The 288358-nt window shown below is 47.4% G+C and overlaps 3 protein-coding genes across 5 annotated transcripts; 2 read left to right on the top strand and 1 right to left on the bottom strand.

The window, feature by feature from the left end:
* Positions 1–10026: 10026 nt before the first annotated feature.
* Positions 10027–78499, bottom strand: LOC144942131 (voltage-gated potassium channel regulatory subunit KCNG2-like). Its single transcript, XM_078868890.1, has 6 exons — positions 78277–78499; positions 23589–23674; positions 20312–20389; positions 19122–19249; positions 15095–15899; positions 10027–10740 (listed from the first exon to the last, which is right to left on the bottom strand). The coding sequence occupies exons 1-6, from the start codon at positions 78497–78499 to the stop codon at positions 10027–10029; spliced, it is 2034 nt and encodes a 677-aa protein (XP_078725016.1).
* On the top strand, positions 78344–86476 carry GALR1 (galanin receptor 1). Of its 2 annotated transcripts, XM_078868510.1 has the most exons (4): positions 78344–78772; positions 79093–79800; positions 82139–82204; positions 84727–86476. In XM_078868510.1, exons 2-4 carry the CDS (start codon positions 79213–79215, stop codon positions 85048–85050), a joined length of 978 nt encoding a protein of 325 aa, XP_078724636.1. In that variant the 5' UTR covers positions 78344–78772; positions 79093–79212; the 3' UTR covers positions 85051–86476. The 2 variants fall into 2 exon arrangements, with proteins under 2 accessions (XP_078724636.1, XP_078724635.1); XM_078868509.1 differs by having other exon boundaries at positions 78344–79800.
* Positions 86477–91374: 4898 nt separating this feature from the next.
* DUS2 (dihydrouridine synthase 2) lies at positions 91375–234468 on the top strand. 2 transcript variants are annotated; one of them, XM_078868507.1, is made up of 16 exons: positions 91375–91506; positions 94358–94508; positions 97173–97218; positions 100445–100536; positions 102706–102749; positions 136446–136506; positions 143326–143373; positions 191649–191714; positions 199914–199984; positions 200411–200497; positions 217074–217242; positions 217708–217829; positions 226301–226450; positions 229806–229893; positions 230377–230450; positions 232264–234468. In XM_078868507.1, exons 2-16 carry the CDS (start codon positions 94377–94379, stop codon positions 232595–232597), a joined length of 1584 nt encoding a protein of 527 aa, XP_078724633.1. In that variant the 5' UTR covers positions 91375–91506; positions 94358–94376; the 3' UTR covers positions 232598–234468. The 2 variants fall into 2 exon arrangements, with proteins under 2 accessions (XP_078724633.1, XP_078724634.1); XM_078868508.1 differs by lacking the exon at positions 91375–91506 and having other exon boundaries at positions 94364–94542.
* Positions 234469–288358: the final 53890 nt, after the last annotated feature.

The following is a 288358-nucleotide window of genomic DNA, read 5'->3' as shown; positions in this document are numbered from 1 at the left end:
ACGAGATGCGCCCCCCCCCACCACCAAAAGAACCCCATCAGAAAGCCAATAAACCCTTACAAAGTCAAATATACAGGGTGCTTCAAAAAATGTTAACACTTCGGACAATTTGCAACAATGCCACGAGAAATGTGCCTCCGGGCTCTGGAGACCACCTAGAGAAGATTACAGGCACGTGTTGACAATAACGGCGAACAAGGAGACTATTTGACTTTCTGAAGCTATTAACATACATGTGGTATCATGTTACAGTGTATTATCCGTTCTTTTCCCATTCAAAACGATAGTGCCATGTAAGCGTTAACATTTGTTTTGAAGCACCCTGTATATATCCATCAACCCATTGAGATTAAAAGTGACGTCCACAGTCATGCCTGACGATATGTTCAAAAGGGCGACGCCGCGCCTACCCGCAAATCGTTAACTTTGTTTTTACGACGTTGACCTTGCGGATTACTTGACCACCATCGATATCTGGCGTCTCTGCCGCCCAACCCGTGCATGCAGCTCTGCTGCTCACCTGCCAAAGCTTAGCCCAGGGGTCGACTCAGGTGACAAACAATGGTGGTGGTGGTGGCTGTCGGCTGCTGCTGCTGTGACTGCGCAAATGGCATTTGCGCATATGCAATGTGTGTGTGTGTATGCAATAGCTTTCCATCCCGTAAGAGTTCGTGTAATGCCATCTGAGAACAAATTTAACGTGGACGTGACTTTCAGCCGAGCTAAAACTTGACCAATTCACGATGTGCACGACGTGGCGAGTTTTATCGGCAACATACAAACGCACATCGCTGTTAATAGGAGCTGTTTGCCAGAACCTATTAAGGTCGACGCGACGCTTAAGTGGGGTTCGGTGGCCAGAACAATGCCTGGCCGCCTTTGTCTCCCCAGCGCTGATGTTCACACACTGCACCATGTACTTATTTAAGGCTGAGTCGACCTCGGGGAAGCCCAGATATTCGCCACTGATGTTGGCCATGGCCGGGAGTCCAACCCGGACGGCCGGATTGTGAAGCGCAGTTCGCTAAACCTCCACGATACCGCTCCCCACGTTTTTACGTTTGTAGGTCACCACCACCACCGTCAACACCGCCCTAGTTTAATGAGCGGGGCAAGTGAAGTGGCTCATGATTATTCCTGGCTTGTTTCAGATCCCCGAGAGGAGGGGTGGGGGCTGTGGCTGAAGTATGTATTCGCTTGATGACGGACGCTTGTGTTGCGTCCGAAACGTCGTGATCTATTATTTTTTTTATTTTTTTTTCTACCCACGTGACTTCACCGAAAGACCCAAAGAGTATGGATTCCTGCAGTCACGAAAGCTTCAAATCAAGATATTTATGGGAAATTTCCCGGTGTCGCGTCCCCTGGTGGGCGAGCGAGCCGAGTTCGTTTGTTTGTCGGGATCGGCGTGAAAAGAAATCCGGGGCAATGACAACCAACACGGCACTCAGACTGGTCAGCGCAAGGCACCAACAATCCCGCGGTGCCCGGGAGATGGCAGTAGAGCCATGGATTATTGAATCCATGTGTGTGGGGTATCCCTCCTCGTGTGCTTTCTCCGTGTACACACCTGTTTCCTCCCGTGCCAACAAAAACACATTGAATGGAATGGACAAAGCCGCTCCGAAGGCGAGGTGCATGAGGAGGAAGTCACGGGACAGACCCAGCAGGTTCCATTGGTTGACTGCTGTGCCAGGCTAGGTGCAGGAGGAGGAAATCACGGGACAGACCCAGCAGGTGCCATGGGTTGACTGCTGTGCCAGGCTAGGTGCAGGAGGAGGAAGTCACGGGACAGACCCAGCAGGTGCCATGGGTTGACTGCTGTGCCAGGCTAGGTTCAGGAGGAGGAAGTCACGGGATAGACCCAGCAGGTTCCATGGGTTGACTGCTGTGCCAGGCTAGGTTCAGGAGGAGGAAGTCACGGGACAGACCCAGCAGGTTTCATGGATTGACTGCTGTGCCAGACTAGGTGCAGGAGGAGGTTACGGGACAGACCCTGCAGGTGCCATGGGTTGACTGCTGTGCCAGGCTAGGTGCAGGAGGAGGAAGTCACGGGACAGACCCTGCAGGTGCCGTGGGTTGACTGCTGTGCCAGGCTAGGTGCAGGAGGGGGTCCGGGCATACCAATTGTTGTGGGCTTGGGATGCGAGGTGGCAGGGACACGGTAGTGCAGCGATGGACTCTTGAATATATTTCCGCGAAAATGTGTTCTTCGCTCACGCATGGCGCGGGGCGGGTTTGCTGCTGCTGCTGTTGCTGTTGTTGTGTTACTCCGAATGGTCCCATTTCCTCCCGCTCATTAAATTTTCAATTGCCAATTACCGGCCGACCGTACTGATCGGAACGAAGAACGGGCGACGTTTGACAAAGCAATCGGAGCCCGCGTGCCGAGCAGCGTGGCTGTTTAAGTGCACGCGTTAGGATTGCACTGATCGTGGGAGCCCCCGTGGGTCGGAGGAGAACTTGCGCGAGCTTAAGACAACAACAACAACAACTTCATATTCTTAGGTTTTTTCGGTAAAGTGACGTAGGTAAAAAAAAATCTAAATTAATAAAAGTAAAATAAAAATAAAATAAATATCACGACGTTTCGGAGGCAACACAAGCTTCCGTCTTCAGGTGGAACCGTCACAGCACGCTTGCTGTAATCAAGTAAATGAAGCTTGTGTTGCCTCCGAAACGTCGTGATTTTTATTTTATTTTTATTTTACTTTTATTAATTTAGATTTTTGTTACCTACGTGACTTTACCGGAAAAAACCTAAGAATATGAATACTTGCAGTCACGAAAGCTTCAAATTTTAGAACAACAACAAACCAAACCGCACGCACGCAACAGTGGTGACGGTGAAGACACCGCGGGTTCGGTTTGTCGGCGCACGCTGATGGCGACCCCGTCGTCCAGAGCTGGGGGACACGGCCAAGCAAAGTCGGGGAGTCGAGGAGGGGGTGGAGGGTGGGGTGGTGGGAAGAGTGTTGTGGGTTACCATGCAGCAGGAAAGCCACTTCACTCTACCATAGAAGGCAATTTGCCGCGTGAATGGTGACCGCTGTGGACAAGAAAGAAGAGCTTCTCTCGTAATCTCTCGAAAAGCAAACTGACCGCCACTCGCATTAGCGAAATCGCACACGTTTATAACGCGTTTATAACACGTTTATCACGCATTCATAACACGTTTATAACGCGTTAATAACACGTTTCTCACGCCTTCATAACACGTTTATCACGCATTCATAACACGTCCATAACGTGTTTATAACACGTTCATAACACGTTTATAACACGTTTGTAACGCATTGATAACACGTTTATAACGCGTTTATAACACGCGCACGTCAACCTCGGTTCTTGTCTCCGGGTTGACGTGAAAGATCTTGGTGAACAAGGAATAGGCTTTACAATGTCCGGGAATAGTCCAGGAGGTGTTAAGATGTTCCGACACCAAATAGGCACGCCTATTGGCAAGGCATCAAGTTGGTATTAACTGCACATGCTTGTCGCTTAGCACAGGCTGGCTACGTACGGTGCGAAAGAAATTCAACACAAATACAAAACAGGCAAACACACGTGGTTTGTCTTTAAAACGGATTGGCCTCCACCAGAGACATCCTCCTCTGCGGCACTGTCTCGCCAGTGTTTGCCAGGGTTTGCCACGTGTTGTAGGTGTGCAAGGTGGCAGTGCTCAATGTATCGCCCTCGTACGCGTGATGGGCATTTCTCTGTGTGCTCCGCTTTCCTGCCACACGAAGCGAGACGCTAGATTCCCAATACGGAATCCTTCTCAACAATAGTCCCGAGACCTCCTCCTGGTTGATTCGATCGCGTTATTATTAATTGTGTTGACAATTGGCACCGCAAGCCAGCAATCCCATCAGTGCCCAATTGCGCAATCGTGAAGTTTTATTATCAATCCCTTTAAAAGCTCACAAAGGAGGCTCCACTGGTGCCCTGGAACACGTATGCGTAATGTTCAATTATCATCACCTAGGAACAGGGCCCCGTTCGTTTTAGAATGAGGGCTCTGTCCGATTATTATTTTTATGACTGATTCAGGAGTGTCCTGCCAGGTGTTCACAGGAAGGTGGGGGTCAGTGATCGCTGTGGAATATTTCAATCGAGTAAGTCATTTGCTGGATTATTGTTTATCTTCCCAGCTGTGTGCACATCGGCAAACAGTGGCCTCCTCTTGCAAATCATGCCACGGGATTTTTTCACGCACACTGTGAAGCAGACGGCGGGAGAGTATTTGTTGTTGTTTACGCTCAAATGCACCCGCAGTGTTAATCATGGCGGCCGCTGGGTTCCAACCGCGAAGCTCTGCAACACGTGGGGAACGCGCTACCATTGTGGGGGAGCGGGGGGGGGGCATCACCACCCTCTGGGCAACCCAGCAGTGTGTCGCTTCATCTGTTTCACTCTGTCGGTGAGATTCAGCGGAGGTGCCGACATCTATCCATGTGTTTTTGTCTGTCTCTAAAACATGCTGCTGGGTGACACTGCTCTCACAATGGGGGCAGCGGTGGTGGTGCGGCTCTCTGCGCGCTGCGCTGTGAATCTGGCCACCTCAGTTCAAGTCCCGGTCACGGCTTGCCATCAGTGGCGAGCGGCAACTGATCCGGTCCTGGTCTCCCCCCCCTCCCCAACCACCACCACCACCTAACTTCACCAATACGCACTGACCAGCGTGGTGAAGTAAAGTTAAACGGTCCCCATGACTGACCTGGCGTGGAAAGGCCCTCGTCCAGAATGAAGAAGGCACAGGACCGTGTTGCTGAAGCGGGCGGGGAAAATCCCGAGTATTGGAAATGGGACACGGGGTAGTGTTATCTGAAAACGAGAGGTATTTTGTTGTTGTTGTTGCTGCTATGATAAATGGCCATTATCCGAAATGTTGCCCATTATATGATGTTGCTGTTAAGGCAGCGTTATTGACGACGGGTTTCAGTTGCGTTTGTCTGTCCTCGTGCGCCGCTGCCTACGCAGCAAATAATCTGTGTCGTGTTGAACGAGGGCTGTCCCGGCCAAACCAGCACGTTTGGTTTTGGCATATGTTCATAATCAACGTTTTTGGGTTTAGATCGCGTTATTTATAAATGTGTCGTAACCCTCCACCACACGACACGGCCAATCAGTATGTTTAATTTTTGTTGTTTTAATGTGTCAATTAACATTTTAAAAAGGTATTTCACATATCCTCAATTATCGACAAGATATTAAATCAATTAATTGGTATGTGCATAATTGTTGACCGCACATTGAATATGAAAAAATAATAATTTAAACTCTTACGATTGTTGCACATTTTAAATAACTGATAATGGTGACACGCGAACTCAACACGTATTTAGGTCGGATAGTGAGGCGTGTGAGGGCCTATATAAATGCAAGACAAAGATCCCCCGTGTCGCCTTAACAGACTTTTGGGGCAAGTGCTGTTAGCGAGCACCTATTAAGGCCGATATGGGGCTCGAGGAGGTGGGTGGCCAGCACCACGGCCGGTCGCTTTTGTCCCCGCAGTGCTGATATTTAATACACCGCAGCGGGTGCCAATTTAAGGCCGAGTCGACCTAGGTGAGGCTCAAGACCGGTTCACGGAATTCATCACAGTCGTCGGCACACACCGACACACGGACACGTTGACGCAGCCGGTGTTGAACGGTGCTCGCGGGCACTTAACTCCAGGAGTGACGACACAGGCTTTGGTTTATTTATCGTCCGGGCACGGAGTGCGAGGCATTGGGCTTCAAAAAAACAACTCCATGCGGAGCACATCGATAGCGAAGGCACTGAACTAACCCAACACCGCGAGCCACCGCCCTCTTAACCCAAGGGAGCGTCGATTTGGTGATGAGAGGTAGTCAGCTAAGTCCATCACGCGTTTAACTGCCGATGGGTCATCGGAGGCCTCTAGAACGGTACACCACTATAGTGCAGCATCTGGCAAAGTGATCTGATTCGTTGTTAAATGTTTAATGCCAATGCGTGGCCGGTGTTTGGCCGACGTATTGTGACGCGGCGTTGTAGTTGACACGCGCGAATCCGTGTTGTGACAAGTCGGGCAGACGCTTCATAGCTGTGCTGTGTGCGGCGTGATCCCCGTTTGAGAGCACGCACCTACAACGATTCCACACGACGCCCTTCTACGCTGTAGGTGCCGGTGTCGAACGAGGATTTTACCATTCACGTTTTTGTTCGGGGGGGGGGGGGCGCCGGGGGAGGGGGACTGGCCAGGTACAGCATAACCCTTTGACTATCAAAACAACGATTTACAATTTCGATTTAAAGCTTTCGTGACAGCAGGGATTCATCTTCTTGGTTCTTTCTTTAAAGTCACGTAGAATGGAAATAATACAATAAAAAAAATAAAACATAATACTCACTATAATACTTGGAATGCTGCTGTTAACAGCATTACCTACGTGACTTTACCGAAAAAAATGAAAAATAAAGTATTTCGTATCGTTATAGGTTACCAAATTTAATGTTATCGTAGTTATTTCATATCGGCAGATTCGTACATCGCGATTATTCACCGGACGATGGCCACCATATTCCACACGTTTTTCATCCACCTCACGTGACCCCACCCCCCCAAGAGGTCCGCGCGTACCCCACTCCCCCCCCCCAGTTGAGAGCCACTAGGATGGAGCTCATCGCCATCGTTTCTCGTTTCGGAGTGGCAAGAGGCAACTTTCTTTTTAGAGTTAAATTTGTTTTATTCACTGGCGCGAGTCACGCCTCGGGGTGGGGGAGGGGGGGGTGAGACGACATTGTCCGCTCTCGACCCCGATGTCATTTGCTGTCCGCACATTCCCCAGGCGGATCCGCAAACAGCCACCGCCGAAGCTTCGAGTTCAACGCAAAGTCGCGTGCCTGGGTTTAGCCACATCTTGTGTGCGCATCGATAGTCGATGTGTCGTTAAAGCCGCCACCACCCGACACAGCCAATTAGTGAGGGTTGGTCACGTAGACAAAACGTGTCAACTCGTTACTAGTTCGGCACACCGGTTGTGCATTGGAGAGTGAACCCACGTGTACAATTGTAGACCTTGTGGGTTTGTAGATGTTGTGGGTTTACTCTCCAACACACCGGTGTGCTGAACTAGCAACGATTTGGCACGTTTATTTAGTTTAACATGATTTAGGCTTTCGCGACCAATATCATCCATAATACAGTTTTTGTTTGTGTTAGATCGTGTAAATATATAAATGTGTCGTTAAACCCGCCACCATCCGACACAGCCAATTAGTAAGGTTCTGTGACAAACCAACCTGATTGCTTGTGTCGGGTGGTGGCGGGTTTAACGACACATTTAGATATTTACGCGATCTAACCCTAAAGCCTCTATAATATTGGTCATGAAAGCTTCCGTGTTAACCCATCAATAATTATCATCACTTTCCTTTGCCTTCCGCGAACTAAATCTCGCTTTGCATAAATAGTATTATCATAATAATTACCATCGTCCAATGTCCATTGTCGTCATTCAATGATGATCAATGATTCAATGAAACATCATTATCATGCCTGCAGGTCTTATTCTTATTATTACGTGCATTGTTATTATTATTATCATCATATAATCAATCATAATCAATCATAATCACCATCATCCAATCAATCATCAGCATCCTCCAATCAACCATCGTCATCATGCAATCCATCATCATCATCATTAATCGTCGTCGCCACCAGCATGCCTGCATGCATTGTGCGCAGCGAACACGCCGAGCAAGACGACATTGCCTCCAACATTTGACGATTCGCACTCGGCTCCAAGCGTTCATATTCATTCGGTGCGCTCCCTGCATTCACTAATAACGAGAAGTGCCGAGTTACAAAACGCCTTGTGCCAAACTCACCGCCATTCCACGAAACGCGCGCGTGGTTTGGTGTACAGCTCGCAAGCGCTTCACGTGCGAAGGCTTCATGTCTCCCAAGTTGTCGCCGTGCCTGGGACCTCCGTCGCCGTTTCGTGTTTAACCGGTTAACAGTTGCGAGCCGCCAAAGGTTCAGCGATCGACGATCGAACGACTTGATCGAACGGAGTGTTGTTGAATGTGAGCGGTCGGCCGCTGGCAAAGCACACAGTATTCTTGGTTCTTTCGGTAAAGTCACGTGGAAGGGAAATAATAAAATAATATAAATATAAAACAATAAAAATTCTCACGACGTTTCGACTGCAACACAAGCAATCATCATCAGGTGTGAAATCCACAGCAAGAAAATTTATGAAAAACCGCCACTTTTGATTGCTTGTGTTGCAGTCGAAACGTCGTGAGAATTGTTATTGTTTGATATTTGTATTATTTTATTATTTCCCTTCTCCGTGACTTTACCGAAAAAACCAAGAATATGAATCCCTGCGGTCACGAAAGCTTTAAATCGCAATTTAAAAAGCACACAATGTCTGCATAATGCAGGTTGTTTTTTAGGGTTATATCGCGTAAATATATTCATGTGTCGTTAAACCCCGCCACCACCCGACACAGCCAATTAGTAAGGGTTGTCACAAACCTGGCCGTCGCCTGATGAAGCTAGTTGTAATTACTGGCGAAACGTCGTACTCGGATTGTGAATGTTGTGGCTCGGCTCTCCAACACACCGGTGTGATGTGCTAGTGACGAATTGGCCACGTTCTGTTTACGTAACACACCTTACTAATTGGCTGTGTCTGATGGTGGCAGATTTAACAACACATTTATATATTTACGCTTGCTAACCCAAAACAAACCTGTATTATGGATGATATTGGTCGCGAAAGCCTACGTGTTAAACACGGGTCTCCGTTGGAAAGCTCTTGCTTTTGAAAAGATATTTCTGCCACGTAGAAGGGCCATTGATCACGCCACTGCCGAGGGTACACACTATTCCCTATTTCGGGCACAGGGTTAATGGCGAGAGTGTTGAGTGTTTTTCATGCACTGCAGCGCTCTCTTGCGTACGGACACCTGTTACCGTGCTGCATGCTGCAAGGGAGAAGCCAAGAGGCGCAGCGTTGTTTGCTGCGGTAGACACAGCGGCGCAGGTCTCGTCATCCTTCGTAAACATCCAGCCATCAAATCAAAGCTGCCTCTTCTATTCACAAATATAACGAATGCTGATGACATCGTCACCACAAGCGGCTGTTTTCAATACTCTGCCGACGATCACAAATTACGCGTGAATTTCAATACGGTCTGTGCCCTTAGAATGTCTCTGGATGTTAGTGTCTGTGTGAACGAGGCATGTAACAGGTTAACCACGCCGTCTTCGTCGTCATCAGTTTCAATTCCCAGACATGACCTGCAGGTCCGGCTATGACGACATCCCCTGGATGCCTTCCAACCCATCCCAGCTTCATTTTCGCCTTGCCTCACGGCACTTCCCTTGCCAGTATCAAAATACAAGAATAGGTTTTACCCTTTCTGGCAATGCAACACGTGTTAAGATGTTCTAACACCAAACTGAAACCTTATGCAAGGAATCACGTGTGCATCAACCACACATACTTGTGGTGAACATGCAAAAAAAAAACACATGCTCTGACAGTTATATGCATTGTCTTTGAAACTGATTGGTCCACACTAGAATACGGCTTTCTTTAGAGCCGTCTCAAACGGTGTTAGACCAGATGACGCCAAAAAGCGACCAGCACAAAGACGACGCAACTCTCAGGGCATTGAGAGCTCGTGGTGAGCAGCTACATCATGGGACCCCCCTTGCCAGCATCAAAAAATAAGGTTTCAGTTTCTCCATGCCTCCTACATCTCTGTCATCTCATCGCTTGTCTCGGGGCCCGCTATCGCCCTGGACCCTGCGTCCTCAGCCTTCTTTCCCTCCCTTCCCAAACTCACGCGACCGCCGTGGTTCAGTCGGCTCACGCGACTCTTCCACGTCTTCGTCTTGGCTGTCGGCCGTGCCTCGGAGTAGCCCTCCGTTTCTCCATAAGCCACGCAGGGGGCCACACTCACGCGTAATTGGTGTTCTGCCATTCGGAGGTGTCGTCAAAATCGTCGTCAATAGTCCCCCCCCCCCATGGATCATCACGAGCTGTCGCTGCCACGTGCCTTCACGTGGAACCTGCGTCCTCCCCTCCTCGTCGCCTGCTGCTGCTGCTCCTTGAGCTCGACGTAGGAGCGCGAGAAGGTGTGGAAGATGGAGGTGACGGGAAAGGCCATGAGCAGAATGCCGCTGAGGATGCTGCTCAGAGCCACCACCTGCCCGGGCACGCTGTGCGGCACCACGTCCCCGTAGCCCACCGTGGTCATGGAGATGATGGCCCACCAGTAGGTTGCCGGCACGCTCGAAAAGCTCTCCCTGTTGCCCATCTCGCTCTCGACGAGGTGCTCGAGCGGCGCGAACAGGGCCATGGCCACGCACAGGAAGAGCACGAGGAGGCCGAACTCGCGCGTGCAGCGGCGGACGGTGAGGCCCAGGGACTGGAGGCCGAGCGAGTGTCGCGCCAGGCGCATCACGTAGAGGATGCGCAGCGCACGCAGCACCCTGAGCACGAGGCCCACCTTTTCCAGGTAGCTGCCGCCGCCCGCCGCTTTGTCCTTGGGGTCCGAGAGAGAGTCGACGAGCAGCGTGACGTAGTAGGGCAGGATGGCGATCATGTCGATGACGTTGAGCGGGGTGCGCATGAAGCGGCACTTGCTGCGCGCCTGCACGAAGCGCAGCGCGAACTCGAGCGAGAACCACGCCACGCACACGCTCTCCACGACGAAGATGTCGCGGCACTTTTGAGAGCATTCGCCCTGCGAGGGCGAGGGAGTTGGGAGCGGAGGTGGTGCAGAGAGAGAGAGAGACGCCAGCAACACGGACACACTCATCAAGGTGTTTGGGTGAGCGTCATGTTTTTTTGTACAATGCGTTATATTGTGCTGTTGTGGCTCGGGCTTCATTTCTTACTCATTTTTATCACGTCGGAGGGCCGCTGGCAGACTGAAGTGGGCATGTGACCCGTACCCACAGCTGGGTAGGTGCACATGATGTGGTGTGCCGGGTACGGGAATTTGTTTTGCCAGTCGCCGACCTTAACAGAGCCGGCTGAAATCAACCCAGGCCGGTTCTGCGTGTGACCCAAACCGTTTCAGATCCTGTACACGGAGCGGTAGGGAGGCGGGTTTAAGTGTGCCTCGTGCTTGGATGCAGGATGACCGCCTTGCGCAAAGACCGCTTGCCATCGGTGTGGGCACATCGAGTGTCGGCTTCTCAACAGCGGCGGGTTCCAGCTGAAGGAAGCGATGTCGGCGTGCGGTGACATCAACGGCATTGGCCCTACAATAAATACGACATCTCTCGACCGCCTCCCAATTTAGCTGCTGGTGGGATGATTGTGCAAACGGACGAGCGAGATTTTTTTGCGCGCAATCGGCAACGTGCAGCGATGACAATTGTAAGAGCGTGAGCAAGCAAACAGGTCGCGGTTTGGCGATGACACTGACACCAGCGCCGCGTGACAAGGCCACACGATTGACGACCCGCCATGGGTCACGCGAGTCCACAGCCCTATCGGCACACTTGTTAATGAAGTGTAAGCACACACGCGCACACAGCTACAATTACACACCACGCACGAACAACGGCGAAACAGATCCCCCCCCACCCTCCCGTGTAGCCTTTATGGACTGTCAAGGCAAGTACCGTTTGTTAACGAGCGCCTATAAAGACTAACACGCGAAACTCCAAGGGATGTCTAGACACACCGGCAATGCCACGCTTGGTCGCCTTTGTCTCCCCCGGTGGTGCTGACATACTGCGTCAACTCGTACGGATGAACCCCGTGTTCTCGTACGGCGATAATTGAGTTTTCAGGTCCATACGGCGTATAGACGTTTCAATACGGGCTAAGAAATGTGTCTATTTGTTTGTGTTTATCACTTTGTAGGATGAACGTTCAGATGTATAAGGGGCACGGGGTGACTGAATTGGTGTGTAATATGGTAGGCACTGATAAGGGGTTGACACGTATGTGCTGATGCTTACACACCGCAGCAGTTAATCATTATTTGTGGCTGAGTCGATCGAAGGGAGGCTCAGCACGGGTTCAGATGTTCTCCAATGACATTAGCCCGGAGCGGAAATTCAGCGCGGGGTCGCCGGGAATCGTAGCGCAAGCGGGCTAACCACAGCGCCACCACAGTCAGCTAACCACAGCACCACCACAGTCAGCTAACCACAGCACCACCACAGTCAGCTAACCACAGCAGCGCTACCACAGTCAGCTAACCACAGCTGCTACCACAGTCAGCTAACCACAACACTACCCCAGTCAGCTAACCACAGCAGCGCTACCACAGTCAGCTAACCACAGCACCACCACAGTCAGCTAACCACAACACTACCACAGTCAGCTAACCACAGCTGCTACCACAGTCAGCTAACCACAGCTGCTACCCCAGTCAGCTAACCACAGCGCTACCGCAGTCAGCTAACCACAGCACCACCACAGTCAGCTAACCACAACACTACCACAGTCAGCTAACCACAGCGCTACCACAGTCAGCTAACCACAACACTACCCCAGTCAGCTAACCACAGCAGCGCTACCACAGTCAGCTAACCACAGCTGCTACCACAGTCAGCTAACCACAACACTACCCCAGTCAGCTAACCACAGCAGCGCTACCACAGTCAGCTAACCACAGCTGCTACCACAGTCAGCTAACCACAACACTACCCCAGTCAGCTAACCACAGCAGCGCTACCACAAGTCAGCTAACCACAGCTGCTACCACAGTCAGCTAACCACAACACTACCCCAGTCAGCTAACCACAGCAGCGCTACCACAGTCAGCTAACCACAGCACCACCACAGTCAGCTAACCACAACACTACCACAGTCAGCTAACCACAGCGCTACGGCGCCCCACTAAGCTCTCTCTGATACTCTCTCACGCAACAGTCACCGTGGTGACGTCACCACGGCGCTTGTGCCAGGCTATGTGCACTGTGAGGCCACGTGAAGTATCGAATATTCGCCAGCGGGAGGTCACGGGACAGACCCAGGTGCCATGGGTTGACTGGCTAAGTTGAGTTGCAGATGCACCACATGCGCTCCCCACTATTCCAAATTGCGCTTTATCCACCAGGCTCTCCGCTCGTTGTTGTGAGTGTTCCTCCTCTGCCCTCCGTTATTGTAGAGTGACTGCCTCCAACTGCCCAGCAGCGTCCTTTTTGAGCCTCCCCTACAGAGGCCGATCTTGACACCGATGGTACCAGTTATGATCATGTCAAACTAGCTCCACTTGCTCCTGTACCTCATCAGTCAATTTCTTCTCTGGCCCACGTCGCGCCCGTTTAGCTCCCTCTCTCTGGCCCAACAAGCTGCTTGGGCATGCGGGCGACATGACCCAGACCACGCTGCCTCGCCTGTCGTAAGAGCTCACGGATAGGAATGTGTCCAAAGCGTTCAGGGATCTGTGAGTTCCTCTCACAATCCATTCTGGTTAAACCCATGCAGGATTGATTGTCGGCTGTCTTGCTTGAACGTTTCGAGCCAGTGCAGATGTTACTTTAACGCGATCTTTGTTTTGCAAGCACGACAAAGAGAGAGTACAGCTGTGACGACGAAAACTTCGAGCTTAATGTGGAGCAATAGGCCAGATAACTTCCACACAGCGTTACACATCTCAACATATTAAACCGCTTAATCGATTCAGAGTGAGATCTCTGCTGCGATACCGGGGCTTGTCAGAAGCAAACTGTCCCGGTACCTGAAGGATGACATCAAATAAAACACCCAGGCAGGTGCTTTGTTTGTTGTGGGGCCGATTGGAAGGCTGTACTTCTTAGTGGCACGCGTCAGGTTCAAAAGAAGTCTCCAACTCTTTCTCGGAGTGAGCAGCAATTACCAGATCATCGGCATACACGACAAGGTTGACCAGTAGGACGACATTCCTTGAACGCATCAGGGCATCGATCAGCCTCCCAATGTCTCTGTACCAGATGGAAATTCCTCTGGTGCAGCCATGAAAAAGTTTCCCAAACTACTTGGTGGAAATATACGTTCAACTGTGTCGTGGCCAGAGGACATCCCCGTCGCACCGTAAAGCGAATGGCTCTGACTCCCGGCCACGCAGCTTTACCCGGGGCCATAGGCCATGACCAGGTTAATACATCGGAAAAGTAGGGTTGTTTTTCTCACACATATTCTCATATTCTAACATACAGAGACAGAAGTTGCTGTGAGCGAGCAAAGGCCGGCACGGCACAGGACGGGGTGGGTGGAGCCAGCACCACGCCCTGCTGCCTTTGTCTCTCTAGTGGCGATGATTACACCCCGCAACAGATACTCATTTGAGGCTGAGTCGACCTAGGGGAGGCCCAGAAATGGTTCAGATAATCGTCACTGGTGTTGGTGGCCGTGAGCGGCAATCGAACCCGGGTCGCCGGGTTCGTAGCACAGTGCGCTAATCGCACCTCACATTAGCACGGTTGGCTACGTACGGTGCGAAAGAAGTTTGCCGTGAGTACATAGAAAGGCAGCAGCTACAAAGCTAACATTTCCCCACTAAGTGGCGGTGACGTCAGGACGGCGCTTGTTCCAGGCTAGGTGCGCGTTGCAAGATAACACGGCACGAGACGGGGCGGTGTCGATTGGCTGACTGAGATTATCACGAGTACAAGAACATCCAGGATGGGCTTCAGCAGACCGTTTGAGTAAGTTGCTCTTAGAGGTTCTGAAGCGTTTGCCGAGTCCATCACGCCAGGAAAGACAAATCGACACGCGTGTTGATCAAGCGTTGAACAAAGACTAAGATCCCCCGCGTAGCCTTAACAGACTGTAGGGGCAAGTGCTGTTAGCGAGCACCTATGAAGGCCGGCACGGCACACGAGGGGGTGGGTGGCCAACACCACGCCCGGCCGCCTTTGTCTCCCCTATGGTGATGTTTACACATCACACCAGATACTCATTTGAGGCTGAGTCGACCTAGGGGATGCCCATAACCGGTTCAGATAATTGTCACTGGTGTTGGCCGTGAGCGGGATTGGAACTCGTGCCGTCGGGTTCGTAGCGCGCGGGGCGCTACCGCTCCGCCGCACACGAGCACGCACGCACGCGCACGCACGCACGCGCACGCGCGCGCGCGCGCACGCGGGTCACACCTTCTCCTCCCTGAGCTCGGGCATGGTCCCCACGCACAGGCTCACGGCCGTGATGGTCACAAAGGCCACGGAGATGCAGGCGAACGCCTTCCCCGCGGGTCCCGAGCTCGGGTTCTCCACCATGTCCCGGAGGTGGCCCATCGCGCGCACGCAGCGCGTGGGTCGGCCCAGCTTCATCCCCTCGGCGTCATCCGCCCCGAAGACGTCGTCGTCGCCGTTCATCTCGGCGCCGGCGGCGGCCTCGTCAGCGTCACCGTCGATGCCGTCTTGTTCGTCGCACTGCTGCTGCTGCTGCATCTCGCCGTCCTTCTGCAGGATGCGGCTCAGGCAGCACACCTCCAAGTTGTTCTCCTCCACGCCCCAGTAGCTGAGCTCCTCCCGGAACGACAGCACGCACACGCCGCCGAGTATCCGCAGTTTGCCCGCGCGCAGGAAGGTCATGATGGCCCTGAATGCGCCGGGGTTTCGGTCGAAGAAGAACTCGTTGAGCGAGACGTCGTAGTCGTCGCACAGCGCCAGGATGTCCTCGCGATTGCTGCACGCTCGCAGCCTGCCCAGGCGGCTCAGGGGGAACCTTTCGAGGTCGGTCCACGCGAACGCGTAACGCAGGCCGCCCACGTTCACCAGCAGGTCGGCGCGTCTCCTGGGCGCGAGCAGTCGGTAGTAGAGGCCCTTGGCCGGGCTGCTGTCCGCGTGGGACCCGCAGGGGCTCAGCGGCAAGTCGAGCGGAGACGGCAGGAGAGGCATCCTGGTGTCGGGGGTGGCCGTCGTCTCTCCGCCGTCGCCGTGCCCGCCTCGCCGGGCTCTTCACGCCAAGGCGGCACGTGCTCGTTTGTTCGGCCGACGCGCGGGGGAGAAGGTGCGGCACCTGTAGCAACAGGAGACGAAGTTTACACATCAGCATCGTCGTCGTCATCGTAAGCAGCAGCAGCAGCAATAGAATCAGCATCATGAGCAACAGCGGAACCGTTGCATTTTATCATCATAAGCAGCAGTTGCAGCGACAGGCATCATCGTCCTTATCCATATCCCTGCAGGTAGCCTATTGAGTGCATCATCATCCTCCTCATAACTATATTCGAAAAGTTTTGCTGGCTGGTGAGCTGGGGGAGGTCGGGACGGACGGTCACGTCCAAAGGATGTGCACGCTGTTCGTCATTATGATAATTATCATCATCATTCCTGAAGGCATTGTGTGCATATCAGCAGCAGTAACATTCACATTCTTCCAGGTATTATGTGCGTCAACATCGTCATCATCATCATCCAATCATCATCATAATTATTATCACCAGCATGCTTGAAGCTGACTGCATTGAATCGCAATATGCATTCATACTGGAGGAATCCGATGAGCGATAAAGCTCTTTTTCTTTTTTTACAGATGCCCATTGTGTTCAGCATCCGACTTGCAGAACGCAGCCGTCGCTCGCACGACGCTGCACCGGGTGACGCGCGTCCCACGCGGCTATCGGTTTTGGGGCCGTCCATAAATGACGTCACGCGATTTTGGACCACCCCCCTCTCGTCACACATCGTCACAAATGTCTGACCCCCACCCCCGAGGTGCGTGACGTCATTTATGGACGGCCCCTTTACCAATTGTCCATCCCGCGTGAGAATTGACGCGGCGCAGAGCCCCACGTGGGCCGCTCCCGTCATTCCGTGCGCGGAGGGGACAAGCTTCCCGCGTGCCTCGATCACCGCGACCCGCCACGACGCAGCAGCTCGAGCAGCGGGGCGCAGCGCTGCTCGTCACTCCACCTCGGCGCGTACTCTCGACCGCCGCAGTAAAGCAGTGACGGCTATGGTGATGATGGTGGTGGGGGGGGGGCGTGCCAGAGTGGGGGACCCTGTGCCAAAGTGCCAAAGCGGAGACGCTGGGGCCGGGGGAGGAGGGGAGGGGGGGGGGTGAGACCACAGATCGACTCGATGCTCTTCCGCACGCGACCACGGAGGAGCGAGCGAGGGTTGGGGCAATACATCGCAATTGTTGATGCGCGCTTTAAGAACTCTCCTCTACCAAGACGTGTTGGGTGCAGCGTGGAAGAGTAGGCCAATGTATCATCGTAGAGGGGCTCTCCATCTCTCTGGGGAGTTGGCTCGAGTGGGAGAACCTTCCGCCAGCAGCGGCGGGAGAAAGCCATTGCAGGGCTGCGCCTTTAACTCTGAAGGCTTCCCTCTCGCCCCTGTTACGTAATTTCTCAGACGGAGTGCGCGGCGAAACCACTTGTGCACTGAGACCGGGTACCAAGACAAAGATCCCCCATATAGCCTTCGCAGACTTTTTGGGGAAAGTGCTGTACCCATGATTTGTGTGTCACGTCGAGTTGTAGATGGAAGTGTGTGTGTATATTTAGCGGGCTCACGGGTTGGGGAGCGGTGGCGCAGTGGTTATCGCAATGCGCTATGAACATCGTCGGCACGAATTCAATTCCAGCGAACGGCCAACATCGCTGACAAATGTCTGAGCCGGTTTCTGGGCCTCCTCTACGTAAACTCAGCCTTAAGTGAGTACAGTACCTGGTGCGTTGTGTCAACATCGCCATGAGAGAGACAAATGCGGCCGGGCGTGTTATTGGCCACCCATCCCCTCGTGTGCCTTGGCCGGCCTTCATAGGCGCTCGCTAACAGCACTTGCCCCGACAGTTTGTTCAGGCTACACGGGGGATCTTTGTCTGTTGTCTTTACTGGGCGAGAGACGGGGCAGCCCGACGCAGAAGAGAAGGATCTAGACTCGAACATCGGCAGTGAGCCGACAGCACGGACGGAGGGTGAGAGGTGGGATATTCTATATTTTGGGGGCAGCAGATGAGAAGGAGCGACCTCCCATCGAGCCGAGGTATTTATATCAGTGATGTCTCGTGGTTGGCATGGGCCCTGGGGCAATGAGTACAATACCCCCCTCCCCCTGCTCCAAGTTCAACATCCCCCCACCCTCCACTCCAGTTAGCCCGGCGACTGAGTGTCTCTGAATCGTGGGGCACGGTGCAGTTACACCGCCTGCCACTTCTGAATAATCTCCTGCGTAAAATTGTGACTCAAAGCGTTCGCGACTGCAGGAATTCATATGCCTGGGTCTTTCGGTAAAGTCGATAGGTTTAAAAAAAAATGACAACAAAAAACTACGATGTTTCGATTGCAAAACAAGCAGTCGTCATCAGGAGAAGAAAACAAATGACGATTGCTTGTGTTGCGATCGAAACGTCGTAGTTTTTTGTTATTTTCTTTAGAACCTATCTACGTGACTTTACCGAAAGACCCAAGAATAAGATCTCCTGCGTAGTTTGTGCGGGGGGGGGGGGGCAGTGTAAGCGACGCATTTGAAGGTCGTTAAGGTACACGGAAGAGGCGGTGTGGCCCAGCTATACGCCCCACCGTCTTTGTATCCCCCACTTCCGATGGCTACACGCGGCACCTGCAGTGCCAGTTACTTTAAGGCCCCGTCGCCCCAAGGTGAGACGCAACTCCGGTTTCAGATATCAATCGCTACCGATACACGCTCGCTCGCGCGCGCGTGTGTGTGTGCACCTTGTTTGCACATACTCCTGCACACACACACGCTCGCTCGCGCGTGTGTGTGTGTGCACCTTGTTTGCACATACTCCTGCACACACACACGCGGATATGTGTTATGAACAAGCATATATTAAGGCCAATATGGCACACAAAGGGAGTAAGTGACGACAATTACCAACACCCGATCCGCCCGTGTCTTTCCAGCGCTGATGTCCATTTACGAATCGTAACTCAGTGTTCATTACGGACCGAGTGGACCGAGCTGAATGACAGAACAGGTTCAGACATCAGCTTCCACTGATGTATGTGTGTGTGCGCATTTTGTGTGCATTGTTTTGTACACACACACACAGAGAAATGAGGATCTGCCGCGCATGCTTTGCGAGGCTCTTGTTGGTTTGAGTGCTGATAGCGCCGTCAGGGTTAACGAAGTGTGAGATAATGGGCAGCCGAACATCACCACGCCAGCCCGCCTTTGCCCCTCCGGTGGCGATCGCTGTTCGCGCACCGGAATAAGTAACTGTGCTGAGGCCGAGGCGACCTCGCCGGGGGCCAGGACACGCTCGGAGAGGACTTCCCACTCGCGTCGCATCCACGGATTCGTCGACTCGATCGGCGTGCGAAGCGCTCCGCGTCCTGCACACGCGCGGGACGCGAAGCCTCACGCAACGCAGGGAGGTTCAATCTTAAGCAGGGAGGTTCGTGAACGAGACGCGACTAATGCGAGGTCAAAGTTCGGGCCCCCCCACCCCCCTTACACCACCCTGGAACAGGCTGTTGGGGCTTGTCGGCGAGCACCTATTAAGGCGGGCACGGCGCGCGAGGATGGAACCCTTCCCGGCCGCCTTTGTCTCTCTTGTGTGCCGATGTTTATGCACGGCACCAGGTTACCGAGGACCGGATCAATGTACAGTCGGCAGCGATGTTTACCACGAGGGGGGGGACTCGAACTTAGGCGAGCGAGTTCTTTCTACAAACAAACAAACACAACATCGCCTTACAACCTTTGACACGGGGACAAGGGACAAGAGATCTACATGAGATCTGACAAGCTCTTGAGGCAAGGGTTCTGAAGCAAGCGCCTCAAGACACGGCGATCTTCATGCACAGAGACAGAGAGAGAATCTGTGTAGCCCAGACTGTTGGGACAAGTGCCCTTAGCGAGCATCGCCGATGAAGGCCTCAGCGGCACACGAGGAGACGGTGTGTGCGAGCACCACGCGCGGCCGCCTTTGTCTCCCAAGCGGCGACGTTTTTTTTTTACACAGCGCACCACGTACTCATTTGAGGCTGAGTCGACCTAGACGAGGCCCAGGACCGGTTCAGATAGATACGCGTCACCGGTGTTGGCCGTGAGCGGGATTCGAACCCTGGTCGCTGGGTTCGTAGTGCAACGTAGCGCCAACCACTACACCCACCGCTCCCCACCCTCAACACACACACACACGTCTTGCGGATTGTATATAACACACTTATAATAGACGACGTTTCGGGCATTGACCCTTCTTCATAGTACCATCGCCCGATACGTCGCTTATTTTTTTTATTTAGTTTTGTTTTGAAGTCCGCGGTGTTATTTTGACACGGAACGCGTTGAGTTATTTTGTTTCGCTTTGTGGTTGTGCATCACCGTCAACGCGGCAAACAGATTCACCACGTAGTGTTTAACTACCGGATTATAAGACGCACCACCCTCACCCCCGCACTGACACGCAGGCACAGCAGCGCGAACGCAACGGGCTCGCTGCGTGAGTGCATCGCCGCGCGGATGATGAACTTCAAAGTGCGGTAACAGCAGCAGCGCATCACGGAGTCGTTTTACCCGCCGCGCGCCGAGCGAGACACGCTCCCACTCCACCCACGCCTTCAACTTCAGATCGTTCACCTCCGAGACGCATTTGGGCTTTGATGATCCGCGGCGCATTCGCGGATCGGTAGGCGCGGCGCAGAATCCGTGGCGAGCGCGCAGGGTTTTAGATAATTTTTTAGTTTGTTATTTGTTTTTACGCACGACTTAAGACTGCTCGTCCGCCGTTACCTCGGAGGTCGCTTGACGGTAGATCTCATGTCCCTTGTCCCCGTGGCTGAGGCAGCGGTCAGAAGTGACGGGTCGTATCCCCCACGTGCTGATGTTGCTGCTACTGCAAGTTGCTGCTGTTGCTGCTGCTGCTACCACCGATGATGATGATGATGACTACGATAATGGCTGATGGTGTTAAAAACACGACAGCTTAGCAACGGCGATATTTGCGCAACGCCAGCCGGAGCGAGCGAGCTAGCGAGCTAGCGAGTGATGACTGCTGCTCGGTCGCTTAGCGGTTTGTGTTGGAAATTGGCGCTCGCACGGCTGTTGGTGTGGAGGGGTGCGGCGCCGCGGTAATGGACCGGGAGGTGTTCGTGGGGGGGGGGGGGTGGCGGTGCCGCCGTCACGGGGAAACCCGAGCGCCTCGCCGGAGCTCGCAAGTTGCAATTTTCTCTCACGAGTGCCGCTCGCCGTCAGGGTCACACAAAGACAAAGATCCCCCGTATAGCCTTGACAGACTATAGGGGCAAGTGCTGTTAGCGAGCACCTATGAAGGCCGGAACGGTACATGAGGGGGTGGGTGGCCAGCACCACGCCTGACCGCCTTTATCTCCCCAGTGGCGATGTTTACTACACACCGCACCAGGTACTCATTTGAGGATGAGTCGACCTAGGGGAGGCCCAGCACCGGTGCAGATAATCGTCACTGGTGTTGGCCGTGAGCGGGAATCGAACTCGTGTCTCCGGGTTCATAGCGCAGCGCGCTAACCATTACACTACCGCTCCCCACTAGGGTCACCCACACACACACAGAACACACACCCACACACCCCCTCGAGTGTGGACTGAGGAGTTGTAGTTGCGAGACGCGAGTTAGTCCAATGCCGCCCGGCGCGTGGAAGTCTCCGTGCGCAGTGTATAATTGGAAGCCGAATGAGTCTGGAACATCGTCACGGGGAATGATCTCTCTCACGCACGAGAGTTAATCTCTCTCGCGTGCACGATACTTCATCTCTCTGGTGCCCACGAGAGTTAATTTCTCTCACACGCACGAGACTTCATCTCTCTCGCACGAGAGTACATCTTTCTCACGCACGAGAGTTCATCTCTCTCGTGAGAGTTCATGTCTCTCGCGCACGAAAGTTCATCTCTCTCGCGCACGAGACTTCATCTCTCTCGCGCACGAGACTTCATCTCTGTCGTGAGAGTTCATCTCTCTCGCGCACGAGAGTTCATCTCTCTCGCGCACGAGACTTCATCTCTCTCGTGGGCACGAGAGTTCATCTCTCTCGCGCCCACGAGACTTCATCTCTCTCGTGGGCACGAGAGTTCATCTCTCTCGCGGGCACGAGAGTTCATCTCTCTCGTGGGCACGAGGTGACGTCATTAGCTGCATCTCCACGACGGTCGTCCTCTGCAGGCCGCAACTCTGTTGTTGGTCCGTCGTTTTACCCATCGTGTGTAGCCCATCCAACATTACGTCCTCAAGTAAAATACATAAATGAATGTCCCCCGTGCATTAATGTGCCCTACGCTGTGCTCGTCTACAATGGTGGGTGCTTAGCCAGTTGAGGAAATTCCACGTTTCTATGGCAGGAGCCATTTATCTCCGTATGACACCCACTATCGACTTTCCACCAAGTATTTGTAGTACAAAATCAGCAAGTGGTGTCTGTTTCTGAACCATAACTCATAGCACATACAATGCGGTATATTGGTTGAATAGTAACTTTAAGTGTCCTCTATTTTCAGTAAATAGGTTACAGGCAATCGTGGTTGTTTGCGGTTTTAAACACAAGTTCGAAGTCAACATTTTGAAAGGCAATAATTGGTGGCTCACATAGATTTGTCCAACATCCAAACCTAACGTGCTCGGCTAACACGGTGGGCAGGCAACGGCAGTACAGCAAGATGGGCTCGTGCAGCTTAATTGCGCAGTCCTTAGAGGAGTGTCATCCCGTCGCGTGCGTGATCTTCCGCTGGCTACTCCGCTTTCCCCCCACGGGCAAAAGCACCCTCATCCATACACGGGAATTGGCCCAATTATCCAAATAGCAGAATCCTCCTTAACAAATAGTCTTGAGACCAGGCCAGACACCAGCTCCCAGATTGGGAGGGGGGAGGGAGGGGGGAGGGGCCGAGGAGGGGGAGGGAGCAGTCGAGCTGCTGTGTGTGTGTGTCGGTAGGGGTGGAGGAGCGGTGGCGCAGTGGTTAGCGCTGCGCTACGAATCCGGCTTCTCGAGTTCGATTTCTCGCTCGAGGCCCAACACCGGTGACGATTAATCTGAACCGGTCCTGGACCTCCCCTAGGTCGACTCAGTCTCAAATGTGTACCTAGTTGTTACGTGTAAACATCGCCGCCGGGTAGATACAAAGGCGTTCTAGATTTGAAGCTTTCGTGACTGCAATGATTCATATTCTTAGGTTTTTTCGGTAAAGTCACGTAGGTAAAACATTTAAAAGTAAAATAAAATAAAAATCACGACGTTTCGGAGGCAACACAAGCTTCCGTCTTAGAAAAAAACCTAAGAATATAAAGATACAAAGACGACCGGGCGTGGCGCTGTCCACGCACCCCACGCGTGCCGTGCCGGCCGCCTTCATAGGCGCTCGCGAGCAGCACTTGCCCCAACGGTCCGTCACAGGCTACACGGGGGATCTGCGCACTTGCTTGGTCTCTGTTGTGTGGGTGGCGCACCGTGACAATGGCAGACCGCTCGGGAACGTGAACTTGGGGTGGATGCAAGGGACATTTGCCTGGGCAGAGCCCCCCCTCGACACCAACCCTACCCGCCTCGTTCGTACCGTTTTAGCTTGAACCGTTTTGGTCTCCAATTGAGCCTTAACATTTTCACCGCAACCGTTTTCAAAATCGGTTCGCATTTGAAAAAGGGTCAAACAAACAAAACAAAAACAGGGGGGGGGGCACATTTCCGCAGCTCGCTCACTCACTGCTTCGTCAGTGCGGCTCGAGTTGAACCTGCCCGCGAGGGCACGATGCACCTGCTGCTGCATATTGAACCAGCGCGCCGTGCTGCCTTCAACAAGCACAACACACACGCAGCACACACACAACACACACACAACACACACACAACACACACACAACACACACAAAACACACACACAACGTAACACACAACACACACATAACACACACAACACACACAACACACACACACAACACACACACACAACACACACACACAACACACACAACACACACACACAACACACACACAACACACACATAACACACACACAACACACACACAACACACACACACAACACACACACATACACACAACACACACACACAACACACACAACGCAACACACACACACAACATGCGCGCGCATGCGGAACGAGCCGGCGGTGGGCCACGTGGAGTGCGTTCGGCATGCTCTGCGAATTGGTTAATTTGCAATTGAAACAATGGGTTATGGACGTTCGATTCATTAGAAAGGGCGCGAAACGCCGCCCGACTGTTGTATTAATGAGCCGAGAGAGAGAGCGAGCAAGCGATATCTCGCTGCTCAAATGACCATTGAACCATCGGTGATCATCCTCTTTACAGCCCCAAGCCAGCGGTGGACATTTCACATTCCAGAATCAGAATATTTATTTAGGCTGAATAAGGCAGGTTTACGCACGGGACAACCACTTTTGACTTTTTCCCACAACGTGGTACTAATTTTATCGACCCGCGTGGGATGATGGGCTGAGTTAGCCCCCCCCTCCGCCTCGCCCACAAAAAAAGATTTGAACTGGCAACCTTCGGATGACGATCATGTCGCTCTACTGCCGAGTCATCATCAACAACACCCTCAGAAGGACAGCGGCTCTTCCACATTTAGCGCACGGGCAGATCGACCGCACACATCGGCTACATTACAAATTGAACAATGGGTTACGCCCGTTCGATTCATTAGAGACGCAGTCTCCCTCCGACTCCCAAGCCATCTGCAACGCACGTGCGCATCGGTGAACGAAACGTAGGCGACAAGCTAGCGCTAAAGCACCAACGCGATATATCATCTCGTAACGTTGTTCACGTTTTGTAGATCAAATATTATCCATAAGAGGTTTATTATCCATAAGAGGTTTTTTTTCTTTGGGTCATGTGGCATGAATATAAATGTGTCGTTAAACCCGCCACCACCCGACACAGCCAATGAGTACGGTTTGTCACGTTAAACAGAACGTGCCGATTCGTGACTAGTACAGCACAGCGGTTGTGTCGGAGAGCAGATAGACAACATTTACCAATCGAGCACCACGTCTCGCCAGTAATTGGAACGAGCATCATCAGGCGGACAACCAGATTTGTGACATTTGAACCTTGCGCCGCAGCTATGCGAGGATTCCCCTGGCTTACGAAGCTCGGCGAAGACGTAAATAATACCTTGTCAGACCACCCAATGGGCGTGGGGTTTTAATTAAAAACACGTCGCTTCTTGAGCCTCGTAAAATTTGATGGCGCTGTGTGCGCCCAGCCGGAGCGGCCGGTGAAAGTCTCCAAAGCGCACGCCGGGCATGCGCGGTTGTTCCACGAAGGTGTTTTTACAAATTACACCCTCGGCAACAACAATCACAACAACAATCACAACAACAATCACAACAACAATCACAACAACAATAACAACAACAATAACAACAACAATCACAACAACAATAACAACAACAATAACAACAACAATCACAACAACAATAACAACAACAATAACAACAACAATCACAACAACAATAACAACAACAATCACAACAACAATCACAACAACAATCACAACAACAATCACAACAACAATCACAACAACAATAACAACAACAATAACAACAACAATCACAACAACAATCACAACAACAATAACAACAACAATAACAACAACAATCACAACAACAATCACAACAACAATCACAACAACAATAACAACAACAATAACAACAACAATCACAACAACAATCACAACAACAATAACAACAACAATCACAACAACAATCACAACAACAATAACAACAACAATCACAACAACAATCACAACAACAATCACAACAACAAAAGACGATGTCCACGTGCAACACGAAGCGTACTTGCGAGGCCATAAAAAAAACGCGGCTGTGTAATCACACGCCGAGATTATTATGAGCTTATAAATGTGGTCCAGCAGTTTCCACTGCTGGATTATTATTTTAAAAAATCCGCCTGAGGACGACCGCTTGTGTTGCGATCGAAACGTCGTGATATATTTTTAATTTTATTTTATTTTTCTACGCTACGTGACTTTACCGAAAGAACCAAAGAGTCTGGATTGCTGCATTCACGAAAGCTTCAAATCAAGAGTATATAAATGTGCTTTAGTTGTGATGAAGATCGTTTTCCGTCGTCTCGCTCTGGCCATTGCCGTGTGAGTTAGAGTCACGATTCTGCGTCGGCGTCGATTCGCTAGACGAAGAATCCCGTGGGAAATCGCACGGAGCGTGGCCGCGCGGACGCTGACGACGTTTCGTGGCAGGACTCATGGCCACGAATAAACAATTCTTCAAGTCGCCTCTCTGATTCCTTCGATTGGAGGCGACGCACTGTCCCCACGCGCTTTGCTGTGAGATCGTTTGTCGCGTGACGGGCAAAGTGACATTTATAACTCTCAAAGGCGAGAATTCTGCCAAAGCAAGTGCGAACCTTAATTAAATTATTGTTGGCGGGAGGGGGGGGGGATTTGCAGTCGTTGGCGTTCACGCTGAGACCATAATCTCTCCACGTTTGTGTACCCTGGAAAATGACGGGTGAGCGCCCGGGTTTGTATGAATGTTGAACTTCTTTCGCACCGTACGTAGCCAACCGTGCTAATCGGGGGTGCGGGGGAAGGACAACAAACTCAACACACAGAGCAGCTATAAAGAAATGCTGAATCTGCATATTTCCAGTTGCTTCCGAAATATCGGAAGAACGTTCCAGACGGCTGCAGAAGCGCATTGGTTTGATGCCAGAATGTGAACACCGTGACTTCTTAGCCACCTGGTCACCTCTTTCGATGTTTTTGAACGTAGATTTCAGACGTTTTAGGGAGGCCCTTGTTTGCGTGTATACTTTATAGTGTCAAGCAGCGTGTTCTATTTCAAAATGCCGATAACGCGGATCATTTAATTACTAACAATAATGTAATTGGCCTATTTAAACAAGTAGACGTTTAGACCATGATTTTGCGCTGCGGAAGCGAATTGGTGAGATAGTTTTTTTTTATGCCGTTACTTAGATTAGCGCCAATGTGTGGGTGAGTGAGATAGTGTGTGTGTGAGTGAGAGAGAGTGTGTGTGAGTGAGAGAGTGTGTGGGTGAGTGAGAGAGTGTGTGTGAGTGAGAGAGTGTGTGTGTGAGTGAGAGAGTGTGTGTGTGAGTGAGAGAGTGTGTGGGTGAGTGAGAGCGTGTGTGTGTGAGTGAGAGAGTGTGTGTGTGAGTGAGAGAGAGTGTGTGTGAGTGAGAGAGTGTGTGGGTGAGTGAGAGAGTGTGTGTGAGTGAGAGAGTGTGTGTGTGAGTGAGAGAGTGTGTGTGTGAGTGAGAGAGTGTGTGGGTGAGTGAGAGCGTGTGTGTGTGAGTGAGAGAGTGTGTGTGTGAGTGAGAGAGTGTGTGGGTGAGTGAGAGCGTGTGTGTGTGAGTGAGAGAGTGTGTGTGTGAGTGAGAGAGTGTGTGGGTGAGTGAGAGAGTGTGTGGGTGAGTGAGAGAGTGTGTGTGTGGGTGAGTGAGTGTGTGGGTGAGTGAGAGTGTGTGTGTGTGAGTGAGAGAGTGTGTGAGTGTGTGGGTGAGTGAGTGTGTGGGTGAGTGAGAGAGTGTGTGGGTGAGTGAGAGAGTGTGTGTGTGTGTGAGAGCGTGTGTGTGTGAGTGAGAGAGTGTGTGGGTGAGTGAGAGCGTGTGTGGGTGAGTGAGATAGTGTGTGTGTGAGTGAGAGAGTGTGTGTGGGTGAGTGAGTGTGTGTGGGTGAGTGAGTGTGTGGGTGAGTGAGAGCGTGTGTGTGTGGGTGAGTGAGTGTGGGTGAGTGAGAGCGTGTGTGGGTGAGTGAGATAGTGTGTGTGTGAGTGAGAGAGTGTGTGTGGGTGAGTGAGTGTGTGTGAGTGAGAGTGTGTGTGTGTGAGTGAGAGAGTGTGTGAGTGTGTGGGTGAGTGAGAGAGTGAGTGTGTGAGTGAGAGAGTGTGTGGGTGAGTGAGAGCGTGTGTGGGTGAGTGAGATAGTGTGTGTGTGAGTGAGAGAGTGTGTGTGGGTGAGTGAGTGTGTGTGAGTGAGAGAGTGTGTGTGTGAGTGAGAGCGTGTGTGGGTGAGTGAGAGCGTGTGTGGGTGAGTGAGAGAGTGTGTGTGTGAGTGAGAGCGTGTGTGGGTGAGTGAGAGAGTGTGTGGGTGAGTGAGATAGTGTGGGTGAGTGAGAGCGTGTGTGGGTGAGTGAGAGAGTGTGTGTGTGGGTGAGTGAGTGTGTGGGTGAGTGAGAGTGTGTGTGTGTGTGTGGGTGAGTGGGTGAGTGTGTGAGTGAGAGAGTGTGTGGGTGAGTGAGAGAGTGTGTATGTGAGTGAGAGAGTGTGTGGGTGAGTGAGAGCGTGTGTGGGTGAGTGAGAGAGTGTGTGTGTGGGTGAGTGAGTGTGTGGGTGAGTGAGAGTGTGTGTGTGTGTGTGGGTGAGTGGGTGAGTGTGTGAGTGAGAGAGTGTGTGGGTGAGTGAGTGAGAGAGTGTGTATGTGAGTGAGAGAGTGTGTGTGTGAGTGAGAGTGTGTGTGGGTGAATGAGAGAGTGTGTGGGTGAGTGGGTGAGTGTGTGAGTGAGAGAGTGTGTGTGAGTGAGAGAGTGTGTGTGGGTGAGAGAGTGTGTGAGTGAGAGAGTGTGTGTGGGTGAGTGAGAGTGTGTGGGTGAGTGGGTGAGTGTGTGAGTGAGAGAGTGTGTGTGAGTGAGAGAGTGTGTGTGGGTGAGAGAGTGTGTGAGTGAGAGAGTGTGTGGGTGAGTGGGTGAGTGAGAGCGTGTGTGGGTGAGTGAGAGCGTGTGTGGGTGAGTGAGAGCGTGTGTGTGTGAGTGAGAGAGTGTGTGGGTGAGTGAGAGCGTGTGTGGGTGAGTGAGAGCGTGTGTGTGTGAGTGAGAGAGTGTGTGGGTGAGTGAGAGTGTGAGTGAGAGTGTGTGGGTGAATGAGAGCGTGTGTGGGTGAGCGAGAGCGTGTGTGGGTGAGTGAGAGCGTGTGTGTGTGAGTGAGAGAGTGTGTGGGTGAGTGAGAGCGTGTGTGTGTGAGTGAGAGAGTGTGTGGGTGAGTGAGAGTGTGAGTGAGAGTGTGTGGGTGAATGAGAGCGTGTGTGGGTGAGCGAGAGAGTGTGTGGCATCAAAACAACGACGACGATGATGATGATGTCAGTTCTTATTGGCGTGCGTACCACGTGTCCCCAGAACATCTGGGCTTAAACGCACGTGAGCATATGTCACTAAATGTTTTATTCAGTCCCCCCCGCACCCCCCCCCCTCTGGCTAATTGTCCTCGCCGTACGGCGCAGTCGACTTTGGCTTTGTGGCTCGAGCTCGAATTGCCCTTTTGTTAGACCGTGATGGGGGCAGAGGAAGGGGAGCGGGGTGGAGGAGGGAGGCGGGGTGGAAGAGAGAATGGGTGATGTGAGCTACTGCGACAGGGGGGAGATGCGGCACGGGATAGAGAAAGGATTGGCACCGTTGGCTACGTACACATACATTAAACAAAATCACCTGAAGACGATTGCTTGTGATCGAAACGTCGTGATATTTTTTATTTTTCTATCTACATAAAAGCTATACATACAAGGGGTCCCTAGCTGTCTAATTCATCAATGCTGTGGCAGCCACAGGAAGGAACACACCGGAGGGGTGACGTCCACCGTAGAGATGGAGCGATGAAATTAGCTCGCGTGCAGCAGGTGCAAGTTGGAGTGGTAGATGACGTATGCATGTTCTGTATGTTGAACTTCTTTTGCGCCGTACGCCGTCGACAGTGCTAATAATGACGACCGCTTACGGAAGGCCTTCATCCGGTAGTGGATTGTCCATTGCTGCTGCTGCTGATGATGAAATTGCTCAACTTACACGAATACATTACTCACATTAGCTGAGTCATTCCGCCTTCTGGTAACGCAGCAATCATCATGCACATTGCCCGTTGGTGTTGCTGCAGAAGCCTCACCATCAGCGTCCCCCCACCCCATCTGCCAGCCCATTCTCCCCACAACGCTCACTAATAGCAAGGCGTTAGCGCCTCAACAGGTTGCCTGCGCAGCTGTTGAGCAGGACATTTAGCCTGCGGTGGTCGGAGGAACATTGCGTTACACGCAGGTCTGAGCTGCAGCATCGGTCTGTCCGAGTCGGCGACCCAGAAAATGTTTCCACACCCGGCATAGACCACCAGCATCCAGGATGCCTCTCCTGCTATGGCTGTGGGTACTAGCCACGCGACAACTCCAGTTTCCCAGTGGGCCTGGAAAATATCGAGTGAGAAATGAAGCCCTGCGCGGAGGGATGGGGCACACGCGGGTCCGGATGAACCCATCGGCCAGGGGTGTCGAAACCTGGAATAGACCGAGAGCCGAAATGTCCCCGTGTGTTCTACAAAGGATCAAGTAGAAATAAAAAGTGTGTTTATATGTGTTGACAGTTCACGGCACAGCACTGGAGACGTTCATTATTCTCCGCTACGACTGTGATCGTGCGCTCCACGTGATGCCCCCTTCGGTAGAGCCGCATGCGGCTCGGGAGACGCTGATTGGCCACCGCCGCCACCGGCTACCAAAGCCTTGGGCCCTCACATTTTGTGGGCCCTCCCTTCCATATTGAGCAACGGTAGCGCGGCCATCGGAAATTATTTGTCTTTGAATTACGATGACGCCGTTCACGACTTTGCCACGGCCAAAACTAGCGGTGGAGGGGGGGGGAAGTGTTTAATAAATGTATTTAGTGAGTGATCTATGTTTGACGAATTTACCTTAAGTCGAATAAATGTGTTGTTTTGACAGAGGTACATAAATGAATGTGTTTGATGACATCATAATTTTCTGTTGACAGTATGTAACATTTACCTCCTATTAGCTTTAGGCTCCTCATAGCCTTAATCTGCCCCTGGGCACACAATGGAAATGGAGGTAATTTTTCACAGGTGACGCATTGTTGTTCCATCCCGCGTCCAATGTGCTTCCGAGGAGGAGTGGCTTTCAGATCGATGAGCACCGCTGGCGATTGCAAGCGTTGTGGCCCGTGTTCATGTGCGAGATCTGTGTTCATGTGCGAGATCTGTGTTCATGCACGAGATCTGTGTTCATGTGCGAGATCTGTGTTCATGCGCGAGATATGTGTTCATGTGCGAGTTCTGTGTTCATGTGCGAGATCTTTGTTCATTTGCAGACGAGAGCAAATGTAGAACGGAGGTCTGTTTTCTTCAATGGAGACCTGGGAAGAAACACAAACGCACATCGGAAACACAACCTTGAATTTTACCAAATGATTCAGGGTCAATAAAATAAATCGTGCAAAGCAAAACGACTGTATGTGTAAACAAATGATGGCAAAACTAAGGCAAACTAAAATCATCATCATCACCCATGATCTATCCCTTGTTGAATGAAGTCACCATCTCTCAAGGCCATGCGATGGAACGATCCATCGAACCCCTGCACGCGAGATTATCTCCTCGTTCTCTTGTCCCCTTGGCGAGCGAAACTTAAATATGCGATCAAATGAATGCTCCGGAAGCAGCTCTTCTCTCGCCAGAGCACTGCGAACCACTCAATAATGAGTATATTTTTTTGAAAGCGTGTTTGAATCTGTTTTCTATATACACGTATTAAATATAACTTAAACAAAACCGTCCGTTCGTTCGTTTCTCGCCTTCCTCGATACAAGGACTTGCCAGAAGATGGACTCCCCTACGCAAGGCCCCACTCATTACACACAAAGCCCTTGCCACAAATGAACCACAAGATCTCGCTGATTTCGTCAAGGAGCAGAAACCATCACATGATATCCGGCCATCCTCGCAGTAGCAGCGGCTATTGGCTGCTAGCCATCGAACAAAGACGCCCACTGCATCGCGCGCTTTTAGACGCGCTTCTGCGGCCGTCTGGAACGCTCTTCCTTCCGAAACTTAGGTAGCCACTGGAGCTATAGATTTAACACACACATTTCTTTAGAACTGTTTTTTGTGTGTGTTTAGTTTGTTCTCCTTCCCCCCACGCCTCCGATTAGCGCTGTTGGCTACGTACGGTGCGAAAGATGTTCAACGTGCATTCATCACGGGACTCTGTCTGGAGCGGTGCTTGCGAGGGGCCGTCACGCGCTGAGCGCTGTCCCAGCAGCTGCGTCATCACTCCACGCTGTTCTGGCTCGACCCCGTCCTCGCATTGCTGGTACCGAGCCTTGAGCGACCACGTTCACACAATCACAAAACGTAATTTTTTTTTTAAACAAACCAAGTTAGCAATTTGAGGTGTAGTTACACTGTTAGAGGAGTACGAGGGCGGAGTGGTGGCGCAGTGGTTAGCGCGCCGCGCTGTTGACACGCTGGCCCCCGTGGTCATTCCCCTGTTTACATCAGTGGCGAGCGAATATCTCAACCGGACCTGGTTGAGATCTGAATCGATCCGCACTGACCAAAGTGGAGAAAGCGCCCTCATTGACCGTCACGGTGCGGGGAAGCCCCTCGGCAGGCAGTGGTTTGACGATGGGCTTTGCAATTATGTTGTTGTTATTGTTGTTTATACAATCGGGACATTAATAGCGATACAAAAAAATTCAGATTGTCTGAGTCGCGATTCCAGCAGCCGGTCAAACCCTTGAGATGGTACAGCTCTAAAATGCATATTTATTCCACGTGTGTGTGTGAAATGTTATGCTTTGGAAGGGCAGATACATCTGTCCTGTGTTTATAATCGGAAACGACCAAAGCAAATGCCCTTTGTGAACCCCACCGTACTGTAAGAACAGGTTTTTACCCTTTCTGCTCACTCCGAGCTCGCAATGTTCTAATCGTGGCATTGTATTTGTGCTGTCCGCCTTTTGGCCTCTTCTGGTCTAACACCGTTTGAGGCGAGGCTCTCTCAAGAAAGCCGTCTCCGGTGTGGCCCATTCAGTTTCAAACACAATGCATATACAAAGCAAGTTTTTGTTTGCGTGTTCACCACAAGTGTATGCGGTTGATGCAGACATGACTCCTTGCAAAAGCTTTCCGTTTGGTGTTTCAAACATCTCAACACAACCGTTGTATTGTCAGAAAGGTCGTCTTATATTTTTATACCGGCAAGGGAGGCCCCACGATCCTTCCGTACCGCTCTTTGGCTCCGTGGAGCCGTCACCCTGCCACGAGTCGGTGTCGACGCCAGGAGAAGCGGCTTCGACTGCAGGGACGCGACGTTCCCTGCCCCGCTGTTGAAGGACGGCGCGTGGCGCTGAATGGCTTCTAAACAAACAGCGACTCCGCCTCTCGCGCTTGCTCAGCGCTTCAATATGCCGGGGCCACCTGCGTGCTTGGTCCAGCAGTCACAGCGGCGTATTGCCCCGCTACCGTCATCATCGTCACCATGCGGCCACGGCCTCTCCACTGCTGGACGAAGGCCCTCCGCACGCGGTTCGTCGTGGTCCCGCAACGAGGCGCCTAGCGCAGAGGTCGGAAACCAAAATAGGAAGAAGATAAAAAAAAAATTTGAATTCGTTAATACAAAAACAAAAAAAGACATCAATATTTCGAAGAGCCGTAACGCACTGCGTGGTGAACACGAGACGCGGTCCCTCTGTAAACAATGTCACGAGCAGCCCACAAAGAGCCGCATGCGGCTCCGCAGGCTGTCGACTCCTGCCCGAGCGTGTGCAGGCGAGCCTGGTCTGGTCGCCTCCGTATCAGCGTTGGACGCATGTCTCTGGCACGCCTCCCTCCTTTGGCTGCCGCTACGTTGTTAGTCTCGACCACCAGCCACCGTCCCTTCCAATCACGCGTCCTGCCCAAGCCGGCCTGCAATATGACGCCTCTAACTCGTGCATATTCTCCAATACGCGCGTTCCTCTTCATAATTCCACCCCATCGACTCAATTTGTAAATGCAATGCTGGATTAAGGTCGTGGGACGTTTAATGGCCATACTTCACCACAATGGTCAGTGTGGAGTTGGTGAACGGGGGCGGTTCAAATATCACTCTTGCCACTGATGTTATCCATAACCAGGAGTCAACCCCAGGTGGCTGAGGTGGTTGCTGGTTGCTTAGTGCGCTAACCAGGGCCACTGCTTTCACTGGACGCACTTCAAGCAAGCGTTCAATATTAACAACATCTTTCAATCTATCATACAACACCTGTCCTTCGAGAGTAACTGTCGGCAAGCATTGACTAGAACACACGGTGTCCTCTCTGCAGGCTGTGCGTGCCTCCTGATATTTGCACCAGGAAGCATTCGCTGTCCTTTAAAATGCAGCAGCATTCTCAAGTTCACTACGCATATGGTGTTAGATCATAATTACGTCCCTGTTCTCCAAGGCAACAAAAGGACGATGATCAATGCTTCTACAGCATACCACATCCTTCATCCGAATCTCACGATGCTCCGTAATAATGAGGTTACTTTGTGTGTGTTTTGGTTACCTGCGTTTGCTGAATATGTCTTACGTATGCATGTTGAACTTCTTTCGCACCGTACGTAGCCGACCGCACTAATTAGAGGTGCGGGGGAAAAACAACAAACTAAACACAAAAATCCGTTTTAAATAAATGAGCTTCCTAATATCGAAAGGAAGAGCGTTCCAGACGGCCGCAGAAGAGCAGTGGTAGAAGCGATAGAATTAATGTTATGGCAAATATACGTAACATGTCACACTGAATGTTGTGTAGGATTATCCTCCGTCGTGATAGTGATGGTGACACACACACACACACGCATACCCTCTGCCACAGTCACAGCTGAGAGTAGATCTTGCGATGGTGTGAACTATCGTTGTAATTTGTATCTTAATTCGGAGTAAAATGACTCTATCCCTGCCCCGCACACCCCACGAGGTTTTTATGAGTTTCACAATTGGGAGTCGAGATCCAATTCAATACGTCGTGTTTACATTGTGTCGAGTCGGACGGCCTCTCGTGGCTGCAGGGGGGGGGGGCGACGTGAACCCATTTCCTGCGATGCATTCGAATCGGGGAAAACACATCGATCATTGCAACACGCGATTCAACGCGTGCGCCTTGCGCTTAGAATCGATGTCAATTGATGCATCGACGCGTGGTTCCGCCCATGGTTGTAATATTAACACGCTAGATTTTACATTCCATCGTATTACGTTCGCTTTGGCCTATGGCCGCGTGACATTCGCTTTCAATGATTCGGCCAAATCACCCAGAACGCATCCAATCTCGTCGTCAGTTCTCGTAAGCTGAGCCGGGCTGAGCCTGGATAGATATGTGTAGCTTGACGACCCTCCCACCATGCTTGCCAGGTTGTCACAGAGGGAGGTTGCATCAGAATCCATTGTTGCTCCGTACTTCTACGCTCCCGCGCCCTATGCGTATCGCTCTCACCCGCAATGGCGAGCGCGGTGAAGTATGATCAATTAACCCGGATCACCGCATGGCGTTGGGGAGGGGTGGTTGGAGTGGGAGCTCATCCAGCAGTTGATTGACAAAAGGGCACCTCTGATTAGCACGGTTGGCTACGTACGGTGCAAACGAAGTTCAACGCACGCGCATGTAGTGAGGTCCCAAGTCAGTGAGACGATATCTACAACGAAGGGGCCCTATCGTAACGGACACGTGTGCGCATACCCCGGGGGACATCACCACTCGCGTGCAAACCCGCAGAGGGCAGCCCAGCCCTGCTGGTCACTTGGACACACCGAGGGCCACTGCCGACGGTCTAAACGTAAATATAATTAGGGCGAGCTGTGCGGGATGCCTTGTCGCCCGGGATGGAGGGCTTTAGTCGCCACGCGGTTGTGTAAATATGAAGAGGCTCTCCGATTTCAAAACAAAAAGTTGTTTGCGGAGCGGCGCGGAATGGGCCATTGGTGGCGAGTGGAGACGCCGTTGCCGCCGCCGCCTCGGCAGTCGCCCGGTGTTGCGACGAGGCGGCCGTGAAAACCACGAGGTCAAGGGGCAGCCCTGCAACTGCCTCGCTCGCTGGTGACGGAAAGGGCCTTCAACTATTTTGGGAGGGTATTTGGCCTACTCTTCCACTCGTTCCCTGAAAAAAACACGACTCGGAAGATGGATGGGAGCACGGCGCACGCTGATAATTTTATTTTACGCTGCAGGGTGATCCATTAATAGATACTCCGCTAAAGAAACTATAATGAAAGGGAGAGATTATAGGAAAAAGTACACGTTGTTCCTAAGCCTCTTCACGTCTCCCACCAATCTCTTTACACGTTTCACATCTTGTAACATCCTCCACTGTAAAGACATTCAGCCGTTGTTTTCACATTCAATCACATCGTTGAGAAGACGTTCAAGCGGTCATTCTTAGAAATCAGTGGGGTATCAATATAATTGGATCCGCCTGTATTACCATAATCATCATCAAATATGAGCAGCTAATTTGAATGCTGATATGCGTGTTTGTCCAGAGAACCCATCGTAGACCGCTCCACCCATGCCAGTGAACGGGATATCCTTTGCAAGATTATGACGCACAATTCTAGATTTGAAGCTTTCGTGACTGCAAGGATTCATACTCGTGGGTTTTTTCGGTAAAGTCACGTAGGTAAAAATAAAAAATAAATAATAAAAATAATAGAAATAATAATTATTGTATTTCTATTAATATTTCTATTATTTTTATTATAAAATTTTATTATTTATTTTTACCTACGTGACTTTACCGAAAAAACATGAGATTATGACCCACAAGTTACGCGAAAGGTGAATGTACATCTTTCCACCCCAAAATTCGGCCACTCTGCCCAACGCTGCTAATCCGCTCGACCGTTTACAATAGCCCATTTCGTGGCGTGCGTCCCACAATTAAAACGATACACAGTATAGGTATAGGGCGTTGGGGAGGGATGCGTGCAGGGGTCACGGAAGAGTCGTTGCACCTCCAATGAAGCCTGGGCACATCTGGTAAAAAGAAAACAAAGACAAACACAAAGATCCCCCGTATAGCCTTAACAGACTGTAGGGGCAAGTGCTGTTAGCGAGCACCTATGAAGGCCGCAACGGTACACGAGGGGGTGGGTGGCCAGTACCACGCCCGACCGCACACACAGACACAAAGATAAAGATCCCCCGTATAGCCTTATCAGACTGTAGGGGCAAGTGCTGTTAGTGAGCACCTATGAAGGCCAGAGCGACACACGAGGGGGTGGGTAGCCAGCACCACGCCCGACCGCCTTTGTCTCCCTAGCGGCGATGTTTACACACCGCACCAGGTACTAATTCGAGGCTGAGTCGACCTAGGAGAGGCCCAGGACCGGTTCAGATAATCGTCACTGGTGTTTGCCGTGAGCGGGAATCGAACCCGGGTCGCCAGGTTCGTAGTGCGGCGTAGCGCTAACCGCTACACTGCCGCTCCCCACACACAGACACACACACACAGACACACACACACACCTGTGTACTGGTACTCAGCAGTCCGATGTCTTGTCGGTAGCTGACTGGAGGGCCTCTCCCGGTAGCTCGGCACCGAGCACAGAGAGCGTGCTCCCGTTCGCCGCGGTGAACACAGAGCTGGCTTTGTCTCTCCTCTCGCAAATATCATCAACTCGACAATGAGCATCATCGGTGAGATGTGATTGATAAACGATAGAAATTGTAACGTTAATTTTTTTTTTAAATAACAACATTTGAACGCTCTCGATCGTACGATTCCGCAATTGAACGGTAACCCTTATATCCGTGTCCTCGTTACGCCACTGTCACTATCCGGCAGGCCAATAGGTTCGGGCAGCATGTCAATTAATATGGAAGAATCTATCTCTGTGCCATTCCAAATCCCTCTCTCCTCAATACCAGCGGCATCATAAATTGGCCGCGGCTGTCATTTTACGCGATTCAAACACGTCCAGTTGATTTCGTGACAAGACGAGTGATTTTTTTGAAAAGGAGTTTCGTTTTGGACACGAACATTTTTTTCTCGTTCGGTCAAAAAAAATCCACATCCGAGAGCTGAGTTTGTTGCAGCGTCAAACGAGTCACGGGTCACCAGCCGTGCAGCCCTCCATCAGCTGTCGTTGCGTTGTGGCGTGGGATGTCGTTTGGTGCTGCTAAGGGGCTGCTGCCCCGTGGCAATGCGGTTGCAGTGGCAGTCACACTCGAATAAGGGCGTCTTAGCTCAATGGGCTTCACTTCTGATTCTCATTGATGCAGTTGTGTTATAAATGGCGGGTGGAGTGCGTGGTTCAGCGGTTAGCGCGCCGTGCTGTCGACCCTGCGGCCTATGTACGAATGTTGAACTTCTTTCGCACCGTAACGTAGCCAACCGTGCGAGTCGTATGTGCGAGAGAGGAACAACACACTAAGCACATAAAAAACTGTTCTAAAGAAATTAGTTTTCAATTTACAGTTAAAAGTGCATATCTGCGGTGGCTTCCGAATATCGCAAGGAAGAGCGTTCCAGACGGCCGCAGAAGCGCATCTGAATGCGAGGATGACGGGGTTTTGTGATGGTTTATGTTCCTTGACGAGATCAGCGAAGGTATTGTGGTCCATTTATAGTAAAAACTTCGTGTGAAAAAGTGTAATTTAGGCCGGTATGAGTCTGTGTCTTTGTAAAGTGTACAAAGACACAGACTTTTTTGGTTTGGACGAGTAAAAACTAATGGAGGGGGGGGGGGTCAATAGAATTGGCATTGGAGGCCTTGGTCTGCCACGTGGAAGGAGCAAGGAGGAGAGGCGTGGACTGGCGGCGTGAAGGAGGAGCGCTGAAGAGAGACTAACGTTGGCCTACGGAAGCACAGTCTTTATTTATCCTGGAGAAATCCGATGAGCAATGAGGCTCTTTTTCACAGATTCCCAGTAAGGGGCACGGGGTCAGAAAGTTACAACAATAAAACAAAAACAGCACAAAAAAACTATGCGAGTGCAAAGTACGGTATTGTGGTCCATTTGTGGCAAGCTCTTTGTGTGCAATGAGTTCGATTCGCAGCCGCAGCTGCAATCAGCAATTCATTCCCAATGGTACAGTGCGGAATATCTTCCCATGATTATTTTCGCACGCCACATCCATCTCGCTCTTTATTTTACGCTGGTGACACCGGGCTTAGTGTATGCGGCGGTTATACAAACAACGTGCTCGAATAGCGTCAAGCGTTTCTGGGTTTCCAGACGTCGCGAAGGACAGCACAGCACCGTTCAACATTGTTGTTGTTGTTGCGCAAACGATAATTGAATAAGGACGCACGAATATGCGTCACGTCAAACGCCGTGACAAATTTTGACGTCAGGCCGACGGCGACGGCGGCGTGGTTCTGTTAAGTAACGAACTCTGTGGACAAAAAAAATAAACGACTTTGTTTATTTAGCCAGCGGGCACAGAAGCCCAATTGCAAGAGCGACTCATCGAGTCATTGAACGCTCGTGGCGAGTGACTTTCCTGCCCCCCCCTCCCACTCCCACCACTCACCGCCCTGCCCACCGTCGTGATTTTTATTTTACTTTAATTAATTTAAAATTTTTACCTACGTGACTTTACCGAAAAAAACCTAAGAATATGTTCACTAACTAACCAGAGTGGTGAAGTATGATCAGACGACGTCTCGCATGACCGACACGGCGTTGAAAAGCCGTTATCCAGCAGCCTCTTGGCAAAGGGCGTGAATTCTAATCAGTGCGTTTGTTGTGATATTCACCTGATGCTAGGTGATGCAATGCCGCGCGGGGTGCGTTGCTTGTTCGTGAAACGTTGGGCCCACGATGTACACTCCCTGCTGTGTTCTTACCGAAGAAGGATACTTTTTAATAAAGACAACTCTAGGCTTGAGCCTTCCCAAAGTAAATAAATTGCATTTTAGGGCCGTGTTACGTGCGGTTTCAGTTACTTAATCCAGTCGTGGGAATAGTGTCAAGCAAGGGCACAGAAGGAGATGCGCATGCTTAGCAACGTGCAGGTCTGCAACATAACATGTTCAATATATCATGTCAACAAAACATGTTCAATATAACATGTCAATTTAACATGTTCAACATAACATGCTAGTCAAATGCGTATCAAGACTCCGTAATACGAATTAATGATGTCCCATTACATTTCTTCATATGGACACACGTACCTTCACATCTCTTGCTGCTAACATCCTCCAATTCACAGCCTTGTATATGTAAATCAGTCTGAACTGTAGACTCGAATTGTGAGTGAATGAGTGCGCGCAGCGGTGGCGCACTGCTGCTCACGCTGCGATGTCTCAACCGCGTAAAACATCAGTGGTATTAGAACCTGCCTTGGGCCTCGCCTAGGTCGACTCAGCCTAAAATTAGTAGCTGGGGGTGGTATGTAAAATAATAAGCGATAGGAGAGGCAAAGGTGGCCAGGCGTGGTGCCGGCTAGTGCCATCCCCTTATGCCTCCTGCCGTTCTCTTTTTTTTTAACAGGTGAAGCCTCGCTGAGCTCTTTATCAGACGCGAACTGGCCACACAATGATAACTCAAGGAAGTGGCTTGCCATCGTGGGGAAATGCATAGCAGTCAAATAATCGTAATGTGGAGGGAAAACCGGAGGACCCGGAGAAAAATCTACGCGACCACGGGGAGAACATGCAGACTCCAAATATCCAGGCGTCAGGGTCGGAATCGACACCCACGATCTCCTACACACCAGGCGAGGTAGTTAACATCACCTAGCCACCGTGGCGCTTAAATGTGTGCTCCCTAACAGACTTTTCCCCCAAATGTCTATCAGGTTAGACGGGGGTATAATTTATAATTCAACGCGACACGTTTTGTCTGAATATTGTTTATTCAAAAGCGAGTGTATTCGTTCCTCTTTTGAGCCGATATCCGTCACAAGGCCGTGCACAACAACGTGTCCAAGAATGGTGGCGTCATCTTGACATGCAGCGCATGCTGAGTGCAATTCATATTCTAATTAGTATGTGCAAACAAACATCATCTCTTGCGCGCATATATAATCATTACATTGCCAGCAAAGAGCAATGCTGCACAATCCACCGTTGAACTGCACTGGGCTCCATCGTCTATGCTGTCTGGCTGCCTTCAACAAACCCACAGCGATCAGCACGCGGAGTACGGCTTAATGACGCCCACGGAAATCCTGGGGTGATTGGGCCTTTAATGTGATGCCCCCCCCCCGGTTGTGGATTTCTCGACCACTGGAGATCAGGCTCTCTGACAGTGTTGATTATCGTAAAATCCCAACTCAAGACCACGAGTTTTTTTTGTTCACACAAGGTTTATTTTCATTAGCTTCGTTCCTCTCTGTCGCTTATTCTGCCCACTCGGTGCCTTCTTTAAGATATTTGTCCTTTCGATTTAAAGCTTTCGTGACTGCAGGGATTCATCTTCTTGGTTCTTTCGGTAAAGTCACGTAGAGTGGAAATAATAAAATAATACAAATAAAACATAATAAAATAATTCTCACGACGTTTCGGCCACAACGCAAGCAGCCGTCCTCAGGTGGAGAACAGGCCTGTCCATTCTACGTGACTTTACCGAAAGAACCAAGAAGATATTTGTCCTTTCCATGCACGGCGCCTTGCGACATCGCCGAAGGTGCCTAATAAGTGCAAACGATTGTATAGAATTGCGACGAGGAGGCCCTCAACCAGCAGTTGCATTGACAAATGGGCCGCAGATTGACCTTTCTGGACCGGTAATGTCACGCGCAATGTGTCTCGTGAGATTCGCCAGCGGTGAAGTGCTGAGTTGATGGCAATGCGGACAGAGTTGAAACAAACGCTGTCGTCCCAGATTGAGCCAGCCCCTGCTTGCGTGTGAGTTCGTGCGTGCGTGTTGTTTGCATCGCATTGCAAATGACCACGAGTCGGTGCTTGCGCTATTTAACAAGACGTTAAACAAATGCTTTGCAAATGCGCCCGAAACGAGGCCCGTATGTGAAGGCCTTTTTAGGTTGTGCTGTGAGAGAGGGGTTAAGTGGCTGCACATCGTATTCCCTGGTGTGGGGGTTATTATCATAATTGTTGCTGCCTCGGCTCAGGCGAGTGACGGAACTTTGCAAATCCCAGTTGGTTTGGATTATTAATAATTGTCTTTTTATTATTTTCTTTGGGTCTTTCGGAAAAGCCACGTATGTAGAAAAAAAAATCACGATGTTTTGATCGCGACGCAAGCAATCGTCATCAGGTGAAAAGAATGCGAGAGAGCTGCTGAGGCATGATGTTATAAAGGTTTGAGATGGTTGTAGCCCAAGGGTCATACGCGAAGTGGTCGGGGCTAGTGAAGACATTTGCATGTCAATGTAAGATCGGAGAGAGCTGGACAACCTCCATGGCGACGAAGCTGCGGAGGTGGCCATGGTATTGTGAGAGATTAGCATGTCAATGTAAGCTCGTAGAGCCACCACCACATCAAGGAAAACGAGCAACGGTGGCTGTGTTAGTGAGGCATTTCACCTATTAATGTAAAGGCATTTAACCTGTTAATGTAACACCAGAGAGTCGAAAATAACTACTAAACATCACAGCCAGTTATGACTTAACCTGGTTAATAACGTTCTTCCAATGGTTGCTCATCAGTTTGTACCCATTTTCTTGGTTGAAATTGTGTCTGTGTTTATATATCTGGATGGCTTCATGAACGAATCTTTGCTGATAGCCAGTGGTTTTGCAGAGTACCTTCGTCTTGTTTCGTGTGTGCCCACAGCATTAAAACAATGATCAGCCACGGTTGAGGTATTGGTCCTACCGTGTTTCAGATCTGCCTTGTGTTCACGAACACGGTCCGAGACATGCCGCTTAGTTTCCCCAGTGTAACTACTGCCGCAGACACAGCTTAGTTTGTAGACGCCGGGGTATTGCATGTCAGCGATCACATTATTCACAGAAGGGATCAGATCACGAATTGTATGTACTGTGTTGAATCGAACCTGGATCTGGTGTTTGCTCATGATCTTGGAAATCTGTTTGGTGACCCCTGCTATGTAAGGCAAGGTGATGGTTTTGATTGGTTCCTCAGATGGTTCTTTCCCAACGGTTGGGGTGATAGCTTTATGGATTGTGTAGTCTGAATATCCATTCATCTTGAGGGATTGGTGTACGTGCTCCAGTTCACTGGCTAGGTGGTGATGGTCAGAAATACATCGAGCTCTATGGTGTATGGTTTTGATGAGGGAATTCTTCTGGGATGGATGGTGGTGGGAGTCAGGTTTTAGGTTGACATCCGTATAGGTGCCTTTCCTGTAGACAGTGTCCCATTGAGCCATCTGGTCTCTTTTCGATTAAAACATCCAAGAATGGTAACTTTCCATCCTTTTCCACCTCCATGGTGAATTTGATGGCTGGGTGTATGGAATTGATGTGGTTGAAGAATTGGTCCAGAGCTGGCAGGCCACGTGGCCAGATGACGAACGTGTCATCGAGGTACCTCTTCCAAAAGCAAGGACGTAGGGTGGATGCCTGGATGGCATCTGTCTCAAATTATTTAAGGTCGACTCGGTGTTAAATGAGTACTTGGTGCGGTGTGCAAACATGAGCAGTGGGGAGATAACAGGCCACCCACCCGATCGTTTGCTGTGTCAGTCTCAATCGGTGCACGCTAACAGTACATGCCCCAACAGTCCGTTAAAGTTTAATATGGGGGATTTATGTTTTTGTCTTTGCGGTTACACGTAAAAAAAAAGAAGTGAACAAGGCGTTGTAGTAGCTGAAAACAAAAGGAAAGTACGATGAAACTTCCGACATTAAATCATCAAAATAAATAGGTTAAATAGCTGTAGGTTAAGACGTAGGTTAAACAGCTATGGTCAGGTATCACGCAATGTAAATTCTCGACCGTGCTCTTTAATAACAAATCTATTCTGCTCGTGCATACACGGCCCGTGCCTCTTATGAAAATATGCCTTGATCCATATTTTAATTTCCGGGATTTCACGGAGGAGGAAATTGTGATTTGGAAATATCCGAGATGCAGAGGCCAACCCCTCGAGCCGTGAGACCGCCCTCACTCCCAGGGCGTCTGCGCCACGCACGACGCGTCCGATGCTCGTCAGCTCGCACGGCTCGAGTCGTTAGCGCGTCGCACGCGCGTTTTGATTGCACTGCGAGCGTGAGACTCAATTTTTTTTTTATACAAAGTCACGGAAGGGAAATAATAAAATAATAAAAAACTTTATTAAATAATATGCAATTTTTTAAATGTTTTATTTTTATTATTTTATTATTTCCCTTCTACGTGACTTTACCGAAAGAACCAAGAAGATGAATCCCTGCAGTCACGAAAGCTTTAAAACGAAAAGTCACGGGACTTTAGTCCCGGTCTGCCTTCAGTAATGATTGCTCTCGGTGACAAGGCCCTGCTGTGTTTGTGTGTTTTTGTTTGTCCCCACGCACGTGTCTCTCCGACAGATGTATTCAATTGTTTTAGCGAACTGGCTGTGCACGATGGACTTTGATTTTGCTTGCGTTGATTCCGAGCCCAATTTTGCGGCCTCAGTGTATTATGCTTTCCTTTTTACGTTTCCTGTAATTCATTCCCATTGGACGTTATAATGCATGTGTCTTCAGCAAATCTGACACGGTCTATGTTTTTTTCCCTTCTGCTTAATCCGTATGCTTTCCTATTTTCCGATCCAATTTTCAGGAAACATCTTCTGTTACCGTAAAAAAAACACACGAGGAGGAGGGGTGGCACAGGCGGTGCACGCGCCGACCCACAAACTCGGCGACCTGAGTTCCATTCCAGGCAATGACATCGCACCGTCAATACGTGAACCGGTCCCGGGAAGCCTTTATTACCAACCCCGACTGACAGGCGTGGTGACGTATGGTCAGACAATCCCCGTGACCCACGGCGCATGAATGAGACCTTAATCCAACAGTGAATGGGCGACAAATGGCTCAAAAATATGTTATCATCAACGATGCATCATATGTCATTGCTTCACATGAGCACCCCACATTTACTCGAGGATCCGCATTCACCGCAATAGCACACACAGCGGGGAAAAAATGGTTTCTTAAATTGAATCATGGCAAAATAGAAAATCTAGGGACCGATGTAGCAGATTTCTGGCATCACTCTGCGAGCCGTCAGATGGGCGGCTGACGATGAGGCCGGTGAGGCAGGGCGAACGAACCTTGTACACTAATTCCTGCTCCTGCTGGTCCCAGTGTCGTGATGGTCGCCGTTGTAGCACCAACGTTTCGGAAGAATACTCTTTGTTTTTTTCGGTAAAGTCACGTAGGTAAAAAATTAAAATAAGTGAACATAACTAAATTAAATCACGACGTTTCGGAGGCAACACAAGCTTCCGTCTTCAGGAGGAACAGTTACAGCCAAGTCACTGTAGTGAGTAACTGTTGTGAGTGACTTTGGCTGTAACGGTTCCACCTGAAGACGGAAGCTTGTGTTGCCTCCGAAACGTCGTGATTTAATTGAACTGTTTTCATTTATTTTATTTTATTTTTTACCTACGTGACTTTACCGAAAAAATCAAGGAGTATGAATCCTTGCAGTCACGAAAGCTTCAAATCTAGTTTCGGAAGAACTTTGTCTCCTCCCTTGACATCGAAAATCTTCCTTCAAGAAATATCCTGAAGCAGAAGATTGGCGCTGGATACAACCGTATTTGCACACGTGATTTATAACTTTCCATCCTTACCCATGTATCGATACTTACATTTTAATATTAAATGTTATTGGGGGGCTGTGTGTGGTGGTCTTGGTGTGGTCTGGGACTGTTCTTGTTGTTGTTTTGCTGCCTTGCCCCAGCCTGGGAATTGGGGTACTTTATCTATCTTCTTGGTTCTTTCGGTAAAGTCACGTAGAAGGGAAGTAATAAAATAATAAAAATAAAACATAATAAAATAAAAATATATTATTATATTATTTTACCGAAAGAACCAAGAAGATGAATCCCTGCAGTCACGAAAGCTTTAAATCATAATGTATCTATTTTATTTTGTATTTGTTTACTTTTCCTATACTCTGCACTCCACTCGCGTTTGTATTGTTTTGTTGTTGTAACTGTTTGACCCCGTGCCCTTACTGGACATGTGTGAGAAAGAGCTTCATCGCTCATCGGATTTCACCAGAATAAATACAGATTGTGATTCCGTAGGCCTACGAGCACCACGTGCTCTCTGTGCCTGCATCAGGGGCTCCGGTGTGACCGCTGGTAGCAGCCCGCGCGTCTTGCGCGAGCAGCAAACATCCCGCTGACTGCAAGCCCCGCACGGCCCTCTGGGGGCGTCAATGAAAATGGGTCGGTTCCTTTTCGCTACCGGAGGGACCAACCCAATTACATGGCCCAGAAGCTTCGATGCGTAATTTGCAGCGTTGTTATCTGTGCGCGCGTGTGCGTGGTGTGGTGTGCGTACGTACGCAAGGGTGAATTTAATGCCCGGGCGTGGTATTAAAGACACTAACGTCTTCTTTGGTTTTTTCGGTAAAGTCACGTAGGTTAAAAAGAAAACAAATAAATTAAATCACGACGTTTCGGAGGCAACACAAGCTTCCGTCTTCTGTGTTGCCTCCAAACGTCGTGATTTAATTTATTTGTTTTCTTTTTAACCTACGGGACTTTAGCGAAGAAACCAAAGAGTATGAATCCCTGCAGTCACGAAAGCTTCAAATCGAAAACTAACGTCTATTTTGTTCAATCTTAATTAAGATTGAACCACTTCTACGGGGAAGTTTTAAGCTTATCTTTTTTTCTCTCTCTCTGGCGACTTGTTTTCTCTGCCTGTGTCCTCTTTAGAATGTTCACACTCAAATTCTAACTTAGCAATCTTTGAAATACGTAATCAACCAGGTTATGCGTTAATTGTGTGTTGACCGACCCTCTGTGTTGTATTACATTACATTTCGATATTTTACTAGGTTATTTAATTTTAGTATGTCTTTCTCCTGATTTTCAGGCTTGCTTGCCGTGTAATCGTTCTTGCAGCACCAATTGATATGCTAATTTTTTCTCTAACCCCCCTCCCTCTCTGCCTCCGCCCCCCCTCTGTCTATTTAAGGCCACCACACAGAGACGATCACCCCTCTCTGTTACTTGTGTTGCTCTCGCTATGTATCTTGGTGATATCTGTCTGCTAATATGTCTGTCTATAGTTTTCTGGTTAGATTGTATGTCGCTATTTCATTATACCTGATGATGATTGCTTGTGTTGCAATCGAAACGTCGTATTCTATTATTTAATTTAATTTATTATTTTATCTTTAGACGTGACTTAACCGAAAGAACCAAATAATAATAGTCTATTTTGTTGTTGTTGTAATACTGCATTGGTAGTGGCACGCAAGCACAACATAATAACAAAAGCTGCAACACGTTCGTCAATAACAGTGCCCTAAGGAGGAGGCAGTGTGTACAATGGGGTGACGTTTTGAGCCATGGCTCTTCTTCACAGCAGAGCTGTTATACAACGCGATCGATATTGCCGCTGAAAATTGTTTACATTTTTCTCCCGCTGTTGTGTTTGAATTTTGAGGTCCGCATTGTGTTATTAAAATAAAGTTGGCTTAATTGCACATCGGACAGCGGTTATCCGTCTTCTCGTCACAGCACTGAGCCTTTGGTGGAAATTCCACGTTCCTATGGCAGAGGTGACTCTTTCTGTAGGACAAACCGCTGTTGATTTTATAAAAAAGAAAAATGGGTACTGATTTTAATGGCCCAAGGGGGATGATGGGCTGAGCTGACCTCCTGACCAGAATTTGAATATGTAACCTTGCGGTTTCTAGCCGCACTGCTTTACTGCGGCGTCACCCGGTCGCTCACCATGTCGTCATTAACATATCGTCATTAACATAATGAATTGCCGTTCGGAATCTCCCGCAGTGAGCGGTGCACTTCCCCGTATCACAGAACGGCCCCTAAAAAAATATATCACGAAAATTAGTCGCGTCTTGTGATATCAATTAAATATCCATATTTTATATGTTATGCAACGTCTGTTCTTCGTCTGCTATCAAACCAAGCTTCTTGATTCCCGGAGCTAATATAATCTGAATTATTAATTATGCTGCTGTGTTTGCGCAGGCATTCGCGACCATTAGCACGATACATTTGAGAGCCCGATTTAATGACGCGTTCAATATTGCTGTTGAAAGCAAATAATATAGAGGTGCCTTTGTCACAATCAGAATGTTTCACCCTGCGAGAGATAACAATAAAAATATGCACAGATTTCCCTTCCCTTTATGCGGTTCGGTTTGTGCGATTTCGCGCGGTAAATGCGGCGAACCTATTTGTACCAAAAATTCGCTACACTACGCGGTTTAATTCCACTCTACACGTGGCGATGCGGTCGGACGTGGGATAACATTGTGTGTGTGTTAGTGTGTGCTTACTGTGTGTACTGTGTGTGCGTACTGTGTGTGTACTGTGTGTGTGTACTGTAGTAACAAAAGTAGCGACATATTCTATATGCCCCGCACTTTCAAGGGCCCCGCGCTAAATGCTTTCAAGCCATCAATTCTGGTTAAATGATTCTGCACTTGCTCTATTACGAAAGTACTATACTGCCTTCAACTTTTATGAACGACTGGGTGTTGAAGGTTAGCGATTTGTCGCATTATCTGGCTGTATGGGAAATGAAAAAAGGCAATTACTTTACTATGCAAGTTAAAAAAAATGTGTTTTAATATTTAAGTGTGTATTTATTTATTTAGGGCCCTTTTATAACAGAGGCTACAGAGCCTCATCCGGCTCTGCCTTCAAGTGCCGAGCTCACACACACGCGGGGCATCTCCACACTTCACCACACACCTTGTAGGGACTATTGAGTCTTTGAGCTGCAGTGAACCAATGATTACGATGCCGATTAGATGTACTGATGTTCTGAAATGGCTGTTTTTCGCATTTTCACCGAATATTAAAAAAAACATAGCCCAGCGAGAGATAACAGCAACCTGATAATAGGGTTTTCCATTTTTATCTGGCAACACAACATGTGTTAAGATGTTAAAACACCAAACTGAAACCTTTTACAAGGAATCATGTCTACATTAACCACAATGCTTGTGGTCAGAATGCAAACAAAAACATACTCTGATAATATATGCCATTCGGACGCTGTCTTTCCGACAACCCTGTTTTTCACCTGAGGACGGCTGCTTGCGTTGTGGCCGAAACGTCGTGAGAATAGTATTTTATTATGTTTTATTTTTATTAATTTATTATTTCCCTTCTACGTGACTTTACCGAAAGATTTGCTTAATTTTACTTTTATTAATTTAAATTTTTTACCTACGTGACTTTACCGAAAAAACCTAAGAATATTTACCGAAAGAACCAATAATATATATGCATTGTCCTTGAAACTGATTGGTACCACACCAGAGACAGCTTTCTTTTGAGCCTCGTCTCAAACAGTGTTAGAGGATGCCTTTTGGCGTCCTCTGGTCTAACAACCTCTTTGTGCGTTGTTAAAAAAATCAATCTTAACACACTCGTCAACAGCATTGCCTTGAAAGAAAAAACAAACATCGTAATCGTCAACGTTCATTGTATTTGTGCACCACTGGAAATTCAGCGTCACCAAAAAATGTGTGCATCGTGTCTCGCCCATCAGCAGCAGGGTCTCGACTAAAGCTAACCCAGCTCACCACATCTGATGAGGACGCGCACAATCCAGATGGCTTTGCCAGTCGTATATACACACGCACACAGAGACATACAATCACAGGTTACTGCTGTTTTAATTTCAAGAGAAACCCTGCACTGGTTGTGCCCGAGTGCAGAGGATTAATACGAAGCTGCTGCATCTGCTACTGCAACAGCAACAGCAGCTTCTGCTGTTGCTCAAGATAACCCAGATTCGGCCGTAGAATATGATCACTCGGAACGACGACAAAAACAACAACAACAACAATAAAGTCGCAGCACCGACATCGGTGCTTTAATCACTTAATTTGTCGCGCAATTACATTTTCGTCGGAGCTACATGCGGAGAGCGTGACCGAGTGTGGAGGGGAGACGCGAGGGGAGGGTCCCTGACATTCGCGGATCAGAAACGGAATCGCCTGGCCTCCACCATCACCGGCCCCGTGGCTCGTGCGGCCCCTCTTCATTCGTGTGCTGGCACACAGCCCCCAATCAACATCATCATCACGCAACGGCCACTCCACTCGTACTGGGTGAAAGGCATCCGTCGAGTGCAGGCGGAGTCAGAAACCTGAAGCTCTTTAACGGCTGCTTCGTGACGTTTTTTTCTTTAAATTAAGGACCCACCACAGGCCTCGCGATCACGACGTGCAATGCGGCTACTTGAAACGTTGATTTTTTAAAAGTAGGCCATACAACATATTACGTCGGAATGCCCGATCCGCAAATACGAAGGAAATGTTACAGCCATACACTCTGCTGCATCGTGACGCGGTGATCTGGCTTGACCACCTGCACGTGAAATCGTCGTTGGCTCTGCAACCGACATCAGCGGCCACACGCAAGAAGAAGAGTAGTATCTTTCGATTTAAAGCTTTCGTGACTGCAGGGATTCATCTTCTTAGTTCTTTCGGTAAAGTCACGTAGAAGGGAAATAATAAAATAATAAAAATAGAACATAATAAAATAATAAAAATAGAACGTAATAAAATAATTCTCACGACGTTTCGGCCACAACGCAAGCAGCCGTCTTCAGGTGAAGAATGAAGACGGCTGCTTGCGTTGTGTTTTATTTTTATTATTATTTTATTACTTCCCTTCTACGTGACTTTACCGAAAGAACCAAGAAGAAGAGTAGTATCATTGACCGTCGGTCATGATCCCTTCTAGCGACGTGCCCTGCTCAAGCCCACTTACTTTTTGGTTTTGTTTCAACAGCCTCAACACCGGGGCTCAATTTCAGCCGGATCTCTCCAGTTTGATGATCCGGGAAAAATATTTCCACACCCGGCACACCACAAACAGTGAACCGATCACGATGGCTGGCCGTTACTTCCAGGCACGTCAAGTGCCACCAGCCCAGAATAGTAGCGCCAGTCAGACATTACATTCGGTGACATATCCAGTAGGAGATTAACCAAACGAGATGCAACTGCGAGAAGGTGATACGCGACGGAGGGAGTAGATGGAGGCCGAGTGTGAGGTTACTGTGTGCGGTGGGACGAGGTGTGATGAGAGAAGAGGAATAGAATCGGAGCCAAACCCACCCTACAATAGGGGCTCCTGGCTTCGAACAAAATATACATCTACTGGTCCCTATGTGAATCTATGGGTCCTTATGTGAAGCTATGGGTCCATGTGTCTGTGTAAGGCTACTACCGGGTGTGACTTAGAGGCCCATGGTGACACGGATAACGATTATCCGAGCAGCCGTCCGCGGCGCGCCAACGTGGCTTTTAAGCTTAGTGGAGGAAATGAATCCCTGCCTCAATGTCAACGAGAGGCATGGGTATCCTTAGCCCACGAGTGGCCAATGTCGTATGCGGGGGGGCGGAGGGGGGGGGCGACACCTGTGATTCGTTTACAGGCACGGCGAACCTATTTGTTACTGCGGAGACAAAGGCGACCGCACGCCGAGACGACGTTTGGCAGGTCAGAACCGCACACTTAAAAAAAATCTAAATAATTGGCTCCGAGCCCATGTGGAGGTCACGAGGGTGAGGGCCGTGAGTCTTCGACGAGCGACAATGGGCCGAGGAGCTCGCGGGTAATTGGACACCGGCTGCTGCTTTTCGCGTCCGGACGGCATGAGCCGCGACCACGTGGCATCGGGTGCTCGTGATTCAAAAGGGGGTTGAAAAGCTCTGCGACCAAACCGCCCCGCAATCCACTCGTCTCATCAGAAGGCCTAGTGGCTGCTCAGCAAGCTTGAGCCTGGACGGCGTCGCTTTTGGACGGGGCGATCGCCGTGTACATCACGTGTTGTCGAGCCGGGGGGCTTGGTCGCGGGCAGCAAAGTCGATCGTTGGACTGTGCTTCTATGTTCCCCGGCTTCACCGGGCCGCACTGAGCAGCGTGGCGAAGTGTGTGTGGTCAATGAACCCACACGACCCACACGGCACGGGCAGGCATTCACCCAGCAGTGGATTGACAAAGAGCTGCACATGTACACATTGCTGCTGATTATGATGGCGGTGGTGGTGGTGGTGACTGGGCGGAGCGGTGGTGTCGTGGTTAGCGCGCTGTGCTACAATCCCGGCGACCCGAGTTTGATTCCAGCACAAGGCCAACACCAGTGACAATTTTCTGAACCGGTCCTGGACCTCCTCCCCTAGGTCGACTCAGCCTCAAATGAGTACCTCGTGCGGTGTGTAAACATCGCCACTCAAGAGACAAAGGCGACCGGGCGTGGTGCTGGCCACCCACTCTCTCGTGTGCCATTCCGGCCTTCTCATAGGTGCTCCCTAACAGCACTTGCCCCAACAGTCGATCAAGTCTATACGGGACAACTTTGTTATTTTTTTTGGTGGTGGTGACTCTTTCCACCACGCTCGAAGTGCCGCGAGTTATTTTGCAATCTCGTGAGAGAGAAAGAGGAGAGAGAGGAGAGAGAGAGAAGAGAGATTGGACGGGGCACGTTGCCATCACCCCCCCCCCGCTCCGCACGCGAGACGAGCGCTCGACTCGACGCCGCTGCGTCGTCCCCTTCTCGCCAGATTCCCCAGCGAGCGACGGGGACCCCATCGCTCCACGCCGCTTGCGTTGAGCGCGGCGGACGGCGAGCTAGCCAGGCTGGGCGCACCCTCGCTCCGTCGATCACCGTTCGCTCTACACGGTACAAGGGTTCATCTTCATTGTTCTTTCGGTAAAGTCACGTAGAAGGGAAGTAATGAAATAATAAAAATAAAACATAATAAAATAATTCTCACGACGTTTCGGCCACAACGCAAGCAGCCGTCCGCAGGTGAAGAAACAGGTCTGTCGGAAAGACAGCGTCTTCACCTGAGGACGGCTGCTTGCGTTGTGGCCGAAACGTCGTGAGAATTCTTTTATTATGTTTAATTTTTATTATTTTATTACTTCCCTTCTACGTGACTTTACCGAAAGAACCAAGAAGAAGGTGAATCACTGCATTCACGAAAGCTTTAAATCGAAATTTAACGGTACAAGGGGGTGATGCCGAGCAAACAGGGGCCCGCGCTCAAGACGAGCGGCCGTGAAGGGATTATCCTTGACACGCGCGCTCTGCAGCCCGTCGCACAAGCGAAGCAAACACAGGCGGTGGATGTCATTTTGCCTGTGGGCGATGTGCAATTGACGGCCTCCTCATCAGAGTTCACTGCTGGGATGAGCGCCTTCCCACGCTGTGTCAATCGTGAGGTTTGTTGTGGGCGTTCGGCGTCGCGCTCATCAGTGTGTGATGCGCGGAGTGGGAGGGATTGGTTAAGAGGCATTATTACTCCCCCTTGTTATTGAATTTCAGGGATATCATATGAATCCAAAGTGTTGGAATTTTAATCCTTAATTAGGATAATTACATGGAAATGTCTGGCACCGTGTTTAAGGGATGCATCATGAGTTATTTTTAATTGGTTCTTACCATCACATCTTAAACTAATTGCCTATATTATTATTCTTTAAGATCACCATGGCAAGTTTAAGTGCAAGATGCAACAATTTTTTTTATCGGTTTTAATTTGAGAGGATCAGACATTGTATGTTTGTATTTCATTTCCATCGCTTGACGTTTTCTTATTTTTTTACTGTGATTAAAATTAAAGATACTGGCACTTGCGAAATGTTTCCTGACGCCAGCCGTATTCAATCATTGTACGATTAAAACAAATTGAATTATTTCTGTCCACTCTTTCTTTTCTTCCACCGTCACTCTTTCTCTCTCTCTCTTCTTTTGGAATTGGGAGTGCAATAACACGGACAATGTGGAGATACTCGTTAACAATATCTCTGGCATTTGACCAATCGGCTCATCAATCCTTCTTACCCGTGCCACCATGACGGAAAACACCCACTCGCAGCACTTTGGATCCGGACATAAAACCCGCCTCACGTCAACATCATCATCATCGTCGCGCACATTGTGTCACATGGCTACGGATTTGCTGCTGCTGCTGCTCGTTTAAGAGGCGCTCGGTTGTGGAGAGAAAATAACAAATTGAGTCTTGTCCAGTCGCTCTGCGGTGGCCACCGAGGAGGTGAGAGAGGGCGCTGCCTAAACAGCGCCGGTCAAGCTCCACTGCCTCACTGCAGCCGCGGCTGTGGCAACAGCTCAATCAGCGCTGCGCCTCGCAAATGCCACCACCGCTTGCTATTGCCTTGTGTTGTTATCTATTTCGGCTCCTATGCCCCCTATTTAATAATCCAGCGGTGGAGGAGGGGGGGGGCAGTGATTAGCGCACCACGCGTCGAGCCTGGCGACCTGAGTTTGATTCCTGGACGCAGATAAAAGCAGTGGCCAGTGACATACATATATACATAGACTAGCTTTACTACCCGGCTTCGCCCGGGACTTGGATTCACCACGCCCGTCCGCCTTTGTCTCCCCAGTGGCGATGTTCACATACCTCAGCAGTTACTCGTTTGAGGCTGAGTCGACCTAGGGGAGGCCCAGGATCGGTCACCGGTGGTGGCCGTGAGCGGGAATCGAACTCGGGTCGCCGGGTTCGTAGCGCAGCGTAGCGCTAACCACTACAGCACAATGCGTTACGCTTCCACATGCGCGGGTCACGTGACAGATGTGACGTCACAGCTCACTTGCTGTGCAAAAAAAATATGCATTATTGAGCTCCCCCCCCTCCCAACAAAAAAAGTGTATTTTTTTAAAATCATTTTTGCATGCTGTACAGTCTGGAAAGTACCCACATGGCAAATTTCCAGTTTGTTGCATGTCGGGAAGTACGCTAAACATTTTGAACAGACATATTCACAACTTTGCCTTTTATATATATGGAGATGTATATATAAAAACTGGTCCTGGACATTGATGGGTGACCAGTTGGGGCGTGCCAGCTGTAGTCGGTGTGGGGCTTTTGGGGTGGCCAGGAGATGACAGTGCTGAGTGGCAACCCCAACTCCGTCGTATGCGCGGGTAGTTTTCTCCGGGTTATTCTTGCACGAAGCCAAACTCTCGTTCATTGAAATAAGTAAAACATCCCAATGCCGGAGCCTCCTGACAAAAAAAACAATTAAGACCAAGTGAGGCTTTCTTGGGTAAATAATTGGCATCATTATTAGTACTACATTGACCATCGAGTTATTCAGCCGAGTGAAAATTACTAATAACTTATCTTTGTGGAAAAGGGTCATGGTGATGAACATCACGGACCGTGATGAACCATAATTTGCCAGGTTCCCTGTAAAAAAAAAATAGGGTCCTGTCGTAAACCATTCACGTGTAGCCTGATTGAGTTAAACTGCAAGGGGCCATTCAACCGTGAAATAAACTCCATCCCTTCCTGCCAGACATGATTTTTTCTGAGTAAAAGCCTTAATGGTCAGATGTAATCAGCGATGCAGGAGATGGGGGAGGGGGGCAGGTTTTCTTGAGGAGGTTCTGGTTCCTCGTAATGTCATAAAGAGCGTCTGGATGCCCTGCCCGAGAGAGATAAAAAATTTACGACTGTTAATGAGGCATGCGGAGACATTTGTACGCAGTTAGCGTCACACTTAGCAGTGATACGAGGCTCATCGCGCAAAGAAGGATTTTGAATAATTGCTTCTTCCAGTGGCAGTGTTGGTCAATAACTCCCCGCGTGCACACAGACACGCCGACCACGAGAACGACAGCTGCCGTCACTTCGAAGTGGCGGTGATGTCACCACAGCGCTTGTGCCAGGCTGGCCTGCGCTTTGAGGCCATCAGAAGTTGTCCAAGGCTTTGCTCACAAGGAGGTCGCAGGACAGGCCCAGGTGGGTATGGGTAAACTGCTTGAGATGACTGGCAGATGCACCACATGTGCTCCCCATTGTGCCAACTTGCTGCGTTTTAGCCACCCGGCGATCCCGCTCGTTGTTGTGAGCGTCGCTCCTCTGCTCCCCGTTGTTGCTGAAGGGCGACTGCCTTAACCGACTTTTGTGGGGCAAGTACTGTTAGCCGGCAGAGTACACGAGTGAGTGGGTGGCCAGCACCACGCCGGGCTGCATTTGTCTCCCCAGTGGCGATGTTTACACATCGCACCAGGTACTCATTTGAGGCTGAGTCGATCCAGCGGAGGCCCAGCATCGGTTCAGATAATCCCCAATGCGGTTGATCACGAGCGGGAATCGAACTCGGTTCACCAGGTTCATAACGCAGTGCGCTAAGCACTGCACTACCGCTCTCCCACAATTGCAGACAAAGATAAAGATCCCCCGTATAGCCTTGACAGACTGTAGGGGCAAGTGCTGTTAGCGAGCACCTATAAAGGCCGGCACGGCACACGAGGGGGTGGGTGGCCAACACCACGCCCAGCCGCCTTTGTCTCCCTAGCGGCGATGTTTACACATCACGCCAGGTACTCATTTGAGGCTGAGTCGACCTAGGGGAGGCCCAGGACCGGTTCAGATAATCGTCACTGGTGTTGGCCGTGAGCGAGAATCGAACCCGAGTCGCCAGGTTTATAGCGCAGCGCACTAACCGCTGCATTACCGCTCCCCACACTCGCAGACACACACACTCACACACACTCACAGACACAATACCATACGGCAGAGCGATTAAATACTCAAGTAGCATGTTTCATTTTAGTACTTTCCGTGTTCTTGCTTGAGTGCTACAGACTTGTTTTCTCGGGTGTAATTTCCCCAAAGTTATTTCCATAAAAGTAAACCGGTGCACTCTGCCCTTGCCGGCGTTCTCTCATTAGAGCCGCGGGTTTTCAACTCCAGCCTCCAAGGCTCCCTGGTGTCCACTTTGTATTGACTGCCAATCTTCTCCTACCGGTTGCAGACCAGGTGTCGATATAATATATGAGCAAGGCGTTTGCACTCACACGTTTTGTGATAACTGGAAATGAAGAAACGCTGTAAGTTGCATGGACTGGAGCCTGGGTCAGATAAAGGTTATGAGGTGCCTAAGGTTCACAGCAAGAAAGGACCTACGTATTTATTGCATTATGTAACAAAAATAACTTTAATGGAACATTGATTTATTTACCGACGTTAAATCCACACATTGATTCGACTCAAGGTAAATGTATCAAACATAAATCACTCACTCCACTAATTTATTAAACAAAATTCCCCCTTATATTTGTCTGGGTCAAAGTCACGAATGATATCGTAATTCAAAGACAAACAATAACCGATGGCCACGCTACCGTCGCTCAGCTGTTAACTCAATACAGAGTGGAGGACCTGATGGAGGGCCGATGGCCGTATTAACCGCTGGGTAAATCTGGGCCTGATTGGAGCACAAACCCCTCTGAGTGACCGCAGCAAATAATCTAGGGTTGAGTTTCTAAGGACAAAGTAAACATGTGGTCGGGTGGCTCAGAGGAAAGAACCGTGATCCTGGCATCACTGAGATACTGGGTTTGAATCTGGGTAGTTGCACACGGTTAATTAATCGGGTTCTCAAGTGTAACACTTTTGAAAGTCTCAGCCTGCTCAGCACCAATGACTGCGCAAATAAAAACATAATATTAATTTGGTTCTGCACTTAATTTTGCTGAATTCCAGCTTTGAGATTGAATTTTTTTAGTTTGACTGTCGTGTGATGACAATTCTTCTCTTGTAACAGGAAGGATGGGAAAGTGTGAATAAGAGGTGACCTGAAGTGGACTCCTAAGTAGTTCTGTTATATCTGCTTTCATGGACCATTGTCAAACATGTGGAGGATTGCACTGCACTGCGAAAGATCATAACGACCTCGCCTGGTATACAGGAGGTCGTGGGTTCGATCCAGACACCTGACGCCTGTATAGTTGGAGTTTGCATGTCTCTCTCCCCGTGGTCACGTGGATTTTTCTCTGGTTCCTCCGGGTTTTCCCTCCACATTTAAAAACAAGCATTTAGAGTATTTGGCTCCTTTAAATTTCCACGTGACAAGCCACTTCCTTGAGCTATTATTTGTGGCCAGGTCGCTTCAGAAAAAAGAGCTACATCGCTCAGTGGGCTTTACCTGGTAAAATACATATATTAGTTTAAGTTCAAGTCTCACAACATGACAGCCATAGCACTATCGTCATATCCCCCCTCACCTGGTGATTAGCCGTGGAGCAAACCACTTTCCTTAGGAGTGTCTGCCAGGTTGTGTGGGTATGTTTCAAAGACCTCGCCTCTGTCACCTCTCTCTCTCTCTCTCAGCTTATGTCACTGCACTCCCCTATTTACGTTCGCTTGCGCCGCTGTAGAGTTGGCGTGTAGATGCGTGTTGCAAAACAAAGCAATACGCGCACTCCTGGACCCCGTGGTTGGCGTGCCGCACGTCCTCGTGTTTTGATGTCAGTCGGCAACAAAAACATAAAAATACCGCGGCGTTTAGAAACGCGCCATCTTTCGATTTAAAGCTTTCGCGACTGCAGGGATTCATCTTCTTGGTTCTTTCGGTAAAGTCACGTAGAATGGAAATAATAAAAATAAAACATAATTAAATAATTCTCACTATGTTTCATTTTTATTCTTTTATTATTTCCATTCTACGTGACTTTACCGAAAGAACCAATAAGATAAACGCGCCATCGTTCTATGAGTGGCGGGGTCCGGTGCGTGGGTGCCGACACCCCGAGGGGTTTTTCCGAGTCGTTTGGCCACGTGAGCGAACAGCAAAAAACTCCCCTTCGATTTTGTTTGGACGATTAATTTTCCTGCGCACCAAGTCGCTCGCTGTCCGACGCCTCTTTGGGAGATTCGGGCGCAATCGTCGAAGTTGAATTCGCCGATTCATTCGCTTACCGTCGTTCTTTTTTGTTGTTGTGTGTTTCACTTTGGAACGCGATACAAAAGCGCGGACGTCGTCACCACCGTAACGCCCGCACATAGCCCGCAGGAATTCAGAACTTTTAAATAAATTATGGAAAGAGAAAACAAATATAGGCCGCCGTGTGATTACGAAACGCTCGAAAGAGATTAACACGAGAGTGCGACACAACACAAAATAATAGAAAACCTCTTTCCCACTTCGTGTTATCGCGTCGCGCAATTTGGCTCACTTATCACAGTGCATCGGAATTGCAATGCTGCGACCTCGATGCTGCCAAGTCCATTTTGGGGTAATTTAGCAAACACGGGTCCCTTTCTGAACCGCGTGCTTTTCGAATGTTCCCTTTGTTGCTCCAGTCGCCTCTAATAATGGAGTTGAAAGAAAATGCTCTCTTTTAGTGCAATTTCAAACGTGGGCACATTAACAAGATACATTTCAAAATGCCCTTCATTTTACCCAGGCGAGTTCGCCGTATTAGAAGACCTCTCTCATGGTGCGTCTTGTACTGAGATAATTTTTAATAATGCAGTGGGGGGTTTTTTTTCTCTCCAAGATCACCTCACTCAGACTCTTTCGTTGCAGGGTCCTCATGGCCAATGGCCATGAATGAGTTTGGCTTGTGGTATGTGAGAGAAGACCAGCGTTGTTATCGTCATCATCATCCTCGTCATCATCCATGATCAATCCACTGCTACATGAACGCCTCCACAGGCCATCACCACTCCTCACGGTCCTGCGATGTAGCGAGGAAGAAGCATCCAGTGATGTTCCACCATCTCATAGCCACATCCCCAATGGCATATTCCATCTCCAGCATTGTTCATGACATCGCGTTTTCGTGAGAGAGTAATGTTCTTTATTGTACAATAATTACTTCAATAAATTCTACAAACTTAGATAGTTTAACTGGTAATACGTTAAATAGTCTTCAAAAGAAAATCAAGTTACGACTAAGTTGGGATCTGATCGTAATTTATAGCTCATGGCTGAACAAATTCTCGAATGGCAAATGCTAACTCACTTTGATACCCGTAGACACGCAGAGGAACAGATGAGCCAGCTTACCCAGAGTTCCTCACGCGGTCACTGATGTTACGAGGGTGCACGTACCACCACTATCTGGTGCTTTGGCGTACTTAACTGTCCAACACAGCTGACCGGCAGCCTTCGCGGACTTTATTATGAAAAGATAATCTAAATATAATGTAGCTCGACGTGGTAGAGATTTCCCATAAAGTCTCATCTCGCAATCCTTGGCACGACGCCTCCCTTGCATCTCTGCCTCAGGGCTCGAAAAGTGAAATGTTTTATGGCCACTTTGATCGGATTATAGATGTTGACAGGACACGAGGTTCAGTGAGGGAGGGAGGGAGAGAGAGAGAGAATATATGATTTAGCAATTTCACGCTGGAAAGGAACGCGCCGTCACTGTAAACTGCACGCGCATATAAATACTCCCGATGAATGGGAGAAGACTTGTAGCCATCCTCTCTCTGGGGATCTGCAATAAGAAATCCGACAAACGATGCAAGAATCACGTGACACATCCTACTGACCACCGTCGAGTCGACGCATCACTCTCGTATCCCCCCTCCCTCCCACCCACCCACGGCACTCATGGGCCCCATCGTGTGTGCATCGCAGCATCTGATCGTCTCATCTAATTTAATCCCACGTTTATAGCAACATGCAAACGCAATAAAACGGCGGTAGTATGTGTGGGTTGTTATATATATTGTATTTGTACAGTGTACGCAGGCACACGCGTGAAAGGGATGTCTCGAAACTTTAGCGCACGTTCAGAGAGAGAGAGAGAGGCAGTAAAACGTCAATCCGTGCGATGTTGAAAGTATGCGTGATATTAAACGAAAGGTAATATAAATACGAATAATTACAAGCAAACACGTACTAATGAAAACATTGTTATAAGTTACAACATACATATGGGAAGTGGTGGTACATTGGTTGGTGCACAGCGCTATGGAACCGGTCACCTGGGATGTATTGCTATCCACGGCTAAAATCAGTGGCGAGTGATGACTCAACCGGACCCGGCCCTCCGATCACCCATCTGCACTGATCAGCGTGGTGAAGTATGGTGAAACAGCCCCCGTGACTGAAACGACGTGTAAAAGGCCTTCATCCAGCAGTAGATTGACAATGGGCTGTAAATTCAAAAGTTATAAAAAGATATTTACATTTAAAAAAGGGCCATCAATATTCCAAGTGAACGTATTGCGCATTTATGTCAAATCCATAACGCGAACGTCCACATCCATCAAATGTAACGCGTAGCAGCCATCACAATGTGCAACCGCAGCGGTGCGTATTTCGAGAGGATTGTTTTTGCTTTTGAAAAGTGGCTCAGAACCGCGCTCTGCCTCATCTCGCGCAGAATCCCCAGTGTGGCAACGGGCCGTGGACAAACTGTCTTCTTTACGTCATCCTCCAGTGGCTGGAGATGCTTCGTGCTGGTAACTGCTTGCTGCCCATACCCACCGAGTGAACTATTCTTGCCGGAAGGGTCACCGAACAGCCCCTTTGTCCTCGCGCCAAGTGAGAATTTGAAAGTGTGCACGCGAAACTGCGTACGCGGAAATTGCGAAAGCGAAGTTGTGCACGCGAAATTGTGCACGCGAAATTGCGCACGCGAAATTGTGCACGCGAAATTGCGCACGCGAAATTGCGCACGCGAAATTGTGCACGCGAAATTCTGCACGCGAATTGTGATTCACGTCTCGCTTTCGTGTCTCGCAATGGGGCGCAGCTTGCGGGGTGCGCAGGCGGTACAACTGCACCTGGAGCCACGGAGGCCTTAGGGGGGCCCAGATGTCGGCCCACGAAGAGGAGGGGGCAGGGGAAGAAATTAAACAGGGGCAACTAAACAATTCGTATGTGTGTTGAACTTCTTTCCCACCGTACGTAGCCAACCGTGCTAATCGGATGTGCACGGAAAGGGCAACAAAGTAAAAATAAAATGTGGTATTTTTATTATTGAATTTGGGATTAGTATTATTCTTGAAGTGCAAGGTTATTACAGGAGGCGCAAGGTTCCACTGGCGATTATAGTCTGCAATAGTTTCACAGTAGGGGGCGATTTTTTTTTATTGCTACACGGCTTTACCCACCCAATTATGTAACTTGTATCTTTTTTTAGTTTTTTTAAACGCGGCCACACGCACGTGAGACCATGAACCCCCCCCCCTCCCCAGCACACGCGCACCCCGCTGCTCTATTTGGAACAGCGTCACGGCACCAGGTGACGCTCGCTGCGGCTGCGACAACAGGGGCGGCGTACTTACGGTTAATGCACCGACGCAGCGACCCGCTGCTGGAGGTAGCGGAGGAGGCGGGACCAGGCGTGGGTTCAGTAGCGAGCGTGAAGGAGGGAGGGAGTGAGTGAGTGGGTGAGTGAGTGGGTGAGTGAGGGAGTGAGTGAAGGCATGTCAGCGCAGCGACCCGCTGCGCTGACATTGAGAATAAGGAGAGAAGAACAAGAACAAACTCCGTGGCAAAATGGGCGAGGGCGCTACCGCTCAGCTCCGTTACTCCCCCCCCCCCAGCTCGTATCAGACGCGCCGTGCCTCGGAGTTCACACGTTGGGGTCGTCATGGCGCAGAGCTGTCCCCCAACTCCAGGCCTCGTTCGCACCCCCCCCCCCCGCCCCCCTCTCCGCGCCACCTCCAACTGTTTCCCGTTCGCCACTTTTAGCCGCTGCATTCAAATAGCGGATCAGCTCGTGCCACGCGCTGCGCGCGCCCGATAGTTGTTAAACAACGTCCCGCGTGACGCGCTTTTGAACGACGCCTGCGTTAACGGATCCTATGTCACGGCGAAAGTATTGAGATCTCGTTCCACGCGCACGTTGTTCCACGCGCACGTTGTTCCACGAGCACGTGTTCGCCGCGCACGTGTTCCACGCGTACGTTGTTCCACGCGCACGCAGGCAACGTTCCGTTGCTTAGCGCGACACGTAGCGACGCGTTTAACGAGCTCATTGGTATTCGAATGGGGAGCACATTGGTAGAAACGCGGAGAGACGTAGCTTTGGTGGTGGGGGGTAGCGATGACTGCGGTTTTGTAAACCCTGGACACCAACGCATTTCGATTTCACCGTCGTCCGCGTGTTCGTCCCCCGTAGCCGCGAGCGCCGTGCGTGGTTGTGCGTCGGTAAATGAACCCTGTCGCCTCTTGGCCCCTGGCAATGTCTCCCGTGTTGAGCCGTCGCGGTTGTCAGCCGACCACGCGCAGTGGCAGTCATGGGTGCGTCGTATTCCTGCGTTCTCTTATTTCTCTCGGGGGCGAAGCAACTGCGTGGTAATGATGACCAGGCAATTCATATTTGAATAATAATAATAATGTGTTCTTCTTCCATGTAGCCACCGTCAGCCAATCAGCTAGAGCACTTTCAAAGTTATCAACACGTTCGTTTAGCACGGAGGCTGTCGCGACCAATAGAGTTTTTTTTATTGGGTTAGATCTACTATCAACACGTTCTTGTACCCTCACAACATTTACATTTGCAACATATTTTCGAGTACACAGGAGTCGTTAAACTCTTGTCGAAGCGCCGTACAAGTGCGAACATGTCGAAGGTAATGCGCGTGCGCTGATCCGCGCGGAGGTGTGACCGTGAAGCCGTGCAGACGCAGGGTCTTATTTAACGTTAGATTAACAAAGTATTGTGATCAATGTCACGATATTCATGTTCAGCTTTCGATCGCAAAAGTCACAACCGTTTGCAAAATGCCTTGGCAAAACAACGATTGCGCGCGTGCGTGCGTGCGCGTGTGTGTCGTGGGGGTCATTTGTTGAATGTCAGCGATTCTCGTGGCTGCGGGGGTCACGTACATCCGAATCAAAGTGGGCGCCAGGGTCGTGGGCAGTCGTCACACGCGCCTCGGTTTGGTTACAGACTCGGCCGTCTTTCTACGGGGACTTTGCACCCACCCACCCTCGCTCCCCCCGTCCTCAATGGGTTGCCTCCGAGTTATCTTGGTGTCTTCCCATTGCTCCAACACTCCTCACACATAGTCTAACTGCTATTGGCCCAACATCCCATCGGTGGAAGTATTACCCGCACGAAACCCAAATTGGTGTTACACCACAGCAGGGGATCGCCAAGCAAATTTACAAGATGAGTACAAAAGTTGATTTTTTTTTCAAAATCGGTAACAAACTAAATCTATCAACATTTCAAGAGCCGCAATGCGAGCGAGTGAAGAGGAGACGGCGGGGTCCTTCGTGATGAACGTCGCGAAGCGGATCTTCGTGAGCCGGCAACGGGGCTCCCTACTGCGAAAACTCGGCAGGGCCCTCCACCACACTGACGCTCTGTGACGCTTTCTTTGTACAGTAAAACATTGTTTTAAGTATAATAATTAAACACACACTCATGCGCCGTGAGCTTATAAGAATTCAGCCGAATCGATTAACGTCCCCAAAGTGCCTTGTGTGTTTATACACAGAGATATATCTATAAAAGTGTCACCATATTTATTTTTAGCTCAATGAAGAAATCCTTCACTATCCAAGACAATTACTTTCAACGTCTGCAAGGAGAAAGGTCACTGGTGCGCGGCAATCCATTGTTGTCATTTATGTGACCCAGTCGTAATGCCTCGCTCGCCTTTGTGGACAGCCACCTTGTCTGGGTGGCCTTTGGACGTTTCCAAAACGTTGAAATGTGACGAGTGACATTGGTGTGAACCATACGGTGTGTGTGTGTGTGTGTGCTTTTTTTACTTAATTATAATTTGTAATTTCACTCCAATTGTAGTCACCGGTCGTGCTCTCAGGCGCCACGTGGCGACGTGACGTCGACATTCGGTTGTTGTCGCAGCGGCGTGCAACTGCTTGTGTGGGGTAGACAACGGTCCACTGAGCCGCCTCCGGTAACACCTTCACGGCACCTCTGGTCTGCAAGCGTAGAGGCTGGCGCTCATCCATCCGTTTTGCATGAGAGTACAGCATCTATTATGGATGATGTTGGTCGCGAAAGCCTACGTGTTAAACCGTCCAGTGGTCCAGACTGCTGTTATGATGTCATGTAGGGCAGTCTGTGCACAATAGTTGAGACACCGCAGCCTCAGCAGGGTCATCCCCACTTTGTCCCACGATGTATTTCCAGGCCGAGGGATTTCCCCTCCCATAGGACCTCACAGACATGCTCAGCAAATCTGCAAACTTGTTCCTGGGGGTCGGAGATTGGATCACCGTTCTTTCCCCTAATGATGGTAATAGGTGTGGCGCTGAAGGTTACTTTTTTGATGGAGTTAAATAGCGATTTGTGATCGCGGGCCCTTGAGGCAGACTCCATCTCCTCAGCAACACGCGACCACCACCAATCCTTGCAGTGCCTCACGGCTCTCCGAATCTCCGAGCAAAGGCTGCGGTAAGCCTCTTCATTCTCTGACGTGGGATGCGGTAGACGATGAGAGTGGGCCTGTCGCTTTTTCTCAGCCAGCCTGAACACCTCCTCTGTCAGCCAGGGTCTCTGGGAAGGTCTGGACCGTGTATCCAAAGCAGCCATTGCAGCTGCATGAGCCACAGTCCTAAACCTCGACCATTTCCCCTCGACATCAGGAGGAGTGGGGGACGATGCCAACCCCAGCTGCAAACGTTTATGAAATTCTCGCTTGCAACTTTCATCAGCTAGCTGAGACCAGGTCACTTTGCGTTTGAATGGGGTCCTGGGTGTACACCCACCACCGGAGTGGAAGAATGGCAGGTGCATCTTAGAGATGACAAGTTGATGGTTATTTGGCAGATCAGCTCCACGGTAGGTCCTGGTGTCAAGGACATGGGCCCGAATCCGCTGTTCTGTCACTATGTAGTCCAGCAGATGTTCTTGCTTGGGCGCGGCATGCATCCATGATGTTGTGTGGATGCGCCGATGCCGGAACAGCGTGTTGGTAATTACAAGCCTATGGGCTGCACAAAATCTAGCAGCCTCCTACCGTTGTTATTGAGCTGATCTGGCCAATGACTTCCAATCACTCCAGACTAGGTGCCAGCATCATGACCAACTCCGGCATTGAAGTCGCCCAACAAGATGACTCTATCCCGAGGGGCCACTTTAGCTAGCACCATGTGACAGGAGGTCATAAAAGGCATCTGAATCATCGGCCTTGCCTGCATGCCTTCACGGATGTTCGTCTTCGGTGCGGGCATAAGTAACCACGACCACCACTCCTCGCCTCCGGTTGATGGAAATTCAAGCCCAAAGTAGCCTGGGGCTTATCGCTTCCCACACCTCACTGCCACGCTCCCACGCTCCCTTTATTCTTTTATTCAGAAGAAGAGCCACTCCCTGTTGTTTAGCAGTCTCCTGCCCCGAGTAGAGACTGTCCACCCCTCATGGTGGCTGGAGCCAGAGCCGGTCCACAGAGATCCAGGCGGTACCGATCCAGCTCCCGACTGAGGAGTGGCAGCTTCACCTCCGCAGTTAGTGTTCGAACATTTTACGTGGCCACCCGCAGTGTTTTTTTGTTGTTTCTGGAGGAGCCCCGAGGGTAAGAATTCAATCTCCTGGCTCCGCCAAATGGGGTTTGGCCAGGAGACGTCATAGACGCCTGTCTCCCCGGGGCCTCCAGCACAAGCTGAATTATATATTTTAGACGTGGTGTTGTGGTAATTAATTGAAGGTGAAGAGATTACCAGCCCCTCGCACCCGTCCAGAGCCCCCATCTGGCCGCTGTGGTGGCTACAAACGCCACGAGGGGAATGGCCACTCTGAATTGGCCCTCCCCCCACGACACCGCTCACCACAGCGTTGCCGTCCGGCACCAGCGAGGAGGTAGGGGGCTGTTTTTTTCTCGTCTCACCCCCTGTGTCACACTCATTAACTTATCGGGGTTTTCTGCCCGCTGTTCACCCTCCTGGGGTTTTCCACCTTTACCAATTCCTCTTCGGGTTGTCCCCGCTGTTAATAACGATGCTACTGAAATGCATCTGAAAAATTGCGAACAATTATTCCCGAATGTATTATGCAAGAAGTAAGACGAGCATTGAATATTTGTACGCGGTAAAATTATAACAAATAAAGCGGCAGCCTACCACTTAAATGTGTAGAAACCTTGCAAAAGGTTTCTATTTGATGTTTGAGCATCTTAACACCTGTTTTATTGGCAGAAATGGTAAAACCAATTTTTTTTTATATAAATGTGTAGGGTTGGCAAGTTTGAATTACCTGTGCCACTATAACATTTCACTCTGTAAGGGTTTTGTCGCGAGTCTCATGCCGATGACCTCTACCATCTGGCGTGTGACGGTGATGAGATGTTAACTACCTCACCTGGTATACAGGAGGTCGTGGGTTCGATGCCGACCCTGACGCTTGTATGTTGCATGTTTTTCCCGTGGTTGTGTGGATTTTGGTTCGGGTCCCTCCTCATTTAGAATCAACATGCGTTTTGAGTAATTTTCTGCTATAAATGTCCACATGATAAGCCATTTAGTTGATCTATCATTTGTGGCCAGGTTGCTTCTCAAAAATAGCTATATAGCTCAGTGGGCCTTACCTGGTAAAATATACAAAACATTGTTTTATTTGAATCTGGTTTCCATCTGTGAGTGACGCAAGTGTGCCCGCAGTGGTTACAGCACACACAACATCTCCATCTGCTGGATTAAATGCCCAACTAAAGCAAACAACAAAATTGAAAAACGCAACGCGTTTTGGCATCTAATCGCTTTCATTCCAACAGAGGGCAGCATTGAGCTTGAAAGTTTTGATGGTGAATTTCTGCATTGCTTTCACTTACCCCAGGGAGAGCTGAATGGAGTTCAAAATAACTCACAAACACCTTGTGAAAGACCTAAACGCAGAAGATCCCTGGGTTTAGATCGTCCACGAAGCTCACGATAAACCCAAAATCGCATCCACTGCGGATTCCTGATGCACAAATGGAAAATTAAAAAATCTCCAGCAGTGTGAGACTGTGGTCATTCACCGTATGAACGACGCGACGCCCGATCCACTGATACGACGGAGACATCGCAGCGATACCACTCCGCTGATCCGGACGCGATTATCTGGCTTGACCACCTGCATGTGACATTGTATTTGCTGCTCCGCGTGTACATCAGCAGCCGTACGAAAGAAGAACTTTCCCAGCAGTTGCCATCGGTCGTGGTGTTAATAATCTCAGTAATAATGTGTGTAATAATGTGTGTGTGTGTTCTTTCTTGGGCTCCATAGTAAAAAAAGGGCAATATTGGGCTCTTCTGTCCAGAGGTTTGGGCGCTGATTACCAAAACCAATCTGGGAACTGATTCCAATATTGCTTGGAGTTGGCAGCACACTAACCAATGCTTTAACCTATCCACGTGACGTTTTGTTTTGAGTGTTACCCATCTTGCATGGCGGGTTTCTCCGGGCATTCCACACGCCAACAAACACTCGTCCATGACGTTGGTTCAACGTTGCACGGCAGCACCCTCCTGTCAAAGAGTGCCAAGGCTCAGAGGGGATTTCCTCGGTAACATAAACCACACTCTTTGTATTTTACTCCCAATTAATTTTAGATACACACAACGACAGGGCCGCGCATACGAAGCAACGCATTGCGTTGACCTCACGGCGAGACAATGCCGATTCGCAGCAACAAACAAACAAACATCACGTTGTCTCGGCCCGAGCGGTGCTTTCGGCCACCCCGAACGTGTTCACGCGCGCCCTGGTGGGACTCAAGCGGCGTAGCGACCGAGTGTGCGCCAGGCGGTGCTGCAGAAACACCGGGGCCCACGGGGCACGGAGCAGGGAGCTTTGACAAGTGGGGGGCTTTGAGAAGTGGGGGGCTTTGAGAAGTGGGGGGCTTTGACAAGTGGGGGGCTTTGACAAGTGGGGGGCTTTGACAAGTGGGGGGCTTTGACAAGTGGGGGGCTTTGACAAGTGGGGGGCTTTGACAAGTGGGGGGGCTTTGACAAGTGGGGGGCTTTGACAGCGAAACTCCCAACCCCCCACCGCACCCACCGCACCAATTTCCATTCCCTGCACCGGGGCTCGTGCCAATCGCACCACCGCCACCGGTGATGACGTATCCAGGCAACAACACGTGGACAGTCTGAAATCGGAGCCACCTGTCGCCCCTGAAAGGCATCAAATTGGAGGGTGAAATAAGTGCACCGGGCGGAGGGGTGGCACTTTGATTAGGCGACTCACGCCTCGAGAGTCCGGGAGGTGGCATCATCATCATCAACTCAATTCTGAACGAAGCCCCTTGGCTGTGCGCACAATCGCATTCACGCGGTTATAGTTTGTGGCAGCGCGGCGTTTACGACGAATGGCGTGTTTATCATTGTCGCCTGCCGCGGTCTGTCCACCGCTGCACCTGTGCAGTCATTCCCTCAAGGTCAAGCGATTCGACAATTCACCGAGCGCCTGGGCACCGGCTGATGTCCTCTGCTCCATCTCTGTGGGGGCGTCCTCTCGGGCGGTGGTGTCGTGGTTAGCGCTACGAACCCGGCGACCTGGGTTCGTATCCCGCTCACGGCCAACGCCGGTGACGATTATCTGAACCGGCCCTGGGCTTCCTCCTAGGTGCGATGTGTAAACATCGCCACTGGGGAGACAAAGGCGACCGGGCGTGGTGTTGGCCACTCACCCCCTCGTTGTGCCGTGCCGGTCTTTATAGGTGCTCGCTAACAGCACTTGCCCCTACAGTCTGTAAAGGCTACACGGGGGATCTTTGCTCCCTCTTGTGGAGCGGTGGTGTAGTGGTTACGAGCTCGGTGAGCCCAGTTCGATTCCCGCTCACGGCCAACACCGGTGACGATTAATGACCTGACCAGGTCCTGGGCCTCCCCTAGGTGTGTAGACTTCGCCGCTGGGGAGACAAAGGCGGCCGGGAGTGGTGTTGGCCACTCACCCCCCTAGTGTGCCGTAACGGCCTTCATAGGTCCGACTTGCTAACATAATTTGCCCTAACTGTTAGTTAAGGCTATACGGAGAATCTTTGTCTTTGTTCTCACCTTTGACTGCCAATCTCCTTGCATCGAATTTCCCGAGAATGGTGTCCAGACTGTCACTAACCTCAACGCGATATGAAGTTCGTCAAATACATACAATGTACTTTAACTGAGAGGGACACACGTGTTTTACACTTTCTAGAAAGAGTCCGTTAGAAATGTCACGTTATTATTTAAAACATTTAATGAAGCTGTTATTTATTGTATGCCGCACTGCCGAAGCAACTTTGTATCTTGACACTGAATATGAGTTACCACAGCAGAGATCAGAAGCTCACAGCTCCTGCATTTCGATTATAGTGTAGCGAGTCGTCGATTAATCGATTCACTTCTAGATTTGAAGCTTTCGTGACTGCAAGGATTCATACTCTTAGGTTTTTTTCGGTAAAATCACGTAGGTAAAAAATAAATAATAAAAATAAAATAAATAATAATTGAAATACATTTAATATTTTATTTCTATTATTATTTCTATTATAAAATTAAAATAATATAAATAATAATATAAGTAAATATTATGCATTTGTTTCTATTATTATTTATATTATTTTTATTATTAATTTTTAATCGATTCACACGATTATAAGGTTCGCGATGTCCATTTACACATTGTTTTCCCCTCCACATTAACAAAAAAACGTTCATTGAGAGTATTGCGCTGCTATAAACTTCCACGTGATTAGCTACTTTGTTGAGCCATCATTTTGTGGCCAGGTCGCTTCTACAAAAGAGTCACATAGCTCAGTGGGCCTTGCCTGGTTAAAAAAAAGAGTTTAGTTTATCTAGCAGGGAGACTCAGCATTGAGATCAGCTCCTGTTCAGTGGTGCATCGCGTGACCATGAGAGATGCTGACGCTGTGGAGTGACCATCATTTAGCGGTGGATGGATCGTGCCTGAAGATGACTTCTTCAGGGACTGGAAGAAAGTCTACGCAGTTGATTTCTGCTGTCACTATCGATTCGCATGGTAGGCTACTTACGGTGCGAAAGAAGTTCAACATCCGTACGTGCTTGTTGTTTTACACATCTCGTAAGCTGGTTCATAATTAGTGAGAATCACTGCACGACTTCAGCGTTCGCCGCAAAAGGCAGCGTGAGATCGACACCTTGCCAACTAATACAGCGATAATATACAAACACTCGACGGCTCACCCACCCATGCGTTAATTTCCTTTAAATCGCTCGGCGCTTGTGATGAATACGGCACGGCGAGACATCAATTACCACGAGGCTGGGTGAAGACGGGGCCACAGGTACGCGGGAGATGGCCACTGGGAGCCAACTGCTGCTGCTGATGATGATTAGCAGCTGTGATGAGCCCTGCTGTGCGAACACGCGAAGGAGTTGCCAGGCAGGTGGATGAACTGACTGCTTTCTTGGCGAGAGTAAAGTAAGTATTTTTCTCTCACCCCCCCCCTGCCCCCCCCCCCAAATGGCTTCAATTGAAATTTCAACAAATTATTCCGGCACGTGTCCCCGTCGTCACGACGTGTTGCCGTGCTCCGTCTTTCAACCCAACATGAATATGGGGTCAAATTATGATTCGCACATTCATATAGCCCTTTTGTCAATCCACTGCAGGATGAAGGCCTCCCTCTGAGCCGTGTCCATGGAGGGTTCATTCACGACACTTCGTCGCGCTGGCCACAGCGTGACTTTGAAACTGGAGGATGCCCTCAGGACCGGTTCAGATGTCACTTATCACCGATGTTAGCCGTGGCAGGGAATCGAACTTGGATCGCTGGGTTCATACGGTAGCATGCTAACCACCACATCTCCGCGCTATCCCCAGTGGATACCACGAATTATAACAACAAACATTATTATGTCTAGCGCCTTTCACAATAGCATATGTCCCATAGTGCTTCACAATCAAAAAGACAATAACATAGAAAGCAACAACAAAAACTGCTTCTGAAAAAAAATCAATACCTACTAAATCAATCGTATGAAAAGGCAGGTTTTAAGAATATTTCTTTTTTAAGATGAGGTTCAAAAATATCAACGGTATGCGAATCTCCGAAAGCCTTGGGCAAAGAATCCCACTGATCCGTGCGGACAAACAGAATGACCTTTCACCCATGGAGCAAAGCATCGTGTTGGAGACCAGCGAGCGTCCAGAGTCTAACGAAGGAAGGTGTCACGTGCAGGCGCATGGTAGGAAATCGGATGTCTTCGGTAGGATGAAGACACACCATGTATGTTCGCGACACAATCTTCGAATCAGTCCTAGATTTCACAGGCGACCGATGCAACGATGCCAGAGCGGTTACACGATGTCACATGAGCAGATTGATTTCGTTTTTTTTGTGTGTAAAACCCCGAGCGGCCGAGTTGTGCACACGCTGAGTAATCTGTTAAATGCATTCATAGAAACACCAAGCAAATAACGCGTGAGAGTCATCAATTGTGGACGATGCAAAGACGTGAACCAGCTTATTGGGATCAGACGCAGACAGACGAGTTTCGTAAGTGGCCAATGTTATGGAGATGGAACAATTAATCCCGAGTGACATTTCAAGCATGAGAGTCAAAGGCCAAACGTGGCTCAAAAATAACCACCAAGATTCTAAACACCAGAACTAATCCCGATCTCACATTCGCCGATGGCCAAACTGAAGCGTTCAACTTTACGCAGCTGATGCGGAGGAACCGAGCAGCGTTAATCCTCCGTCTTATCGCGGTTCAGTTGCAGGGCAGTCTGATAGATCCATGATTTAATTTCTGACAAACACCGTAAGCGAAACGGTTTAGTCTGCAAGTAGGTTTGCGTATCGTTCGCGTAACGATGAAAACTGACACCACAATGATGCGTCATGTGACCAAGTGGTGACACGTGAAAGTAAATGACAAAAGCCTTGCAATCGAATGGTGAGGGATACCTGAGGTAGTTTCTAAAGTAGAATGCACTATTCCAGAGCCTTCAGGTAAATTGACAATGTTGGTTACCGATGGAAGTTCAACGAGCAGGGACAGGATCTAAGGGACATGCTGTAAGTTTCATCTTGGCAACTGACTCAGACAGGATTGAAGGAGTGGCCTGTACACATTGTTTCAACGAGACCCCAATGAGCGTGGCATTTGACAAGGCTGCAGCTCGTGGAGGAACACGTAAGTGATCAATTTTAGTAAAAAAAATATGATCATAAAAGTGCATCGCACCGTTTTCTAGAAGCTAGTGCAGTGATAACACTCGTGTCTCACAACCCAAAAATAGGTCCCGAGTACGATCTCTGACTCGGGTGTCTCTCTGTGTGGAGTTTGGATGTTCTCCCCCTGTTCTGCATGGGTTTCCTCGTGGTTAATCGGTTTTCTCCCACAGCTAAATCTCACCGCTCCTCCCATCCCATATAATGCAACAATTATCTGCCAAACATCCCAATGGTGAAACATTCGCTGCAAACTACTCAATTGGCCTCGCAGCAACATCGCCTCCACCCCCTTCTACTGCAAAGAACGTGACGGCTCCCTCCCGATGAAGAGGCTCGAGTGTGTAGGCTTACATAGATCGCCTCCAACGTGCGATTGATGACAGAAAATAACATCGTAGGATTTACTACGGGGCCGTCCCCATTACGGTTGCGGGCTAAAGAGGGGCTCTAGCTGAAGTGACAGCGTTCCCTATAAGCCAGTTGATGTCGCTACCAGAGCTGTAGATGAACAGTTAGACCAAGTACCCCAGAACTGATCCCGTGCGACGTGGAGAATAACGTCGCCGCATCGTGCGCTTTTAAATGCGCTTCTGCGGCCGTCTGGAACGCTCTTCCACCCGATGTTAGGAAGCCACTGGAGCTATGTACTTTTAAACCATGGTTGAAAACTGACTTCTTTGGAACAGCTTTTTGTGTTTAGTTTTATGTCCTTCCCCCACACCACCTATTAGCACGATTGGCTACGTACGGTGCGAAAGAAGTTCAACGTACATACATAAATGAAACTAAACATGTTTTTCATCAGCGAGCACTCCAGAATATCAAACAGGGTGGTTTTCAGTTTTGTTGCCAGAAAAAAGGGAAAAACCCCTATTATTACATTTTGGTACTGGCAAAGGAGGTCTAATGATGTAGATGCTTACCCCGAGCCCTCATTACTTTGATAGTGCATTGTCTTTGAGCTGTACGTCTTTTGGCGTCCTCTGGTCTAGCACCAATTGAGACGAGGCTAAAAAAAGCCGTCTCTGGTGTGGACCAATCAGTTCCAAGGACAATGCATATATTATCAGAGTATGTTTTTTGTTTGCATTTTGACCACAAGTATTGTGGTTAATGCTGACATGATTCCTTGTAAAAAGGTTTAAGTTTTGTTTCCAGAAAAAAGGGCAAAACCCCTATTATTATAGGGTGGAGTTATAGAAAGTAACAATGTTATCTAATTTAACAGGCTGAGCCTTACTAGAAGACATGACCGCAATAACCTCTGAAATATAAACCGAGTTGAACGACCTCAAATTATTGTATTTGATAGGATATTTCGTGTTAAGAACAGGCAATGAGAGTTCCAAATCAATTAAGATAGTCGTCTCGTCATGAACGCCTAACTGAAAGGGAGTAGATAATGACAAGTCACAAGTAATGAAAAAATCCAATGTGACCCCGAATGTGAGTAGGCACATTAGCATGCCGAGTGAGCGTAAAACAATCAAAGCTAGGCCCAAAACAATCCACTGAAAAGGAACAGTGATGCGAATCAACGTGGATATTAAAATCCCCGTAAAATTAAAATCCCGCCATATACGGAGGCAGAGAAATGACAAAAAAAATCTGACAACTCAGTAAAACTAAATTAAACATTACATGTTAGGGGGCAATTAACAAGAACCAGAACTAGAGGCTGAGTGGATGACAACTTTAAAACAATGTATCGAAATTAATTAAATACAGGGACTGACAGAGGTTGTAATTCCATGCCTGAACGTTGCACAACAGCGAACATCCCACCACCACCTGAAGCAAGCTGGGCAAAGTTTGGGCACATCTTTTATCTGTCTCTCTCTCTCTGTGTATTTGTTTTGCATTGTATAGATAGAGTGTCAAGGTTACACGATCACGCAATGTAACGCACACATTATTAACATATGAGTTACGAGGAATCGTAATATGTGAAATAATTAGGGTGGTAAAACTTTATTTATGACGCAGGTGAAATAATAAAATAATAAAAATGAAACAATAACATTCTCACGACGTTTCGATTGCAACACAAGCAATCATCATCAGGTGTGAAAACCACAGCAATAAAATTTGAAAAAAGTGGCGTTTTTTTAAAAATCCTTTATATTAAGTTCACTTGCTTGCTTGCTTGCACGCTTACGACCGTGCAAATCTTTTGGTCGTTATTTAACCCACTTCCCGTGATCCAATCGAGCTGACATTTTGCACACAGACTCGTTGTGCGTGACAATTTATTTTCGTGAACATTTTTTTCCATAACTTTACACTTTTTAGGAATTTTTTTTTTATATTTAATTACCAATTGCTTAATGGTGGCAGGCAATCATCTGACCCATAGGTGGCAGCCATCTCAAGCCAGAGGACGAGAGGACTCTAGCCGCCACGCATATAAAGGATTTATAGTGAAAAACTTTGTTTTTACGGGTTAATTTTTCTTAACGTCAGCACCACGGACAGCAACTGGCGGTTGGTCAGATGGAGGAGTCCATCTATGCTTGGAGCATAGTAGGACTCTCCGTAGATGAAAGCTTCAAATCTAGAAAGAATGGACTCGTCCGTCTCAACAACCACCAGTTGCTGTCCGTGGTGCTGACGTTAAGAATAAAACGCCACTTTTTTAAAATTTTCTTGCTGTGGTTTTCACAGCTGATGATGATTGCTTGTGTTGCAATCGAAACGTCATGATAATTTTATGGTTTAATTTTATTATTTTATTATTTCCCTTTTACGTGACTTTACCGAAAGAACCAAGAATATGAATCCCTGCAGTCACGAAAGCTTGAAATCGAAATTCATGACCCAGGTGTTTTCAGAGGGGCATGCTTGGAATTACGCTGAGAAACGTGAACATAAAACGTGTAAAGATACTACTGATTATACTTAACGTTAGAGCATCAAGTCAACCTACATGGACTTAAAATCGAGACTTAATATACAATCATAAATACGAAGTAGAAATGCGGTTGTAAAGAAAATCGTTCAGAACAATTATATAAAAAAGCAAGTTAGATTTGTCGGACGTGTGATGAGAAACCAAGAAGCTGCCTATGCTGTGAATTTGTTTTTGACTGGGCTAATGATGCTTACAAGAAGCCGGGGAAGATATCGCATTAAGTTATATAAGCAAATTTTAACAACTGTATGCAGATGGGAGTCTCTAATGCAAAGTTCTTGAGTAGATAATAATTCATTCGAATGTATAATGCGCGCTCCATCCTAGGATCACAATGTGTAATGCAGGAAACCAAAACAGAACCGGGGTGGGGGGGGGGGCAACCGACCAAACTAAAGAGGGAAGGCCACTTTAAAAAGATGGGTTTTCAAAGCAGAATGAAATACATCTACCTACTCTGACTGCCTGATTTCAAGTGGCAAGGCGTTGCAGAGCGTGGGTGCCACGCTAACAAAAGCACGGTCACCAAAAGAGCACAACCTAGACCTGGGAGTGCTGAGCAGTTGGAGATCAGTAGATATTAAGGACCTTGATGGAATATATAAATGTATTAGTTACTGCAAGTAATGTGGGGTGAGCCCTTTTAAAGCCTTAAAGGTTAATATCACGGACACAGCGAAATGGAACGCCTTCACTGCCGACGTATTTGAGGACACAAACACGAGAGAGAGAGACACAGAGGTAGGAGGTTGCCAGATTGTATTATTGTCTCCCGTTCCCTCGCCAGAGGAAATTTTTACTATCGCAAAGTGTAATTGTTTTTTTTTCTTATTATTATAATGCTAAAAAAACTCGAGAAAGGCAACCACATGTTTAAATATTCTAATAAATACAGGTTAAATAAAACGGTATTAAATTCATTACGGCCATGGTTAATAATTCATTAAAATTATATTTGATTAAAACTAAGAAAACTGTTGTTGCAATAGTCCACTGGTGGCTGACTGGCAATGCAGATGACCACTTGGGTCCAAATCGGTGTGAATGTGCGAATGTATTTGTGGTGAGCAGCGATCGACTTGAATTCGATTCCCAACCACTCCGAAAATCGGTGGCCAAAGTATTTGAATCGATCCCGAGCATCTGCGAGTGCGAACTCATGCGTGTGAACGTCAGCACGGGGAGAGATAAAGGCGTCTGGGCGTTATCATGGCCACACAATCCTCTCGTGCTCGGAGCTGCCCTCTTAAAGAGGCGTTCGTCAGCGGCGAATTCTTCCATTGGTCAAAAGGCACAAGCAAAAAATGCGTGTCCTTGTATGTACGTATGATGAACTTCTTTCGCACCGTACGTAGCCAACCGTGCTCATCGGAGGTGCGGGGGAAGGACAACAAACTAAACGCACAAAGCAGTTCTAAAGAATGTGTTTTTGATCTAGATTCAAAAGTGCATTGCTCCAGTGGCTTTCTAATATCAGACCAAAAAGCGTTCCAGACGGCCGCAGAAGCGCATCTGAAAGCGCGTGATGCGGTGACCGTTTTTTTTCGTAGAATATTTACATGCTTTTATAGAATTTGCCAATGCTCTGTTTGTTACACCGTGTCATGTGCCAATAAGCCCAAATATTAAGAGAAAAGAATAGTATCCTTTGCAGTGGTGTTAAATGAATGTCGTCTACAGCAATGGGCATGAACACACTCTAACCAACCAGTGGCCTTCACGTTGATAAAACGATGCCGACGGCAGGTGTCCAGAGCTGTGGTACAGAAATGCAGTTGTGTTTTTGTGTGTGTGCACGTGGGGCAACGTTAGTGAGTTGTCCATCGAATAATGCGAGATCTTTCACGTGACCGATGTCTCTGATTTGGCCGTGCAAGCTCTTAGGTTCTTTCGGTAAAGTCACGTAGGTAAAAAGTAAAATAATAATAATAATAAAATAATAATAATAATAAATGAAAATAACTAAATTAAATCACGACGTTTCGGAAGCAACACAAGCCTCCGTCATCAGGTGTAACTGCTCCAGTAAAATTACTGTAACGTGTGAAGAATGTTACTGGAGCAGTTACACCTGATGACGGAGGCTTGTGTTGCTTCCGAAACGTCGTTATTTAATTTAGTTATTTTCATTTATTATTATTTTATTATTATTTTTACCGACATGACTTTACCGAAAGAACGTAAGAGTATGAATCCTTGCAGTCACGGAAGTTTCAAATCTAGAATTGGTCGTGCAAGGTAATATTTACCTTAGGAAAAGGCATTTGTTTCATTGTGGGTCTTGCTACATTGGGATGTTGGCCCAATGCCATTTGAATGAGAGTTTGCCTTCGTGTGGGAGGAAAATTGGGCATCCTGAGCAACACCCACCGCGCATCGCGAGAGGATAGCCCTCGAACCACCACACAGACAGATTCAATAATAATGATTATAATCAATTGGTGCACTGCCATCTTATGGCAAACCTCGCAGCCCCTTCATAGGGGGTGTGCATGCAAGATTGGGGTGTGCCGCTGTGCACTGAACCACCGACACGGGCAAGATGTTACTGGACAAGGGTCGTACACAACTGTCCACTGAGTCGGCTGCACAGGCGCATCTCCGAACACGTGCTTGGTGTGCGGGCGCTTTTTCCTTCCCTGAATCGCTGGCGGCTTTTTCACGCGTTAATTGTATCCCCCCGCCCCCCGTCCCCCCCTGTGATTCGCTCCCTCCACGCACCCCCTCCACCCTGTCCCAGGCAGTCCATCTCTTTATAGCTGTCACTCACGCACGCGCCGGAGCCACTTGTCGGCTCCGCGCGCTCGGCACGAGATATTCCGATGCGCTCTTTTTTTCTTCCTTCCTCGCAACTTGTCCGCGGAGCTCCGCGCCGCCGCCTCGGCTCCCGCAGGGCTTCTCGGAACGCGCGCCAGCGCTCGTAGCGAGAAAACCCTCGCTTCATCTCAGCGCACAGGTGTCAGGCAGGGGCTGCCGTGAACACGGAGAGAGAGGGTAGAGCGAAGAGGAGGGGAGAGGAAAGGAAGAGAGGTCGCGCTTTTGCGCGCTCTCGCGTGACGCACTCCCGTCCGCTCGTCTCTGCTCTCCGCTGCATCGATCAGTAGCGGTGGCGACTTGAGAGTGGGCGAGTCTCGATCTCTCGCACGTGTCCGTAGAGCAGCGGCGTCGGCGGCAGCACCAGCTGCTCAAAGGGCGACGCGACCGCGTGATACCCACCGTGAGTGAGCAAGCAGCCCGCGAGCACACGCGTGAACACCGCTTGACCCCCCTCACAGCAAATCGGAGTAGATGCTTCATCATCCGGCGTGGAGAATTCTCCCTCGCGCTCTCCTCGAGAGAATGCGCTGAGCGCACGAGCGAAAATGCTCTTTTTTTAAAGACCGGCGCGTGATTGCGGAGCGGGGTTCGTCGACGGTTGCGCGCAGATATAGGACGCACAGTGGCGTCGTTCATTCCCTGTCCCCTCTCCTCTTCGACCTCTTGCACTCCTCGCTGCTCTCTCTCTCTCATTTGCGTTCGTTCGCTGGAACGATGGAGAACGCGCGAGGAAATTTCACCAACTCAAGCGCGGACGGGTTTGGCAACGTCACTTGGTCGCTCGGGCCGGGGCATCACCACCACCAGGAGAAGCAGCAGGAAAGCGGCGACGAAGAAGGAATGGACCTGACCCAAATTATCGTGCCGGCGGTCTTCGGCGTCATCTTTCTGCTGGGCGTGCTGGGCAACACCCTGGTGCTGGTGGTGCTGCTGTGCCGCAAGTCGCGGCGGGTGCAGCGTAACACGACCAACACGTTCATCCTCAACCTGAGCGTGGCCGACCTCACCTTCCTGATGGTGTGCGTGCCCTTCCAGTCGACAATCTACGTCCTCCCCACGTGGGTGTTCGGCGCCTTCCTCTGCAAGGCCGTGCACTACTTCGTCACCGTGTTCATGCTCGTGAGCATCTTCACGCTGGCCGCGATGTCGGTTGAGCGCTACATCGCCGTGGTCCACTCGCACCGCTCGCCCGTGCTGCGCACCACGCGGAACGCGCTCGCCGGCGTGGCCGTGATCTGGGCGCTGTCCGTGGTAGCCGCGATCCCCTGCGCCCAAAACCGGATGCTGGTTGACGGAGTGAACTACTCGCACCCGGGCCAGTTCTTCTGCTGGGAGGCGGAGGCGTCCAAGAGGCGAGCCTACATCACGGCAATCTTCATCTTCGGCTACCTGCTGCCTCTGCTGCTCATCTCCTGCTGCTACGTCAGCGTGAGTTGCGCGCCCCGAAGTGGGGGAGTAGAGATACGCATGTACATATTTGTATAGCTTTTATCGATGGAAGGAGAGAGTTTATATTGTGTAGGAATGTTGTGGCGTCGATTGGTTGCTGGGTTCGTGTTTTTCGCGCTCTCTGCTAAGCCTAAGGAGGGGGGGGGGAAGGGGTTGGGTTCGATCCCGGATGCAGCGCGATTATTTCAGTATAAAAAAACTTTGAGTGAAAATTAAAGAACCTGTGGTGTTGTTCGCAAGAGTTGGCCATCGTGAAATGCTGCCATATACCAAAATCAAACAATCGAAGTACTGTCGGTCAATCGTACGTAATATCGCTTCAGTCACTCCTCGTTCAGTACCGTTTATATTTGCATAGCAATTCTGCGGTTCGCAAGACACAATTATGCAAATTATGGACCTAATGCATTTCGTAGGCTGCATAGCAGCGGCGTGGCTATCAGAGATCGACTTTGGCAATCGGCTCCTGAACATATTGCCAGACGCAAGAATCGAATAGCTGACATGAACCGAAATGCCGTAAAACCTCTCCGAGATCACCGTTTACGCTATCTCTGACATCACCACCCGCTGGTGTTTGTAAATCACCTTGGCGATGGATACAATAATTAATACATCACTCCCTATCTGAACAAAGGGGTGATAACGCGCTTCCTGTCAGCATTAGTAGGCTAAATTAACTTTCTGAAACACGCTGGGCTCACTCACAATGCACCCTTAAAACACACGCGCACGCACAAAGGTAAGGCTTAATTAGCAAAAGCGGAAATGTTTTACGACTGATGTCTATGGATTTGTCGCCTTCCTTCTTGACATATTTTTTGTTGTCTTTAATTGACCTTTCGTGTGGGCTTATGTTGAGCACTCCAACAGGAAAAACATGCGCTCCTTGACATTACAGGGAAGAAGAATCAAATTATCCGTCCAAACTACCCAACAAAGTGCTCACAAAAGCCTTGTGGGAGCGATTCCCGTCGATTGATTGCACGTGAAGTTCATTAAGGCGGAGGCGTGTGCAATCTTTAGTTTATTAAAGACCGTAATTGGATTCATTTGGAAGTACTTTCGTGTATACGGTGACTTTTAATTGCACTGCTGGGAAATAATCCACTGAGAGGGCCATTGATAGTTTAAATTTGGAGCATGGAAAAAAACACACACGGATTTAATTGCACCTTAACGCACGGGCACGTGTGTGTAGGTGTGTGTACACACCTACACACACGTGCCCGCACGCGCGTGAAGATTTATGGATTTTTTTTTGAACGTCTTTGTTAAACACAGATGAGAGGCTCGTCGAGATTACGAGGCTCTTTACCGAGGGAAATGTTACGACAGAGAAGGGCCAGTGCCCGAATCGTCGCCATTGATATTATCTTCCTTTAGAGAGAGTGTAAGTGACGGATGTGTTCAGTTTAATTTGTTATTCATCCTTTATTAAGGTGAAACCTGGAGAAAAAAATTGCATTTGCCGCCTACATCTTAATGTGCACATACGCAGCAGAGTGCCGACGTTGTCACATCTCAGAAGCTAAGCAGGCTTTCGAGGCTGGATAGTGCTCGTGACTTGGATGAGTGAACACCAGGCACAGGCTTATTGTCCATCAGCCTTGCGTGCATTCATACCCATTGAACTGCATAGCGTGCTTACATGCACCACCGGCGTGGTGAAGTATGGTCAAGATCACGCCTCACGGCCTGCACAGGCGTGGGGATGTCCCTCATCCAGCAGTGGATTGATACAAAAAAAATAATGACTGCAGAGGTCCTACGTGCATGCTTATGTATACACGATTAGCCGGTGCGTCATATTAGAATCAGTGTCCATGTGAGCATTCCGCGTTGAATAACAACAAAGGAAAGGACTGCATTGCGAGAGGACTGCATTGGTCGCGATGCACAATCACGAATTAATGCATCTATATGAATACAAACTAACCGCATTCGTCATGAACACCAGTCTTTAAGCACAACCATCAACAACCGCCCGGCATTGACTCTGAGACAGTCTGCGTCATTGTCGCTATTGCTCGTGCCAAGACTCTGCCTGACCAGAGCCATCTCCGAGGGGTTACGGCGAATCGGGGCGACTGCCCCGGGCCCCGCACTTTGGGGGGGGGGGGGACTGCGCTTCGACGTTACGGCGTCAGATGTAAGACTTTCGGTTTAGTTTGAAGGCATGGGGTGGGGGGGGGCAGAGTGTGAGTTTGCCTGGGCCCCGTACGCCCCTACTACGGAGGGCGTTGTGCACAAACACACCAGTGAATGGTTTCCGATTTATCGACGACCGCATCCCTCACCATTATCCCCGCCGCAGGTGCTGACACACCTGCAGAGGAAGGTGCGCAACATATCCAAGAAGTCACAGCGCTCGAAGAAGAAGGTGACTTGTGCACGTGAAAACGGACTTTGCATTGACACGCGTGCGTGTGCTCAAACGTTTGATGTGTAACGTGCACGCATTCAATGTAACCCCGCCGGCCGAAATAAAACAAAACACGTTTTTGACAACCAATCAACAAAGATGCCCCGTATAGCCTCTAACAGACCTTTTGTGGGCAAGTGCTGTTAGCGAGCACCTATGGAGGCACACGAGAGGGTGGGTGGCCAATACTACACCTGGTCACCTTTGTCTCTCTATTGGTGATGTCTCTCTATTGGTGATGTCTCTCTATTGGTGATGTAATAGACACCGCAAGAGATACTCATTTGAGGCTTTCGACGGAGGGGAGGCAACAACAACAACAACAATCGCAATTCGCCACTAAGTGGTGGTGATGTCACCACGGTGCTTGTGCCAGGCTAGGTGCACTTAGAGGCCACGTGAAGTATTGAAGGCTCGCTAGCAGACGGTCACAAGACAGACTCATGTGCCCTGGGCTGCCTTCCTGAGGTGGCTGGCAGATGCACCACTTGTGCTCCCCACTCTGCCAACTTGCTGCATTTTATCCGCTCCTCTGCCCTCCGCTGTTGTTGGAGGGAGAAGGCCTCAAACTACCCAGTATAGTCCTTCACGAACCTGATAATCACCCCAGAGACCTGGCCTATTGATGGTATCATAGGTTAATAAAGCAGAGATGTAGATCCTGCTGAAATTCTTTACACTTCTGATGTACCAGAAAATGGCGTCTGTGCAGGGCCGCCCCAGCCTGAAACCACATTGGGGCTCCACAAGCCTCTCCTCAGCGTGCCTGGAAAATCGATATTGGACAATCCTTGCAAGGGCCTTTACTGGCACACTGAAGAGGGAGATGCCCCGGTAGTTGTTACAATCAGTACGGTTCCCCTTCTTAAAGAGGGGGGCCACGAGGGCGTCCATCTAATCCCGCGGAACCCGTCCAGTGGTCCAGACTGTTGTGATTATGTCATATAGGGCAGTCTGCAGATAAACGCCATCCTCCCTCAGCAGTTTGTTTGGGAGATATCGTCTCTGTCCAGTGATTTTTCTGGTCTCAGACTCTAGATCGCCCTTCGTACTTCCTCAACAGATGGCGCCTCAACCAGCCACTCACAGGGGGTGGCTACTTCTTCAAATATTTGAGGCATAGCAGCCCCAGCAGGGTCATCCCCACCTTGCCCCATGATGTTATCGGAGCTGAGGGGTTTCCCTTTCCCCAATACATCACAGAAATGCTCAGTTAACCTGCAAAGTTGTTCCTGTGGGTCGGAGATCTGGGAGGCACACAAAGTCTCACAATCATCATGTCAATTATTTACGAAGGAAAGTACCACTGAGTTTGAGAGTCATACATTGGGATGTTTGCCCAACTCCATTGATTGGTATTTGCCTTTCACTTGGGAGGAAACTGGAATGTCCGGACCGCACATACAAGCGGGGTAACACTCAACACTGCTATCTCCTGGTCACCTGACAGTTCCATGCCTACGCCACCTGGCAAGTCCAGGTGGCTTCCCATCCAAGTACTGATCAAGGCTCAATCTTCCTTATCTTTTGAGACCCTGAGAAATCAGGTGAATTGGTCATATGGCTGCGTCTATTCAATTATATATTTATTCTGCATGCAGTTGTATGCTATTCGTGAGATCGGAGCTTAACGTCTGAGTCAAACTTCATGACTGCCATTGGAAAGACTAAACGTAATTGCAATTTCATTCTCATGTCTATGTGCTCTATGAAGAAAATGTATTCGACACGCAGCCTCACATAGTTCGACATGTTCAATTATTGGCTCTTAAGCAATTTATTGTAGGCAAATATTCTGATAATGCAAATCCAAGATGTATCTCTGCTCAAACGGAAGCCGGTGAATTGTCACTTAGACATCTCTGTGATGGGGAACAGAATGGGGAACAGAATCTCCACAGGGCAGGAGCTGATGATTTTCACCACGTGTTGCTCATTCACTGACCATGGAGGGCTGAATGACTGTCAACCCTGACCAGGAGTTGAACTCACAATGGCAAGATTGGAAGCCCTGTGGCTGTTCTACTCGGCTCTATCTCATCCTGAGATAAATATGTTTCAAACACTAATTGAAGTAATTGGCCAAACATTCCAATGCAAACAAGTCTTGCTACTCAATAAGGCCTTGCTGGTTTAATGAGGGCATTCTTAATCTTTTTATTATTTAGTGTGTAACCGTAACTTTCAAAGCACCCGCATGCGGTGATATTACCACACTTCTTAAATTGACCTTTTCGCTACATTTAAATTGTGATCTCGGTTGCCTGCTATATCAAAGGTCCTACATCATCAACATTGATTGGCATAAATCGTTAATGTTAACGTCAAGACCTGAATGTCCTGCCGTGTGAAATCATTCTCAGTGATAGTGATGTTATCCCGCATTCCCGCTCCTGCTACTGCTGCTGCTTCTGATGTTGCTGCTACGACTGCTTTGACCGTCGCTACTGCTGCCTCCGCTGCTTGTTCTCGCCACACAGACGGCGCAGACGGTGCTGGTGGTGGTGGCCGTCTTCTGCATATCGTGGCTGCCTCACCACGTCATTCACATGTGGGTCCTCTACGGCTCCTTCCCGCTGACCAGTGCCTCCTTCGCGTTCCGCATCGTGTCCCACTGCCTCTCGTACGGGAACTCCTGCGCCAATCCCATCATCTACGCCTTCCTCTCGGAGAACTTCCGCAAGGCCTACCGCCAGGTCTTCAGCTGCCAGCTGCCAGTGAGCTCCTCGCTAAAGGCCAAGAGCACACGGATCCGGCTCGAGAATTTCTCCTCCACGCACACGTGCACCACCAGCCCGTACTAGGGCACCACCAGCACCTATTAGGGCACCACGCGTCCCATCACCGTTCTTTCACTAAGCAAGTAGCCCGAGTCGGCTCATGTAGCGCACGCGTGACATCCGCACATACACGTGCACTCCCTTCACCTACAACGAGACCAGATTGATTGGGAGAGTACTACACAGAATGAGCATTGAGATAATGTAAATATTCAGTTCATGTCGACATGAGCCGACCTTTACTGCCCCTGAGTCAATAACCTCACCTCTCTCTCAATATAAACCCACACGTCACACACTCATTACCCGCAGTGGTGGTGGTGGTTTGTTGGTGGAAATTCGAAGTTTATGTCCTCTGTATATATTTCTTAACGTGCTTATGAATACTGCAGAGTTCTTGTTGACATGTCAACACTTTCTCAACAGTGGTATAAAGTATGTATTTGTTTATGGATCGTTCATTTATATGTGTATTATGTCCCTTGATGAATTTTAAGTGAGCATAGGCGAAACGGTGTAGCCGCTATGAGGTACTCATCTATGACATGATGACTGCAGTGGCTCTTTGTGCACAAAGACCCCACTTACACGGCAGTATTCCTCCCACAGCAGCATCACACTCCACAATAGATGTGGGACAACTTTGTCTACATGGGCGTGGGAATACAGGGGGACAAGGGAGGCAGCTTCCCACCATCACCACCACCACGCTCCCAACCTTTTGTACGGAATGGCAAGTCATATGCTGTGCCCCCCCACAATTAACAGCCTTGATGAGGCTACCCATAGCTATTTAACACGGACCCTCAATGGAACTTGATTTTTGTGTTTAGTTTGTTGTCCTTCCCCTGCACCTCCGATTAGCACGATTGACTACGTACGGTGCGAAAGAAGTTCAACATACACACACGTACATACCTGTCCCCAAGGGCACTCAGAATGGTCCTCACGTGCCCGTGTGTCTCCAGCCGTTCAAGACCAATGGAGTAAATCCGTCCCTTTCTTTTCCCAACAGCGAGGAGACAAATATGAGCGGCGACACTTTCGAACGCACGCAAGCGTGGCGAAGCGTGGAGAACACACATCACAACACCCTCTCGATAAACTTGTTGCTGTTGTCCCGTAGCCTGCGAAGCCACCGCACGTAGCGGCCGTCAGCCTACCGGTGACACTTTGTCAGCGTCGTTTGGATAGTGGCCCCGGCCGCGCGTTATTGGAGGTGGCGTGCGATGGCTCCGGTTCAGGTGGGTATGAAAGCTCCACCGCAGACTTTCCGGCCGAGAGATGTGTGCAGTCATCCAAGTCCGGTGACAAGCCCAGCACCCACTCCTGCATGAGACATCACCTCCGCTTTAATATGACTCCACTTGATTAATGGATCACTTGCTCATGTCACCTGTAATTACAGCACCCAAGGAGGAGCTCACTGGCTCACTGAACTGGAGCTATGGCACGCCGCTGGTTATCAATCAATCAAGTGAGACATGAGATGTATTTTGTAATCAAAACTGCAGAATTGTCAACGGACCGTGTGCGAGTCATTCGACCGCGCTTGCTGCTCATCAAAATCTATGGGCCAGATTCACATTTTGACTGATGAACCGTATGGCGGGACCCCGGGGTCCCGAATAAACGGAAGTCAAAATCGTAATTCATTCATCTATTTTTGGCGACTCCGTCCCACCGCGCACATCAACGCCGCGACCCGCCTGGCGCGGATCATTCTGTGGTCATGTCGTGTCCAAACGCAGCGGCGAGGACGAATGCGCAGAGCTGAACAAGAGAATGCCCTCCATGCTCGGGTATGGGCAGCATCATGTCTTATCCAAGCTGCTCAAACTGCCTACACGACCTAGGTCCTTTATTTGTCATAACGGGATGCATAATACAGTGAAACTGCTCTCTTATCTTCATTATTATTTGTGACCTACCAATATCTGCAGCCAGGATCAATCGATGACAATCCTATTACCTGCAGATATTTAACAGATGAGATGCGTTGCACCGTTAGTTCCTCCTGTTTGATACTTCTCTTGTCCGTATGCATCTGTGCTGATAGGTTTTTTTGCGGTTAAGCCATAGTCCCCACCTACCGCTTGTATAAATGTTGATAAGAGGAGCGGCGACCCACTACTCTGTAGAGTAACATTGGTATAAACGCTTGTTACAATATGAACAGCGCATTGAAAACGCGTACTATTGTATGTACTGTTAACAAAGTGTGTTCACAAATCCACACTGAGAAACACGATGATTGACAGAGGGGTGTCAATAATTTTTTCGATAGTGTATTTAAATAAAGGTACTGCAGGTAAGCAGTTTTCAGTTTTAAAGGCATAGTTTAACAAGACAACACTTGCCACCATCATTCAAACCCATTGGTGAAAAAGAGCAAAGTTTTTGTTAACATTATAAAAACCGTACCAAAATCTGCTCGGACAGTAATGGAGTAAATCGCCCAGACGATGTGTTTGGCCGTTTTGTCAAGATGTGAATCTCGTCCCATAACGTATCAGACCGTCGGTGATTCTAGGACAAGTGTTTGCGTGCACGCAAAGATGATGATGAGGCTTGAGATATTGTAAGACGATGTCTTGAAAGGTGCTGGTTTGCACCCGGTAATTCACCACTGTGATTCGTATAAAATCACATGTTGTACATGAAAAACGTTCGAAGCTTCAAATACCGTGTCATATATCCTGTATTATGATCTGCTTCAAGCTTCAGAATGTTAACGCATAAGAAAAAAAAACCAACATGTATTTGTCTTGTCCTGTTAACTGTGAGTATTATATAAACACAAGGTAGCCTACATGTCGTAGGCCATGTTTTTATATACTGTGTAGAATGTGTCAGATAATTGTAACTTGCCAGCCTTGATGGTAAGAGATTGTACCATTGTCAGCTTAACATTTAAGTGGTCCTGCAAGTCTTGATGCTCATTGTGACTTACATAGTACAGTGCAACGTAGGGTCTGCATTTGTCAGTAAATGCTGTGCGCAGTGTTAGACGTATGAACATGTGTCACAAAGCAACATATCCAAAGGAAGACATTTAATAATGAGTGAGTGGCCTTTACGAATTATATTCTGTATATCGGTTAAAGGTGACCTGTATTGATAATACAGTATTTATTCACAAATAGGAATGCATACGTACAGGGGGTAACAAAAATAATGCATTAAGTGTGTATGCAGGGTGAGGGTTAAATATCTGGGCATGTGCAAAACAATGGTACGCTTTTACCTTGGTACCACCTGCTACCGATAATGGCATTGGTACTGTTATCCTCAACATATTTAGTAGCTTAACAATATACGCTTTTTACGTCAAGCAAAATAGTCATTAAAATAATACACATTTTTGGAAACGTACACACAAATTCTATACATATCGTATGCTCCTACATAATTATATACAAAATAATTTACAATTGCATATAAACGCAACCGCATCTCCAGACCTTTTACAGGAAAGACAAAGCGTAACATATAAAATAAAAACATGTACATGAACATGAAAACTTGAACAAGGGCTGAGTTTCCTCAACTACACAGAGTTCAGATGGAAGAGAATTCCAGACTCGGCTGCAGAGAAGGAGCTACCACGTTGCAAAATAACCAACATCTCCATTAAGCTGCTAAAGTGTATACTCGGGAAAAGAGTACTAATGTCCCAATTTCAGAAGTGGCAATGGCAGATGAAGAACACCAATTTACGGGATTGTCCTAAACTACTGGCTTAGACGTTTGACCTAATTGAATGGGCCATTAGTCTTGTGCCTTGTTATGGTTAATCGGCCAGAGTAGTAAGGCCACTGTGCATCCCACCAGTTATTGTATATACAGAAGTTCACACAGCGCCTGTCTACACGAAACAGTATTGTGTTCATGTGTTACGTTCTCGGGATACATTAGTGATTCGTGGTATATTAAGGTTCTGTAAACAGTCCATTAAGAAATAAAATTGATGTCAAAACGACAACGTAATTGACCGTCTGAACGATGAAATTGTAGTTGTTGCTCTGCATCTACATCGGCCGTTCTAAAGAAGAATCGGAATTAATATTACAATTCGAAGCGCAAAAAGGGACAAGTGTTGTATCGTGGCACCTGGGTTGTGGTCGATAAGTGTTGCATTTTGTGCAATGTTTTCCCCAGCGAACAGGGCCTCGGATAGAACATTTACATTTTTAAACAAACTTAACTACTGATGAGACCCAGAAGGTCGAAATCATTCCTGAGTTTGCTTGCTTAAACAAATGTGGAGATACGCTATGTAAGTATAAATGAGTATTTAACTATTGCTTTCAATCAAGGGGTCGGTTTGATGCTTTGGCACAAGCACTGATTCACGTAGCTGATTGGAACACATTGAAGTTAACTGCTCAAGACGCATTTCGCTTAATCTCATCGCCTGGAGCTTTACAGTCCATCGTGCACATCGCCAGAGAAATTTGAATTTCTTTATTACAATTATAGCTTCAGACAAATTGCATAATTTTCCTTAGTAGATGTGATTATATTCAGTGCATGTACTAAGCATGCATGGTAGTGCTAAGGAATATGCAATCTACAACTTATCCTCTAACACGCGCACGGAAAAAGGTAATCTCTTTTGGCATTTCATAAACAAGTTGTTCATGAACTCGATAAAAAAAACATTTCTACAAGTGCTCAATGATTAAAAAAAAACTTCGTGTCAATTTAAGACCGTTCAACTAGAACCATTCTTGAAATGACACTTTTTTGTATCCCCATGGTGTATATACCACAATCTTCATCTATTATTCACTCAAGCTCACATCTGCTATGATTAAGGGCCATTGCCAGAAACGTTAACAACAATGTTTTTAAAATTTAGGGTAGTGTTATTGAGGATCATATTGAGTTCATGCATGATAAGAGTCCTAAGTACAATCGGGGAATCGTTCACAAGTTGTTTCTTTTGGGTTAAGATTGTAGGGTCGGTATGTCAATCGTTTGACGATAACCCTCCACCACCAGTCAATAAAATCAAGCCGTCACGTGGGCAAAGAAGCCAATCGATTTGGCCTATCAGCAAAACCAAATGTAAATTTTTTATTTAATTAATTTTCATATTATTTTGCTCATAACCCAAATCAAGTGTGGCATAATTTGCCCATTACCTGACAACTTTTATTTTTTATCAGCTCCGTCGGGTGGTGGAGGGCTTCAATTAAACATCTACATTGTACACTGCACGATGACCTAACCCCCCCCCCCCCCCCAATTTTTTTACTGATTTACTAATGGTGTAACGGGGGGGGGTGGCTGCTTCCACGCATCAGCGGAGTGACTTTGTCTGTCATGGGCCCTGGTGCAGAGGGAGTTAAATGCCACCCACCACCCCTCAAAGTGTCCCCTCCTCAGTGGTCTCGCGCCCTCTGGGTCCTTCCTTGGTGCACGTGGCACTGACACGCAGGCGCCTAAGCAACATTTGGGCCACCTAGTGGCCTGTAAAGGTTTAGCCTCGTTGAAAGTTGTTCTACTTTGAGAGAAGAGTTAATTAAGGCAATTACTCCCCATGTGTGGCTAACGTGTATATTACTCATCTAAACACATTAACAAACTACATTTAAAATTGTGTAATATGAATCAACACTTAAAATACAATTTAGTTCTACAATTGAAGTCACACCATGTAAACATACATTTTTATTATGACGATACATACAAATACATTAGTAAAATAATTAAATTAGCTTTTTATATGATTTGCGATGTTAAGTTCTAACCACAACTACACACTTCCCTGTTTTTATTTACGACGGTAACGGTCACACCAACACGAAAACCAAGTCATTATGATTTCGTCGGACAATGGTCACAAAATTAACCTGATTTCTCATTCATACACCGCATGTTACATATTACAATTCAGCAATTAACACAACGGAGTACTTTCACTGTGAACATGACATCACAACATCGTGTCCGCATTGTTCATTTGGGGGTGGGTGGCCAACACCACTCCCGGCCGCCTTTGTCTCCCCTGGTGGCGATTTTTTTAAGCACCGCACCAGGTACTAATTTGAGGCTGAGTCGACCTAGGGGAGACCTAGGACCGGCTCAGATAATCGTCGAACTCGGGCTGCCGGGTTCGTAGCGCAGCGTGGCGCTCACCACTACCCCACCGCTCCCCACTACCATCACGCACCCCGCATTGAAACCCAAGAAACCGCGACGCCCACAGAAACCTGAGAAACAGAAACCCGCGCGTTGCCATGGAGCTCCCCCCCTCCCCACGGTCACCGCGCCGCAAACCAATCAGAACGCTCGTTGCTCACGCGCGCGCCCGGGCGCTCCCCGACCAATGGGAGGTGGCGTTGTTGGTTGTTCGACTACGGAAACTGAGAAGCGCGCGACACGTGGTAGTGGCGGTGTTTGTGGTGGTGGTGGCGGCATTCTGACGCTGCTGCTGGTGCTGCTGCTGCTGTTGGGTTGCCGGTACCGCGAGTGAGTTTCTGAGTTTCTCCCCCCCCCCGTCCATCGCCTCGAACACAGGGAGTCGGCAACCAAAATAATAATAAGAGGCATTTTTATTCCTTCGAATCGTGACTATTTCAAGAGCCTCGGTGCAGCTGCGTGGTGAATACGAGACGGTGGTGGTCCTCTTGATTAAATAACGACGTCGCGAAGCGGCAGTTCTTTATAAAGAGTCGCCGAATGCGGCTCCGAAGCCGCAGGTTGCCCGACCCCCCCTGGCCGAACGTATCCGCCGCGTGTTTGAAGACGTCCTTCTTACCTCGCCATACACACCGTCATCGCTAAAGCACGCATTTGGTGTCTCGTGCTTCTTGAATGTAACGAGCGCGGTGCAAAGCAACGTCTAGTTAACGCCGAGCTGTAATTGACCACGTATTTGGTGTTGACACTTCAAAGTATGTTGCCCTCCTCCTGGCTCTCGTCTGTAATACGGGCATCAGACAACCGCTCTTCAATCTTGTTTAATTAGTTCACGGCTTGTGATGGAGCGTGTCATCAGCGCACCCCGTGGACGTCACTCTTGGCATAGATGCGGACATCACAAGAACGTTCTGAAACAGCGCCTGTCCGTCTTCTTGGTTCTTTCGGTAAAGTCACGTAGAAGGGAAATAATAAAATAATAAAACAGACCTGGTCTTCACCTGAGGACGGCTGCTTGCGTTGTGGCCGAAACGTCGTGAGAATTATTTTATTATGTTTTATTTTTATTATTTTATTACTTCCCTTCTACGTGACTTTACCGAAAGGTGAAGACCAGGTCTGTCGGGGAGACAGCGTCTGTCCGGTTAGAGATGCAGCAGCGGAGATTCGTACATAGAAGAGCTGTTGAGTTTTGTGTTCATCGTCCTCAGACGGTCATGATCTGTCTACTGCTGGATGAAGGCCTCGCCACGCTGTCGTCACCACTCGCGTTGGGGTTTTCTTTAATGCGGACGTCTTAAAGCGCTCGCCCGTGTTTACTAGCGCACGGTCATGTGCGTTCCGCGTTATTCAAGGGGTTTCTCAAGCTTATTTTATTCGCGGCTCACCGCTGTACGTCATGTCGAGTCTCTAAATGTCTTCGGTTGAGATAATGATTCGGTCGTTACACGCTGAACGGACCCGATAGCTAAAGGAGTCACACGTGGCTGAAAGCTTTAAATGGAATGGCATCTCTGCTCCAGATATGACACGAGAACACACACGCGCAAGATAAGTTAATGTGATATGCGGGATATTTCTTGCCAGTATCAAAGTATAAGAAAAGGTGTTACCATATTCTTAGGTTTTTTCCTTTTTTATTTTACTTTTATTAATTTTAATGTTTTACCTACGTGACTTTACCGAAAAAACCTAAGAATATGAATCCTTGCAGTCACGAAAGCTTCAAATCTAGAAAGGTGTTACCCTTTCTGGCAATTAAACAGGTGTTAAGATGTTCGGACACCAAACAGAAACCTTTTGCGAGGAATCAAGTCTGCATTAACCACGCGTGTTTGTGGTAAACATATATATAAAAAACATGCTCTGCTAATATACATAATATGCACAAAGGATAAAACCTATTCTTATAATGTGATATGTGTTTATCGCAAGCTATGTTTCAGACGCCAACAATTGTATTTGTTCTGTTATACGTGGTTATGCAACGTCCATCAACGCACCCACTCGTGTGTCCTGGAAGAACTTGGAAACAAAAGTTTATTGTCTGGAAACTGGGGGTATTGTTGAGAGGAGGTTGATTGGGTGAATGGAGTAAATTGTACAGGGTGCTTAGAATTAGTTTTTGTATTGATATGGGACTATCGTTTTTAATGGTAAAATAACAGCTAAAACACTGTAACATGATAATAAATGTATGTTAATAGCTTCAGAAAGTCAGTCTCCACTTGTTCCCCATCATTGTCAACACATGCCTGGAATCTTCTCCAGGTGGTCTCCAAAGCCCGGCGGCATATTTCTTGTGGCATTGTTGCAAATTCTTAGAAGTGTTAACTTTATTTGAAGCACCCTGTATTACTTCCATCTGTGGGGATGATTGGCTGCATTACTTTAAGAGCAGCGACATTTTTCAGTAAGCCTCCACACGTGTTGAAGTTGGTTAATTTAATTCTAGATTTGAAGTTTTCGTGACTGCAAGGATCCATACTCTTTGGTTCTTTCGGTAAAGTCACGTCGGTAACTTTACCGTAATTCTGTTTTTTTGCTGTGGTTGTCCCACCTGATGACGGAAGCTTGTGTTGCCTCCGAAACGTCGTGATTTTTTTTGTTAATTTAGTCTTGTATAAAAGCCATTTATAGTGCAATGTTTATTTGCTAAATACCTGCTATACATATTTTATATAAAATATTGTACTTTTTGAATATGGAATTCCCACTGTACAGACAGCCATTCCTTCAGATGGCAATATTGTTATGTTAATTATGTAACAGAAAAATGTCGCATTCAGTGTTGTTCATGTGTTTTTACGGTGCTGTGTCGAAGTGGCCAGGTCGCTCGGTGGTCAGAGTGCTGCGTTGTCCCTGCTGATATCCTGGGTTTCAATATGGGCATCCTTTTGTTATTAATGTCTTTCTATATGTTGAACTTATTTTGCACGGCAACCCGTAGCTCCAGTGGCTTCCTAATATCAGACGGCCGCAGAAGCACATTTTAAAGTTTCTTAATTGTCATAAGTTGATGGTCTCAGCCCAGTTAGTAATTGCTGCACAACTTACATCCATCACCATCACATAAACTTAAAAACATTCTGGCACGTCGAGATGTGATGCATGGTGGGCGCAATTGTGAATCGATGATGATTAAACAACTGCGTTGTTTGTGTCATTTCTGCCTTCGCAGCAAACTGCGGAGGGGGAGGATGGCTGTGGCGGTCGAGGCTTTGCGGCTGAATTTTGCCGGCCGCTTGCTGTTGGCGCCCATGGTGCGAATCGGAACGTTGCCCACGCGCCTGCTCGCCCTCGATTATGGAGCCGACATTGTCTACTGCGAGGTCGTCGTTCCCCGCGAGCTTCTCGGAATTTGCGGTGCTGTAGCTCTGGGAGTTTAAATTCACTCCCCACTCTGTTACCATGTAGGGCGAGCCGTGGTTTGCCAGAGGGTGCCCTGATTCATCACCTGCCCTTGCGAAGTTTGTCGTCAGGAGTTTCTCAGGGTGACATGGTCGATGTATCCAAATGGAACAGTAGAAAAAAATCTTTGCTGGCTTTTTGACGATTTAAATATTACATTACTGTGCTGATTAAGTTAAGATGCTCGGCTGGCTGGTTCTGGTAAAATTTTAGCCTTGCAATGAAAGTGAATAGTTCCTAAAAAAAAATCTGTGGAGTTATTTCGCAATTTTCCAATGATTTCTTTGAAAGTCATTTGTGATCCGGTGGAACATTTTGATTCATTTATATTGGCGGACATTATGTTCAGTTATTCCTACATTGCAGTATGGCATGCGTAGAACAGCATTTAGCCCCGCTGTGCTTTGGAGGGCATGTGTTCCAATCCACTGTCAAATTGTTTCATTTTACTTTCACCAGTGAGGCAGTGGAAAGCCAGGCTGGTAGAGAAATGGGTAATGCACGTAATGATTGTAAAATTGCATTGTTATCTTGAGAACAAGACCTTGATGCCCTCTTCCAACCAAACCTCTCCCATTTTTTCAAATTGGGAAAATATCGTCGTGGAGTGGTTCTACTTTGTGCCACCCTCCGCAACTACCTTCTGCCCTGTGGTGTTTTGGAGACCAAACATCGACATTCTTGAGTTGCATAACATGTTGTGCAGACTAATCATTGCTTATACCAGACCGTGAAAGCTATTGGGCGTCTAGGATGCTCCACATTGTGCGAATATAGTCCCGTTCCGTTGCACTTAAACCCATAAAACATTACTACAATTTTATTATATTAAACTGGTTCAAGGTTTTTATAATTAAATATTTTTATTTTCACTCTGCTCAGGCAAGGATTTGTCCATGTAAAAAAATAAAACACTTATTCTAAAGTCAAATTTACAAACAAAGTTTCTCTGCAAATATTTAAAAAAACGTGTAAATCATAAATAACACTGTTTCTGAGTGGTCGACACCGGATTGTTGAGCTGAGCGGTTTGGGAATTCTGGGTATACGCGTGGATTGATACAGTACGCCCCCCCCCCCGTGTACCCTCATCTCAGTTCTCTGTCCCGCTGTGGGGTGATTGCAGGCTGATTGAGCACGGTAATTCCACGCTTAATGCGTTTTTGCTTGACGGGGCACTTTTCAGGAACGCATCTACCATGTTAAACGAGGAATTGGTGTATTAAAGAAGGTTTAAAGACGTGATTTCAAAATGTCCACAGGCTTTTTTCAATCCACTGCTGGACAATGATATCCCCACGCCACGTCACTCCACTCGTAGAGATCGATTGACCATACCTCACCACGATGGTCAGTGTGGATTGGTGAAGGAGGAGGCACCTAGTACTGGTTAAGTTATTATTTGGCCGCTGATGTTAACCGTGCCAGGAGATCGAACAAGGGTCATTGTGCAGTGCGCTAAGCACTGTGCGACCACTCCACTCAAATTATAAACATCCTTCATAACCAGGTGAAAACTCATTTAGATTAAAACTACATTCTTCAAAGATGACTGAGTCAACCATACAAACGTAATAGTTAGACGTTTGAGTAATTATCACCAGTTTACCGTTTGCGTTATTACATAACATTCAGATTTTCTTTGCACTAATTTTGGCATTCCACAGTAGTGCATACTATTTGTATTGGGCAAAGCGTTTGCTTTGTAATAATTACTGTGCAAGCAGCCAAAAGGCTCTTTGAACAGATGAATATCCATGCTCATCGTTGATATCTTCCGTAAACGAAACCTTTCACCGAACCTCAATTCTTTCCTTGTGCGTTTACTAAAGTTTTAACGTTTCTCGAGCCTTTGTGACATTATTAGACTTGCATTATTGAAATTTAATTTAAAATGTATATTCATTTAATTGAGTTGTAACAAAATGCCATGTCAGTGTTTGGAATTAACATGGCCTTTATTAATAAGATGCAGTGGTGTAATGTCCTGTTTGAACAGCTAATGTTGGGAGGAATAATTAAATATGTTTAATGGTTCCAATTGGTTTGGACGTTTTGTGCTTTGGCCATAATGAGAAGGATGGTGTGTGTGGCATTGGTGCAAGACATTAATTTTCTTTCATCACACTGAATGTCTTTCTAATGTGCCGAGTCATATTTTATTGCATTTTGTCATAATTTCTCATGCTTTGACACAATTAACTTGTGGGAATACGCAACTTTAGCAACATATATCACGACCCCTCGTTGACATGATTTTTAATTGCTGAAATTAAAATGTTGAAACCGCATCTTAAACAACCCCCCCTCCCGCCCCCCACACAAATGACATACTTTATCACTTTAGATTAATATGATTCGTTGTAATTACATTGTGTTTTCGAGCCTGTCGAGTACAATTATGTGATATTTACGACAATTTAAATGAGCGGATATATGGATTTTTTGATCACCGGTAGAGTAATGTTGTCGTTCCCGGCTGGAAAGAACGTAACGCTGCTTAGCCACCGAGTAGCTTCCCCGTCCCCGCGTCCTGTGGTGCAAATTTTTTGTTCCTTTTTGAAACCCTTGCGTTCTGCCCACAGGAGCTCATTGATCTCAAAATGCTGCAGTGCACGAGGACGGAAAACGGTGAGTTAACTCTCGGACGTCGGTTCACGGACGTTGCTCGGCTGGGCTGACGGCTAGGAAACGTGGGTGGTGTTCCGCACTCGTAAGCACGTTATTGGAAAACTCCCCTTGTCCAATTTGCAAGTGGATCCTGACGTTTGTGTTTCGCGTGCATTTTTTTAAATTTTTTTATCGGAGTGGTAAACCAGGGATACGTTTGCATCACTCCTCTTATCCACACACGGATGCATGATTCAGAATGTAACGCCTCCCAGAGACTACTTCTGACTTGAATTGTCCACATAAATAGCTCTGATAATAGTGAAACATTACTGCCATTTCTTGGTCCCTATGTCTTATCCACACAAAGGCTTAATCGGATAAGTCAAGTCAATGTTGTTTTTGTTCATACGCTGGCAAACATCTGCCACTGAAAGGGCCATCGCATTAATGCTCAACAATTATAGGAAGGTGTGTGGATCGCCTGGGTTTCACGGATTATTGGAAGCACTCTTAATAGGGACTTGGATAAGAGGAGACGTGTACTGTATCACCAAGTTATTTGTTTTGGGATTTTACAATCGGGGCCAACTCGCAGATGTTTACGTGAAATAATGTTTTAAGTGTTAGCAGGAGGGATTTAAGAGCAGCTGTTCACAGGAGTTTACGCATTTACAACGTCTACAAACCACATTTACAACGTCTACAAATCACATCTCAAACACTTCATCACATAGTTAGCTCTTGGAAGTTGTTCTAATTTTAAAATAGATGCAGTATTGCATTGTTTATTGTTAATTTATTAAATGCTATATTGTTTGATGTTTGTATTGATCGCATGTTTTTTATGTTAGATGTCTTCACTATCTGTTTATATTTTTACTGTATCGCTTTGCGGCCCAGGTCTGTCCAAAAATGGGACCTTTCTGTCTAGTGGGATTCTCATTGGGTCAAATAAAGTATACGTGCATGAATATCATTATTGGTTCTGTGTAAGTTGGACAATAGAAATGACGTTGAAATATTTTTTTCATGTCTGAAGTATATTCCCATTTCTCATTGTGACATAGAACGCAATATTTTCATGCATTGTCTTTTTTTTTCATTTGTGTAAACCATTTGAAGTGGTTGCCAATTAAGAAGAGGGCGACGTTTAATTTCCTTAATCTTAAGACTGATCACGTTACGGGAACACGAGCAGAAGGAATGTTCTTTCTTGGCTACTGGAAGCTGTGTGCAGTGTCTTGATCTTTGAATCGTTATCACGCCTACATTTACGTAGCATCCTGCTTTAAGAGTAAAGAGAGAAAAAAAAACGTCCATCTCACCAAACCTTTCTTTCGTGAAGGCAAGCACAAGCTACGTTTGTGCAGAAAGGTGCTAAAGTGTTGGTATCCCAAGGGTCAAATCGTAGTAAATATGTGCGCTGTAGATGACTTTTTATGTCTTTTATCATGAAAATAATCATATCAGACTGCTGCCCGTAATTGATGTTTCTGCCTGTGGGTATACAATGAGGAATTTCATCGACCGCACCTTGAAATATACACATTCACAATTTCTGCCCCCTGAGTATGTGCAATGCAAATACATTTATTGGATACAGCTAAATAAATAATCTGGAAAACACAATTCATAATTCAACAGCTCGTAGCAAATATGAATATTTCCTCAGGGCCAAATTAATACAGCCTGCGACTGCACTTTACAGATGCATCTTGTGTCTGAATGTGCGTAGTGCCACACAGGTGGTTTTGAAACGTTCCACGACATCTATCAAAACGTTGTATCTGTTGAGAGTGCCCGTGATGCGATAAAAACCACGTGAATTTGACAAATTAATTTGAATTGCTCATGAATTAAAGCAAAACCAACTGCTACTTATCAGTTATCCCGAAAAAAAATATTTCATTCCAAAAGTCTCAGGAAATGGATGCATTGCTCAGCTGTCAATGCGGGTCCCTGGTTTTCAGTAAGACGTTTAATGTGAGGTATTAGCAGAACGCACTTGCACCACACATCTTGTGATTACACTTCAAAAAAAATCCATGCCCACCGTTATTTTTAGATTCAAATTTCTACCGAGGGTGCACAGCAGCGATGCGAGGTCTCGTTAGCAGTATGCCCGTGGCATAAAGTGGAGACATCTGTTTGGATTTTTTTCCCGAGGTGTGAACATATTGCCTCGTCGCCCCCCCCCACGCTAGCTGCTTAGTCTTACAATGTGTATTAGATCGGTACTGCCGTTACATTATTGCAAGCCTATTTCACCCGTGATAATCAAGCTAAACCTTAAATAAATGCACACTTGTTTCTTTTAAACACATTTTTCATCAGTATAGGGTGCTGGATTACATGTTCAGTGTGTGCCACTGAGGATGTAAATAATGTATTCTCTTTTTCGATAACCATTTACAGGATGCATTATCAATTGCAAATGTCACGGAATTGATCATATAATTGTATCCAGTAAAGTTTGGTAACTATCCTAACCGTTTGGCACGCACGGACCCTCAAACAGAACAGTACGTTCCTAGGTGATTGGTCACGTGACAACTTACTGGTCTGGCATGTGACTTAATGGACTTGTTTTTCTGTTGCAATATTGTTTTTTCTTGTTCGTGCCTTTTGTTTTCGTGCAATTTCTTAATTTCTTTATTCATTATTATTATCTGAGGATTTTAATTTGCGTGGTAGTTGCTATGAATAGGATTTGGCTCGTATATAAATAATGTAGTCCTTAGTGGAATCTATTAGCATAAATAATGCTAGTAAAATGAAATTATTATGCATCTACTTATAAAAATTATCCTTTGTCAGTTCACTGCTGGATGAAGCCCTCGCCATGAAGTCTCGATCATGGCACGTTTTTGATCATACATCACCATGCTGCTCAGTGTGGGGTTGGCGATGGTTGTTAAAACTGATAACAGATATTTTGTAATTCATTGTATTCACGTGATTATCTACAGTGCAAAGAAAAACTGAAATTCAGTGCCACTCAAACAAAGCGGCTATAAATGCCTGGATACTTTTTTTTTATCTCTTGACACTGATGGAAGATACCCTTTGAATCTTTGTAACTGTTTGGAAAATATGAGTTATTGGGTTCCTCTTAAAATGTCTTTGACGGCACACAGACTTTTCCCTGTCTCTGACATAAATAGGTGTTGTAGGCAGTGATGCCATCAAATGATTTATCTGAGAATTAATTCGTGGTGTGTGTGTGTGTTTGTTTTACTTGCAGAGGCGTTGGGCACTGTGGATTTTGTTACGTCCAATGGGAGGACCGTATTTAGGACGTGCAGCCAGGAGAAAGACAAAGTAGTATTTCAAATGGTAATGTAAACCGAGTGCGTGTGATTAAATCTGTCAGACCGTGTTTGCTTTTAAGAGTAATCTTCAAAAATATGTATTGGCAAAGGAAAAAAAATGCCTGTGCCCATTTGTAACAACATTTGTGGTCGAAATGTTGAGTGTTCTGTTTTGGCCATAATTATCCTGTACTAAAAATACACGGTGTCCAGTGAGTTGTCATCCCTTGTTAAACAATTATAATTCGACAGCCGTCTGTGCTCGGTTGATGGAGCTGTGCGCATACCCTCGGAAGTGTGAAGATTTTACCAAATGAGACTCGTCCCTTTATACACATCCACACGGCCGCCCTGGGATTGTATCGAGAATCCCAGGTGTTCAGCGACATCTGACGCGGAAATATTTTGTATTTTTCTATTACGTGCTGTTGGAGAACCCTTGAGCTTTTCGATGTAACAGAAGATTAAACACCGATTATAGGTAGTACCGTGCCAACATTTCCACCAGACGCTTCAAACGGCTGTTTAATTATAATTATTTAATGGATGCACACATGATACCATTCGGGGCAGCGGCCTGTGTATTGTTTGCTACTGCATGCCAGTATGCCACAGCGTGTCTAGACTCCTTGATGGATTTTGACCCCTTTGGAACAAGCAACGCCTCCTCTGAGGACATTAGGTGGTTTATCTTCTCTGTGTTTCCAAGGAACACGTACAAAACAAAATCAGAATGACATACAAATACATATTTTGCACAATGGGCAGCTATCTTCGTGTGCACAACTTCACACCCCCTTTGTCAAACTGTTGCACCTTGCAAAAATACATTGTCTTAGATAATTGCCGCGAACAGCGTGCACGGTAATACGTTTCGCCGTGAACATTTTGAAATTTGCCGTTTATGAGTCATAAATTGGATTTTTGTTGTGGGCGGCGCTCATTGTCTTTGCTGCTGAGCGCGCACGCTCGTGTGTGTGTGGGCACGAGGTACGGTCATCCACCCCCAAAGTGGCTCTATTTGTCATCATTAGATTTGTGGCGGGTTTGCCCGTAATGGTCATTGAGTGTTTGCCCCCCTTTGTTCAGAGGCAGGTTTGGTGATGCGATGACTTGTGCTCAGACAATTCGATAGTTATTTTTTTTTCCTGCAGCGAAACTTGTTGCTTGATGCGGACAACAGGGGAATATAAAAGGCAGCGTTTACCTTCAGCGGGAACGAGGATCAGGGTAACAATCTCACCGTCTGCGCTGGATGGTATTTTTGATGCCAGCTCGTAGCTTTTTTCTTTTTTCTTTGCAAAAATATATTGGTCATTCCCAAATTAATTAACGCAACTGGATGTCCTCCCCCACTGGCGACTGAAAAGTATAACAATGAAATGAAGTTAAATGCCGTGTATTTACAACTTGACATTGTTTTCCACAATTACCCTCCTATTGTGCTGCTTGCGCAGTGACTTGAGACACTATTGCAGCTTGCAGTTTCATGGCGACGTCTGAGGAGGTCATTTCCGAGGACTTCTTTTTAACAACACCGTTTACGTGCCCTGTGGAGATTGTTGATTGCATTTGTGATCAAATTTAAATTGTCCATTCTTAGAGCTATAACAACAAACCAGATTAAGTGAACACGTTTAGACAAACTTGTTTGAAATGCTCTCTGTCTCTCTCGTTGTCTATCTTGTCCCTTTAGTCTCTCTCCCCTCTGTTACTTCTCACTTCCGCCTCCAAATGCATGGCGCTCTGCGATCCATTGCTGGACATCTGTGAAAACGAGCTTCATAGCTCATCGGATTCCTCCAGTCTAAATAAAGATTCTGATTCTGATAAATATTCTCATTCATTGCTGAAGAAGGGTGCCTTTTAAATCTAAATAATTCTTAATTGTAAAATAAACATGCATGTAATATCATGGTTTATTTGCATTATTTGGTGATTGGCTGAGATCAATTCGCTACACTTGAGGATCTGATTCAATCGGAGGCTGATACAACCTGTATTCAAGCCCAGGATCTCAGTGCTGCCAGCTCACTGCCTAACCTGAGTCCCACCCTGGTACCTCTAGCAAATTAGAAAGTGTGATGGTCGTTGTGCGAAATACCGAGTTTTGAATGCTGCTGAGGTTGGTACATTCCCGATGTTTTTTTGTCAATGATTCTTACCAAAAACATCAATGTCCTTGTTTTTTTAGGGCACAGCGGATTCAGATCGGGCCCTCCAAGTGGCAAGGCTCGTGTAAGTGGGTACTTATGAAGAGTTGTATTTGTGTATTTATTTGTTTTAACAAATACACGCCTGCTTGAATATGCATGTAAACAACCCCAATGGTACAGGGTGTTTCAAAAAGATGTAACCAATTTCAAAGCAGTATATTTCACGATGGCAACATGTTACAATTACACGAAAAGTTACAAATGGTTTAATGAGTTATCAAGTCGCCTCTGGGTGGTTGTATGGAATGACCGCCAATACCGCAACATGTACGTGCCTCCCTTAAATATAGTGAGCAGATTTGTACTCGGTGTGAAAAAAAATATTGGAGTAAATTTGAAACACTTCGAATAGAGACGTTAAACACACACATCAATGCTCTGTAAGGTTTAAAATCATATAACAAGTGTAATGCGGGCGTAAGCGACCTTCCGGAGGTGACGTCACGGGGGGTGGAGTCATGTGACGTGGGGGTAAGGTTCGGGGCTTTAAGCGGGTAAACCGGAAGGGGAAGGTAGTCGGGGTGTGAGCGGAAAAGAGTGAGGCCACGCGGGCAAGTGTGGAGAGGGGGGGGCGCCGACGGCGATCGGGAGCCAACCCCGAAGATAAGAGGAAGCTGCGGAGTGGTGTGCAGCTGGGGAGGAGACAGCCAGGAGGGCTGCGTGTTAGAGGCAGCGGTGTGGCTGCCAGGAGGAGCTGCGGAGAGAGAGAGAGAGGGGGCTGCTTGTTAGAGGCAGCGGTGTGGCTGCCAGGAGGAGCTGCGGAGAGAGAGAGAGAGAGAGCAAGAAGCTGTGAGAGCTGCGGAGGGAGAAGAGCAGCAGAGAGTACAGCCAAGGGGGGCTGTGTGAGAGAACAGCAGCGGAGCTGCTGTTGTGGATCGGGCCGACATTGGAGTCAGCACCGTGGAGAAGCTACAGAGTAAAGACAGCCGTGTGGGTGTACAGCACGAACCGAATAATAAAGGACACTGAGCCAGACATCGTGGTCCAGTCGTTTATTACACTGGTGTCGGAAGTGCAACGGCATGTCGAAACAAGTGAGGAAGAAAGTTAATCCGGCGCCTGCATCGGCTTCTTCGTCCGACGACGACGAACTCCCTCCAACCGCGGATCCTGTTGGGGTGGTGGAGGAGAGCCCGGCTGAGGAGACCACGGGAACGGGAGTGGAGGATGTTGGCGCGGTGGCGGGTCCGTCGACATCATCAGACGCGGATCAACGATGGCAAGCGATGGCGGTACAACTGGAGGCACTTAAGGACGTCCTGGCGCATCTATGCCATCTCGTCGCGCCAGGGACGATGGATGATGCAAGTGGTGCTCCGCGGGCCGCCACGTTGCCTGTCCTGCCGCCGCCATTGCCCACGCGGCAAGAGGCCGCCATTTTGCGCGCTCCGTGGCGCCAAACCGCCATCTTGGCCACGCCGCGGGCCGACGCCATTTTGAATTTGCCATCACAACCACCACCATTGGAAGACGGCGGGAAGAGGAGTCGGAGTCGCCACCTTACAACAGTTAAAGAATTTTCCGTCGGTGGGGACTGGAGCGCGTTCGCCTGCCGCTTCTTGGCGGCGGTACGCACAGCAAGATGGACCGATGCGGAGGCTTTGGAGGTGTTGCCGACTCTCCTGGACGACGAATCTGTCCGATTCTTCCGTTCCATAGCGACCGATAAGAAGGCAACTTTATGTGGTGTTTTTCAAGAAATGGCCGATGCTTATGAGCCACCAGATGATGCGCATCGGCGATTCGCTCAACGACAACGAGCACCAGAGGAGTCGCCCGTGGCGTTCAGGGGTGCGGTGCTGGAGCTGGCCATGGCAGCTTATCCTGAGACGCCACAGGACCTGCTGGAGCCTCTCATATTAGGGAAAATGTTGGAGCTGTCTCGGGATCTAGGGATCCCCATGCCTGTGTGTGGGCATGAGAAGCTAACTTCCCGGATGGCTGCTAAGTGTCTCGATGCGCAATTCAACCTCCGTCGCTGGAAACAAGTGACGGCGTGGACGGGGGAGCCCGTCAAAGAAGAGGAGGCGCTGGGGTGGAACCCTGCGCAGGCCGTCTATGTTCCGGATGACCGGGGCCCTCAACAACTGACGGCCGCCTCCGCTCCATGGACGGGACGCGGCGGGCCGAGACCGCGCGCGGTGCTACCAGAACGGGGCCGTCAGGAGGCGAGGCCTGCGCTTCGGCGCAACGAGGCCGAATGTTTCCGCTGCGGGCGTAGGGGCCACTACGCCAGAGACTGCTGGGCCCGCTTCCCGGCTCCGCCGCAGCAGGAGGCCTCGGCACCGGTCAAGTCGGCTAAAGATCCTCCGAAACAGGCATGTCGGCACGCACCAGACACTCGGCAAGGCTTTCCACCTCACCCACCACCTGTGTTGCGCGATCCTATTGTTGTTGTTAAAGAAAGGCCATCGACGGGGCCTTGTCATTCAGTTACGCAGTGGCGCAAATTGGCACGGAGAGTTGTCGCGGCCGCTACGGGTTCGTCCACTGTACCGGGGTCCATACAAGGTGTGGACGTGCGCATTTTGGTCGACTCGGGCGCGTCTGCGACTATTATATCGGATGTCATTTTCCATCTGTTGGGCATTCCGTCGCGGGCTGTGCGTCCGGTTTATGGGTCGTGCGTCGCTGCGAACGGGGGTAGCATGGGTATCGTGGGTCAGGTGGATGCTAAGATATCTATTGGGGATGTGTCGGCCTCGGGTGTTGTGTTGATATCGAGATCTTTGGCGGTTCCTTGTTTGTTAGGCACCGATTTTTTGGCTAAGATGCCCATTTTGATCAAAATCAATGAGAATTGTATTGAACTGCCGGGGGGCCGTCAAATCTCGTTTCTGCCGTCGCCCTGGGGGCGACCTGCTTCGGCCGTACAAGTGCAGGCGCTGTCCGTCGCATCTGTGGACATCCCACCTGGTACACAGATGCTTATACCCTTGCGGTATCGGAAGCCCCTGCCTGATCGGCTAGGAGCAGTAGGGGTCTTGTTGTCACCGTCCGCCACGATAACAACCGGGTTGGCGTTAGTGGGGGCACAGACCATCGTCCGGCCGGATCAATTACCGTTTTTACAGGTGCTTAATGCGGGGGGAGAAAACGTCCGTGTCCCGGCCGGTACGGTTGTGGCACATGCCACTACGGCGTTTGCGACCCATGATTGTCCACATAGCCGGGGAGTTGTTGCTGGGGTTTCCGAGCCAAGGAGTTCGGATGATCGTTGGGTTGCTCAATTATGTGACGAAAATTCTTCCCTGTCCATGGAGCAACGTGGTGCGCTGCGTAAATTGTTGTTGACATATTCCGACGTGTTCAGCTCCGATGATTTGGATTTGGGCCGCACTTCCTTGCTTTACCATCACATTGAGACGGGCGATGCTGCCCCTATTCGATTAAATTCGCATCGGATGAGTCCTGCGGAGCGAGAACACGTACGGGGGGCAGTGGAAGACATGTTGGCTGCGGACATTATATCGCCATCTAACAGCCCATGGGGCGCTCCAGTCGTCTTGGTTAAGAAGAAGGATGGCAAATTGCGATTTTGTGTTGATTTCCGCAAATTGAATAAGATATCGGTGGCAGATGCGTACCCCCTGCCGCGTATGGATGACTCCCTCGACGCATTGTCGGGGGCTAAGTTCTTTTCCACACTGGACCTCTCTTCGGGATTTTGGCAGCTTCCCCTTGACGAGTCCTCACGGGAGAAAACCGCATTCCGTACGCCGCAGGGGTTATTTCAATTCAACTGTCTCCCGATGGGATTGAATGCGGCCCCTGCTACATTTCAAAGATTGATGGAGCTCGTTTTGACGGGGTTGCAGTGGGAGACATGTCTTATATATTTGGACGATATCATTGTCTTCAGCCGCACATTCGATGAACATTTGACGCGGCTGGAGACAGTGTTCACGAGGATGCGTTCTGCCAAATTGAAATTCAAACCAAAGAAATGTCACCTACTGCAACGGTCCGTCCGCTATTTGGGGCACATCGTGAGCGCTGAGGGAGTGTCCACGGATCCGGAAAAGACGGCGTGCGTCCGGGATTGGCCGACTCCGGCCACCGTGGGGGATGTTCGGCGGTTTTTGGGATTTGCCTCGTATTACCGAAGATTCGTGCCGGGTTTTGCGACGATTGCGAGGCCTTTGCATCTCCTTACGGGTAAAGGACGGAAGTTTGTTTGGGGACAGCCGGAGGAGGCGGCCTTTCGGAGTCTGCGTGATCTATTGGCCACGGCCCCAACATTGGATTATCCCGATTTCGATCACCCATTCATTCTTGATACGGACGCGAGTGACACAGGTATTGGGGCGGTGTTATCACAGTCTAAAGGGGGTGTAGAGCGTGTCGTGGCGTATGGTAGCCGAGTCTTGTCTCCTGCAGAAACCCGCTACTGTGTCACTCGCAGAGAACTATTGGCGGTTGTTTTTTTCCTACGGCAATTTCGACCATACCTCTACGGTCGTTCTTTTATTGTGCGTACGGATCATGCGGCCTTGCAATATGCCCTTAAAATTGACCAGCCATCCGGACAGTTGGCACGTTGGTTGGACACGCTACAGGAATTTTCCTTCCAAATTCAACATCGGAAGGGAGTGCGCCATGCGAACGCTGACGCACTTTCCAGATTACCGCGGCGCGCCCCTTGTAAATGTGAGTCGGGGACGCATAGGTGTTCGCCGATTCCAAACCCCCCTCAGCCGCTCACGTTGGCCGTCGAGAAGTCGGACACTCCGATGGAACCGGGACCGGCTGACGGGGTTTTGAATCTGCCGCGGTCTGTCTGGATCCGGGAACAGATGATGGATGAGTCATTGGTGTCCTTGCGGAAGCGGTCTGCTAAGGACAATGGGAGTCCGAGTACGGCTGTGGGGCCGCAAACCGCTCTCCGAGATGGTCTGCTTATGTGGCGGGAGGGGTTCCAGGAACGTTGGCGCCTGGTGGTACCAACGTCCTTGCGGTTCGAGTTGATTAGAACCCTCCATTGTGACACTCTCTTACATTTAGGGGTGCAGAAGACCTTGTTGACGTTGCAACGTCATTATTTTTGGCACGGCATGGCGACAGATGTCGTAGGGCACGTGCGCGCGTGCCCTGCGTGTGCACAACGTAAGCCGCCGAAACATCCTTACGTGCCGCCTCTCCAGTCGATTCAGGTGTCTCGAGTCAATGAATTGGTGGCGCTGGACATATTGGGACCTTTTCCACCATCGGCGAGGGGTAATAAATATTTGCTGGTAGGGGTTGAGTACCTCTCCCGTTGGCCGATGGCCTGGCCGTTGCCCGATCAGTCGGCCGCGGCCATTACCGACGCCTTTTTGTTTGGGTATATTATGGATAAGGGGGCGCCTGAGAGACTCCTCACGGACCAGGGCAGGAATTTCTCTTCTAAATTATTGGCGGAAGTGTGCGCGGGCCTTGGGACTAAGAAAGTACGGACATCCCCATACCATCCGCAGACGGATGGTATGGTTGAACGGCTGAACAGGACGTTGTCTGCCATGCTTTGCCATACCGTGAGTGAACAACAATCAGATTGGGATCTGCACATCCCCGGGGTGCTTTCGGCGTACAGGATGACGCCTCATGCGGCTACAGGATATTCGCCGTTTTACCTTATGTATGGTCGGGAAAACGTGCCGCCGGTGGATGTGCAATTGGGAACTGGGGTGAAGGGACCTCGTAAACCACTTCCTGAATACATTCAGGACACGGTTCGCCGAGTCACGGAGGCGCGGGAGAATGCCCGCGTGGCTACGGCCAAAGCCCAGGCCCGGAACGAGCGATATGCGCGACGGTCTGAGGGGGAGTGCCCTTGGAAGGTTGGGGACCTAGCCTGGCTTCATTGTCCACAGGTACGTCCGGGGACCTCGCCGAAATTGCACAAACCCTGGCATGGTCCCGTACGCCTCATTGCGGTTCCCAACCCACAGACAGCACGCGTCCAGATTGGGTCTCGTCGCTGGGTTGTGCATACGTCGCGCTTGAAACCATATGTTGCTCCCTTACATGATGCGTCATCCCCCAATGTTGCCTTGCCGGGGTCTGTTGCTGCTGACTCTCCCCTGCCTGCGTCCATTGATCTCGCTGGAGCGCCTGTCGTACCTGTTCCAGACAGGCCGGCCGTGACATTGCGGGGGACGAGGGGCCCTGCTCGGAGGACGCCTGCCAGGTCTGCGGGACCTTCGAGCCCTGCAGCCCTTCCGACCCAGCTGCGGGCACGGTCACAGGACAAGCCCAAGACTAACTCTTTAGGGACACGGGACGTCGGTGGACTTCCAGCTGCGACAGGGGGATTACCCCCTGTCATTCCTCGACTTTCATCGCGTTCCCGTTCTGCGAGTGGGCCGCCGACCGTCCGGGACGGGCCGGCGACCCGCACACGTTCCAAATCGCTTACGTTTCGTTGATTGTTGCTGTCTTGTTATTTTTTTCTTACAGTTGTATTTATTGCATGCTTTTGTACGATCGTTGATGTTCATTGCGTTGTTGTTGTTCTTGTTGTTACATTATATGCTTAGTGTCCTTTAGGGGGGGAAGCTCGGTTCGCCGCATTACGATTTGCTATTGGTCAGCCGAGGTCGGCTGGGATTTTTCTACGGGGGAGGGTGGTGTAATGCGGGCGTAAGCGACCTTCCGGAGGTGACGTCACGGGGGGTGGAGTCATGTGACGTGGGGGTAAGGTTCGGGGCTTTAAGCGGGTAAACCGGAAGGGGAAGGTAGTCGGGGTGTGAGCGGAAAAGAGTGAGGCCACGCGGGCAAGTGTGGAGAGGGGGGGGCGCCGACGGCGATCGGGAGCCAACCCCGAAGATAAGAGGAAGCTGCGGAGTGGTGTGCAGCTGGGGAGGAGACAGCCAGGAGGGCTGCGTGTTAGAGGCAGCGGTGTGGCTGCCAGGAGGAGCTGCGGAGAGAGAGAGAGAGGGGGCTGCTTGTTAGAGGCAGCGGTGTGGCTGCCAGGAGGAGCTGCGGAGAGAGAGAGAGAGAGCAAGAAGCTGTGAGAGCTGCGGAGGGAGAAGAGCAGCAGAGAGTACAGCCAAGGGGGGCTGTGTGAGAGAACAGCAGCGGAGCTGCTGTTGTGGATCGGGCCGACATTGGAGTCAGCACCGTGGAGAAGCTACAGAGTAAAGACAGCCGTGTGGGTGTACAGCACGAACCGAATAATAAAGGACACTGAGCCAGACATCGTGGTCCAGTCGTTTATTACACAAGCAAAGCCAGCTATATACTGCAGTCTAACATAGCGCTAAAATCTGCTGTATTTTCAAACTTGCATAATTACGTAATGCTGTCATTTAAATTTGTACCGTCATTGGCACTGCACGCAATTATGATCACTTTGGTGTTAAAAGCTTTAAAAATACAACTTAGCCACTTATAGATAACCAGTTGGAAATACCGAGAATTTGTTCTGCCATTAAAATACTCGGCTCTAGGAAAACGGTTGATTTGCCGGTTTTATACAAATGGAAAACTATACTGTCAGACGAGCACTTTTTTATGATGTAGGAATGTACACATGAGAGCCAGCAATTACTACTATAAGCCAAGAATGTGTGTGTCCCGCGCGTGACGTCACTCCACATGAGGCCTACACCCCCGCGTGACGGCACTCCACATGAGGCCTACACCCCCGTGTGACGGCACTCCACATGAGGCCTACACCCCCGCGTGACGGCACTCCACATGAGGCCTACACCCCCGTGTGACGGCACTCCACATGAGGCCTACACCCCCGCGTGAGGCCCCCCCTATCATTAATATTCATGAGTGGGTGGATTTTTACACTAACGCACACTAACGCAGAGGAAGGACGAGCTGAATTAAATAATTTATTACGCAAAGTCGCTTCAAATATGAAGTTTCTTTACAGAAAGTAACGGTGAAAAACAAATCTACGCAGCACTGCTGCATCCGTGCGTGACGGCACTGCAAAAGAGCCCCCCCCCCTCATTAATATTCATGCCCGCGTGGAAATTGACACTGACGCACAAGAAGGTCGCGCACTCCACATGCCGCTCCCCTCATTAATAATCATGAGTGGGTGACGTCACTCCACGTGCCACACCCCTCCCCAATAACCACGAGCGGGTGACGTCACTCCACATGCCGCACCCCTCCACAATAACCATTAACGGGTGACGTCACTCCAGATGGGGCAACCCCCCCCCCCTCATTAATAATCATGAGCTGAACAATTTCTCAATTGAATATTTCATATTTACTGCAACACACACCCGTCCTTGGGCGGGCAAAAAAGCTAGTTGACAATAAAGGTTTGGGTAAAATAGTTTTATTTAAGTATGGGCGAAATCATTGGAGGGGGGTTAATTAAAAATGTATTTTATTATAATAGTATAATCGAGTGAACATCAGCGGTTAAATAGTCATCTGAATATTTACATAATGAAGGTAATTTCATGCCATGTTTAACTGGTTGTCAAGCCAGTCTGTGAAGGGAACCTTCACTTTGTTGGGAGATTCATAGGCCATGTAGGGACACTCTACATTTAGCAATATTGCGAGACAATCCCAAGAAAACTATGACAGGTGGAGTTGACTGTACAAATACATCTTCACACGCAACAAGCATGCAAACACATGTGGACGCACGTTGTCAATCGGCTCTTGAGGATTATATTATCATTGCATGCCGAAACTACACACGGTACGTCAAGGCCGTAATTGTAATATTGGGGGGGACACATCCCCCCAATATTCAAATATGCTCAAAATGCCCCCCCCCCAATATATTGCTATAAAATATTTCAAAGAATAATAATTGCAATGCTATGTAAATAAAAACAATTTGTTAAACCTTGGCCACTATATCTGGACTTGTCTTCATATAACAATGCATAGATTTCTGTTTATATGATTGTGGTTATGGTTGTACTTTATGAATCCCTAATCTCTGCCATTACATACAATGAAACAAGAGAAGGTAAAACATTAAAAAACAAAGCAATGTAATCCAAAACACTCTTCGACATTATTGTAATATATAAATAAAAAGTCCATCCCGTGTGTTAGTGACTTTTATTTATATTTTAGGCAGGAAATGAGTTTTCAAATTTAGATTTTTTTTCTTCTGGGGGGGACCTCCAGACCCCCTGTAAGATTTGGTCCCCCCCAATGTAGACTCCGTGGCTACGGCCTTGCGGTACGTATACACACAGTGCGTATGTATAGCCACCGCATCTTCATCACCTGCCATGTGCTCTCCACTCCTGAAGGAAGGCCACCCCAAGCTGTCCTCCATCTCTCACGACAAACCACCGCGCTCCTGCGTACAGGCTGCTATTGATGCATCTCCGCAGTGGATGTCCTCTTAGCTGCCATTCCACTGTTAGTCTTTGTTGGTCTTCATCCATCCTCGCAAAATGTTCTACCCAAGCCCACTTATTTCCCTTTTTACAGCCCACACAATGTCTGTAATTGGCATTTGTTCTCTGATCCGTATGGCTCTTCCTGGCCCCCATTCTCAACGTACGTCTCTCAGCCCCTTTTTTGTGTGCACTTTTCAGCATTTTTAAATCCTTTATATTAAGTTCGCTTGCTTGCTTGCGTGCTTGCTTGCGTGCTTGCTTACGACCGTGCAAATATTTCAGTCGTTTTTTAACCCACTTCCCGTGATCCAATCGAGCTGACATTTTCCACACAGACTCGTTGTGCGAGACAATTAATGTTCGTGAAAAAAAATCCCAAAATTTTACACTGTTTATGGAAAACAAATTAAATATTTAATTACCAATTGCTTAATACTGGCAGACAATCATCTGACCCATAGGTGGCAGCCATCTCAAGCCAGAGGACGAGAAGACTCTAGCCGCCACGCATATAAAGGATTTATAGTGAAAAACTTAGTTTTTACGGGTTTACTTGTTTACGACGAGAAAGGTTGAGTATTTGTCTGCTATAAATGTTTCCCACGCTGTTAAGCCACTTCGTTAAGCTATCATTTGTGGCCAGGTCGCTTCTGAAAAAGAGCTACTACATAGCCCAGTCGGTGGGCCTTATCTGGTAAAATAAAAAAAAAATAGTTCAGTCCAGAGTTTTTTTTCTACATTTTCTTGATCAATGTCCACATCTCTGATCCATGTGCCATATAGAAGGTATTGTAAGCTGATTGGAAACTTGCTTCTTTAGGCACATTGGTACATTGCTTTTTAATTATCAAAGTCAATTTTTTAAAAGCACTCCAACTTCCCGTCGCTTACCTCTTAATTTCATGATTTTGACCCTGGCCCCGCATTTAGTAATTGCCATCGCTATGCACGCTGTTGTGTTTCCAGTTCTCCCCGAAGCAATTAGTTTCTTTGTTCAGGCAATTTTTTGTACATCACCTTTTGTATGTTACTTTAATAACATCATTTACTATTTATGACCGAAAGTGAGCAAGCCTTTGCGATGATGTTTTCAGTACCAGTGTGATTAGCACGTTGCGTGGATGTGCCTTTATTCATAATGTACGTTTTGAACTCGTAGCATATTCCTCCGCTCGCTAATCGGATCCACCATAACGTATAAAATAAAAATGTCTTCCACCGTCAACCTTGCGCAAAATCTACGCAGTTCATGGCGTTGCTGCGGTGGCTCAGAGGCCAGATGCTGGGTTTGCATCCAGTCCAAGCCACCTGTGACTTCACCAGGTTCTCAAGTGGAGTACACCGACAGTCTCTGCTCGGTCACCAGAGGTCGCAAACGGGTTTTTATTCCTTACCCCCCGTACCCGGCCGCACCAGGGTCGCAAACGGGTACCCGTACCCGGCCGTACCCATACCCTACCCGTACCCGGCCAGGTATCGGGTAGGGTACGGGTACGAGTACCCGATTGCGACCTCTGGGATGAAGCCATGTTGCAGGCGCGGGTGGGTTGATTCTAGGAACTTGAATTGTGAGAAGAGACAAGACGTTGGGAGATGAGTGACAAACAGTTACCAGTGACTCATGGTCTACCCGTACCCGGCCGCACCAGGGTCGCAAACGGGTACCCGTACCCGGCTGGGTACGGGTAGCCGGGTACGGGTAGCCGGGTATCGGGTAGGGTACGGGTATCGGGTACCCGGTTGCGACCTCGGCCGGTCACTAATGACTGCACACACCAAAAAAAAAGCCATCACATAAACTTTGATTCTGCACTTAATTCAGCCGATATACGTAGCATGGGTTACATGGACGTACGAGTGATGCTTCGTGTCATGGCATAACTACCGATAGAATGAAATAAATGAAGACTACGAGAAATATTGGTAAACTACGTGGTGAGTTTCATAGCAGATGGGTTTTATTTATGGAAATGTGTGAAGTGTCTGGAGAATAGACGGATGGACTGACACAAAACATCCCAGCCCTTCAAATTAAGTTTCTAAATGTCTGCATGAGAAAACTACCAGCTGTAATGTAAAGTGAACGAGTAATCAGAGACGGAACAAAATCTAAAAATATAAACAATATATTGACTAGTCTTGTCCCCTAAAATTTCCAAAGTCATGTCAGCTTTATTTTTAATCAGTCCGTGGCGCCTGTCAGGCACGGATCAGCCATGCAAGGCGCCGTTTACATCGAACACAATACCGCAAACATTTATTTTAGAAAAGTGTAACATCCGTTTAATTAAAAATCCAATTTAACGGCGCGAAACAACTCTGAGAATATTTCCCCACCACAATGACCATCATCGTCGCCACTACCGTCACCGCATAAGAGAGTGCACGGCTAAGTGCATTGCGCATTCATCGTGTATGCAGAAAACGCCTGCATTTTGCCCGATCTCGTTAGATCTTGGAAGCTCAGCAGGAATTTGAGCCTGGATAGTGTTTGGATGGGTGACCGTAATGCACGGTAAAAGCTGTCATCGGCTGCTACCTTGTGAGCAGCAGAGGGACATTGCGGCAAAATAAATAATTGTGCTGTACCTCTATGATCCCCACATCTAGGCTCCCCGTCTTCACCAGATCGCACTGACACCAGGGTGGTGAATTACGTCGAATAAACCCCCGCTATCTGCAGGGCTTGGGGAAGGCCCTCATCCATCAGTAGATTGACCACAGGGCTGTGCTTGTTGTATGAATGTGTGTGTGTGTGCAATTGCATTGAGGCAGAAGTCCAGCCAGGAGAGTGAGCACATGGTAAACACGCGAGAGCCCAAGTGCTTTCAATTCCTCTGCGCACGCGTGCGTAATTGCCGTTGTACGTTTCAGTTCGTTTTAACACCCAATAGACAAAATCTAATTTTGCCGTTGATGAAATATTTGCGGTTGTATTGTGTACATATGTTGAATGCCTAATCCGATGCAGTGTTAGGCAGCAGAATGACGGTAGGCAGGTACCGTGTAAATAATGGCATTCGGGTGACACACTGGGAACCCATTCCCACTTTCACTGTCACCTATACCTCTGGAAACAATGTCTGAGATGGAAAAATTGGTTTAACCCTAAACTGCGGGCAGTGGTTTTAACGACTGGGGTTGATGATAAAAAACAAATGAGTCGTGTAATTAAATCACTTTGAACCGGAGTAGCCCTCTCATTGCCGACAATGACAAACGTGTGGTTATTTAAAAAATGTATTTGATAATCATCAGACCTTGAAGATAATCCATATTCCTAAATGTTGTCAGCAGGCCAAATACTGGTATCCCCTCTCCCTGTCTGTGTGACCTTGTGCCATTTCATGTTAACGAAAGCAGATAGCACAATCGAGAAGGCCATCTCGTGAATTCGGAGAATGATTTCCATTTGCAAGTTCTTATAAAGATGATTCACCCGCCCGAATTGAAAATTAAGTGAAGGTTTTTGTAAATGGAAAAGAGGCTTTGCAAAGCTGTTGTTTGTGTCACCCTCAGGGCACACTGGGTGTCTTAACACAGTGAGATATTTGTGTGTTTTTGCACGTTACCAACACATTCTATGATGAGGTTTATTTTGATCTCTTCAGGGGAAAGCTGTGTTTTTTTTACATGAAACCAATCATTTTAATTGTGCACTCATATAAACTCGCTGTGGATTAGTTTAACACGTAGGCTTTCGCGACCAATATTCATAATAAAGGTTTTTGGGTTAGTTCGCATTATTTTTAAATGTCGTAACCCTCCACCACCCGACACGGCCAAACAGTAAAAAATGTGTCACGTTTACAAAAGACAAATAGTTCACTACTTTAGCCCACCGATGTGTTGAAGAGTGAATCAACATCATTTACAATTTTGAGTACGACATTTCGCTGGCAATTAGATGGATTGTTACATCCCATCAGCTGAGATGGTGATGGCTTTGTGAGAGGCCTTCATCCAGCAGTCGATTGATTGTGGCTGATGATGACGATGACAAACACAGCAGCCGCTTTGCGTGACTGTTTACGCTTTAATCGTGAGTTCTCACAACTTTGATGTGAGTTCCTGCTCTGAGATTTGTGACAAACGTCAATGCACAGTGTGTGGGGAAAAGTGCATCCCCTGTTGTGCAAATATTAAAAGGCCTCCTCCCTCTTGATGGGTTTTTTCGGAACAAAGTATCTTGGAAAAAACCCTTGTGCAGCCATTCTCGATTGTGGTCCTTTGTCTCGTGACACCATGCCAACAGTTGACTGGGCATGAAATTGGGTTGATGCAAAATTGGGGAAAATGAGCAGAGATTTAAAAAAATGGTTTCTGTACAGTTGTACGTTCACCGTGTCATGGGCGGATCAAAGACGTTGGTCGCATGAGATGGTGTTGTTACCGATTAAAATTTGACACTTTTCATCCTATACTCACGAAAGCTTCAATTTTATAGCTTTCCATCCTGCCAGGTGATTTCATTTGAAGCATAGCTGTGTTTTGTTCCTGATGTAAGCAGCCTTGTTGATCTCAAAAGTAAATAAATTAGTATTTCAGGCTTTCGAAAAACTACATTCCAGACTGTGTGTTTAAATTACAATGCGCCTTGCGATTTTTCTCTGCTCTGATTGAAGGCCGCTCTCTCATACATTTAGCATATTACTTCTGAGTGACATGCGGTGGAACAATGGTTATTATTACAGCCATTGGGAATGCTCCTGAGCAGTGAGATGGAATTCCTCATAGTAAATCTTTTTTTGCGGAATTCATTTCATCAGGCTGGCCTGGTAATTGCATTAAATTCATGGCCAACAACATTATCTGTTTCTAATTGCACACATTTGGGAGAAGCATATTGGGCCACTTGCAGGCAGCTTTTGCTTTTAATAGTTAAATTTCGATTTAAAGCTTTCGTGACTGCAGGGATTCATCTTCTTGGTTCTTTCGGTAAAGTCACGTGGAAGGGAAATACTAAAATAATAAAAATAAAACATAATAAAATAATTCTCACGACGTTTCGGCCACAACGCTTGGTACAGAATGTTGGCCTTTGCGGTTAGCTTGAAAACGTTGACCTTCAATACATTTTGTGCACATCGGGTCTTTGAGCATACACAATTGATGGTGGCACTGTAAGATTAAGTGTAAGTCAAGTCCAAAATGTTTATATTTTATTGCGAAATTAAAGGCAAAAAAACCAAGATGCACCAAAACCGAAGAACTGGAAATGGCAGTCTTAAGGACATAGGAGCGCTTTTGGACTTGAGCACACGACAGGGAAATACATTGAGTGGGTACATTTCTAAACATGCAACTCTCATAACTTAGATTATCAAAACGTTTAATAAAATAACAACTTATTGCTACACCCATTACTTATTTTCGAGCCCTTTGTCAACCAGCTGGTGGATAAACAAGCCATGTTTGACCATATCTCACCACACTGGGTGGTTAATGTTGGTACGGTGAAGTGGGCCTGGTTCCGATACCACTCGTCACCGATGTTCGCCGTGACCTGAATCAAACTCCCATTTATAGTGCCATGTGCTCATCTGTGAGCCCCGCGTCCACCCCCCTCATACATTCTAGCAAAGTGTAATATAATTTGTTTCTACTTCATAAGTCATTTCTCCATAGTTATTTTTTTTTATCATAGGCATCCATTTATCAAGAAAGCTGTTTTTGCTTTCTGGAAATAGTTGGCAAGTAGCTTAAAGGTATTTTTGAAGTCATTCGGCAAACCAAACTAACTGTTAAGGGAGACTTTTTTCTTTACTGACTGGAAACATTTCCTCTCGTACATAGCCAGATGATTTAAAACTTTTCATCCGATATTTGGAGCCTTTTGCCAAAGTACATTTGAACAAAAAAAAATGTATTCACAAGTATTAAATTTGCTATTTCAAACACCTACACATGCTTTGTTTATTCTTCACATGGACGGTTTTCCGGCTTCCGTTTGCCGCGCGCGTGTGATGCTGTCACCATCTCTGTGGACACTGGCTCACGTGGGTTCGGTTCTGTAAGCGTTGTGAACATTCACTGCGCTGTGTTCATTTTACTTTTACGGCCAGCTGTAAAGAAATACATTTTCAATCTAGATTTAAAAGTGCATAGCTCCAATGGCTTCCGAATATCGGACGAGCGTTCCAGACGGCCGCAGAAGCGCATCTGAAATCGCGCGATGCCGTGACCGTCTTTGTTCGATGGCCAGCCAAAAGCCGCTGCGAGGATGACCGGAGTTTGCGTGATGGTTTATGCTCCTTGACGAGATCAGCAAGGCATTGTGGTTCATTTGCGGCAAGGGCTCTGTGTGTAATGAGTGCGGCCTTACAATTCATTCGTTCGGAAACCAGAAGCCAATGCAGCACGGCGAGCGCTGGACGGACGTGGTCAGATGTCCAAATGTCAGTTTTTATTTTTGCCATTTCCTAAACTGCATCAGCAACCTGGGTAACGCGAGGTATCATTGGAAAGCTCTCGCTCGCAACTCAACGGCAGTCGTTCTCGTCACGGCTGTTGTTAACCTCGGTCAAAGCATCTGTGACCGCCTCTGAAGTGCAATGAGTGGTTCACCCCCCCCCCCCCTGGACTTCTTGCGGTATTGGATTTCGTTCCGCTGCCAACCGCACCAGTGCCCAGACACTGTCACGCTCGAGTAATTTGTCATTGGGCGAGTGTTCAGATTTTCTGTTGAGTAGCGAATTAGGAGTCTGGTGACTAGCTTCTCACCTGAGCGTCAGGTGAGTGGTGGTAGGTGTCTGATGTGTGGTGAGTGTCGGGAGAGCCGTGTGAGTGGCGAGTATCTATAGTCGGTGCGTACCAGGCAAGACAGTGCGGAGGACACCCAGATTACATTCACTACTCGCCGGAAATTAAGTACAGTGAAACCTGAATGCAGTTCACGGCGATTACTCTAATTCGCAGTGATGCAAGTGGTGGGAGTGCTTATTTGGTATGAGCCTAAAACCTATTCGTGCTTTTATGGTGCTGCTGCTGCCACCTGTGTTATTACTTTTGGACATTTGCAGGAGTGTACCGGTGCAGCATCTCATCAATATGATTGTTTTATTTAACCAAACCTAGATTTGTATGCAAATCCCCAATAAAACATGTAATTTAAAACACCTTTGCATATATATTTTAGATTCATGTTCATTTAATCTCACTGCCGTATTCATAGAATTGTCGATATCAATACTTCAAACAGTAACGGTAAACATCTTCTTGGTTCTTTCGGTAAAGTCACGTAGAAGGGAAGTAATAAAATAATAAAAATAAAACATAATAAAACAATTTTCACGACGTTTCGGCCACAACGCAAGCAGCCGTCCTCAGGCGAAGAAAGCTTTAAATCGAAAAGTAACGGTAAACCTTGAAATGTTTTTTTTATTGCAACTGCGATTATACATTTATTAACTTCCTTCTGCTTTTCAAATTTAACGGGACAGGTGTTGCACATTTAAATGGTACAACTTTAAAAAAAGATTGCCTTAGAAGTAAATGATTAAATTGTGTAACATTCAAATGTGCACGAGTTTCCCCGACCAAAGGCTTATTATCACAAGGGAGCTTTGTATTACAGGGTTTCAAAACATATTTATTTATTTGTATATCTTCCATCTAATTTCTTTTACATATTTGCTCTAATTATAAAAAATATTTTTATTTATTTCCTTAGTTGTGGGCTGATAACAAAAAATAACGAGGCTCAATCAAGACACAAATTAGCGTGGTGTTGCAATTAAAGCCTTTTATTTTTATTTTTTTACAAATTACCAACAAAAATCAGCTTCATTATTTTTTTTTAATAAATGTGTTAATATCGCTTATTTTCGACGAGACCGCCAATGCCCTTTGTTGTGCGTGACAGCTTCCGGGATTTGAATAGGACGTCGAGCGTGAGGCAGAGAGAAAGCTTGCCTTCATGGCGGGGCATCCGCCGCCGAGATGGGCGGTAAACAAAGCGCCCGGGCCACCATGGAACAAAAGGGGGCCATGTGCATTCATTGTTGTGCTTATCGACCCTCGGTTTCCACGTGGTTTTTCACCCCATTCAAAATATTAACAATGAAACCTCTTCAGGTAAACAGCTGCGAGCTGTGGAACACGGCTAACAAGAGAGTAAAAAAAATAATCCAGTTTGAGAACGAATCTGGAAACCTTAACCTAATTCTCACAACAGCATATTGAACAATAGAGTGCTCTCGGTGAGTGGCAGAGACCGGAGCGAGCGGTGCAACAACATTTGTTGTTGTGCTGTACTTCTATGCTCCCAAGTCTATGTGTTACCGAATAAAGCTAACATACATTCACGTCCGTGGTATTGTAATGCGTAAATTTAATGTTGACGCAGGCGAGCTTTTTGATTCTTTTCATCTTGAACGGCGTCGGCACCCTTGCCCACGCCTTGTCTGCGCGCGGCAAAAAGAACAACAAAAAAGATCCCATCACGGGTAGCGCTGTCATTATTTGCTCTTCCTTTAAAGTTTAAAGGTTGCATTGTGACAGAGCAGCAGGCACTTTATAAGCAGTCGCAGCGTATCTTCAGCCGAGCGGCACGTGTACATTGGCCTTGGGTTTTTTTGCGGCATTTTCCAGCTTGGGGGGGGCGGGGGAGGCGGCTAGAGTAGCTTAATGTATGCCGTATTGTTAAGGCCGGGGCACTCGCTGTTCTTCTGATGTCTGCAGAAAATGGGCCGGGTGGTTGCGCGACGGTCTGGCTTGACCTGGGACAAAGAACGGAGAGACGGTTAACTGATGCAGCGGAGCGACACGGGGCATTCTAAGGGGGCTGCTGGAGTGCACGCTCGAAGCCACCTTCGCCATTTCGTTGCGCGGTCGCCCGACGCGTTGTGTGTCGCGTTGCCCCCTTGTGCTTGCGCTGCCGGATGATGCACTTAGAGGCTCGCGGGAGCATCGAGGGCAGAGCCCTGGAGGGGTGAATGTAAACTGGAGAAACGAAATGAGGCGGCCGATGTGTGTGATGAGATCTGAGCAACAAGTCACCTTGACTGGCGTGTAGCACGTTGTCAAAAAGAAACCACATGGGAAACGAATCGGAGTTTAGGATCTCCAGCAAAACATACCTTTTTGCTATCAGAGATGTTCTACCCCCTCATGGCTGTTCCATGCACCACAAGCCTATGATTCCGCAAACCTTATCTGGTGTCGAGGTTGACTTTATAGACAACACTAATTTATTGGCAATTTTTTTAAAATATTTTTGTGATTTTTTTCTCTCTCCCCCTTTTCATCGCACTATCAGCGTCACGTCACGAGTCAGAGGATCCATTCTGTTCTCTCGCAGGACAGTGCGACCCTCGTCAAGTTAGCGACCCACAGAAACGGATATCATAGAGCTGCCGCCGAGGTTTCTTCACGTGACCTCTGCTCCACACAATAGAGGGCAGCACTTTCCCACCCACTCTGCATGCGCTGTTCGTGTTGGTTGCACGTCTGGATTCTAACTTGGGATCTCAGCAGTACCGGCACAGCACTCTGACCACTGAGCTGCCCGGCCACTTCACCTAGTGCTATTGTAGGGCATTCTGGGTAATACATAAGTGACATTTTGTTTCTGTATTTCTACTGAAAGGTACATTTTATTTAGATCTAATGTACTTCCAGACCTATGTTACCCAGCAGCGTTTGTTTAAGCATGCAAAACCTCTGGACTGTAAATTGTATATCGGTGAAGATGTATGGAGCTTGCATGCAGAGAAAGTACAAACCAACAACCGCTGTTTGTCCCATGCTCGGTGCACTTTGAGGCCACGTGAAGTGTCGAAGCCCTGCTGGCAGGAGGAGGTCACGGAACAAACCCAGGTGCCATGGATTTACCGAGATGACTGACATACACGCACAGTCACCAATGCTGTGCATTTGACTAAATTAATATACATGTATGCTCTTGTAACTCTTCTGCCATGCTTTATCCACTGCTGAACGAAGGGCTTCTCAAGCCATCACCATATTTCACGTCCCTGCGATACAACAATCCGTGTAGCGCCTTGCACACAAGCCGTTTTTCATTGTTCCATCTCCTTGGTGGCCCTCTTTCAGGGATGCGCTCTCCATTCACTAGGATTCCATCTTTAATCTCGACCAGCTCCCATCATCCCTTCCAGTGACGTTTCCCATCCAAGGTTACTCGAAAAATGGTGACACTAATTTAAGCTATTTAACCACTTCACAGTGCTCACTTATCCTTGGGGTTTCACTTGGGTTCTGGCACACGCGGGTAATTGGGGGTTTTAAGTTAAGTAAATTGATACCTTGGACCGATGGTGGTGGTTTTGAGTGTGCGAGACGGCGGATATAAAAAGGGCTGTCTGGTACATCGTGGTGGAGTGTGGCTCAAGGCCTGATGAGGGCAATTACACACGGGTACACAGTCCTGCCGATCAATAGCAAGTCAACTGAGAAACGATAACCTTTTCACGTACCGAATCCGTGAATGCGGGATTACAATTCATTAAATCGCCCGTTGCCCTGCCGTGAATTGATAAATGAACCCTTCCCACCAGCGAAGCAACCCAAAGGCTCCGTGTTCGCTCCCGTGCGAGCTGATGACTCCTAAGTTGCTAACTCGCTGGACGGATTGCTGATCGCAGCGCAAGAGAGCGGAGGCAGCTTTGTTTCCTTGGGTGCAGATATTTTATCCACTTGCGGATGCAGCATGATGACTGACACCTTTACCGGTGCATCAGTGGTCACATACAATGCGTAGTCGTCTTAATATATTTTTCGAGATTTGCTTTAAATGAATGTTTACAATATACGGTCTATTCGTGTCAGAACGATGTAGCCATCTATCGCCAGCTCGCAGTTTGAGAACGTTTTCACTGGTATAGAACATCATTAAGGGTGGAATGATTCAGGGTTGCAATGTTATCCCATTTGAGAAATATGCAGGAATATATTTTTAAAACATTTTCAAATTTGTGACCTGACGCCGGCTCACGGTGGCCTCCTCTTGCGAATGACGTGAGAGGATCTTTAACGTCCACTGCGAGTGAAGCGGGCTGTGCGTGTTACCCTGATTACACCCTGAAAAATAATACTTTTTCAGTTGTACGTGCAATGAGGGAGGGCCATTGCACAAAGCGTCACCTATTACATAGCATTTTCATGCCAGAGTGTTATTGATGATTGCGTTGAGTTCTAACTTTGTATCCACACGGTCTTCTGTTTGCTGGATCGTTTAAAATGTTTTTTTTAGCTTCAATAAATGTCCACTATGTTACGTGTGTTATATTTATGCACATCGCAGTAGTGTCTTATTGTTGGCGTTCAGAAATAAAACCCAGCGCTTTGTTTGCATTATTGGGCAATTACAGCATTGTGCCTTTTTCAATAACGCATGGTAATGGGCCTTATGCAACGTTGTAAATTGAACGGCGCTCATTCTTTTGCAGAAATAGCCGCACACTCGGTCGTCCGTGGGTGGTTTTGAAAAGTTTACCGAATTGATGTGAGTGCTGTTTAGTCATCCCACTCGTGTGATTGCTCTCAGGGTTGAAATGGTGACGAGCTTTTCAGCTGGTCGGTGAAATGCGGGGTAAAACGAGCAGCCAAGAAAACAAATTGCGCTTTGCCCAAAATGTGTCTTTTTTCTGCATTAAGTGAAGAGTACCTCGCGTTCCAATCGCCTTGCCGCATTGCATTGTTGTCACGTTGAGGGGAGACTTAGTTTCGTGTTTATTTTTTTATTTTCTAAACTTAAAAAAATATGTTTGTTTATATTCGTTTCTTCCTTAATAACGTTTACTAGTAGTTTACAGTCACATAGACTGTCACTTGTGGTCCATTCTTGGCTGTGCAGTTCTTGCACGAAGTCACTTTAAATTTTATGCCCAGCAATATCTCCGTTCTGGTGGGTGTACGGCTGATGTATTCAACTTCAGTAATTTCGTAAAACATTTTTTTATCCATGGGGCACCACGGGAAGGGGGGGAGTAGAGTCAACGGATGTAATGCGTGGAAAATATAAAGAAAAGGAACGGGTAGGGGAAGGGATGCCGAGCAGGAAGTCTCCAAGATGGACCAAGATGACGGAGACGGAGACTTGTGTTGCCTCCGAAACGTCGTGATTTTTTTATTTATTAATTTTTATTTAATTTTTTACCTACGTGACTTTACCCAAAAAACTAAAAGTAGGGGAAGGAAAGACTGATCACTGGCCAGGAAGGGGCTGGTGGGCGGTGGGGGTGGAGAAGGAATGACCGGGCCAAGGTGTCGTAGATGATCAGAGTGGGACGCAAGAGCACGAGAGAGAAGGAAGGAGCCAGTAGAAGCGAGCTGCACGGAGCAGTGTCTGTTTTCAGATGGAAAGGGATTCAGATAAGTCGTGTTAATTACGGGAGGCTTGACCTCATTTAGATACAGTGATTAGATGGAGGAAAATCATGGCAATATGTGGGTGGGGGAGAAGTGTTTGATGTTTTAATATGCTTTTAAAATGTTACTTATTTTAGGCATTAGTTAAAATATATAAAGTATATATATTGATAAGAAATGTGAAAATATGGAACACTCTTATCTGAAAATTAAGCAAAGAGGCATGGCACAAAATAATAATTTGCGCAAGCTAGGGAATAAACGAGCAGTCAACAGTAAATTTTACATTGTCTCATTTATTGCGTTGCTTATATTTTCCACAACAGTGCGGATGCATGTTTTGTGTTATGCATCGTACAATCTTGCTTCGAGCTGGGATTCATTTCTTGAAAGAGAGGGTCCTTGTCTATCGCGTGGGGCAGTTCACCAGAGTCGGGGGACGGGTCGGTCTGACTGCCGATGGGACACCGTGTGTGTCAAGGCCGGTCTAGAGTGTGCCGGTGTTGAACAAATGCTGCTGAAGCTATGCATGGCGGTGGTGGTTCATGCCTGCAATCGAGCACTTGGCAGGCAGTGGATCCCGCATGTTGTGAAATGCCCTTCGCGGTGCCATACTCTGGCTCACCAGTAGAAGGCAGTACAGCAAAATGTGGACTCTAATCTGTTCCATCTGTTTTGGATGCAGTCTTGCCTGCTTGTGCGTATGGGTTTTCTCCGGGCACTGCGGTTTCCTCCCACATGTAAACACTGCTATTCCCACTTGCCTCTGGTTCCTCGAGCCTCCGAGTCATCCTCGCTCTTCGAGAGAGAAAGAGCGAATGCTGCACTGCGCGTTACCAGTTTAAGTTTTATATGCCCACAAGAAGACCTTGTGGTTGATGGGAAGTGTAAAGAGTGATGTGTTTTTTTTTGCGCAAGGACAGACGAGAGGGAGATGTATCGTCTGCATGCTTTTTCAAAGAAGCATGAATAGAGATGTGGATGCTTGGAATTGCACTGGATTCAATTCGTCATATTGGCTATACAGAGGAGTAAGTGGGCTTGGGCCGGATGCTGGAAGGGACCGTGACGGGTGATTGAGACCGTCCCCGGCACAGCTGAGGCTATGAGGTCAGCTGGTGTGCAGTGACTCCATGGGCCGTTGCGTGACCAGGGGGGATGACAGTGCTTTGGTGGCAGCCTTCATCCACCACTGGGTAGATGATGGTATCGTGCGTTTGTGATTACATGATTTAGAGATTTGCGGGTTTTTTAACCTGCTTACTATTGTGGATAATGATGATGGTATATTATATCGGTAATTCTATTGAAATAGGTTTATCCTCGAGTAGGCACACATCATGACTTGGGGCATTACGTTACCAAAGATTTTATTATGTTTGCTGTCGTAATTATTTTTGAAAACAATATTTATGTGCCAGATACGTACACTTCATTATACAGTACAATCATTCGGAACGTTGTGCATGAGTATAAATCAACACTCGCTCTCAACTGGATTGATGGATGCATTGGGGATGATTTTTTTGGAAACTTTTCATCAGTCTTTGCACAAAAATGGTTTTACTCCCGATTTGATTCACCCACACACGCCCATGGCCTAACCAAGGCCCCGCCACGGGGCCGCACAGCTATAGACAACAGCGGTGGAACATCTTGGTTCTTTCGGTACAGTCACGTAGAAGGGAAGTAATAAAATAATAAAAATGAAACATAATAAAATAATTCTCACGACGTTTCGGCCACAACGCAAGCAGCCGTCCTCAGGTGAAGAGGACGGCTGCTTGCGTTGTGGCCGAAACGTCGTGAGAATTATTTAATTATGTTTTATTTTCATTATTTATTTTATTACTTCCCTTCTACGTGACTTTACCGAAAGAACCAAGAAGATGAATCCCTGCAGTCACGAAAGCTTTAAAGTGGTGGAACACTTGAATTTTCGCAAATTGGTTTTGAATTTTGAAATCTTTGGTCAGCTGAATCTACTGAGGTTGCTGCAGGATGCGTGGAGAAGAAGCCTAAGTGGACCTGACGCTGCCCGCATGCACAATAGAAAAATTATGCAGAATCTTTTGAAATTGACCTAAAATTGCAGCTTCCCCATATGCTGTCGAGAATGTTGATGTCGTTTATCACGAGGTGGAAATCAATTTACAATGAGAGATTCAAAAACGTTCTTACAAATAAATTGAGCTCTTTAGAATATTGCTACTTCAGCACACGGATTTTGTTTGCCGAAATGAAGCCGCAAAATAATTTGTTCCTGCATCGTTCACGCCGGGTGCGTTGCAGTTTTTCGAAATGTTTTGTCCCGACGGCGTTGGTTGTTGCCGCCGCCGCCGCCGTGGTGAAGTTGTTCCCCTTGCGCGAGCGAAGCTTTGTCCTCGCGATGCGAAGAATGGAACAGGTGAGCGCTAATGGGGTTACGCGACACACGTGTGTGTGCTTGTGTGCGCGCGCGCGCAAGCCATGACACATTGTGTACGGTCTCGGCTTAAAGAAAAGAAAAAAATCAAATCGGCAGACGCTGCTGTCTGTCTCTTTCTGAGTGAGTGGCACAATCCGCTACCCACCATCAATTTAATGCTACCCAGACACAACCGAGCGTCGTTACTGTGAAGGATGGTGATTTTGATATACAAATAATACGTGAAAAAAATACTCGGTATTCATGAGCGTACAATACGCATGCACTTACAAATAAGTGACTGGAATGAATGCCACATTGAAAAAAATTGACGAGCCCAAATTAGTTTAACGTCGGAGGGCATCCAGAAACGTGGGATTTGATTCCTTGACAGCGTCCGATTCGTTGTGACACTTCCTGTGCACGTGGCCATTTGTGTCTTCGAGTGCCCCCAGCGAGTGAGCACGCGGACTCCAAACTCGTTTGCTGCTCAGCGACGGAATGAAATGCGTCGCTCCACAGCACGAGTGGAGATGGACCTTCTTCTTCTTGGTTCTTTCGGTAAAGTCACGTAGAAGGGAAGTAATAAAATAATAAAAATAAAACAATGAAATAATATAATATATTTTTTATTATTTGATTACTTACCTTCTACGTGACTTTGCCGAAAGAACCAAGAAGATGAATCCCTGCAGTCACGAAAGCTTTAAATCGAAATGGAGCTTCTTGTTGAGTGGCGTCTTCTCTTTCCCCTGTTCACTAACAGGGGAGATCCCTCTCCCTTATTTGTTTTGTGTTTTTGTTTTGTTGTTGTGGGTCTGCATCTGTGTGTGTGTGGGTGCACAATTACATTAACACGAGCGCAAGCATAATTATTCTTTATCAGCATTTGAGGTTTTTAATGCTGTATAACGAAGCGATTTAATATTGTAAAACTTTTTTGGGGATTAATATATATCGTTTCTCAACTGCAGTCCCCGTGGTCTACCCATGCTTTCTGTACGTGCCGTGAGTATTTTTTTATTTGAATGTGAATAACAAAACGAAATGGCGGACTGTTGAGGTCTGGAATTAAGAAACGCAATACTCTACGGCTCGATCTGTGGAACAATGGGTTAGCGTGCTGCACTATAAATCCGTCAACCTGTGTTTGACTCGCGTCCACGGCTAAGATCAGTTTAACACGTAGGCTAACTAACATTGTTGACGAGAGGTATCTGAACCTATCCTGCCCAGCACCCTTCACCTATACATACTGACCAGTATGGTGAAGTATGGTCATGCGATCGTCCAGTGGATTATACAATCTTTTAATATGAGCGAAACTATGAAGCTACAATCTTAATTTTAGAACTTTCGTGACTGCAGGAATTATTATTTGTTTCTTTCGGTTAAGTCACGTCTAAAGAAAAAATAATTATTTAATTTAATTTATTATTTTATCTTTAGACGTGACTTAACCGAAAGAAACAAATAATATGAAGCTACAGTTGGAGAGGGCATGACCATCCTCCCTTCATTCACTTCCTTTCAGATGTGTTTCGTAATGCACCTCTTATCCACAGACTGCTTTCATCTTGAGATGCAGACAAACTCATTGTAGCCCCAAAGCATTGTGGGGCTGCCAAAATGTTTCAACTTTCTCTTCTGCTTTCCTTTCATTGCCTTCTCTCGCAACACAGCCGCATCCACTTAGGGAGGGTTTTTTTTTTATTCCACGCGTAAACAAAGTGCGACAGATGATGCGCGCTTATTGATGTGCGACAGAGTTTTTTTTTACGTGGGTTCTACAAACTATGAATGCAGTCCCCCGCTGCTCGCGCTGCTTTTACGATTCGCTTGTTTCTTTGGACACATCTCCACGATGGAATTCCAAACAAAAGTACACTCCAAAACAGGATGAAAATTATACATCCTTCATAGTGTTTCAAATTTAATACATTTCTGGCTGAAGTGTATTTTTGTTTAAGCCGAAGTAGGCGACATTTGATGGATTTCTTGAAAGTCGCTCGGTCATAGTCGGGAGGTCATTGTAAGAACAACAACAACGTCCACGATCCTCTGTTTTCCTCTTTCTTTAAAATCAACACGGCCTCTATCTGTGCGGCGCCCTCCAGATGCGGTCGCATTTGGAAACTTGTCATCATCATCAGCCATGATCTATCCACTGTTACATGAAGGAATCCCAAAGCCCTCACCATCTCTAACGCTCCCGCAATGTAAATCACCCGATATACATCCAAAATTGCGTTGCGTATCCTTCGTCTGCCGTGCGGGACGTGCGGGTTTATGTTGCAGCGTTGCCGTGCGCCGCGTCTGTCCAGGGGTACTCATTTTCGTCCGGCAGAGAATCAACCCCTCCGTTGCACAGCACAGCGAGCGCGACTCCGCCGAGGGCTGCTAGTCATTGCCGGGGGTGGTGGTAGGGGGGAAGGCGCATCGCTTCCATTTCCATTCGGCATCTCTTTACGAAAATACAAATAATCCCCGTACGAGACAAACCTTCTCCCACGGGAGGAGGCCACGACAGCCGGGGGACATTGCTGAATGCGGCGCGAATGCCGAGCGTTGCCGTTGTACGGCCGCAGGAATCATGCCAATGGGGATGCACCCGCAAGGCTTCCCAATAACGGCGCTCTCGCTGCCGGCCCGATTGCTGCCGTGGCGCCCGGTGCAATCTGTCCTATTTGTCCAGGTGCCAGTCGGCGCTTTCAAAATTGATCACGCTCCATCCCTTCCTCCGGAGCTGCTCTCCACGGGGAATGCCGTCGTGCATTTTGGTGATTTTTTTGTTCATCTCTTTTTCTTTTTTTTCCCCCGTTCCCCACACGAGCGTGTGTCCAGCGCATGGCGTGTTGTGCCGTGCCCGGGTGGTTCGCCTTAATTTTACCGATTCACCCGGCGAAGATAGCAACGGGGTATTACCGCGCGCACACACACACGCGCACACACTCGCACACATGTCATCACGGTTGCCGAGCACAGGCACCGATGGATCAAAATGCCAAGTGGCCGTCAAACAAATGGCACCGTTGAAGGTGTAGTAGATGAGAGTTGATGCATTTCTTGATTTGTGCGAGGTTGCAAGAATTTGGGAGAAGGAGCAATGGGACGGAAATCCGTGTTGAACGTGTTGATGATTAAGTTACCGTTAATTTCCTTAGGTTGGATATAATGACCCATTCGTTTCCATACATTTTTTGGATATTTTGTACTTAGCCTTTTGCAAACCAAATTGTGATTGGTGCTTTTAGTTTGGGTTAAATTGCGTAACTATGAGAGCCAAATGGTGTCGTGCACCCTCTTCCGCCAAAATTATTCTCTGGTCTGACACTGATGAGACAAGGCCATGGAGAAGGCTGTCTCTGGTGTAGGCCAATCGGTTTCAAAGACGATGCGTATGTTAAATTTCGATTTAAAGCTTTCGTGACTGCAGGGATTCATCTTCTTGGTTCTTTTGGTAAAGTCACGTAGAAGGGAAATAATAAAATAATAAAAAGAAAACATAATTATTTTACATTATTTTATTATGTTTTATTTTTTTATTATTTCCCTTCTACGTGACTTTACCGAAAGAACCAAGAAGATGCGTATGTTATCAAGAGCATGTTTGTTTGCATGTATTGACACAAGTACTGTGTGGTTATTGCAGGCTTTTGATGCCTTGCAATAGGTTTCCAATCAGTTTAGCACGTAGCTTTTCGCGACCAGTATTATCTATTCGGTGTTTGAACATCTTAACACCTACATTTTTATTTAAAGCTTTCGTGACTGCAGGGATTCATTTTCTTGGTTCTTTCGGTAAAGTCACTTAGAAGGGAAGCAATAAAATAATACAAAGATTGTTTTATATATTTATTATTTAATTGTTAAAAAAATATTGTTTTAGATTTTATTATTTTATTGTTTCCCTTCTGACTTTACCGAAAGAACCAAGAATATGAATCTTAACACCTGTTTTATTGCCAGAAAGGCTAAAGCCTATTCTTACTTTTTTAATCAATTTCAACAGAATGTGCCAATTGACGTAGCTGTGGGCGAACCGGTCTGTTGAGAGGCAATGCACGGACTGGATGCGAGGTTTCGCTGGAAATTGCATCCAGCTTCTTCATCAGGCGACCACCTGAGCCTGCTTGGCAAGTGGCGGCATCTCCCGACCCAGGCCTTAAAGTCGGTGCGGTGACGTCATTAGTCCCAGCAAAGCAGGGAGAACAGAAGTTACTAATAATACTCTCATTCTATAAAGCGTCATTCATGCTAATAGCATGCCATAACGCTGTACATTAATTATATATCGGGATCAAATCCCATATACAGCCACTACCAAAGCAGATGAAAACCCTACTACTGCCAGCCAGAATAAAAAATGAAAAAACAAAGTAAGAAATGGCACCAAAACCAAAAGCACAAACAACAAAGAAGTTAGTTCACTAGGTCACATCCCAATCTTCATGCTATAATATGGAGTAATCGATTTATCTCATGATTAGGTAGTATGCTGTTAACCACCATAATGTTATGTTGCCAAGTTTATGAATAATTCTAAGAAGTATTTTGTAGGTGCTAGATATACACGGATATATAAAATTAGGTCATCATTGGTTCAGCCAACCAGGTGAGCCAGAGGTCAATGTGATTAAATGAAAATTTAATTTGAAGCATCAATTATGTCACAATTTATTAGTGCGCTATTAAACACGCGAATGTTCTCATGATTTTAAGGTTATTAACGTCAGAATGGTTATATTAATATTGCCGGAAGCCGTATATAATCTCACAGGTTAAATTTAATATTCGACTTATTTCTTACCAATTTGTTTTCAAGCCTCAATCAAATGATTAATCTGCAGCTCTTGCTTTTAATATTGAGAACATATCTTTGAATGTCACTGTAAATAGCGTATCTCTTTGACATATTACTCCAATGTTTTGTATTCAAAACGGGCATCGTGGAATTTGATATTCACTTGTTTGTTCCATATTCTTATGGATAGCTTGTGTGTGCTCAATGGTAGAAACATATTTGATAAATCCAGTCTTCCACTGGTGTTGGCTGGTCGCCACGTTGTCAGTTATTTTGCTCTCCGTGGCCCTTTGTGTACAATTGAAATACTTTGATGAGGCTGGTGGCAGTTAAAATTCTTTTTCACAAACAAAGTTTTCCTTAAATTTCGATTTAAAGCTTTCGTGACTGCAGGGATTCATCTTCTTGGTTCTTTCGGTAAAGTCACGTAGAAGGGAAGTAAAAAAAAAAAGTTTTCCTTTTCAAACAGAATAATTATTGAGGCATTATTCCACACTCTTTGGTTCTTTCGGTAAAGTCATGTAGGTATAAAATAAAATAAATTAAATCACGACGTTTCGTGAGACGTCGTGATTTCACACACCTTAGCAGATGCTTCCACAGAATACTTTTTTGCTCTTGATAAATGCATCTGTCCGGATGCTTGCAGCCTCTTGATGCCATCTCAGAAAAACGCAGATATGTATCCACTTAGGCAGCTGGAACTAAACTGAACCGGTGGGCTTAAGGCCCCTGTATTTATACTACTACTTATATTACTGGAAAGTTCTAGAAGTTACTCCAGTTTCCTCTGCACTGAATCTATCTGGAATGTTCTGCAAAATAGGTAAATTTCTAAATATCACTGTCCTGGTCACAAAAGCAAAGTTTGTGGGGAATAATAGGAATTTTTTGTACTTTTGAGGCATAAGCAATGACGAAATAACACTTACTAACCAGGAATAAAATAATTATTGTTACACAGTGTTATGTGGCGGGGTAGGGGGGCAAATCTCAATCCCATGCAGACAGAACAGATGATATTAGTCCACATTTGCTCTCCCGCCTCCTGCTGTGACACCTCAATACCCACGGGAAGGGAGGGCGGCAACATTTGTAAATATAAATGTCGTTAAACCCGCCACCACCCGTAACAAATTGGCATGTTTTCGTTACGTGACAAACCTCACTAATTGGCTGTGTTGATTGGTGCCAAGTTTAACGATACATTTCATATTGGTCGCGAAAGCCTACGAGTTAAACTGGCAAAATTTATATTTCCATTATTGCTGGAATGCTGGCTACGTGCATAGCCACCGCCGCCCAATTTTATCACTCAACTTATTATTTTTTTCGACATGCCTTTTGTGGTGTCAGATAACGCATTCTTCTCTTGTTAACTTTGCTCCCCATTTTCACGAAGCGGTTCATTACATTGTAATTTTATTATTTCACAAGGTGAAACATATATCCATAGAAACCACTTGGCTTCCTTATAACACTGCCTTATAATTTGTTCTTAACCTTGTTCTTTTTTTTGGCTACGAGGAAGCCCAATTTGCATTGCCCCAGCCTGCATTTACTGCTTGCGTTGAAATTCCTCTGGGGGCAGAGACGCCTTTGACAATCTGGGATTTGTCCATGACAATCGAGTCAATTTCATTTCAGACGTCTCCATTTGGGCTGTACGTTCTTTGCCTCGACTCTCTTTTTGCAACAGGTGTTCATTATCTTGTCCCTGCTGCCTGCCGACTCAGAGACTTCTGTGATCCTTCGTTCTTTACTTTGCCCAAATGTACAAATCATACGCTCATCTCTGCACCTTTCACCTCCAATTCCGTCGAATTCCTCCGTTGCGGCGCCGCGTTGTGTTTTGCGATCGTTCAGAAGTCGGTTCATTTCCTGAAGGCATTCGGCCACCTCATTGCGTCGTCACGGCTCGCTGTTGGAGCGCACGTTTGAATTATGGTCGGTGCGGGTTGCTGAAGGGGAGCTCAGTGGTTTAGATATCACGACCCACTGATGTTAACCACAGACGGTAATACAACTCAGATCCGCGGCAGTCCACGGCACAATGCGCTAACCACACACAAAGCAGTAACACACATGCATTTACAGCTAGCCACCTTGGCTCTGTGCAAATAACAATCATTATTATTACGTACCTTCCCCCCCCCCCCCCCCCACAATTTGAATAAGAATTATGGGCACATTTGCTTGCTGCTTCTTCTTCACCCGTGACTTTATTTGGTAAAATTGGAGTACCTTCCCCCCCCCCCCCCACAATTTGAATAAGAATTATGGGCACATTTGCTTGCTGCTTCTTCTTCACCCGTGACTTTATTTGGTAAAATTGGAGATTGTGGCGTGTGTGTTGAGCGACGCATACCACAGCGCGGCCGGCGCTACGTGGGAGCGATGCAGACCATCGTTTTGTCATCCCTCCCCCTGCTGATCGATGGCCTGGCCACCGCGCCTATTGTGCGCGCAGTTTTGACATTTGATGCGTATCGATTGCTTTCTCACGGCCCCCCTCCGGACGGAACACGGAGAGGGTTGGGACACGGAGAGGGTTGGGACACGGAGAGGGTTGGGACACGGAGAGGGTTGGGACACGGAGAGGGTTGGGACACGGAGAGGGTTGGGACACGGAGAGGGTTGGGACACGGAGAGGGTTGGGACACGGAGAGGGTTGGGACACGGAGAGGGTTGGGACACGGAGAGGGTTGGGACACGGAGAGGGTTGGGACACGGAGAGGGTTGGGACACGGAGAGGGTTGGGACACGGAGAGGGTTGGGACACGGAGAGGGTTGGGACACGGAGAGGGTTGGGACACGGAGAGGGTTGGGACACGGAGAGGGTTGGGACACGGAGAGGGTTGGGACACGGAGAGGGTTGGGACACGGAGAGGGTTGGGACACGGAGAGGGTTGGGACACGGAGAGGGTTGGGACACGGAGAGGGTTGGGACACGGAGAGGGTTGGGACACGGAGAGGGTTGGGACACGGAGAGGGTTGGGACACGGAGAGGGTTGGGACACGGAGAGGGTTGGGACACGGAGAGGGTTGGGACACGGAGAGGGTTGGGACACGGAGAGGGTTGGGACACGGAGAGGGTTGGGACACGGAGAGGGTTGGGACACGGAGAGGGTTGGGACACGGAGAGGGTTGGGACACGGAGAGGGTTGGGACACGGAGAGGGTTGGGACACGGAGAGGGTTGGGACACGGAGAGGGTTGGGACACGGAGAGGGTTGGGACACGGAGAGGGTTGGGACACGGAGAGGGTTGGGACACGGAGAGGGTTGGGACACGGAGAGGGTTGGGACACGGAGAGGGCTGGGACACGGAGAGGGTTGGGACACGCCGCCCTTCCCTGCCATTCCACCCACTGCGCGTTTGGCACACCGGCGAGAATAGCCTGTGGTCATCTTAATTCCTGCGACTACCCCCCCCCCCCTTGCATAACCCCCCCCCCCCCCCCAAGTCTCTTAGATTTTTGGAGCAAAACCTAATGGTCCATACCACACAGAATGCACCCGATTTCGTCAGACCTCAGACGCTCGGCAGGGTTGGGCCTGGATGGGCGACCGCGGTGTACTCCAGGTTGTCATAGGCTACTGCGGGGACGTGCTTCATGTATCACAAGTTACATTTGAATGTGTAACTTTATTGGAGGACTGTGTGTCGTTGTCTTGGTGTGGTCTGGGACTGTTCTTGCTGTTGTTTTGCTGCCTTGGCTAAGCTTGGGAATTGGTGTACTTGTGCAATTTTACGAATTTATTCTTCGGGTTTGCTTTACTTTCCTATACTTTGCACTCCGATCGTGTTTTGTACCGTTTGTTGTCGTAACGTTCTGACCCACGCCCCTACTGGACATCTGTGAAAAAGAGCTTCATAGCTCATCGGATTTCTCCAGGATAAATAGTGTGATTCTGATGTACACAACGGCGAGCTGTGGAGTCTGATGGGCAAAGAAGAGGAAACCGCAACAATCCTTTCAAGAAGAAAATCTGGCAACACTTAACGTAGGCCACTTGACCAGCATCATAACTCATCCTCGTTAATAGCAAAGGACAGACGGCAGGTCTCGACAGTCCTTTGTTGTCCGATGCTTCTGTTCTCCCACGTTGATGCTGTTCACCTTCATAATCCGCACAGACCAACGTGGTGAACTGTGGTTAAACAACTGCCCCCAATACCTTACTGGAATTGGTTGGTTCTCATCCAGCAGGGGATTGACAAACGTTCACCGAAACGCCCGCTTGCTAAAAACCTCCTCCGGTGAGACGGTGCTGTGGTGTCGCTAATTTTTTCCCCTTCCCGTGGGGCAAATTGGGTCATTCAAAAATATATATTTTTTCTCTCGCTATGCCCACCTTTATGAAAACAATACTTTAAAAAAGATTTCAAAAAAGTAAAGGGGCAGCCCTGCAACTGCTTGCTCACACTGCTCTATTGCTGCCAGGATGGCCTCTAACTGGAGGAAACTACGCAATTCTGGACGGCGCGCTAGAAAGCCTCACTTGTTGGTTATTGGGCCTGCCTCTCCACACTGTCCCGACATCTCGGAAGAGGTGTTACCCATTTGTGTGGCTGGGGGGACAGCGGTGATTTGGAGTGGGTGGGGGTGGCGATTCAGAAACTCACTGCAGTTTTTTCTTCAACCGCCTCTCCGGGAGGTGGAACCGAAATGGCCACCTCCGGATTGCAAGTTTTGAGCTCGCGCGAGGCGGTACGCTGCGGCAGACTCCTCGTGGCGTTCGCTGCTCCGCGAATGTTTTCTTTTTTCTCTCCCCCACCCCTTCCCCCACCCCCCCCCCCTTCGAAAAAAAGTAATGACCTCCCGTTTTTGTCGGTTCACGTTCTTCAGGGAACACGACGTTGCTGCGATTGATGTCAACATGGGCTGCCCCAAGGAATATTCAACCAAGGTAATGGTGCTCATCATCCAAATGTCGTCGGCCATTTTAAATTACTGTATTCGTTCACGTTGTGTGCGCTGGCTTTTATATTGAATGCATTATTCATCGATTCCAGGAACACTGGGGACTGGCAAATGTGAGCTCTGTTGAATTTTCATACATTAATGGAAATACGGTCGACGGCCCTCTTGTGAATGTTATTAAACCCAATGCCGCTAATCCGGCAGGCTAGTTATGAACGTTACGATACCGTACATCATAATTCACCAAAGTGACGTTGATATCTCCCTGGAGATCCAATGAATCGTTGCGATTCTGTGTCGCGATTCAATAAATTAATCTGTTCTATTCTTTGGTTTCCCATTTTGGTGAATGTAGTGGCCACTGGTGGCTGCAGGGGTCACGTGTACCCCTTCCGTACAATGTATGTGCATCAAAAAAACATTGATTATTACACGCGCTCACCATTTGATGATTGCGAAAAAATTATGTAAGAAATTAAGTATTTGACGTGGGTTTTTAGCGGTTTTGTTCTCACAATGGGATAAGGGGAAATGGGTGGTTCAGCCTGTGTTATTGATAGTCCTTAGGCAGTGGTGCATACTTCTTTACAACAAACACTTAACACCAAGCAAGGCAGCCACTTTAAAGCTCCAACATGCTGTAGCAAAAATTAAACACCCACTTTAAGCCACGTTAAGTCGGTAATGCTTCGTCGTCATTCACTGTTAGCATTGTGGTGGTGGGGTGGAGGGTGTTACTGGTGGGGGGGTGCGGGGGAGTGAAATTGTTAATGTAGTAGTTCCTCGGTTAACGTTTTTAATCCGTTCCACGAAAACTACTGTTAACCGAAATAACTGTTAATCGAATATATAAAAATCACTGAGTCTGCAAGTGAGAGGCTGTTTCCGCTGCCAAAAGATAAAGCGCAATGCTAAACAAAGCCAGTGGAGGTCTAAACACACATAAATGGGCGTCGCTGATTGGTCGAGGGAATGGCTCGGCTCACTTTCGAGCGCTGCGATTGGCCGAAATTTCCGCCCGCGTGCATATAACGTCCACGTACCGTTACAAATATTTTAACTTTAGTCGAAGCCATGGGAATCCGATGGGAGGCGAAACGTTTACCGAAAAACCGTTCACCGATGTCACGGTTAACCGAGGAACCTACTGTATAGGAAACTCGATCTCCCTTACAGCATTTGGTTTGGGTAAGAGGTAAAAACAACAAGAGTCTTGTAGCTTATAAGGGTGCACACATGTATTTTGGTGGAAATTACGCATGTCCATGGCAGGTAAGAGTCAACACAAGGGGAAATACACTGTTGACCTACCAAGCAGTGCTCCTTGAGTGGTGGTCGTGTCACTCAGGGGGGTTATGGGATTAGAGGACATTGACGAGGGTTTGAACTGGCAGGCTTTGAGCTCAGTGCTCTACAAAGATAACTGTCTGGAGGATGATGCAAGTCTAGTCAAAATGATTTCGTGCTCAAAGGGACTTTGATGTAAGAGTACATTGTTAATGATGGCAGAAATTCGATTCGTGTAAAGTATATATAGTGTCCATAAAAGTATCGTCGTCAGAATTATGATGAGGCATCAGTCTGAAGCGCATTGGTTGAATTGTTGGCGGCGTATTCCTGTCCTTCCCCCGCACCTCCGATGAGCAGGGTTGGCCACGTACGATGCGAAAAAAGAAGTTCAGCATACATACATACATGTGTAGAGGAGTAGTATGACGACGTGACGTCATGAGCGCTGTGAGGCGCGATGACGTCATGTCACTTACGTGGGACCCCGTGACGAAAGCGGGGTCGTTGTGGGAGCCTGGGATGGAGAGCGTCTGAAGGAGGTCTCTCCGGCTCGTGACCGGACGGTGTTGGCTGATCTCCCCGTCCGGGTTCTACGAGTAGGAGAGCCGAAGATATAACCAGGGCTAGGGCTCAGAGAAGTCTGCAATAGCCGGCGAAGATTACGTGGGGTGCTGCTTTCCTCGGTCGGGCGGTGTTGGATGAGGCCCCGTCCCCACTCGAGTGAGAGAGCCCAAGAGATAGCCCAGGCTAGCAGTAGATAAAGCCTGAGGTCCGCGTGAAGGACCGAGTGTAGGGGACACCTACCTCTGGTGTGTTTGTTACCCGTGTTCATAAACCGTCTCAAGCCCTTACTAAGAGTTCAGTCTACGAGTCGTCCTGCACCACACAACACATGCATACTCCCCGAAAAGCTACAGTGATGTTCAACAGCACACAGCAGAAGCATTCAACACGACCACCCCAGAGGGATTGGCAAACCACCTGGGGGAGGCGTTTCTCGATACGGGTGTTTGTTCCGCCGACAACAGAGCACATGTTGGAGGCACGGGAACTCGGGGCGATAAATCTTCTTACGAATGCCCGGGGGGGTGGGGGGTGGGGCAGACGTGCGGTCAAAATGACAGAGGGGGATGTTCACTTCTTGAGAAAGCTTGAAACTTGTCTTGCAGGGGTTTTAAGACGTGCCGGTTTTAAAGATTAAGTGAAGCAGGTTTTGAAAGTGAAGTTTCCTGCTTAAAGTTGTCCGTGATTTTTTTTTATTATCATGTTTGGAAGTTTTTTTTTCAGAATCACTATTTTTAAAACGAAATTATATAATTTGCACGATGTAATCCATTTTACATGAAGGTGTTCCAAAATACTTTTGTTTTACCAGCTTGCTTTATATTTCGCATATCGTAAATCGCACATTCATATTAAAGAGCGCCTCTCTCAGAAATTAAACAAATGACTTGGTGATGCTGCTGCGTTGGCAGTGGTGCACAAGCACAGCTAACAACAACACTCAACACACTCGTCAACAGCACTGTGGCCTTAAAATAAAAAAATATATAAAATTGGCAACGTTTCATGCAGTGGCCTTACTTCCGATCACATCTCACGAGTGTGTTGAGTGTTTTCTTGTTATATCTCAAATACATTGTTGGTTATGATAAGATAATTACTTAACCTTAGAAAAAACTGCTCCTAAAGCTACGTAACTAATTTACGTGTGATTAAATTTTTGGAACTTTGTGACGTATTGCAGCGTGTTCTAACCTTATAGAGACCTTGTGGATGCGAGGAACACAAATTTAAGAAGCTAAAAAAATGCTCAAGATAATTAAACTTGCATTTTCTCTATCGGAAACCAGCTGTAAAACAGACATACTGCTCGTTGCATGTTCTCTGCCTTGTAGATCCAGGCAAGGGCAGACATTTATATCATCCAAAAATCTGGAGGACATGAGCTGAAAATATCAAGGAGTTAAAAGACTTTGATACTCAGCCATAATGTATATATATGTCAAGTTTAGATGATGAATGTAAAATTTAAGGAATTATTAGAAAACATAATGCCAAGTGGTGCAAATGTTAGATTTTGGCCAGCAAGTTTGAAGTTTACTGGTATAAGAATTGATAAAGATACACCTAGAGAGATGGCCAGTACACCAGGAATACTTTCAACCTTTTCCCATTTCGATGACATATGTGTATGTCATCAGTTTTTAATTCAATTCCGGAAAAAATGCGAAAGTAAAATAACTTTATATTCTTGGTTCTTTCGGTAAAGTCACGTAGAAGGGAAATAATAAAATAATAAAAATATTTAACAATATAATTCTCACGATGTTTCGACTGCAACACAAGCAATCATCATCAGTTGTGAAATCCACAGCAAGAAAATGAGAAAAAAGTGGCGTTTTTTTTTTCTTTACGTCAGCACCACGGACAGCGATTTGGCAGTTGGTCAGATGGACGAGTCCATGTATGTTTGGAAATCGCTGTCCGTGGTGCTGAAGTTAAGAAAAAACCGCCACTTTTTTCAAATTTTCTTGCTGTGGATTTCACACCTGATGATGATTGCTTGTGTTGCAGTAGAAACGTCGTGAGAATTTTATTGTTTAATATTTGTATTATTGTATTATTTCCCTTCTAAGTGACTTTACCGAAAGAACCAATAATATGAATCCCTGTAGTCACGAAAGCTTTAAATCAAAATATAATAACTTTATCGGTACCGAGGCTCCCACAAGGCCATGCAGGAGTGCATGTAGCACAGTTTGGTGCCAGCTATCACAGATTGCAGTCGTGTCGCTGCAGTTCTCTGCGGTGAGTACAATATCTTTAAAAACAACGGTGCTATGCCTCTCTTAATTGAATTAACGCTGAACACTGGCTCACTCCGAGATTCAGCGGTGAACAGGACACGCCCTACAACTTGCAGACGTCTCGGAACAGCAAACGATGAAGCAGTTTCTCTTCTCTCCCGGTGAACTATGGCAACAGAGATAACAAATATATGCAAAAACGGTCTTTCTTTCGTGGCATTATAGTACGACGTGCTTTTTACGAAGCAGTGCATAGAAAATGGCCCCAGAAGTGAATTACAAAAATCAAAACTGATGGATGAGCTTTTTTACCATGGTCAGGCTCGGCTCGTGATCAGCTGTGCTGCGAGATGACAGTGTTTTGCTCGAAGCGTACTGACGGGAGCTGGGAGACTGGGAAGTTTTCAGATCTTGCATGTTCATCTCAGGGTGTCAAGGCTCTCGATTGCGTACCTTGTAAATGTCAAGGAGGCTTGCGAGACACTCACGAGAGAGAATGTCTCGTGTGCTTTTTACGTAAAATAAAGGTACCCAACGACGTTATTTTCGAGAGTAGGCCATTCTGCGTCAACGTCATGGCCAATTTAAATGGAAAATGACCGATGATTACCCGTGGATTTTTTTTATTCCCAGTAAAGACGGAACAGGGCCTCTTTTCACAAATTGTATTTACGTGCTCAAAAAAGTTACCCTGCAAGAGAATGCACATTACTCCTCTAATTGAAGACAAGTTGAAGATTATCAGTGGCTAGTACGGCGTGTACAAGACGTGCAAAATCAGTGACAGGCGTACCGAAAGTGTATTTTGGCGGAATAATGTAAGCAGTGTGTAATTGGATGTCCTAAAACATCACTCATTTGATTCTGACTTGCATTGTGTTCTTTGATCAGTTGTTAAAAAAAGTGTTGAAAGATTTTATATATTTAAAAAAAGTTTTAAGTAGGGAGCAGGTGGGGGTGGGAGTGGCGGTGCAGTGCTTGGGTGGGGGCGGTGGCGCTGTGGTTAGCATGCTGCGCTACGAACCCTGTGACCCGAGTTCAAATTTCCGCTCATGGCCATCACCAGTGGCGATTATCTCAACCGGTCCTGGGCCTCCCCTAGGTCGACTCAGCCTCAAATGAAACAAAGGCGGCCGGACGTGGTGCTGGCCGCCCAAACCCTTCGTGTGCCATGCCGTAGGCGCTCGCTAACAGCACTTACCCCAACAGTCTGTTAAGGCTATAAGGGCGAGCTTTGTCTTTTGCAGTGCTTGGTGCACTGCGCTATGAGCCCATCAAACTGAAGATGTTTCCTGGCCACCAGTTAACATCACTGGCGAGGGATATCTGAACAGGTCCTGGTCCCTTCCTGTCCACCAACCCACACTACCAGCATGTGGACGTGTGCTTAAACCAGCCCCAAAGACTGAGCCTGCATGTGGAGGCCTTAATTGAGCAGTTGATTGGCAAAGACATAGAGATTATTGTTCATATTATAATTAAGATCACCCGTGTAGCCTTAACAGGCTGTTGGGGCAAGTGCTGTTAGCGAGCACCTATAAAGGCCGGAACGGTACACGAGGGGGTGGGTGGCCAGCACCACGCCCGACCGCCTTTGTCTCCCGAGTAGCGATGTTTACACACCGCACCAGGTACTCATTTGAGGCTGAGTCGACCTAGGGGAGGCCCTGGACCGGTTCAGATAATCGTCACTGTTGTTGGCCGTGAGCAGGAATCGAACCCGGGTCACCAGGTTCATAGCGCAGTGTAGCGCTGACCGCTACACTACACACACTCACAGGCAGTTGAGCAGCACATTATTCGCTACTCAGCCTGGAGTTCACAGATCAATTCCCACCACAGCCCCGGTACTTTTGATAGGCCTGACTAAAGTGCCTACAATAGCTGAATCTCGGGTTGCTTGTATATTTAATGCAAAGTCTGTATTTTATCTTAATGGGCCTGTCGCCTGGTTATAAATGCCACAGTTTATTTTAGAGTCGTCGTATTAGAGATTTAATTGAAATATAAATGCAATTTTCTTTACAAAATAGCCTCATGATGGTATGTTAGGAGATGACGATTATTTTTGTGTTATTTGACAATGTTATTTTCAAACATGTCTCTCACCCTTCGTAAATATATCACTTGTAAGCAGGGTTAATGTCAATAATTGACGTAGCTTGTTTGCAAAATGGCTTTGTATCTGAGCCACTGGTGAATTGTCACCAATGTAGGGCAAGCTTTGCTTGGCACTTTCATTTTCCAAAATGTAATTGAAACCAAAGTTGAGCAGCACCGAAAAGAAAATGCACATTCAATTTTCTCCACGTCGCTCAGTGACCCATATGCTTAAGCCCATTAATATTTTGATCGGCTGAAGAAACACGGGCACTGCATCCCATTACGTCCCAGTGCACCCTTAACTAACGTTATACCCAGGATAACATTCGACCGAGAGTCCGGCATATCAGCAGAGTTCAGACAGGTTTGCCACGTGTGCCGTCAGCTTCGTATCGGCTCACGAAGGTCGCCTGATAAATGTCATGGTTTTGGAACTTGCCACGCATGTGCTCCGCGGGGTTGATTGAGGAGCAGACCTAACCTTTGCCGAGCATGAAACCGGTGGGCTCTTCGCACTTAAGTCAATTAGGTGCGACGTTCGCTCTCGGCACTCTTAACGCCGTGTCTCTCCCCTCTTTGTTTTCCTCCTCCTCCTTGTGCAGGGAGGAATGGGTGCTGCCCTCCTTTCGGACCCGGAGAAAATCGAGGAGGTGAGTTGCTCATTGCGTGACCTCGCCGCCTCTCATGCACGCCGAGACGGCCGCTGCGTGCTCTGAGATTGCCGTCAGCGAATCAAGGGAGGAGAGGGAGTGGGGGGGGCTTCTGTTGTAAAGGTTGTGACATATCTGACCCACAACTGATAAGCTTTCCTCTCCGCGTGACCCTGGCTTGACAGCGTGATTATTAGCATTTTTTCTTTTCAAACGTAGCGCACGCGTAACAAAAATATCACGATGCAAACTGCATGCGATTCAGTTTGCGTTGGCCCCGCAACAGCAAGGTGAAGCTTTGTGGGGAACCTTGAAGCAACATCAGCTTAAGGCGAGGGTGAACCCCAAAAAACGCCGTTGAGCTTCCACATCATCAGCGTTTCTAGGTAGATCACGTCCCGGTCGCTACGGGAGGGCGACCTCCAGTACCCATACTCAATGTCCACTTGCGCGTTTCGTATCCCGATGTTCCCCACTCTTCAATGGGACATCATTAATAAGCAGTGCTTATAGACATACACCGATTGCACACACCTGCCGTGTTTTTATATTTGCCTGCGTGCGGCGGATTTCATTTAGAATTTTTTTTAGAAGAAAATGTTTTTGAAGGATGTTTCCGAGCAAACGGCTCTTACATTTTTTTCCCGTGCGGAAACATCAAAGCCGCCCGTGCTGCCATTGTCCAGCGGAAAGGAGACGCCGCTCGTTCTTGTGCCGTGTCTGTACCCCCCCCCCCCTCCGTGTTGGGCTTCACCAGACATCCGTCGTCGCCTAGACTCGCGCCGCAGCCGGGAACATTTGATGAACGTGTTAACTGGACTATTTACATATACGCCTAACCACCCCCCCCCCCCCCGTTTTTTGCACGGTGCATAATTTCGGTTTTCAAAAAAAGGGCCCGACGTATGAGAACACTTCCCACGGCCTTGTGTGCAATGCAGCGCATTTCCTTTGTGCTCGCATCAGGTTTGTACTTAAGCGTTTTGATTGACAGCGTAATTATGGGCGGTTACTCTTCACGTTTTGCCATTCATCTCCATTAGATGCGATAATTTGTACGTGTGTGACCTGATGATTCTGAGATGAAAATACCAGCCCAACCTTTTGTTGGATGTATGAGTACAATTACTCTGACTGACGGAAGGAACTGCCCGTTCCTTTGCTTTGGTGTGGCACGTGCGGCCCATATTCGATTTGGAGGCTGACAAAGAGATGGAGGAGTGAGATGGATTTTGTTTTTGAAACAACGGGGAAAGTTTCTGACGTCTCAAAAAATCGTGGCGGCATTTTTGGGCCCTTCTGAGATTTGCCGTTGGCATTCGGCGTGGATTTTTGGTTTTCAGATGACCTTCCCCATAGGTCGTCTCTGGGCGAGCGAGTGCACGGCACGTCACGGCGGTCTGCTAGGTCATGGCAGGCCCCTCGCTCGCAGAGGTAGACAAAGCGCTTAGCCTTCGGCCCCACGACCTCTCCTGTCGTTTGATGCAAGTCCCAAGTTTTTATTTCGTTTCACCAGAAAGTGACCTGCGCTAACGGCAACAAAAAAGACACGAGCAAAAAGATAAAATAACGTGCGGCAATGTGGCAAAAGAGGAATCGGTAAAAAAAATAACTTGTTCACGTGGGAAATTGAAACTATTGCACGAACGTGAATCAGTGTTGAGTAATAAATTACCTGCCCTGTAAGCCGGCTCAGGAACATTATTTCAGAATGGTCATAGCAGAATTACAATTTTATTTACAAAAATATTAAGTATACGAGTCCGCCTACGACCAGATCGCCTCGAATCGCCTGATCTCGTCAGATCCTAAAGAAAGCTTTGGCCAGGTGCGGTCCCCTGGAGAGGAGCTCTTCATAGTGGTGTGAGCACGAAATCTCAGGTCTGCACCTTCTCTGTTCAACTGACAGAAATAAAGGAAAGGGCTGGTGGGGTTGGAAGCACGGTGAATGTTTTGCTTGCGACGTAACGTGTCGGCCTTTATAATGACATCTTCGCCGAACGTAAATAAATGAAAGTTTAATCGCCACTCACTCCGGCTGCGTGTTATGAAACGCTGAATTACGTTGCAGGGTGCTGTGATGTTTCGTAGGTACAGTAGTCCCCCGGTTAATGTTTTTAATTCGTACCACGAAATCTACTGTAAACCGATATAACTGTTAATTGATTTCACTTGTAAGTTAATAAATACGTAAAATCACTAAGTCTGCAAGAGAGAGCTGTTTCTACTGCTAAAACGGAAAACGCAATGTTAAACAAAGCCAGTCGAGGTGTAAACGCTCATAAATGTGCGTCGCTGATTGGCTGAGGGCACGGCTCAGCCCCACTTACGAGTGCTCGGATTGGCCGAAATTGGCGCTCGCGTGAATAACGTAAACGTACCGTGAACCAAAATGTTAACGTGAGTCCAAACCATGGGGTCTTATGGGAGGCGAAACGTTAACCGATAAAAAACGATAGTCACTGTTAACCGAGGGACGAATGTATGTTGAACTTCTTTCGCACCGTACGTAGTCAACCGTACTAATCGGAGGTGCGTTACAGCATGCCCCAGGGAACTCTGGAATGTGCCTCCCTCGTTGCTGCTGCTGCTGCACATGGCTTTCACGACAAATACAATTACGTCCCAACTTAAATCGTGCTATGATTCTCGTATTCTCACAGTGTCAAGACCCCTTGACATGTAAAACGAACGCTAATGTGGTTGTTTTTTTTTGCTTGTAGATTTTTTTTGTACTCCTTTGCTGTTAATGCAACCAGTTGAAAAATGCTGTTGTCATTGCTGTGATTAAAGTAAAGCTCGTATGTCCAGTTATATATATGATAAATGGAGATGTCTACCAATTAATGATCAGTTCCATGAACTCGACTAATCATGTAAAAAAGAAGTCACCTCATTGCATGTCTGTCGCTGGTTGGCGGAGTGATGGTCGGGACTTGGTGATGTCATCAGCATGACCAGCCACATCATGCGGGGCGTGGCTTCGTCGGGGGTTTCCTGCCTTCAGTTGGCAGGATGTTGGGGCGACTGACACTTTTTAAAGGAGTCTGAGTAACCAGATGCGATAAAGGTAATCGATTGCAATCGTGAGTCGATTGGTTAACTTAATCGACTTATTGTCCCAGCTCTAGACTAAAGGCACTCACGCGGTTGAAGAAAGTCCTGTATGTCAGACGAAACAAAATTCCTTCTCAGCTCGTCGTCCCTTTCCCACTCTTTCCCCTTTGCAGCGTTGATAATAAAATTAACTTCCCCGACTTGGCAGGAGGACTTTCTTTTCTCTACCTCGGCAAGCATGGATTGTCACAAACGTCGATTGTGTGTTGAAAAATTCAGAGGTGTGCCGACTTCCCCTGATTGATGCCAGCTCATAAAGAACAGGAGGGGGTCGAGCGATGGTGATTTGCACGAGCGTCCCCTCTCGTTTGGAATGTCCCCGTGTGCGTGTTAAATGGCACGTAATTCGCGAGACAAATTGTGTGATTACGACAAGCAAAAGGCCGTGCACCGTAGGTTGTTAAAACCCTTTTTTCTACGCGCACCACCGTTCGGGCCAGCTTTTTAATTGCAAATTACGGCGTGCAATCGAGAAAAGCAGCAGCACCGTGGATGGCGGCACTGTAGACAATTAATATGCAAATATATCAGACGATGCCGCTTGTCGCAGAGCTCCACGGCCGTCGCCCGCCGGCTGTGGGGCTCCGCGTCTTCGCCAGGCCTCAGCGAGGCCTCGGCGTCGCCCGGCGGGAAGGACGCCATGACGATACCTCGCTGCTGACCTCGTCAAAGGAACATAAACCGTCGTCGTGCCAACTCCGGTCAACCTCGCGGCAGCAGCAGCTTTTGGCTGGCCATCGAACGAAGACGGTCACCGCATCGCGCACACGCTCAGATGCGCTTCTGCAGTTCCGTGGAACCGTCCGATATTAGGAAGCCACTGGAGCAATGCACGTTTAAATCCACGTAGATGGAAAACTCAATTTATTTTCACTGCTTTTTGTGTTTAGTTTGTCCTTCCCCTGGCACCTTCGATTAGCACGGTTGCCTACGTACGGTGCGAAAGAAGTTCAACATAGACATGTGTACAATCGGGAAAAAGCAACGTTTCTCCCTACTGCAAAATGACTGCAGAATAGGTGACACGCAGCGGCTTCATGACAGCCTTGTGCTAATAAAAACGGTGCACATACCGCGCGTGAGAATGATAATGTCCTTGGCAAATACAAAATGTGTTCCTCACTCTGTGTTTTTGACCGTCTCCCTGTGGATGATCACGGTTGTGAAGGCGGTCAGCACATTCGTGCGTTTCCTACTTTGCTTCCTTTGAAGCCTCCAATTGGCTATATTGAAAGAGGATGCATTGATGTCAGATCCCTTGAGAGCTATGCATGATCAACCTCATTAATCCTAATGCACTTTTGTATTGCTCGTGACACATTTTTTTCCCTCTGACTAAGCAGCGTGGTGTAATTTTGCCTCGAGAGATGCAGATGGACTTTTTTAGAACGTAGGGTGTTGTGGAAGATATCAGTGTTGAATTATTGGGGGTTTTTTCTATTAACTAATTGTCGTACAAGCTGTTCAGATGTGCCATGCTCACCTTTAAACCCAGATGCTGCCCCTCTTGCATACAAGTGGTTTCACTGTTACAGCGCCACTATAGATGCTACGAGTTTTGTACATATTATACCGTTAAACAATGCAGGTTGGACTCGCGATCTGTACGAGTGTGATGAGAGATGGCGGTAGCTTGGAGGGGAACCCTTCATCCAGGAGTTGATTGACCTTGGCTGAAGATGACCTGATGATGATGATCAACCTCCCCCTGGCGATTCAATGAATTGTGGAGATTAACGGACACAATTTGATATAATAATCTGTTATTTTTGTTGAGCTTCGTGGCGAATGTAGCCAGCAGCCTTCATCGTTGGCCAATACACCGACCAGGTCACTTGGGCTTCACCACGCTGGCCAGTGCGGTTTTGGTGCAGGGAGTGGCCCAGTACTTGTTCAGATGTCATTCTTTAGCCGTGGGTCAGGAATCCAACTCGGGTTGCGGGGGGGGGGGTTATAGCCCAGCGCAAGAACCACTTCACCGTCGCTGCACCCCTCCTCTCTGACCCCGTTAAGCATTGCGAACGAAGGTTCGGGTTGTCAAACGCCTCTTTACAATTGAAGCGAGAACCCTGGAGATAGTACCCGGTTTAAATTTGTTATAAATAGTCATGACCTTCAAGTACAACGTTTTTTTTAAACAGAGGACGAAGGAAATACAACTAAACTTTTTACAATTGTTTTACCAGGTAAGGCCCACTGAGCTTCATGGCTCTTTTTCAAAAGCGACCTGGCCACAAAAATGAAAGCCCAACGAAGTGGCTTATCGTCACGCGGAAATGTTTAACAGCCAAATACTCTAAACGCATGTTTCTAAATGTGTAGGGAAAAACTGGAGGACCCGCAGAAAAATCCACGCGACCACGGGGAGAGACATACGAACGCCATATATACAACAGGCGTCAGGGTGGAGATCGAACCCACGACCTCCTGTATACCAGGCGAGGTAGTTCACATCTTGCCACCCTGAAATGAAATGGTTTGTCAAACAATAAAAGATAATTGGAGTTGTTTGAAATTTTTACAATTTACAGACCAATGTATTCTCAGGAGTTAAAGCGCATTGATTTAAAGCCCACCAACTACATCTAGCCACTCTGCACAATCTCTATATCTCACGAGCAAAAGAAAATCCATGTATAGCGATATTATACACCGAAAATATTGCAAGCATTGCTGAAGATTTTTGCTCTGTTTTTGTCCTCTTAATGTTTGCCCACGTGCTACACGGAGCCAAGCTCTTTATTCCATCCTTGAAACAGTTGTCAACAACAGAGGAAATCAAGGACTGAGCTGGGAACATTTGTCGGCTGAGGCAGCGTGCGGTGTCTGTTTAGATTTCACACCAACTAGGTCCCTTCATCTGCCGCTTGGAAGGCACCCCCCTAAAGCTGTCGGAGCAATCCTTTGCTTTATCTCGTCTCTGCCAACACACTGGCCCCCCCCCCTCCCCCCGAGCCAGTTAGCGATCACGGGCTCCTGAAATAAGACCAAGAATTCAACAGCGAGCAATTGGTTGAAATTGCAGACGGCATTTTCTCTCCCAGCTGTTCCGTGAACCCACAAAGGAGTCTGGTTACCCGAGTCGCTTCATCGACGGCTTCTGCTGTTGTGAAGGTGGCCACTTGTTCCATGTGTCTTCTTTCATGGCAAATTTTTAAAAGAACTAAAGTGTTCATCTTCTTGGTTCTTTCGGTAAAGTCACGTAGAAGGGAAATAATAAAATAATAAAAATAAAACATCATAAAATAATTCTCACGACGTTTCGGCCACAACACAAGCAGCCGTCCTCAGGTGAAGACCAGGTCTGTCGGGGAGACATGTTTTATTTTTATTATTTTATTATTTCCCTTCTACGTGACTTTACCGAAAGAACCAAGAAGATGAATCCCTGCAGTCACGAAAGCTTTAAATAGAACTAAAGTGGTAAAGGTGCACCCCTAGCAATTGCTTGCCCGCGCAACTCCTGGCGGAAAGGGGACTCCGCTAGAGGGGAAGCCCCCTACGAAGTGTCCCTGTTGAGCGGATTTAGCCGAATATTCCACTCTGTGCAGACGTTTTGTAGGAGGTTGGGGTACCTGCGCTTTACCCTGCCACGTGCCTATCAACTTGAGCTAACTTACAAATGGATGAAAACTAAATACTGGATGCAGAGTGAAGGACAGGGACGGTCAAGTGAATTTCTTGACAGTTATGTTATGAAGGCAACAAACAGAACACGTGGGGAGCACGGTGGTCACACTGGCGGTGGTCAGCACCGCTCTGAACCGGGTGCCCTGTGTTGGATTCCCGGTGACGGCTAACATCACTGACGAACCGATATCTGAACCGATCCTGGGGCCGTTCCATTTTATCAACCCGCACTGACCAGCGTGGGACGGCCTTCATCCTAAACACGTGAGATAAGTCACTTAACAGGTACTCTCTTAACATCTTACAGTGCTATACTACAAAACCATCGTTGCGGTTTAGTGGAACTAAATCATACTAATTCAATAGACATCCTTCACACGAGAGCCGAGGGCACTTGACACTTCACAACAGTGCAACAAAGAGTGAGGCACTAATCATCACCTCTTTAATCGATCGATGACTCTTTCCAACCGCGTGTCCATCTCTTGAAACCACTTTCCAACCGCGTGTCCATCTCTTGAAACCACTTGTCGCACCGCCCTGCCTTATTTCGAGGTGTCCGCCAAAAAGAAAAAAGTGGTGAGTACGCCCTATAATTACTTGCCCCAGCAAATCCGCTTTGAAACCCCCTTTGATACGGGAAGCGTTGTCGAGAGCAATTCACCCATTGGGTGCACGTTCGCGGCCCTCTGGCCAATCGGGCTGCGCTGAACAGCGTGGTGAAGTATGGTCAAACAATCCCCGTGATCGACAGGTTCCGTGGAGAAGCCTTCATCCGGCAGTGAATTGGCAGAGGGCTGTAAATTAATTTGTTTAAATGTGAAGCAGAACTCATAAAAAATGATAAGTTGATGGGAAAAAAAGCAAACTGTATATGTATATTGTTTTTTTGCGTGTTGAAACACACACCGGAGACAATCTTGGACTTTCCAAGACGGCATTTATCTTCACGGGTGTAACTGATTTGTCTTTGGGGTATTTTGGCAGCTCCGATCCATCCCCTGGCCACAGATGGTCGGGGATGTACGAATCATTTTATGTATTTTTTCCATTGTGAGGCAATTATCCTGCTTGGGGTACAGGGTCGTCATCGGCCGTGGACATTCTGTATTTATTACCCTTCTGGCCCCGTCGCGAGGTTTGCCTTGCAGTCAAATTTGCACGTTATTTATGAATTATTGATTCCCAGCCTTTGTTGGTGAATGTTATGCGTCTTCTGCCGACTGCCGGTATATCAAATTTGGGACATTTTACCCCGTGCTAAGGGGGTGGCAAGTTTGGGATATCAGCAATGGCAAAAACACCTGTTAAATTGTCATGTAAAAATTGTGTAAAGTTGCACTGTTAATCTTAATTACGGTCGTGCACGCGGGCACATTGCTGTTTGGGATGTGCATAGCGTGCTCTTGCCTGCAATGTTTGGTAACCTTGCAGCCTTATTTTAGCATTCATGCTGATAAGACACCATGAGGAATACACCAGTCCCAGAGTTGGCTTGCTTGAGCAAATGCTGCTTAACAATATGTCTGGAAAACCAATGAACAAATGGAATGAACTGTATATTTTATTTATACGTGGAGACACAGGTTGCGTTTCTGCTTACGCGTGTTTTTGTGTTGTGTGTCAACAGTCTGTGGCTGTGATGTGCCGTTGAGGTGCAGAATGCTGTGCGTGTTGCTGTCCTGTTGGTGACGGAAGGTTGCAGGGCACTGCAGGCAGGACAGACACCGTGTATTAAAGATGCGGTTGATAATGGCGACGTGACATCTCGTAGTGAATAATGGATATCATAGCCCATGAGCTAGCTGACTCACTCGCATTGGAGTACATCCTGCATCCGCAACGGAAACATGCATTAACTGGGGGTTATATTAGGGTTGATCCTTTATTAATGTATTCGCATGCCTATTTTAGTATGTCTGTTGAACTTCTTTTGCACCGTGCTAATTGGAGGTGCAGGGGAAGGACAACAAACTAAACACAAAAAAAACAGTTCTTAAACGCTGAATGTGTAAATACAAGTATTTTTTTTTATTACCTTTTGGTAGTGTAAAAACCAGTGCTAAGAATGCCTTGAGTATTCTGTGGCTCAAGAATAATGTAAGGCTGGATTAGAGCCTCTTGAAGCCGTGTTGATCGTGGGGCAATATAGTGCCTGTCGTTGATCTATAAACCATGCGTCACAAAGCTGGTCAGTGCACGCCGATAAAGGTGGGGGTGGGGGAAGGGTGGGCCCAGGACCATTCCAGATATCACACTTCACTGATGTTAATCTTTGCGAATAGCATTTGCGTAGAATGTGTCCCTTCCTCACACACTGGCTTCATTCCGTGGATAGTCTGTGGCAGCAAGAGGTCACCTGGTATACAGAAGGTCGTGAGTTCGATTCCGGCCTTGGCGCCTGTTGTACATTTGGAGTTTGCGTGTGGAGTTTTTCTGCGGGTCCTCCAGTTTTTCCCTCCCCATTTAGAAATATTTATTTAGAGTAGTTGGCTGCTATAAATGTCCACATGACAAGCCACTTCGTTGAGCTGTCATTTGTGTCCAGGTCACTTCTGAGTTATGTAGCTCAGTGGGCCTTACCTGGTAAAATAAAAATAGTTTAGTTTCTAAAGCGCCTTCTTTCAAACATGTGCAGTGTGGACAGATGGTGCAGATGGTCCGACATACATTTCTCAGCCTTGACAGTGATTTTCAGAAGTCAGAGAGCTGAGCTGGCACCACTGAGATCGAACTCTGAGTTTGAATCCAGGCAGCCACCTGTGATTAAACCGGTTTCTCAAATGTTGTGAGCTGATGGTCTCAATCAGGCCACCAATGACTAGATAACAAAAAACATCCATCACATCATTAGACCTCCTTTGCCAGTACCAAAATATAATAATTGGGTTTTTCCCCTTTTTTCTGGCAACAAAACTGCATATAATATATGCATAAATTATCCGTGTGTTTTTTGTTTGCATTTTGACCACAAGTATTGTGGTTAATGCACACATGATTCCTTGTAAAACGGTTTCAGTTTTGTTGCCAGAAAAAAGGAGAAAAAACCCTATTATAACATCCATCACATTGAATTTGGTTCTGAAATACATTTGGCTTCCGTTCCAGCTCTTGACAATTAAAACAATATTTATTTCGACTGCCATGCGACTGACATGGCTGTCAGTGGCAGAGCGGACGGGAAAGCATTGCCGCCTGAGTGTGTGGGGCCAGAGGTCAGTTGAAGGGAACGGCTACCTCTGAGAATGTCCATGCAGGTGACCCGTTTCTCTCCCACGGAGGGCTGCACAGCTCTGCGACGCTTCCCCACGGATACTGCTTCCCGTGACAGGGTGTCGATACCGCAATCGGGGGGTGAGGGGAGATAAAAAGCCAAACTGATGCGCACTCGCCGGTAAGATCACATTCAGTTCCAGCAGCAGATAAGAGGCAATCATATACGAACGCAGGGTTCGCAAGCAGATTGAGAGCAATTGAGGTAGGCTTGCAATCTGCAGGTTAAGTGGCCATGAGAATCAAGCTCAAGCTGTACATATGACTTGTAAATGAAGTTACAGGTTGAACTACGAGTGCAATTTATTGCATTGATTCAAATTAACTTTTGTGGGTCGTGCGCCAGGGGCTTTTGAGAGCGGAGTGCGCCGCGCTGTCAAATCGGCCGCCCGAGGGGGCGTAGACGCAGTGCAGCGGTTCGCTCGCCACACTCTGGAAGCCGGCGGCACGAGTTCTATTTCCGCCTGCGGCTAACGGGGGATGTGAGCGATGTCTCAGCCGGTCCTGAATCATCCCCTCCTCCCTTCGCCAAACTGGTATTGAACCGGCACGGTGAAGTGCATTCGAACGATCGTGACCAAGGAGAAATGGAGAGGCTTTCCTCCAGAATTACTTTAGAAAAGGGGATTTAAATTGTCACCACTGCAGGTTACCGAATGTAATGCAATTCACACAATCATATTTGAATGTTGTACACTTGGCAACATTTATATTCTAACCAGGCGACTATAAAACCTTTGCTTTAGGTTAGAGAGCACGACTTGCAGGCTTTTAATTGATTCATACTTTTTTATATGTTCCTGGATATTCGCTCTTAAAAGCAAGTGAGTATGACGTGACGACCGTGTAAGTGCTTGAATACATCAAACCGTACAGCCGAGACGCAACTCTCTTACTTTGATTCTGACTCTCACAAAAGCAATCGTCTAAAAAGAGCATATTCTGGGAATTAGGCCTCATTGATTCATTGTAACGACATTGGGATACGCTTCCAATGACAAATCGTTTTTCATGGACAATAAACCCTTGTTAATTCGAAACACGGAGCTCTGGCCTTGCCGAAATAACCAATATTCCGAATTATGTACAACGGTACTCCCCAGTGACTCCTGCCCAAATGTTTTTTTTCGCCAAGTTTGTTTTCCAAAAATTATTTTGGCAAAAAGGTAACACCATCAGTAACCAGCACCGCAGGCGAAGAAGGAGGATGTGGTAGGTTCCATGTGGTAGGTGACAGAGTTTGTAGAGGGAGGCTTCATGGACTTGGTATGCACTTACCTACTTTACTGTATGTTCACTTTATCACTAAATTATAACTTAAACATCAAATTATACGAACTTAAATTTTACATTTTTCACTTAACAATGAATCCTTACTTAAAGACATCCTCTAGGATACTTCAAGGTTAAGGCATGCTTCCTAATCTTCTCCCGGCCTTTCTTGATGTCGTTCATGGTGCTTAATTTTTTGTCAACTCTTCACGCACCATGCCCATTGACACACGCCCTGCATCAATTCTATCCAAAACTTTGGATTTGTCTCACAGACTAAGGGGTTTATACTTCAGTCCATTTCTCTTACTTCTTGATGTAGGTGTAGACGACATTTCGGAGAGGGTTGGCTTGCACAGGGTGCATAAACGGTCTGCACTTAAGCTCACCGAATTATCCCCAATTGTGAATGATCAAATTCCGAAATAAGGAGGTTTTACTGTATTAACAGCATCATTTCTCAAGTAGTAGTTCTCAGTACGTTGAATACGCGAGGACTTAAAATTAATATTATAAATACTACGGATAAAGTAGAAAACCACACACTTTATGCGTGTGCAAAAAAAAATATTGTAGGGACCTCCAGTGGCTCCAGCTGTTATGTGTGTGTGAACCAATCACATACAGCATATACAAATTAAAATGTATGTTTGTTGAACTTTTTTCGCACCGCACACAGCCACCCATGCTAATCGGAGGTGCGGGGAAAAGACAATAAACTAAACACAAAAAGCAGTTCGAAAGAAATTAGTTTTTAATCAGGATTTAAAAGTGCATAGCTCCAGTGGCTTCCTAATGGAAGAGCGTGCCAGACGGGCACAAAAGCGCATCTGAAATCGCGCGATGCGGTGACCGTCCTCGGTCGATGGTTAGCCAAAAGCCGTTGCTGCGAGGATGACCATTGCCTCTGACACCAGTGGTTCGATGCGTGTATCGTAAGCGTTACAAAAAAAATAACATTTTAATCTATCAGTCCATGCATTGTTCCACCGTATAGAGAGCACGGCATCGACCTTTCTTCACGCCATGGAAACGACGAAAGTTGACGGCGCAGCGAGCCTATGTTTTAAAGCAGGAAATGAATTCCCGCCTTGCCGGCAGGGAAGATTAGGCCAAAGATTCCCTCTGCAGGGGGTTTTCTAGAGCTCCATCTGGTGGAGGCCCTTCGCCAGCAGCGTAACCAGTGGCGGGGTTGCCCACTCACCTGTTTATAAACGCACCTGTTTATAAACGCACCTTCCCTTAACTTGCGCTCGCAGCCGAATGAATGCACGACAGACTCGGCCGATCCCAGGGCTTCGTGATAAATAATGCATTTTGTTTTTGGGTGTGTTTGTTATTTGAGAAGCAGCCCCCCGGGAATTGTCAGCAGCCTGTCGTTGGCCCTGAAGTGGTCCTTTGCGTCACTCGGTTCTGTCCGAGTGTGACCACGCATGCAGCCCGCGGAGTTAACATCACCCACAGTCGGTGACTATGCCCTCCTCCTACTCTCCCACACGTCTCCCATGGCACACGGGGTGCTCGCGAATAGTCGGCTGATCCAATGTGCAAGCCTTAACCCGTGTGCATCCACCGGCCCCCACCCCCCATTGCTTTGAACGCGGCGTCAGTGACTGGTCAAACGCTGCCGTGGTTATTGGTCCGTGGGGCAGGCCGAGGTGAAGGTCCCGTGGTATGATCGTGACGGGCCGTCGGCGTTGTCCCACAGCCGCCCATCGCAGGGACGTGATTTTGTGAAAGGGCTTCCTCTGAGCCGACGCGATGACCCCATCGTAGATTTCTGTGGATTCAATCTCAGACACGTGTCGCTCTCGTTGCGACTTCCCACTGGCGGGCAAAGATCTCTCCCGTGATCTTGAATTCCTTCCTTTCCCTGATATTGTCCAGAAGTGACCTCCACGTTATTTGCCGTTGTAAAGTCTGCGATGATGTAGAAGAAAAAATCACGAACACAAACACGTTTAACGCTCTTATTGTTGGTGGGCCACATTATCCAGGGCGCAGTTTAACCTCGCTCCTCACTCGTTGAAAGTCAGTGACTCAGTGGCCCATTACTTGAAGAAGCGACACAAACAGAGCACACGTTATGTATCTTCGCCCCCCCGCGCCGCCCCCCCCCCCATCCAGGCCTTACCCCGGATTAAGAGAGGGTTCACAAAATATATATTTTTTTTTATCAGAACGTGTTTCGCTTTCGGAGATAGAACATGCAACTTTCAGCTTCAAGCTATCGTTCCCTATGTCTGCGTGTTTATCTCCGGTCGGGATTGGGGTTTTTTTAATCTCTTGAACAGACATTACGTTTCCCGTGCACAACTGCTGAACTTTGTTCACTTCATACTCTGCGTTGCTGCTGCTGCTGGGTGGTCTGTAATGCATGGCTGACTGTTTTATTTGTCTAACTACTCGTCGTCGAAGGCCCCTTTTGCAAGATATGCAACGTCATTCGCAGGTTAACAGTTACATCTTGACTTAAAGCTTTCGGGACTGCAGGAATTCATATTCTTGGGTTTTTCGGTAAAGTCACGTAGATACGTTCAAAGGTTTTTTGTTATTTTCTTTGAACCTATCTACGTGACTTTACCGAAAGACCCAAGAATAAGTCAACAGTTGCAATACCAATCAGTAATGCTGTCATGGAAAGACGGTTTGTGCATAATTGTAATTTTAGTTTTATTTCAACATTGTTTCATTACATACTGTGATTGAAATGATTTCAGTATCCTATTGCCATCTAATTACAATGACATTTTGCATTGATTTAAAATTTTCTTCACATAATCACCTGTTTGTAATTCAGAATATTTGAGAATCAGAACATTTATTCATACTGGAGGAATCCGATAAGCTATGAAGCTCTTTTTCACAAATGTCCAATATTTTCACGCAGGGCATTTTCCTCACCTTAAATAGATACAATTCAGGTTCAGGTTGTAGAAGCTTGTAAACAAAAATCGTCCTTGTATCCACAAAGTAGTAAAATAATAAATACATAAAAGACAGTATTAATGTTCCGCATGACTCTCTCATTGTCAAGCCAATTTGTCGCACACTTACTTGCGCACATAATTGGTTTGCTTCTGAGCCAATGCATTTAAAAGAAAACAAATCTGAAACATCACCAAAGCGTCGGCTAACAAATTCAATAAATCTCTGGCTAACGTCAACTGTGCAAAGTGCATCGTTCTCTTGGAGGGGTGTAGGGCTGTGGAGTGGAGGTGCATTGGTTTAGTGCACCGGGTTGTGGCTCCGGCCATTCGAGTTTGATTCCCGTTCACAGATAATTTGAAACATATATGGGTATGCTTTGGACATGTAAATAAGGAAGAGAAAAGGTGATAGATTTATTTTAATAGGAAGTCTTGGTTTTCAGAGATTAAATGCGCCAATGGAAGAGGAGAGAGGTTGATATTCAAATTCGACATGTGACCAACAGCCCTGTGTCACAGAGGTGGCTGCTTTGAGTCTAGTACAAATATTCCTTCCATCTCTGCCTTTATTTGTCACTTACTTTATTGTGAAATATCTCAGTCTCCTTTAAGACCCCCCCCCCTTCTCCCATCCGCCCCCACTCTTACCCCCCCTGACCCCCCCCCCCTCACCGCCTCTCATTATATCTTTGAGGGCACGGTGACATCTCACCAAAAGAACACATTTAACTAAGTACAGCACGAGGAGGGAAGACGGATGAAATCGACGCTCGTGTGCGTGTGTGTGTGAGGAACACCGACGTGTCCCGTGTCGTGATTGTGGCTTGATTGGTTTTATGGGCAGCGAGATTATGTTGGGGTGTTTTTTTTCTTTCTAATACCTTTGCAATACCTTGATTTGAGCCAACGCTTTCAATTTCATGTGTGGTGTGGCCCCGATTGCCGTCAATTCAGAGATTTTACATTGTGCGTGAGCGTGATTGCCCGTTAATGGCATTTCATAATTAGCAGCGAATTGTCTGTTTTAATAATAATATAAATGTTGGGTGGAATCATCTTTCATTGGTTAGCGCACTGCAGAGTTGCCCTCTCAGTTTGATTCCCAGCCACGGTTAATTTTACTGGCGAGTGACATTTGAACCGGTCCCGGGACCACTCCTCTTCACCAACCCGTACCGACCAGCGTGGCGGAGTTTGGTCAAACACCGGCATACGGTAAACACCGGCATAGGGTAGCCATCCATCTAGCAGCTCTAAATTATTTTTATTGTTCTATATGTAAACGGATATCGGTGATTGCAAGTGGCAGAAATAAGAAAAACGCACGCATATTAGACACAGTGATGAAACAGCCGCACCTATGCATCGGTCCGCCCTGCTGTGTAAGAAGATTTAGAAACTACGTAAGCGTGAGTGACAATTATGAGACATTTGGTAAGAATCAGGTTGCATATTGTGCGGTGTAAAGATTGCCTCCGCTCGGCGATTCGATCAGTCATGATTCACGGTTTGCAAAGTTATTCAAGAATTGATGAATATATATTTTTTTATTCTTTTAGTCTTTCGGTAAAGTCACGTAGATAGCTTCAAAAAATTCAGTAAAATACAAAAAACTACGACGTTTTTTGTTTATTTTATGCCTTAAAGATTGTCGCGAATATAACGGCCTTCCCCTCCGGTGGCGTGGAGGGGTCGCATGAAATACGATGCATCAATCCAAACATATTGATCTCGCAAGCGCAATTTGACGCGCTCATATCGTGAGCTTGGGAATCGTTCTCGTCGAGTGATTGTTGTTGCGTCGATGTACTTGTTGTACCTCCTCCTCCTCCCCCCCCATTCATTGCCGAGCAGTCGTCGTGCGCTTTGCTGACTGTTGCCGAGGTTCACGCTTCGAAAGCAGTCGCCGCCCCGATTAACACTGCCCGGCGCTGTTGCCAGTGGACGTTCAATATATCCCTTGGCATCATTCGTACGAGTGTGCCGTTGTGTGCCCGTGTCACTGTCCGCATTTTGCGGAGTTTGATAAATCGCGCACGCACGCACGCAGGTTGGACTTCTTTCGCGCCGTACATAGCCAACCGTGCTAATCGGAGGGCGTGACAAATTATCCGCAAATTACTGTACTCAGTTGTCATCTATTTAGCAATCATTGCTCCCTGCTGCGAACAAGAGTCATGCCACTCATTGACGCCTTCCTGGGCAAACAAGTTAAATAATACAAATAATTAAATTCCGTTTAGAGGCTGTAATTCTATTTCCGTGGAATTGATGACATATTTACACGATCTAACCCAAACAATTTCTATGTTATGGATGATATTAAGTCGTGAGAGCCTACGTGTTAAATTGCTGACACAGTTGTCATTACTGGCGAAACGTCGTACTCAGATTGTAAATGTTGTGGCTTGGCTCTCCAACACACCGGTGTGCTCTACTAGTATATTACACTATACACTACACTATACACTACACTATACACTAGTGCTGTACTAGTATACTACACTATACACTACACTATACACTACACTATTCACTACACTACTATACACTACACTATACACTACTATACACTACACTATACACTACACTATTCACTACACTACGATACACTACACTATACACTTCACTACTATACACTACACTACTACACTATACACTAGTGCTGTACTAGTGACGAATTGGCCACGTTCTGTTTACGTGACAACCCTTACTAGTTGGCTGTGTCCGGTGGTGGCGGGTTTTATATATTTACGCGATCTAACCCAAAAAAAACCCTCTTCTACTGATGACATAGTCTGTCAGTTTCTCGCGTATATTACTCATTCCACATCCAGTGCATGTATGTATCCATCCTTTTTGTTTTTTTCGGTAAAGTCACGTAGGAAAAAAAAAAGAATAAAAATGAAAACAACTAAATTACATCACGACGTTTCGGGCGCAACACAAGCGTCCGTCTTCGTGACTTTACCGAAAAAAATAAAAAAGTATGGATCCTTGCAGTCACGAAAACCTCAAATCTAGAAATATGTATCCACCGTCAGCTTTAGCCGGCCCAGTGATTTTGCAATTAACACGCTCAACTATGAGGGCACAGGTTTTTGCCGTATGTGGTGTTCAAGAATGTGCAATCGGGAGCAACAAAGAATCTGGTGGCAAAAGCGCAACATCTGACTTGCCAATCCAACTAATTGTTTGCTCTTAGCAGGTGAGGGCGCCACATTTGTAATCGGCTCACGAGCAGCGGAATAATTGGCTTCGTCACGCTTTGACTTGTTAAATGTTCCGTGCCTCCGAGTCGTGCCCTCCATGAAATTAGTGAAAAACATCTGTTGTATTTTTGTGATGGCATTGCAGCCACTGTCGTTTTACCTGCATCATATTTAGCGTGCCACATTTGGCTGTTACCCACAGGCGGATTTTCCGTTGTGGCATCTAAAAATGTGTCCATTGGCATTTTGAACACAATATCACACTACGCCGTGTAATTATAGCATCCCGAATGCGTCTGATCTCGAAAGCTAATCAGGAATTTGAGCCTGGATAGTGCTTGGATGGGCGACCACAGTGCATAACAGGTGTTATAGGCTGGCGAGCCACACTGTTGAGACCAGAGGACAGTGCAGGAAACGATCATTGTTCTGTTTCGATTTAAAGCTTTCGTGACTGCAGGGATTCATCTTCTTGGTTCTTTCGGTAAAGTCACGTAGAAGGGAAGCATTCAGACGCTGTCTTGCCGACAGCCCTGTTCTTCACCTGAGGACGCTGTCTTTCCGACAGCCCTGTTCTTCACCTGAGGACGCTGTCTTTCCGACAGCCCTGTTCTTCACCTGAGGACGCTGTCTTTCCGACAGCCCTGTTCTTCACCTGAGGACGCTGTCTTTCCGACAGCCCTGTTCTTCACCTGAGGACGCTGTCTTTCCGACAGCCCTGTTCTTCACCTGAGGACGGCTGCTTGCGTTGTGGCCGAAACGTCGTGAGAATTGTATTTTAATATGTTTTATTTTTATTATTTTATTATTTCCCTTTTACGTGACTTTACCGAAATAACCAAGAAGATCATTGTTCTGTTGTGCTTCTATGCTTACGCTCCCCCGTATATGTTTCTTGTGTTCACAAAACTGTACTGTCCAGCACGGTGATGTTTTGGCAAATTATACCATAAACCGCATGGTATGGGGAGGCCCTTATGCAAGCAGTGGATTGACAAAGGGCTGGACATGTACATCAGACTTCCACGGAATAAACTTCATTCAGTTGTCTCCCCCTTATTTTATTTTGTTTGTCACCCCCGATATCATCTGCAGTTTGTGTGTGTCTCATCTCGATAGAGGGCATTCACCAGCTCGTGTTATCCTACATTTGCAAGGCTTACCCATACATTACTTGAAATTGCATGGAAACTATCAATCATTGCAGGAACTTTTATTCAAGACTCCTATAAATAGTTTGCATATCCACGCAGACCTCGTCGGTGTGTGTGCGTTTTGCATTTCACTGTTGTGCGTTATGGAGAAATGAAACGCACAAAAACAACTTTGCAGCGCATTTATCGAGACGTTTGCTTTATTTGTATTAGAGGTACAGATGCAATCTTGATTTGAAGCTTTCGTGACTGTAGGAATCCATACTCTTTGGTTCTTTCGGTAAAGTCACGTGGGTAGAAAAATAATAGATCATGACGTTTCGATCGCAACGCAAGCAATCGGCGATTGCTTCCGCCTGATGACGATTGCTTGCGTTGCGATCGAAATGTCGTGAGCTATTATTTTTTTCTACCTACGTGACTTTACCGAAAGAACCAAAGAGTAAAGGTGCAGCCTTGCAGCGCTTGCCCACATCACTGCCGGCAGAAGGATCTCCACGAAAGGGGGGGAGCTCTAGCAAAGGGTATTTTGGCCTACTCTTCCAATCTGGCCCAAGGCATATTGCCAGTGGTACGGGCACCCAGACTTTACCTCACCCAAGTTCGACCCCCGTCGATCGCCTAAGTGTCGTGTGCGTTATTATATCGTCGTCCGCTTACTTTGTAGCGATTCAGTGTTGGTTGAGGGACTCGTGTTTGCAGAGACCTTTGGCTTTGCTCTCCTCTCTCCCCCCAGCAAATTAGCATCATAATCAGGTGTACCCCCGCTGAATAAAATACACGTTGAAGTCGATTGAAAGTTGCTCGTGCCCTTGGTAGATGTTTTATTTTCTGCATGACATTGTCACTTTCCGATGAGCGGGCACGCACTTTTGTTCCAATCTAAATGCGAATGTAACGACGGGGAGACAATTATTTCATCCTTTCTGACAGTGGGGGTAGTACAGGATTTGCGGCGAATACATTTTTTTTCGGTTTCCATTTGACAAGCGCGATTAAGAATGTTCAATTAAAACGTTAAAAGGTCTTGGTAAGCTTCAATGGGGGAAATGCGTTTAGTTTCAAGGTTTTGTACTTAAGTTTTTCCAAAGACAAATTTTTAGAGTTTGTATATATATGTCTTTATCTTAATTAACTCTGACATGGGGCGTTTAATTTTGCAATAAAGCTTACAAAATGTTAATATAGTTATAGAGTTATAGACAGTCAATTAAAAAGAGGAATTTGATATTAATACATTAGTGTGAGCCACTGTTTCCTTTAGCTGTGGATTATATTAATGCTATTAAAATGGTAATGCTATACTTGTGTGTAGATATAATATGTCTATGAGGGATGAACATGTTTAATAGGACATTTTGAAAACGAGGTTGAATGCATCAAAAATCCATCATTTGTAAAGGTGCACTTTTACTGTATGAGGCCACTTATGTGAAGGATTACTGTAATGAGAAAAATATGTTAATGCGTGTGTACTTTTAATATGCAGTCCCACAACCTTCGGTCGTCCCTCATATCAGATTCGTCAAAACTAATTTTGCAGCAGCCCTTTGACCGTTCACCCTTTAACACTCTCTCTCTCTCTTTAGTGCTGCCTAACGGCGTGTACTACTTCACGATGATATTGGTCCCGGTCTAGCACGGCGTGTAGAGTTTGTGCTGCTGTTGTTAATTGTAGCCATGTTTTGATGTTACTGAGCCATGTCGTTTTTGGCCGTCCTGGTCGTTTTTTCCCTTCGATTTTTCCTTCCAGGATTTGCTTTAATAGCTGGTATTTGTGGTCGTTTCGGGCAATGTGGCCTAGGTAGTCACACTTCCTGCTAATGACGGTCTTCAGCAGTTGCCTGTCAGTGCCCATATCTTGCAGAACTTGTGTATTGGTGGTTTAACACGGCGAAGGCCTTCCCACGCCGCGTCCACCCTGAGTGCTGTGCGACCCTGCGGCACCACGCCAGTCGTCACTGTGGGGTGGTGGTGAAGGCGGAGATGCCGGCCGTGGCCACGGATTGATCTCCCGTCACCCCGGGTGTTTAGCGCAGTGAGATAACTCCTGCAATGCCGCTCAATGTCTGCCCCTCGATGTTTGTGTATATACATTTGCGTGAAACTTAATGTACACTTGGAAGCTCGCTGGAAGATTAGAAAATAAAATATTAAATATGAGTGGTTATTGATGTATTCTTAATTCGTTAAAACGCCCTTATTTTCAAACAGGGATAAATGGAGATCTTTTTCAGTTGTATATTTACATAACATTTTGGAGGTCATTAGTTTGTGCATATTTGATCAACATCTTGGTTCTCTTACAGGTTTCCTGTGCATTTCTACATAAATCAAAGCACCTCCATGTTTACTTCTATAGATCGTTTGCTTGCAGGCTTTTAGCCAGCTTGGATAGTCGTCCCACCCTTACGCTTGTTCGTCAGGGTGGGACTGTCCATCTCCTTACAATTTGATGAATCGTCACAATTCTGTTCGTGGTTTGTGCTTAGTGGGTAACAATGAAACTCTTTGTTTCCATTTTCAGATGCAGAATTTATCCAGTTTGTGAGAAAACATTTTTGAGTTCGTGTCGGTCTTTATGCAGTCAGCCATTGGTAACTGGGGCTGAGCCATCTACTTGCGTAACACTTTTGGGAACCCGTTCTAATCGCCGGCGGATGACACCAGGCTTGCAAAACCCAAGAGCTCAGTGTTTGTGACATTTGAACACCACGTGGCCACTCCTGCCCGATTCGTTCAATGGCTGTGCAGGGGTCGTCGCGTGACCCCCCGTTGCATGCAGCACAGCAATCGTTGAGGGCGCTTTGTGGATGCACTGCTGGCCATTCCAGGTTGATCAAGGGGGTTACGTTTGACCTCGCCACACGATACTTTTTCAGGGCATATTGGTGAAGGAGAGGGGAGCCTTAGAGCAGTTCAGGTATCCTTTGCTACTGATGTTAGCCGTGCCTGGGATTTGATGACGTAGTGCGCTCACCACTGTGCCACCACTCCTCCCATACAAAACATGTATTTATCAATTCTTACACGCGCGATTCAGATGCATGTATTATGCTTAGCCACATGCTTACATAACACTGGTGATACGAAATAAAATGGCAAATTCTTATACAAGCAGACTACTTCTGATATGAGCTCAGCGGGCGTGTATTTGCTGCTTCTGCTGTGTTGGCAGTGATGAATAAAATGTAGTGTCTACGCACTGATTTTCATTACAATACACTGTTTAAATAAAAAACTCCATATCTATCTATCCTGTCTGTAATGCGTGCCACTGTGTAACAATGTCCCGTGAACGTTATCTTTCAAGCTCATGATCATGCTGATGCAAATTTCGAAAATGTTGCATAACTCCGCGGCATGTTTTATGCATGTTGAACTTCTTTTGCACCATATGTAGCCAACCGTGCTAATCGGAGGTGCGGGGGAAGGACAACAAACTGAACACAAAAAGGAGTTCATGGATAGATAGATAGATACATGCACACAGCGAACTTCTCACAATGTGTCCAATTAAAAGATGAAATCATCAAACGATCCGTCTCGTGAACCGGTCTTCATTTCATCCAGAGAGCAGTGGCCGACAATCCACGCTTTTGACTGAAAGCACCACGTGGCCTGGACCCAGAGGTGGCGCGCATTCGCCCATTGTTGCAGAGATTCACGGTTCAAATCCAGCGTCCGCCCTGCTTATTCCTCCGGGTGTATTAGGTCACAGCCCCTTCGAATCGTCTGTAGGAGGAGCGGTGGCGGTGGCATCGCCGTCAAGTGTGCAGGTGGTGCAGCTGTAACGGGGCCCATGGGCCAGAGAGGTCCAGTTACCGGAATGAAGAGGGGGCGCCGTGGTGGCGAGATATTAACTCCCTCGCCTGGTATACAGGAGGTCGTGGGTTCCACTCCGACCCTGATGCCTGTATATTTAGAGTTTGCATGTTCTCCCCGTGGTTACGTGGATTTCTCTCTGGGTCCTCTGGTTTTTCCCTCCACATTTAGAAAACATTTAGAAACATGTCCACATGATAAGCCACTTTGTTGAGCTATCATTTGTGGCCAGGTCGCTTCTGAAAAAGAGCTGCATAGCTCAGTGGGCCTTACCTGGTAAAATAAAAATGGTTTATAGTTTTAATATGCACACCTTCTGGTTCAGTGGACATTCAACATACCCTGACATCATTCGCAAGAGTAGGCGATTGTGTGCCGGTGTCGTGGTCCATATTTGGCAAAATTACCCCGCAAATTACTCCACTGATATCTACAGAGCACGGCAGGACCCTCCAGCAAATGATTCATGAGGCTCAGTAGGTTTTTTGTGGATATCAGAGAGCATACTAATTAGTAATAACCACGGTATACGAAGATAGACACCGTTGCTCTAGGCTACCGTGAATGCGTGGCTAACGAATGCATCGTTGCGCTGGGAATGCGTTCCGCAGCGGTGCAGTCTGTCTGTCTCCAGTTTTCCCGCACTGCAGAGTTCGTGCCGTCGCAAGGATAACCCTCGTTGGACTTTTCGTTCTGAAACGCGCTCACTAAAAAGCTGACAGGCTGACGAGTTTCACCGTGGTCCCTGGATGATTGACCGTTTACATCAGCGGGTTTGTTTGACGCTATTTGTTAATTTATATATATATTGGTTGCGTACGTTGTTGTGCATTCTGTCAGGTTAGCTGAGAGTTGCCACTTATTGCAGTGATGCTCATTCGTACCTAAAGTGATAGATAGGCCACTCGGTATTCATGTAAACGATGCGTTGATTCATCAATTCAAATTATTTCCTGCATTCACTTTCTAAATAACAAAGATCCCCTGTATAGCCTTAGCCGACTTTTAGAGTAAGTGCTGTTAGCGAGCATCTTTGAAGGCCGGCACGGCACACGAGGGGGTGGGTGGCCAACACCACGCCCGACCTCCTTTGTCTCCCCAGTGACGATGTTTACACACCGCACCAGGTACTCATTTTAGGCCGAGTGGACCTAGGGGAGGCCCAGGACCGGGTCAGATAATCATCACTGGTGGTGGCCATGAGTGGGGCTCGAACTCGGGCCGCCGGTTCGAAGCGTAGCGTGCTAACGGCTCCATTACCTTTCCTCTCTATATAAACAGACACACACACACATTGCTTTGTGCATGTGATCATTGGTTATTTGTAATTGATGCACCTTACGTCCAAATTATATGTGAGTGTGGCACTGGATGGATCGCTCCTTCGCATAAACGCATGACGCGGCGACGGCTTGGGAAGAAGGCCTTCATCCAGCTGTGCATAGGCCCTAGATGATGATGTGAAATGCATGTTAACGGTGCAAACATGACTGTGAAAACAAGACGAGAACACATCTAATTTTAAATCAAACTGGCGTGGAAGATGGGGATGGAAGGGTAAATTATAACATACCTACCTGTTAGGGTGGAGGTGATGAAAAAACATTAATCGCATGACATTTGCCTCTTTAAATATCAGAATCTTTATTTACCCTGGAGAAATCAAATGAGCTTGGAAGCTCTTTTTCACATATTCAGGAGGGGCGGGTCAGAAAGTTACAACAAAAAATACAAGAAAATCATGGGAGTGCAAAGTATAAGGAAGGTAAGTAAATCACTAAAAATAAATAAACTAACTGAAACGAAACTATCTTTGTATTTTACCAGGTAAAGCCAACTGAGCTATTAGTTCTTTTTCAGAAGCGACCTGGCCACAAAAATGACAGCTCAACAAAATGGCTTATCACGTGGAAATGTATAGCAGCCAGATAATCTAAATGCCTGTTTCTAAGTATAACAGATATCACTGAGACGTCTGAAATGAACGCACGCCTCATCGATCGTAATCTTCTGCCGAGGATACCAGCGACAGCGCTTCAAAATTAGATCTTCTCTTGCCCAGTTAGTAGAGAAGCTCTGCTTGACCATCTGCAGATAACCTTAAAGCAAGACCGCCAGGGCCGTCCGGAGGTTCGAGGTGGCCCGTAGCTGAATGCCATTTGGGCGGGGGCCCCCTTATAAGTTGGCGTGATTATTATTTCGATTTAAAGCTTTCGGGACTGCAGGGATTCATCTTCTTGGTTCTTTCGGTAAAGTCACGTAGAAGGGAAATAATAAAGTAATAAAACATGATAAAATAATTCTCACGACGTTTCGGCCACAACGGAAGCAGCCGGGAAGACAGCGTCTGAAGACGCTGTCTTCCCGACAGACCTGTTCAGACGCTGTCTTCCCGACAGACCTGTTCTTCACCTGAGAACGGCTGCTTGCGTTGTGGCCGAAACGTCGTGAGAATATTTGTATTATGTTTTATTTTTTATTATTTTATTATTTCCCTTCTACGTGACTTTACCTAAAGAACCAAGAAGGTGATTATTCTTTAAATAAACTGGCCGGTTGGTGGACCCTCTTTTCTCCGTAGTAAATTGGCCCTCCACCCTTGAGCGGCCTTGAAATTTTCATCCACATATTTCAGACTCTCGTGATGCAAATTCCTGCTTGGGTCTTATCCTCGTGCTAATGACCGCCATGTTGGGTACTCTACTCCCCCTTGGCTCGCCCCGGGATGTCAAAGATGCCTCCAGACGGGTGGGGGAAAGTTCGAGCGTGCATTATGGCGAGCCGTACGTGGTCAGGGTCTTAATTATTTCCACCAGGCGTGCAGAGATTTGGCCTTCTTATCCCTAGAAACTCGCCATCTTAACCTAACTTCAGACACGATGATAACTAAATCCCAACGCACCTCACCACAGGTCTGCTACGCTAGAGTTAGTATCGTGGGCTTATCACTGGAAAGAACATCACTTTTAAAATGTGGCCGAACTGAATGTATAATGCGGCCGCTCTTTTGAACACCTGGGATCAACCGCGCAGTACGAGTCGGCTCTTTTCATCGAATTTTCGCTTCCACTTTTCCCGCAAGTCGTCTGTTGAATCTCCACCGGTGGAGATCACTTCATAGCGCCACGTTACGGAATAATTCCGCTGTCGGTCGTGTTCTATCCCCTACGCCCGGGGACGGATTAGCGATGTTCACTCGTAACCTTTCGGTGCCCACCTGTCTTATGGGAGCTTTGCAAGCAGGCACCTTGGTTTTTACGTGAAATGTTATCTGTTCCACATCTCCCTGTTCCTCCCCCCCCCACAGTGTAAGTAATTGTATCCCAAAGCTCTCCTTTTGCCCTTTCGCCCCTCGGCACACAGACTCGCCGGTTATTTGTTATTTCATCTTGTATTGTTATTATTTTTCCCAATGAAGTTAACAAGTGTAATTCTTTTCCTGTAAAATAATGTGAGCTGCTATATCATGTCCCGAGCGGGGCGGGGGGGGTCGGGGAGAAAACAAAAAAAATAATTGGGGGGGAAAATTTTTAAAATCGCGAAGCTCAATCAATAGAATATGATCATGCAAAGCTCTGCTGAGATTCTGTTAGCTGCATTTCCCCCCACCGTGCGACTTGATCTTCACGGAAATGATAGCATTTTTGTTTTGCTATAGGTGTTTTGTTTTGCTATAGGTGTTTTTTTTGCTATAGGTGTTTTGTTTTGCTATAGGTGTTTTGTTTTGCTATAGGTGTTTTGAGGACACGCTGCTGTTGCAATGGCCGAGATGGATGAGCTAGGCTCGCACATCTAAAGATGAAGAGCGCATTGGGGGGGGGGGCTTTGTGGTCATGTGGCTCTCTGTGCCTTGCTGTGCCTTGCTGTGCCTTGCTGCGGCTCGCTGTGGCTCTCTGTGGCTCACTGTGGCTTTCTGTGTCTCTTTGTGCCTCGCTCTGCCTCGCTGCGGCTCTCTGCGGCTCTCTGTGGCTCTCTGTGGCTCTCTGCGGCTCTCTGTGGCTCTCTGTGGCTCTCTGCGGCTCTCTGCGGCTCTCTGTGGCTCTCTGTGGCTCTCTGCGGCTCTCTGCGGCTCTCTGTGCCTCGCTGCGGCTCTCTGCGGCTCTCTGTGGCTCTCTGTGCCTCGCTGTGGCTCTGTGGCTCTGTGGCTCTTTGTGGCTCTCTGTGGCTCTCTGTGCCTCGCTCTGGCTCTCTGTGGCTCTCTGTGGCTCTCTGTGCCTCGCTGTGGCTCTCTGTGGCTCTCTGCGGCTCTCTGCTGCTCTCTGCGGCTTTCTGCGGCTTTCTGCGGCTCTCTGTGGCTCTCTGTGGCTCGCTCTGCCTCGCTGCGCTTCGCTGCGGCTCTCCGTACCTCACTGTGGCTCGCTGTGGCTCTGTCACGCGAGGCTTTACGACGTGACGTCCCGGGGTCGCTCAGCAGCACGCCCCGGGCTCGTGACTTTGCGCAGCACCGCCCTGCCCCTCGCACAGACCGCTCTCTCGGCTGCTTCATTCGCTCGCTCGCTCGTTCACATTCAGAGGGGGGCAAAACAAGCCCAAGCCATTTGTGTCATTGTCAGGGCCCCAAATTAACTGCTCTACCGGAGTATTCCTGGAAAACAGACAAAGCCATTGTCGCCCCCCCCCACTGCCGACGTACAAACAAGCTTTTCCGTTGCGACAGTCGTAATAACTGCAAGTGATATATGCTGTACGTGGTCATACTAATATCTCAAACGAGGGAAAAAACAAGTTTAACCCGAGGTTACATTGGTTGTGTGTCCCTGTTCACAATGCACCTATTCGACTAGCATATTGAGTTTTCACCTGGACCTGATTTCTTTTTCTCTTTTGCCTCTTGCGCCGATATTATGTTTGCACTGTTTTTAGATTTGCGTGTGTTTCCTTTACAACCGTTAAATACCTCGTTTGTTAGTTGTGCAAATATATTTTAAGGAGCCTATAATCGTTCTCTGCAATGTTGATGTTTTTGTCTTTGTTTTTTGTCACTGCTGTGTTCACGCACTGCGGATATCCCGTGTACAATAGCCAGGCCAGGTGGCGAAATGGGAAGGACCATCTTGCAATCTGCGATTTTGGCTATCCGCGAATCCAATCTGGAACTCTACTTGACTGCATCGAGAGGGAGAGAAATTGATGAGAGAGAACGTGATTCGAGAAAGTGATGAGCTAAAGTGATGACATGAAGTGATGAGCGATAATGTGATGAGAGATAATGTGATGAGCGGTAAAGTGATGAGAGATGAATTGATGCAAGAGAATGTGATGCATTAAAGTGATGAAATCAAGTGATGAGAGAGAAAGTTATTTGCGTATTTATTTAAGGTAATTATTTAAAAAAAGGTTTTCGTAGGCCAATATCACTATCCGTGAAATGTGCTTTTTCACAAGCATCTCCTGAACGTATCCCTCGCAAATAATGAGAGAATACTGTAAACTCAACTCATTGTTGTGAAACACATTAATGTATCTTGCCAGTGCTGTGTAATGATTCATCCGCCTGGACAATCGATTTATTGTCGCCCAATTCAGGCTTACGATTCGAATGAAGAATCTATTATTTTTATTGACATGGTGTTGTATGTGGCGGCCACTAGTGATTGCTGGGGGTCAAGTGAACCGTTTCGTGCGACGTACATGAATTTCAGAAACATTGATTCTTACCCACAGGATTTGCATACGTGTATCAGGAGCTTTAGAATCAGTATCGATTGCTGTCTAATAATGAGAGGAATACAATTACGATCAGCGAATATTCATTATTGCTCTGCATTTTACAAACAAGTATGAAAATGTGTGCCTGGAATTGTCCAATTCTTTCATAACGTTTGTATTGTAATTTCCAAATGTTGACTCTAAAATTAGAGATGGGATGATTGCTCAACATGGCATACACGAAATATCCTTCCACGTGTGGGGGTTTGCTTAAGTACATTACTGCATTGTAGGGGCCCAGTTTGGTATTGACTTTCGGACAGTGACTTCAAAATAGGGACGAAAACTTTTGCTTGGCTTCATTGGCATGCGTGTAGTGCTTACACAAGCGTACGGTAAACACGTCCGTCTTGATTGAATCGGCTGCCAGGAGGTATCTTGGATCTCAGCGCTTTGAGATCCTTTATGAAAAACACTTTAAATGGAATGATTATTAATATCTTTGAAGACGTTATATTCTCAGGTTTTTTCGGTAAAGTCACGTAGGTAAAAAATGTAAATTAATAAAAGTAAAATAAAAATAAAATAAAAATTACGACGTTTCAGATTCAACACAAGCTTCCGTCTTCAGGTGGAACCATCACAGCACGATAGCTGTATTGATACAGCTATCATGCTTTATCATTACTTTATTATTTTAAATTTTTTACCTACGTGACTTTACCGAAAAAAACCTAAGAATATGAATCCTTGCAGTCACGAAAGCTTCAAATCTAGAATTTGAAGACGTTGTCTTTGTAAGGCAATCAGGTAGCCTGTGACCGAGTGGCCCTCAAACAAGACCTTCCTAGCTCAACGGTCTTTAGTCGCTGGAAAATAAATGTCTGATTCTGATTGTTCATCTGCGTACCAGGGAGATGTACCGTGCGATCATCCGACGAGCCTTCACGTATTATCACGGAGACTACAAATCTCATCAAATAATACTTATAAACCTACGGCCAAGATGTATACCGATATTAAGTCCCAGGTGCACGCACTTTTTCGGAAGAGGTGGAAAAACATGCATTTTATTTGACATCCTCTCGATTGCCAGCCGCGATTCGTGCTGTGCCAGTCAGAACGCGGGCGATAGAACGCGGGCGTTAGAATGCGGGCGTTAGAACGGGGGTGTTAGAACGCGGGCGATAGAACGGGGGCGTTAGAGCGCGGGCGTTAGAACGCGGGCGTTAGAACGCGGGTGATAGAACGGGGGCGTTAGAGCGTGGGCGTTAGAGCGCGGGCGTTAGAACGCGGGCGATATAACGGGGGCGTTAGAGCGCGGGCGTTAGAGCGCGGGGGTTAGAACGCGGGCGTTAGAGCGCGGGCGTTAGAACGCGGGCGTTAGAGCGCGGGCGTTAGAGCGCGGGCGTTAGAACGGGGGCGTTAGAGCGCGGGCGTTAGAACGGGGGCGTTAGAGCGCGGGCGTTAGAACGCGGGCGTTAGAACGCGGGCGTTAGAACGGGGGCGTTAGAGCGCGGGCGTTAGAGCGCGGGCGTTAGAACGCGGGCGTTAGAACGCGGGCGTTAGAACGGGGGCGATAGAACGCGGGCGTTAGAACGCGGGCGTTAGAACGGGGGCGTTAGAACGGGGGCGTTAGAACGCGGGCGTTAGAACGGGGGCGATAGAACGCGGGCGTTAGAACGCGGGCGTTAGAACGGGGGCGTTAGAACGCGGGCGTTAGAACGGGGGCGGTAGAACGCGGGCGTTAAAACGCGGGCTCCGTGCGCCGGTGCGCGTTCTGTATTTGTGTCCGCGTTCCCTTGCGCGCGCGCCCCTTCCCGCGCTCGAATCTCCCCAGCAAGGCGAGGAGGCTTTCTCAGTGTACCGACCGGCTTGTCATCTTGGTGTTGAGCGGCGCAATATACTCCCTCCCTGCGGTGAGTTGCAGCCCAGGGCTGTGTAAATGTCAGGCAAGAGCTCGCGTCTCGCGAGGGGATTCGTCCGGCTCTGGGGTTTTTTTGGCAGACTTTTGTTGAGCAAACTATTCGTGGCGGTACAACTATGCAAATAGTCTGTTGTTGTTGTTGTTATTACAACTGAGTTTGGCAAGGCACAGAGGTTTCAGAGTCGTGTTATCCCACCGGACCACGAACCCAAACACATACGTTTGATTCCCAGCCACGGCTAATTAGCATCGGTGGTGAATGACACCGGAACCATTCCACCTCGTGCACCTCCAGTTCGCACACTTGGCTACGTACGGTGCGAAAGAAGTTCAACATGCACATATAAAGTTCCCATTTCACTAAACCACACTGGCCAGTGTGGTGAAGTATGGTGAAGTTGCTGTAAGTCTTGGCGAAGGAGTTGGCTGGTGAATGATTGATTGCGATGAAGGGCAACCTTCATTCATTCGGTTGGAGTGTTTAAAAAACTATCTCTATCCATGTTTGCGTATATACATGTACGTGTGTGACACATTTGAATAGTAATTATCCGTTAGCGCAAAAATGGTTCGCCACTTATGAATACCAAGCAGAATTTTTAATGCCAACATTTGCAAATGAGGCTGGGGCATTAGTAAAACAAAAAAGGATTTACAATTTATTTTTTAAATAAATAATGAACGAGCAACACAATGAGCGTGTGTATTTAATAAGACGGTTACAAAGCGGAACCCACTGTCCTTAGAAATAAATAAAAAATCTAATTTCCTTTGCATTTGTTGAGGCCTATCAGGAATGCCCTTTTGGGCAATGCACCATATGGTTTGCCAGCTTTCAGAAGCAGCAGTTCACCTGCAGTGCTGTACCAACGCAGATGGCAGGAGCTCCGGATTTTTGCAGCAGCTACTGCGCAGTGGATCGTGCAATGTGGCTCACCGTTTATATGCAAGATAAAGGTGCAGCCCTACAATTACTTGCTGACACCACTGCCGGAGGAAGGGCCTGCACTAGACAGGAACCCGTCGAGAAGGTTACTTTGGCCTACTCTTCCACGTTGGGCAGACTTCTTGGAAGAGGTGGGAGTCCTCACACTTTCCCCCACCACACGTGTGAGCTGCCAATCAACTAACTCTGGTGTACCCGTTTCTAAAGCTGGGTGGACAGTGGTTGGGGTAGGGGTTTTAGAGACTTGCACCATTATGCCAGTTGCCGCACCGAGAGATTGAACTCGCAGCGACATCTAGATTTTCAGGCCAGTGTGATAACCGTTACACCACAATGGTAGCGTCCTGACATTGTTTATATATATGCATAAATATGTATTTTATCCCTGTGAATCAGAATTTAAAATAGTGTGCGGCGGTTAAATTATTCTTGTGTTTATTAATTGGATTTTTGCACGCTGGCGTGCAATTGCGTTGCAGAGGACACCTTCCGAGCGTTTCTTTTCGAATACTTTAGCCCGGGCTTTCGTGACCATGTGCAGAAAACCATGGGCAATTTTGTTTTTATATAGCGGTGATTTCAGCCGAGACGCAGAGTGGACTTGGCTGTCCCGAAGGTGGCGTGGGGTGTTTAGAGTAAGGAGGAGAAACACAGCAAATATATTTTTATTTGTGGGGCAGTTCAAGGTAGGTTTTTGTGTGTGTGCGCTTTAACTATTTTTCTCCAGCGTTTTCACGTGATTAGACGCCGTATAAATCCGAATAAATAAGATGCTGGAAATACATAAAAAGAGTAACTTTTTAGAAAAAATATATTTTAATCAGTGCTTTGTTCAGCAGTGGAAAGATCATTGGTGATGGTAATTACGAATGATTGCTTCCTAAGGATAATAGGAATAATAATCAGAGGAGGTATTATTCAAAGCTATATTCAGATGAACACATCCATTGCTGTACTTCCATATCCTGGCCATCTGATAACCCAAGCCGACAACCCCTGTCACTGCCAAGCAGTCTCCCACCCAAGCACTCACCAGGCAGCATTCCCAATGGAAATACATCTGTGTCGTGACACGACTCCAAAAGCACACGTGGTATATAACTTGGAAAAAACGGAAACGAACATAAATACACGCGTCAGAGTTGACGGCACCATTCTGAAAGTTTGCCATCTCGGTTGCAGCACACAGTGCGCTCAATGAGTGAGGAGGTTACATTACTAAGTGAATGTTCTGCTCGTGCACTGCGCGAGCGGGTAAGGAGACACGGCATGACTGGCGCAGTCATTAATTCAAATTCACAAGGCGATCGATGCAAGGTCATTCATTATGGAATACGTTAGGAGGAGATCAGCCAGCAAGTATGATGGAGCTCTTGTTGTTCATAAATTTACAATACGTTCAGTCCATGCAGCCTCATGAATTACATCACGGATATTTTGCCCACCCTTTCGGTCCTGTTTTTGTTTCGTCATCGTTCACCGTGATCTGTCCATTGCTCGACGAAGACCTCCCCAAATCATCGCCGTTCTTAAGGGTCTCCCGATGCACCATTCCACCTTACTCCTTGTGCACGAGCTGATGCCGTTGCTCCAACTCAGCAGGGTGACTGCCCTCTCGTGCATGTTGCTCCGTCGAGTGAGGAGCAGTGAATAATTAATCCACCACGCGGAGAGATATATATATTTTTTAACTGAAAACGTAGGTTTTCACGGCCGATATTATTTATTTTACATTTTCTTGGGGCTATGCCGTGTAATGGTCTCGCCAATTTTTTTCCGTCGTGTAACCCTCCACCACCCAAGGTCGTTTAGTGGGTCAATTATGAATGTTGCGGCTTGCCGGTAAATTGAAGAACGATGTGTCAGAACTAAATGTGGACACGGGGGTTTCGCTTGGAACTGCGTCCAGGCTTCCTCGGGTCAGAAACCGGGAAGGCAGAATTATTTAGTGGTTTGTGTAGCGTGCAAACATCTATTTGGAATCATAAAGATAGATAAAAAAGATAAATCACAAGCAAGTTTAATCTGCAGCCCAGAATAATCTGTCCATGGATAATCGAGACTTCCTGTACACACAAATATGCCTATCCGGTGTATGATTTTGAAGGGGGGGGTGCATCATGCAATGTTTTTGTAAATGGTAAAATAGATAAGTACTGGGGCCAATAAACAACTTTTAAAAAATGTCCCAGCATACACTACGTGCCATCAGCTTTCAACTAACACCTTATTCGTTGAATGATAAACAAACATGCGTTTGGCACATGTGTGTCGCCACAATTGTTTTCGTATTTTTTGCATATCCCATCAGCTGCACAGCCTTCTGGGAGTGCATTATATATATTTTTTTATCATCATTGGTTTAAAGCAAACCAGTTTCGACATTCGTTGTGTCATCAACAGAAGTCAGGCTTGCTTAAAGCAATGCTGGGGAATTGATCAATGTTTATAGACAAGGGCCCTTCCTGTTAGGTGTGGGTCATTGCTCGACACTTAACTGCATTGAGTTTAAATTTCGATTTAAAGCTTTCGTAACTGCAGGGATTCATCTTCTTGGTTCTTTCGGTAAAGTCACGTAGAAGGGAAATAATAAAATTAAAAAAATTAAATTAAAAAAATAAAATCTTATTTTATTATTTCCCTTCTACGTGACTTTACCGAAAGAACCAAGAAGATGCATTGAGTTTATTTGTCACACGGATGATGATTCCGGTTAGCCAGTGCGCCCGGCTATTTTCCGAGGGATATTGCGCGACGAGCAAACGAGGCATTTAACGGGCGTAAAATGAGAAACGCACAAATAAAAAAGAACAGTGCAAATATCGTGCGAGAGCAAGAGGCGTCAGATAAAGTTCTCTACGCGTGCAAGTGAGCTTCACATTTCAGTCTTCGCAGAGACGTAAGCACACGCGAATCGAAAGAGACGGTGCAAACGTGTGGGAACAAGAGGCGCCGCGGATAATGATTGGCCATCACTTTGGATAATCCACGGAACAAAATTACATCCTGAACAAAAGAGTTGAACAGACAATAATGCCTCTTCTTCATATTTGTTTCTTCGCAAAAAAAAATGTGTTTTTGCTACACACATCACATCAGCCGCACATCCTTCTGGGAATTAATAATTTAGAGCAGCAAATTGAAATTGGCTAAATTGTCTAGCGCCGATTCTGTGCACAATGATGTACGTTCACACGAATGTACAGTTGGGCCACTTGCTTAATAGATTGTGCAAATACAGTGTACGTAATGCAGACAACCCCATTTTATGGTCGGGGGGGGGGGAATCCCATTCAGAGCCACCACGGTGAAACATTGCAAGTGCCCCATTATAAAAGCACGCCACGGAGAAGGCGTCTCTGTAAATAATTGGATCCTAATATGTGAGGATCCTTGAAACCAAATAGGACCGTGATTGCAAGCTTGTTTGAGCTGATGGCCATGGACATGATGAAGCAGCATCTTCTAATAGAGTTCGTAATTCACATTGAGTCTCATCTTTGTGTGTAATATTTCAATTTAGAATAAAAGCCTTTGTGCTTCCCTTGAAGTGCTATATTAAAGTTGTTTGGAATTAATTTTCCTTGGGTCTTTCGGTAAAGTCACGTAGATAGGTTCGAAGAAAATAACCAAAAAAAATAACAAAAAACTACGACGTTTCGATCACAACACAAGCGATCGTCATCAGGAGGAAAGCTGCAGACTGTTTATATAGGTTGTAGGCCTCGGGTCATAAACGAAGTGGGCGGGGCTAGTAATGTTAATGTTTGAAATCAGCATGTTGATGGGCGATCGCAGAGCAGCAACGTCGAGCTCGGCGAGCGAGGTGACTGTGCTAGTTGTGGGCAATTTAACCTGTTAATGTAAAATCATAAAGCCACAAATAACAACTAACATCAGAAGGTGGTAGGATGGAAACATCACAGCCAGTTAAGACTTAAACTGGTTGATAACGTCATCGTGGAGAAAGCAATTTGTTGGACTTGCGAAGGTATTGGCGGGTTTTTGAGTGTGCATTTACAGGCTAAAGGAGGATTGGTAAACACGTTTGGATTTTGAGTGGAAATAATGCAGAACACTGGCTGGGACGGTTGACCACTATGCTCTGTTAACACCGGCAACCTCAGGTCGATTCCCAGCCATGGCTAACACCAGTGGCTCGCAATGTCTGAACCCAACCTGGGCTCCTGCGCTTCAACAGCCCACAATGACCCGCGTGGCAAACTGGTCCAACACCTGTCCTGACCTACACTATTGGAGGAAGGCTTCCATACAGCAGTGGATTGATGAAGGAAAGCATAGCCATTTAAAGCCTTCGCAGACTGTTGGGGCAAGTGCTGTTAGCGAGCATCTGTGAAGGCCGGCACGGCACGCGAGGGGGTGGGTGGCCAGCACCACGCCCGACCGCCTTTGTCTCCTGAGTGGCGATGTTTACACATAGCACGAGGTACTTATTTGAGGCTGAGTCAGCCTACGGGAGGCCCAAGATAAAGTTCAGATAATCATCGCTCGTGTTGGTTGTGAGCAGGAATCGGAACTTGAGTCACCAGGTTCGTAGCGCAGCACGCGGACAACTACACTACCGCTCCCCCAATTACATTAAGATTTGAAAAAAAAATACAATTACATTTTAAATTACATCGACCGATGTTATAAACCTTGATCTAAAACCACTTGGCAGTAACGATGTTACTTTCTTTTGCATATATACGTATTGCACTATATACTAAGCATCAGGTAAGGTCCATCATTACAAAACCGATTTCAGAATCTTCATCAGAATCGAGATTGGAGGATTCCGATGAGCTATGAAGCTCTTTTTCACAGACGCCCAGGAGATGATGGGCCACACCTATACATATTTATGCTCAAACTAATTTGTTTTCCGCTCCAGTGACTGTGGAAAAGGTAAATAGAAATTGTCACGGGTGGATAGAAAAAAAATGCAGACTGGCAGAACGGTCTTCTTTGAGCCGCTGCGTGCAGCCGGTTCCGTCTGACACGGGTGCTGCGGATGCGCTGCGCTGTGCTGTGCCCACATTAGCAGCTGTGCTGCACACATTTGTGATTGCCCACTGTTGCCGCGTGAACGCCAGGGCGTTCACCCCCACACGAACGGATTTTGATTTGAACCCAAAATCTCAGTCTTGCCGGCTCATCTCTCCAACTTCTGAGCCACCGGACCACTTTTGATCCAATGCTTTTTTTTTACATTGTGGCGGAACGGTAGAGGTTCCAGTGGCTGTCGGGGTGTGGCGAGCCTATGACACATGTTATCTTTGTCATCTTCCATCATTATCATCAGCCATTGTATATCCACTGCTAAACTAAACAAAAAAACTAAACTATGTCGCTCTCTTTCAGAAGCGGCCGGCCACAAATGATAGCTCATATCACGTGGACATTTATAGCAGCCAAAATACTCTGAATGCGTATTGATTCTAAATATGGAGGGAAAACCCGGACGACCTGGAGAAAAATCCACACGGCCACGGGGAAAACACGCAAACCCCAAATATGCAGCAGGCGTCAGGGTCAGGATTGAACCCACTAACTCCTACATACCAGGCAAGAGAGTTAACATCTCTCCATTGTGGCGCCCCCTGCTGGTTGCAGGCCTTCCCAAAGGCATCGCTATCTCTCGCTGCTCTTACCTCCCCGTCTAAGCGTATCGAAACACATTGCTTCTGAAACATGCGATTCTATGCGAGCGTCGCTGGGCCTGAGAATCGATATGGATGTGAGGAATCAATGCGTTGTTCCAACCTTTCAAACACGGGGTGTTCACAAGCCCTCCCCCCAGGGCCGCAGTGCTGGGATTCTGCCAATAGATTTTGTCTCCTTCGTCTGTTCACATGGCAACCCTTGCCATGGGGGTAAACTTTCTCCAGCCCCATTGTTCACATAGCCCTACCCCTGGTGAAAAATGCTTTGTAGCATGTCTGCCCGTCTTCGTGTAAAATAATGGGACAGAGAGAAAGCGTTGTGGATTTATGCCCCTCGACCTTATTTGGAAAGCGTAAAAAAAATACTGAGAGAAATGGCAATCAAAACAGAGACTGTCAGAGTAAAACTTTAAATGAGATGCACTTTCATTTATGAGGCAAATAAAAACCCCTGAATAATGGTAATTTTCCAAATTAAAGTTCGGCCTCAACCTCCGCGAATATATATTTTATTCTCAGACAGTTTATCATGTAAACTGATCAAATGACATTTGCTTTTGTTAAACAGCAGGGTTCATAAAATCGGCATCTCAGCGAACGCACGACATCGCGCTTCATGACCGCCCTGACGTAATTTATCACGTGGGCTTCAAGCAATGATGCCCTCCTATCTCGTGTCCAATTGCACGAAATATTTTACGCTTCGAGATTCTGCAACAAATTTCAAAATGGATTGTCCACTTGGCTGTTTTGAAAGCGTATGGACACGTTCGGACGCGCGGCGGGTTGAGAAGTGAGCAGGGCTGGATCGGGCCCTTTGCGTCAGATCACGCTTTGCGAAGATGGAGCGCCCTTACAGCGTTAACCGTGAGCATAGCGATGTGGTTAGGCAAGAGGAGGCGCAATATATAATAGCCTCGGTGTGACCGTGCGAGACAAATTAAATACTGGGGCCCCACCTGACCGATTGCCGTACCCCTGGAGCTGATAATGTAGTCACTACGCCACTGATTGTGCGGGAAAGATTCAGCTTGTGTGGAGCCATTTGTTCTGCGTGCGATGCAGAAGCAGAATGTTGATTTATGCAGGAGGAGTCCGATGAGCTATGAAGCGCTTTTTTTTACAGATGTACAGCAGTGTTCATCATATCAGCATCTTGGCAAATGCACGACAAGCATGGCATTGCGATGGGTGTTTGATGAGAGACCGGTGGAACACAGAAATACCCACGCAGGGAACGGATGGGCACATGGATTTTTATGCTTCATGCTGTTTATTCTTTACTTTGCATTTCAGTCACATCAATGAGAAGAAATATTGCGTAACTTTTGCGGAATGTTATGAGCTTATACAAAATAGACGGTGCTAAATGAACACGTACATGCACAGCCTCCTTGCCATTCCACTGCTGGATGAAGACATGCCCACGCCGTGCAGACAATGGGGATTATTATTACCATACTTCACCACACCGCTCAGTGCGCGTTAGTGAAGGCAGGGAGCATAGGTATTCCAGTGTAGAAGTACGGTAAAACCATGGAATTTTCTGCCATCCCTGCCATCTACACCCTACCGCGTAGCTCCGCAGCCTGTTGTGCATGGCAGTCGACCATCCAAGCAGTATCCAGCTTCAAGCGTGCCTAACTTATGAAACCCGACAGTATTCGGTGCATTCTGGGTGCTTTGGTCGCAGTGAACACGAGCAGGTTATATATATACTTTGGTGACATTAAAGGCACGGGAACAAAGGGAGGCGCACGCCCGTGCAAGATGAAGCGATGGAGTCTCAGCCCGCTTGGAGGTGCTCGGTGGATCGTTACGTCGCAGGACCGTGAGAGATGGCGACACCGTGGCGCGGAGGCCTTCATCCAGCGGTGGATTGGCAATGGCTGACTTTTTTTTTTTTAAATCCATCCGTCGCATACCCGTCGTGTTTATAACATTGCCGTTGATCTTGAGGACGCTGCCAGTCATGGGGGGGGGGGGGTGGGGTGGGTTTCCAGGGTTAATTACCCAGCTCCCGACTTGTGCAGGCGCCTGTGGGGTTGGGATACGGAAAAAAAACAAGCTCATGTACGTCACAGAACTGCAAGCATCGACGTCGAGCTCTGAATCTACGGCGGAGTTGTTGCCCCCGAGGCTCAGAAACGTTCCACGTGGAGCCGTCGGCCGCAGGGAGTTCAACACCCACGAGCGAGCCCGCCGCTGCACCTCGCCGCGCGAGCCGTGGCGACCTGGGACGACCCCCGCCGCACATTCTAAGCCATTTATCCGAATCCAAAAAAACCCACACACTGCGTGCCGTTTACCGTGGCGCTCCGAAAACGGGAGTGCGCCCTCCTCAAAGCGTCGCGCTTTGGGTGTGCGCCGGCATAATTGGGACCCTGCGGTCTCATTGCTCCGTCATCAACCAGATGTCTGATAAAAGCCCACAGCGCCCACCCCCACCCCTTGTCTTGGAGTGATGTGTCCGGGTCCGATTATCGTGTTGTATTTACTCGCGATGGCCCTCCAGGTCTCGTGTGTAAGCCATGATCCGCGTGCACGCGCGTGTGTGTGCGTGTCTCGTGCAGGGACGCGTGGATGTGCGTGTCTCGTGCAGGGACGCGTGGATGTGCACTGTGCGCGTGACAGGGGTAGTGTGGCATGTAATCCTGTGATGCCACCACGGGCCACAGCGTAGATATTGCATCTGTTCTGTAGAGAATTGCAATTAATCGTTTTAATTGATAGCACTATGTAAGTGTTATTTTCCAATTGCTTATGCCTCAAAAGTACAGAAAATGGCTATTATACCCAATAAACTTTGCTTTTGTGATCAGGACAGTAATCTCTTGAAATGTACCTATTTTCAATGAGAATACGTGGTGTGCATTTGTGTCTTTCCTTTACGTAAAGTCCTGGTCACAAAAGCAAAGTTTGTGGGGAATAATATACATTTTCTATACTTTTGAGGCATAAGCAATTAGGAAATAACACTTAGTAGCCAGGAACAAAAAATCGTGTTACATATGTAACCGTAATGCGTGTTGTTTTGTGCGTGATAACCTTGAGGTTAGGCAGACTTGTTGAGTAAGTTCTAGCATTTCCAGTAGTTCACATCCTGTACTGTTACAAAGCTAGACAAAGATAAAGATCCCCTGTGTAGTCTATCAGACTCTTGGGATCGCCACTGGCATCATCCTCCACCAGTGTTAACCGTGGCTGCGAATCAATCTCGGGCTGCCAAACCACTTCGCCGCAGCTCCATCGGCACGTGTACCGAAACACGCGCACATCCTCGCATGAAAACAAAAACTAAAGATCCCCCAATTAGTCATCCAGGCAAGTGCTGCAGAAGAGTAGTGATTGGACTGTCGCGACACGCAATGCGAGTGGGTGATCAACACCGTACCCAGCCATCCTTGACTCATATTTAAAATACTCTTAGTTCTTTCGGTAAAGTCACGTAGGTAAAAAATGAAATTAAAATTAATAAAAAATAAAAACAATAAAATCACGACGTTTCGGAGGCAACACAAGCTTCCGTCTTCAGGTGAAACTGTCACAGCAAAAAAATATGCATCAACTTGATACAGATCTGTATCAACGTCGTGATTTTATTGCTTTTATTTTTTATTAATTTTAATTTCATTTTTTACCTACGTGACTTTACCGAAAGAACTAAGAGTATGAATCCTTGCAGTCACGAAAGCTTCAAATCTAGAATCATATTTAAAATGCTGATCTAATGGTTTCCAAGCGGAATGTTACGATTGTGAAACACGTGCCGTGCGACGTAGAGAGTTCAGATTATTTAGATTCGGCCTGTCTGCAGTCACAATACATCCGTTGGTTTTGGTCAGCTCTCTCTTAAGTCAAATTGACCGCAAAGACAAAGATCCCCCGCATAGCCTTCACAGTCTGTTGGCACAAGCGCTGTTAGCGAGTAGCGCCTATGAAAGTCGGCATGGCACATGACGGGGTAGGTGGCCAGCACCACGCCCGGCCGCCTTTGTCTCCCTAGTGAACTCAGACATATCTTAAATATGCCCACTGTTTCTGCGCAGCTGCTTGGGAAAAGGTCGCATTTAGACGCTGTTGTATTGCAAACGTACAGGCAGACCTTGCTTAGCGCGACCCCGTAGAACGCCCATTCATCACAGCGCTCTTTGTCCCGGAGAACATAAAAAAATGAATAAAATGCAAAAATTTTTCACGAGAACACGCAGCGCCATGCAAATCCCCCCCCCCCGTCGCTATCTCTGTTTATATTCCCTCGGCCAATGAGAGCGACGAAAGCTCTGAGCCAACACCCTGCACCCCCCGCGATTAGATATCATAATTCGTGGTAACGATTGCATTTTTAAGCGATGTTTTTTTTTCTTCCAAAATGTATTACAGAATATCTCATTTCATGTCATTACGGTGTGCTCTGAGCCACGCAGCACTCGACTGTTTTTAAACAACACACGTGCCCGCCGAGGTGTGTTGACTCCGCCCTGGTCTCTCTTTGCCTTATATTCGAGTGTTTTTTGTGAGCTTTTTAGACCCATAATGTCTGGAAAAAAAGCCTGGAAGTGTTAGTTACGGAAATGTGACAAAAGTGTCAAGGAAAAGTATCACTTTGGATGTTAAAATGCAAGTGCAAAGGCGGGTTGGGGCGGGTGAGCGTCAGGTGGCTGCACTGATGAGTACGGTACATAATACTGGTCTTCTCGTAAATAAAATACTTATAAAGTAATGTTTACCATCTGTTTTATTAGCAACACTGTTACCGATAACCTACTGAAGCCCTCACATACTGTTCATACATAATGAATATCGCTGTCGAGAACGCATCCCAATATATACAATGACATGTTGACCCCTTTTAGCGCTGATTCGATTAGCGCTCACTTCTCCAGGAACGTACCTTGAGCGCTAAACGAGGACTGCCTGTGCTACCGTTTGAATCTGCCCTGTCTACATCACGCGGCGCTGTTGTTTGGAATATTGAATTGCGTGCGGTGTGTAACTACTTCCTGTAATTGAGATTTGAACAGAGAAATCTGGGTTGCGAGTTCTGGAAGATTAAGAAACTGTGCCGTAGATAATTATGGTGATGGATGTAAAGAAGTCCAATAAGGTGGGGTTAACAAAAAATAATGGAATTTGCCAAATTATATTTCAAGCTAAAGGTCTCCTTTTGGGACAACGAAACGGCTGCGAAAGTTAGCTTCGGTTTATGGATGTCAAGCACAAGATGAATGTTCCCTGCATACAATCTGCAGATCGTCTCTAGCGCCTTGACTCCTGCACTCACGATAGCGATGAACGGGAAGATAGCGCGCACACACAAAAACAACTCTTTATCGATCTGGGCGCAAAGAGAAAAAATAATGGGCACGGTGCCGCACCTGACTTTACTGGTTTCTGAATATGACAAGGAAGGAAAAGTATAGAATTGTCGTGGCTTCTGGAATACTCTTCAACGCGCATTCGTTCTCAGAAATTCACTTTTTAATAAGCGATAATGACGTTCCCCTCCGGACCGCAACGGGAAATCTTCTTAGATTATTTTAATGTATATAGTGGCTTCACCGAGGCTCTGAACAAAGAGTGAACTATTCGTACAGCAGAAGTGTCATGAGAAGGATGGTAGCACGTGATGATTATGATGATAAGTGAAATGAACGATGATGATGAAAGTGACAATGAATGGTGAATGGTTAATGGTGAGCTAGCGTGATAAATGGGGAGGGAAGTTGGGAAAGGGGACGTGGTTTTCATGACTGGAAAGGGAGGGAGGGTCGAGAGGAGTTTGAGTCAGCGAGCGAAAATACGTTGAGTTTTACGGGAAGAACGAAAATTGTAGAGCGCCGCCGATTGTTCGACGCGTCGGGGCAGTTTGTTCCAGTGTAAGGGGGTGAGAAGCGAAAAAGAATGGAATCGTCATTGGGCACAGACAGGTGGACAGAACTAATGCATAAATGCTTTCAACTATATTAGGAAAGCTTCACAATAGTGTTGGAGGCCCTCAAAGAGCTGGAGAACTCTCTACTCTTGTTGAAGTACGTGAGTGCAACTTCAGTGCGGTGTTTCTGTTGCCTTTGAAGCCAGGATGACAAAAGAAGCCGCTCCCTTCACAACGTTAAAGCCCCTGATGAGTTGCCTTCGGCTTGGGCGCAGGTTTTTAACACGATATTGAAATTGTCAATGAACAGAAGTTTAATGTTCACGTCTGTAGAAATCCCTGTGTACAACTGTGAAGGGCACGCATTTGTGGCTTGGTCGGCAGTAAGAAGACCTTTCGAGTGGCTTGCTTTTTATCTGCACACCATAGTGGGCGCACTTTGCCAGCACTCTGCTATGATCAGTTTAACACGTAGGCTTTCGCGAGCAATATTGTTCATAATAAAGTTTTTGGGTTGGATCGCGTTATTTATTAATGTGTCGTAACCCTCCACTCTTCAACACACCGGTGGGCTAAAGTAGTGAACTATTTGTCTTTTGTCAACGTGACACTTTTTTATTGATTGGCCGTGTCGGGTGGTGGAGGGTTACGACACATTTATAAATAACGCGATCTAACCCAAAAACGTGTATTATGACTCTGCTATGATGTTTGTGCTCATTGTGTAGCAGCTTTTGTACTCTTTGGTTGTTTCGATTTAAAGCTTTCGTGACTGCAGGGATTCATCTTCTTGGTTCTTTCGGTAAAGTCATGAAGAATGGAAATAATAAAATAATAAAAAGAAAACATAATAAAATAATATAATATTTTATTATGTTTTATTATTTCCATTCTACGTGACTTTACCGAAAGAACCAAGAAGATCTTTGGTTGTTGTAATGTCTGACCCCGTGCCACCTACTGGACATCGCTCAAAAAATAGCTTAATAGCTCATCGGATTCCTCCAGCATAAATAAATATTCTGGTTCTGAAACTGGTGCATTGTTTCGTCATCGACGATTCATAACTACCAGTGGACGGCCGCATCGACTAGCAAAGCAAGCGTTTAGCAACGTACGAAACCTTAATTTCAGATGTGGAATTCAGCCTAGTTAAGTGGAAAAACCACACATTTTCTCCTACACACTTGAGCACTTTGGCTTAATGATAACCTGTCCAATAAAAGTGCATGGGGCATCTTTGTGAGTATGCGGAGGGGGTCTCTGTGTAAGTCTGTGAGTCTCCATGTCAGGTCTACGCTCCGCTACGTAAGTCTATGCGGGGATCTTTGTTGAAGTCATTGGTGATTGGGCTGAGTCGTTTTCTCACGGGACACTTGGGAGCCCGTTTTAATCGCCCGGTGGCTGGAAACCAGGATCCCAAAACGACACCTCGGAGTTTTGACATCTGAATGCCACCCGGACACTTCGATCCGACTCTTTTTTCCATAAAAATCCGGTGAATGGAAGAACCTCAAGCGCGGCTGCACGGCTTGACCCCCATTTACACGCGACATGTACGAATAGGAGAAGAAAAAAATCTCATTGATTCCGACAAGATAACCTGATGCCGTGCATCGTAACCTGAAGAATCTATACAGTATTAATAGATGCACAGTCCCTCCAAAAAAGTTGAAGTTTACACATTTATTTTTACGCGTATAACTTCCGTAGATTCAGAGGTGTGGGGTGAACAAGTGACTACTCTTATTATTTTTTTGTGCCGTGAAGAAGGGTTATTGCCCGACACGTCTCCTATTATATTGTTTTTGTTTTCCTTTTAAGGCCACAATGTAATTGATGAATTTGTTGATCATTTTTGTTGCTATTATTTTCGTTCTGCGATTCTGAGCGTGTGAAATATTAGCGGGTGAAAAAATGCGCGTACATTTTTTTAATACGTTCTTTATTGAGCATCATTCGCCAGATCAGCAGACTCGAGACTCGTTTCATGTTCCCGTCATTTCCACCCGGGGAAGATTGCTCATGTGAAGCGTAACGCTGTACATTTCTCGGAATTTGTCACAAAAACACTACATGTAAGCATGAATTAGAGATAACAAGTTTACAAACTGCAGAACGGTTGTAGGAAATTGAGTTGGGGGGAGGAAACACCGTTGTAGTAGCTGCTGTATATTGGGGTAAAATCAATATGGTAAATACATGAATAAAATGCAAATTTCTGACCACCTGAATGGAAAAATAAGAAGACACTGTCAATATTTCCACGGTTCCGTTCGCAAGTGTGAGGTCACGTCCTCAAGTCGGATGGTTAAAACCAACTATCTCGTGGAAGCTCGTTCGTAATTGCGTATATTCGTAAGTCGGGCGTTTGTAAGCCGGGGACTGCCTCTGTTCACGTATAATTCGTGCCTCCTAAACAGGAAAGAGGAATGGCGGTGGCATCGCAGGCAAAGGTCTGTCTGCCAGAAAGCGTCGGTGCCAAAAAGAGTAGCTTGCGGATGAATAAATAGTTGAGAGAGTGAGTCACGGCGGAGCGCTGGGAGCGCACGTTCACGTGCCGATGGTGCGGTCGACTCGATAACGCCGGCGCTCGTGGCTCTGCCACCCACAGCTTCTCTCCACTCCCACATTGGCTCGTACTGCAGGAGCACGCCAACACCTTTCTCACGTGTCGATTCATCGCTCGCTCAGCGCCCAGCATGATGCGTTTACAAAATAAATCAGCGTGAGGATTTATTTGTTGTTATAATCCCAGGCACCGCGAAGCCGAATGACGCAGCCAAAGATGGTGAAAGTTAATGGGCGTATCGACACGTTGAGTGATCGATTCCAAGTGATCTTTATGCTGTTTTAACGCGTAGACTTCCGCGACCGTTATTACGCGTGGTAAAGTGTTTTGGGTTAGATTACATAAATGCAAATGTGTCTCGATTTAAAGCTTTCGTGACTGCAGGGATTCATCTTCTTGGTTCTTTCGGTAAAGTCACGTAGAAGGGAAATAATAAAATAATAAAAATTTAACATTGTATTTTATTATGCTTTTTTATTTTATTATTTCTCTTCTACGTGACTTTACCAAAAGAACAAATGAGATGCAAATGTGTCGTACTGCTGGTTGTAAGCACCAGCTAAAATTCGGACAAAACATTTTCAACGTGGGTTTGCTCACCAAGACACCGGGTGTGCCGAGGTAAGAATTAATTGACGCGTTTTTTTGTTCTCGTGATAAACCTTACAAATTGACCGTGACGGGTGGAGATGGGTGTACGACAGATTTACGTGTGCACGGTCTAACCCAAAACACGACCACGTTCGCAAAATGTAACCTCGGCCGACTTTTCAGGGACACATGAAGGCACCTCTTTAGCCTGGCATTCGACACCCATCTTGGCTCCGCACCACAAAGTTACGGTCAATCTTACCTGTGACATATTGTCAGTGTTACAAATTGCACTATTATTCTATGGGAACCTCATTTGCCAGTAAAAATATGATAATTGGTTCTTTACCCTTCTATCTGGCAACAAAACTGACACCAAAAAAAAGTGTCAGTTTTGTTGCCAGATAGAAGGGTAAAGAACCAATTATCATGCACTATTATTATCAAACCGTGTGTTCGTGATAATCTATTATTTTCAATTCGTGTGTATGATTTGGTCTGTCCGCTTTCAAGAACTGCTCTGAGCGGGTCTCGTACCGTCACCTTTAAACTATTATCCAGGCTTGTCGTATCTTCCGTTTGTTTTGCTCATATTTATCTTGAGCCCCACTTTCCAGCCTTCTTTATCAAGTTTTTCATTTCCTGGAGTTCATTTCCATTGTATGTTACAATCACTACCGTCATCAGCAAATTTCAAGTTTTTCAAGTATATTTTCTATAAAATGTCCCATAATGTTTCTGGGAATATCGTCATTGAGAGCGTGCCTCTTAGTCCGGCATTTTTTCTATACTTTCCTTGTGCAATCTCAGTATTCCCATTGAAATGTTTTTTATTATTATTTCGAAAAATATATGTTTTAAGCCTGGGTTTATAAGGGCTTCGATGACTGCATCATTTCCCACTGAGTCACCATGCCTATGAAGACATGGCGTGCCGTTATCAACACGACAAAGGACGGAGGCCGAAGAGAACAGGTTGGATGGAGCGCTTTGCAAAAAAACAGAACTTAGTAATCAAATGCAACACCAAAACGTGCCTGCAAAACAAAGTTGTCAATCAGTGTCTGTTACCCGCTGTGACGCATGGATAAAAAATACGGACATTGACAAAGCAAAAGGAACAACAGCTAAGAAGTACATGAAGAAAGGATGCAAAGGGGCATGCTTGGAATTCCAACTGAGAGACAGAAAGAGAAACACGTGGATTGGAGGACATACACAAGCTAGAGACATCGCGTTGACTGCTATGAAATTAAGTGTGCCTGGGCAGGGCACGTTGCTACTAGAGATGGAGCGATGAATTTAACTCCTGTGTGGGCACTAGATTGATTCTATATTTGAAGCTTTCGTGACTGCAAGGATGCATATTCTTAGGTTTTTTCGGTAAAGTGATTTTACCAAGGACAGTATAACGAGAACATGATGGGAGACTACATTTGGGGGCCGATTCGTGAAAGAGATTTACAGTATAATTGTAAATCGAGAAAAATAACTCACTTCTAAATCTTTTGTAGTCATTTTTGTTTTACTTTAGTATAAATACATATTAATTTTGATTCATATGAAGTTTTTTTCTGACTTAATGTCAACGAAAATACACAAATTCGCCCGTTTTCTCATTGAAAATAGGTCAATTTCAAACTATCACTGTCCTGGTCACAGAAGCAAATGATTGTGGGGAATAATAGTCATTTTCTATACTTTTTAGGTATACGCAATTACGAAATAACACTTACGCCCCAGGAACAAAATGTGTGTTGCATAGTGTTATGTTTCAACTAAATAAAAATAAATAAATCAAACTCGGGTTGGATTGTATAATTTGTGGTCACAATCCTGTGGACAAAAGGCCCCATTGTTGTATTCGTCTTCAGTTGAATAAATTGTTATCTTTCTATTCAAATGTTAATCAATATATAAAGTATTGCATGAATCATCTCGGTTACAGTTCACAAAGTAAACTCCTCTGTTGATTCACAGATGAGCAATTGAAACCCGCAAATGCAATTTTGATAGACGTTTTACATTATAATATATATGCACATTATTTATAAATGGGCTCGTTTTGCACGTTTTGAATCTGTGTGTGGATGTTGGCATTCTTAGTCAAATGCAAAACAAAAATAAGCACGCCACTTTTAGGAATGGTATGTTGGCCCCCCATACACACGTATATAAAGACACACAGACATACATATACTCATTATGTATTTGAAATGCATATATCGCCTGGCAAAGCATGGCCCTGAGAGTACAGTGGTGACCTCAAATGACTGAAAAGGGCCTTGTATTTCTGGAATGTATAAAAAATGAGTTGTACTCGGTAAATAATATATTTTGTGAGAGCAGAGGTTTCTTAAAGTGTAGCTCCATGCTGTATTTCAATGAGTTGTGTTTACTGTGGGGGGGGGGAGTGGTGGTGCAGTGGTTATCGCACTACGTGAGGAATACTAGCGACCTGATTTCAGCGCTTGGCCCCTCCACTCCTCCAACAACCCGCCCTAACCAGTGTGGTGAAGTATGGTCAAACTACTCCCAATGACCCACATGGCAGGGAGGAGACACTCACCCAGCAATGGAGGCGACAGTGGGCTGTAATTTATCAACGCTAATGATTACGTTTCTACTTCTTTCAGATTCTTACAAAGCTCGTCAAAGGAATTTCGAAGCCTGTGACGTGCAAGATAAGAATCCTGCCTTCGGTAAGTCTGCCAGACATCCCCAGAAGATTACCACTTTGGAGAAAATGTCACTTGTATGTCAAGAGTGATTAAAAGTAAGGCAAAGGCGCAGCCCTGCAATTGTCCGCTCACGCCAATTCTGGCAGAAGGGCCTCCACTCCACGGAGCTCTAAGAGAGCCCCTCCACAGGGTATTTGGCCTACTTTTCCACACTGGCCAGAGTGGGTATACCCACGCTCTACCCCACCACACATCACCCGATTTGAGAGCCGGTGACCTCTGGCTTGCAGATCCGTTGCGCTAACCATCACACCGATGGCGGCATCCCCCACGCCACGGACAATTAAACGGGCAGATTGGCCCGGCGATTAAAACAACGGCAGTCACACAGGGCGATTATCAGTCGCGCAGGGAAATTATCAATCATCTTTGCGCCGTGTTAAATGGGGACTTGTTACGGTTTAGCATTTTTTGCAATCCAGTAAAAAAAAAACACGACGGCAAAAGTGATGTTGGTCGCCGGGAGACAAATGTGAAGTGGGACGGTTGTATCAAGCCACAGTGCGTTTTGTACCATCAACAAACTCATGAAAAAACACACAATTGGAATGATTGCACTTTGTAAAATAATGAAAAGAACAAAGCATTATCATTTGCTCATTGATGGGCCCTTGCCCACGAGTTTTAGCCGTCATTGAAAATGTACAAAACCGTGGCGTGCTTTTGAAAACGGATGAAAAGTCGTCATGCAATTTTGACGTGATTTTCTTTTTATTTCCCCCGGATAAATCAACAGAATTCACTGACATTGTATTGTTAGTATTTATGAAAATTGCACCGTATTGCAATTCAAGACGTAACCTTTTTTTCTGGTAGAGTGTAATGCGCTGAACAGGCAACGAAATAATAAATGTGGCATGCTCAATCGATGGCGGCGAGAGGTTCGTCATAATTGCTTCGGCTCGCCTCCGTGATGGGAGTTGGTCAAGAAAAGGAACCCCATTAAATGCCTTCACTGATTTGCATTCCAAATCTTGCGTGTTATATCATCATCGTCGTCGTCGTCGTAGTCAGCCATGTTCTATCTTTACCCACCACTGGACAAAGGCCTTGCCAAGCTGCCGTATTCCCCATACGATTCACATGCTGCTCTGTTAATATTCAGCATTGATTCATGAACAAGGCACCGTTACTCCTCATCGTTTAAAAAAATCTGACAATTTGTTGATAACACGTTGGATGGGGTGGGGGGGGTTCGTGAGACGATTTCACGTCAATAACGGCGGTGGTCAAAGCCGGGTTAACCAAAGCAGTGCCGCGCTACTGTGCGTGTGCGCTGCTAATTATAAACGCTCCGCGCTTGTCTTTTATGCGCAATTTGGCGATCCCGCTCCTCATCCGCTTGTGTTTTTGGCAGTGTCCATGAAAAAAATTCCCGACAGCCGCCCGGCATCTTGCCGTGCGCTTGCCATAGATGTGTTTTCTCACGGATGCTTCGGGACGCTGCCGAGTAGTTGCGCTAGTGGAAGCATGTACATCTCGTACCACTGTATACTGGCCCCACTCGTTCTCTACAATCAACTTTGAATTCCCTAAACTCACTGGTGAGTATCTCTGTAATGTGCACATCGGTGACGAAAGGCATTGAGAATGTCGGGTAACATTTTATCCTAAAAGTATTGCTTTTTAAACAAAGTGAATCACAGGCCTATGGATCACAATTCCAATTCAGAGCAACCCTAAAAAATAATCCCTTGTTTCCTCTCACTCACGTAATGTAATCTAACACCTTGGATGCATTGTTGCATTGCCGGCACGTCGTCAAATGTCTTGGATTACGGTTGTAGTCCAAAAGTTAAGCCCTTATAAATACCCATAGTATTAACCGTGCCGAACGCACGTGTGTGCAGTGTGTCACGCTCGGTGCGTGACGGATGCCGGAGAGAATGTCGTCTTCCTCAAATTCCACCGTGAAGGCCCTCTCCAAGCCTTTGGCCACAGCTCACTTTCTTCTCACAATGCAACAACCCGCACGGCTCCCAACAAACCACAAGCTGATATATTAATTTCACCATCCAAAGTGGTTGTCAGTGGCAATGTTTTTTTTTTGCCAGTGTATGTCACTTTAGGCGGTGACATACACTGTTTGAAAACATTCTCATTTGGTGCACATTGGTGTGTTACTTTTTATTGTAAAGGTCAGATTTCTAAATGCATGGTATCTTATCTTAACGGAACTTATATGGCGCTTTACTTAACCCTGGCGCTTTACGAAGAATTAAGAACGAACGATACAACGTGTGAATGTAACGGTGGAGATGCGGTGAATACAATGGACGAGATGAAGCGATGGGGGGCGAATCTGTGATGCGTGAATTCGGTGAAAGCGAAATTGAGGACAGCAGATTACGATGATGAATGGATTGAATGAATGGGGAATGAGTGATAGCCATAGAATGAGAACATGAAGAGGTGGTGGTTATAATGGGGGGAGATTCAGGGGTCGTGGAGTGATCTGGGGAACAGTTAAGTGAGATTTGAGTGAGGAGCAGGCGACTGCTTAGTGTGGAGGGGAATAATAAAATAATAAAAATAAAACATAATCAAATAGTTCTCACCACGTTTCAGAGGCAACACAAGCTTCCGTCTTCAGGTGGAACCGTCACAGCACGATAGCTGTATCAAGTAACGTCACTTTACCAAAAGAACCAAGAAGTTGAATCCCTGCAGTCACGAAAGCTTTAAATCGAAATGTGGAGGGGAAGTTCGTTCCAATGAAGGGGGGGGGGGGGGCAAGAAAATGAAAATATAAGAGCGCGCTTCTTTTTAACTCTGTCTCCCATCTTTTGAAAACGGTTGAGGCTCAACCCCAGCCATCGCTGATGCTTTTGCATCTCAGGCTGAGCAGATTTAATACTTGAATTCCCTTGCGTCATCTTCTAGAGAGGTTGGGGCTGAATGAGGTCTCTCCACCTGTCCCTGTACTCGGACCAGCACCACTGCTTCCTTGACTCGTCAACCTTTCTGGTCAAGATTATTCCTCACCGAGTGAATCCAGCCCACCTTTGCTCCTCTGTTTAATTATCATTCCGTGCGCCGGTGTGTGTGTGTGTATGTTAATGTGTGTGTGTGTATGTTAATGTGTGTGTGTGTTTGTATTGTGGGGAGCGGTAGTGTAGTGGTTAGCGCGCTGCGCTATGAACCCAGTAACCCGGGTTCGATTCCCGCTCACGGCCAACACTACTGACGATTATCTGAACCGGTTATGGGCCTCCCCTAGGTCGACTCGGCCTCAAATGTGTACCTGGTGTGTAAACATCGCCACTGGGGAGACAAAGGCGGCCGGGCGTGGTGCTGGCCACCCACCACCTCGTGTACCGTTCCGCCCTTCATAGGTGCTCGCTTAACAGCACTTGCCCCTACAGTCTGTTAAGGCTATACAGGGGATCTTTGTCTTTGTGTTTATGTGTGTGTTTTGTGTTGATGTTTATCTGTGTGTATGTTTGTGTGTGTTTTGTGTTGATGTTTACGTGTGTGTGTTTGTGTGTGTTTTTTGTTGATGTTTATGTGTGTATTTGTGTGTGTGTGTAGCACCTCGTTTGGGATTCTTTCCGGATCCATTCCAAACCATGTGTCCCAACCACCGTAATCGTCACTCGTGAATCTTCTCTCTCAGCGTGAACCCTTTTTCTTAGTCGTTCTCTGATTGCTTCATTTCTTACCATCTCTAGCCGAGATCTAGTCGAGACACTCTCAATAATTCTTCTCAGCCAACCTTCTGTGCGGTCGCAATTTGTCTTCGTTCGATATCCCCTTTGCTCAGCGCTCGGAGCCATACATCAGTCTTGGCACAGCCGCCGTTGTTCCGTACACTTGGACTTTCAGATGTCGTGGAACGGTTAACGCCGGCTGTTGTTCAAGTTTGCAGGGCACCAATTACCACGTGCAGTTACCACGCACCCCTTGAGTTACCAGCTGCTCGTCTAACATGGCATTGACTTGTCTCTTAGATTCACCGTCTTAATTACTCTGCCCAGAGCATGTCGGAGACACGGTGGGGAACGTTGAATGTGCACGCGGTCACACTGCCTTCCTTCGATGACAGCTCATTAAAGAAAAGTAAAGTTTATTTTTAAACTGGAGCCTCCGTTATATTACTTTGCAATTAATAGTAACTGCTCTTGTGTCTTCAACCATGGGAAAAGGGTAAATTAAATTAGTGACAGGTGGAATAAAGGAAAAATCCTCCCCCCCCTTCCCCCCACTTGTAAAAAGTTTGAATCTTTAGCACATTTAGCGGTTACTGAAGCAAACAAAGGTAAAGGTGCAGCCCGGAAATTGCTCCCTGACGCCGCTGCTGGCTGAGGGACCTCCATGAGAGAGAGAGAGAGCTCTCGTTATCTCTTTTTTTTACGATCAGTGGAAACAAGAAGATGCTCGGTGTATTCGGCACTTTGCTTCGTTCATCATTTCGTATTTTTTTATTTATTTAAATTTTTAAAACTTGGCTTTATGTAAACCCCCCCCCCCTCTAGGTCACTCTCTCGCTCACTCTCTTGCTCTCTCACTCGCTCTCTCGTTCATCTCACTTTACCCCACCGCACGCGGGCTTGCCGATCCACTCGCTGCGCATGGCCCATGCCACGCCGCGGGTTGGATCGGGGCAGGAGGGGAGATTTAAAGAAACCCCTTTCAACTGCCACGACGGTAGATCGTCTAGGGTTGACCTCTGCATTGCAGGCCCGGCGTGCTCTCGCCGTCGCATCACGGCAGCGCCCCCGAGTGGTTAGTTTCCGTGAGGAGATAAAGGCCAGTTTAACCCGTGGCAGGCTTTCGCGACCAATCTCATCCATAACACAGCGGGTTTTTTGTGTGTGGGTTAGATCGCGTAAATATAAATGTGTCGTGAAACCCGCCACCACCCGACACGGCCAATTAGTAAGGTTTGTCACGTAAACGGAGCATGCCGATTCGTGACTAGTACAGCACTAACCGGTGTGTCGGAGAGCAAATCCACAACGTTTACAATCTGAGTGCGACGTTTGAGCAGTACAGCCAGCAACAGTGTGCATTGTAGCCAGGGCGTGGCAGTGTTGAGTGCTACCCTTGACATGCAATGGGTACTATCAATGTGCTCCGGTTTCCTCCCACAAGAAGCCAAACTCATTCATATGATATTGGCCAAACATCTCAATTCTGGACTCTGGGGCTCTTTGAGGCTATTCTGCGTAAATAATTCTTGTTGTGAATCACCCAGAGCTGTGACAAGTCACGCCGGATTTGTAATATCATTTGCGAGCCTCTTGAAAAAACAAACACCAATGTATCACCTTCAGGTTTTTTTTCTGGTATTATATTTGTGTGTCAACGCAAAGCTGTGATTTGACGTTTCTCTTTATTTTTGATATATCACACGAATATCCTCATAATGGCATTTGACAAAACCTGTTTCGTAACCTCAGCAGTATTACCACATTCATATTTATCTCAATCGTGGTGTGTTAGTCCTTATCGTATTGTCGATTAAAATGTATTCTTCAACTGTTGACGTGTACATAAAAGCACGCACGTTAGAATTAATCTCTTTCATTTTGTATGTGATTTGTTCACGTCACTTTTGCAGCCACTCGAGGCACGAGCATCCCACGATTTTATTCAAAATCAAATCACGGACCTTGAAATTGGACAAACCGTCACGTCGTTACCGATGTGCGAGCCCGCCGTATTCTGTTCAAGATTACGTTACAAACGCACAAATGCTGCACCTCGAGAATAACAAGTTAAACCCTAAACCCATCTCCAGAACAGCACTGACTTTTGAGGGTAATTGGTGGTTGCCTAGCTGCAGTGGCTGCGATGTGCGCTTGTGGTTGCGGCTCTGCCTCCGAACGCCCGGGCTCAATCGCCCAAGTGGGTTGGGGAAATCACTTTTGGCGAGTAAGGCACCGAGTCTGCAATGAGTGAACACACGGCGCCTGAATCTGTCGTGACAGGGCAGGCCAGCCAAGGAACAATCCTTTATCTCGGTGAAGGGTGTAGCCTCTTCTGTGTGCACACATCTGTCGCTAAGTACATTCGGCTTTCAAAAGCAATGCAAGTTTTGCCCTCTTTGCGCAGATGTGTGTGTTTGTGCTTTGTTGCGTAGCCTGGCACAAGCGTCGTGGTGACGTCACCGCCACTTAGTGGCGAATGGCGGTTGTTGTTGTTGTGGAGCGGGCAGCTGTGTCGTGGCTAGTGCACTACGATAAAAACACCCCATCAGCCTGAGTTTAATTCCTGGACACGGCCTTCAGCAGTTGGCGATTATCTGAACTGGTCCTGGGCTTCCACTCTAGGTCCTGGTGCGACGTTAGTTAGTTTATTTCTTTTTTGGAGCCAGCTGGCCAGGATTGGGCAAAACCTAGCCCACTTTTCACCCAAGGCGAGTGGGAAGCACAGACTTAGTGTTTCTAACATAAAATTACTATTTAATAAAAGTCACAATAAGAGACAAACAACGTATGTACAGGCATACTCCGGTTTACGCCCAGGATTCATTCCTGAAAAGCAAAACGCAAATCTAAAGTACTTAAGTCGAAACATTTTTTGGCTAATCATCGCTGTGAAAAATAAGTGTATGGTTTTGATATATTTATTATTAGTTGTTTATCATGTCAAAAATGTGTTTAACCTGTATAAAAATAGTCGCCATAAATACGGTATGTGGGGAACAAATTTGAAAAGAGTACACATCAAAGAGACTCCGAGCCATTCAGGGACGCTTGGACGTCATCTCGTGCCTCAATGTTCGCCGTGCAACGTAGAAAAAACTGGAGCAGAATGGTGAAGTTCGTAAATCCCAAGTAAGTTATAGTGAGGTACGCAGTACGTGAATCGGGATGGAGTATACGTATCAACAAGTTGAGTACGTTGTAACGAAAAGTACATAAAGCGGGAGGGCGCAAATCGGCATGTTATTGTACTATTACAAAGTAAGATTTAATAACATTTCTTTAAAACTTAAAATCTACGTCCACATTGCCATCCATTGGAGGGATGTTGTTTCTTATCTCTACATTTTTTAAAATATTTTTTGTATTTTGACAAGAGCCCGGTAAAGAGCACTAACGATTAACAAAGGGAAAAGTGGGGATGCAGAAATTCTGCGGACAAAAACCCCCGAGGAGCGGTGCTCACGGGGCAGGGGAAAGGGAGAAAGGAGGGCTCGCTACGCTATGCACGTTGGTACAACGGTCGTGAGCGTGGAAGTTTTTAAATGTATTGTTTCTCATCTTTAGCAATTCCCACCGGGGCCACGGAACGGGGTGTCGAACAAGAGTTTACGGAGCGGCCTAATGGTGCCCAGACCCTGCCGACCTCACTTCCTGCTATCAGTCAGCCTCACTTTTCATTCTGCAACAGGAGGAATTGAAGACAGATTTAAGCCATCCACAGCAGAGATTCAATAATCCGTGCTGATATGGGGGGGGGGGGTCCTCCGCGGAGGTTAGACCAAATAATCCGTAAAAATATTGTTTGCGCCAATGCGGTATGCCGGGAATTATGGGAGGAAAGAGCCGCGCGATTCCACTCATCCGTGAAAATGCTGTGGATTACAGGGAAGTGGCGAACGTGATCAGCGGTGAAATGAATTCAATATAATGCATAATACAGGATTTTTCTTTGGTTAGATCGTGTAAATATAAATGTGTTGTTAAACCCGCCACCACCCGACACGGCCAATTAGTGAGGTTTTGTCACGTAAACAGAACGTGCCGATTCGTTACGAGTACAGCACTAGTGTGTAGTGTAGTGTATAGTGTAGTGTATAGTGTAGTAAACTAGTACAGCACTCGTGTATAGTGTAGTGTATAGTGTAGTAAACTAGTACAGCACTAGTGTGTAGTGTATAGTGTAGTGTATAGTGTAGTATACTAGTACAGCACTAGTGTATAGTGTAGTGTATAGTGTAGTATACTAGTACAGCACCACCGGTGTATTGCAGAGATTGTAAATGTTGTGGATTTATTCTCCAACACACCGGTGTGCTGTACTTGTCTTTTCTTTTTGTTTTCGTGACTCCTTTGCCTTTTGTTGCATCTGCGGCTTCGCTCTCGTGTGTGATTTAAAACGCCGACGTTCCACCTGCACACCTCTGCAATTTCGCAAGCCGCCAAAGAGTTACGACTGCGCCGTTTGCGTTTGGCCGCGATCTGCGCTCGTCCCGCGTGTCGACTGCAGTTGGAAGCCACGCTCAGCCTCGTGCGGCGGATCGAGAAGACCGGCGTATCCGCCATCGCCGTGCACGGCAGGTACGGCGGAAAGGGGCCCTGGCGCCGCCCAAGGGTGGTGGTGGTGGCTGTGGTGGTGGTGGCTGTTTCGCTCCGTCCCTTCCACCGACCGCCCCACCCATGTCGTCCCCGTAAACGGAAGTCGGCGAGGATACTGGCAGATGGGAAAATGTCAAAACGCTCTTGGGACTATTTGTTAAGCGCTACTTTTCTTGTGCCAATTACCGATTGTTTTTCGCACGTGACGTTCGTCTCCATGGCGATGAATGTTACGAGGACCATCGAGCGTGAACTTCTGGTTCCCAGTTTGGAAATGAGCACAGGAAGTGAATAGAGGGAAGTAGCTGCCGGGACAAAAAAAAACACTGCTTTTTCTGGCCTGTGCATGCTCACGGGTTAATGCGCCCAGTAATCATCGGGGTGAATGCCCATTGCGCATTTCCTCAGGACCAAGGATGAGCGTCCACGGCACGCGGTGCGCTGCGACGTGATAAAGGCCGTCAGCGAAGCCGTCTCCATCCCCGTTATCGCCAAGTGAGTGCCGCGATTCCCAAGCGCCGGACAAGAATGACACCCGCCGGCCACGTGAAATATGAATACGCCTCATCGGGGGGCTTGATTTCGGCGACGGGATGTTTTTTGCCGGTTGCTGGAACCCCCAGCGAAAGGTGGCAGCCTGCATTGTGGCATGTCGGTCGGGTTGCGGAAATATTCTCCTGTTCGCTGACCCGGATGGGCCCTGTTGAAATGAAGCACGGGATACACATCCACATCTGTTTAAGATGTAGGCCTTTGCTATACTGCTAGGTTGGATCGCGTGAAGATTTACACGGTCTAACCCAATAAACATCTTTTATGGGCGTCCACATCTGTGGGTCTGCTGCGGTGCCGTGCGTTCGCCCGATAAGGAAGTTCACACAGTTGTCAAATCTGCCCCGTCAAACAGTTTGCAAGTAACTAGTTATTTTATTTTGTCCGCTGGATGCCCCCCTCTCCCCAACTTAGTTATTACAGTTGTGCGTGCTAATTAGGTGCATAAATTTACATCGAATATCTCGTAGACCGCAGCTCACCAACCCTGTAGGAAAGAGTGGCCCAAAGAGATGACATCACAAAACTTGTTATAAAATTTCTGCGGCAAACCTCTTTGGCCACACTTGCGGCACAGTTTTGATATTACTCGTATAAAGAGTGTGCCATGCATTCCAATCAATTTTCTAATATTTAAGCCTCGGAGGCAGGATATGTCAAATTGTTGGAAAACAACCGTGATTAATTTGAAATACTTTTTTGTGGCATATGCATAGGTGACCAAGTACAAGTATCTGCCAAAATTGAAACCCGCAGTCTCAGCAGTTGCTGGCTCAAGTGCTCCGATTCGCACGGCCACCTGATCAGCTATGACATTTAAGGAATCTACACACGTGCGTGCGTTTCTAACCACTCGATGTGACCCTCGGGTAGTAACAAACGGATGGAGGAAATGTTTGAAGAACATTTGCTAAATATGAATATTGAAACTAAGGAGAGAGAACATGGATTTTGGCTGGGCAGTTTATTAAATGATTGATGTTTGTGCCAGGAAAGGAAGTTGCTTCTGAGGTCGAAACTTTCCAGTTGATTTGCGATCACTCAGCTCAGAGAGAGTGGATCCAGCGGCCACTGATTAAAGCGGACTTGTGCAAAGGGTAATTGACTCGAGACTCTGGATTGGCACGCTCGTCTTGTGTCTCTCTACACCGGTGGAGATGTGTTCGGCTAATGGTCAACTGAAGGGAAACATTTGCATTTCTCTCAATAGCACTTGCTCGCAGCGTCGTTGTCATCGCCCGTAGCCATGCTCCGTGCACCGCTGGATGAAGACCTTCCTACACTGTCGCCATCTATCATGGTAGCGACATTGTCAAAATTCATGTCGCGGTGTCACGGTCCATGCTCGTATGGCTGGCTGGCTGGCTATTAGAATGTCCATTATTCAACTCCCTGTGATTTATGTGAACAATTTTACATGTCGGTGATGAGAACCGTAAGGGCCTAAAGTTCTTAAAATTAGTGTTGTCCCCTTCTTGGCACTGCCTCAACGCTCATTTGAAAGGTAACACTTTTACGTAGTTGAGTCTACTGGCAGCAGCCGTGTGATGTTACTCTTCTAGCAGCAGCCGTGTGGAGCCTTGGTACCGATGAAGTTATCTTATTTTACCTTTTCTTCCGGTTTCGTCATCGGAACGGGAAAGGGTTCATGCTATTGACCGACCATCCCAATGCTGGACTCTATGCAAACATAGTCTTGAAACTTGTTCAGGATATTCCTGGGTAAATAATTTTTTTCGTAGTAAACATCCCATTGCTGCGGAGCTTAACCTGCCTATCGACTAACAGAATAAAAGTGGCCTCTATAAAATGGGATAACATAAAAGTTAAACGATCGAAAAACAGTATCAAATATTATTCGACGTGTACATTTTTTTGCACGTACATTTCATTACCCTTGTGTATGTTTAAGATGCTTTTCTGGAAACAAGCTTTTGTGGCACGATGTCCGTTGGGTATTCTGGTGAGCCACTTGGAGTGGGCTGCTGGCCTGCTGTGAATTTACATTGTATTGAAGAGCTGCGCATAATTGAATCTGCCATCGCTGCGGAGATGGTGCTGCTGGTGTTGTACCAAGGCGACAGTCCACTTTCCATCCTGTCGTATTTTTTTCACAGGAACACGCATTTGACAGTTCTGTTGGGAATATCGCAGATCTCTCATTTTAGTATCTTGACATGACTGCAAAGACAAAATTTCCCCCGCGTAGCCTTCGCAGACTGTTAGGGCAAGTGCTGCTAGCGAGCACCTACGAAGGCCATGACGGCACACGAAGGGGTGGGTGGCCAGCATCATGCCTGGCTGCCTCTGTCTCCTCAGTGGTGATGTTTTGACATCGCATAATTTAAGGATCAGTTGACTTAGAGGATGCCCAGGACGGTTCAGTTAAATGTCACTGTTGTTGGCCGTGAACGGGAAACGAACTCGGGTCACCGGGTTCGTTAACACAGCATGCTCACCGCTACACAGCCACTCCCCCACACACACGCGCACACACTCACCACTTTGGGTCCTTAACCATAACAGCTGCACCTCGTGGTCATTTCATAGGGCACTTCGATGCCAGAGGTGAGCATCCTCTCAGATGGATTGCATCTGTGGGGGCTGCCACTCTGCCACTATTCTAGACCATTGGCCAGTGTCCCTTCTCGTGACTTCTTCAGCCCAAGCCCACTCACTCCTTCTGTTAACTCTTCGAACGACGTCTTTAACCTGCGTCCATAATCCGGTACTTTTGAGGGGAGGGGATTGGTGGATCGCACTGGGATCGTGTGTACGATACACGTGCGGAGGCCAACGGAGTGCCTCCGGCAGGTCGTACGGCAAGTGGTTTGTGTTCGTGAAGCCTGTGCGCATTTCCATTTTACGACAATGCAAAGGTTGCAGCCCAATGCTGATCCACTGCTGCATGAAGGCCTCCCCCACACAGTGCAATCGTGGGCCTTGTTTGACCGTGCTTCTCCGGGCTGGTCAGTATGGATGTTGGGAGGGATTTCTCAGAACTACTTCAGATGTTGCCACTGATGTTGTCCATGGCCAGGAATCAAACTCAGGTGGCAGGATTCATGCCTGCACCTCGTGACAAGACAGTTTAGTAAATGCTAATATTTACAGCCTAATTCATTCATCTGTATAAGTAATTAATCAACTATCAATATACATTAAATAGTATTTAATGGGTCCTCTCATACATTATTCATAAGAAATGCATGAATAAACATATGAAGTACATTTGTGTTTTTTAATGTGGTTGCGTTATCGCTTTACGCACACAAAGACAGGGTTATTGATTTCACCTAGCGTACGTTCTGAAATAACTGATGCTTTCATTTGCGGAATAATAATCATCGTCGTCATCAGCAGCCGCGATCAATCCACTGCTGGATGAAGGCCTCCCCAGGCCGTCGCCACCTCTTGTGATCCTACGATGCAGCATTCCATCCGACAGCCGCACATGAACCGACCTCATCGCTCCATCTCCTCGTCGGACATCCTCTCCGACACGTTCCATCCCCGCGATGCCACTCCGTCGTTATTACTCTTTAATAATCAGGACACATAAGGTTATTATATTTATTTGAACAAATCACAAAGGGATATTTAATTTGCTTTAACAAACGTTTAAACTGACTTCCATGAACATTAATGCACACATGCACGCATTGATTTTCTTTTGAAATTAATTTGGAACTTTTTTTAAAGATGACAGCAGCCTTTTCTTACGTGAAGATGAATTTAACTCGTTCGTCTTCAGTAAATGTTCTTTAAATTGTAAATGTCGTCTGAAAAAGAAGAAGACAAAAATATATATTAATAACGATAATAGATTAAATGATAACTGAAAGAATTATCAATTAAAAAATGTTTATGTCAGTGTTGAAGTAAATTACTTTTGGGCCACCTTGTACAATGCACTTGTCAATTGGAACTTGCGGTGGGGCGGTTGCCAAAATGTTGAACTTTTCAAACACCGATGGGCGGTTTTCTATATTTCATCCTTGAAAAATACGACCTTTGTTGGGTCCAATTTTTATTTGTTTACATGAGCATCCAATCTTGGGGCTGCATCTCTTTAATGTCGACCATCGACGCTCCTGTGGGTCGCAAAGGATCCAATAAAAAGAGCGACCCTCTTCGTAGCCCAACCCGATTTTCTCTTTGCCAAAAAAATGGGAGTGCGAGTTTTGCCTTTCTGTTGGGGGTAAATTTTTTCTCAAATTTTTTGGACATTTTCTTTCACCTGCGACTCCGCGTTGTCCACAAACAGATCTGCACCGCTGACTCGGGGGGCTGTGAACATGAAATGAGCATCGCAGCCCTGCTCATTTGTGCATGAAATCACTTTGAGACCGTTTATTTTACGCAATTACGGATAATGGAGAAAACTTATTTGAAGGTCCCGTATATAAAAGGGAGAGAGAAAAAAACTGCGTCCTGTTCGCTGATCCATGGCTAAAGCACAATGTGGTTATTAATAAGAGTCAGGGGTTTACGTTGTGTGGACAAAACAACGATGAGCCCTCAGCTTCTGGCCATGTGACATGGTGTTCTCAGCAACATTTGTTTAATTTCTTTCGCACCGTACATTGCCAACAGCGCTAATCGTTTGTGCGTTCTGTAGGCACTGACATCCGTCGCTCGGCAGAAGCAGCATTCATGCGATTTGACTGCAGTCCTCCGATGAATTTGAAATAACATTTTGCTGAAATATTGTTTTTCGTTCTGTTTCGCGTGAAGATGTAACGTAACCTTTTCGCAATATTCACTTAAAGGCTCTTTGCCAATCCATTGCTCGATGGAGGCCTCCCCACTCGCTTGTCGGGCATCGCGGTGATTTGACCGTACTTCACCACGCTGGTCAATGTCAGTTGGTGAAGTGGTTCGGGGGCAGGAGGGGGGGGGAGAAGGACCAGACCGCATATCAGTTGTCACAGCTGTTAGCTCTGGCTGGGGTTCGAACTCGGGTTAACGGGTTCGTAGCGCAGGGCGCTGTGCACTGCGGCCACCGCTTCGCCCGGCCTTGTAAGCTCGGCGAGGCCTAATGGAGACCTAGGATTGTTACAGGAAGGCATTGCTCGTCAACGCTTCGGTGGACATGCGAGAGCCCAGTGACTCACTCGCACCCTGCCCAGCTGTTCACGTTACATTTAATTGTTCCAAGTGCTTGCTTGAAAATGTGGCTGGGGGGGAGGGTGGGTCGCGAAGCTGTGCCGTGCCACAGATCGGTGTGAGTGCGGCGTTACGTGCACCATAACGCTACGTTCCCTTGAGAGATAAATAAGTACAGGCTGTCAAATAGGCCTCCACCAGCCCGCGGAGCTCCTCACTCTCAGAGGGCCGCATCGCTTCCGCTAGGGCAGCGTACCCGTTCTTACCCGAGCCTCGGTGGGCTGTCGCGCTGTCACGGCGTCAACAAAAATTCACCCCAGAAAGTAATGCGGTAGTGTAACCAAGTTTGCCTCATCACATCACCAGCCGTGATCAAGATTGATCCGCTGCTGGATGAATGCCTCCCGAAGCCGTCACCATCCCTGGCAGTCCTGCGATGTAACTGTCCACGTGGCGCCTGCACACGACAGCTGATTTCGTCTCTCTGTCTCCACCATGGATGTACTCTCGGGCACGTTGCCTACCCTGGCTGTCGCTCCACCATTAGTGATGACTACTGGTCGTGATGACCGCCGTTAGTGTTGACCGCCGTTACTGATGACTGCCGTTACTGATGAACACCGTTACTGATGAACACCGTTAGTGATGAACACCGGCCAGCGGCCCTTACAGCGCCACGGCCTGCCCAAGGCCAATTGGGCAGGGCGTCTTTAACCCGCAATGGCGTCTTTTACCGGCATACGTTCTCTAAACAACGCGTTTCTCTTTCTCAGCCTCATTTCACGCACGCATCTCTTTGTATTTATTTGCAAACTTTTCAGAGTTTTTCTATTCACGTTCATCAATGTCCCCGTTTTCTCAAAAAAATAAGCACGGCATAACAGGCATAGCGAAAGGCAAAAAGTGCAGCGCTGCGAATCTTTGGTCACATGACTGCTGGTGGAAGGGCCTCCATTCGAGAGAGCACCTCGAGATTCTTCTCCGTTTTCTCTTCCAGGCTGGCCACATGTAATGAAAGACTGGGTATATCCACACTCCACACAACCGCATGTGACCTACTGGTCCACGAACTGTGGTGTTACCCATTTATACAGCGGGTTGGGCAGAGAAAGATTCTAAGAAACTTGCACCATTGTTTCAACTTCCTCACCACTGGGAGATCAAATGGCACCGTTGGCTCTTTCGCGGCTATCTGGAACGCTCTTCCTTCCGATATTAGGAAGCCACTGGAACTATGCACTTTTAAATGTAAATGAAAAACTCATCTCTTTAGAACCGCTTTTTGTGTTTCGTTTGTTGTCCTTCCCCAGCATTTCCGATGAGCACGGTTGGCTACGTATGGTGCGAAAGAAGTTCAACATGCGGTACATTATTCAACGTAGCCAGGAGAATACTCCTTGGTTTCCAGGCTACGTCGAGTGGCAGGTCGCTAAGTTCCCCAATAAGACGGTGCTCCTCTGTTTGCCTGGTGCCTATAAGGGAAAGATGTTGCCGATTTTGCTATGACCACACATCTCTTTGATCCTGAGAGGCCTGGCTAAAGTGCTAAATATGAAGAAGCAGGCAGCATTAGGGACAGGAAATACTACGACACACGCCCAAGCTGTTATCCACAACACGAGTCAATCAATTGATCGGAGGGAGAAGAAAAATTGTCTGCCTGGACGCGTGCTCTGGAAAGCATCCATGGGATAATTACATGGTTGAGATCGCCACGATGACTGTGTGCTCCAGCAGTACCCTGTACCTTATTCAGGGACTTACAAATAATTGTCTGCAGTGAGCAAAGGGCCATGATTACTAATGATTTCCACACCCACTGCACTAAGCCGTTTTGTGGGTTGCCTTTTTGCCGCAAACAGGCTTGGCAATGGGCTTGTGTGTGTGGTCTGTGTTTTATGACTGTAACACCGATATGTGATCATGTACAACCCTGAGTCATTCCACCGCTGGATGAAGGGTTCCCCATGCCGCTCGTTTGAATGGTTAAGATATCCCTTGCTACGAACGTTAGCCATTGGGTGGGAATCGAAAGTCGGTGCCAGCAGGGTTTTGTAGCACAGTAAGCGCTGCGTCACCGCTGCACCCTAATACAGGGCGACCTATTTGGCGGGGGGTCACTGGCCGCGCTTGTGAGAGAGCCGTTTAGCTCAGTGGGCCTTACCCGCTGAAAAAAAGAAACATTGGCAACGTCTCGGTGTGGTGGCGTCGCCGTTGGCAAGCGACCTTCGCGTTCCAGGACAGCGTCGGGTCTTCGTGCTGGCTCGCTTAAACCGACGACACGGGGAGAGACGGGGCGCTTGCCCCAGTGGATGCACAGCGCGCCGTTCTCCCCGGGCGCATCGATCAAGATGACCGCCGTTTCCATTCCTGACGCCCCCCCCCCGCTCGCCTCCTCTCCCCCCTCCCCGTCCCTGCATCGTCTCCAAACTGCGCCACTGATTCTTAAAAATAAATCTCAGACTATTAAAAAACGAATAAAAATATAAAAATCTCTGACGCCCGCTGTGACGACGCGTGCGGTTGCATGCACCGTGGTCAATTGGCAGCTGTTTGACATTTGAGTGCCACGGTGATGGGATGTTAACTGCCTCGCCTGGTATACAGGAGGTCGTGGGTTTGATCCCGACCCTGGCGCCTGCTGTATATTTGGAGTTTGCATGCTCTCCCCGTGGTCGCGTGCACTTTTATCAGGGTCCTTCGGTTTTCCCCTCCACATTTAGAATCAACGTCCTTTTGAGAGTATTTGGCTGCAATACATATCCGCAAGATAAGCCATTTCGTTGAGCTATCGCTTGTGGCCAGGTTGCTTCTGAAAAAGAGCTAAATAGCTTAGTTGGCCTTACCTGATAAATAAATTAATTGTTGCTTTGTTGTGTACAGCTTCCAACTAGTGACGTGAATATATTATACATAATTCATATTTAAGATTGTTAAATATTCATTGTGTATCTTTTCATTCGTGAATGGTGTATTATAATTTCAAGATATGCTTTTGTCAGCTCCTAAGACATAGTTTTTTTCTAATATATATTTACTAATTCATTTGTCAATGTAAAATAATTATTCAAATTGATTATTCATTGATCAAAGCCCTTCTGCCCCAGGGCTTACAATCACAGCACATGTTTTCTTCATATTTAATTGGACATCGCTCTTATGACCTAGACCACCATGAGCCAGTGCTCACAAAGCCCAAAGAAATACAGGTTTTCCTTCGCTTCATGTGGCACATGAGTCCCATAAAAGGGCACACGAAGTGAAATCGCACAAAACCAATCCAGTCGTCCAATCCACAATGCACTGCACGTAACACCTTCCTGCTGAGTCGCTCACACAGTACACACACACAGTACACACACACAGTACACACACACAGTACACACACACAGTACACACACTGTATACACACACAGTACACACACACAGTACACACACACAGTACACACACAGTATACACACACAGTACACACACAGTACACACACACAGTATACACACACAGTACACACACACAGTACACACACTGTATACACACACAGTACACACACACAGTACACACACAGTATACACACACAGTATACACACACAGTACACACACACAGTACACACACAGTATACACACACAGTACACACACACAGTACACACACACAGTACACACACAGTATACACACACAGTACACACACACAGTACACACACAGTATACACACACAGTACACACACACAGTACACACACAGTACACACACACAGTACACACACACAGTACACACACAGTATACACACACAGTACACACACACAGTACACACACACAGTACACACACTGTATACACACACAGTACACACACACAGTACACACACACAGTACACACACAGTACACACACACAGTATACACACTGTATACACACACAGTACACACACAGTACACACACAGTACACACACACAGTACACACACACAGTACACACACAGTACACACACACAGTACACACACAGTACACACACACAGTATACACACACAGTACACACACACAGTACACACACTGTATACACACACAGTACACACACACAGTACACACACACAGTACACACACAGTATACACACACAGTATACACACACAGTACACACACACAGTACACACACACGATGTCCCACGTCCGACCGCATAGCCGCGTGTAGAATGAATTCAAACCGGGCAGCGAATTTTGGGTAGAAATAAAGTTAGACTCATACGCGAAATCGCAGAAAGTGAACTCTCTTATTGCGAGGGAAACCTGTTTTATTACGTTCATCGTTGATGTCCTTGTTGCATCTTATACTACCGCATGCATTTTCGTGGTTTTGCTGGACTGTTTGTGAGGGCTTTTGGGATTGTACCGAGTGTCTTTCTGAATTGTGTCCACCGTCTTAATCTACGTCCTGAGAATAACTGAAAGAGCTCCCCAGTGCCTGAAGGAGCTCCCAGCACATGGCGCGAAACGTCAGACATCATGCCGAAACAAACACGGCACAACCTGGAAATACATTGCGGGGTTTTGTGTATTTCCCTCCAGATCTGTGATTAGGTGCATATCCCATTTCCTGTTCCCTTGTTAATTCGACTTTGACACTAGAGACATTCCGACACGTGACTTCAACCACAGGGAAATGTTGCCGTTGATCACCGCAGGTTCGGGCGCTGCTTTATCTCCTCTTTTCCCTTTCTCAGCAAGTTTTAAAGTGTTTGCGCTCGTTAAAATTGTATCTGCTCTTGCAACTGAATGAATTGGATCAAATATTTAATACCGCTCGTCACTGTGAGACCCGCTTTGTTGTGTTCTAATTAGAAAGCGGTTTTCCGTGTGTAATTTTTTTGGGAGTTTTCTTTTTGTCTTAAATTTAAAGGCTGCGATGGCTATATGCGCGGTATCACGACGTTTTTTGAGCCAATGCGTCCAATTTTACTGCCCAGGCAGAGGGCGTGTGATTGCACGATGCCCCAGCTGAGCGCGCCCTTTTCTGCAAAGGTTGACGGCAAAACTTTTTGATTCGTGAAATTCTTGAAAGGTTCAGCACTCCTAGGGATGTATTTTGTCAGAAAAGTTTGCGTCAAGCCGAGTAATTTTCCACCGACCCAGCACAACAAATGCGTGAGTCGCAATCGCCAAGATCTTCTGAGTTCACTTCACATTTTTTTCTCGTGGGTCGCCGCTGCGCTCGTAATTACGCACTTGAGCACATCGCACACGGTTGTCGTCATGGAGCTTTCCTCCCCCGCATACCGTGGGTGTTGTCTGCACGGTCACAACTGGCGAAGGTTGGTGCGGTTTTGCTCGGGCGGAAGGCGCCGGGAAGTTACGTGGCCGCAAAGAAGGTGCAGAAGGAGTGTGATCCCACAGGCCAGCGTAATCCGTCGCACGAACACCATTGCACACGGAAGCCACCCACGGCGGGCAGTTGCTTGCGCACGCCAGGTATGGGGCTGGCCTTGTTTGGGAGTGTTACCCATTCTCCTGTGTTCTCTTCAAGTAGTCCAGTATGAAGAGTTGGCCCAAAACACCCCTGTAGAAGGTGCTCGCCAGAGCTCCTGCAAATGGTGGGAGCCCCCTTTTGGCCAAGAGTGCCGTGAGTAAGAGGTTGTAGGGCTGCACCTTGACCTCTTTGACTTTTACTCTCGCATGGGAAATCACCCGAAGTATTTCTAAAAAATTCAAAGCAAAATTCTCCCCAAAATAAATCCCGCAATTTTTTACACTTTGCGAAGTAAAAAAAGAAGTGTCATTAGTTTTAGGGCATGCCTTTAACCGGGCTTTGTGGGGATTGGAGATTTCTCCCCCCATTTTGTAGGATCCCTTCCCCCTGTGCAACCGCTTTCGTAGTCTCTGGAGCCCGCAGCGTGAGTGAAGTGTGAGTGGTCCCCTTCACTCCGACCGGGAGAGCGAGGCGCGATCCCCCGAGTCCCCCCCCGACAGCGGGAGTGGTCGTCCCCGCCAGCGCTTGTGCGCAGTTCATCTTGTTTGTCCGAGGACTCGCGCTCTGCCTGCGCTGCGTTGAATTCTCCCCCTTGGGATGACAAATCCTCTCTCCGTCACGGGTCACCAACTTGTCAGCATTTTTTGCATTTTCATCGTCCTCTTGGCAGAGAGCCCTTTGCGGATGATTGTCATGACGAGATGAATAAAATATATATATTGCGTCTTCCTTGCAAATTGCATCTCGAGTAGAATTTATAACGTGCAGTCGTCGTTGCACAGAGGCACGGGGGTGGGGGTGGAAACCACAGACGGGAGCAGGAAGGAAACCGGAACCGGCGCTGCCAACAACTGAATTTTTTCGAGCTCTGTGATCCAACATCGCGATATTTGACCAACTCCATTAACGAGTGTTTATACACGCACACTCTCCACAGTTGCTGAGCCCAGCCTGTACACAACACGAGCTATCTAACACTGACGACGCCAACTGAGATAGGCAACTGCTATCCTTCGTAGCGCAGTGTCTAGCAGAGACGTTTAGCAACGACAGCGACGAGACGACAGCGACGATGAGTCCACGCCCAGAACCGGCAGCCTCGAGCCCCCTGCTCTTAGCTCCTTTTATGCTCCCGGCGCAGCCTGGCTCCGCCCTGACCGCGCCTCCCTTCTCGATCCCGCCAGCAGGTTCCAGGGGCCTCCAGACGGGGTCCTCCGTGACCCTTGCCCCACTTACTCCGCCCTACCAACACACCGCGCACGCCCTCACCGGCGTGTGTGCTGTTTGTCCGCCACAATTGCCACCGCTGTCCACCAGCCGGCACTATTACACTACACATGCGAGAGGAAACCGGAGTACCTGGAGAAAATCTACGTGTGTGAAGTGGTGTAACACTCAATGCCGATACACATGGGAATTAATCCACTTGCTGCACTTCTGTACCTTGGCAAGCCAAAAAGATGACGACGACGACGACGATATTGACGACAGCTTTCTTATCGTTACACTTGTTTACCTTAGAAATTGTCACTGAGTCTGATGACACTTTTTTCTGGAGGGCCCTGCCAATGTTTTTTGTTTGGCATTAGAGGGCAGTGATTGCTGTGTGTATTCCAATTGATAATTTGGGGGTCATTTTTATTTTTTGTTTTACTTATGACACCGGCACACAATGGCCTGCACTTGGAGATTGACGTCACGACATATTTCACCTCCACTGTGAAGCACGTGATGCTCGGTGATATTACGGTTGATCAACTCGCAGCGCTAATCAAGACGGCCGCTGCATTCGAACCGAACCGTGAACCTCTGCAGAAACAAGCGGAAAACTCGCTACTGCCAGGCCATGTAACCTCGCGGACGACGTGGGTACGGTTGTAGTGCGAGCCTCGTTCCAAATGCTCGCACTGTGACGGAGTTTGAAGAACTTTGGTTTGTTTAGCCGATAAAAGAGCATGCCCACAGAGGGAGGCTGGTAGTCTCCACACTCGAAATCTTCGCCAATTCTTATTGGGAATTTTTTTTTTTAACGATCGTGCAAGTTTATTAGACGTCCACGCAACAGCAAAAATGGGTCCACCAGGGGGAGTCGATCAACAGGTCGCACGTGGTGGGGTCAAGTGTGGGTGCTGCAATCCCTTCCAAGATGTCTGGCCAGTGCCATAAAATCGGCCACCGTACCCTTGAGACGGATTCCCGAGAGCTCCCTCGAGCCGGGCCCTTTCTCCAACAGCGGTACGAGCAAGCGATTGCACGGCTGCGCCTTGAACTCTTTTCTACCTCCGCCGTTCCTCCAGCACACGCCCCGCCCCCCCACCCCTCCCCTGCTGTGCGCACCGAATGCTTTGTTCCATCAAAGCCATCGTCGGCACCAGGACGTGCGTCATCTCCCCTCTGTGCACCTTTCTGGCCTCGCCGATATCGATCGAGGCCGGACGCGGATGATCATGACAAATACTGATTGCCAAACACTAGCGGCAAGCCGTCAATATATCGCACTCCTGTTGGGGTGGCTTGCACAGGGATGGATTTTGAGATGACATTGCACAGTCGTGTGTTTTGCCCATGGTACTCGGGTGACACGTAATAGGCCCTTTGCTCCAGTTACATTTGATGTTCTTGTTTTTACTTTTTTAATTCGTCACTTATTTTCTTGAATGTAGATGTGTGTGTAAATTTGCCTAAGTAATGGCTTGACATTGTCTTTTGCGGTCTTAAAAATAAAGGTGAGATGCAATCTTTTTTTTAATGTTTTTGTCATTGCAAAACAAATCTGAGTATGATACATATAATTTGAAACCTGGTAATTTATGCTAGTTTGGCCAACTCAATGCGGTCTAGTAGATTTACAAATATTTATCTCATTATAATTATGCACTCTGTCAAGTATGGATAATTATGCTGACTTATTTTGACCTGAAGCCACACCATGAAAGCACAGATGCTGCCCACCTAATTACTTGTGCATCCGGTCTGGTTAATTTAATCACCCAGGATGTGATACACAACGCTTGTGAAACATTTTCGTCATGGGTGCTTGCATTTTCATGAACAGCAAACACGAACTCTGACCTCATTCGGATCACGGTGTTGATGTTTTTGAATGCTCGGCAGCAATCGCAGCCAATGGACGGTGACACATAATTTGGAGGCGCCGGCTTTCTTCAGCGCCTGCAAAGTTAATTTAAATAGCCCTCTCGCCCTTTCACATCACGATGTCTCACACGTTGTGTGTTGCCGAGCACTTTTTTCAAAGGCATATATTGTGCACGCTTGGATGCCCGGGTTTCGTGCGCCTTTTATTGTCTCTCGTGACATTAAGCGGAACGAGATGATGGGACGTCGCCGTGAGCACATGGCGTGCTGGGTACGCTTGTGGCTTGGGGGTCACGGTAAATGAAAAAAAGGAGGCCAGCACGTTGCCTGGGCCACATCCCAGAGAAATAATGCCTCTGCCACGCCGCCAGCTGTGAGATTTTAGGGAGAAACTGTGGGTCCATTCATCATGGTCAGAAACAGATATTCTGTAGCTTTAGGAGGAACAAAAGTAGGTGTTAATGTGATGTGGCTCGTTGGGCAGTAGCGCTTGAGTTCCGATAACACCATGTTATGGATCTCTCTTACACAAGATGCTTTATCAATTTGGATTAACGGTGCTCTTTTAAAATGTGTTTTGGTCTTTCTCCAAGTATTTATTCCTGGCGTGCATGCAGCATCACTCCATGGGTAGATAATCCACGTTGAAATCTCATGAAGCGGTCCGACCCTGTATATTTTCACGGAAAATCTCAAAAAACCATTCAAGTGGCCCTCTTTGTATGGTTACACGACAGGAGAGCACATTCCCACACATTGCTTTGAGCTTTGTATTTCTTGCAGTGTATTGAGATTTGTATTTGTGTTAGTGGATTGAGGTTTGTGTTCGTGTCAGAGCTGGACTTAGTCAAGTCGCCTTCGTAGTGCTCTCCCTGCACGGCAGAGTTTGTTGACAAGAAACAGCAGAGCCTTTGCGGCAAGCAGATTATGCTGCCACCTTCTCCATCCTCCATTCACTGCCCATCCTCTTCATTCCCACAATCGCCCCCTTCCTGCAGCCCCTCCACTAATCCCAATCCTCGGGCTTTCCTCTCGTTCTCTTCTCTTCCTCCTTCTGCAACGCCCTCATTCGTCAAAGCATAACCTCGTAGAATGCATCAAGTCCACATCGTCTCTCCCCTTCCGTTTACTTCGATTATCATTCTTCTTTGATTGTTGCCATTCAAGAATTATTCCTTGGTCCGCTTCTCTGTCCAGCTCCACCCTCTGCATCCTTCTCCATGACCACGTCTTAAACGCATCTGACTGTCTCAGTTTGCGTTTTCTCAGTGTCTGCTCCGTGCAAAGCTCTGCTTCACACAATCATCTTGACTCTCTCTCTGTCTTTGCTGTTTCACGCTTCCTTCTTGTCAACAACTCTCTCCTCCTGCTGCTGAATGCCTCTTTCCCCATGCCAACCATCAATATTATTTACACTACACACCACGTGATCATTGTGTCCAAGCACCAGAATGTCTTCACATTTTATGCCAGTTCATCAATTGTGATATTTATTCTTACTTCACTTTTAATTTATATTCTTATCACTTTTGTTTCAGTGTATCCTCACACCGTATTATTTTGTAATTTTTATCCCATCAATCAATCTCTTTACTTGTCACCATCCCTTGATCATCCACAATCTGCGAATCATTTAGTAACTCTCCGCCTTGAACAAAATGGTCAATGCAGTTCATTATATGACAAATCATATATTTTTTCATACGATCGGGTTTGTTTTGTGGAATCTTTGGTGACCGGGCTGAGACCATCAGCTCACTAACACTTGAGAATTAAGTTTAATCAAAGAGGGCGGTATCGTGGATGTGAACCCCGGTTTTCAGAGGTGCTGACTCAGTGTCTCTGAACCAAGAGTCACTGAGGCCACTTTGCATCTTCGTTCGTCCGTTTGTAAAACGAATACTTGAAAATGCTTTTAGATGTATGCAAAAATATCTGCGGCATGCTGAAAGCATTCTTTTGTACAGAATAATATATATATATATAAGACTAATGGACCATATCTAGCCATTTCTACTTCATTATGAATAGTGCATATAAGTGAGCCACCCCATTTATGAATGCTAACAAATGTGTTTATTACGCTCGGTGATGTGCACGTGTGCAAATTGTTTATTTTGAGTGATTGATCAAACGTCCGGTCTGTAATGCAAGAAAAGGGAATGAACATTCATTTGGGTTAACCGTAAAATAAATAAATTGTGTATCCATGTTTATTATTATTATTATCATTCAGCATTAGTTTCATGTGTGTGCGTGTCCGTGATGTGTTGTTGTGCCGGCTTGCCGTGGGTGGTGGATAGCACACCGGTCACATGCTCGCATCCGTCCATAGCTAAAACGGTAAACACTTCACAACTCGTGGACATGGCTTTCGTCGAGCCTCACCTCGCGTTCGATACCACCGCATTTCCAGGTACAGGCTGAGTGTTCTGAACAGAAATGGGACGAAAAAAGGCACAAGAGACCCAGACAGAAACGTTCATTGTAAATGAAGCCTTCCATATTAGAACTATTATTTAGATTCGTGGCCTATGTGGTAATTTATCAAATTGTTTTTATTTAAATGAAAATGTTCGAATTGAATGTAGAAAAAAAAAATTTGACATGCCTTATTATTTTCAGGCAAGGACGATTTAGATTCCACGAAAAACATAGTGCAATTCTGTAATGCATATTAGTGGTGTGTCTGTATTTATTGAATCATTGTTTTTGAGATAACAAACCAGGGTGACGATTTTGAAACGGTGTGTGAAGTATAATTTATGTTTTTTTTAAGTGAGCCGTAATTGTGCTCGCCAAATAAAACATTTTCATTTATTTCGGCACCGGCTCTCATGCGTCTTTCATTTGTTCCTGACAGCGGAGGGTCAAATGACTTCATCAAGAGCTACGAGGACATCGAAACGTTCAAGGAGGCCTGTGGGACCGCTTCAGTGATGGTTGGTCGTGCCGCCATGTGGAATCCTTCCGTCCTGCGCAAGGAGGGCCCTCTTCCTTTGGACGACGTCATCCACGCGTACATTCGCTACGTGAGGAGATAATTTGTTTTGAATTGTCTTTGTTTGCGAATGATGTTAATGATCATTCAAACATGCCAACCGTCTCCTTCCTGCATTTAAGTTTTATTTTCCTGCCACGTACATTTTTGCAGAAGTGTGCATAAACCCAAGCGGAGATGAGTCAGATACACCTGCAATAAAGTGGCTGGCATAAAAAAATTCTTCAATATTTTAAATGTTATTTGTTATTACGTATTTCACGAAACATTACAAATTTATATAAACTGTCTCCTTCGAACGTAAACAAATTGTACATGCTGGTCGACAAATTAAAGTCCTGCGCAAATGTTGGAATTTATATATTAAAATTTTTAGATTCATCGGTTTTAGTCATTTTCAACCCTCGAACAAAATGGCACAAATGTTGCGCGAGAGAGTTGCGCAGCTACCGCTGTCATCTGCGCTCAATGCCGCTGTCCACATGCTCTCACACAGGCAGTGAAGTATGACAACTCCCAACACAACACCAAGTACTGCCTCTGCCAGATGCTTCGCGACCAGCTCGAGAGCCCCTTGGGGAAGCAGTTGTACGCCTGCCAATCTTTGCAGGAAATAAGGTACGTGGAGCTTAAAGCTGGGCAAGGCACGAGGCCTCCCACGCTCGCTCGGCAGTGCGTCACCGCGTGGGCAAATGCACACTTGCACACTTGCACGCACACACTTCCACTCTCAATAAAATAAGTGCGTGGTTCCCTTCCCCGCCATGTGTTATCGGAAAACGCGTGTACGTGTGCTCGTGTCCTTATGATGGAGGGTAAAGTGACCGCGAGATATGATCGGTCATCCGAGGACTGGAGGTCGTTGTTATAAAGCACGATTGAGTGGGTTGTGGGCATGTGATGACGAGTCGATCCATCGATGCAGATCGATTCTTATGCTCGGCGATACACACGTCGAATTGTGCGTGCGAGAATCAATTATTTACAGTGTAAGCAAATTCTATTTAAATTATATGTTCGTATGGTTTGCATTTTATTACGGTAATGGGGAAATGGAGTGGGCAGAAGAGTGCGTAAAGAAGCATGGCGAGGTACATGCTTGGAGTTGCGTTGACAGACAGGAAGAGAAGCACAGGAATTGAAGAACTTGAGCAGGTTAGAGACGTCATAGTGACTGCTAAGAAAAGTAAGTGGGCTCGGACAGGGCACATCACCGCCAGAAGGGATCATTGCCGGTGCTCGAGATTAACGAGCGAGTGACGGTCAAAGGAGGGAACCCAGTCGGACATCCACCACGGAGATGGAGCGTTAAACTCGGCTGGTGTGTAGCAGCTACGTGGATCAATTGCAATGCCCTGGGGGGAAGGTCTTTGTCCAACAGGGGATAGCTCGTGTCTGATGATGACAAAAAAAATATGAGAATCCCAGCGAGGCTGAAAAAATGGCACACAAGAATGGATTGTTGAATACTATCACAGGGTGAATTGTAACACACCTAGTGAATTGTAAAGCTTACTTTTGTAAACCACACCATATCAGTGCCTTACTTAATCAGGATTTGTTTAACATTTTAAAGACATTCTTTAGTTGACCGCAATGCTGTAGACTTCCCAATAGGCTATTAAGCTTGGTTTGGTAAACAAAAACATTACCACTGTAGCAAATGCCGACAAAAATAATAATTCCAAAACGAATTGAAGTTCTTGGTGCTTTAAAGCCCTTCGTAGGTCCAGTTGGGATGAAGCCTCCCCTACATGCCTGGTCGCCCCGTGGGGATGTTTGCCCAAGAGGAGAGTGTCCAAGGGGATATAAATATTCATGAGATTATACAGCCGCCACGTAAACACAGCAATGACATCGGCTCCTGTGCAGGAGCCAGATGAGTTGTTGGTGTCACGAGACCGTTTGAGATGGAAGTCCTTCAGCCAGCAGTGGATAGATCTTGGCTGATGTCTCGATTCAGGGTCTCCCTTCGATTCATTTCTACCAACGCATTTTGTGCTTTACTTCTCGTTCAACTTTGTGTTGCTCATCTATCTTCTTTGGACACTTGTTCATTGGTTGTAAACATCTTAAAATAACCCAATGTAGGACCCCCTATGGTAAAAGAGTCATAACGCAGCGTGGCTTTTCCGTGCAAACAATTATCATCGTCCCGTGCGATTCGATTAAAGCGACATCACCGTATAATTTGCATACACGGTCGATTCTTGCACGCAACGATTCGGCGAACGTATATCCTGAGAATAGCGGCGTGTGCGTGAATCATCACATCCCTAATGGGCAGGGTCACCTGGGCTGGTGGTTTGCTCACGTCCTGGCTGCCCTCTGCGCCGCGGTGGTGTGTTTACCACAATGCTCGGTTGTTTTTTTGCGAAGATTGTCAGCGCGTCACGAATTTACGCGACGCAAAGCCGCAAACAGGAGACCACTGCGGGGTGGGGGGGGGTGTTGTGGCGTGAACGAGAATATTCAGGTGTTAAATGTGGTTCTCCAGAAATAACTCATTAACACCTTTGGCTGTGGAAAAATAGTGAATAAGCTCCCGGATGTTTATTTTTCAACGACTTAAGCGCGTGACTTTCCGGTTTAAAAAAAAAATACCAATATATTTTTTTGTACGTACATTCTGTACCCAACTTCCTGGCCCTACAAGCCGCATGCTAAGATCCCCCAACGGCTGAGAGCTGCACGATGTGCACTTGGCGGTCACGCGGCCGGTTCTCTCGCGTCAGTTGGCTGTGGAGTTTTCGATTTAGAAATCTGCGGGAGCACCCCGGGAGTGCTTGTGTGCTGGGCTGCTGCCACTTCCAGGGATGATGATGATTTTTTTTTATAATTTCAAATTACATTTTACTGAAAAGTTACAAATTGTCAGCGCCTCCATTGGGGTGCACTCTGCAACTTCCCCGGGAGCCGCATTCAACTCTGGAGTCTCAGTTTGGCAAATTCTGTGGGGTAGAGCGGTAAGGGCAGTGGTTCACTCACTGCGTTATGAACCCTGTAACCTGAGTCTCAGCCGTGGCTAATATGAATGATAATTATCTGAACCAGTCCTGGGTCAGCCTCTTCACCAACCCACACGGACCAGCATGGTGAAGTATGGTCAAACAACCCCTGTGGCTGAAGCCGCTTGAACGAGGTGTTCATCTCACAGCAGCTTGACTCAGAGGCTACACATTAGTATACGCCATGCTGTCGCACGCACGGGGAATTCACAAAGTGCTGAATTAGCGGGCTGAACTTGCAAACGATATCTGCCGCTCGTGGTATTTTACATGTCCAATCGCAGCATTGCTGTACAAGTGAGAAGCTGCGTTCACGCGTAACAGCGATCAACGTTCCAGAGGGCGGCCGATTCGATATATATTCTGGCGTGGAAAGTTGAAACAATGGTACGGGTTTCTTAATTGCCCCTTGCCATTTTCTTTCCCATTCAGCAGTATAAGTGGGTACAGGTCAGTTGGTCTACGATGGGCGGCTCAGGTGTGGTGGGCTAGAGTGTGGGTAGCTTCCACCTCTTCCAAGACGTTTGGCTAGTCGTGGAAGAGTAGGCCAAATACCCTCGAGGGATGCTCAAGGAAAGGCCTTATAACCAAACATTTTAAATAAACAACAATAACCCTTAAATATTTACTTTAATTGTTACTTTAACACTTGTGTGATTCAGTGCTTGAGAACTAAATGGAGTATCTCACACGAGAGTGCACATTTAGAGTAATAATCTTTTGCAAAAGAAAATAATTTTCAATCAAGAACCGTAAAGATTCACTGAAGCAGTCAACGTTATAAGCATTACCACAATCAAAATTCTATCGCTGGATTAACAGTTCATCAGTATTTGTTTATGCACTTTGAGGTTGTCAAGCAAACTCTGATTAACGTTTAATTACGATGATTACAAATGCATGCTTAATTTAACAAGCCTGCCAGTCTCTCAGTGATGTGCATAATGAAATTCCTCGGGGGAAATGGGGAGAAAAGAAAATACGCCAAGCGGATTTAACAACGGGTAAATGTCAATCCTTCCAGGTTGCAGCAACTTAAACGAAATCCATGATCCAGCCGGCTAGCACTGGGTTCGCGCGTACATCCTACTGAACACTTCAGCATTCACCTGCCAGCCTCCGTTCGTGCAGTGTAACCCCCATCGATGATATCACAGCAGTGACTTTTGATCAGTTGAGAACATTTTAATTGCCCTGGAAAGCCTCGCTCCACGAGTCACGAGATTTCACCTTTCGGGAGGGCACTCCGAAGGTTCGCAATGGGGGATGGGATTGGTGCGATGTCGAGTAATTTGTGGAGTCAGAAGAGTGGAGCGTTTTCATTTGAAACGCGACTCACAACTCGACGACGCCACACCGTCCTCGTCCACGCAGCGCAGTCGCAGTGCGAGCTCGGTCGCGTCAAGATGTGCTCGCGGGTTTACCGACGGTTCAATTGTGTTCGAGTGAATGCTTCGTATTTCTTAGCGACACACTTTGATGACGTTCTAAGGACAGATATTTCACACGAACATTTCTGAGCGTATGCATTGGCTACTGTTTGGAACGGGTTAAATGCATGTGGCTTTGAGTGAAATGCCACCTTTTATTAATACTCCGGTAGTCGTCATGGGAAAGTGTGATTGCATTGATCCGTCGGTTTTATTCTCCGTTTCTAAGCACAAATGTGTCATAATAATGCACGAAGGATTATTTAAAGGCTGCTAAGCTGGCCTTGGGAACGTCGATCTGCGTATTGATGTGCTGCTACCTCGTTGGAGCAAAGCAATGCCTCTCCATCATCTGTGCTTGCCAGTGAACAAAGTGCACATGTTTGAGACAAATATGTGTGTCCCCATTACCACATCATTTGCTGAATAGCACAACAGGGCTCAAATTGATCCTCTTAAGTAAGATTTAGCAATGACAGTTTGTACCCTGGAAGCCAGCCAGCCTAGCCATCACATCATGCGAGGGAATGTATTTACTTTTTCATGACATACTATTGCATCTTGGATGTGTGTGATTAATTTGTGTAAAGATTGTATCGTTTCTGTTGCGTTGGATTTCATTTCCTCAAACAGTGTGCATTTATAATGCTACCTTTAATGTTTTTTTCCGTGAAATTTGCTTTTAATGCTTTCCAACTTTGGTTAAAAGCGTTTATGTATGATGTCCGTTCGTCCTTCTGTCTCTCTCTAAGCAGGGGGGGGATACGTGGATAACTTTCGCAATAGATGATCCAATATGGTTACAGCTGTATGAGAAAGTTGTGTTGCTATTGGGCCCGCCTCCAGAGAAAACCAGCCAAATAAACGAGTGTTGCCCACGCCTCCTCCCCTGTAAATCCGCTATCTGAGCGGCATCGTCTGATCGCGGCCTACAAACGTCCTGCTTCCTGAGCCTGGCGCAATCACCACGGCCTTCATTATCGCGAATTAAGTGCCTCCGAGGACAAACGCATCTTGGAAAGCATTTGCAGAACCCATACATTTTGCACGTTTTTATTCCTTGTGTATGCTCGTATGTGTGCACCTGGGTCTCGCTTGCAAAAAGAGACTTGTAGCTCTCAATTGACACACACCTTGGTTGAAATAAAGGGTCTTTCTGCACTCTTTCTGACTTCAACTGCCGCACGCTTACAAATGCACGGCCACACGTACCCGTTTTGTCCGCATTTGTGGAAAACGGGGACCGGTTCAGACGTCGACCCACCACTGTGGCCGGGAATCAAACTCAGGTCACCATCTTCTTGGTTCTTTCGGTAAAGTCACGTAGAAGGGAAATAATAAAATAAAATAAATAAAACATAATAAAATAATTCTCACGACGTTTCGGCCACAACGCAAGCAGCCGTCCTCAGGTGAAGAACAGGTCTGTCGGAAAGACAGCGTCATTGAGAAAGACAGCGTCATTCAGACGCTGTCTTTCTTTCCGACAGACCTGTTCTTCACCTGATGACGGTTGCTTGCGTTGTGGCCGAAACGTCGTGAGAATTATTTAATTGTTTTATTTTTATTATTTTATTATTTCCATTCTACGTGACTTTACCGAAAGAACCAAGAAGATGAATCCCTGCAGTCACGAAAGCTTTAAATCGAAATCAGGTCACCATGTTCATTGTGTAGGACGTGAGCCACCGCACCACCACGTGCAACACAGTCGAATGCAAACCACCTCGTGGGTGTTCGTGGTTGGGCTGTTTGCCTGTAGAATTTGAACATTGAGTTCCTGAAGAAGCTCCCAGCAAGTGGAGGCGGAATTGTCAGACACGCGGCAGCTAGACCAAAACACATCGGACAGCTGGACAAATCGGAAAATACGTAATCGATTGTGTCCACCATAAGACAACGATTTTCTTTTATATATCCTTACGCCCCTGGCACGACATCGCCATGCGATGTCGTCACACGATGATGTTGAACGCGAGACTGCGCGGCGTTCAGTTTCTTCGACGCATCATGCTCTTGGTTAATGGTCCCCGTAGCATCATAATGCTGCCTGGGATTCGATTTGTCGATCACGTGAAAATTGGCTCGGCTGCTTATACTGTAAAACCGCTGCGAGTGAGAGTGACGCCTCTCCACGTGCTGTGGCATTTCCGATAATCCCCACGACGCCTCAAACCCTCCTTTCTTCTCCACACCCCGCCCCCATGTTAACATTTCGGCGAGGGCTAAGCTGCTGCTTTTGACACCAGGTTTGGGAATTTTGAAATGTATTCAAATTCCAAGGCCAAGTGCCACAATGTCCCTTTTTTTTGGAAATGTTTATTAAGGTTTTTTTTTTTCTGGCAAGAGGGTACTTGGAGGGAAATGTGTGCATGTATTTTTTATATTTACCTTTTGACTCTTGACGTGTTACAACGACCGCGGCGAGCAATTTAGGACACGTTCTCTATAAATATTAATTCTTGAAAGGAAAACATATCAAACTTGAGTCACCATGGCCTTTTCAAAATCAGCCTTCAAAATCGAAGGTTTTTTTTCTTCTTTTTTCTATCCCGGGCCCTTTCATTCTCCAAACGGAGCGGTCGGCATAGTAATTGGTAATTAGCTATCATCAGTGGCGAGTGGTATCTGATTGGGTGCTGGGCATCACCCCCTTAGCCAGCCTCCACTACCCAGCGTGGGTGAGGCATGCTCACCAACCCCCATGACTACATCGTGTCCGGGCGGACTTATTCCATTCGTGGATTGATAGTTTTGTACGTATGTGTGTATGTTGAACTTCTTTCACGCCGTTTTCATTTCATGTATTTGGTATAGCCCTGTGAGCCATTCGGCTCTTGAATCGGGTGCAACCGCAACAAACAAAAACAAGAAACATCTTAAAGTGACTACGCGCAAACAGAAAAATCCAGGAAAAAACAGCAAAGTCTTCCAGAGAAGCACAGTATATCAACGCTGCGTGCAAAAATCCCAGTGGGATGCAAGTCAAACAATAACAACCATAAGACAATTTAGATTAAAGTTATCGGTCTTACTCTGTACTACAACAAACAAATATGGCTAAACCAAAACGTTTTCGAAATCACCAAAATAAAGCTATAAAAGCAATGTAACAGTGATCATAGGAACTGTGATTAAAATTTAAACAATAAACGATATACATAACATGACCTACCAAACTTTGCAGCCATAGCTGGCTGCATGAGTCACTCCATAACAGCAGGAGTCTCAGAGCCGTACGTAGCCAACCGAGCTAGTCGGAGGTGCGTTTTATATGTTTGTTTTGTCGCATTGTATTGAGGGTGCCACGGGCAGAATTTTAATATGTAACAGGTCTCATGGATGGCTCTGGACAATCACGTGATAAGCCCTCTGACATGGTAATTGCTCACCCACCGCATTGCTCAAACCTACAAAGAGGCCTGTGAGCATGGACAGGCCTGCATCCAGCAGTGAATACATGAATGCCTGATGATTACTTTTTTCTGGCCATCCTCCCTTCGAGGGATGTGTCCTGCCCAGGCCCACTCACCTTTCTTCACAGGTTTGAACGATTTCATTCGCCCGCTTGTGTTCTCTCAACCACATACCTCTCTCCCTGTCGCTCGGTATAATTCCAGGCATGCAATTCTCCTCAATTCTTTAAGCATGTTTAATGTTTTTTGTTAATGGCCCAAGTGTCGTAGCCGGTATTGTGCTCGCTGCCCAAAAACGCTCTTCGTTATGCACATTGGTGTGTTACCTTTGCGTAGCAAGTGTGAAGGAAATTCCCCTGTGGCGTTATTCACAACCGGAGACCGTGACACCTGCAGTGTCAATCTCTGCGTCTCATCGAGCAATAACCCAGACTTGTAATTTAAACAGGTGTTGAAAAATCATGCGTATGCATGGATTTTAAAACATGCATTTGTCTTTAGAGGTATTTGATTAGCAGCATGGAAGCTGACGGGCAGCTGGCAGGACAAAATGTGTTGTCTCCAAGTTTTGGCCAACTCATTGATCTATTTTTACAGTATTAAATCAGGGAAGGCACTAACTGCAACACCACTTAATACTGCAGGTTTGATCATATTGAATCATGAGACATTAATCGAAGATGCCTTACAAATAAATGTAAATGATTATTATTATAGTAAGTCACCACCTGTAACGACTGCACAGTGCTAATGGCTAAAATTGGAAAGCTTTAAAAAAAAAGTGTGTGAGAATTGCCGTGGGGAGCGTTAGTGTAGCGGTTAGGGCGCTGCGCTATGAACCCAGTGACCTGAGTTCGATTCTCAATCACGGCCAACACCGGTGACGATTACCTGAACCGATTCTGGGCCTCCCCTAGGTCGACTCGGCCTCAAAATGAGTATCTTGCGCGATGTGTAAAACATCGCCACTGGGGAGACAAAGGCGGTTGGGCGTGGTGCTGGGCACCCCGCCCTCTCCTCGTGTGCCGCGCTGCCGGCCTCCGTAGCCGCTCCGGCAACAGCACTTGCCCCCGACAGACTCTTAAAGGCCACCCGGGGGATCTGTCCATGACCCAGTGCAATAATACGCCCGACCGGGACCTCGTCCTGCACAACACAAGGCGTGACGACACGATCGACGACGTATTGAATAAATGTCTCGATGCCGGGCGACACCACCTCCGTGGGGCGCGCAGTGACCTCTTCGGGATGGGCGAGTTCTGCCGGGACACCAGGGAGCGGCATCGCGCCGCCGTGGAGCGTCTCAACGGCAGGGACGCGACGAGCCGCCTCCTGCGGTCCGACTTGGCCAGTGACGTCACCGCTGGCTACGCTCACTTCGACCGGTGAGGCTCCTCGCTCGCTCCCACGTCGCTGCCGCCCGCACCTCCCGTTTGCACGGTTGCGTGTATGTATGTGTGCGTGTATGTATGTGGGCGTGTATGTATGTGTGCGTGTATGTATGTGTGCGTGTATGTATGTGTGTATGTATGTGTGCGTGTGTATGTTGAACCTATTTTGCTTAAAGTGCACGTAGCATGGCACAAGCGCCGTGGCGACGTCACCGCCACTCAGTGGCGAATGGCCGTTGAATGTTGAACTTCTTTCGCACCATACGTAGCCAACCGTGCTAATCGGAGGTAGGCTATGGACGTTGCGAAATAAGTTCCAGACGACTATCAATTGGCAGTGCGGTAATGACGAAAGGTAGTAAAGGTGCAGGCCGTGCAATTGCTCTCTCCCACCACTGCTGGCGGAAGGGCCTCCATGAGTGAGAGCTCTAGAGAGACCCTCCACAATATAATATTTTGGCCTGCTCTTCAACCCTTCCTGGAAGAGGTGGGAAAACAACAACAACAACACACTTGGCCATTCGTGCTGCGCGGTGGACAGGCGGTGGAGGTGAAGAAATTCGCGCCGTTGTCTCGACCACTGCGCCAGCAGATCGAACCGGTGACTTCTGGATGGCAAGTCCGCGGTGCGAATTAAAACGCTGCCGGCAGTGTGATCATGATGATGCCCCTCACCATCATCATAATGCCAGGAAGATTCTGACTTGGTTGAGAGGGAAAGTATATCGGGCAGTAATAAGAGCAGTACAGTGATCCCTCGTTTATCGCGGTTAATGGGGACCGGAACCCCACGCGATAGGTGAAAATCCGCGAAGTAGGATTGGCCCCCTAGGAATTTCCGTATATGTGTGTGTGGGTACCAGAATGTTTAAAATATGTATATTTATACTTTATATATATATTTTACTTAAATCTATTTAATTATAAAACCTTAATATTATACATTCACTCTCTCTCTCTCTCATACGATACGTATCATGGTGTTCTACACTCACCAATGACAGTAGTATCTTGAGACTTGACTCCAGTAATGACGACGACGACGATGACAATGACAATGACGACGATGACAGACCTGTGCAGTTCGATGAATGTGATGATGAATAATGATGATGATGTTACTGCACAGGTATAATGAGGCCTTTAAATCAGTTCGAAAAATCCGCGATGCACTGAGGCCGCGAAACTTGAACCGCGAAGTGGCAAGGGATTACTGTATTGACATACGGGTCAGAATGTTGGACTCTAAACGCCAAGGAGGAGCAGATGTAAACCACAGAAATGAGGAAGCCACTAGAGCAATGCACTTTTAACATCGAGATTGAAAACTCATTTCTGTAGAGCTGCTTTTTGTGTTTAATTGTCCTTCCCACGCACCTCCGATTAGCGCGGTTGGCTACGTACGGTGCAAAAGAAGTTCAACAATATACATACAATGAAGCTAAAACACTGAAATCAACAACCTCCGATTAGCGCGGTTGGCTACGTACGGTGCGAAAGAAGTTCAACAACATACATACAATGAAGCTAAAACACTGAAATCAACAACCGCAATGTTAACGTTGCACCCTTAAAACACTCCAGCTGTCGGCTTCCAAAACCAGAGAGGTTTGTGCAGAGGGGTGAATCGAAATCGTGGAAGTATTAAAAATGCAGAGCTGAATTTGATGATACGAATTCCCAGTTAATAATGAAGAATGCTCGTACTGACGAGGAAATTACGATGCATTGTTACCCGTAGACGGGAGTGCTCTGCCCTGACTTGATTAAGCGCGATTCATGGAAGATATGGTCACGTTATTTCTCTTTGCCTGCACACGCTCATTACTTCGCGGTCAACGTTCTAATGGCGAGGGTATAACTGCGGCGTTGAAGCGTTCGGGATAGTTTTAATATATTTTTCCGATGATTTCGTGGGCGGAGGAAAAATCAAGTACGTGTAGATGAATTTCAGCGTCCGTGCGAGGTGAAACGCCATTCAACAGATTTCTCGTTCACTTGTGAACTCCCGGAGGAGTGCGAATGTCACTCGCTCCGCACGGATGAGCTTTGTGCTCGACACGTGCCATTCCGTACGAGACAAACGCGTTAAGACACGATCCATTTCTCACCTCAACGTACGTCGTCATCAGCGTCTTCATACAACATGCCGGGTATTGATTAAGAACACAACTTTTTTTTTTACATCAGCGCTGTTATTTATTTTATTTGTTGTCGGGGAATAAAAATGGATTATAGTGACGGGGTGTATTTTTCGTGTGAACAGACAGATGCCTGATTTCAAGTAAATAGCCTTTAGCCTGCTGACAGCTGTCATCATTTTCAGGAGTATTCGAGAAAATTGCCTTCCTTACGAACGTTTTATCCGCAAAAATAATGTCCATGTGGCTGCTGGAGATCATCGATGCCGTCCGTTGATGTCATGTGCGGCGTCGCAGGTGCAGTCACCGGGCCACACACGGTCGCGACGGGACACGGGCGCTAAATAACGACAACATCAGTTAAACCGAACTTTAATTAAACCCAACGTCAGTTAAACCCAACGTCAGTTAAACCCAACGTCAGTTAAATCCAACGTCAGTTAAACCCAACGTCAGTTAAATCCAACGTCAGTTAAACCCAACGTCAGTTAAACCCAACGTCAGTTAAATCCAACGTCAGTTAAACCCAACGTCAGTTAAATCCAACGTCAGTTAAACCCAACGTCAGTTAAACCCAACGTCAGTTAAATCCAACGTCAGTTAAATCCAACGTCAGTTAAATCCAACGTCAGTTAAATCCAACGTCAGTTAAACCCAACGTCAGTTAAATCCAACGTCAGTTAAACCCAACGTCAGTTAAACCCAACGTCAGTTAAATCCAACGTCAGTTAAATCCAACGTCAGTTAAATCCAACGTCAGTTAAATCCAACGTCAGTTAAACCCAACGTCAGTTAAATCCAACGTCAGTTAAACCCAACGTCAGTTAAACCCAACGTCAGTTAAACCCAACGTCAGTTAAACCCAACGTCAGTTAAATCCAATGTCAGTTTAACCCAACATCAGTTAAACCCAACGTTACTGAAACCCAAAGTTAATTAAACTGAACGTTATTTAAACCGAACGTTAGTTCAACCGAAGTTAGTTAAACCGAACGTTCAACCGAAGTTGGTTAAACCGAATCCTCCTTCGTCCAAAGCAATTGGCGCCGATCTTGCCCCTCCTCCCGTAAGTTCGCGTTCGTCGTTCTGCCCCTCGACGTCCACGCTGCTCACAGAGGCCGTTGCGAACACGGCGCCGCGACAGGCGTGCAATTGTTTCACCTGCGCCTTTGCTCACAGGTGTCTCGTTTCGCTGTGCCACACTCTAGGAGGGAATACCCCGAGAACGTCACCCCCAAGGCCGTTGTCCTGGAGTGGTGCCGCCACTCGAAACACGGCCAGCCCCAGTACACAACCGTGAGTGGCCGACCACACATTTATGTTCGTCGTTTGATGTGCTTCAAGCGGCAGACCTTCTTACTCCTAATTGGTGAAGTGAACAGCAGCAGCAGCAATTGGATGAGTTCACAAAATGAGGCTGTCCATGTTGATTTTATGTATTCATATATATAACTGTGTCATATTTCAAACATTGTTTAAAAATCTAGACCTCAACAAAGCTGACAACTGCGTTTTAGATCCTTTGGAGGAGACGATCTGATTGCTGCTCGTCATGCTGTTTTTATTTGTCATGCCTCTTGTACCCGTTGCAACCCGAAGCTTGAATACAATTTGACATTCCGCAGTGGCCAGCCCAGTTTGTTTTTTTTAAAATCGGTCAACCACGCGTCGAGACGAATACGAGAAACAATGTACACAGCAGGAAGAAGAAGACGAGATTTAGAGCTGTTGCTTCGAAACCTGGGACAAGTTGATGCCGTCGGTCGTTTTCTTGTGCAGGAGCAGCGAACCGAAGACCGTTTCTTTCGCTCCGTGGCAGTGGTGGCGGGGAAGAAATATTCCACCGTCAACTGGTGAGACCACGCAATCACGGTGACGTCTCACCCAGCGTCTCACGCAGCGGTAGGAGCTGAGCCAATCCCATTATTTCGGCAGTGGATTTGTGTACGGATTATCGGTGCGGTTAATTAACGCGTCGACGTGTTTATTCTCTTTCAAATGTTACAGTAATCGTTTACGGTTATATCACGGGACCTTTTTTACAGTATCACAGTATGATAAAGAGGAGGGTTTACCCTTTCTGGCTACACAAGTGTTAAGATGTTCAAACATCAAATAGATCACTTTTGCGAGGAATCATCTCGTCATTAACTGCACACCGGTACTTGTGGTGAACATCCCAAGTTTACGGTTGTTTGTCAATGCGCTGATGGTTTAAGGCCTCCCCACGTGATGTCGTCGTGGAGGTTTGGCCATACTTCACCGCACTGGTTCTAGATTTGAAGCTTTCGTGACTGCAAGGATTCATACTCTTTGTTTTTTTTCGATAAAGTCACGTAGGTAAAAAATAAAATAAATGAAAACAACTCAATTAAATCACGACGTTTCGGGCGCAACACAAGCGTCCTTCAGGTAGGGACAACATAAGCGGTTGTGCTTTCGCTACGTTGTCCCCACCTGAAGAAGCATGCTTGTGTTGCGCCCGAAACTTCGTGATTTAATTTAGTTGTTTTCATTTTTTTTTTACCTACGTGACTTTACCTAAGAAACAAACCAAAAAGTATTCACCGCGCTGGTTCGTGCACGTTGGTGAAGAAGGTAGGAGCCAGAGAACAGATAGTTCTCTCCCGTGAACTCAGTTCGCCAGGTTTATAACAGCAGGACCCCTCCACTCCATCCCAGGGGACACATAACCATGTAACACATGATGGCATGTACAAGTGAATGACACAATATGACAAATGGCAACGTTGCCTCATTCTGTCTCTTCATTTGCGCAACGGCGTGTGTGCGCACACAACCTGTATCTACCATGGGACCTTTTTGCCAGTATCAAAGTATAAAAAAGTATCTTTGTTTGCATGTTCAACACAAGTATGTGCGGTTAATGCAGACTTTATTCCTTACAAAATTTATCTATTTGGTGTTTGAACTGCTGAACACTTGTTTTATTGCCAGAAAGGGTAAAACCTTTATCCGCATCAGCCCGAGTGGTTGCTCTGAGATATGGCTCTTAAAACAATCCTAAGAGATCTCTAGCGTCACTGTGGATGGTCCCACACAGATCTATCATTTCCTGTATGAAGCCTCGTGGCGTATTGACAATATCGCTTTCCTGTTATCTCTCCTCACCGGTGATCCGATATTTTGAACCGAACGTAGACTCTTGATGTGCGCGTGACGCGCACGTTGTGGGGAGCGGCGGTGCAGAGGTTAGCAATGCAATGCGCTTTGAACCCAGTTAACCAGAGTTTCATCCCCAGCCTCGGCCAGCAACGGCGGCAGCGAGTATCTTCACATTTAGTTAAACTCGACCTTCGATTATATTCTTGCGTGTGCCAATATTTCCGGAAGCTAAATGCCAATGTGGAGATCTGCTCGCCACGACTGGGCTTCAGGAGAGATTTCACGTGGTTGTGCTGCCCCTCCGTTGAAGGAGCAGCACAGACTACAGCGGTGCTTAGACATCCGGCACTGGGGAGGCAAATGTGGCGCGGCGTGGTCCTGTGGGCCCCCCACCACTTCCTCGGGCGCCACTCGGTCCGTAATAGGTGCTCGCTAACGCCACCTGCCTCGACAGTCCGTGCGGCTACATGGGCGAGCCTTGTCTCCGCTTGTTTGTGACGTGCCCCGTGATTTCTTTTCTCTTTCTACCCCGCCCAACAGGGAAAAGAGTAAAAAGCTGGCGGAGCAGGCGGCCGCGGTGGTGTGCGTGGAGAGCCTGGGCCTCCCGAGCATGAAGCTAAGCAGGGAGGGGAGCAAATTGAGCGCCGTCAGTAACAAGCGCAAGCGGGGGGCTGACGGGGAGCAGCAGCAGGGGGGGGAGGAGGTCGCGGAGGTTGGACAGGGCGCCAAGGAGACGGACGTGCTCCGAACGCCGAGTGCGAGTGCTCTCGGCGAGGGGGGAATGGACACGAGAGGCGGCGGTGGCAGCGGTGAGAAAATCCCTGGCGGCTGCGCAACGGGCACGGTCCGTGCTGAGAAGGGGTCGTCGGAATGAAGAGCGAAGGAGGAGGAGAAACGGGGCGGAGAGAAGGGCGACGTACAATATCTTCAAAAAAAAAACCTCCGGGTTTCTATGCGCGTGTGTGAAGCGAGAAACTGGCTTGCCTGCCCCGCCTCGTATGCGTTTGCACGTGTAAATGTGGATACGTGCAACCACTGTTTACTGGTGATTCATAATTTTTGCAGGCCTTCGCGAGTCCGCTGCCAAGGTGAAGGCTTCCACCGTGCCGCGTCAGTCGCCACGCTCGGTCGGTGCATGTTAATGATGTCAGCAGGGTCATCATTAAAGCAGATCGCAGGATTCATCATTAAAGCAGATCGCAGGGTTCATTTCACAGCACGCCAACCACTTCGTCACCGCTCCGACACCCCGTTTATTGTCAATTATTCAAAGTTATCAGTCGTGGAGTACTTATGCAATTACGGGGTATGTTTATTGACATGTGATTTGCACAGGAGCTGCATTCCAAGTGTGCGTTATGTGTACAGAAAAGGTGTGCGCTTCGAGATATGGTAAATCCCCCCCGTGCCTTGTTTGCATCTCACAGTGTTTGCAGTTCCAATTGGATTGTCAGCCCAAGTTTGAGTTGAGTTGTGCATTTCACAGTGCTTCAGGATTCATTGATTAAGCAAGAGGCATCGTGATGCCCATTTGCCAGTAATGAGACCGTAATTAAACCGGTGCTCATGGTACTTGCTTGAAAATTGCTTTAGAAATTTGAACTGCCATGGCACGCATTGTTAGCAGCATTATACATCTCCCCTTGTTCATGCATAATGATGTATTTTCCGTAAATTAGATTAATTGGCGCGTAAAAAAAACGTAATTATGTTTTGCATGTTGACATTGTAGAATGCTTTGTACAAACGAGTCATCCCTTTGCAATTTAAATAATTCGTGCAATGTTTTACTCCATAAACTTTGCAGCAATAACAAAAATTACTCATCAATCTTCGCCGACTTAGTCTATTTGGAGACTGAAACCTGTAAATGGGTAAAAAATAGCATCGTTACCATGTGTGAAATCCGTATACCATTGTCTTTAGAGAGTACATTTACGATAAACAGTTCCAACTATTTGAATATAATTTACACTTAATATACTTGGACAAGCTTAAATGCAAAATGCGTGCTTTCACTTCGTGCCAAACAAGATGAGGGCAGTATTTATTTTCTCTCTCTCTGCCATTGCTTCTGCGATGTGCAGCGGGCGTCAAAACAGCCCGACCATTTCAAGCTGACGGTGCCATCTGCCCCGATTTATTTTACGTCCACACTGGGCCATGTCCAATGAATTAAATATCAATTTGTCAGCGATTTGACATTCGCACTCTGAATAATCCCAGTCGGCCACACTTGGCAGTGTATTTAAGAAAACATGAAATAGCAGCTGACAGCCCTGTCTTGCCAAGCCGGACTTCTTGGGGTATAGCGATGCATCGATTAGCCGATTCATTGCATTTTCTTTTACTCGTGATACATGCTCTAAAAAAAAAATCACTCCGCATCTACCAAAGCTCTCGACCGGATAATATAATCAGAACCGAACATCATACCATACAGGGCGGTCCAGCTGTCTTGTTACCCCCCATCTTAAACGTACAATTTTTTTAGTAAGGTTTATTTTTAAATAACGCATACAAAGGAACATTTTTTAGGGGTCAATTAATTTGGGGGAGGGGTGTGTCACCCTGTACAATGCTGCTATCCTTCTGCACTACAACAGGACCACAAGCGTATTCACTACCAATCGATGTATTTCAGGTTGTAATATGCTACTGGTAGGAACCACCTGGTTCCACCAGCCCACAGGGGATTATTGTGTCCGTCCGCCCGTCGTGCATCCAAAAATGGGAGGGGTGGGGCTGGGTGGAGAGGGGAGGGTGGGGAGGGGCTGGGTGGGAGGGGTGGGGCTGGGTGGGGTGGGGCTGGTCACCCCGTGGTGCCCTTGTAAAACTCAACGTTTAACCTACTCACGCCGGCTTGTGCCCGCCCTCACAGTCGGGCATATTTTCGGAATACACCACGCCGCCGTTGACCCTGGCCATTGACCGAGCAACCCAACGTTCCTACCAGCTCCCTCCGCAGCAGGACAATGTGTGTTTACGTATTCTGTTCAGCGTGGCACACTCCAACCACTACGAGGGGCCGCTACGTTCGGCATCAGCTGAGATTAAGCATGCGATCCTTGCGGGGATAACCCCTTGCAACCAGCTCATCACCTCCAAGGCCTCCGTTTACATGAACCATGCTGAATGTTTACATTGGAATTACGAGTCCGTGTATCAGTGACGATTCATTGGATCGTGATGGGGAGCGAATTAATTGCACCCCTCGTAAATGTCGACGGCAGTGGCGTTCGAGGCTGTCGAACAGCGGCGTGGTCGCGAAGAGTTGCGGCAAAGAGTTGCGTGCGCTGTGTGAAAAAAACAACCAACCCACATTGTTCCAGAGGTCATTCCTTACAGCGCTCTCCCATTACTTAGTCCAATGATCCAGTACGGCACACACACACACACACGGGCTTGTTTAATAACCCCGCTTAACGAGATAATTCTGCCTAAACAAAACAAAAAAACTGGGCAGCTTTACGCTAACGATGTGGGTGGGGGGGGGGTTACAACAAAATGTGCTAACGAGTTGTTGTTGTTTGAGCAGAGTGACGCGATTCGCCCACTTCGATGTCGTCTCACGCCAGCATTGTGCCGCTGCTCATTTTAATGGGGGTGTCATAGGGGTCGTCCCGGCGGCGCGTGTCTCCTCGCGAGGGGTCTCTCTCGTTTTTAGAATGCGAAGTCAATTTACGGAGTTGCTGAAACTGGTTGGTGTTCTCCTCGCACGTGTGCTGTTGATGATGATGCTAATAAAAAGGTACACACCTGCTCCGAGATTGTGCCCTGCGGATAGTAATGGAGCCTTGTGGTGCACACGCGTGACCTTTGGAATTCAGTTATTATTTATTAAAGGCTGCTGTAGCCTTAGCACGGTTCGGAATAAGTGCTAAGTACATATGCAAAGGGGAGTCGAGAGTCAGTCTACAGATGATTGTCGGGTGCCTTCGTCACAAACATTACTCGTCCGTCAAGTTTTGTTGGGGGGGGGGGGGGAAATCTGCAAATAAATTGGTTTCGAGCAACCTTTTTCATTGGAACTTGTTATTAAGCCAAATTTTAAAGGAATTATCAAAATGTAAATCCTCAACCCACCTCGCTTTATACTTTAGCTTAAAAAACAAACTAACAAACACAAATACAGTTGTGCAACCCCCATTTATATGATCTAATGTGAATGTAAATCGTCGCATTACTTGAGCGGAGTGAGATTAAATACACCTCGCCGCTGCAACACACACAGCTACCACCGCGGTAAGGATAAACCGTTGCCATCGTCTTGGCTCCGCTAAGCGTTTGCACCCAAGTTCACGATGTGCACGCGAAAACGCACGCCCACGTTATCATCTCTCGCGCGGCGCTCAACACCGATCGCAAACCGGGCGTCATTTATTTCCCAATTAAAGTGTCCCGTGGCATAATGTGTGGCGCCAAGCAGGACCGCTGGCCCCTCTGCTGTTGCAGCCAGCCCACATTTTTCAACTTAACGAATGCCCCCCCCCCCCCCCACGTTAACCAATTTGCGGTTACGGTGCAGCGAGTCCGGTCGCGTGGCGGGCCGGACATCACGGCAAAGTAAGATGTATGCATCTCGCCGCCTCTATCCCATTACGCGCTTGTTCCCGACAGCATCACATTTTGGCAACGCAGCTCCGGGACACATTCAATGGGCGGCGCGCACGGCGGTTGCATGCGACAGATTTTGTTTTATTTAACAAAAATCACGTGACGCGTTACAACAGCTGCTCCTCTCACCTTGGCTGAGAAAAAACAAGAATGCCGCGATTGCCAGAGGGAGGAGTTCGTGTTGCGAGCAACTGCCAGAGACTTGACGGTCGCACGCGGATAATTTGCACCCCAAGACGCAAGGCGTTGCGGTCGGATTTTAATGACTCTGAGAGAGTGGATTTTTCCATCAACGAAAATTAACTGCTCTGGAGAAATTAGCCGCAAAATGTGCTCGCCCAGAGGCAGGGAGTCGATTCGAAACCCGGTGGAGCCGTTACATGGATGCTGCCTTGAGGCCTAGTCGTTCAGTTGTGTTATTCATTCCAGATGGGTTTTTTTTCTATCGCTTTCGTAATTTGATTTGAAACGTGCTAAACAAATCACTCGGACCACCATTCACAAACAGGGCGTCACAGGATTGCGGGCCCGCGTGGCGAGTAGCAGAAAGAACGATGCAGCGACATCCGAAGTTGCAGTCAATTTTATGCATCCCCGTTTATGCTCCGTGCCTTCACCAATCCATACTGACCGACGTGGTGAAGGAGGTCCTCATGCAGCAGTGGATTGCCAAAGTCGATGTGCACGTGAACTTTAGGCATGAGATCAATCGTCCGTTTGGGACTCTGGGAGAGCAGTGCATTATCGATCATTCGAAGAAAACAATCTGTAGTTGACAGAATACTGAGGTCCCATCAACTGACCTTTTATACCCATATGGGGGTCACACTTGCTCACACGCTCCCTTAAAAGAGAATTGTTCCATCGAATGACATTCGTACAGATATATTTTTTGACTGCATATTTGTGTTGCCATGTTTCGTGAAAACGCGACTTTCATTGATGACCGAGCTGAGACAACTCGCTACGCTTGAGAAACCGGTTAACCACGGGTGGCCGAAAGCCAGATTCAAGCCCAGAAACTCAGTAGTACCCGGCTCATTGTTCTGACTCATAAGCAATCCGGCAACCTCCCAAAGGTGTGTCACGTTCTACGACTGATGAAATCCCCCAAGAAGCATGATCACTTACACCACTGCATTCACTTGAATGTGTCGGTGGGATCGTGCTGTCTAATCAGAGATCCGAGTGCGATACAGGGAAAAAAAGGGAAGTTATATGAGTGCCACGGTTAGGGAACTGAAGCAGAGTCGACCGCGTGCGTGCAAGAGAAGAGCAGGTAAGGGGGCATGGACGATGACAATGATTCCACGGCTCGCGAATGCAACTAACAGCACGGTCTACGCACGCTTGCGTGTGTATGGTGCTTACTTGCTCAATAGATGGTCCTAGATGCATTCCTGCCAACCCAACCCTATAGGCTGCCGATGTAAACAAAAGATTTGGACAGATTTTCCAAGTTAATCTTCCGACTTCAAGAAAAATGAAATTACGCATTTTGTTTTTGCTTCAGCTAGAGGTGGTCTTTGAAGGGGGGGTTTAAACATCGAAAGGCTGCGCTCACATCTGTCAACGTTGGTAGATGTACACGACACAGACCTGTTGCTCAGTCCCCTGAACTCCCCTGCCCCACCGGTGGAGAGGAAACGCGACTTTGGTGAACGCACGGCCCCTGTGCTCGGTGCTCTTCTCGAGCGAAACTTGCGACGCGGTTTTGCAGCGGCCAGGTAGAACGAATCCACCGTCCGTAAGCCATCTTACATGGGGGGGGGGCTTCGTTTGCCCTCCGCAGATCATCGCGTCTCACCACGGGCACAGCGGTCCGAGTGTACCCATTTCACCAATCCACTGCTGGATGCATGCCCCCGTCTAAACCACCGCGTTGCCGCCATTTCTCACGATGCTGCGATGCACACGAGCTGATAGCATCACTCCTCTGTCTCTCTCTCTCTTCAAATACATTTATGAAGCCCACACACACGCACAGAGACGCTGCACGCGTACGATATGATTGATAATAATCTAAGCCCACGTGGTATTACATTGAAACAGCGGTGGGATACACGCACGCCATATCAGTTTGAAAAAGTGTTCATTGCGTCACGTTGGACAAAGACAAAGATCCCCCGTATAGCCTTTAACAGACTGTTGGGGCAAGTGCTGTTGGCGAGCTCTTATCAAGAGCGGCACGGCACACGAGGGGGGTGGGCTCACGTGTATGGGCAACGCGGATTATGAAATGGCGAGATTGTGAGAGGCGGTGACGGCTTGGAGGAGGCCTTCATCCAGCAGTGGAGTGATTTCATGCCTAATGTCGAGTTTGTGTGTGTCGTTGGGCCAAGTGCACAGCTTCCTCTCGCGTATCTCATCGTCGCCATGCGGGACGACTCGGAATATTTATGAAGTGATTTCGTCTTGATACATTATTACATTTATTAATTGCCGAAACACGAAGTACTGCACACTCGAGAAAGTCACGATGATGCTTTTGTGTCTCCATTTGGCCCTCCAGCCAAGCTGTCTGAGCGGGTGGCCAATTCGATGAGAGGAAAATCAAATCTCGAAAATCAAATCACACGCGGCTACTGGATTATAAAATGCATCCCCAACTATTGCTTTACAACAGGATAATTAAGTGTGTGCGCGTGTGTGGGGAGCGGTAGTGTAGTTGTTAGCGCGCTGCGCTACAAACCCGGCGACCGAGTTCGATTCCTGCTCACGGCCAACACCGGTGACGATTATCTGAACTGGCCCTGGGCCTCTCCTAGGTCGACTCGGCCTCAAATGGGTACCCGGTGTGGTGTGTAGTAAACATCGTCACTGGGGAGACAAAGGCGGCTGGCCGTGGTGCTTGCCACCCACCCCCGTTGTGTGCCGTGCCGGCCTTCATAGGTGCTGCTACTCGCTAACAGCGCTTGCCCCAACAGTCTGTTCAGGCTACACGGGGGATCTTTGTCTTTGGTGAGATTCGAGTGATTTCGTTGACGACTGGAGCAGCTTTCCGGAGCGTCTTGTAATCTGGGAGAAAAAAAAAACACAATTCCCGTAATCTGGGGTTAAGATGCCTACGTGGGGTAAAAGGACATCGTGATGATGATGTCCGCGTGTTCGCAACTTCGCATGCGGTTCTGTTGAGCACTTGAGCTGCACACAGCAGCGGTGCGTCAAGAGGAGAGCGCCAGTGTGAGCGCCTCAACCCATGGCTGGTGACGTCAGTTCTGTCAGCACGTGGACAAGAAGGACCTTCGATCCACACGGAGGCCTTCTGCCCCACCTTAGCCCGCATATTAGGCCTGGAAACGTTCAAGGTAGAAGCTAAAAAAAAATGTGTATTTGTCTTTGGGGCTGTTCATAAATGACGTCACGCACCTAGGGGGGGGTCAGACATTTGTGACGATGTGTGACGAGAGGGGGGGGGGGGTTGAGAAGTGTGACGTCACATCAAAATGCGCAACTTTAAATAAATAAAGACAACACGTTCTACTTAATTAAATAGACTTTTTTTTATAAATGTTTTTTTCCTACAACATCAGAGTGCAGCACCACATTAAATACGCACTACAATGACAATAGTTTAAAGCGATTTGAAGTATCTTTTATTTTGGGGGGGAGGCAGAGCTTTGTGACGTCATATTTGAGGGAGGGTCTGACTTTTTGTGACGCAGTATGACGAAAGGGGGGAGGGGGTCATAAATCGTCCAAAATCGCGTGACGTCATTTATGGACGGACCATTTGACCAAAATAATTGGAGAGCCGTATCACAGGCAGAGAGAGTACATAGACGAAGCAGCAGCAGCAAGTATACAGCAGATGTCAACACACATTCTGACTTAATCAAGCTTAATTGGTGATGGACTCAACTGCGTCCATTTAGTTAATTTCCCCCCTTAGTTATCCTTTAACACTACATTTAGACTGTTGTACATTTTGCCGTCACCAAGACATTCCATAGTGACCCATTCCCTCCCATATTTAATCAATTATCTTCGCGGTTAACTGTGTTTACGAGTTACGTTTTTTGTTGAAACGACTGCCCGAACAGTGGCAGCCAAAGAGACCTCAAGGGGCAGCCAAAGAGCCGCAGGTTGGCGGCCCCTCTACGAGACGATTTGTGACTGATGATTATTGAACCGATAGTCGAGCGGGCGAGAGAGAAGCTGAAATGTGGCACAAATACAGTTCAGTGGATGCCCAAGCGGAGTGGAACGTTCCAGAAGGCAAATGCTTAAAATGTTGAGCTCCAAAAATGATTGCCTTCAGTCATGCGCTTCACCACGTTCATACAAAAAAACACGTTCACAACTCGAGATGTCAAGAACCACAAAGTGACACTCCGTCGCATAGTCATTGGAATGGCCCAGTTGACTCATGTTGACCGTGTTTGTTGTTTGTTCAGAACCCTTGTCATGGCTTGCCATGCTACGGCGTGATAGTAATTATTGTTATCAATCGCCAAACCCTTCCAGCCAGCAGCGACGTGATTGCTTAATTACATTGGCTGAGCAGGAATTGTAATAACGATAATAAACGCTGGGTTTGATATGAGCCAGATTTTGCCAGTGTGGTCTATATTCATGGCCACGAGCAAACAACTTACTAAACCTGAGCCCTCACAGTGAATTTGAGACCCAACTAGCGACCGAACTGCACAGTGAACCCTGCCAAAACACATTCCTGCGGAGGGAGCTGGTAGGAACGTTGGGTTGCTCGGTCAATGGCCAGGGTCAACGACGGCGTGGTGTATTCCGCAAATATGGCCGACTGTGAGGGCAGGCACAAGCCGGTGTGAGTAGGTTAAACGTTGAGTTTTATAAGGGCACCACGGGGTGACCAGCCCCTCCCCACCCAGCCCCACCCCTCCCACCCTCGACCCAGCCCCACCCTCCCCACCCAGCCCCTCCCCACCCTCCCCACCCAGCCCCTCCCCACCCTCCCCTCTCCACCCAGCCCCACCCCTCCCATTTTTGGATGCACGACGGACGGACGGACACAATAGCGACGTCCGCCGCTACGTGTGACAATGTATGCACGCCCGTGCACACGCCTCTGATTACACGACTTGAATTCATTTGAGAGTGGGAACTGCTGGATGTTTTGTTTTTATTTCCCCAAAGAAAGTTCGAAAACAGCGGTTGGTTAGTTTGAACCTGACTGTCACCTCCTTGGCATCGTGGGTCCTGAAACGATCCAATGCCTCTTGCCATGCGGTAATTCCTGTGTGTTTTGTTGTTGGAAAATGCGCACGGCCTCTCTGTGGGTTTGTCTCAGCGGTGCTGGAGACGAAAGGACGCCAAAAGGCGAACAGCACAAGGACGATGGCCAACACCATGAACGCGGGTGTTTGCCATCGATTCAGCAGTTCCACTGCTGGATTATGTTTTCCGCCTGAGGACGACCGCTTGTGTTGCGATCGAAACGTCGTGATATATTATTTGATTTTCTACCTACGTGACTTTACCGAAGAACCATAGAGTACCAAAAACGTCGTTTAGCTCTCGTCTCTTTATCGATTTGCAAATTCAATAGCGCTGCTCGTTACCAGTCGCTTGGCGGTTTCGGTCCCTTTCGGCCTCGTGTTCAGTAAACCCGCGATCAAAACAACAACAACAACAACCTCCCCCCTCTTATTCCGCCCCCATGTTGCCTTTTCAATTTTCTGAACAAAAACTCGTTGCGAGCGAGCGAGCGGCAAAGCTTGGGCGAGACACGGCCACTGGAAACGAGCGTGCCACGGCGTTGGTGCAGGAGGAGGAGGAGGCCGTGACGAGCCGGAGGGACGAGGGAGGGATGCGATCGGGGCTCTTGTCGCTCCGACACTTCACGAGTGAATACGCACCGCGCGGGGCGGGTTTTACTTCTTCTCATTCCGCGTCCATATTGCTGGCCGTGCTATCTTTCTTTATATCGCATGCATTACGTGCTGCTGCTGCTGCTGTTAGTCATATGCAGCCGCAGCACCATTCGTGCTTAATATTTAAGCCGAGTGTGCCCAGGACGCTGGCTATACATATTTTTATTTTTTTCTTTCGATGTGCTTTTCCGAACTGTATTTGCACGCTGTGAAGGTGGCAGGTGCTGAGTACTGACCTTGTTGAGTCATGGCCACTCCTCCTTTTCCCGTCTCTCCTCGTAGCCGGGTGCCTGGGGCAGCGGTGCAATCGCACCGCCTGCACACTCGATAACGACGTCCGCCGCTACGTGTGGCAATGTATGCGTGCACACGCCTCTGATTACACGACTTTGATATCAGAGGATATCATTCTGCCTCGATGGAATCTGCAAGGTGGCCAAGTGATGTCCGTGGCTTTTCCCAGGGTCCTCCGGTTATCTTCGCACACGAAGCCACTCAGTAATCGAGGTGGCCAAACCATCCCCGATACCGGGGCCTCATCAAAAAAAGAGTGCCGATGCGAAGTGGAGGTTCTTCCCGGCTAAAAAGGTGGCATTATTGATAACACGTTAATGATGTCTTTGAATGACTCTTGCCATATCTTTTTTTTTAAAGCGTTGTTGATGAAGACTGTAGGATAAGAGGTAATTAAAGCACATGAATTGAAAACCGATCCAAAAGGCCGGAGGACAGACGTCACAATCAAAACAAACCCATTGAACCCATCTCTCGTTCCTCTGCATAATCAAATTGCATTTGCCTCGAGTTAATGCAGAGCATATGTTGAGCGTTTATCGGGAGCTCGTTTGTGCTCTGTACCAGCATTTATGTAGTTAGACAGAGACTCCTCTACTTAGAAACATTCGACGTACGAACTTCCATCGATAAGAACAAACCTCTCCGTATGTCCAGTTGCCTGTTTGGACCGAGAGTCGTAAGTTCAACCGCCGCGCACAATAAATGGCGGTGGTGGCGTCTACATCTGCAGAACGTGAAGAACCAGTGGCATCTACATCTACAGGAGATTATACAACTTTTAAAGCCATTCCCCGTGCTCAGTGTACATGCCGGACAAGGCGTTTGGAATCGACAGGAGTCAATTTGAACTTACTTTTGGACTTACGAACAAATCGACTTACGAACCAATCGACTTACGAACAGACCTCTTCAACCGAACTCGTCCGTAAGTCGAGGAGTCTGTACCCGGGAGCGAGCTTAAGCTGCTTGTTTTCAGCTTTAACGTCACACTGCACGGGAGGGGAGCGTCTTGGTCCACATAGAGAAAGGAGAATTGTGTATCGAGTACGTGCAAGCGCTCTGCACGAGACTTGGAGCAGCAATGTCGAACTCACGACTGCGCCTGTCCCCCCTACACGAGTGAAGCCGATGAACCTCCGTGCCGTTCGTTTTGGAGGCACAATTTTGAACGAAAAATTGGCTCTCCCATTGCTCTCGTTAACAGCGTGGCTGCTACAGTGCTGTATTTGTATCGGAAATAACATCGCTCGCTCGGTATCAATCGTATATTACCAAACATGAATAAATCACAACCTCCTTTTTGAATATCCACATAGAATAAATATACTTTATAGTTTATGAGTTGACTTGCCTTCAGGGCTTATCCTATCCCGCAGCGTTTATTTAAATAACCAAAATATTGACCGGTTTTAACGTTTTAAGTCTCAGCAGGTGTAAGGCTTGGTAAGTAAATCCTGTTGGTTTTCCAGATGTTATTGGTGAGAGCACTCCCTTTAAAATACGGGCGTCCTGCCTGTCCAGTCTTTGTTTTGTACTTAAAAAGTACAATTAACTGAATACTTTACAACAGTGTGTACACTAACTTTATATAACATCCATGTAACACGTACAGCGCATCAGTCTAATACAATGAACGCATAATTTGATTGTGTCCATCAATATCGGGTATTCAGCAATTGAGGCCGTGCTTAATTATCTGAACCGGTCCTGGGCCTCCCCTAGGTTGACTCAGCCTCAAATGAATAGCCGGTGCGGAGCTTAAAAACATCGCCACCAGGGGAGACAAAGGCGGTCGGGCGTGGTGATGTCCACCCACCCCCTTGTGTACCGTTCTGGCCTTCATAGGTGCTCGCTAACAGCACTTGCCCTACAGTCTGCTACAGGCAATGCGGGGGATCTTTGTCTTTGTGGTAGGCGAGCGGTGGCGTAGTAGTGAGCGCACTGCGCTACGAACCCGACGATTTGAGTTGGGTTCCCGCAGTCCACGGCTGACATGAGCGGCGACTAATATCTAAACCCGCTCTCAGCCTCCACCGAAACCACCAACTCGCTCTTAAATCGAGTACCTGGCGCGGCGTGTGAACATAAGCACCGGGGAGACAAAGGCGGCCGGGATGTGCTGCCTCGGCCACACCATCGCTGAGTGCACCGAGCCGGCCTTAATAGATGCTCGCAAACAGCGGCTCGCTCACTACAACGGTTTGTTGGGGGGGGGGGGGTGGCGTCTTTGTGTGTTTTTGTTATGCCCGTCCAGCTCCAACAATGACGAGCAGAGGATGTGCTTCGGTGAGGGGGTTCAGTTGATGCAGCACAGACTGGAGCAGTGCGCTTGGAACGATGGAGTGCCTGTTGAGTGGGCGTGCGTGCAACGTGTGCAGCAGTGGTGGGAGTTCGTCGTTGCGTGTGTGTCCCAGTGTGTTAGCGCTAAAAGGTGTTGGATTAAAAAAAACACACCCAAAAAGCGTTTCTGCCGCAGTTCAGTCAGTCAACGTGTAGCACGTGTTGTAAATGGGACGTCACTTGTTTAAATCTACCGTGGACAGGTGTACGGTCACGACTTCATTTCTCAACGGAATGTTTTTTTTGACGAATCGACGAGGACCCCCCCCCCACCCGACACCTCCCCGCCGTGCGGGATGTGGGAGTTATTTGACCATACTTCACCACGCTGGCTGGTGAACGTGGGTTGGTGAAGGTGGAGAAGCATCGGTGATGGGTAATACTAGCAATGGATGTTACTGTACGTAAGTCAGGGCCGTCCATGGGGGGTGGGGCCCTGCCTTCAAACTCAATCTCGAGTCTTACATCTGACATCGTGACGTCGAAGCGCCCCCCCCCCCCCAAAGCGCGGGGCCCCCCAAAGCGCGGGGCCCCCCAAAGCGCGGGGCCCCCCAAAGCGCGGGGCCCCCCAAAGCGCGGGGCCCGGTGCAGTCGTCCAGAGTTCGCAGTAATCCCTAGGGGACGGCTCTGCGTACGGTACGTACTGCTATCTACTGAGAGGCGGATCTGGAAACTTCTTCAAGGGTGGGTACGTACAGGGCAGTCCCGCAGTTTCAAATGTTTCAAATAGGGCCCGACATGAAGGATAACATTCAATTAATTCCATGCGGTAAATTGTCAGTTACAAATAAAAACAATTCTGGCTCCGTGGAGCCGCCACTGTCCGCCGACGAGTCGACAGCAGCGTGAAGGCAAGCACGATGCGGCACTGTGTTGTCCAGGCTCAGATTCGCATCAGCTTCCGAGGCGTGACGAGATTGTGCGTATTCCGGATGATTTTCTTTGATGAATAAAAAAAAACTTTGTCTGTCGGGGCAATTCGACTGCAGTTTTTTTTTTATTTCCCACTTACGACTCTCAATCAGAATGGAGCCGCCATACGGTGTTGTCTTGTTCCCACTTTTGCCGCATAAGTTAAACATTGAAACGAACAACCGCGACCATCGCTGCTCTGCCGAGTTGGCGGCCGATCCGTAAGAGACGGCCGCGCAGAGCTGCCTGGGGTCGAACGCGGCGACTTTGACTTCGCACGCGCAGCGCATCGATGGGATGTGCCGCTCATTTCCGTTGCAAGGCCGCCCCCCCCCCCCCCCCAAAGCGTCCAGCCTGCACGCACGACCCTCAGTGGAGGCAGAGACTCGCGCTGGGACCGCGCCTCTCCGAATCTCACGTGAACGGCGCCGCGTCCGCGGAGTCGCGCTCGGCATCTTTGAACTACGCCGCTCGCGATCGCTTTGGCGCGGAGCGAGCGGTCGATTAATTTAGTCCGCGCTTGTTACGTTCGCTGGACGCATTTAGCAAGAGCGGCGCTCGCTTGCGTGTTGTGTTCAAAGGCGAGCGGGGATATTCATAACGCGAGCACAACATGTCTCGCTCCTGGTTGTCCAGGCTAAGTTTTAACGGCAGTGCGCACTCTGTCGATATCAGGCTGGGCACGTGCAAAACAACGTGCGGTGACGTTCCAAAAGGAAAAAAAAACCGCCTACCGCATCCCTCCAGATTATAATAAGACCCTGGGGCAAGTTAGACGCACACCAGACAACGCGTGCCTGGTGTCAATGAATGCCACGTAAATCAGGATACATATCCAGACACGCCTGCTGGATTATTAGACGCACCCTACAACTTTTGCTTTAAAAATCCATGGGAATATGGTGGGCGGGGGTCAGAGTTCAGTGAGTACGGCGGTACATCTCGGCGCTCCGCTTGGGCACATTGGCACCGTTAATTATCAAAATTAAAGCGTCCGCAAGGCAATGACAGGGCCGGCGGTGATGAATGATTAATCCGCAGGAGGTGTTGTGTGTTTTTTTGGTTGTTGTTGTTGCATCTCTCTCGAGCTCTCCGCCAGGAAATTGCGTCTTTAAAGCAAACGCGACGCCTCGTGGAACCTGATATCGTCGCGACTTTGTGTGCAAGAGACATCAACAAACAACACAATGACATGTTGCCGCCTATTTGCCTTGCGGTCAAATTATGGGCAAACATCGTGGCCGTGATATTAAATTTTAAAAAGCACGAGATTAAATAATGGTTTACAGCCATTAGTCAGTACACTGCTGACTGAATGCTACCCTTAAAGCCGTGCCGGTTTATCTTCTTGGTTTTTTCGGTGAAGTCACGTAGAAGGGAAATAATAAAATAATAAAAATAAAACATAATAAAATAATATTCTCACGACGTTTCGGCCACAACGCAAGCAGCCGTCCTCAGGTGAAGAACAGGGCTGTCGGAAAGACAGCGTCCGAATTTTTTTCCGTGCCGGTTTGTTTGACCATACTTCACCACGCTGGGCAGTGCGAGTAGGTTGGGCAGTAGGGGACCGGTTCAGATATCACTCGCTACTGAGGTTGGCCGTGGCCTGGAATTAAAACTCAAATGGCTGAACCACTGAGATTGGATTATAATGTCGCTAGCCACTGATCTTAGCCGTAGTCGTGGCCTGGAATCGAACTGGGATAGCTCTAACCACTGCGTCCCCGCTCCGGCTAAGGTATTTTTTTCTCAGAAAGATGATCCCCTTGTAAAAAAAAAACATCGCATTTGATGTAAAAAAAACATACCCCACCGTAGTAAGAACTGCATTTACAGTGCCGTCGTAATCATGCACAGACGGCACGAGGCGGCCTTGCGAGCCTGCCTTTTGCAAATTGGCGTGGGTGACTCTTGATTGATCCAGTTTATTAAGTAAGCCGCCACCCACGGTGTATAGAGAGTGAAGCAGCCGTCTGTACAGCACAGACTGCACAAATGCCGGCGCGTGCATGTGCCAGTACAAATAACAGCGTTACGGGTTCGTCTGTCCGGTGTCGTTTGTAAACCGTCTGCAACGCAGGTTCCACGGCAACGCCACGACACATTGCACGAGAGAACAACCGAGGGCAGCTCCTCTTACGGCCATGTTGTTATCTTTGTTCGCATTGGGTTTTATAGTTGTTGGGGTTTTTTTTCTCTCTCTCCAAAAACTAGCACCGTTGAAGATCCAAGGTTCCATGCATCCTAAAGAAATGGAACAATGAATTGGCCACGCTTGCAGGGGCGCCGCGGTGGCGAGATGTTAATTACCTCGCCTGGGACACACGAGGTCGTCGTGTCGATCCCGACCCTGACTCCTGCTGTATATTTTGAGTTTGTTCTCCACGTGGTCGTGTGGATTTTTGTCCGGGTCCTCTAGCTCCACATTTAGAAATAAGCATTTAGAGTGTTTGGCTGATATAAATTTCACTTAATTGGGCTATCATTTGTGGTCGCTTCTGAAAAAAGAGCTATATAGCTCAGTGGGCCTTACCCGGTAAAATGAACAACATTTTAGTTTAGGTGGTGGTTGCCAGATAATTGCATGCCAGGATCGAAGGTGGAGAGATGGGGTGGTGATATCTTGGGGGAGGCTTTCATCCACCAGCGGATTGATCACGGCAGATGATAATTATTTAAGATGTCAGAATGTAACACATTTTTTTTCCTCTCTCTCTGTTTTGACACTGCGAAGTTTTTTTGGGGGGGGGATAAAAGAAGCGGACACAAGTGCGTGTCATTTTGGCACAGTGTAGTAACGAGTATGTTTAATATGCGTTTCTGTACAACAATCTAGGGCACAAATGTTTCCCGCAAAACAGACACTCACGCTGCGCTTGGGGATATAATGTTGACGGACGGTCCACGATTCATTGATTTGTGTGGCGTTTGATGTTAAACTACCCGCGCAAATATCTTCAAGATCTCCCCCGCGAGTCATTTGAGACCAAATCAGCTCTCCAATCGCCCACCGCAGGCTCTCGCAACGGGCCACGGACGTGGCTTTTCACGACTTCTCTCTCTTTCAACCAAAACTACAAATCTTGATACTGGGGGGCGAGTGGAGGTGGCCAGGAGCTGGTGGCAATACAGCAATGATTTCCTGAGTCTATCTGTGCGGAGCTTTGAGTGTTACCGACATACACGCGTGTGCTCGCGAATGTGGGATTCATCCGGGATTTTCCTTTTTTCACCCCCTTACTGCCACTCATTATCGGATGGAAACGATGAAGCATTGCAATCCAAGATTGTCCGGAAAATGTTTTGAGGCTTTGCTGGGTAAAGGGCATTACAGTTTTATTATTATTATTAACATAAGTGATGAATATTAATGATGGCTATCAGGTAGCTACGATGTGATTAATGATTGGGCACAGCACGTGGCTTGCTCCTCCACCCCCCCCGCCCCCCCCAGCTTCCATTTGACTGCTCGTGTATTTCCAGGCCCATGTTTCCACCTCGCGTCATAAGAAAACTCATCAGGGGAGATTATCTGCGAGAAACCCCATCTACATGCCACCCCCACCCCTCCCCATTATTTTAATAAAATCAAAACCTAATGCCAAATCTAAATTCCAATGTTCACCATGATCATCTAAATGTGTTTTTTACCTAGGTCAAAGGTCATCAACGATACCATAGCCCTTCTGGTTTCCATCCGACAAGAATAAGTCCTTCTCTCGTCGACTGTGATCAGATAATTACTCAAACATTGCGACTGACTCACAGACGGTGAGATTACGTTTGTTGTGAATTACGTGAGTTCTGGTTGTGCCCCCCCTCGGCTCCCCCACCTCCTTGTATCACCGAATGTCTTTACTTAAATTACGACACACACACACGTGTGTCATTTGGAAGCAGCACACACACATGACGTCAGCCGGAGCTGTCAGGGGCCTGAGCTCCGGAATATATTTCACTGCCTCACTCTCAGTCACCCCTCGAGGGTGGGACCTGGGCGTTTGGGGGTTGAATCCCCCTGCTTATTGTCCCCTGGATATTAACAATCGGTTATGGTAACTGATTAAGTCTGTCTGGTTTATTATTATTTTACAAACACAAATTGTAGCAATTTTATACGTCGGCTGTCACGACCAATATGTTTTGTAGCAGCTATACACGCACACACGGCGCACACGTGACATCCAGTGCTGAACTATTCTCCGTTATAAATACTGCACGGTCATTGAGTGGGCTAGCTCGAACTCAATTCCATGCAGTGCAGGGTAACACAGTAAGTGTAACACTTTCGCCATCTAGTGGTAATTCATTGGTATCAAAGATTTACAAACTTGGTTCTCAGGCAATTATTATATTTTGTTTCAAGATATCAGAACGTACGTGAGGCACAGTTGTTATAAATTTTAATTTGCACGTGTAAAACCGACGCATGGGTTAAATCGGAGCTTAATTTCAGCCGGAGTTGCGTCCAGGGCTGAATGCTGGAAAATATTTTTTTCTGCCCAACTACCTACCCACATCCCTGGTGTGGGTCTGGGGGGCTTTGCGTTGAAGTTGAAATTAAGCCTTCGTTAAAATATATATATTGTAAACACACAAGATATTACATTGACATACGTCATAAAATATATACTTATAACAAATATTACGAAGAGCGGTTATTTATACTGTTGCATTTATATTGTCTATTCAAAAGGCTTTGACGTCGATTCTAAGCATTCTATAGAAAAATATACTTAAGTATGAAAAATAAACGTTGAAATTAAAATGAATACAATATGTAACTTTCATTTATGGAACCTGAGTTGTCGAGTAGCAAACAGTATTCGGAAACAGGTGACACATGCTCCATTATACAGTGTCCTCAAAAAGACATAATAATGGCGCGAGACATGGGAAATTGGTGGGCGCCAGGGTGGTGAGATGTTAACTATCTCGCCTGGTATGCAGGAGGTCATGGGTTTGATCCCAACCCTGACGACTGTATATATGGAGTTTGCGTGTTCTGCCTGTGGTTGCGTGGATTTTTCACATTTAGAATCACGCGTTTAGAGCATTTGGCTGCGATAAACTTCCACACGACAAGCCACTTCGTTGAGCTATCATTTGTGGCCAGGACGCTTCTGAAAAAAGAGCTGTTATAGCTCAGTGGGCTTTACCTGGTAAAATAAACATCGTTTAGTTTTAGTGGCGTCCCAAGCAAGAACCTCACTCGACTCTCAACCGTGTCCAATCAAAACATGAAAGGTTTGAGTATGTCCTCTAAATGGAAGATCAGGACCACACCAAACTGTGAATGACGTGTGGTGAGAACCATCACGCTTCAACCACTGACGACTGGCCCCAATACAACCACGTGGTACTCTGGCGGAGCAAGCGGGACGTCTCCACACAAATACCAACCAGAATTCCGTAGAATGGCTTAACACATTAAAAATACAATAATGGCTGTATGCTTTGTTTAACGTCATATGAAATAAGTAGAAGAATGGGATATGTTTTTGGGGGAGGGAGGGAGGCGGGGGGAACCCTTACAAAAATAAATTCTCGTCACACTCGCGAACCTCAAACACCTGACTTGTATCCACCGCCACTGCGTCTCTGTGGCGCGCAGAAACGTCACGTGGCACGCGGCTGCAGAGTCGGCTCGTCACTTTCGGTGGCTTCAGTTGGAGATATGTAACCTTTCTATCGTATATCGATTTTGTTTATCCTATAATATAATAGACAATATTTAATGGAATTTCAATCTGCAGGTTTGATAGATGTGGTCTTCGTGGAAATAATGGGGTTTTGTTAATAACCCGGTTATATCATTGGCACTTGCACCATTGAATTCGCCCACTATTTTCAGGGATCCCACTGGCAAACTTTCAGCGTTGGAGAAAATGCACGCTCGGACACTGTTGTTTCTTGTCATCTTAAGATGCCGGGAGGTCATTAAGATCTCTTCGTATTATCTCTGAAACTGAGAAACAAAAACGTGCAATCAGGATAAAGTACGCACAAGCGAGATTTAAAATCACAAAGCAACATTTGTTCACTCAAAGTTGGGGGCGAGGTCCTGGTCTGCTTCTCACATCCTGAGGCGATCTTCAACAGACCACAGCCGAAATGTTAAATTGCCAGCATTAATTTTGATGATGAAGACAATAATGTCATCACTTGTGTGTAATCTATAATTCAAGGCCCCCATTTGGCCAGACATGGGTTATAACGGTTGGTTTGTTTTGGTCTTTGTCCGTTCATTATTCATTAACAATCATAATAATTATCATCAGTGGGTGAAGGCACACGGCTGGATATATGAAGTCTTCACGGCACACGCCTTAATCCACTGCTGGATGAAAGCTTGCCCAAGTAGTTGTTATCTCTGGGTCTGGCGATGTAACAATTTATCTCACTCTTGCACACGAGACGATTCGGCAAGTTCCCATATTGGGCTGTAAAACGATTGGCCAATCATGAGCCAAACATCCACACAGGAGCACTGGTTGCAGTTGAGTAGATACATATATATCACGTGTTCCAAGGTGTTTAAAGTGTTTGGGAGAAAACACTGTAACTTTAAGTCGCCATTGTAAAAAAAAAACTGGTGTGGCTGTCATTTTTATTGTGACATATTGGTCAACATTATATTTGTGTTTTATTTTTGTAGCCAAACTGGAACATTCAACATTAAAATAATGAGTATTTTAAACAGTGTCCGAGAAAATCGTAACACACACTGTGTGGACATCCTCACCAACACCTTTCCATTCATTTAATCGAACTCGACAAAGAAAAAAAAATGTCCCTTACCAGTCATTAAAAACTATTGAATGCAGCATGCTCATATTTCTATAAATACAGCTCGCTCTCATGTAGATGGGTGCAAGTTACTGGGAATAATAACATTTCCCACTACCCTATGACTAACAGTTATTGTTATAGATATGGGCAGAGATCTGGTCCGGGCACCTGACCGCACATTGCAGACTCGAGGTCTGCAATGTAATCGTCGGGGTTTTGAAGGAAAATTACGTTGGCTGACTAACTTGAGCCAATGGCTCTGCTAAGAGCCTCCGGTTGATGTGGGTGTTTGAGGTCAGTCCAGTTACTGGAAATGGCCTTTCCGTCCATTGCCCAAGGAGATTTTGGTGCCGAATTTCACCGTCCTACGCGCGTCACAGCTCGCTCGCGCACACGCACACACGCGCACACGCACACACAACAACAACAACCGCCATTCGCCACTAAGTGGCGGTGACGTCACCATGACGCTTGTGCCAGGTTATGTGGTTCCTTGAGGCCACGTGAAGTGTCAAACGCCCGCTGGTAGGAGGTCACGGGGCAGACCCAGGTGCCACGGGTCGACTGACTGAAATGACCGAGATGACTGGCTGATGCACCACCTATGCCCCCTACTGTGCCAACTTGTTGTGCTTTAGCCACTTGGCGCTCCGCTCGTTGTTGTGAGCGTCGCTCCTCCGCCCTCCGTTGTTGTTGGAGGGCGACTGCCTCCAACTGCCCAGTAGCGTCCTTCACGAGCCTCCTCCACAGAGGCCGATCTTGACACCGCTGTTACCAGTCATCGGCAAGTCCACTCAGCTCCACGTCCTCCTGTACCACATCACTCCATCTCTTCTCTAGCCCGTGCCGCGCACGTTTAGCCCCCTCTATCTGGCCGAACAAAAGCTGTTTAGGCATGCGGTGGCTGGGCATGCGGGCTACATGACCCAGCCAACGCAGCCTTGCCTGCCGGAGTAGCTCGCCAATGGGACTTTGCCCAGATTTTTCATGCACACACACACACACACATGCACGCACGCAAACGCCGACCCTAACCTTGCTGTGAGGTCACAGCACCCGCTGTGGTGGCAGGGCTCTTTGTGTTTGTTATGGAAACTGACGCGCGGTCACCTACCATCCTCCAGCATGCTGAACTCCTTCATGCCAAACACGTCTCCGTCCGGGGGTTCCTCCTTCACCGCCGCCGGGTTCCACGCGGGCGCCTCTCCGAATGGCACGCCGCAGTTCGCCCCCCGCCCTCCCACCGTCCCAAATGGCGGCCTCTCACCGGGCGAGCCCTTCGACCCCGCGACCTCTGCTCCGCCGGACGCCGGCATCGCCCCGTAGGCGGACGGCGTCCGCTCCCCCGACGCGTCGCGGCCCGCCCGGTGTCCGCTTGGCGGCGGCGGCGTTGGCTGCGCCATCCGGTAGGAGCACGAGGCGTCGGCCCGGCCCGCGGAGGGCGGAGCGGCTCCGGAGATGGCAACGGGCCGGCGGAGGCCCCCGCCCTCGGGCCACCGGGCGGGCTGGCCCACGAGCAGGGTAGGAGGCTGGGCGCCGCAATCTGGCCCGAACGAGAGGCGGGAGGCCTGGTTGGGGACGTCGGGCGCAAATGCTTGCTGCCGGCCCGCGGGGCCGAACGCGATCGCGGGGCCTCCCGGAGGCCCCGCGGCCGCGACGTTCACCGGAGCGGCGTGGGCGACTCCGCGGAGCGGCGAGAAGATGCCGCCGCCGCCGATGCCGATGACCGAGGCGGAGGGGGAGCACGACCGGGGCGACGGCACGCCGGCGGCGGAGGAGAACGCGGACGACCGGCCGGGGCTCGCGGAGAGCCTCGCGCCGGAACCGGCCGTGAGCGTCGGCGAGCTTCCGGGTGACGCCGCCGCCGCTTTGTGGGACGGGGAGAGGCGGGCGGAGACGGTGATCTGCTCGGAAGGAGATGAGGAGAGCCGCGCGGGGACGACGAGCGGTTGGGGCGAGGCCACGCCGCGGGAGACGGGGAACGCCATCGGCCGAGGCGGCGACGGGGAGGCCCCGCTGCCGCCGTACGCGGTGGCAGGTAGTAGGGGGGACGCGGGTCTGAACGTGTGGACCATCTGGTGGGCGAACTCGCACGGCGTCTCCTGCTTTATTGGGACACCTAAACACCGAGACAGAGGGCAGTGTTTTTTTAAGCAGTGTCAGCATTGCGCAATTGAGATATTTACGAATAAATGTACATACAAGGAAAAAATGAACTGCAGATATGCTTCCGAGGTTCATATCTTTCGGAAAAAACCCTTACGAATGATATGGCGATACCGTGATACATTGTATGATACGTAAACCGTGATAAACGGATTGTCCATTTTTGTAAAATACCGTCATTTTTTTACTATTGCTGGTCTTTGAAGTTCTCGTACATTTCTGAGAATGTTTGGAGAAGAAAAAGTTCACAACCATAATTAGCTTACAAAAATATATATATGAGAATAGGTTTTCCCCTTCTTTTTGGCAACAAAACAAGTGTTAAGATACTAAAACACCAAACTGAAACCTTTTACATCTCTGCATTAACCACAATGCTTGTGGTCAAAATGCAAACAAAAAACATTACTCTGATAATATATGCATTGTCTTTGAAATTGATTGATCCACACCAGAGACAGCTTTTTTTCGAGCCTAGTCTCAAACGGTGTTAGACCAGAGGACGCCAAAACATATATTACCCTTTAAATTAGTGTCCTGTAAATCGTTTTGTGGCATAAATGACACACGCCAATTCAAACCGTAATCGTTTTTCTAACAGTGAGTGCATTGTGAGCGGATGGTAAAGTTTCAATTAATATATTTCTTTCGAACTGCTTTTTGTGTTTAGTTTGTTGTCCTTCCCCCGAACCTCCGATTAGCACGGTTGGCTACGTACGGTGCGAAAGAAGTTCTACATACTCATGGCAGGCTTATGTTGAGTGAACTGCAGTTGAGTAACGTTTCAGCTGTATTTATCGCATACTTGATTACATAAAGGCACAAAAACAAGACTATGAACATGCTAAACACAATTGCAAAATTAACGGGATCTGATTGCACGATAAACATCACGGTGAAATGTACATTTTATTGGATAATGTCGAAATTACAATGCAGCAGCCACTCATGTACATCGAGTCTTCAGTAAGCGCTAGCTCGTAAGCAAAATGGGGTAACGTTTGTTGAAATTAAAGTTAACTATTGAATGAACAAAAGATCTAATCACTGCGTGTTCAAATTCGCGCGCTTAATGAACAGTAAACCAACCACGTGTCCGTGTCTTAAACCTCGGCGCGTATCATTTAATCGAGCCCTCTTTTCGTGCCAAGAGCAGTGGCCAACAACGGCCACACTGATCGCCGCAATGAGAATGACATTTGCATAGACAAGCCATCAGCATTTTGCGGCTTATAATGAGAGAAACGTCTTAGATCCTGATACCGAAATGTGCGCTTGGCTGACAGCAACGGGTGGGGGAGGGTGGTGGGGGGGTGGTGGCAGGGACTATTTTTAACTGCTGGGGGCACAGAATTCCAAGGATTGAATAATCGTGAGACCACAAGGGCCTCCTGCTGGTGACGTTCAACACTCCTGCTCGTTGAGATAACTCGGCGTCGTTGGCTTGGTCAGCTTCAGCTTGTACTTTGATCACTCTCTCTCTCTCTTCTCGCGCCCGTGTTTTTTTAATATACGCGTACGTGTGCCCGTTTCCGCATCGGTTTTTAGGTAACGGGTGTCTATTTATGGTCACCAAAACTACGTTCGCTTTTCGCCGTAATGAAGTGCCTAGAATCTTGTATATGTAAAATACTTGGTGACTACTCTTGTGAAGCCAAAACAATTCCAACCTCACGTCAATTCCCAGCCGCCATCGTTTAGAAATAATCGTAGCGAGTTTTGTTGATTTTGTCACTAGCCCTGATGCAACAGGTGTCATAGGTCAAGAGTCATTTATTTTTAAGTACAATTGAAAATTCTAGATTTGAAGCTTTCGTGACTGCAAGGATTCATATTCTTTACCTATGTGACTTTACCGAAAAAACCTAAGAATATGTACCATTGAAAATGTCTAATTATATATTTTTATTTTTGTTTGTAATTTCATACCAGGTTCAAATCCTGAATGCCACAAGCTCTCTCAAGCAGCTGAAATGCAGTTACACTTAGTCTGTGCATGTGTGTTGCAGTTTTACCATATGCTGTATATTTTTTGTGCCACTTAGGCCTATTTTATCTGATACAATGTAAAATAAGTCTACGTTTAGTTCATCTTCTCCTGGCTTTTTATACATGTAGCGGTAAGGCAAAAAAACGAATCGCTGTAATACCTTTTCACACTTGTGCCTTTACTGCCCACACCTTTTCATCACTTGATGTCTTATTTCTAATAAGCCCTCCACTAAATTTGAAATAACACGATGAGCAAAGCTCCACCAATGTTCGGCTGATGGTGCACTCAAGCTTCGAAAAAGTGAGAAAAATCCCAAACTATTAATTGTATTTATAGAACGTATGTTTCTAACTTGTTCGCCATCGAAAGTGTGAACTATACTTTGACACGGCTCCCAATAAGAGCTTTTATCTGATAAGGGCTGTTACCACGGAGGCTGTTTTAGGAGCACGCTGGGCTTATCTATGCAGGGCAGGCACTGTTGTGGCAAATTTATTGGCTTTAACAACCGCCGTCCCCCCCCCCGTCTCCCCATTTTCCCCCCACCCTAAACAAAAAGAAAAACATGAACATTGATCGCGTGAGGCGTGAGCCACCGGCTGATCCACATTGAATGCAAGTTCTATTTCTTGCAATTATATTTAGTTGGTGTTCTTCCAGTTGCGTTGTGATTTTTGCTTCAGTGCTTACAATTTGCCGCTTTGAAATGCTTTGGCGCGAATGGTCAAGGGATCATCAGAATTTTTGCGCTATTTATTCACTGAAATTGCTGTTATGCATTCATGCTAGCCCTACTTTTTTGTTTCAACCCCACAATATTTACACGTTGTTATGGTTTCGTGGCGTATTTATTTGTCGATATATATGCTGATAATATTGTGAATGGTAAACATAAGAAACGCATGCTTGGAATGGGATCCCATCTTATATTTGAGATTTACGTTAGTGAATCCTTTTTAAATTGTGCATCGATCAGATCTTGGTGCGATCAAGATCAAAGCAAGTCCTGATCAGCTTATCAGCTGCTCTTTTACTTGACAGTCATAAAAGTAACGCTAGATGGCTGGCGAGACAACCCTGTTGAATGTTTAGCTGACGGATGCCATTAACAAGTGGAAATCAATAATAAGAATAAATAATTTGCAGCTGAATGATATGAAAAATACGAACAGATATTTCTTATTTAATAATGACATATGGTCTTTTATAATCTAGTGCATGAATTACAAATACGAAAAAAACATTGTTTTACTTTAGAGTTAACATTCTAAACATTCCCCCTTGAAATCAAACGCAGGCCCTCGTCTTTGAATATGCACATATACTAAGACATAGATTCATCTTTTGTAGCCTTCAGCATACTGTTGGAAATTTCTAGCAGCGAGCACTTGATAAGGCCGGCGCGGCACACGAGGTGCCGGGTGGATAGCACCACGCCCGTGCCACCTTTATCTCCCCAATGCTGATCACACACAACACCGGCTACTCATTAAATGCTGGGTCCACTTAGGGGAGGCCCGGGATCGGTTCAGATATTCTCTCCCGATGTTGGCTGTTCGCGGGAATCAAATTCTGATTGCCGAGTACGTGGTGTTGTGCGCAAACCATTACACTGCTGCTCCCCCCAAACTTATAAATTAACAACCACCCACATTCATGTGTGTGTGTGTGCCTGAGACCTATGTGTGTGTGTATCAGTACAATAGAAGTTTTATTTAAAAGATCTAGTGGTGAATAATGGAAATGATATCTGCGTTGGGGTGAGCGGTGGACAAGAGGAAGAATTCTAGATTTGAAGCTTTCGTGACTGCAAGGATTGATACTCTTAGTTCTTTCGGTAAAGTCACGTCGGTAAAAAATGAAATAAAAATTATTAATAATAAAATAAAATAATAAACTATTATTTTATTTTATTTTTATTAATGAAATAAAAATTAATAAAAATAGAATAACAAATTATTATTTTATTTTATTTTTATTAATTTTAATTTCATTTTTTACCTACGTGACTTTACCGAAAGAACTAAGAGTAAGAGGAAGAATGTTCATCGGTGGGCGGATAACGAGGAGTGTCGCAGCATGTTCATCTGCAGCAAGATGTCCGGTGTGGGTGTCGCTTGCCTGTGAGCGGCAGGTAAGTGAGGGAGTGGTTCTGGCTCTTTTCCCGCTTTCCGTTGCAGACGTAAACCTGCACGCTCACGGGCGCAGCGACGTTGCGGTCTTGGTACGGTGGGACGCGCACCAAGGCACTGGCCTGCACGCACACGCGACACGCACGCACGACACGCAAGACACGCGACACGCACACACGACACGACACACATCAATCACGGGAGTTCCTCGGCAGCCAGGATCGGTTTGCGTGGCTGAATGTCCATGCACCGTGCACGGCATCCGTAGAGTTAAAGTCCATTGTTAAAGAATCATAAATCGAGGGCAGTTTGGGCTCGGTTGATAAAACTATTCAAAGACAAAAATCCCACATAGCCGTGAACAGACTGTTGGGGCAAGTGATGTTAGCGAGCTCCTGTTAGGGCGGCACGACGCACAAGTGGGTGGGTGGCCAGGACCACATCTGGCCGCCTTTGCCTTCCCAGTGTCGATGTTTCAGACACTGCACTGGGTACTTAAGGGACATGCTGCAATTGTTTTAAACGCTTTCATTGACTGCTGTTAAAGATCACTCTAGTTTCTCACGTTTTTGCCATACACGATATATTTGATGTCACATCAACATTCAATCACATCGTGCAAACGGCTGTCCCACTGTGAGTCTGTAATGATGGATGATGCCTCTACAGGGGGGTGGACCATCCTCTACACTGCTGCGTGTATTAATACCAGACGCAAAACATTTTATTTGACCGTGGCATATTCCATAAATTGTTTCAGCTCGGGGTCAAAATGCCATTCAAGAAAATGTTTGTTTTACATTGTGGTGATGTAGCGGCCGCTAGTGGCTGCAGGGGTCACAGTAACCAAATGCATATGATGTCTATGAATCGAAACCCATTGGTTATTGCAAGCACAGTACTATACATGCATTGTGAGCTTAAACGTGAACATTGCTGAATTGATGCATCTGTTGCACTTCTAAGACTTTATATGAAAGTACAATTATACACATGAAAATTGCAATCAAGTAAACTTTTACAACCTAGTTTGGCATTACAATCATACGTTACTAACATATGGGATGGATATAATCTTATGGCATAATATATTTAGCTCTTCAAATTTCTAATGTAACATTGCTTCCCGCTACTTGACTAAACATTCCCAACTAATGAACGTTGCGAGCGATATCTGGACCGGTCCAGGGCCGAATGCTTCCATCACCAACACACACTGACCAGCATGGAGACGTATGGTGGTCAAACAACCCCCACGACATGGGTCAATTTGGTTCCTTTAGCGCGCAGTGGATTAACACAGAGCTCTACGTAATTACTGAGGCCACCGAGGTGGATTCAGCGATGGGGGAGGGGGTGATTGGAGAAATTGCCCCCCCCCTCTCTCCACCCATCCGTTGTATGTACTGTACGTCGAACTTCTTTCGTACCGTACGTAGCCAAACGTGCTAATCGGAGTGTGTGGGGGAAGGGCAACAAACTAAACACAAAAAGCAGTTGTCAAGAAATGAACCCCTTGATGACCCATGCATTTGTATTTTATTGATATTTAACATGGACTACACATTGCTACTTAGTTATTTTTGTACGAACATTGGGGGGCCCCTCTTGGGGCGTTTCTACATCCGCTTGTGCGGAGTAGTGTGCGTCACCAGAACCGTGAGCTAGCAACTTAGTGACACTGCTCCCATCCGCAGCAAACCCCAGGCGGTTAGCCACAGGCCTCTTGGGCGAGCCGCACGCTCTGCGAAGATGCGACGCGTCTCGCCGTGCGAGCGAGGCACTGACCTCCGCTGTCAGCGAGCGTCAAGGGGGCCGAGTTCACGTTCCTCGCTTTAGAAACGTCGTCCCCAATGTCGCCGAAGCTTTCCCGATTTTTGTTCCACTTTAAAAAGCACAAAAGAAAGTTCTGGGCTCTTGCTTGACTCATGATACGAAAATAGGTTTATATATATTGTTGCTATATTTGCAAAGCGTAAAGATGCCAATGACAATTTATTTACACCCATAGTGTGGATAACGTTCAGTATTTTAGAACCTTCCACGTGTGAAACAGCAAGGGAAGGGCGATCTGGGAAGCGGGGTTGGGGTTGGCACAGGGCTAGGCGGGCCCTATGTGAAGGTGGGGGCCAGCTTTGAACGAGTAGAGCCACCCACTGCATGGGGGCTAGTGGTTAAGTAGGCGTGGCTATACCAAAGTGGGCGTGGTTGACCGAGGGGGAGGGGCTGCCAGCTCAACACGTGTGTCTCAGTTGAGCCTCCCAGAAATTTGCCAGCCTTAATTCCCCCTGTTTCTAAGCGAACAAACAGCACAATGCAATCTCGTTCCGTCTCTGCAGTCTGCAGTGTTTCGAGTGCAAATACAGCTTTCACCTTCACAGCAATTGGGGTTCTGTTGAAACGGCTTTATCTACTCACCGAATGGAAGTTCTCCATCGTAAGGTCGACCTCCTTCTCCCACACAGTCCGTCCATCTTTGAGAGTAAATATTCATATACGTTATGACTTTCAAGGCAATGTGCCAAAAGGCAACGGCGGGTTATGAACATTTTTTTAAATTAAATATCGTGCAGGTATTTTGTCATTCGGTTGAGCATTAAAAAAAAGCCAAGCCCTGTATCTCAGCAGTCAGAAAATGTTAATATTACGCGTCCCAGATTCTCACTCTTCTGCCGTACGTTTCCTTTATACGTATACAATGTTCATCTTCTTGGTTCTTTCGGTAAAGTCACGTAGAAGGGAAGTAATAAAATAATAAAAATAAAACATAATACAATAATGCGCTAGTAACTTAGTGACACTGCTCCCATCCGCAGGGAAGTAATAATAAAACATAATAAAATAATTATTTTATTATGCTTCATTTTTATTATTTTATTACTTCCCCTCTACGTGACTTTACCGAAAGAACCAAGGAGATGAATCCCTGCAGTCACGAAAGCTTTAAATCGAAGTATACAATGTTGTTATTTCCTTGCGATACATTTTCACCCGTAGCTGGCATTCCGAGCGTACGCATTATTCAGTTGCGTTTCATGTTCCTGTTTGCGTTTGGAGTCCACATCGCTTCATAAATATACATCCTCTCAACCGTCTCGCGCCTTTTGTTACCCCGCTGTACGGGAACTAACGCGAGGGTTGTCTCACCCAGCCTCCGATTTTACTTCTTTGTATTTCCCTTCTCAGCGGAACTTTTAATTGGCCCCATGTGAAACTCTACAGGGCTGAAAGCAACGAGTGGTGGTGACACTTTTGCCCTTCCCCGTTTGTTCCCACAGCCGGGTTCGGAGTGAGAATTTGTACAGCTGAGGTGATAATTCACCATGTGCATTACAGCTGCCAAATGACAACCCCCCCCCCCCGCCATGGGTCGTCTTAGCACAATTTTTCAGCGGCAGGGAACGCGACTGGGATACAATTACAGCGATGCAAATTCGTTTCCAAAGTGAAATGTTATAACCCCACGTGCACGTTTAATTGTTAATGTTTCAATATGGATGTTTACAAAAAAAAATACATTTATTTACACACTTTTTTTACGATATGAACCAAAACCACCAAACTTAACAAAAAAAGGGGAGGTCACAACTTAATGAAGCTCTGTATACAGTGTACACCTCATAAAATATATACGTGTGCAGGAATATTAAAACGTCTGGTTGCCGCTTAGCAAGAAAAGAACGCAGACAAAGCGATAACAAGATCAAAGCCCTCGTGGTGGGGCCGCTCACCTTCCCCCTTCTGTGTGAAGATGACCTTCGACTCTGGAAGAAAATTGCTTCCAGTGATGACCATCTCGTCTCCACCCATCACAGAGCAGCTGTTGATGCTCAACCGCTCAATCAGAGGGTGCTTCTGTGCAGATCTCTGAGCTGGAACGGACATCATCATCATTATAATTAGTATTACCATCATCATTGTCGTTTTCATAAAAGTGCCATTGCTTTCCATTACCAATGATTACCAATGTTAATATCATCATCGTAATAAGTGTCATCATTCACAATTTATCACGGTCATCGTAACCGTCGCCATGAATGAAGGATATCGCTTTTTAGTGGCCTTTTGATTGTGTTTTTTTTTTACATAAATACAAAAATTAACATCAAACCCCGGTTCTAGAAATCTCAGAAGTGGCCGCACTTGAATTAACACGCATTGTCCAGCAACAATGTGGGATTCATCAGGATATTCAAATCCCATTATCATTGAAGCTTCTGCACTTCAATCACGGGCCCACGTTGTCAGGTGGTTCCGTGTGATATTGAAATTGTCTCCGCAGCCTCATTACTGCGAGGGGCTTGAACAAGTGGCTCTCCAGAGAGCCGCCCGTTGCTGCTGCGCCTTGTGGCCACACGGAATCGCGACGCCACACTTGTTCATTTGCTCCCCGCTAACATTTGTTTGCGTGCGATTTGCAGAAGCGACGTGTGGAATAGCTGACGCCGACACAAATTGGTGAATAGCGTGCATCATCCAGCCCTCGGCGCTGACGAGGGGCTGCACTGTAACACCCTTGACAGCGAGAGGCAGTTCCGTTCAGACGCGGCGCTAAGGTTGTAGGAACCCCCGCGAGAACCATTAACAGCTACCCCCCCCCCCTGCAACCACATTTGTAATTATTTATTTTATAGCTTACTATCTTCTATCGATTGTGGGCTTTAGTAGGGGAAGTCAAAAGACAAAGATCCCCCGTATAGCCTGAACAGACTGTTGGGGCAAGTGCTGTTCGCGTGCACCTATGAAGGCCGGAACGGTACACAAAGGGGGTTGTGGGTGGCGAGCACCATGCTCAACCGCCTTTGTTTCCCCAGTGGCGATGTTTTGTACATCTCCACCAGGTACTCATTTGAGGCTGAGTCGACCTAGGGGAGGCCCAAGACGGGTTCAGATATTCGTCACTGGCGTTGGCTGTCGGCGGGATACTAACTCGGGTCACCGGGTTCGTAGTGCAGCGCGCTAACAACCACACTACACTACCGCTCTAACAACTACACTACCACTCTAACAACTACACTACCACTCTAACAACTACACTACCGCTCTAACAACTACACTACCACTCTAACAACTACACTACCACTCTAACAACTACACTACCGCTCTAACAACTACACTACCACTCTAACAACTACACTACCACTCTAACAACTACACTACCGCTCTAACAACTACACTACCACTCTAACAACTACACTACCACTCTAACAACTACACTACCACTCTAACAACTACACTACCGCTCTAACAACTACACTACCACTCTAACAACTACACTACCACTCTAACAACTACACTACCACTCTAACAACTACACTACCGCTCTAACAACTACACTACCGCTCTAACAACCACACTACCGCTCTAACAACCACACTACCGCTCTAACAACTACACTACCGCTCTAACAACTACACTACCGCTCTAACAACTACACTACCGCGCTAACAACTACACTACCGCTCTAACAACCACACTACCGCTCTAACAACTACACTACCGCTCTAACAACTACACTACCGCTCTAACAACTACACTACCGCTCTAACAACCACACTACCGCGCTAACAACTACACTACCGCTCTAACAACTACACTACCGCTCTAACAACTACACTACCGCGCTAACAACTACACTACCGCTCTAACAACTACACTACCGCTCTAACAACTACACTACCGCGCTAACAACTACACTACCGCGCTAACAACTACACTACCGCTCTAACAACCACACTACCGCTCTAACAACTACACTACCGCTCTAACAACTACACTACCGCTCTAACAACTACACTACCGCGCTAACAACTACACTACCGCTCTAACAACTACACTACCGCTCTAACAACCACACTACCGCTCTAACAACTACACTACCGCTCTAACAACCACACTACCGCTCTAACAACCACACTACCGCGCTAACAACTACACTACCGCTCTAACAACTACACTACACTACCGCTCTAACAACCACACTACCGCGCTAACAACTACACTACCGCTCTAACAACTACACTACCGCTCTAACAACTACACTACCGCTCTAACAACCACACTACCGCGCTAACAACTACACTACCGCTCTAACAACTACACTACCGCTCTAACAACTACACTACCGCTCTAACAACCACACTACCGCGCTAACAACTACACTACCGCTCTAACAACTACACTACCGCTCTAACAACCACACTACCGCGCTAACAACCACACTACCGCTCTAACAACCACACTACCGCTCTAACAACCACACTACCGCGCTAACAACTACACTACCGCTCTAACAACTACACTACCGCTCTAACAACTACACTACCGCTCTAACAACTACACTACCGCTCTAACAACTACACTACCGCTCTAACAACTACACTACCGCTCTAACAACCACACTACCGCGCTAACAACCACACTACCGCTCTAACAACTACACTACCGCTCTAACAACTACACTACCGCGCTAACAACCACACTACCGCGCTAACAACTACACTACCGCTCTAACAACTACACTACCGCTCTAACAACTACACTACCGCGCTAACAACCACACTACCGCGCTAACAACCACACTACCGCTCTAACAACTACACTACCGCTCTAACAACTACACTACCGCTCTAACAACCACACTACCGCGCTAACAACTACACTACCGCTCTAACAACCACACTACCGCTCTAACAACCACACTACCGCTCTAACAACTACACTACCACTCTAACAACTACACTACCGCTCTAACAACCACACTACCGCTCTAACAACCACACTACCGCTCTAACAACCACACTACCGCTCTAACAACTACACTACCACTCTAACAACTACACTACCACTCTAACAACTACACTACCGCTCTAACAACCACACTACCGCTCTAACAACCACACTACCGCTCTAACAACCACACTACCGCTCTAACAACTACACTACCACTCTAACAACTACACTACCGCTCTAACAACTACACTACACTACCACTCTAACAACCACACTACCGCTCTAACAACTACACTACCGCTCTAACAACTACACTACCGCTCTAACAACTACACTACCACTCTAACAACTACACTACCGCTCTAACAACCACACTACCGCTCTAACAACCACACTACCGCTCTAACAACCACACTACCGCTCTAACAACTACACTACCACTCTAACAACTACACTACCACTCTAACAACTACACTACCGCTCTAACAACCACACTACCGCTCTAACAACCACACTACCGCTCTAACAACCACACTACCGCTCTAACAACTACACTACCACTCTAACAACTACACTACCGCTCTAACAACTACACTACCGCTCTAACAACCACACTACCGCTCTAACAACCACACTACCGCTCTAACAACTACACTACCGCTCTAACAACTACACTACCGCTCTAACAACTACACTACCGCTCTAACAACTACACTACCGCTCTAACAACCACACTACCGCTCTAACAACTACACTACACTACCGCTCTAACAACCACACTACCGCTCTAACAACTACACTACCGCTCTAACAACTACACTACCGCTCTAACAACTACACTACCGCTCTAACAACCACACTACCGCTCTAACAACTACACTACCGCTCTAACAACCACACTACACTACCGCTCTAACAACTACACTACACTACCGCTCTAACAACCACACTACCGCTCTAACAACTACACTACACTACCGCTCTAACAACCACACTACCGCTCTAACAACCACACTACACTACCGCTCTAACAACCACACTACCGCTCTAACAACTACACTACCGCTCTAACAACTACACTACCGCTCTAACAACCACACTACACTACCGCTCTAACAACTACACTACCGCTCTAACAACTACACTACCGCGCTAACAACTACACTACCGCTCTAACAACTACACTACACTACCGCTCTAACAACCACACTACCGCTCTAACAACTACACTACCGCGCTAACAACCACACTACCGCTCTAACAACTACACTACCGCTCTAACAACTACACTACACTACCGCTCTAACAACTACACTACCGCTCTAACAACTACACTACCGCGCTAACAACCACACTACACTACCGCTCTAACAACTACACTACCGCTCTAACAACTACACTACACTACCGCTCTAACAACTACACTACCGCTCTAACAACCACACTACCGCTCTAACAACTACACTACCGCTCTAACAACCACACTACACTACCGCTCTAACAACTACACTACCGCTCTAACAACTACACTACCGCGCTAACAACCACACTACACTACCGCTCTAACAACTACACTACCGCTCTAACAACTACACTACCGCGCTAACAACCACACTACACTACCGCTCTAACAACTACACTACCGCGCTAACAACCACACTACACTACCGCTCTAACAACTACACTACCGCTCTAACAACTACACTACCGCTCTAACAACCACACTACACTACCGCTCTAACAACTACACTACCGCTCTAACAACTACACTACCGCTCTAACAACCACACTACACTACCGCTCTAACAACTACACTACCGCTCTAACAACTACACTACCGCTCTAACAACCACACTACACTACCGCTCTAACAACCACACTACCGCTCTAACAACTACACTACCGCTCTAACAACTACACTACACTACCGCTCTAACAACTACACTACCGCTCTAACAACTACACTACCGCTCTAACAACCACACTACACTACCGCTCTAACAACTACACTACCGCTCTAACAACTACACTACCGCGCTAACAACTACACTACCGCTCTAACAACTACACTACACTACCGCTCTAACAACTACACTACCGCTCTAACAACCACACTACCGCTCTAACAACCACACTACCGCTCTAACAACCACACTACACTACCGCTCTAACAACTACACTACCGCTCTAACAACTACACTACCGCGCTAACAACTACACTACCGCTCTAACAACTACACTACACTACCGCTCTAACAACTACACTACCGCTCTAACAACTACACTACCGCTCTAACAACCACACTACACTACCGCTCTAACAACTACACTACCGCTCTAACAACTACACTACCGCGCTAACAACTACACTACCGCTCTAACAACTACACTACACTACCGCTCTAACAACTACACTACCGCTCTAACAACTACACTACCGCTCTAACAACTACACTACCGCTCTAACAACTACACTACCGCTCTAACAACTACACTACACTACCGCTCTAACAACCACACTACCGCTCTAACAACTACACTACCGCTCTAACAACTACACTACCGCTCTAACAACCACACTACCGCTCTAACAACCACACTACCGCTCTAACAACCACACTACCGCTCTAACAACCACACTACCGCTCTAACAACCACACTACCGCTCTAACAACTACACTACCGCTCTAACAACTACACTACACTACCGCTCTAACAACTACACTACCGCTCTAACAACTACACTACCGCTCTAACAACTACACTACCGCTCTAACAACTACACTACCGCTCTAACAACTACACTACACTACCGCTCTAACAACTACACTACCGCTCTAACAACTACACTACCGCTCCCCCGCGGCCAGCTAAGTGATGGGTCGGGGCCACGTCCCTCGAAGGGATCCTCCCCGATGGTCGAGACGAAAGTCGGAGAAGCAGCCAAATGAGAGAATGTGTCTGAGGGTCTGTCCAGCCCATGGAGATGGAATCGGTAAGACAGGAGCCAGATGTATTGCTGCATCCGCGTGTGTGAGGAATGGTGACGGCTTGGGGGAGGCCTTCACCCAGCAGTGGAGAGAGATCATGGACATTTGCATTGTGTGTATCTGCAGTATGTCGTAAATAATAATGTCACAATTAATTGCTCCACTTCGATCCTCCCAGTCATTCCGCTTCAACGATTCGATCAATTGTCACAATTTGGCCGAGCGATTTAATCCGCGAATTATTTCTCGTTTGTATAGTTTCGTCCGTTCCATTGGCCCAGATGTGGCGTACACATATCATTTTCAAATACATCAATTTGTATATATTAACAATACATTATCATAGGCACAATAACGTGCTATTCTCATAGGCACAATAATGTGCTACTATGCATCGTCACATGCCCAATTATAAATATTGATGTTGTTCAGCGACAAGCATATTACACCCTCTTTGTCAATCTACTGCTGCGTGAACAATCGTCGGGGTTCTTTGACTTACTCGCTGGTCACTGCGGATTTGTGAAGCTGTCCCGAACTGGTTCAGATATCGCCACTGAATCGAACTCTGGTCGCCCGGCTCATAGTGCCCACCGAATGTAACTGCAACTCATGCCCAGTATGCATTGCGGAGGAATCGTTGTTCTGCGGTCATCCCTGTGACCAACAGCCCTTGCCACTGCGTGCAACCGTCAAGTCGGCCGCACCGCGCGCTGAAGAGTAAACAGTGCCGAAGGAAAGCGCGTCACCCGTCAACCAAGCGGGTGTTTTTTTAAATTTGTATTTTCACCAGGTAAGCCCCACCAGGAGCTATGCAACTCTCTTTCAGAAGCGACCTGGCAGCCACAAATGATAGCTCAACGAAGTGGCCCATCGTCACGTGGGAATTTAGAGCAGCCAGACACTCTAAACGCGCGATGTTGATTGTAAATGTGGAGGGGGAAAAAACCGGAGAACCCGGAGAAAAAGGTGATTGCACCATGCCAACAGTATTGCCGCTGCGAGACATCGAGGTGGCACGGGAATAGTAGCCACAGCAACGGCGAGAGAACGCCAGGTGCTGTGGTTGTCGTGGTGTGTCGTGGTGTGTCGAGTGAAGAATCGCTTGCCGGGTCACCAATCCCGACAGAGCCGGTTCATGAGTAAGCCCTCATTGTTTGACGGACATTTGGACCCCTCCAAATGTCCCCCACGGACACAGTTGTTGTAACTTGCAGACCCCCCCCGACTGGACATATTTGAAAAATAGCTTCGTGGCTCTTAGGATTCCTCCAGGATGAATAAAGATTCTATAACTAAAGATTCTATAAACAAAAACAAACGATTTTATTTTTGATTTTACCAGGTAAGGCCCACTGAGCTGCTATATGGCTTTTTTTACAGAAGCGACTTGGCCACAAATGATAGCTCAACGAAGTGGCCTATCATCACGTGGACATTTATAGCAGCCAAAAGCTCTAAAAGCACATTGATTCTTAATGTGGAGTGAAAAACCGGAGGACCCGGAGAAAAATAAACGCGACTAACCGCCGTGTACTCACTTATACTGCGGTACAATTTTTTTGCGGTATCAAAATGATGAAAGGAGAATAGGCTTTAACCTTACACACGTAATTATCAAAGCACTTTGCGTGTTTTATCACAAGCATGTGTGCTTAATGCATGTGGAAATGTATAGCAGCCACATGCTCTGAACGCGTGTTCCTAAATGTGGAGGGGGAAAAAAACCAGAGGACCCGGTGAAAAAAATCCACGCGACCACGGCGGAGAGAGACATGCTAATTCCACATAAACAGGCGTCGGGGTCCAAGTCACGACCTCCTGTATACCAGGCGAGGTCTTTAACATCTCGCCCGTAATCCGTGGCCATCTGACTCCGACAAATCAGGCGTGCGCGACTGTAGCTGCACGACGGCAACCGCCAGTGCAGTGGCGAGGCACTCCTCCTCTTCCTGGTCTCTCCGTGCCATTTGGAAGCACGCGGAGAGAGAGAGAGAGATGGGGATGGGGGATACGGGGAGTGGCAGAGCAGAGCAGCCAGCAGCAGCAGCAGGTCGCCGCAGGTGCAAACTGTTCCGGGAAATGTGTGAAAGGCAGCTGGAGTGACTGAGAGGCACAACCTGACCTATAGCAAACAGGCGCATGGATGGGTAATGCATTGCTGGTTGGATTTTAGCAGATGCGGCGAGGTGTTACGCTTGGAATACACAAGCACAGCCGGGGACATTATTTGGTGCGTGCATATGAGTGTGTGCGCGCGTGTTGTGTGGGAAGCATACTGCGGGGAGCGGTGGTGTAACGGTTAGCGCTACGCTGCGTTCCGAACCCGGCGACCCGTGTTGGATTCCCGCTCACGGCCACCACCAGTGACGATTATCTGAACCGATCCCGGGCCTCCCCTAGATCGAGTCGGTCTCAAATGAGCACCTTGTGTGGCGTGTAAACATCGCCGCTGGGGAGACAAAGGCGGCCAGCCGTGGTGCTGGCCACCCACCCCTTCGTGTGCCACAGTGCCGGCCTTCATTGGTGCTGGCTAACAGCACTTGCCCCAACAGTCTATTAAGGCAATACGGGGGATCTTTGTATTTGTGGGAAGTGGTGGTGTTGTGGTTAGTGCGCTGTGCCTGGCGATCTGCACTCGATTCCCAGCCATGGCTAACGTGAGTGGTGAGTGATTTCTGCACCGGTTTTGGACTTCCCCTAGGTGCACTCAGCCTTAATTGAGTACCTCTTACAGGATGTAAGCATCATCACTGGGGGTGAGAAAGGTGGATCGGCGTGGTCGTGGTCACACCACCTCTCGTGCGCCGTTGCGGCCTTCATAGGTGCTGGTGAACAGCACTTACTTTCACAGTAACAGTGTGTGAGGCTATGTAATAGGTCTTGGCTAACAGCACTTGCTTTAACAGTAACAGTGTGTAAGGCTATGTAATAGGTCTTGGCTAACAGGACTTGCTTTAAACAGTGTGTCAGGCTAAGTAATAGTTCCTGGCTTACAGCACTTACTTTCACAGTGTGTAAGGCTATTTAATAGGTGCTGGCTAACAGCACTTGCTTTAACAGTAACAGTGTGTAAGGCTATGTAATAGGTGCTGGCTAATATCACTTACTTGCACAGTGTGTAAGGCTATGTATATATATTGTTAAAAAAACGTCATTCATGAACGTACGGTTATATGCTCAACATTGAACAGATGAAATGCCCACATCACTTCCAGTACAGTGGTGGAAAACTGGCAGCACGACTGGGTAAGGATATTTACATAAGTTCCAGGTGTGTGTTGAGTCATGGGGCTCGGTTAAGATTTCATGTCAAAATAATGGGATTTTTAAAAATAGTTTTTTATAGTTTGGAATTCATTTAATTACACTTCCTAATATTTAACCTTTTTTTAGACATGAATGAGCAATATTTAGGTTTTAGTCGGCATAGGCTGCTGCTAATTTGAAACTTTGAACCGCCATTCTTTGTCCGTGTTTTAAAACAATAAAAATAATCTAGAGGCCTTTGTCATGCACACATCTACTGTTGACATGTGTACGGCGATAAAAAAAAAATGCAAACATCAGTCCCATACTTGCATATGTCAGGGTGTTGCATTGCAAAGAATCGAAACTAAATCCCACGTTTGTTAAAAAATAATATAGCTCAATGGCCATTAAGTTTATAGGTCGTTTGACCAAAGTTGAGCAGCTGCGTGCTGTGGCAAATGGGGGCAGGGGGATGTTGGGGGGGGGGGGATGTTGGGGGGGGGGATGTTGGGGGGGGGGGGGGAGATGTTGGAGGGGGGGGGATTTTGGGCGGGGGGGAGCTAAAATTCAGCTTGGTCTGTCCGGGTCTGGTATGGAGGAGGTCGTGGGTTCGATCCCGACCATGACGCCTGCATATTTGGAGTGTGCATATTCTCATCGTAGTCGCGTGGATTTTTCTCTAGGTCCTCCAGTTTTTCCCTCCACATTTAAAAACACGCCTTTAGAGTATATTTGTCTGCTATACATTTCAACGTGATAAGCCACTTCGTTGAGCTATCATTTGTGGCCGGATCGCTTCTGAAAAAGTGCTTCATAGCTCAGTGGGCCTTACCTGGTAAAATTAAAACATATTTACGTCCCAGAAAACACCACATCCAATATTACGGTTGCCATCTCCAATGTACCTGTACATACAACAGGGATGTGTTATTACGAGTAGTCTGAGACTTTTAAAGTCCCTGGAATAGTTACAGGTGACCCAGGATGGACGCCTCAAAAAGGAGATGATCACCGTAAAACCAGGACAGGTGACAAAGTAGAAAACAAATCAACACATCCATGAAGAACACTGCCCTAAAGATAACATTTCTCTGCTATGAAGATCGCCCAAAATGTGACCCAATATACATGTCTTCCTCGTCAGGACAACGTTATCGACAAACGTGTTTGTCTTTTCCTACTTTTCCTTGTGCACTGCCGCCAACGAACGCAGCGTCACCACCCACCACCACCAACCACCCACCACCACCACAATTATTTTGGACGATATTCAGCGTGAAATTAAATCCCCCGGGGCGTTGCGTGCGATTGTCATCGCGATCGTGTCGGCTCTCTCTCGCTCGCTCTCGCGCGCGTGTGTATGTGTGCGTGCGCGTGTGTGTGTGCGTGTGTGTGTGCGTGCGTGCGTGCGCGTGCGTGCGTGTGTGCGTGTGTGTGTGTGCGTGCGCGTGTGCGTGTGTGTGTGCGTGTGTGCGTGCGTGCGTGCGCGTGCGTGCGCGTGCATGTGTGTGCGTGCGTGTGCGCGTGTGTGTGCGTGCGCGTGCGTGCTTGCGCGTGTGTGTGCGCGTGCGTGCGTCACCACGTACAGCACTCGATGGGGATGGAGGCGACCTGCAGCGACACGGGCTCCGCTCCTCCGGCCTGGGGCACGTGGGTGCGGAACACGAGGCGCACGCGCGTGTTCTTGCGGCCCACGTCGGTTTCGCCCGAGCGCAGCTCGATGTCGGCGTTGCGCAACTTCAGGATGCCCGCGCAATCGATCCTGCGGCGGCAGTGGAACCCGCGGAGCGAGCCGTGCTCGTTAAGCGCAGCGGGGGGTGTGTGTGGGGGGGGGACGCTGCTGCCACCGTCTCGGAAGCCCGTTACACTCTTTGCTCCCCGCGCGTTATTAATAAAGCAGGGGGAGCCGGCACTCCATCACTGTTCTTTTATTTAACCAGGTGGAGGGCCGTTGAGAGTCATCGGTTTTTTTTGGCGAGCGAAGTTGCGAGCCAGTCGTCGTTACTTTTTTTTGCTGCTGTTTGTTCGTCATTAGAGAGCAACGGTGACTGTCGCTGGCGTTATGAATTCGAGATGATTAGTCGTGTTATAAACGAGTCGCGTCTTGCGGACAATCTAACGAGAGCCTGCAAATGAGAGCACGGTGCAAAAAAATATGTCAAAGGACACCAGAATTAAAAGGGTGAAAAATTGCGACCGCGATTTTTCCTACAATTTGTTGCATGGAGGAAGGACATAAATAATCGGCCTTGAACAATCGATGCTTTGAAGATGTAATGGAATAAATAAGCATCTTCAAATTGTTCACAACATATTCATCCATTATATGGCTAAGTCATTAATGTTCTGATTACTGAAAAGCATATTCATTATGATTAATAAACACGACCAAGGAGAGAGAGAGAGTATTAGCTCAAGGCGCAGGGTCGTTTGCTACTTTGATTGTATTCACTGGCGTATGTAGCATTGCAATTCAAGTGCTATAGTGCTGTTGACTTGAGGTTCCCAATTTGAAAACACAAATCTGCGATGTTGCGGCGCCCAATCATGATAAGATATTCACTGGGTTTTCTTTTCAAAAGCATGTGCATTTGAGATAAACGTGGTATATTTTGGCTTTATGCAATTAAAACAAACCTCACGTGCAAAAGGGTCTGGGGCATTTCAAGACTAGGACACACACACACATTGACACAAACAAACACATGCTGAAACACTGACACGTACACTGACACACACACTGACACACACACTGGCACAAACACACACACTGATACACACACTGATAAAGACAAAGACAAAGATCCCCGATATAGCCTTAACAGACTGTAGGGGCAAGTGCTGTTAGCGAGCACCTATGAAGGCCGGAACGGTACACGAACGAGGGGGTGGGTGGCCAGCATCACACTGACACACACACTGACACACACACTGACACACACACTGATCCACACTAAAACACACACTGACACACACACTGACACACACACTGACACACACACTGAAACACACACACACGTACACTGATGCACACACACGTACACTGATGCACACACACGTACACTGATGCACACACTAACACGCATACTAACACAAACACACACACTGACACAAACACAAAACAAAGACCAATATCACCCGTACAGCCTTAAACAGACTGTTGGGGCAAGTGCTGTTAGCGATCACTTTTGAAGGCCGGCACGGCACACGAGGGGGTGGGTGACGCCCACGCACACACGCACGTGTGTTGGTGAATTACACGGCCTGACCAACAGAGCCCAGGAGGGCTCATTTGGGTGGCACGTGAGAACATAAAAAACAATCGCAGACATCCGAACAAATGTATGCAAACACCCAATGCCACTGAACAGACCACCCGGAATGGGTTTCATTCTCATCAGATCTCGGAATCTCCGCAGCCTCTGGCCTGGATAGTGCTTGCTGATGGATGACGACCACTCTTCATTGTCCGAGGCAGCTGCGAGACCGGCGCTACGTGACGGGCAGCCGAGGGCAATGCAAACAACACAATCTACGGTACTGCACTTCTATGCTCCCACGTCGTCTATGCTATTCGTACATTCCACCCCCCCCCACCCCCGACTGACCAGCGTGGTGAACTATGCTCAAATAACCCTCATGATAATTGTTAGTTTACCCTTTTATCTGGCAACAAAACTGACACCTTTTTTTACAAGGAGTCATGTTTGCATAGACCACAATACCTGCAGTCATAATGCAAACAAAAACACAACTCTGATAATGTATGCACTGTCCTTTTGGCTTCATCTGGTCCAACACCATGTGAGACTAGGCTCTAAGGACAGCTGTCTCGGGTGTGGACCAATCAACTTCAAGGACAGTGCATACATTATCAGAGTTATGTTTTTTGTTTGCATTATGACTGCAGGTATTGCGGTCTATGCAAACATGACTCCTTGTAAAAAAGGTGTCAGTTTTGTTGCCAGATAAAAGGGTAAAAAAACAATAATCATATTTTTTACTGGCAAATGAGGTTCCAATGGTGTAAACCCTCGTGATATGCGCGACTTTGGGCAACTCATCCAGCAGTGGATTTACACGGAGGGTGTGGGGGGAGCAGTACGTGTGCACAACTTCCACTTTCACTCTGGCCACCCGCTTTATATTTCTCAACACAAAACCCACGCCGCATGGAATACCCCCCCCCCTCACCGTGCCGTCACGTTCCCTCATGCTGATGCTGCGACCACACTCAATACAGGTCGCCTAGCTGGTCCTGGAGGTCGGCAATGAAGATCAACGTTCTCCCGGGGGGGGTGGGGGGCACACATATTGGAAGTGAGTTGTGCCCCTATGTCGTAATGTTTGACATTTTGTCTAACACCCAAAGGAGGGGTAGGGCGGGGGGGAAGTTTGTAGCTTTGTCGCTGGGCCCCGCGAACAACCGCGGACACCCATGCCCTGCATGCACGGGTGTAATAGGCCCTCTCTGCAAAGGCGGTGTTGGCCTTGCTGACATTTTATTCAAACAAACGGGAGGGAGAATAATATGGAAAATTACAATATGTGTGTGTGGTGTGGAACAACGTGTTTAATGTTAAGGGCCGCGACGGCGGGCTCGTCTGCAAGGAACAACCTCGCCGGCACTAAATCCCAGCCCCACGGGTTGACCCAACAAGCCCAAAGTTGTAACAAGCTTTGCGGACGCCCAACCAACCAAATGGCAAATATTTCCCATCAATTATGCATTGCATGCGAGGCTCTTGCATGCGATCAAATGAGCCTGGATGCGCCCGATCCCATCGGCGGCTAAGCACCGGCAGAGCGCTGACGGTGCTTGGATGGGAGACCCGCCAAGCGCAGAGAGGCCGCTCTGGGCTGCCGCGTGACGGGCTGGGGGAGGCGATAACCGCCAAGTCCGTTGTTTTGCGTATTTCTATGGTTCCATGTCGGCTCCCGCCGCCTTCGACCCGCACTGACCAGCATGGCGAAGTATGATTAAAAAAAAGATATCATCCTATAGAAAACCCGCACAGATGCGGAAAGATCCTCTTCGACTGGGGTATTGCCAAAGAGGGCTGTAAATGTGCATTTTGAGCCTAACGACGAACACCCTACAGAATTCCCTGCGCTGCTTAGCATAAATGCATCAGCTTAAGCTCAAGGATGCTGGCGTGCCGTGACGGTTCGCACGCTGCATTGCGATCCCCACCGGTTCGATCTCCCGGCGCATCGATTGTAACGATGGGGAAAGTTTAAATCCCACGCCACCGCCTGTGTTCACCCAACAGTATAAATTGGTTTACAATTTTTTTTTTTATAGCATTCACCCTTTCCGGCAATGATACAGGAGGTGTTAAGATGTTCAAACACCTAATTATAGACACCTATTGCAAGGCATCAAGTCTGCATTAAGCACACATGCTTCTGGTAAAACATGCAAACAAAGTACTTTGATAATAATGTAAGGTTGAAGCCTATTCCCTTTTCATTATTTTGATACCGTAAAAAAAATGTACCATAGTATAAGCGAGTGCACGATGGTTAGTCGCGTGGATTTTTCTCTGGCGGTCCTCCGGTTCTTCACTCCACATTTAGAATCAACGCGAGTTTAGAGCTTTTGGCTGCTATAAATGTCCACGTGACGATAAGCCACTTCGTTGAGCTATCATTTGTGGCTGCCAGGTCGCTTCTGAAAAAGAGCTGCATAGCTCAGTGGGCCTGGGTAAAATAAAAATAGTTTATAGCCAATTGGCAGCCTGCGTGTAGTGGGGTAAACAGTGCCTGTGCCTTCGTGCGTGTGGGGAGCGGTGGCGTAGCGGGTAGAGCTGCGCTGCGTTTCTCTTCCCGCTCACTGCCAACACCAGCGACGATAGTCCAAACTGGTCCCGGGCCTCCCCCAAAGTCGACTCAGCCTAAACTGAGTACCCGGTGCGGTGTGTAAACATCGCCACTGCGGAGACAACGGCGGTGGGGCTTGGTGCTGGCGACCCACCCCCTCGTGTGCCGTGCCGGCCCTCATTGGTGCTCGCTAACAGCACTTGCCACATAATAAAGGTTGTTTGGTTTAGATCGCGTAAGTATAAATGTGTCGTAACCCTCCACCACCCGACACAGCCAATTAGTAAGGGATTTACTAATTCACATTTACTCAAGTCAAATATATGGATTTACACTCCAACACACCGTGGGCTGAAGTAGTAACTAATTGGCGTTTTGTTTACGTGACAAATCCCTGAGTAATTGGCAGTCTCAGGTGGTGGAGGGTTACGACACAACATTTGTACTTACGCGATCTAACCCAAAAACCTTTCTTATGAATAATATTGGTCGCGAAAGCCTACTTGTTCAACTGAGCACTTGCCCCTGACAGTCTGTTAACGCTATACGGGGGGGGGGGGGGGGGGGGGTGGTGGGGTGGGGGATGATCTTTGTGTGCGTGCGACGTGTGGTGGAGGAACAACGTACGTGGCGAGCATGCCGTTCTCGGGCAGCATGGGGATGTCCAGCACCTTGGTGTCGCCCAGCACAAGCTCACGGCTCGGCGTCAGCACCGTCTTGCCGGTGACGCGGTGCACCTGGTAGAAGGGGTGCGGCCGCACCGGACGCTCGTCCGCCGTGCCGATGAAGAGCTGCAGCATGAGCGGCGTCTTGCTGTAGCCGCAGAGCTACGCGCGGCACGGAGCGGGGGCGGCGATCGCGTCTCGCGGTTTCAGTCGGGGATCAATATCGTCGCGCGCGCTCGCCTTGCGGCGCTTAGAGTTGCAATCCAGAGAGGTCGCGGGCTCGAATCGATCTCCCGGCTGAGAGTTTTATAAATCCTACACACACCTCCCCCCCCCCCGAACCCCCAGCCTCTGTCAACCCAGCAGAATAAAGAGGTAGAACGCCACGGAGCGTCGATCGTCAGGTCGCGTGCGGCGTGGGGTTAAAGTGCGGGGGTAGTCCCAGCTCTTCCGAGATGTCTGACAAGTGTGGAAGAGGCGGCCAAAGTAGCCTTCAGAGGGGCGTTCTCGAGATTCCCCGAGTGGAGGCCTCCCCGCGCTCTGTGTTGGTCTCGTGGGGGACGGGGAGAGGTTTTCATCATACTTCACCACGCTGGTCAGTGCGGGTTGGTAAAGGGCGGGAACATGGTCATTGGATAGTACAATACAATGAATGTCGCTGTACTGTATTGCCCTCCCTTGCCGACACCGTAGCCCTGCAGGAGCCTATAACACCTGTTTCACGCACGCTGGTCACCCATCCAAGCGCTCAGCTTTGCTATGCTTTGAAATCTACGTACCACTGGATCACAGGTGCAAGGGTCCGTCTGTTGAGCTGTCAACCCCCTCTGTTAACTGGCCACCAGACGATGCTCAACAGTTGACACTCATCCGTGGGGGCCATGGCGGTCATAATGGCGTGAGTCGACACCGGCTGGAACCCTCCTTGATCCCTACTGATCTCAAATTGAGCTAATCAGCAGCTTTTGCTGATCTTATAGGTGGAAATTCAAGTAACATTGTTCGTGGAGCGAGGACCAGATGCTTGCAGCTAACTCAAGGTGTACCTACGTCTGTTCATTGTTCGTCACAAGTAATGCCACGGAACAAACGTGTACCTAGGGGAGCAGCGGCGCAGTGGATAGCGCTTGCTGCGATTCATCCGGTGGGTGACCTGAGTTCGATATTGGGCCGCGGCTTAACATGAGAGTGATTTCAGAACCGTTCTTGCCCTCTCTTCGCCACCAACCCACACTCGCCGTCCTGGTGAAGTATGGTCAAACACACTCCCATGATCAACATGATGGCGTGAAGAGGCATTCACCCAGCAGATTGAGTAAGGGCGATAAGTCAATTGATTGATTGATTTGATGAACATATTTCAATAATGGCAGTGCCCGTCCAGTGCTCGCCGAGCTGCGTTGGCTTCCAGGTTGCCGAACAAATCCATGATAAGGTCGCACTCATCCCACACACGACGTGCTTGCCACCACAATACCTTGCTGATCTAGTCAAGGAGCATAAACCTTCAAGTAAACTCCGCTCATCCTCGCGTCAGCGGCTTTTGGCTCAGCCATCGAACAAAGACGGTCACCGCATCGCGTGCCTTCAGACGCGCTTATGCGGCCGTCTGGAAAGCTCTCCCTGCCAATATTAGAAAGCCACTGGAGCTATGCACTTTGAAATCATCGAGATTGACGAACTCATTTCTTTAGAATTGCTTTTTGTGTTCAGTTTGTCGCCTTTCCCCGACTAGCATGGTTGACTAAGTACGGTGCGAAAGAAGTTCAACATCCGTACGTGCATACGAATCGGACGTTGCGACCCACCTTCTGTGCACGACACCCGAGTGCCACGCTCAATTCCCAAGGTGCAAATCGGTCGCTTTATCCGACCGCTGCGTCATCACCGTTACCGCGGCACTGTTTGTCTCCTGTGCATTAAGGAAAGGCCGGGTTGGCCTCGTGGTCTGCGTGCCCGCCTCTAATGTTCGGGGAACGCAAAGTCCCAACCCCAGACCCCCCCCCCTCACGATAATGCGTCTCGGGGGGGAGTGATCACGCGAGTGTGCTGCGTGATAATTAGTGGCGAAAGACAGAATCCCCACCGAATCGTTCGGACTGTGAGCTGCGTCCACGGCCAAGTTTGGAGAAACACCAGCAATGACTGCCATAGAAACGCCCCAGTAGTTTATTGCTGAGCTCTTAGCCCACAGCTGAAAGGCCTTGTGCTCAACGAATGTACAAGATGTTGGCACATTCATTTGATCAAGGCTATCGGATAAGTATCTATATACAATATTATTCATGTATATATAAATATCATGTACGTAATTGTGAATTCTTGAATATCCTTTTCCCTTTGTGTCAATGTGTAATGTTTGTGTTAATATGAACTTGTTTGGTTTCATATTTCATTCTACATTTTAATCTGTTGCACTCTTGAAATCCGTTTTCTCTTGTGACGCTTAACTATGCATTTACATTCTTTACCAACAAACATTTTTTGCCGTCAGGACCTTTACCATTTCATATGTTGCAGCAATTGTTATTTATTGCAATAGAAATTTCACAGCTTCGTGTTGACTTTGACCCACATCTGCTTCCAAACCTTCCCAAACACCTTTGTTCCCGACAGAGTATTGATCATTCTAGTAATAATAATAATTATTATTATGATTATTCACGCTCCTCTTGTCCATCGGCTTCCGAACGAAGGCTTCCCCCACGCCGCGTCAATCACGGGGATCGTTTGCCGGCACTTCACCGCACCGATCAGTGCCATTTGGTGGCCCCGGGCAAGGGCTCAGAGCACATCGCCCGCCGCTGATGATAGCCACAGACGGGAATGAAACTCAGGTCGCCGCCTTCATCGCGCCACGCGCACAACTTCACGCCACCGCTGCACCCCTTCTCACGGGGCTGTCGTGAACTTTGGAGAAACTTCATTGTGAACAAACAATACAGTTACAGTCCCTACAGCACGAAGTAAGTCTGTACCTCACTGCTCGGAAAACGTTGCGATATATCAACAGAGAAATGTATGACCATGTAGTGCTGGTTATGGTATAGATTACAGCCATAAGAAGTGAGTAATGCCAAGTGGCTCGTCTAGCCAGGAGGCATCACGGAAACGTTTTGCCCACGTGAGATTTACGCCCCACCCCCCCGACATCACAATCACGCTCATTATTGCCTATTGGCCAGCGTTTAGAAGCGACGGCTCCACAGGAGGACACGTGCAGCGGCCATTGTGGGCCTGGACACAGCAGGGGGGTGGTCGTCGCATCCTGCAGCCCGTGTGTTCTGTACTCCACCTCTTCTGTTCTCCACGTGTGTCCCAGCTGTTCCCCCACAAACTCACCCCCCCCCCCCCATCTGCTTTTGCTCGTAAATGAGGAAGGCAGCGGGCGCCACGCGTTGCTTTTCAAACAGCGAAACATCTTTCTCCTCTTAACCCATCCACCCACAGTTTCCAAAATACAAGGAAAACTACTTAACCGCGACAAGCTGGGCGTGCGCGTTCGCTCGCGCCCTTCCGCTGCGCGCCTGACCCGCAGCCCCCCGCCGCGTCGTTTTAGACCCAGGTGAAAGTCACCTGCCGAAACCGTTTCTTCTCTTTGTCCTCAAGCATGAACATTTTGGTGTCGCGCAAACCTTCCGAGTCCAGTCCGTCACGAACGCGCACTGAGCGCACGTAGCGAGCTCTTCGAATAGCACGCTGTTAAGTCTGCTGTGGCGCCACGCTAGGCAGGGCTTCGTTTCATTTCGCTGAATATTGTCCCAGGTACCCAGTAGACTGGCGTGTCGGCATGTGACTTGGTAGCCGCATCCGAGGCGAAGGTTATCCTGGATGCGGTCTTGCCGGGTGTGGAAACGTTTTCTGAAAGTTAGGCACTGATACTCGGGCACAGTGGTGATGCTACCGAGTGTGCAGGCGATGAAAGAACCAGAGGTTGCCCAGGCACTGGGCTACAAAAATTTGGGGAAATTGGACATGGAGGCCCCATTTCACTCATTAGACCAATTCTCATGCCCACCATTGTACGTTGTTGTTGTTGAATTGAAAATGACGTGTGTATGTTAAACATTTTTCAAAACTGTATTTAGCCAATCGTGCAAATCAGAGGTGCGGGGAAAGGACAACAAGCTAAACACAAAAGCAGTTCTGAAGAAATGAGTTTTGAATTTAGAATTAATAGTGCATAGCTCCAGTGGTTTCGTAACATGTTATTGCTAGGGCTATGAGCATGGTGCATACCATAGGGTTTAAATTCAGCCGGGTCTGTCCAAATCAATGACTCTAAAAACATCTACACGACCCAGCGCGCCACACCTCTTATAGCCCATCGCTCTGGATGTGGCTACCAGTTCATTTGCCACCAACTCTCGCCTACCAGCGACCCAGACAAAGAAATATATTGAGTACAGTCTGTTGTCTCATAACGCGGTAGTTGCGTTCCTTAAGAACACCGCATTATGGAAAAATCGCCTTAGAATACATAATGTATAATATATGGGTAAAGCACAGTCCACGATAACACGTGAGATGCTTACTCATGCTGAACAAACACTGAGGCGCGTGGGTTGTATCTAGAAGGATCCAGCAGCATCCCGCCACGCAGTTCCGTTCGCTCCATCGCGGTGTATCCAATTCGCATCCGCGTTATAAAAAAGATGTGTTCCCTAATACATCACGTTACATCCAATTCGCGTTACAAGACAACAGACTGTGTCAGAGCCCGTGCCAACTTCGCTCCGCCCCCGCCAGGGCTGCGAGTCGAGTCGCGGGTGTGCCCGTGCGCGTACCTTGACCCTGATGTGGCTGCCCTCCTGGGCCTTGACGGCCCCGCGGCTGCCCTCCGTCTCGTAGTGGGCCCTGTGGTGAGAACGCGGCTGGGACTCCAGACGGAGGTCGTAGGAGCCCGACTGGCTCGGTAGGGGCCAGTCGAGCGGCGGGTACACGTCGCTCCTGCTGGGGCACAGGGGGCACGCGCTGTCAGCGGTGGCGGCAGCAGCAGCAGCGTCGGCGCTTGCTTAGACTCGGGGAAATGGGTCTCTGATTATGATGATGGTGATGATGGTCATAATATTTGGTGTGTAATGATGAAGTTATATTTCATATCTGTATGCGGATGACACAATACCCACTTGTGCATGGATGATGATGATGTACACGTTTGCAAGACTATGATGGTGATGATAATAATAATAATAGATGATGATGATGAAGGAAATAGATGGATGCTGCTGCTGATGATGATGATCCGTTATATTCACGATCTACATGTAGATGTTGCAATGTATAGAGGCATGTGAAAGATGATGATGATTTTGTGTCCGAATGAGTTAGAGTTCAATATCAGTAAATGTACAATAATTATTGTATACACATTCCATAATGCATTGTAATAAACGCTGTCTTTATCTGTCATATAGCTCATTCAGCTGGGTTCCAGTGCTGACGATCCACCTTGCAGCATTTCTGCACTCAATTCTGGCAGCATAGTCTGTAATTGGTGGGGATTTCATGTGCACAATTCCCTTTAAATTTGAATGAAAAACACGGAACTGTATCCAGCCCATGATCAATTTCGTACGTACACAATTCAGCCGAGGATATTGTTTGCTGAAGATCACAGTCCAGAAAATTGTGTGGGTTTTGAATGCCAATTTATCTGTGGATTGAATTAATGAACGTGCTCAGGAAATGGAATTAAGGGCTGAAAAGGGGACTTCATACTAGATTAAGCAGGAATGTGCACTAAATCCTAATGGTTGATTCACCATTTTTTTAATGTTCACAGAAACAAAGAGTACAGTAGTAAAACAATACGATTAGCAGCCCTTTGTCAATACTTTGCTGGATGAAGGCCTCCCCATACCGTGTTGGTCATTGGGGTTGGTTTGACCATACTTCACTGTGCTGGTCAGTGCGGGTTGGTGAAGGGGGGTACCTAATTGGGCTGAACGATTAATCGATTTCAAATCGAAATCGCAATTTGAAACAATACGATTAGCAAATCGCAAAAGCTGCGATTTGTCGCGACTTGAAAAGTCCTCTTACTTTCTTATTGGAATTGTTTTTTTTATTATAACTTTATTTATTTAACTTAACAATTGTTCTATGTCTGATTGTTATATTTCAATGAAAACATTTCAATAAATACATGTTGAAATCAATTCATGTATTTTAAGTTCTCATCCTTGAATTAGAATATAGAGCAGTTCCTATTTTGATGGTATCATGTGGTAATGCTCCATCACATGTTTGAAATCTATTACACAGTGAATATTTAACTGAAGCTTGACAAATCAAATCGCAATATCTTTCAGAAAAATCGCAATTAGATATTTTCCCCCAAATCGTTCAGCTCTAGTGCCTAAAGACTGGCCTAGATGCGACTCGCCGCCGATGTTAGCCGTGTCCAGGAATGGATCTCAGGGTCACCGGGTCCATAGAGTGCATTGTTAACCGCTGTACCACCGATCTCTTTATACGCATCAAATGTCACAATAAATAATAAATGCATCGCAATCCTTTAGTTGTCATCAAGTGGAGGAATTAAAAATGTTTGAATGCATGCCACAAAGTGTTTGCTGCGTACGTGTCAGCTGACAGCCGGTGCCCCCTTGCAAGCGAGACGTTTCATCTCGAGGGAATTTGTGATATTATTGTAATAATAATAATAATGTGTACATCACAATAATAATGTGTACATCAGCGGGGGCCCGACGCATGGACATGTCAATGCAGTGTGATGCCTCCCGAGATGAACGCAGGGCCAACCGCTGGTGGCGGATTACTCACTCTGGCGCAGTTTCAGTCGAATTGTAAAAGTCCCACATTCAGTGGCACAGAGGTGGGGGTGGGGAGGTTCCTGCAGCTATGTCCACACGTACACCCACGCACAAGCAGGTTGCTATCGGGCTGCAGGGCGATGTTGTGTCCAGCTAAGGGCTGTTGCATCATATCAACTGCTTCTTTTTTGCAATTGTATGCTGCTATATCCATGCCTCCTGTCTTCACCGACACACGCTAACCAGCGTGCTGAAGTATGGTCAATTAACACCCACGGCTCGCACGGCATGGGAAGGCCCTCATCCAGCAGTGGATTGATGGAAGAGCTGCGCGTTGTATATGCGAGCGGTAGAATCTCATTTAAATGACCTCGTTATAACGAAATTCATGTTGTGTTCATAATGGCTTAATTTAAATGCAATGAAAATACATAATTTACATAATTGGCTTCATTGAAATAACGAATTGCTCTTAAAGTTTATTATAACTGGATTGAACTGTAATTATACTGTGATTATAATATATGCACATGTACCATGTTGACAAGTCTTTTGGAAAAATTAATAAAAGCAAAACACTACTCTATGTAATGTACTGTTTTCCGGAAGGTTAAGTTCCTAGAGTAATAAATGTTTACAATCTGCACGGCTGTGTGCGCTGCAGCATCCGGTGCCGTGGTGTGGGCACAGCGGGGAGCGCAGCTGGTGCATCTGCCAGTCAGGTGTTCGCTCACAGCACTTGCCCCAACAGCCTGTTAAGGCCATGCGGGTGATCTTTGCTTTTGTATCTCAGTCAACCCACGGCACCCGGGTCTGTTCGGCGACCTCCTGCCAGCGGGACTTGGACAGATCACGTGGCCTCAGTGCACCTAGCATGGCACGAGCGCCGTGGTGACGTCACCAGCAACAACAAATGTCTATACGGACATTTGTTTGTATTATGTGCTATGGTGTGCCATGCTTTGAGTTTGTGTACCTTTTGAAACGGCTCACTCAATTGTTGAGCACTCTAAAATAAAAAAAACAGTTGTGCTGGAACACAACCACTTAAATGAGATGCTAATGCCCGGGAGAAAACAGCCAATAGTTTAAAATAAAATGTACAAGCCATCAGTACGACTCTATCGAAAAATAGTCGGATATCAAACCCTGTAGACAAGAGGGGCTTTCTGAAGCTTCTTCGAGTGGAGACCCTTCAGCCAGCAGTGGTGTGAGCGGGGCTGCACTTTTACCTTCATCTAGATTTTAAACACATTTCTTTAGAATTGCTCCTTGTTTTTCATTTGTTTATCCTTCCCCCACAACCCCGATTATCGTTGTTGGCTACGTACGGTGCGAAAGAAGTTTCAACACACACACACATACGTACAACCCTACCACTCGGACAGGTGACCTCCGATTAGCGCGGTTGGCTACGTACACATTCAGCGAAGATAAAACGTCGAGGTCACCGGATGGGGGGGGGGGGGGTCCGTACCTAAGGAAGGGGCTGTGGGTGCACATGTCTGTACCTAAGGAAGGGGCTGTGGGTGCACATGTCTGCCGGCTGCATGCTGACGACGGGCGGCACCGCGAGACGGTGATTGCCGAGCCCGTGGTAGAGCAGCGAGTCGTAGTGACGCCCTCCCACAGAGGGCCGAGCCTCCTTCCTGGCCCTCGGGGAGTCGTGGCCACTGCCGTCGTGCTGGTAGGACGACGCGTGGTGCAGCAGCTCCGTGCTGCGCGTGAGGTTGTAGGGGCACCCGAGGCCCGGGGCCAGTCCCTGCGTGCGCTTGGGGGACAACGATCGTGAACGCGCGTGGTGCTGCTGCTGCTGTTGCTGCTGCTGCTGGTAGTGGTATAGGTGCTGGTAGTGAGGGTGGTGGTGGTGAGGGTGCTGCTGCTGCTGCAGCTGCTGCTGCTGCTGGTAGTGGTGGCGATCCACGGCGAACGCCATCGCCAAGTCGCCACCGACGCTGTCTCCGTCTTCCCGTTCGTCGCGCTCCATCGACTCCGGGTAGCGCCTCTTGCACGGCGACCCTGGCCGCGTGTGGCGGGCCTCCGGCGGGCAGCCGCCCTCGTTGCCGCAGGGCGAGGGGAGCAGGTTGATCCTCTCGGTGCTGGGCACGATCTCCTGCTCGACGTCGTCCACCTCGTGGACGTATCGATCGCCCCCCTGGGAGCTATCCGAGTGGCAACTGTGCGGGGAGAGGCTGCGCGTCGGGCTGAGGCTGTGCGGGGAGTCCCGGTGGGACAGGAACGAGGAGTCGTAGGCCAGGACCCTCGGGTCCACCTGCTCGCCGGGCGTGATGTGGATTTTGGGGCACTTGAAGAGGCCGCCGCCGCCGCCGGCGTCGTAGCTGAACGGGGAGGGGTACGGAGCGCCGCTCCCGTTCCCTCCCGCCGCGGCTTTCTGGCCACCGGCCATGAGGTAGCCGGGACCGAATGCGGCTTGGCTGCAGTCGTGCTGAGCTGCGAAATATCCTGCCGAGAAGTTTACATCTGACACGACAACAACGACAACAACAACGACAACAACAACAAAAATGCCAGCCGTCACAACTGTATGGATTATGAGAAATCATTGCCACAGCAATTCATCATTTGTCAGCGATTATCCGTTTGCTGCCGGATGAAGGTCTCTCAAAACCATCATCACTCTTTCTCACGATTGGGCGATGAAATAATACGGATAGCACCTGCACATGAACTGATCCCCTCGCTTCATCTCCCCAACGGACATCCTCTGGGACATATTTTATTGATTAGCTGCCCCTCCATCATTATTTTGACCATCGGTTATCATCTCCCCCAGCGACGTCTTCTACCCAAGCCCCACGTGACTGCTCTTGAGTTTTAAGCTGTTCATCATATTTCTGGCGGACCTTCTGGGATGGCTTTGTGTCACAAAAAAAATGGATTTATGGTTTTGGGCAGAGAGATTTACGAAGTTATTTTCATAGATTGCACTTTACATGTATTGAATCATTGGAAATGTGGAAAATTATAAGCCACCAAAATAATCAACAGTTCTTGAAGTCAGCGGTGTGAAGGTGTGATCTTTCTGCCCTCTCTCTCTACGCCGTTTAATGGACACTGCCCAAAACATCAGCCAAAGGTATATTGTCTATAATGAGGCAATATTAATGGCAAAGGTTGTGAGTTCATGTTGGTTTAATGTTTGCTGTTTCACCGTGCCTTTGATCAAATCTCCCAGATGCATCTGATCTCATATCTTGGAAGCTAAGATCCTGGATCGTGTTTGTACGATTGCTCACCATGCATGGCCGGTGATTAAAAGCTGTGGAGCG

This window comes from Lampetra fluviatilis, chromosome 26 (assembly GCF_964198595.1).
Source record: "Lampetra fluviatilis chromosome 26, kcLamFluv1.1, whole genome shotgun sequence".
Taxonomy (NCBI): Eukaryota; Metazoa; Chordata; class Hyperoartia; order Petromyzontiformes; family Petromyzontidae; genus Lampetra; species Lampetra fluviatilis.
Note: the sequence above shows the minus strand (reverse complement) of the source record. Positions and strands in the feature narration are given on the sequence as shown.

Bases quoted from the DNA above. Each gene is read 5' to 3' on its own strand.
- DUS2 (XM_078868507.1), top strand. From the start codon at position 94,377: ATGGCTGTGGCGGTCGAGGCTTTGCGGCTGAATTTTGCCGGCCGCTTG. The intron at 94,509-97,172 runs GTCGTCGTTCCC...TTCTGCCCACAG, and splicing joins CCGACATTGTCTACTGCGAG to GAGCTCATTGATCTCAAAAT. The intron at 229,894-230,376 runs GTGAGTGGCCGA...TTTCTTGTGCAG, and splicing joins GCCAGCCCCAGTACACAACC to GAGCAGCGAACCGAAGACCG.
- LOC144942131 (XM_078868890.1), bottom strand. From the start codon at position 78,499: ATGAAGCGAGGGTTTTCTCGCTACGAGCGCTGGCGCGCGTTCCGAGAA. The intron at 19,250-20,311 runs GTGAGGGTGGTG...GCGCGTGTGCAG, and splicing joins GCCTGCGTGTCAGTGCGGGG to GACGCGGAGCGCTTCGCACG. The intron at 15,900-19,121 runs GTGCGCGAACAG...CTTGGCGTGAAG, and splicing joins CAGCACAGTTACTTATTCCG to AGCCCGGCGAGGCGGGCACG.
- GALR1 (XM_078868509.1), top strand. From the start codon at position 79,087: ATGGAGAACGCGCGAGGAAATTTCACCAACTCAAGCGCGGACGGGTTT. The intron at 79,801-82,138 runs GTGAGTTGCGCG...TCCCCGCCGCAG, and splicing joins TCTCCTGCTGCTACGTCAGC to GTGCTGACACACCTGCAGAG. The intron at 82,205-84,726 runs GTGACTTGTGCA...CTCGCCACACAG, and splicing joins CACAGCGCTCGAAGAAGAAG to ACGGCGCAGACGGTGCTGGT.